The 243793-nt window shown below is 37.7% G+C and overlaps 19 protein-coding genes and 2 non-coding genes across 42 annotated transcripts in view; 10 read left to right on the forward strand and 11 right to left on the reverse strand.

Moving 5' to 3' along the window:
* The window catches only part of dre4 (SPT16 homolog, facilitates chromatin remodeling subunit dre4), a 12906-nt gene extending 7842 nt beyond the window's left edge, over positions 1-5064 (reverse strand). Inside the window, exons 1-7 of one of the 2 annotated variants that reach the window (XM_066735374.1) lie at positions 4804-5064; positions 4617-4721; positions 4367-4531; positions 3005-3157; positions 2795-2941; positions 2455-2721; positions 927-1262 (exon numbers count right to left, since the gene is read on the reverse strand). In XM_066735374.1, the coding sequence (XP_066591471.1) occupies positions 927-1262; positions 2455-2721; positions 2795-2941; positions 3005-3157; positions 4367-4531; positions 4617-4721; positions 4804-4872 (1242 nt within the window). In that variant the 5' untranslated portion in view covers positions 4873-5064. The remainder of the gene's footprint in view (positions 1-926; positions 1263-2454; positions 2722-2794; positions 2942-3004; positions 3158-4366; positions 4532-4616; positions 4722-4803) is intronic. The other variant, XM_066735363.1, reaches the window with a different exon arrangement.
* A 6550-nt stretch (positions 5065-11614) lies between these two features.
* LOC136777141 (E3 SUMO-protein ligase ZBED1-like) lies at positions 11615-14471 on the forward strand. 2 transcript variants are annotated; one of them, XM_066733218.1, is made up of 6 exons: positions 11615-11870; positions 11962-12051; positions 12203-12405; positions 12486-12639; positions 12748-14232; positions 14369-14471. In XM_066733218.1, coding segments are annotated over exons 2-6 (1881 nt in total). In that variant the 5' UTR covers positions 11615-11870; positions 11962-12050; the 3' UTR covers positions 14407-14471. The 2 variants fall into 2 exon arrangements, with proteins under 2 accessions (XP_066589315.1, XP_066589321.1); XM_066733224.1 differs by lacking the exon at positions 11962-12051 and having other exon boundaries at positions 11616-11870.
* Positions 14472-23612: 9141 nt separating this feature from the next.
* On the forward strand, positions 23613-34069 carry mute (muscle wasted). Of its 3 annotated transcripts, none has more exons than XM_066736319.1 (15): positions 23613-24290; positions 24360-24650; positions 25047-25318; positions 25895-26076; positions 26188-26387; positions 26461-26778; positions 28614-28806; positions 28863-28985; positions 29685-30275; positions 30347-30503; positions 30762-31302; positions 31493-31721; positions 32221-32755; positions 32829-33055; positions 33926-34069. In XM_066736319.1, exons 1-15 carry the CDS (start codon positions 23836-23838, stop codon positions 33974-33976), a joined length of 4365 nt encoding a protein of 1454 aa, XP_066592416.1. In that variant the 5' UTR covers positions 23613-23835; the 3' UTR covers positions 33977-34069. The 3 variants fall into 3 exon arrangements, with proteins under 3 accessions (XP_066592416.1, XP_066592408.1, XP_066592425.1); XM_066736328.1 differs by having other exon boundaries at positions 23920-24044; positions 24113-24290; positions 32829-34069; XM_066736311.1 differs by having other exon boundaries at positions 32829-34069.
* A 131-nt stretch (positions 34070-34200) lies between these two features.
* On the reverse strand, positions 34201-40638 carry p130CAS (Serine_rich_CAS and FAT-like_CAS_C domain-containing protein p130CAS). Of its 3 annotated transcripts, none has more exons than XM_066736358.1 (12): positions 40605-40638; positions 40295-40396; positions 39549-39764; positions 39169-39442; positions 37367-37516; positions 37115-37264; positions 36842-36965; positions 36337-36628; positions 35832-36181; positions 35435-35724; positions 34795-35151; positions 34201-34711 (listed from the first exon to the last, which is right to left on the reverse strand). In XM_066736358.1, exons 4-12 carry the CDS (start codon positions 39208-39210, stop codon positions 34424-34426), a joined length of 2043 nt encoding a protein of 680 aa, XP_066592455.1. In that variant the 5' UTR covers positions 39211-39442; positions 39549-39764; positions 40295-40396; positions 40605-40638; the 3' UTR covers positions 34201-34423. The 3 variants fall into 3 exon arrangements, with proteins under 3 accessions (XP_066592455.1, XP_066592446.1, XP_066592437.1); XM_066736349.1 differs by having other exon boundaries at positions 39519-39764; XM_066736340.1 differs by having other exon boundaries at positions 39169-39764.
* On the forward strand, positions 40097-62924 carry Mical (Molecule interacting with CasL). The gene is made up of 25 exons (XM_066736270.1): positions 40097-40407; positions 48290-48622; positions 48728-49052; positions 49260-49618; positions 49789-50046; positions 50135-50471; positions 50546-50793; positions 50884-51006; positions 51090-51311; positions 52010-52249; positions 52718-52859; positions 53045-53166; positions 53238-53441; positions 53522-53681; positions 53768-53919; positions 54002-54186; positions 54256-54437; positions 54509-54633; positions 57095-60598; positions 60679-60708; positions 61228-61372; positions 61437-61578; positions 61655-61764; positions 61934-62107; positions 62179-62924. Exons 2-25 carry the CDS (start codon positions 48341-48343, stop codon positions 62493-62495), a joined length of 8088 nt encoding a protein of 2695 aa, XP_066592367.1. The 5' UTR covers positions 40097-40407; positions 48290-48340; the 3' UTR covers positions 62496-62924.
* A 2659-nt stretch (positions 62925-65583) lies between these two features.
* Positions 65584-66657, forward strand: LOC136780357 (STING ER exit protein). The gene is made up of 4 exons (XM_066738665.1): positions 65584-65691; positions 65761-65939; positions 66024-66252; positions 66388-66657. Exons 1-4 carry the CDS (start codon positions 65584-65586, stop codon positions 66532-66534), a joined length of 663 nt encoding a protein of 220 aa, XP_066594762.1. The 3' UTR covers positions 66535-66657.
* Positions 66658-67475: 818 nt separating this feature from the next.
* LOC136779010 (uncharacterized) lies at positions 67476-75831 on the reverse strand. 3 transcript variants are annotated; one of them, XM_066736280.1, is made up of 10 exons: positions 75670-75831; positions 75332-75516; positions 75006-75230; positions 74429-74626; positions 70051-74193; positions 69794-69971; positions 69541-69732; positions 68903-69442; positions 68600-68833; positions 67476-68537 (listed from the first exon to the last, which is right to left on the reverse strand). In XM_066736280.1, the coding sequence occupies exons 3-10, from the start codon at positions 75197-75199 to the stop codon at positions 67476-67478; spliced, it is 6741 nt and encodes a 2246-aa protein (XP_066592377.1). In that variant the 5' UTR covers positions 75200-75230; positions 75332-75516; positions 75670-75831. The 3 variants fall into 3 exon arrangements, with proteins under 3 accessions (XP_066592377.1, XP_066592387.1, XP_066592396.1); XM_066736290.1 differs by lacking the exon at positions 75332-75516; XM_066736299.1 differs by lacking the exons at positions 74429-74626; positions 75670-75831 and having other exon boundaries at positions 75332-75595.
* A 4775-nt stretch (positions 75832-80606) lies between these two features.
* Positions 80607-86624, forward strand: Sec24CD (Secretory 24CD). 2 transcript variants are annotated; one of them, XM_066729458.1, is made up of 13 exons: positions 80607-80832; positions 81152-81350; positions 81413-81522; positions 81592-83022; positions 83090-83212; positions 83287-83662; positions 83741-83856; positions 83944-84642; positions 84713-84892; positions 84976-85177; positions 85249-85635; positions 85744-85937; positions 86007-86624. In XM_066729458.1, exons 2-13 carry the CDS (start codon positions 81158-81160, stop codon positions 86148-86150), a joined length of 4155 nt encoding a protein of 1384 aa, XP_066585555.1. In that variant the 5' UTR covers positions 80607-80832; positions 81152-81157; the 3' UTR covers positions 86151-86624. The 2 variants fall into 2 exon arrangements, with proteins under 2 accessions (XP_066585555.1, XP_066585549.1); XM_066729452.1 differs by having other exon boundaries at positions 81155-81350.
* A 155-nt stretch (positions 86625-86779) lies between these two features.
* On the forward strand, positions 86780-91567 carry LOC136774990 (heparan-alpha-glucosaminide N-acetyltransferase-like). The gene is made up of 10 exons (XM_066729469.1): positions 86780-87066; positions 87828-87955; positions 88029-88162; positions 88235-88347; positions 88435-88597; positions 88756-88960; positions 89040-89329; positions 89413-89582; positions 89878-90165; positions 90479-91567. Exons 2-10 carry the CDS (start codon positions 87836-87838, stop codon positions 90658-90660), a joined length of 1665 nt encoding a protein of 554 aa, XP_066585566.1. The 5' UTR covers positions 86780-87066; positions 87828-87835; the 3' UTR covers positions 90661-91567.
* Positions 91568-92271: 704 nt separating this feature from the next.
* LOC136780366 (uncharacterized) lies at positions 92272-105732 on the reverse strand. Its single transcript, XM_066738677.1, has 10 exons — positions 105521-105732; positions 99402-99424; positions 99189-99268; positions 98597-98993; positions 98037-98512; positions 97659-97948; positions 97288-97583; positions 97090-97146; positions 96887-97012; positions 92272-95234 (listed from the first exon to the last, which is right to left on the reverse strand). Exons 1-10 carry the CDS (start codon positions 105541-105543, stop codon positions 92389-92391), a joined length of 4614 nt encoding a protein of 1537 aa, XP_066594774.1. The 5' UTR covers positions 105544-105732; the 3' UTR covers positions 92272-92388.
* Positions 105733-107798: 2066 nt separating this feature from the next.
* LOC136780374 (axoneme-associated protein mst101(2)-like) lies at positions 107799-111278 on the reverse strand. Its single transcript, XM_066738689.1, has 6 exons — positions 111231-111278; positions 110834-111002; positions 110598-110665; positions 110146-110504; positions 109348-110056; positions 107799-109262 (listed from the first exon to the last, which is right to left on the reverse strand). The coding sequence occupies exons 1-6, from the start codon at positions 111276-111278 to the stop codon at positions 107799-107801; spliced, it is 2817 nt and encodes a 938-aa protein (XP_066594786.1).
* Positions 111279-112057: 779 nt separating this feature from the next.
* Ir8a (Ionotropic receptor 8a) lies at positions 112058-117287 on the reverse strand. 3 transcript variants are annotated; one of them, XM_066735285.1, is made up of 13 exons: positions 117136-117287; positions 115702-115854; positions 115427-115630; positions 115177-115343; positions 114887-115078; positions 114635-114802; positions 114141-114563; positions 113673-113950; positions 113402-113585; positions 113044-113313; positions 112802-112971; positions 112593-112714; positions 112058-112516 (listed from the first exon to the last, which is right to left on the reverse strand). In XM_066735285.1, the coding sequence occupies exons 3-13, from the start codon at positions 115599-115601 to the stop codon at positions 112233-112235; spliced, it is 2433 nt and encodes an 810-aa protein (XP_066591382.1). In that variant the 5' UTR covers positions 115602-115630; positions 115702-115854; positions 117136-117287; the 3' UTR covers positions 112058-112232. The 3 variants fall into 3 exon arrangements, with proteins under 3 accessions (XP_066591382.1, XP_066591387.1, XP_066591374.1); XM_066735290.1 differs by lacking the exon at positions 117136-117287 and adding an exon at positions 117063-117100; XM_066735277.1 differs by lacking the exon at positions 117136-117287 and adding an exon at positions 116229-116431.
* A 5880-nt stretch (positions 117288-123167) lies between these two features.
* On the forward strand, positions 123168-162707 carry LOC136778485 (uncharacterized). Its single transcript, XM_066735349.1, has 7 exons — positions 123168-123452; positions 153689-154291; positions 157867-158038; positions 161416-161477; positions 161639-161771; positions 161857-161968; positions 162314-162707. Exons 1-7 carry the CDS (start codon positions 123359-123361, stop codon positions 162419-162421), a joined length of 1284 nt encoding a protein of 427 aa, XP_066591446.1. The 5' UTR covers positions 123168-123358; the 3' UTR covers positions 162422-162707.
* On the reverse strand, positions 162706-176367 carry LOC136778426 (putative leucine-rich repeat-containing protein DDB_G0290503). 3 transcript variants are annotated; one of them, XM_066735262.1, is made up of 12 exons: positions 176227-176367; positions 172415-172592; positions 171820-171890; positions 171618-171756; positions 171347-171524; positions 167810-171284; positions 167533-167737; positions 167286-167466; positions 167041-167208; positions 166804-166956; positions 166652-166744; positions 162706-166585 (listed from the first exon to the last, which is right to left on the reverse strand). In XM_066735262.1, exons 2-12 carry the CDS (start codon positions 172460-172462, stop codon positions 166380-166382), a joined length of 4917 nt encoding a protein of 1638 aa, XP_066591359.1. In that variant the 5' UTR covers positions 172463-172592; positions 176227-176367; the 3' UTR covers positions 162706-166379. The 3 variants fall into 3 exon arrangements, 2 of the variants coding, with proteins under 2 accessions (XP_066591359.1, XP_066591350.1); XM_066735253.1 differs by having other exon boundaries at positions 166804-166971; XR_010823420.1 differs by lacking the exon at positions 162706-166585 and having other exon boundaries at positions 166804-166964.
* Positions 176293-194928, forward strand: LOC136778460 (guanine nucleotide-binding protein G(q) subunit alpha). 5 transcript variants are annotated; one of them, XM_066735303.1, is made up of 9 exons: positions 176293-178749; positions 188028-188212; positions 188336-188490; positions 188883-189011; positions 189607-189735; positions 190504-190633; positions 190716-190869; positions 191757-191864; positions 192108-192346. In XM_066735303.1, exons 1-9 carry the CDS (start codon positions 178632-178634, stop codon positions 192188-192190), a joined length of 1191 nt encoding a protein of 396 aa, XP_066591400.1. In that variant the 5' UTR covers positions 176293-178631; the 3' UTR covers positions 192191-192346. The 5 variants fall into 5 exon arrangements, with proteins under 5 accessions (XP_066591400.1, XP_066591435.1, XP_066591425.1 ...); XM_066735338.1 differs by lacking the exons at positions 189607-189735; positions 192108-192346 and adding an exon at positions 192686-194928; XM_066735328.1 differs by lacking the exons at positions 189607-189735; positions 191757-191864 and adding an exon at positions 191126-191233 and having other exon boundaries at positions 178202-178749.
* Positions 194929-195846: 918 nt separating this feature from the next.
* Positions 195847-209690, forward strand: LOC136783552 (uridine phosphorylase 1-like). 3 transcript variants are annotated; one of them, XM_066743811.1, is made up of 6 exons: positions 195847-196131; positions 201117-201240; positions 202926-203087; positions 203835-204020; positions 204101-204433; positions 204626-209690. In XM_066743811.1, the coding sequence occupies exons 1-6, from the start codon at positions 196097-196099 to the stop codon at positions 204806-204808; spliced, it is 1023 nt and encodes a 340-aa protein (XP_066599908.1). In that variant the 5' UTR covers positions 195847-196096; the 3' UTR covers positions 204809-209690. The 3 variants fall into 3 exon arrangements, with proteins under 3 accessions (XP_066599908.1, XP_066599901.1, XP_066599911.1); XM_066743804.1 differs by lacking the exon at positions 195847-196131 and adding an exon at positions 199228-199642; XM_066743814.1 differs by lacking the exon at positions 195847-196131 and adding an exon at positions 199504-199626.
* Positions 209691-209713: 23 nt separating this feature from the next.
* On the forward strand, positions 209714-213052 carry LOC136783562 (uridine phosphorylase 1-like). Its single transcript, XM_066743821.1, has 7 exons — positions 209714-210096; positions 210191-210349; positions 210946-211069; positions 211552-211713; positions 211830-212015; positions 212157-212489; positions 212653-213052. Exons 2-7 carry the CDS (start codon positions 210246-210248, stop codon positions 212758-212760), a joined length of 1017 nt encoding a protein of 338 aa, XP_066599918.1. The 5' UTR covers positions 209714-210096; positions 210191-210245; the 3' UTR covers positions 212761-213052.
* A 144-nt stretch (positions 213053-213196) lies between these two features.
* LOC136783537 (uncharacterized) lies at positions 213197-242184 on the reverse strand. 3 transcript variants are annotated; one of them, XM_066743783.1, is made up of 6 exons: positions 241922-242184; positions 227245-227447; positions 224214-224462; positions 219441-219711; positions 217616-217747; positions 213197-217392 (listed from the first exon to the last, which is right to left on the reverse strand). In XM_066743783.1, exons 1-6 carry the CDS (start codon positions 242050-242052, stop codon positions 217041-217043), a joined length of 1338 nt encoding a protein of 445 aa, XP_066599880.1. In that variant the 5' UTR covers positions 242053-242184; the 3' UTR covers positions 213197-217040. The 3 variants fall into 3 exon arrangements, with proteins under 3 accessions (XP_066599880.1, XP_066599871.1, XP_066599888.1); XM_066743774.1 differs by having other exon boundaries at positions 217616-217750; XM_066743791.1 differs by lacking the exon at positions 241922-242184 and adding an exon at positions 236647-238161 and having other exon boundaries at positions 217616-217750.
* Positions 229535-229606, reverse strand: TRNAP-UGG (transfer RNA proline (anticodon UGG)). The gene has a single exon. It is a non-coding gene; the product is annotated as a tRNA-Pro (tRNA).
* Positions 229702-229773, reverse strand: TRNAP-UGG (transfer RNA proline (anticodon UGG)). Its single transcript has one exon. It is a non-coding gene; the product is annotated as a tRNA-Pro (tRNA).
* On the reverse strand, positions 239056-239981 carry LOC136778716 (uncharacterized). Its single transcript, XM_066735816.1, has 2 exons — positions 239487-239981; positions 239056-239373 (listed from the first exon to the last, which is right to left on the reverse strand). Exon 1 carries the CDS (start codon positions 239890-239892, stop codon positions 239530-239532), a length of 363 nt encoding a protein of 120 aa, XP_066591913.1. The 5' UTR covers positions 239893-239981; the 3' UTR covers positions 239056-239373; positions 239487-239529.
* Positions 242185-243793: the final 1609 nt, after the last annotated feature.

Below are 243793 nucleotides of genomic sequence, written 5' to 3' on the forward strand. Positions count from 1 at the left end.
CTGCAATCGACAGATTCTATTTGAAAATAAACAATACGATAAATAACATTCGCCCATGTATTCGTCCAAGGAAACGTTTCCGTGTCCCCAATAATTGTTCATGCTTGGAAAAGACATTTTCTCAAGCTTCTCAAGTGCATCGAAAAACCACTATTTACAATGAAAGAAATTGTCCATCATTCACAACTCCTGGATAGTTCTTACAACTTTCTCACTGGATTTTCAATATGGCAGTCCAAATACGGGCCAAAATTTTGGAAAGTTCCTTACTTTTATCCTTACGAGAATCGTCACCTATTCATTCAACTAAGAAACAGGTTTACAGAATTATTTTCGGATTACTGGTGATAACGTAATATAAACAGAGAATTAGGTGGGTTTTGTAAAAGGGCAGATATAAAAATAAAATAAAATAAAATGAAATAAAAAGGATTCCATAAATGAAAACATATGATAAGAGTATAGAAAATATAAATCTTCATGCTTAAATCTCATTGCTTTCTCTAATTTACCATTTACGGCAGCCTTTATTTACATCTGCCGTTCTGCAAAAGTCATAACAAATTATTGTTTGCATACGTTATCATCGCTAATTCCAAAATAATACTATACACATGCATATTTCTTATAGTCCACTAACTGTTGATTTGTAGCGATAAAAGTAATCAACTTTTAAAAATTTTTTTCCGTCATTCGAAAAACCACATATAAATTTCGACTAAACATTAAAAATAGAAATAAAAAGGAAGAAGAAATGTGACCACGGATTCTGAAAGATCCAAATTATTTTCATGGGAAATTGTAGTTTCCTTTTGTTCAGATGCTTAGAAAATGTATACATATTTCCTAAACAAACAATGCGCAAACGATGCAGGAGTGTTTGTTTGGGCAGGTGTCGGTTAAATTTTAAATTTCTTTATGCGTACCTCGTTTACAATGACTGTATCCCCTATAAACAGTGCGTAAGTTTTTCCTTCTTTATCGGTAGCTTCTGAATTGGAAAGATTAGCTAATCCAACATTTACATTAAACACCATTCCTTTCTTAACAATTGCGTGAGTTTTTGGACCCAGTAGCAAAGAACTCTCTCTGAATTCTATGCCCATCGCAAATCCAAAATTTTTAGTTAAATGATCCATCATATCTGGTTTTTCATTTTTCACAAACTTTATACCTGCCTCGTACACTGCGCTTATTTTACTGCCTGCTACTAAATTTTTTATGATCTCTTCTTCAAGCGCCAGGAGAAAATTATAATTATCCTATTATACGGAACAACAAAATTTGTGTGAATTGAAATAGATAAAGCAATTGTACACTAATTAACAAGAAATTAAATAATACACAACAATATTCTTTAAACCTGTTACACTTATTACTCAAATTTCATTAGTACTTTTGAAAAATAGTTATTCGGCTCATGTTAGAAAGTGTCACCATTACCCCCCTACCCTTCCCCCCTTCGCCGCACTGATTAGCCAGTTTATTGTTTCTAAGGGTCTCTGTTATTTTAGTAATGTTAGAATATCTTTGCTTTCACCATCTCCTAACATTATTTTATCTTTGTACAAAATGACACCAACAAAAATCTTAATTTTGTCAGACAAATTTAACCTGCTAAACCAAGCAGTCGTTTCTTAAATAGTAAAATACTTTGATTTTAAGATCTTTAAAAATATTAATTACAGCTTCAAGCTTTTGCATAGTAAAATTAATAGAAACAGTAGCTCTATTGAAAAAGTCACTTCCCTAAAAAGATATATGTATATATATATATATATATATATTATGCTCCATTTTGGTAAAATCAGTATATGCTTTTATACTTCCATTAGAAATATATATAAAGACATTTGTTACAAATAAAACAATAAATATTGATCTTACCAAAATTTTACAAGATATCTTTTACTTAAAGAATTTACTTCCATTTTGAAATTACTAGTTTAAAAAATGTTAACACATAAATTTGAGGCTGTAATCAATACATCTAAAGATCTTTAAAACCAAAGCATTTTTCTATTTAAAATTCAACTGCTTGGCAGAAATGGTTAGAGTTGTCCAACAAATTACGGCTTTAAGATTATCATTTCTTGTAGAAACATAACAGATTTTGAAGGTGAGAATGCAAACAAATTCCATATAAGCCAAAATATCAGTCACCTTAGACCTTGCGATTTGTCGAGTCATGTCCAGTATTCATGGATGCATGTGTGTAAACAGAAATTGCGGTAGCTTATCAAATAGCTCACTCAAAGGTCACCCTTCTGGATGCATGCATTAAAAATTACAGACCTGGTATACTTTAGAGAAATATTAAACTCAATAGCTCAGCTGTATTAAGCTATTAATTGCTAATATCAATAATTTATGATTTATGTAAAATATGTTATAAAAAGATAAAATACCAGTAATAAATGGTAGAATGAAGCCCTAGCTTTAAAGTTTACATACCTCAATTGCTTTGGTTGGATTAACCAATAATGTTCTCACAATATTGGAGCAATATGATTTATACCTTGCTCCAAGGGAGCAAATGATCACTCCAAAATGCAAATTATTCTTGTCACTAACAATGCTAAATTTTAATGAATAGTTTCCTCCACTCTGAATGATCGCAGGATAGCACATATCAACTTGTGCAATATCAGCTCCAGTAACATATTTTTTATTAGTTATGGCTGCGTCTACACCCTCTGCTAATTTACAATGTTTTACTTTCTGTAAAAAAGTAAATACTACTACCATATTTCCTGCCCAAATATAAATTATGTAACATTAATAGACCACTTACTTTGTCAGAGTCAATAATTTCCATTATCTGGTCTTTCAAATATTTGTTGAAAACTTCAACAGAAACTCCACAAGCTTTCTTAATAGTGATGATCTCAGAATCTTCCTTAGGGCACATGACATATGCTGTCGCGGCACTTACATCGATCTATTTATTTATCAATGAAATAATAAGGTTGTTGAACATGAAACATGTTTAAATATACCTTACCGTGTCAAAAGATTCAGCTTTCAAGGTGGCTCTCCATGCATCCATAAAAGCTCCAGGATAATTTTCTTTTGAAAAAACTCCTAGAGTTTTACCATTTTTACTATTTTTGATTATTTTAATGAGCTTGGAAAAATTTGCTTTATCTTCATCGCTCTAAAATTGATACAAGCATATTCTTTTAAGATATTTATGAAATTGTTCTAATAATTACATCTCCAACATTAAACAAACATAATATATATATATATATGGAGATTTTGATTCTTTGAGCTTCACTTTCTGCAATTGCCACAATATCAAACTATATAAGAAACAAAGATAAATGTGCAGCAAATTGCAAAAATGGTATAAAGTGCACCTAAATGTAAACATTGCTATTGTCTGCTCAATATATTTTCAAAAAAAAAAAAAAAGAAAATGCTACTAATAATTTACATTTGACATTTTCTTATAAAATATATCTATCACTATTTCATTTATATAAATATCTTTTGCACGCAAAGAATTACATATTCAAGAAACAATTTCAATTATTTGTTAAATAACAAAGTATTTTACGATATTGACAACTAAAATTCTTCCCTCTTAAAAAATATTAACAATGAAATTAGAATACATTAAAGTTAGAGATCATAATTTTTTCGATATGAAATATTATAAGTCTCCTGTAATTTCGCACATATCCGTGTAAATCTAGGTACAAGAGTATTTGTTCAATTCTATGACATTTTATCATCTATTTAGAACTAAAAATTCTGTTTCTCATTTATCGATTTACCTCCAATATATACGTGGACATTTTATAGAGATACCCAAGTACTTTGATTGACTTTATAAATATTAATTCATACTGCGAGTTAGCAAAGTATTTAATAGAAAAGGTAGTTGTAAAGAATGAAAACAAAAAGGTCAAAGATACAAGCCATTAATATTGCATAAATGAAAGAATCATAAATATAAATGGTTTCTTTGTGTTGATCATACTTCCCAACATTTTTTATGTGTGTTCACAAATCCATTGATAACAATGGTTTTCTTTTTAACAATACAGCACTAAGTTTATTATTCAATGTAGAAACTAATAGGATTCCCAGAAAATTCAATGCTTCGCGAAGAATATATCAAATAATTGAAAAAGCCCTGATTGAGAAACAAATTATAATGCATATCTTTAGATAGATTTCCTATCATTTATGAAAAGCATAAGCAAATTAAATAGATTACATCTCTGTTAACTAGATTATGCATACCTTATAATAGATATTTAATTATAATTATTATGTTTAGAGCCATATAATCTCACTAAACATCAGCCTATTTTGTATGTGAAAGGAAAAGGAAAAAGAAAAAAGAAAAACTTACTCGATCTCTCATAAATAGCTTCACTGGTGGTACTCCAGTTTCTTCTTCTTTTTGAGCTTCAACTTTTTTTAAAAATTCAATCTTTTTTTTGCTTGCTAGGAAACTAATCGAATCTTCAGCCAAAATCATAATTGTATCGCTGAGCTCATAGGTAAGAAGCCATGTCTAGAAAATGCGATATTCAGTATTAACAATATTTATTATTTTCGACCCACGATATATCATAGAATATTCATACAACACTACTTACTTGTAATGCTGTAGATTTACTATAAACAATATCTTCATCAGTGCCGACAGCAGAAATAAGGCAATCTATTTTACTAAAACTGTCATCATTACCAGCTTCCCCCTCCTGTGCAGATAATACAATAATGTTATAATTTACATATTTTAGTACAAGAATAACAACTATTGAATGTTATCGTCTACATAACCTTCCATGCAGCATAAAGACGCTTCATACGTCGGAAAAAAGTTTCTTTGTCAAGCGATACGTTCGGCATGATTTTATGCTCAAGCTTTCTGGTACTAAAATGTCTAAACAATAAAAATCTTGAATAAGATGGTATTCTACTTTAACTGAATATTACAGTCTAAACGGTCTAAACGAATATTAAACAGCACCATAGGAGCGTTCATCGAGACTATCAAACCATCAATCCTATTGCGCACACATTTCATACATTTTTCTATGCGCAATAGCGCCAACAAGCGCCAAATACTGCCTACTGCTAGTAACGTCTCCTTGAACGCACCGCGTTATATAGGCTGCGTTGCGCGGGTTAGGGTTAGACCCAGTTTCAGAGCTGCAACTTTCGAAAAAACCCTAGATGGATCCGAGTCTAGTGAGGAGGCTTCCGCGAGTGGATCTGATCGGATCCGGGTTAAAAATGGGATTAAGGTAGGACCAAGTAGGACGTATGTATACTCAGACGTGATCGAAATTCAAAACAGCATTGGTAAAATTTCAATAAGCAAATAAAGGTAAACTTAGTTATAAACTTTTATTATTAACATTTTATCACGTAGTTTTTTAATTTCTTCAGGTAAAAATAAAAAATTAAGAAGAATTAAATTATATTTAAAATGATAACCTTAATTTTATTTTTATTGTATTTAAATGGCAATAAATTTTCTGTATATTTGCAATTAATTACTAAATTTTTTCAGAAATAAAGATGGATCAATACTACGCTCACAATAGATATGTAGGTATGCAAAGTTTAAATATAGTACAGAATACTAAAATAGTAAAGTATTCAGTTTTATTAATTAAACTTTTATTTCCTGCACAACCCAAAACATTGGAGTGAAAAAAGTGTATTTGTCATAATTATTAAATTTTAATTTCATTAGACTTTATTAAAAGGAAATATTTTAATGAATACTTTCTTTTTTTTGACAGATCTGAATAAAAATTCCTGGACAATTGGAAGCACAAAATTGTTGTTGGAACATATAAGGAAAAATAAAAATATAATACAAAATAAAAATATTGGTCAAAAAAAATTATGGGAGGTAATTGCTGCAGAATTAGGTAAAAAAGGATATTTAGTTAATGGCAAGCAGTGTTCAAATAAATGGAAATCCTTTAGCTTGTTGGTAAAACCTATTGCGATTGGTCACTTGTCCGTTTTTGACACTTCAATCACGTCGGAATACGTCCTACCTTAACCCCTATAACCCAGACTCGATCAGATCCACACGCAGAAGCCTCCTCACCAAATCCGGGTTAATCTAGGGTTTTTTTTTTTAAAGTTGTATTACTGCGACTGTAGTAAACCCTAACCCGGATCAGATCACTGAACGTAAACATCCTATGAATACTAAAATTCTACAATGTATGTCACGTAAAATATAGATTTTCAGCACAGACAGTACAAAAACGAACGCAGCCATCGAATGCAAAGTCATGAATCATGGGTTTGTTCTTTTTCACTGCACTATCGAACTGGTGCAATTAGTTGAAATAAAACAAACATATGTTTTCTCGCTCTAACTTATTGGACTAGTGCAGTAATACAGCGAAAAAGAACAGACCTCATGTATGTATGTATGTACAGTAATCGCCAGGTATGGCTTTCCCATAATTTTTCGATGCTTTTAGGAATCGCATTAAAAAGACCAGCGCTTTTACTTCGCGCACCTAACTCACTCGCTTGCTTCGTTCGTATGTATATACTACACTACAAATTGAATCGTGTGTGCTTTCAGCTATAGTGTATAGTAATCATTTTCCATGTTAAATTACAGAGTGAAGCTAGCTGAACCACACACGATTCAATTTTCCACTGATTTCCCACTGTGCACTATATACACCATAGGAAATTGATTCGGCGACCTTTCAGTTAACTTCACTTCGTACTATCTCTACGAATTTCAAAGACGGCGATCAATTTTCCACAGTGTCTATACACTATTAAAAAAACTTATAAAAAACTTCGTCTGAGCTCGGTAAATTTCGTTATACACGTCAGATGTAAGCGGTAACTATAAATAGTATAAATGCAGACATTTGTTTAACAGAATATCATTTATTATAACATGCAGATGTTTTAAAATATTTATTAACTACATTTTTTATTGTAAATTAATTGCAAAACAGCATATATAATGACGATATTCACTTACAAAAGAATTATTTTTAAACGGCACTACGCGACACGAATTTTTTAAATGTCACTACACGGCGTGGAATTTTTAAACGCGCATTCATTTTAGAATAAGATCGTCTAATGTATAACAAATATTATTTTATTAAACTGTAATGAGTTCATTTTATAGTTCATTTAACTTCAAAATAAAATGATGAGAATTATGGGTTAAGAGAGTCCTTGAGTCTTCTACTTTTAATCGTGCAAGCACTAAACACGCACACGCGTGTGCTGCACACTGACAATTTTTACGAGTTTTCTAATTATTACACTTCTTTTACAAATGAAAGCTTTTATTTTCATACATTCAGTATTCCATTAAATTATTGTATTATATAAAATCAATAATAATGAATGAAAATTTACTTAAAATTAATTAAACTGTAACAAAAATATTTATTTTAATTAAATTTACATAGATTTATTAAAGAACGGTAAAATTTTATTAACATAATAATAAAATAGCACGTATTTGATGAAAATAAAACACTACATTATTTTTAATCGCGACTAATGCGAAATAAATGTCAGTGATTATAAAAAGAAACAGCGCGATTTACTGACAACTCATACGCGGAAATTTGATATATAAACTGAAACTCGCGCTTCAAAAAAATACCATCCGGGACAGGTACTACTCGTTAAGATTGTTTTTCACTGGCTTTTAAAACGCTAAATTTGCCATATGATATAAAATTGTTAACATTGCAATGTATTAGCATAAGTATTTTCGAAAAAATGGTCATCCGTACTTGGCAAAATAATCATTTTAAAAGTTGGTGAAAGAGATCCTACTCATACCGATAGCAGTCGCAACTGATTTGCGGAATATCTCAAATTGCAACCAATCAGGTGCGATTGCTAATTAACCCGCCCACAATAAGCGATACCTGTTCCGCATAGCCCTCTCGCGTAGCGGGTACATCAACTCAGTTATCAATTATCCGCGTACCGGTCGTCAGTGGATCCCGCGTTGTGGTTTTTCGTAACCACTGAGTACTGACATTTAGTTTAAATTAGTCGCGATTAAAAATAATTTAATGTTTTATTTTCATCACATATGAGCTATTTATTTTATAATATTAATAAAATTGTGCCGCGTTTTATAAAATTTAAATAAATTTAATTAGCTTTTATTATTTTTATACAAACAATTTAAATTTATTTAAGATTTTATTAATTATTGTTAATTTCTAAATAAATTTAAAATTCTGGTTAAAATTGTTTAATAGTGTTGTGCAATTATAAGTATTCGGCATTGGTGACAATAAATTGTTTAAAAATTAAACTTAACTTTTCTATATAATTTCCGCATATTTAATTATGTCAAGAGGGAAATTTAAGTAATGCAGTTGGGATATTTTAATAGAATATATAGTAATGAATGCAGTGTGTGATGAAAATAAAAGCTTTTATCTGTGTGTAATTCGCGTAATAAATAGAAAATTTGTGACTACAGTCAGTGCGGAGCGTGTCTATTGTGTATGTGTGTGTGAGTGCTGCAGCGAATAAAGACAGAAGCCTCAAAGACTGTTAAAGCCTGCCAGTTTTACTTTAATTATATTAAAGTTAAATAAATTAAAATTAACTCTATAAAATTACATGCAATAATTTATTTCTGTTACGGTTAGCGACTTCACAAAAGAGTGAGAGAGCGCGTTTAAAAATTTCACGTCGAGGAGTGTCGTTTGAAAAATCCGAGTCTCGTAGTGTCAGTCGATAAGTGCTCGTCGTGGAGTGCGGTTTTCCAGAGTAGTATACCTTAAAATAAAACTCGCGTCACGAAATGCCGTTTGAAAAATCCGAGTTTCGAAGTGTCAGTCGATAAGTGTTCGCCGCGAAGTGCGGATGTCCCGCGTAGTATACGTTGAAATAAAATTCGCGTCGCGCGCATACCGTTTGTAAAATCCTAGTTACATAGTGTCAGTCGATAAGTGTTCGTCGCGGAATGCGGTTGTCCCGCGTAGTATACGTTGAAATAAAAATCGCGCCGAGCAGTGCCGTTTGAAAAATCCGATTTTCGTAGTGTCAGTAGATAAGTGTTCGTCGCGTAGTGCGGTTCTCCCGCGTAGTGTACGTTTAAAAGAAATCGCGTAGCGCACTGCTACTTTAAAAATCCGAGTCTGTATTGTCAGTCGTGAACTGCTCGTCGCGTATTGCGGTTGTCCCGGTAGTGTACGTTAAAAAGAAATCGCGTCGCGTAGTGCCTTTTGAATAATCCGAGTCTCGTAGTGTCAGTCGTGAAGTGCTCGTCGCGTAGTGCGGTTGTCCCGCCTAGTGCACGTTAAAGACAAATCGCGTCGCGCAGTGCAGTTTGAAAAATCCGAATCTTTTAGTGTCAGACGTGAAGTGCTCGTCGCGTAGTGCGGTTCTCCCACGTAGTGTACGTTTAAAAGAAATCGCGTAGCGCACTGCTACTTTAAAAATCAGAATCTGTAGTGACAGTCGTGAACTGCTCGTCGCGTAGTGCGGTTCTTCTGCATAGTATACGTTGAAATAAAAATCGCGCCGAGCAGTGCCGTTTGAAAAATCCGATTTTCGTAGTGTCAGTCGATAAGTGTTCGTCGCGTAGTGCGGTTCTCCCGCGTAGTGTACGTTTAAAAGAAATCGCGTAGCGCACTGCTACTTTAAAAATCCGAGTCTGTAGTGTCAGTCGTGAACTGCTCGTCGCGTATTGCGGTTGTCCCGGTAGTGTACGTTAAAAAGAAATCGCGTCGCGTAGTGCCTTTTGAATAATCCGAGTCTCGTAGTGTCAGTCGTGAAGTGCTCGTCGCGTAGTGCGGTTGTCCCGCCTAGTGCACGTTAAAGACAAATCGCGTCGCGCAGTGCAGTTTGAAAAATCCGAATCTTTTAGTGTCAGACGTGAAGTGCTCGTCGCGTAGTGCGGTTCTCCCACGTAGTGTACGTTTAAAAGAAATCGCGTAGCGCACTGCTACTTTAAAAATCAGAATCTGTAGTGACAGTCGTGAACTGCTCGTCGCGTAGTGCGGTTCTTCTGCATAGTATACGTTGAAATAAAAATCGCGCCGAGCAGTGCCGTTTGAAAAATCCGATTTTCGTAGTGTCAGTCGATAAGTGTTCGTCGCGTAGTGCGGTTCTCCCACGTAGTGTACGTTTAAAAGAAATCGCGTAGCGCACTGCTACTTTAAAAATCCGAGTCTGTATTGTCAGTCGTGAACTGCTCGTCGCGTATTGCGGTTGTCCCGGTAGTGTACGTTAAAAAGAAATCGCGTCGCGTAGTGCCTTTTGAATAATCCGAGTCTCGTAGTGTCAGTCGTGAAGTGCTCGTCGCGTAGTGCGGTTGTCCCGCCTAGTGCACGTTAAAGACAAATCGCGTCGCGCAGTGCAGTTTGAAAAATCCGAATCTTTTAGTGTCAGACGTGAAGTGCTCGTCGCGTAGTGCGGTTCTCCCACGTAGTGTACGTTTAAAAGAAATCGCGTAGCGCACTGCTACTTTAAAAATCAGAATCTGTAGTGACAGTCGTGAACTGCTCGTCGCGTAGTGCGGTTCTTCTGCATAGTATACGTTGAAATAAAAATCGCGCCGAGCAGTGCCGTTTGAAAAATCCGATTTTCGTAGTGTCAGTCGATAAGTGTTCGTCGCGTAGTGCGGTTCTCCCGCGTAGTGTACGTTTAAAAGAAATCGCGTAGCGCACTGCTACTTTAAAAATCCGAGTCTGTAGTGTCAGTCGTGAACTGCTCGTCGCGTATTGCGGTTGTCCCGGTAGTGTACGTTAAAAAGAAATCGCGTCGCGTAGTGCCTTTTGAATAATCCGAGTCTCGTAGTGTCAGTCGTGAAGTGCTCGTCGCGTAGTGCGGTTGTCCCGCCTAGTGCACGTTAAAGACAAATCGCGTCGCGCAGTGCAGTTTGAAAAATCCGAATCTTTTAGTGTCAGACGTGAAGTGCTCGTCGCGTAGTGCGGTTCTCCCACGTAGTGTACGTTTAAAAGAAATCGCGTAGCGCACTGCTACTTTAAAAATCAGAATCTGTAGTGACAGTCGTGAACTGCTCGTCGCGTAGTGCGGTTCTTCTGCATAGTATACGTTGAAATAAAAATCGCGCCGAGCAGTGCCGTTTGAAAAATCCGATTTTCGTAGTGTCAGTCGATAAGTGTTCGTCGCGTAGTGCGGTTCTCCCACGTAGTGTACGTTTAAAAGAAATCGCGTAGCGCACTGCTACTTTAAAAATCAGAATCTGTAGTGACAGTCGTGAACTACTCGTCGCGTAGTGCGGTTCTCCTGCATAGTGTACGTTAAAAAGATATCGCGTAGCGCACTGCTGATTTAAAAATCAGAATTTGTAGTGACAGTCGTGAACTGCTCGTCGCGTAGTGCGGTTGTCCCGGTAGTGTACGTTTAAAAGAAATCGTGTAGCGCATTGCTACTTTAAAAATCCAAGTCTCGAAGTGTCAGTTGTGAAGTGCTCGTCGCGTAGTGCGGTTCTCTCGCGTAGTGTTCGTTAAAAAGAAATCGCATAGCGCACAGCTGCTTTAAAAATCCGAGTCTGTAGTAGTGATGCTGATACAATATCGATATTTATAAAATCGATATTTTTATGTTAATATATCGATATTTTGTATCGATTCTTTACTTGGTTGTATCAGTGAATATCAATATTATAATTTGAATATATCAAATTTTTAACGCTTAATCTTATAATTAGGAATCTTAGGTTATTTGTTCTCACACCAACTTTGGATGAATTCTTACTCTGTCGAACACTGAGTAAATTGGAAAATATAAAAAAATCTTAATTTATTAGCCTTATTGCCACTCGTGAATATATTACTACTAGATAAAGAATTAAGCAATTACATTCTAATAAAGGTCAAAGGTATACTGAAATGGTAAATATGGATAGAGGATTAATTATCTGTAATTACATTAATTAACTTAATATTTTTCATCTTGTAACATAAATTATTTTACATTTTTCAGCAGGATTAATAATATATTCCTAACACCAGCTTAATATTCCTTTCTTTAATCCTTAGCTGTCCTTAGCACAGCTGTTTAACTTATTAAGTAGTATGATTTAATCCATTTTATCTATTATACCCATTTTATATTTTATTATTATTTATACTGCTTATAATTACCTATAATTAGAAAAGTAAATTGGCAATGCTGTAATAAAATTATAATAAGTAACTCTTTGAATTTGAATATATTATTTTAGTGCCGCCAAGAAGTTCAATTTGGAAATTTTTCATTAAAAGTAGTACAGGGGGCAAGTGCAAAATATGTCAACAAAATGTAAAAGGGAACAACACTACTAATCTGAAAATTCATATTCAACGATATCATCAAAATATTAATATGGAGGAAATACAAACCTCATCTGCAAATAATAACCATACAAGTTTTAAGAGGAACATAATGGTAACATTCATGTTTCTTTTCCACTTATGGGACAAATATTAATATAGAAGTATCTAATTTCTATTTTTAACATATAATAGATGCTTGAGGATAATACATTGGAACTAGATGATCCAGATTGGGATAAAGCAAACATTACTAATACTACTAATATACAATCTTCATCGGGCTCAAATTTAGAAAGGAAACAGCCAAGGATCGATAATCAAATAATAAAGCAGAAATCATTTGAAGGTAATATAAAGTTTATAAAAAATGTCCCCCCCCCCCCCCCCATTAGAATTAAAATGTGCTTTATTCAAATATTTATATAGTAATGGTATTACTGTTATTTGATTGTAGAAGGTGGTAAAAAAGCAATAGAAATAAATAATAACATTTTATTTATGATAACTAAAGACAACATGCCACTACAAACGGTGGAAAAAGAAGGATTTAAAGTTTTTGTAAATTCATTGGTTCCGTTATATAAAATTCCAAGTCGATGTACAATGACAAGGCTCATGGAAGAAAAATACAACATTTTATCAAATTTAATAAAAGTGCAACTCTCTAATGTTGATAACATATCTTTAACTACGGATATATGGACTGAACCTTTGAATACAAAATCTTTTCTTGGACTGACTGCTCATTTTATAAAAAAAGATAGACACAAATCAATAACAATTGGAGTAACAGAGTTAACCGAAAGACATAGCTCTGAATATATAGAAATGTGGTTGCTAAACGTTGTAAAAGAGTGGAAAATTAATATTACTAATATAGTAGTTATAGTATGTGATAATGGTGCAAATATAAAGAAAGCAGTTAAAGATGCTTTTGGCGTAGAAACGCAGTTATCTTGTTTCGCGCATACCTTAAATTTGATTCCTTCTAAAGTTATAGAAAGCGATAATATTAACTACATTTGTAGAAAAGTTAAAATTATCGTAGCATATTTTAAGAAGTCGGTGATTGCAATGGATAACCTGCGAGCTGTTTCAGACTTAAAATTGATACAATCTATAGATACTAGATGGAATTCAACACATGACATGTTAGTCAGATTTATTGAATTATCTGAGAAAATTGGTTCTGTGATTTTACGATTACCTGCAGCTCCATCAATGATAACAGCTACAGAGCTACAAACTTCAAAGGAGTTCGTAGAACTCCTGAAGCCGTTTAAGGATGCAACAATGATTATATGTGGAGAGTACTATATGACTGCCAGTAAAGCAATACCTATAGTGAACACATTAAAAGCAGCTATAAGCCAATCTGAGCCTAAAACAGTGGAAGGTAATAATATGAAGCAACTCTTGCTACAACAAATTGAATTAAGATTTCAAAACATAGAAGAAGACACTATTTTGGCTACTGCAACGATTTTAGATCCACGTTTTAAATCCATTCACTTCCATGACAAAACAGCTTGCTCTAAAGTGACAATGAATATAGCAGCGCTAATTAACAATAGTCCAATTTCAGATATAAAAGATGAAAATTATTCTGTCAGTGTGAATATAAATAATAATGTTAACAATTTTTGGTTACATCACCTAAATTTGGTACATAAATCAAAAGAGAAAGTTAGTGCACATTTGAATAAAATTCCTGATGACTTACAATTTTATTTAAGTCAACCTCCTATTGAGATGGATGCATGCCCTATAAAATTTTGGCAATCTAATAATTCTCCATTGAATAAATTGGGACAAAGGTACTTAGCAGCAATTGCATCATCAGTACCATGTGAAAGACTGTTTTCGAGAGCTGGAAGGATTATTACAGAAAGCAGGAATCGTTTAAGTAGCGAACACCTGCAACAATTATTATTTTTAGGTTCGTTACCAGTAGAAGATTGGATTTCATAAAAACATGTTAACTTCATTTATATATATATATAATATTTTATGTATTCTCTTTAAATTAACTGCTGCCTCTGTTGTATGAAAAGTAAAATATTCTATGATTGCAGATGGCTATCAGTGTCTCTTCTTCGGTATGCTTCTTTAAATGTAGATCAGAATCTCTAGGGTTTTAGAAAATGACATCTGTAATAAAATATAAACAACAAAGAATCTTGTTCTCTTTTATTTGATTTATATATAATAAATAAATAATACTTATCTATAAATGGTAGAAGTTTTATTCCAATAACCTCAATATGTTTACAGCTTTCACAGAAAAACGATTGTCGCGCTCTGCCGTGGACAAAATATTAATTATTGATGCACTAATATATCGAAGATCAATACATTGACTTCGATACATAACATATATCGATAGGTCTGTTCGTAATACGTAATGATATGAAATATCGATATAATTGGATGACTTGAGCATCACTAGTCTGTAGTGTCAGTCGTGAACTGCTCGTCGCGTAGTGCGGTTGTCCCGGTAGTGTTCGTTAAAAAGAAATCGCGTAGGGCACTGCTGATTTAAGAATCCGAGTCTGTAGTGTCAGTCGTGAACTGCTCGTCGCGTAGGGCGGTTGTCCTGCGTAGTGTACGTTAAAAAGAAATCGCGTAGCGCACTGCTGATTTAAAAATCAGAATATGTAGTGACAGTCGTGAACTGCTCGTCGCGTAGTGCGGTTCTCCCGCGTAGTTTACGTTTAAAAGAAATCGCGTATAGCGCACTGCTACTTTAAAAATCCGAGTCTGTAGTGTCAGTCGTGAACTGCTCGTCGCGTAGTGCGGTTGTTCTGGTAGTATGCGTTAAAAAGAAATCGCGTCGCGTAGTGCCTTTTGAATAATCCGAGTCTCGTAGTGTCAGTCGTGAAGTGCTCGTCGCGTAGTGCGGTCTTCCCGCGTAGTGTACGTTTAAAAAAAATCGCGTAGCGCCCTGCTACTTTTACAATCCGAGTCTGTAGTGTCAGTCGTGAACTGCTCGTCGCGTAGGGCGGTTCTCCTGCGTAGTGTACGTTAAAAAGAAATTACGTAGCGCACTACTGATTTAAAAATCAGAATCTTTTAGTGTCAGACGTGAAGTGCTCGTCGCGTAGTGCGGTTCTCCCACGTAGTGTACGTTTAAAAGAAATCGCGTAGCGCACTGCTACCTTAAAAATCAGAATCTGTAGTGACAGTCGTGAACTGCTCGTCGCGTAGTGCGGTTCTCCCGCGTAGTGTACGTTTAAAAGAAATCGCGTTGCGCCCTGCTACTTTTACAATCCGAGTCTGTAGTGTCAGTCGTAAACTGCTCGTCGCGTAGTGCGGTTCTCCCGCGTAGTGTACGTTTAAAAGAAATCGCGTAGCGCACTGCTACCTTAAAAATCAGAATCTGTAGTGACAGTCGTGAACTGCTCGTCGCGTAGTGCGGTTCTCCCGCGTAGTGTACGTTTAAAAGAAATCGCGTTGCGCCCTGCTACTTTTACAATCCGAGTCTGTAGTGTCAGACGTGAAGTGCTCGTCGCGTAGTGCGGTTCTCCCACGTAGTGTACGTTTAAAAGAAATCGCGTAGCGCACTGCTACCTTAAAAATCAGAATCTGTAGTGACAGTCGTGAACTGCTCGTCGCGTAGTGCGGTTCTGCCGCGTAGTGTACGTTTAAAAGAAATCGCGTTGCGCCCTGCTACTTTTACAATCCGAGTCTGTAGTGTCAGTCGTGAAGTGCTCGTCGCGTAGTGCGGTTCTCCCGCGTAGTGTACGTTAAAAAGAAATCGCGTCGCGTAGTGCCTTTTGAATAATCTGAGTCTCGTAGTGTCAGTCGTGAAGTGCTCGTCGCGTAGTGCGGTTGTCCCGGTAGTATACGTTAATAAGAAATCGCGTCGCGTAGTGCCTTTTGAATAATCCGAGTCTCGTAGTGTCAGTCGTGAAGTGCTCGTCGCGTAGTGCGGTTGTCGCGAGAAGTGTACCTTAAAAAGAATTCGCGCAGTGCCGTTTAAAAATCATTTTTTCGCGGGTGCGTAACGTCAGCGTCCTCATCTCCATCGTCATCATAAACGCCATTATCATCGCCATCAACATCACCATTCCCATCTTCGGTATTATCGCAGAATATGTATGAATTATGGCTGGGAATTCGCTGAATGAGTGAGTCCCACGGGTAAAACCGTGGAAATTTTTTTTATTAACTAAAGAATGACCAAAAACCTATCAGTAGGTTACAGTTGCCCATTCTTCGGTTAAAATCATTTCTTGTTTTGTTTTTAATGTTTTTCAGATCCTCCGTATCGTCTATTTCTATTTTGCGCGTATTTTCTGTTTTTCATTAGGTTTAGATTGGTGTTATATGTAGGCTCTTTAGCTTTGTGAATTAGATAGTCATTATAGTTTTCGGTATTAGGTAGGGTATCATTTTCAGGTTTCTTAATTCCTTTTAAAATAAAGGGAATCATCTCAACTTCATTTTCCACGGAGATTCTATCTTTCCACATGTCCAGTTCAACTAATATAGGCACATCTTAATTGAATTAACGTTCACTCTCTCGAGAGAAAGATGCATCTCAATTAATAACTAGAATCAAATACCATTTTCCCTTTTTTTTACAATCGTATGTTTTTGGTAGAATCTTCGTATTAAATACCATTTTTGCCAGTTCTTGAAATTCCAAATTATAAAATGAAATATGGAAATATTTTGTTTGAAAAACCTTCCATATTTCAGGTTAAATACTCGTTTTTTCAAATTTTATTAACATTTCTTATTTTCAGGTGGAGTGGAAGAGGACTATTCCTAGTGGCAAAACTGTCCAATATCGATATATATTCGATATGGAATTCATACCAACCCTGTACCCTTTTCTCCATCAGTTGGAGAAGGCAAACCATTATTTGGAGTCAAACCGTCATCAGAGGAGGACGTACTGACAAATATCCTAATTATTTTTCTACTTTTCATACTTGCTTAATTTTTTTAAGTTTTAAGAGGGACAAGTATAGGGCAAGGCTGTCAACGAGTAAGGCTTAATTACCTGTCCGTTTACTTAAGTCCACATTTATTTAAATAATTTCAAGGATAGATAAATTTAATCTTATTATTTTCATTAATTGTTAATTCAAGTACAGGTGTTTATTGAGAAGTGGACTCTCGAGTGTCAACTGGCTCGGGCTGATCCTCCTTCAGCGACTATCAACCCTTACTTACTTTGTCCTTGTGGGCTCTCGACGTTGGCTCATTAAGTTCACCTAATAGGGGTCCATCTTTATTGATGTGTAAATCGTTTCCTCGACGTAGTAGTTCTTCGTGTGACAACCCGGATCCACACCAAGGGACAAAGAATGTAAGGGTAATTAGTCACTGAAGAGAGTATCAGTCATGATCTGGTTGACCTTTGTGTGAATTAACATTCACGCTCGAGAGGAGGAAGCTTTTCAATTAACCGCTGGAAAGAAGTAACAATTTCGTTAGCTTCTGTTTTCATTCACTTTTTGTAGCATGCTTTATTAATTTATATCTTTGTCTGTCCTTGAAATTTCTAATTAGAATCTGAAATGTGGGAATATTTTCCTTGAAAATCCTTCCACATTTCGGGTTGAATTCTCGTTTTTTTCCAAATTTATTCTAATTTTTTTCCAAATTTATTCTAATTTTTTTGTTTGTTTCAGGTCGAGCGCTAGAGGACCATGGATAGTGACCCCGTATCCAATAACGATATAAACCCTATAACGAATCGACACCAATCATGCGCCATTGCCACCCTGGGTTGGGGTGAGTCAAACCATCATTCGGAATCGAGCCGTCGTTGGAGGAAGACGCACAGGCAAATACATTCTTTTCTTATTTCTCATACTTGTTTAATTTATTTTATGTTTTAGGAAGGACGCTTATAGGACAAGGCTACCAAGGAGTAGGAAGTAAACACTCTCCGTTTACTTAAGTCCACATTTATTTAAATAATTTCAAGGATAGGCAAATTTATTTTTATTACTTTCATTCATTGTTAATTCAAGTACAGGTGTTTATTGAGAAGTGGACTCTCGAGTGTCAACTGGCTCGGGCTGATCCTCCTTCAGCGACTATCAACCCTTACTTACTTTGTCCTTGTGGACTCTCGACGTTGGCTCATTAAGTTCACCTAATAGGGGTCCATCTTTATTGATGTGTAAATCGTTTCCTCGACGTAGTAGTTCTTCGTGTGACAACTCGGATCCACACCAAGGGACAAAGAATGTAAGGGTAATTAGTCACTGAGGAGAGTATCAGTCATGATCTGGTTGACCTTTGTGTGAATTAACATTCACGCTCGAGAGGAGGAAGCTTTTCAATTAACCGCTGGAAAGAAGTAACAATTTAGTTAGTTTCTCTATTCATTCACTTTTTGTAGTATGCTTTATTAATTTGTATCTTTGTCTGTCTTTGAAATTCCTAATTAGAATCTGAAATGTGGAAATATTTTCTTTGAAAATCCTTCCTCATTTCGAGTTGAATACTCGTTTTTTCAAGTATATTTTTGTTTTCTTTCTGTTTCAGTTGGATCGGGAGAGGACCATGGGTAGTGGCCACATTGTCGATTGTCAACATAAATCCAACACGAACCGACACGAATCATGCGCCATTGCCACCCTGGGTTGGAGTGAGTCAAACCATCATTCGGAATCGAGCCGTCGTTGGAGGAAGACGTACAGGCAAATACATTCTTTTCTTATTTCTCATACTTGTTTAATTTATTTTATGTTTTAGGAAGGACTCTTATAGGACAAGGCTACCAAGGAGTAGGAAGTAAACACTCTCCATTTACTTAAGTCCACATTTATTTAAATAATTTCAAGGATAGGCAAATTTACTTTTATTACTTTCATTCATTGTTAATTCAAGTACAGGTGTTTATTGAGAAGTGGACTCTCGAGTGTCAACTGGCTCGGGCTGATCCTCCTTCAGCGACTATCAACCCTTACTTACTTTGTCCTTGTGGACTCTCGACGTTGGCTCATTAAGTTCACCTAATAGGGGTCCATCTTTATTGATGTGTAAATCGTTTCCTCGACGTAGTAGTTCTTCGTGTGACAACTCGGATCCACACCAAGGGACAAAGAATGTAAGGGTAATTAGTCACTGAGGAGAGTATCAGTCATGATCTGGTTGACCTTTGTGTGAATTAACATTCACGCTCGAGAGGAGGAAGCTTTTCAATTAACCGCTGGAAAGAAGTAACAATTTAGTTAGTTTCTATATTCATTCACTTTTTGTAGTATGCTTTATTAATTTGTATCTTTGTCTGTATTTGAAATTCCTAATTAGAATCTGAAATGTGGAAATATTTTCTTTGAAAATCCTTCCTCATTTCGAGTTGAATACTCGTTTTTTCAAGTATATTTTTGTTTTCTTTCTGTTTCAGTTGGATCGGGAGAGGACCATGGGTAGTGACCACATTGTCGATTGTCAACATAAATCCAACACGAACCGACACGAATCATGCGCCATTGCCACCCTGGGTTGGAGTGAGTCAAACCATCATTCGGAATCGAGCCGTCGTTGGAGGAAGACGTACAGGCAAATACATTCTTTTCTTATTTCTCATACTTGTTTAATTTATTTTATGTTTTAGGAAGGACTCTTATAGGACAAGGCTACCAAGGAGTAGGAAGTAAACACTCTCCATTTACTTAAGTCCACATTTATTTAAATAATTTCAAGGATAGGCAAATTTACTTTTATTACTTTCATTCATTGTTAATTCAAGTACAGGTGTTTATTGAGAAGTGGACTCTCGAGTGTCAACTGGCTCGGGCTGATCCTCCTTCAGCGACTATCAACCCTTACTTACTTTGTCCTTGTGGACTCTCGACGTTGGCTCATTAAGTTCACCTAATAGGGGTCCATCTTTATAGATGTGTAAATCGTTTCCTCGACGTAGTAGTTCTTCGTGTGACAACTCGGATCCACACCAAGGGACAAAGAATGTAAGGGTAATTAGTCACTGAGGAGAGTATCAGTCATGATCTGGTTGACCTTTGTGTGAATTAACATTCACGCTCGAGAGGAGGAAGCTTTTCAATTAACCGCTGGAAAGAAGTAACAATTTCGTTAGCTTCTGTTTTCATTCACTTTTTGTAGCATGCTTTATTAATTTATATCTTTATCTGTCCTTGAAATTTCTAATTAGAATCTGAAATGTGGGAATATTTTCCTTGAAAATCCTTCCACATTTCGGGTTGAATTCTCGTTTTTTTCCAAATTTATTCTAATTTTTTTGTTTGTTTCAGGTCAAGCGCTAGAGGACCATGGATAGTGACCCCGTATCAGATAACGATATAAACCCTATAACGAATCGACACCAATCATGCGCCATTGCCACCCTGGGTTGGAGTGAGTCAAACCAAAATTCGGAATCGAGCCGTCGTTGGAGGAAGACGCACAGGCAAATACATTCTTTTCTTATTTCTCATACTTGTTTAATTTATTTTATGTTTTAGGAAGGACTCTTATAGGACAAGGCTACCAAGGAGTAGGAAGTAAACACTCTCCGTTTACTTAAGTCCACATTTATTTAAATAATTTCAAGGATAGGCAAATTTACTTTTATTACTTTCATTCATTGTTAATTCAAGTACAGGTGTTTATTGAGAAGTGGACTCTCGAGTGTCAACTGGATCGGGCTGATCCTCCTTCAGCGACTATCAACCCTTACTTACTTTGTCCTTGTGGACTCTCGACGTTGGCTCATTAAGTTCACCTAATAGGGGTCCATCTTTATTGATGTGTAAATCGTTTCCTCGACGTAGTAGTTCTTCGTGTGACAACTCGGATCCACACCAAGGGACAAAGAATGTAAGGGTAATTAGTCACTGAGGAGAGTATCAGTCATGATCTGGTTGACCTTTGTGTGAATTAACATTCACGCTCGAGAGGAGGAAGCTTTTCAATTAACCGCTGGAAAGAAGTAACAATTTAGTTAGTTTCTCTATTCATTCACTTTTTGTAGCATGCTTTATTAATTTATATCTTTGTCTGTCTTTGAAATTCCTAATTAGAATCTGAAATGTGGAAATATTTTCTTTGAAAATCCTTCCACATTTCGAATTGAATACTCGTTTTTTCAAGTATATTTTTGTTTTCTTTCTGTTTCAGTTGGATCGGGAGAGGACCATGGGTAGTGACCACATTGTCGATTGTCAACATAAATCCAACAGGAACCGACACCAATCATGCGCCATTGCCACCCGTGGTTGGAGTGAGTCAAACCATCATTCGGAATCGAGCCGTCGTTGGAGGAAGACGCACAGGCAAATACATTCTTTTCTTATTTCTCATACTTGTTTAATTTATTTTATGCTCTAGGAAGGACTCTTATAGGACAAGGCTACCAAGGAGTAGGAAGTAAACACTCTCCGTTTACTTAAGTCCACATTTATTTAAATAATTTCAAGGATAGGCAAATTTACTTTTATTACTTTCATTCATTGTTAATTCAAGTACAGGTGTTTATTGAGAAGTGGACTCTCGAGTGTCAACTGGCTCGGGCTGATCCTCCTTCAGCGACTATCAACCCTTACTTACTTTGTCCTTGTGGACTCTCGACGTTGGCTCATTAAGTTCACCTAATAGGGGTCCATCTTTATTGATGTGTAAATCGTTTCCTCGACGTAGTAGTTCTTCGTGTGACAACTCGGATCCACACCAAGGGACAAAGAATGTAAGGGTAATTAGTCACTGAGGAGAGTATCAGTCATGATCTGGTTGACCTTTGTGTGAATTAACATTCACGCTCGAGAGGAGGAAGCTTTTCAATTAACAGCTAGAAAGAAGTAACAATTTAGTTAGTTTCTCTATTCATTCACTTTTTGTAGCATGCTTTATTAATTTATATCTTTGTCTGTCTTTGAAATTCCTAATTAGGATCTGAAATGTGGAAATATTTTCTTTGAAAATCCTTCCACATTTCGGATTGAATACTCGTTTTTTCAAGTATATTTTTGTTTTCTTTTTGTTTCAGGTGAGGCGGCGCCGCCTCCCTCCCCGACGGTGTGCCACCTTGTCGTGGTGGGGGGGCTCACTTCTACAAGATCCCTTCCGATTAGTAAATGATTCGAATTAATTTTCTGATCTTTGGGAATCTTGTAGAAGTGCCAAGAGCACACCACACCTTAACGGGAATCCGTATACCGACATTACAGGGCGAAAACTATTTCGCATGCAGCGTCGTCATTTGTTGACGGATTGTAAAGTTATTACAGGTTTTTGGAAATGCCAGAAGCTTATCTACTAAGTTACGTTAGGAAAATTAACAAAAAATGAAAAAAAATTTTTCTTTAAATAAATATATTAACATTATTGAGAAACAACAATTAAATCTCAAAATCCCCCAACGTACTTTACTAGATAATGTTCATACGTTTCCAAAAAGTCCACAAAAATGCAAATCTGTCAAGAAATGACGATGCTGCATGCAAAATAAATAATGGCAGAATTTCGTGTTCGGGAAGTCGCCAACACGAAATTCTTCCATTATTTATTTTGCATGCAGCATCGTCATTTCTTGACAGATTTGCATTTTTGTGGACTTTTTGTAAACGTATGAACATTATCTAGTAAAGTACGTTGGGGGATTTTGAGATTTAATTGTTGTTTCTCAATAATGTTAATATATTTATTTAAACAAAAATTTTTTTTCATTTTTTGTTAATTTTCCTAACGTAACTTAGTAGATAAGCTTCTGGCATTTCCAAAAACCTGTAATAACTTTACAATCCGTCAACAAATGACGACGTTGCATGCGAAATAGTTTTCGCTATGTAATGTCGGTATACGGATTCCCGTTAATTATACTATAGTTTTCTTTCCCGGGTTGAATTATATTATTTAATTCATTACTACACTATCTGATGCCTGAGCTACATATGATTTAATTTCCCATTGTGTATATACGAGATAAGCGAGGATGAGTTATACATAGGCGCGCGTATTAGCACTACATAGTAAGAGCGCTGGTGTCTTTTTAAAGCAGTTCCTAAATGCATCGAAACATTAGAAAAAGCCATACCTGGCATTGGTTGCATTGGTAGCATTCAGCAGAGACAAATGTTGAGGGAGCGGTGTATGTTATTGGCTATTACTCTTAGATCCTATAATTTTATCCAATAGAAGTAGAAGTTTAAAAAGAAATCTGGTAACGTTACTGAGCTGCTACCTCTGCTGAATGCTACCATATGCTACCATTGGTAGCAGTCAGCAAAGGTAGTAGCTCAGTAACGTTACCAGATTTCTTTTTAAACTTCTACTTCTATTGGATAAAATTATAGGATCTAAGAGTAATAGCCAATAACATACACCGCTCCCTCAACATTTGTCTCTGCTGAATGCTACCAATGCAACCATTCCTGGCAACTGTAGCAAAAATGCTTCTCGCAAAATTGATTTTTTGCTTCATTTAGGAACATCTTTGAAAAGACACCAGCCACTTACTTCGCGGCTCGCGCGCCTTTATGTATGTACAACGTCTATGACCATAAATTTGTAAATATTGTTTAAGGTTATAAAGTAATCAATGATTGGATTTTAAATCATGAAGAATGGAGCAAATGAGGCAAATCCAGATCAGGTAGATAGTACAGATAATAAAATGGAAAAAAATCTGAATAGCTCTACTAAAAAGTCTCCACAAAATTCTAATTTATCATTTTCATTAAATTTTGACTTTGATGATGTAAATAGCGGAAATTCTACTGATTCTGAAACAGCACATCTTCAAATAGATGTGTCTGAAGTAGATAAGTATGAATTATTTTCTAAAAAGAGAGAATCAATGGAAGAAGTTTCTGTTATTGATGAAATGGTTGTAGAACTTGAAAGGCAATTAGATGCTAAAGCTGCTAAAACTAATTTAACTGCTACTAATGTAAAAAATATATTAAAACATGTCATTACAAATGAACATGTAATGGTAATGGTTCAAGGACAGCTAAAAGAAACGCAAAATGATGTATTATTTGAACCCAAATTAACAAGAGCAAAGGCCAAGTAAATAATTTTTTTTGATTAAGTTATTACAATATTCTTAACTATAAGTTATTAGACTTTTTATTTTAGACAATTAGCTGTTTCACAATTAAATGTTCCTTGGTCTCTGACACCTTTAAAGACAGGATCGTCAGAAGTTCAAGCATTAATTGAGGAAGAGCTGCCCGAAGATTCTTCTGATGAAGAATATAATCCTTATCATGATAAATATAGTGATGATGATAGAGATGGTGAACATTCTATAATTAGTGACATTGATTCTCAGCCATCAACACCTAGAAATTTGGATGAAAATGCAATCGAGCCAAGCAAATATTCAAATAATCAATATGATTCTGATGGCTTATTTAAAATTCCTAGGTTAGTCCAACTTGTCTGTATTATAGTTTATTGTTATTATATGAATCAATTAAATAATATGTTTCTACAAAAAATTTTATTAATATCTCAAATAAATTGTACAGGAAATTCTAAGATTTTCATTTTTTTAAGTTAGTCATATATAACTCTTTTAGTTATAAGCTCTTTTTAAAATATACACACCTGTATTACTGAGAACATGTGAAAGTTTATATAAAAAGATATACTCTTTTTTACAAGTTTATGAATAATTATAGATATTATACTCATTATAGGATAATACTATATTATAAATTTTATTCATATCTCTAATATCAAATTTTACATGTTCAAGTGGTTGCTTTATTCTCATATAGGATAATATAGTTTATAATAAATATTTGTGTATTAAAATAGCTTACCTCACTTGATGTCAGATGAAGAAAGTATTGGCCAACGTACAAGATCAAAACTTAGTTTAAGTGAAACACCTCTTGAACACATAGAACAGGCATTTGTTCCACCTGATATAACAACTGATATGTATGATTGGGATTTTGATGCAGATGAAGATTGGAATAATTTTTTAAAAGAATTTACACAACCATTGGTTCAAGATCATATATTAGAGGATGATCCTGATGCTGATCCAGAATATAATATATTAGATGATGAAGAAACTGATACACGTATGTAATATCTATTTAATTTTCTTTTTTATATTTGATAAAAAGTAAATTCTAATAATGGTAGCAAATAAAAATTTGAAACAATAATACTTTTTTACTAAAACACCTATTAAAATAAAATATTTGCCTTAGACATTTAAAATGCAGATTTTATAAATATATAATTTAATTTGTTAAAATACTCTCTTACACTGCAAATACTTAGGCCTGAATTTATAAACGAAACTTAAGCTTAGCATGGTCTTAGGTAAGATCAATTGTCTCACTTTAACCTTCAATAGAGTGCTAAGCTCGATTTTTGTCTTAAGAAATTGCTAAGCTGAAATTTGTGCTTAGTTTGGTTTATAAATTCGAGCCTTATATTGTTAGTTTTCAGGCTCAAGCATTGAATTAAATGATTTAGTATTAATTTTTAAAGTTTCTCAGATGCAGTAAACAATTGCATTTAAAAATTATAGTTTTTGTAACCAATAAAGCATAAAAAATATAATTGCTATTTACTATTGATAGTTACTATAGTTACAAAATTATAGGAAAAAATTTAATTTTATATATACCTAATGTTATTTATTGCAGTTGACAAAGAAGAGTTACGTGCAGATAAAGCTGTAAAAGTTACTAGAAAAGAGTTAAATAATCTAATAGCAGAATTATTTGAATTTACTGATACATTCTCTAGGCAAAATGGAAATATTCTAACAACCCCTAAAAAAAAAAGATCAGATAATTTCAATTCATCAGTGGAAAATAATTCATTGGTAAATAGTTACTAAAAGAAAGTTGTGATAGAGTCTCATTATTTTTTCGTGCCTAGCTAATTACTATACTTTATTGTTTGTTTTTGTGTTCTCTGACATTCTACCCTTCAGAGTTGTTCAATGATCGATTTACTACCAGCTTTAGCAGAGCCTGACCTTCCAAAACTTGTTAGTTTTGAGCAGCGTCAATTATTAGCTATTCAATTTCAACAACATGTACAACTTATAGCACAACATTTTGCTATGACTTATATGCATCCTGAATTACATCCACAAGCAAAAACATGCAAGGATAATTTAATTAGTTTAAGGTATTGTTTTTAATTTTTAAACTAGAATTACCAAAAGCTATTTTATATTATAATCGACTTTGTTTTTTAACAGATATTTAAGTAATGGTCCTAATTCTGCTTTTAATGTAAGTAATCTTCAGGATGCGTTAAATCTAGTATCTGCATGGGAACACAAATTTGTAGACACAAAATTTTTTGAGAAATTTAAAGAAATTGTAACAGAGGAAATGACTGTTAAGAAAATCTATCAGAGAAACAAATATAAGTATATACCAAGATTTCCTCCAGAATTAGAAGAATTATTTGTGGAAAGTAAAGCACTGATGTATCCACAATTATTACCTGAAATGCCTTTTAATGCGGAACATACCAAATATGTCAAAACGCCCTATTTCAAGTCTGAAGAAAAGTGAGTACAATATAATTTAAGGGGCTCGTATCTTCTGGCAGCGCTATTTTTTCATCTTTTCTTTATTTTTCTTTTATTTATTAAAAATTATGCATAGTCTTTAAATTTTTTTATCATGAGTATTTACAGTACAACAGACATTCTGGATTTTTTGGAAGCTAAAATATGTAAGAAAACTTTTTTTTTATAAGATATGAAAGTCACATATTTGGTTAAATATGACTGATATAATAATAAAAACTATCACAATCATTACACTCATATCTATAGTATTCAGCATACTTGGTGTTACCACCTCAACTAGAATAATTGTGTTATCTATCATAATTCTTTTGGCAATCTGAAAAAATTGAAAAGAAATTACAGAATTCGAATTTAATTTTTAAAGCCTTGTAAAATATTCATTTTTTATATTAATTTTATTCTAGATCTTATAATTTCCGTGGGTCTTAAAAATAAAATGTTGCATCATTTCTTAGTTTCAGATGTAACATAATATCTAGTATATTTTTAGCTATATTTTATAAATAAGTCTTTAGTATCCTGTAAGGAATAAGATATATTTCTTTACATAATTTAGCTTAAAAAATTCAAAATGATGATTGTAATATCAATAAACGTTATATTGTAAATTCAAGATTTTATACAAATTCTAATAACTAAAAGAAGAATAACGAAAACGACTAAAAATAATAACACCGCAAGCTTTGACCTTTTTAATGTGATTTATACCGGGTGTGAGAAAAATTCCTATTAATTGAAAGCGAGATAGATAAGCAGAGAAACTTTTACTTTTTAACATATTTGAATATTAAAATTAAAATGGGAGATTCTGTGTATATTTTGCAAAATATACAGGATCTGTCATAACACCCTAGAGCATAGATGTCATAAGAAATGTTTCTGAATAACTATAAAAGATCAAGATTTGACATATAACTTTTTCTAAATCTTTTATCCTATTAGAATTGAGAAAAACACAATGTAAAACTGATATTTCTAATCATAGCTGATAGAAACAAGTGTTTTGGTACATCTGTGCTTTGGAGCGTTTTAAATGAGGCAAAATCTATTTATTCAAAGATATCTATAAAGCCCCCTCCTCTCCCTCTTATTGTTTCAGAAGAATGCACACCTTTCAAAAAAATTACAAAATCGCCTATTTTTTGTGTTTCAAACTTTATTATGGTTGTATTCATTTGACCCTGTAATGCCGCGCATATTTAATATAAAGATATAACTGATTTTTTTTAACGGAACTTTTAAGTTTTATTACGTATTTTTGTATCATATCTCAAGAGATTTCCAAAACACTACATGAATTTTTCAATTCATCCACTCATTCACTCGGAATATTTTAATACGAAATTATAAATTTATATGATGTTTTGTGGGAAAGCCTTGGGATAACATACAAGAATAAGCAATAAAAAATAAGAAATTCCACTTTAAACAATTAGTTTAACCATTATATGGTTTGCGTGATTCTTCTAGGTCAATTAGATACCTTCGTAATAAAATTTAGGAAGAGTAACAAAAATCTACATTTTTTTTTTATTTTTATGAAAACTATATATTTTTCGAAATAATAGGAGGTGAGACTACGAATATTTTGTATATGTGGCATCATTGGAAATGTGATTCTATGCGACTTTTTGAAACAATGAGCTATTAAGAAGAACCTTGCGTGATCACGAAGAGATATCTCGTTTCTCTCCATCACCATATAAGATTTTCATTATAATTTTTCTGAACACTAGACTTAACATAATTGATTTACCTCTTATTTCACAGGAGCTACAGACACTAAATAAATTAGGCTTTTATATTTTCAGTTTAATAGCATTAGGCTTAGAGCAGTTTTTTTCATTTGCCATGGCAAAGCAGAAAAAATATAAAAGTAAAAATATACATCTTATGGATACAGCTCAATTAATAGCGCAATATTTATTACCATGTAGAGAGCCTAGAGCATTATTTAATTATATTAATAAATGTCGTCGTTGTAAAGTTCCAAATCCAATTAAGGCAAGTGTTTATATAAGTTTTGTAAATATTATTTTTTAACTTATTATTTTTTACAGCATTATTTTGAAAAAGGCCAAGCTCCCAGAACAATACACGTTGTAACATTAGACTTCGAAATTAAGGCACCAAAAGATCAACCTAAAAATCTTTCATTGCGGTGGCAAAATTATTTAGGTGGTGTAAGTAATTTTATTATAAATTATAATTGTTATAAAAATAAGGTTTATGTTATACTCTTATTTAATAACAATGTATTAATTAGCTAATTCACAAATAGTTATCACGCATAATATATGTGCATGTCACTTAATTTTAAAGGGAGAACGTCATACCGAGTAAGTGGTAAATCAATATAGTATTTTTTAAAAAGTTCTTGAAATAAATGATTCCATTGAAAAAACGCAAGATGATCTTTGTGTTTTCGTATTTTTCAAGCTATTCAAATGCACCAAGCTTTTATGCTTATTTTTTTTTTTTGTAAAATTTTGTCCAACTAACCAAAACCGTCATTAAAAAATTTTGAAATATCATGGAATATGGTATACTACACTTAAAAAATAAACCACTTTAGATATTGATAGATAAAAATCTTAAATTTTTTAGTTTTGTGCCAATTAACTTTTTCAATCTAGGTGCTGAGAACATTTTTTTCGCAAAATTTCAAAAACATAGCCGAAAGCCATTTTCCATGATTTTTCTGCGGGTTCCTTTATGAAACTGCTATTTTATGATTGTCTATATAATACTCCCCCTTATTCTGCCTTCTATAGTTTTTTAAAAAATTACAATTAATGTTATTTTCCTTTAATGTTTTACATAATTTTATGGAAAAAAATTTACGTTTGGTATATGATAATAATAAATGTTTTTTTTTCTAGGCTTCGAAAAGTATAGATACTTTGAAACGTAAATACATACTGAAGTCTTTTGAAAATGAACAATTACATAGTATAAACAATCGGTATAATAAATTACACAATGAAGCTTTTATATCTCATCCTTTAAGAAATCCTATTGTTAATATGTTACCTAAAATAGTAACTGCAGCAGAAGATTCTAAAATAGCAAACAATGACAAAACCATGGATAATAAAAAAGAAATAAATTCTCAAGTATCTACTGAATCTGAAAACAAAACAAATAAAGATACGGAATTACCAAATGAGAAAAATCTAAATGCTTTACTACCTGTACAAAGTAAAAAGAGAGAGGAGGAAATGGATCATTTAGATCAGGAATCAGGAATAATATCAGCGGACGATGTACAACCAAAAAAGAGTAATTCTCTTTCTCCAATGTCACAACAAAGAAAAACAACCCCTAGATTAGCAAAATTACGAAGTGTTCAAAATTTAAAATTAATGACTCAAATGGGATATTCAAAAAATATTTCTCAAACTAATGCTACTAAGAGCAAAGATAAAAGTAGCTTACAAGAAAAGTCAGAAAATGAAATTGCAGGAAGAGTAGTAAGTATTTGAGTAATGTTAAAATAATTTTCGGTTTATGTAAATTAAGTACTTTATATGTCTAATTATAGGATAATGAAGAAGATATTGCTGAACTAATGTTAGCAAGTACTACAATAAAAAAGGATTCTGTTAGTAGAAAAAAAGCTAAAGAAGCCAGAGAGCTAGAAAATATAAAAAGACTACTAAAAGCAGAAAATGTACTACAGAAAATGGAAAAAGATTCAAGTATATAATTTTTTTACATATTTTGTAATATTTATAATTTAATTTCTTCACTTACAGTATCATAGGAGACAATAGTAAAACAATTGAGTTAGGTTGTGGTAGAATACTTTTCCATAAAAGATGAACCCTGATTTTGTATACTTTTATTTATTCTTATTCTGATTTAACATGATTTGGCATAGAACTATTTCGGTCTATAAAGAATATTTCGAAATTTTTAAAAATATCTTGACTTTAATTAAAACCTTTTTTTTTCAGAATTTGCTGTATCATATTTACAGAAGCTTCATTTAATACTAGAATTAAATAATCCCGAAATATTAAAATCTGTCATACGACTTTACTTAGAATTCAATGAAAAAGTTGATCAAATGGAGAATGAAATATCACTCAATAATAAATCTGTACATACAAAAGGGCAAATTGAGACTATATTGTTAATAAAAGATAAATTGATAGTAAATTTATATCATTCCATTTGCAAACAGCTACAAGATTATCCTGAATTATGCACAGAATTTCTATTATTCCTTAAACCTCATCAAGCAGCAATGATAAATAAGTCAATAGAATACACAATGCTTCAAAAGATGAGTGAATTTGTTGATGTCGTCCAAATTTATTTTGCAAAACAACCAGCAAAACTGGCAAAGATGATGCAAGCAATCACTCAATTGGCAGCTGATGCTTATGTATCCCTAGATACAGTTAATAAGAGCATTGGTCCTATTCTAAAAGGACATCCTCTTGTGATGGACTTATTTTTACAAATATTACCTACAGGAAAACCACCAGAGCGGTAAATATTTACCGAATACCATTTATTTTACTTTAACGAATGCATTGTTATTTACTGTAATATTTTTCTTAATTTTGACTACTTTAGTATTTTAAACTCTATTTAAAAAAAGTATAAGATATTAGAGTTGCACTTTCCAATAATATTGATTACAGAGTATGGAATTTAAATATTATTATTGTTATTTTAGATTACTTGCTCCTTGTTTGTTTGAAAATTTAGCATATCCTTTGGGACCACATGATAAGAATAAAATATGCATTGAAGGAGCTTCTGAATTATTTGAAAATTTAGAGCTTTCAGCAATGAATCCATTAGACGATCGATATGGCGGTGATAATTGTAAATGTAGTTGTCACAAACTTGAAGAAGAAACGCTAAAAGGAATAAGCGAGCATTGTTTATCATGTGGACTAAGAGTAAGAAATTAAATTCACATTATTGGTCTATTAAGAGTTTCTCAGTAACCTCGTTACCAGATAATATAATTTTATCGTTGATATCACATAACAAAATTTATATATGCATAAGTTTAACTTATATTTACAAGATATTTGATTTTGAAGAAAAAATATGTTAAGTATATGTATACATATATATAAGTCAATATATACCAATATGTATTTGCGCTACATTTTTAGCCGAACGAAGAGTACATTACAACAGCTCTTTAAAATATTCTTGAAAGCAAGTAAACTATTATTCAATAAAAATTCATTTTAGTAATAACGTATAACCACACCACTACCTTAAGCTTTCTGTTATGTTCGAATTTATTTTTTTCAATAATGACTAGCTTATGCATAGAAACATTTTTTTGTCGAAAAATACCGTCAGTGTTACAATTAGTTTTCCATAATTTTAAAGGTTCCCAAACTTCTGAAACAACGTATATATTAAAGAAATTTTATGTTTTAGTTTTTAAATGGAAGAATATACTTGCAAACATTAGAAGGTCTTAGGCCAGCAAAAATCACTTTTCCTGGACCGAAAGAAGATGAGCTATCAAACATCACTCGCATTTCGCTAAAATCTACGGATAAATATTTTCCTGTTATTACAACCAAAGGAAAACAAAAATCATCAAAAAATTATTTAAATCAAGATGAAATTTTACATAAAAAATGTAACCAAAAAAGCTGTTCAAACTGGAAAGAAATTAACGAAATAATATCCAATGTCAGCAAGAAATTAGGCCATGAAGAAAATCCTCTTAAACGACCAAGATGTCCAGATGATGCAATTGTGTACGCTAAAAAGATATGTTCCTCCCCTGTAAAAAGTAAAAGAGAAAAGAAAATAGAAATAAGTGAAATGCATGACGAGAAAAATACTGGCGCTACAGTTAGTAAATATGAATTGTGTTTGTCATCGGACACACTTAAACTCTCGGAGAAAAATAATATAACATACACAGAAAAAAAAGTAAATCTTTCGAACGTGAATAATCCGTGTAAGTAAATAATTTGTTTAAATTCTGATTTAAAAATATACATATGATTAACAGTTCGAAAAACATTTCAAAGGTGTAAGTATCAGTGAAAGTAAAATGGTAAAAGACAGAAAGGATTTAGGTTCAAAGCGGAAAAGTGCATCCAGTGATATTAAATGTAAACATAAAACAAAAACTACAGATGTAAAACCTTGGACTCGAGAAGAAGATATGATTTTGTTGTTAAATATTAAAAAGGAATATTCTGAAGATTCTTTTGTAAATATTAGTAAATTACTTGAAAATCGCACAGTCAAACAGGTGAGCTATATAACCCATAATGATAAACATGGTGTAAATAATCGTATAGTTTTAAAAAACGTTTCCTAATATCATTTGACATTAAACCAATTAGCTACAAGATATAAGACCAAATGTGACTCATATTTTCTTCTTTTTGCATTGTTTCATCGCACTCTCAATCCTCTAGAAAAGTTAAAATCATTCGACTTTTAACAAAATTGCTTTTATTACGAGAAATGTTTTTCTGCTTTACTCGCGCACCTAAGGATTTGTTAATTTACACGATATCAACGATATATATGTATACCGTCCTTCTTACAAAAAATTTCAGTTATGCAATTCAATTATTTACACACAGTTGAAAGTACATAAACTGTACTTCACCTAGTATCTTATTTGAAATATTCGATAAGTGGAAAGCTACTACCAAAATTTGATTGATTTTAACTTTTCTAAAGGACTTCTGCCATTGAAGTAAAAAAAATAAAAGTCAGAACGTTTTCTATTACTTATGACGTCACAACAGCTAATCTTTCACAGTTTAATAAATTTATTTAATTCTCTTTATTTCATCGCGGATAGTATGCCTTTAAAATATAAATTCTAGTAAATCATTTATGACTTACAATATTTGCATGACAGCAAAACACAAATTTTTATAAACTTATAGCTTATTACTTTACACTTGGATTATCCCAGGTCTTTTTTTTAATCTGTTTAGAAATTTTATGATCAAAAAATTGTTTACTTTCAATCTTAAATTATATGACAATTAAATTATTTTCCATTTATAAAAAACGACAAATGCTTATGTAGTAAGAAGCTTTATTTATTATTTCTACATAATATGTTGATATTAGTATAAACTTATCTTTGATCTTATTCTAGGTAAAAGAACGCTGCCAAACTTTACTTGGTCTACTAGCCAATAAAGCATAAGTAGAATTAAAATGTTGACTTAGAAAAATGTTCAACGAAATAGAAGAATTTGTAAATAAGTTGTTAAATAAAAAAATATTTTCTATTCCACTATATCTATATTGTAAAATTTATTTCGATGATAAAATTAATGGAATTAATATATTATAGTATTTTTAGACTAAGTCAATAAAGAATAAAAAATTAAATAAAACAATAAATAGCCAAAATCCTTTTTATATTTGCTTATCATTTTAAAAAGACTTGCCTCATTATTTTACACGATATATCGAAATCTAATTATAGTAGCAGCTATATTTATAGGAAGTTTTGGACCTTACAAAATTACAATAAGCTATTTTTAAAAATATAAAAAGAACTTATTCAAATAGCCGTATTTTACATTTCGTATAGTTCTGCAAATCAATGAATACTGTTTCGTAGCAAAACTATATTTTTAATAAATGTTTAAGGCTGTTGAGCTAGATATACCATTGCGACCTTAAGATCCTTGGCTAGGTGGGAAATATCTACAACACTGTCTACCATATCTTGTACAGCATTAACACTGGGAAAAAATTGTGCTGCTAATTTTGTTTTTGAAACAGTTTGTGCTAAGGCTTCACTTAATGCATTTGCACATTGCAATATCCGCACTCTAACGTCGTTTCTGGTAATATTCCTGTGCACGGTATCTCCAATGTGCACTAGTCTATGCGCGCTTAATACCAAAAATTTACCGTGGGCCAGAAAAACCTACAAAATGTATTATATTAAACTTCATTGCTCATAATTGAAATAAGTAAGTAGATAAATAATTTTCAACAGATGTTTTGAACCTTAGGAGGTTGATTGTGTTCAACTGTTTGTAAAAAAGCATCAATGGCGTGAGTTAAATGTGCACTATGTGTAATCACTTGAGCGGCATAAAAGACTAGTAGCTGCTTGTCATTACGATCCATGGGTGATAACATTGTTTGTGGAAGTTGAATCATCGCATTGTCTGCCTCAGAAATGAGGAGATCATAATTTTCACGAAGCTCAGTTGGTAAAATAGCCCGTAATTCTTCACGTTGCTCTAATACTACATCTCTTGAATCTAAGTTAACATAATCGTAATCTATTCCAGTACCACTGTTTGCATTAGACTCCAAAGAATTATTAGATGATCTCTTGAATAATAATGTGGAATTGCCCTAAAACAGATAATTCAATGTTTTTCTGCCACAAAAGAAGCTCTAACATTATAATTTTGCATAGTGTCTTGTATGCTACATGTCAATTCAGAAATTACTTGTATTAAATAAAAGAGCATGAAAAAATTTCAGAGAGAGAGAGAGTAAAAGAAGAAAGTTAAGTAATTCAGTTTAGAATATTTCATATACAAGATACTCTTTAATATTATGTATTTAACAACATTATAATGAACCTGAAAGAATAAAAAATATAGGTTATAAATAAACTAAAATAAACGTGTACTTGTATAAAACTAGCGACTTGACGGACGTCTTCCGTAAGTGATCGAGCACAAGCAATAAGTTGATCAAGTGGATCCGGTTGCCCGGCTGTCGAAATAGGTGATTCTGGTCCATTACTTAGTGTGCCTCCACACCCGTTACGACATAGTTTATTCACATCCCAATCAATTGAATCCAGTTTCATAGTAGCTTCCTGCACAAGCTTATCAGAATCACGGAGAGTTTTGACCAATGGTCGTAGCTTTATAATTAAGTTTTTGTCAAGGGCTTTACCAGCATTACCTAGTGTACCTAAAATACACAAAACAGTTTATAGGGAGTAAAAACAGAACATTCTATGCCTAGCATTTTTACTCGAAAGACGTGTCGACTCTTTTTAGCAAATGATAATAGAATACCTTCAGCGAATTCGGTTAAATCATGCATAGACGTTCTAAGTCTGAGTATGGCTAATCGTAGGTCCATTAACGTAGTATTAAGTCTTTGTAATGTTCTCCAACCAGGGCTGACAAAGCTTAACACTCTAACTATTGCAGCTGAAGTTTCCGTTTGAAGCCGGTGTAGACCTTCTAAAGCGGAATTAAGCTCCAAAGGAAGCTCTTTGTTAATTGGTACATCGTAAAGTTGTTGCGCTTGTGATGGTGGCGGTGTCGGCGTTTTAGCTACTGGTGTATTATTTCTAGTTGAGAGAGAACTTGTTACAATGCGTGGTCGAGGAACATCGTAATCTGGTACTGCTAGACTTGATCTATTTGCAACATTAAATTTAAATAACTATATTAAACAATTAGCTTATACTATACGTATATAAACTACAACTAGCAACCAGTAATACTGGTGTAAGTAAATAATTCTTAATTTGTAATTGCAAGGTTTCAGCTAGTAATGTAATTAGTGACTTACCTATTAGACCCGCTAAGAGAGCCGTCATTTGTGAGGCTAGAAGCTGAGCTGCTCGGTGAAAGTGGTAACAAAAGTCTTGGAATATCGTAACAATCAAGCGATATAGCATTTGAGCCTACTGAATAATTTGTCGTACAAGATGTTGGAGCCTTAGGAACATCGTAACACGATGTGATAGGACTCGGACTATTTTCAGGAGAAGAAATCAAAGACGCTGCACGAGGTGGAACATCGTAACAATCGCCAGCGTTATTACTATTTTCCATTGAATTTCTTCCATTTCCTGTAGCTCCTATATATGATAAAATTCAAGTAAAATAAAACTTTAAATTATGTAATTAATATTTATACTTTGTTGCAAAATATATGTTAATAATTTTAAAAAAATTAAATTACGTATTATAATAACGTTAAGCAAAAGTACAGAAATTTAATATCTTGAAATCACGTATTGACTTTTCAACCATTAAAATATTTTTCTTATTATAAGCTATAAATTTTATACCACTGAGCAACTGTTCGTTGTTGCAATTAGGAAGCGAATCATGTTTCGATATTGATACGGAACTTCCCAGACTGGATGGTGAATCATAGAAATACACGTCTCCACATTTTTGTGGTGTAACAACCTGTAAACATACAATATAATTTAAAATAATAGTAAAGTATAGTTTATATTTATACGACACGCTCAAAACAACAATAAATCGCTAGGTATCGATCTATCTAGCCAAAGAATACAGCAAAAGCAGGTGCTTTAAAAATTTTGTTTACTTACTCTATTTGGTTGTACGTGCCAACTACGTCGATTTCCATTTTTATATTGGTCATTGTCAGTAATATTTAAATCTGCTATGCTGTCAACCAAGCAACTTCCTGTGTCATACTGTCCAACTAAAATCCTTAATCGATTACCTGGGCATATTCCCTATAAATATACAATTCTATTTACCAAGTAAATACTTTATAAATTGCGTTTGTATATTAGATTCAGTTATATTAGATTAAATATATTAACCAATACACATACCTGTCTTCCTCTTAATGCGCATAGCCACCAGCCCTCAAGGCCAGCAGTATTTTGCTCCAGAACGGTAAGAACGTCACCTTTACGAAACGCTAATTCATCTGGAGCCTCAGCAATATTGTCATACATTGCTCGCGCTTTAACACATCTTTGCTGTAACATATTCGATAAAAATATGACATTTTAATAAATACTTTGAGAAAACTATAAATGATGCTATTTGGCGCAAATTTAAATTAGCCGCTCATTGCTTCTACCAATTCTGCTACGGAATGAAATTATGTGCATTAAAAATAGAAGTAATGAGGGAAAACGGGAAAAACCACTCATTCAAGTTCGAATTTGATCAGTTTGAAATTCATTCGGTTGCATCCATTTCTCGCGCCAGTTTCAATCTTTCCATTTTTAAAATAATATTATATTGTGATTAGTAATCAAACGTGTACACTTAATTATAGAATGGGTAATTTACATATAGTCTGACGATTGAAAGTGACTGTTCAATTAGTCAATTTAAAAAAAATTCCTGTATTCTTTACTCTTGTTAGGCCGTTTTCAATACGCGGCAATAAAATATAGATAAACTATAGTCGGAGCATATATTATCTATATTAATGAAATATTTTACCCACATTGACATCATATCATGTTCTAACACGGATCTTCTGCTCAATTCAGTGCATACTTATCAATAAATTTGCTCCCCTGGTTAAAGTTATAGTGATAAGAAATTTGCATTTCTAGATATATTTTATTTATAAGCAGTTTAACCATTGAAGTAATTTCTCCAAATTTAATGAATTAGATTTTTAAATTTACCTACATACAAAAAATTAAAATCTGATTGTTATTATAAAGACTAATTTAAAGAGATTTCTGTGGATATATTATTCTACAAACATAAAGATATTTTATTCTAGGATTATCTTTAATTTTTTTACATGATTTTAGAAATTTATCAAAATATATTTACTATATTTGGCAATTCTGGAAAGTCATGTATATCCACTAATTAGAGCATCAGTGGGATAACCTGATAATTATAAATGTTTGAAAAAAAGGAGACTTGAGATTAAAGAAATTTTAATACTTAATTTTTAAATAAGGATCCACCTAAGCCTGCTACAGGAATTTCATTATTAAACTCACTTCTTTTGTAAAATTTACAAATTGGCAATAATTAAGCATTTACAATGCTTAAGTATAAAACAAGAAATGTTGACTTAAACTTAGTTTATTTAATAATATTCACAGATTATTTGTTTTTAATAGGAACATACATAATTATAGATATTCTTAACATAACAAATGATGGAACTTTAATTCCTTCATTAATTATTGGTAGATTAATTATTATAAATAATATCAAATGAACATTTTAAATTGCAAAAAAATATAATAATTTTGTAAGTTATTCGATTCTTTCTTGTAACTTAAACTATTCCAACCAAATAATAATTAACAATATAAAAAATTCTTATTTACAGAAACATTAAAATTTAAAAATATAACCAATTCATAATTGCAAAGTATTAAGAGCTGGTAAAGTATTAAAGCTGCTCACAAACTTTTCTCTTTATTAACTAATATGAAAATTTTTACAGAATATACTTCTACAAACCAGTCTACTAAATCCTTTATCAGTTGCAACCTTTGAACTAAAAAACAATTGTAAAGAAACTATTAAAAAACAAATTACTAAAGTAATTTTGATAAAGTGAAAGTGATTAAATGAAAAGTAGCAATGTATATTAGCCCAAATGAAAGAAATTGCATAGAAAGTTATGCTACGAACAGATACATACCTGGCTGAGTGCAGTGGATATGTCAGAATTTTGTGGTAACATTTTCAAGCTAATATATTTATGAAACGAATTTCTCCAGTCAATAATATATATCACTATAACCTATTTAATTCCCATAATTATTCAATATCAAATAGCAAAAAAGCACCTCTGAAATGATTTAATAATGGATTTCAACAGTAGGAATGATCAAGTATCAGCCTTGTCTTTATTTGTTTTATTTTAATATAGAATTTATCCATATATTTATCACATTTCTTAATAAGTATTCATTCTGAAAAAACAAAAGTTATTGATGGGTATTGTTTATACACAATTGAATATTGTAGGCCCTAAAGAACGAATGAAACCTCTCCACATTTAGTAAGAATTTTACACACGTATATTTATTATGTTACTTCTGTTTCCAGTTAGGCTAAACTGTTAAACCAGAGATTAGAAAGAGATTGTCATTTGTCACTTCATCCTAGTACTTGCAAGTGGGCCTAGGTGGAGCAACAGTCGCGTCACTCATTCCATTCTGTCTTCTTCAACCAGGAATGGCCGAAACCCAGGAACAGCCGGGAATGAAAGTCTGTTCTTTGGTTCGTGTTGAACTAATAAGGATATACATATACTTGATCGTTCATTTAAGTAAATGCAGGGAGTAAGTGTATAATTACAACAATACATCCTACTAATTAATAAAGTAATGCAATAATTTCTTAAAAAAAAAATGGTATGGAAAAAGAACTCGTAATTCGTGCCTGTTTCTGATTTGTGGAGAATAAGTTTAATGCGATACGATTGGTGAGAAAACGAAAGGAGGGGGGAGAGTAAAACAGAGTCGACAAGCAGCGCTCGACTCGGCGAATTCGGCAATTTTAATTTATGTAGGGGAATTGGGGAATGGAATATGGAAAATGGAAGTGGAAGGTAGTGAACGCAGTCGAACTGAGTCAGTCAAAGTGAGAAATGCCAATTGTGGGTGGATAAGTGAGGTCGCATGGCAATCGCTCAAACCAGCCAAAAATTAAAGCGAATCCTACACTATCTATATCTATCATTCTCTTCGTTTTACGATTTTTCCTTTATTGTATGACAAGTCGGTGTGTGTCAAGTAAAACTTGTAGAAAAAATCGCGCACCTGTGTTGTTTTGTAATGTGAGTGAAACGAGCAAGATAAGCACGCCCGCGCCAGTTCTTCAGAGAGTACAGTGCCCCTTTTAATTGAACAGAGTAGCCCTTCCTGCAAAGAAAGTACGTATTACGATTGTTTCTCATCCAATTACTACAATAACCAGATCTTTCAAGCTTGACTCTTGTTAAGTTGGTTCAGCTTAAAAGAGACTTTCGAGAGTTGGATGAATACGCATATATTTTGAATCAGTAATTTTCATAAATCTTTAATTATATCTATACGAGGAGCCTTTGCAAGATATAACAGTGTTTAATACCTAATTGCCATCGTAATAAAGCGACTCAATGTCTCAGCACATTCGACGTATATCAAACCTTAGAATTTAAATCACTTAACAATAATTTTCAATACTTTGATTGTCGTTTGAATATTATCCTTTTCCTTTGTTTCTTTTATTGTCTTATTAAACAATAACGACCGCGCCTCTCGGGTTCAATGGATGCATCGAACTATATTTCAGCCAAACTTTTGCTAAATCTACCTGTATATATGCACATATATATTGGTTTTCGATCACTCGATGAAATTGTATCTTGGATACGCGGTATCTCCGTTCAATTCCTGAGCCAAATACGGTAACGATAGGCTTGCTCCGATATTTTTTACTCGTATACTACGCCTACCTATAGTACCGCAGAGACAATTTGACGTAGGGAAAATTAGCATTGCGGATTTGAAATCAAGCATATTCGAAGGCATATAAGTGATTTGTTTACATCGACACTCAATTTTTGTGATTTTTCGTGTGAATGAACTTTTTAAGTATAAGCTTTATGGAGCATCACAGGCACTCTAAAGCTATTTAAAGCTTCTTCTTAACCGAAGAATGGTACGATATATTCAAAAATACTCCAGTTGATTCTAACCTATATCAGTTCCTAGCTAGACCAATCACTTCCCCCCCCCCCCCCCCCATCAGCTGACTGTGCTTCTGGGCTATCCCCATATAGCGATTAAAAAAAAGAAATACTCTTTCAGAAATCGATCGACCCAAACAGAACGATGCCAACGCACTTCAAGTCTATTTACAAAAAGTCATTGACTTGACTCTCCTTTTACACAGCTGCTCTAAAATTTTCTATTGGCATCCAATACTTATTTATAGTTTACATACGTAGTACAATTACTTCAAAAAGTTCAATTGTCTCTTTAATCGATCAAAATTCAAAAGCGTTATTATTTTTATTAGAAATAAATTGATTATTATTATATATATTTCAAGATTTCTATACATAGCCGTTTATCAGATTATAACATTAGTATGTTTTTCAGCTCGTGGTGCAACTTGGGGTACGTATTGATAAATGCTGAAGGACGGAATCGCAAGAGTGAAAGAACTTCTGTTTCTGTATATGAAAGAAGCACCGTTTATTCCCATTACCTCATTCGTAAACGGCCGTTTTCCATTCCATGAAAAGTCGTGTCTCGCATTAACGAGATTCAGGACAACTGGCGAGTGTAAAACCAGACGAGCACGTATAATTTTGCTACAAAATTTGCTCCAATTTGGATCGACTGAAAACACTGTCTCCTGCTTGTCTTTCTCCTGGCGAACGATAATCTGCCGGGGGAGAGTGCGATTGTTCGTTTCTACGTGCAAAATGAATTTATTGCTGGCTCTGATGGACAAAGAAAAGGGGACAAAGAACGAGAATAAAGATCGAGCTGAGGCTTATTACTGAATCTCTACTGCATAACTGTATTCGTCATTGGACCAATACCAAGTGACCCTGATCGCATTGGTAATTCATAGTCACGTTGAAAAATTGCACTAGGCGAGATAAGAGTTGGCTAGAGGCATAAAACCTGTCCGTAATTGCAGCCTAACAAGAAAATCAATCTAAACTGCTGCTTGGATCCATCCCCTCCTTTAAACACTCCAAGCAACTTCGCATCATCTTCCTCACCTTGAGAAGCAACGTCGTATTATTCGCGTCGAGTTTTGATTCGCACGATGACACTATTTTCTTCCCTGCCAGATTTACGATGAATTATTCTTGGATAGAGAATTTTTTTTATGTAGGATCAAAATCAGTAATGCCTTAGAGATCTTCAAGGGTTGTGGTCTTGAAATTCGAACAGTCGATGAAACTCTGTAAAGAAGACATGTTTAAGATATGAAGGAAACGTGTATATTTTTACGCACGACTACACCAATTTTCTTCCCAATTAGATTTGCAATGAATTGTTCTCTTATGAAGAATTTTCTTTATGCAAGACCAAAATCAATAACGTCAGAGATGTTTAGGAGCAATTTGGGTATGCCCTTGAAATTCGAATAGTCGATGAAATTCTGGGTTTGTTCTTTTTCACTGCAGTACCAAATTGCTGCGATTGTTTGAAATAAAACAAACGTATGTTTTCTTTCACTTTAATTTATTGCACTTGTGCAAAAATACAGAGGAAGAAACACCTTCTGTGTGTAAAAAATCAAATGTTTAAGCTGGATGAAAATATGTATAAAATATATTCGCACTACAAAACCAATTTTCTTCCCATTCAAATTTGCAATGAATTATTTTCTACTGAAGAATTTTCTTTGTGCGAGAAGAAAATCAATAACGCCAGAGATCTTCAGGGGTAATATGGGTACGCCCTTGAAATTCGAGTAGTCAATGAAACTCTGTGTATACAAAATCAAATGTTTAAGCTGGATGGAAGGAAATGTTTGTATAATTTATTCGCGCCACGACATCAATTTGCTTCCTATCCAAATTTGCAATAAATTATTCTCTCCTGGAGAATTTTCTTTATGCAAGATCACACACACAAAATCAATAACGACAGAGAGATTTTGAGAGATAGCATTGGTATGCCCTTGAAATTCGACACTTGATGAAACTCTGTGTAACAAGAAACAAACGTTTAAGCTGGATAAAAATGTATACATAATTTGCGAGTGTGGAGCATGGTGGGAAAGGTTGCAGTGCAGCGTAACCTTGACGAGAACATTGTCGATTTGGGGGCTGCTTTGTGAAGAAGTGGCTCGATGGAGGGTGAGCTTGGGGAGCGTCTCGCCGGCGAAATGATTCACGGAGGCCACTGGAATGAAGGAAGATAGGATGAAGCGAGAGGAGACTAGTGCGTCGTTGCTCTTCCCCCCCCCCCCCCCCCATGACGCAGATCACAACCCCATGTGTGTGCGTGTGTTTGTTTAGCAACGCGGGAGTCCTGCCCAAGTGGCCAGAAAGAATACGAGAAAAGGATAAGAATAGAAAAAATATTGCGCTTAATCAATATTACAGACTAAAGAGCTTCCTATATGACCCTTTAATTATTTTCATTATTAACTCTTTTTATAGATCCTGCTCAAGAGGCCAAAGAAAACACGAGAAAACATATTATATTACTAATCAATAAATATGATAAACTGCCGAGTTTCATCCAGGACTCTTTAATAATTTGAATTATGAACTATTTTTACGAGTCCTGACCAAGTGGCCAAGGAGAAAACGAGAAAGGAATACGAATAAGAAAAAATATATCGCTAATCAATATTGCAGACTGAAGGGCTTCCTGTCGGGCTCTTTAATTGTTGGAATTATTAGCGATTGTTATTCCCGACGAGTCGTGTCCGCCGAGTATTACTCATCAGGACAAAATTTCTTCAAGCCTTATACGTGGGATCTGATTCAGAGCTGATGTTGTGCTGCTGTACTATGCTCACTTGTGCCATTCCAGCATCCGCGTTATTCGCCAATTAATAGTAAGCAGGACTCTAGGTTTATTCTCGAATAGAAGCGGTTGAGCAATCGTTTCGCATTTCTCACACGTATCCACGAGTTATTCTCGAGGGCTCCTAATTTATTCCCACCCACGCCATTGGAAAAATGGAACTGCCGCTGTGAGCAGAACACGCGTGTGTATTTTGCTACTATCGCTAATACTTTGGTCATTCTAGTCCCGCTGCGAGATGGTGCAACGCGACGAACTTAGAAATGATGATTTATCTCGTTCGTTCCTTGGCTTCCTCCAATTTTTTCTCCTTGTAATTCCGCTGCAGTATATTGATATTATTCCATGTATAGCGTTGCTGGAGAGAATAGTCGATACACCCTCCGTTCATCCCCTAGTTACAATGGCTTCTTCTTTATAATAGTATATACTTGCTTCAGCATTGTCTTTGTAAGATCTGCTGGGACCACGGTATTAAAAATCAATGGACGCGTTTAAACTTGAAAAATAAATGTAAAATTTCATATAAAAGATAGCTTGTTTTGAGGATACAGCATATTAAAATTAGCTAAACGAATTTAATTAATATCCATAAGAATATTTCCTCCTTTTTATACCGTGGTCCCAACATTGGTCAAGTAATCATTGTTAAATGTATAATAGTAGCAAAATGGTCATTAGAACTAGTTGACTCGTTAAGCTTTTGTGTAAAGCAACTTGTCGCCTCTGCTTGCTGTTTGGATATAGCGAGTACTTCACGTTCACACTCTATAGCACTCCAGCAGTCTCCGTCCGGAGTAGCTTTAGTCACTTGTCTCGTTTCCATTCAACTACGCGCCTTATTAACGCACGCGTTAAATTATCCCGTGCAATTTAAAAGTAAGTCAACAGCGACCTAATAACAAAAAGAGCGATTAGAATTATACAGGCGTGAGTAATTGGCTCCAGTGAATTGGGCACAGTTTGCTGAAAGAGAAAAGCGTGCTTGATGATGAGCTTTGAGTTGGTGCGGGAGGAGACTAAAAATTGCAGAATGCTGAGACGAGCAGTCGTTCTAGTTCTGTAAACCATACCCTGATAAAATGTCTTTGTTCTTAATGAACTTTAATTCGATTGATTAAAATTGCTTTCATTCGAATAATATTTATTTAAAGCATCAGTTATTTATAAAAACTAAGTAAATATTTATTTGAATCAAAGGATTTTTTTCTCAGTGTAGGGTCAACATAGGCTTTTTGGTCACTTGCTTCGCTGTTATTTAATTACTCGTTAAATGATCCGATGTAATTTGAAAATGAGGTAGCAAGGATTTAATCACGAAAAGAGCGATTAGAGTTATACACGTGCGAGTAATTGGCTCCAGTGAATTGAGCACAGTTTGCTGAAAGAGAAAAGCGTGCTTGATGATGAACTTTGGGTTGGTGCGAGAGGAGACTAAAAATTGCAGAATGCTGAGGCGAGTAGTCGTTCTAGTTCTGTAAGCCGTAGGGCAGGCAGAGGCTTGAACGGTTTGAGTCTCTTGCCTGCCTCTTATTCGGCCACCTCACACAGCTGTATTTATAGAGATCCCAACGCTCCTCGGATACTGCAAAGCTTATATAGACTCCCCAGCGCTATTTCTCCTCTCCCAGAACCTACCGTCTGCAGTCGATGCACTCAACTGATTTGATACTTTAGTTAAGACTACTAATACACACGTTTACACGTTTCCTCTTCGACTATTGCATATCTGCTGACCAAATTACAGATCGTCAAATTTGTAGCTTAAACGATCAAACATCTACTACATTTATATATAGCTTGTGAAACAAGTTTTCTATAGTAATACTTACTATTAATATTTTTCAATATGTCGTACATATTAAACACTGCCTCTTAAACTATTTCATATCAGCTGACCAAATTATCAAATTTGTAGTCTATACAATTAAAATCATGCAAAATTTTATTCAATTCGTAAGTCAAGTTCCATATAGTAATACTCATTAATATTTTTCTATACACATGAGAGACGTTTTCTTTAATAATATTCAGTATTATTTTATACCTTCCCAAGAGAGTTTAACCACCTTCCTTTTTTTGAAAATATATATAATTTTATCTTTCGTCCTTGCCTGGAAACTGGCATTTCACATTCATTATCCCATTAGAGTCATCCATCATGGAGCAACACTCGAGTAAACAGTAAAAGTCTTCTTTCATTCTGCAAAATTTATTATCCAATGTCACAAACATTAACCAACAGTTGGATCAATATCTATTATTTATCACAAAAGCGTCGAATTTCAATTAACTCCAAACTCTATTAGAATGACAGGCCAATTTTAAGTTAGACATTGAGGCTTAAATGGTAACTAAAAACTATAAGAGTGCTTGTTGTGCAAGATTAATCTAATGTTCAAATAATAGTAATATATGTGTCTACACTGGAAAGAAGTAGCTATAAACTGGCATGTGCAAATAGTGGAATATAATACCAGCTATAAAAGGAATTAGAGTTGTTGGTATAGAAAGTAAGTAATCTGTTTGCACCAGCTGGTGGTCGTAGAGTAATTTTTCGCTGAAAGGTAAACAAATTTATAACGTAAGAATTTTGTTCATAAAATTCGTGTTAATAAGAGTTGGGCAAAGGGTAGACACTCTGCTCGTGGGAAAACTGGACGGATAAGTTTTTCCGACGTGGGTGATCTGATCTAATGCTCGAACGTGAGCATTAAAACTCGGTTGAACAAGTTGGGCTATGTACCGTAATATTCGTTTCGTGCGCGGAATCCGTGCCGCGGGCCTGAAACAGGTGAGCCGAATGTTAAATGTCGTCAAGCCAGCAGCAATGTTATTCGTGTACGAGTTAAACGTCGCCTCGATTTTTCCTCACAACCAGTTGGTACAGGCCTTGATCTTTCATCGTTGATATTGGTGTAATATATTTATTTATATTATTTATAGAATGAAAGAAAATGTACGAATTTTAGTTGAAAAACAAAGTGTGTAATTTTCTAAGAATTCAATTGTAAACTCGTAGCAAAAAATTTATTTCCTGGTTTCTACGTTTTTTGAGAAGTTGGAGCAATGAAAACATTGTCTTAATTTTCTTTGCAATCAGTTGATGTACGAGTTAGTTTTTCTTTACAAGTATTAGTGTATTTTATTCATCTATTTTTATATAAGAGAAGAAAATAGACGAATCTTAGTTGATGAAACAAAGTGTGTAATTTGCTAAGAATTGAACTGCAAATTTACAGTAAAAGCTCTTCATTTCTTGGTTTCCACATTTCTCGAAAAGCTGAAGTAATGAAAACGCTGCTCCAATTATTTCTCACTACTATTTGATTAGTTGATGAAGTTGGACTTTCTTCATTGGTATTGCTATAATATATACATTTATATTTATATAAAGGAAGAAAATGGATGAATTTTTCTTAATGAAATAAATTGTGCAATTTGCTTAGAATTGAACTGCAAATTTACAGTAAAAGCCCCATATTTCTTTAAAAGTTGGAGCAATGAGAAGGTTGCTCCAATTTTTTCTGAAAACTGGTTAATGACGTTAGACTTTCTTCATAGATATTGCTGTAATGTATACATTTATATTTATGTAAAGGAAGAACTGGATGAATTTTTCTTAATGAAACAAAGAGTGTAATTTGCTAAAGATTAAATCGTAAACTCGAAGCAAAAGTTTCTCATTTCCGGATTTCCGCATTTCTCAAAATGCCGGGAACAACGGAAACGGTGGTCGAATTTTTTCTTACAATGAGTAGTTGACGAGGTTATTCTTTCTTCATTGGTATTATTGTAGTATAATCATTATATTTATATAAGGGAGGAAAATGGCTCAATCTTAGCTGACGAAACAAAGTGTATAACGTGCTAAGTATTGACTCGTAAACTCGCAGTAAAAGCTCTTCATTTCCTGGTTTCCGCGTTTCTCGGAAAGCCGGAGCAGCGAGAGTGTGGGCGAGCAAAGACTGTGATCTGTTGAGCCGCGAGCTACAAAGTTATCAGGCCGTAAGTTCGGAGAATCATTAACAGTGGAAAATGTAGATCAGCCAAGCGATTGCGGGATTTTACTGGTTTAAAAATCTACCGAAGGATCTAAGTGAAAACTAGAATGATTAAATTCAATTTAACGCTGTAATATATCGCCAGGAAAGAATTAATATTCGGTTCATGTATGGAAAGAATTACTGGAAAATAATGGAACGCGTTAATTGTAATGGATGAACATTTTCCTATTATGCACTAATGGTTTTGTTTGTTCTTCAGGTAATGACTGTCTGACAAAATCGAGAGTACGCAGGGCGGTGAGACGGGAAAATGGATCAGCACAGCAGAAAGCAGCTGACCAGCTCACCGGAAGTGGCAATGGCGAACGAAGTCTTCGACCAATTCTGCAACGCGACGACCCTAAAGTCCATCCTCGGCCACTTCCGACACCTCAGCGAGCTCCTCAACGTTAGATCCAATACCATCACACAATTTTATCCAAAGCTCAAGGCCAAGCTACGCTCGTGGAAAGCGCAAGCTCTTTGGAAGAAATTTGATCAAAGGGCCAATCACAAATGCTACAATCGAGGAAAGGCTTGTCCAAATACCAGGGTAAGAATAATCATGCATTTAATAAATTAATGAGACACTAAAGCTAATCTTATCGATTATCCAAGTATTCAGTCCTTGATAGTAATTTGATTTATTAATCAACAGGTCCTTATAATAGGCGGTGGACCTTGTGGTCTACGTTCTGCCATAGAAGCTCAATTACTCGGAGCCAAAGTTGTAGTTGTCGAGAAGAGAGATAGAATGTCTAGGAATAACGTGCTTCATCTTTGGCCATTTGTCATTCAAGATCTCAGAGGGCTTGGCGCGAAAAAGTTTTTTGGCAAATTCTGCGCTGGCTCTATCGATCACATTAGTATACGACAATTGCAATGTATTTTACTTAAAGTTGCTTTGATACTGGGAGTGGAGTTCCACGAAAACGTCAGCTTCGATTCGTTAATACCACCGCCAGACGAACAGGGTGAAGGAAGTAAGCTTTTTCGAGTTTTATTTTTAACAATCTATTTTTACCTGCAATCCTGCTATAAAATACATTTGAAATTCTTCACGTGTATTCTAACTTAACGTAGCTTCATTTTTGAGCTCTGTTGTTTCTTATTAGTCATTCCTGCAAATGCCAGAGAATTTGTCTGGAAATGCGTTTACTTCAATTTTTGTATTTGTTCATCTGTTCTAGAAATAGGCTGGAGAGCGAAAACTACTCCCGCTGATCACCCGGTATCTCAATACGAATTCGACGTTCTAATCGGGGCCGATGGAAAAAGAAATACTTTGGATGGCTTTAAAAGAAAAGAGTTCAGAGGGAAACTTGCCATTGCCATTACTGCAAATTTTATAAACAAACGTACCGAGGCGGAAGCACGTGTAGAAGAGATCAGCGGTGTAGCGTTCATTTTTAATCAAAAGTTTTTTAAGGAATTGTATTCAGAAACGGGTATAGATTTGGAAAACATAGTTTATTACAAAGACGATACTCATTATTTTGTTATGACTGCGAAGAAACATAGTTTAATCGATAAGGGTGTAATCCTTCAGGTAAGAGATCCAGATGTTTTTCTAATTTATTTCTTTATATCCATTCGACTTAAAATTCAGAGAGAAATCTATATTACAATACAGACTTATTGTTTAATGGCTTCGTCAGTGTGATTATTTCGGTAATATTAAATTTTCATTCTCAGTTACAATTGTTATAATTTTTCTAGGATCATCCGGATACAGCGAAACTTTTGGCTAAAGAAAACGTTGATAGAGAAGCTTTGATGCTTTATGCTAGGGAAGCAGCCGAGTTCTCCACGGAATACCAAATGATGGATATGGAATTCGCTGTTAATCACTATGGTCAACCAGACGTGGCTATGTTTGATTTCACGTCGATGTACGCGGCTGAAAACGCCAGTCGCATACTGGAAAGACATGGACACAGGCTCTTCATGATTCTAGTCGGTGACAGCCTGCTCGAAGTAAACAAAACGTCCTTAAAAATTCGCAATATTTCTCCTGTCAGGAAACGCGAAAAGAATCCTAAATTAAGATGAAACATTATTTCAGCCGTTTTGGCCAACGGGTTCTGGCTGCGCAAGAGGATTTTTGAGCTCCCTCGATGCTTGTTGGGCTATTAAAGGCTGGGGTGGATCACTCATGACTCCCTTGGAGGTAATTGCAGAGCGAGAGTCGATTTACAGACTTTTAGGTCAAACAACTCCGGAAAATTTAAACAGGGATTATGCGGCCTATACTCTGGATCCTCACACCAGGTATCCAAATTTAAACGTACGCTCCGTTACGCCGATACAAGTACGGAGTCTTCTAGATACCGATGATCCGGAAAGCATTAAACAACCGATAAGAACCGACGTTGATATTCCAAAGAAACGAAGAAGACGAGGTAAATCTTACAAGAAAATTTTCTTGATTTTTATATTTTGCGACGTATTATAGTTTATAATTGTTCTACTTTAGATTTCAGGCCAGAATCACAAGTACATCCAGATACTTTACTGAGATGGTTGCAAAGACAAGTTGCCTTATACGATACTGTACACATAGAGGATATGGGTGCGTCGTTTAGAGATGGTATGGCTATTTGTGCTATCATTCATCGATATAGGCCAGATTTGCTAGACTTTCATCGACTACAAGCTAACGAAGTTGCGAAAAATAATCAATTGGCGTTTGACATATTAGAAAAAGAACTCGGTATATCTCCCGTGAGTACTCGTAAATTGTATTAATTAATATTTCTAAAAGGTTGACTGGTGTTTGTTAAACTCTTCAAATTCTTTTGGTTTATCTCTTAGGCAATGACGGGCGAGGAGATGGCTCAAAACGATATTCCGGATAAACTCACCATGTTCTCTTATTTAACGCAAATATACGAAGCATTTCGTGGAGAAATTCCGCATATTAAGCATCCAAAATTAGTGAGTAGCAATACGCCAATTGGATTGATGTGATGAATTAGAGAAAAGAACACGCGTGACCTAGTGATTGTTTTATATTACAGGAACCCGACAACGAGGAAAAGCCTAATTACTCAAAGCAAATAAGTCAATTAACGCCCGAACAAAAAGCTCAACTGATAGGAAGAATTGCGAAAGAGAGTGTCACGCGGATGAGACGCTCGAGGCATAGTAATGACAATCTTCAAAATGCTGATAAAAAAAATGACACGCTTAATAGACGATCGAGAAAAAGACGTAGCACGGAGAAAATGGGTGCCACCGTGGTAAGTGATGCATAGATTGCAAGTTTTATTTTCCATTAGTGCCTTTTTCTTCTGGTTCTATCTAAGGTAACAGCAGTCAGTGAAGTAAAAGTAAACTGAAGCTACTATATGACAGAAACGTTTTACAAAGTTAATGTCCTTTAGTCAGGAAAGAAGATCGAAGCTGTTATGTGTCGAGGAATATTTATGTCATTGTTGTTTGTAATCACTGGACTCATTATAACTGCAATACAAACGGATCTTGTTAAATTCTGATAATCTCAACGTATCAAGTATTTGAAAAAATAACCATTGTCAATCGTTGCTACACATATCAGTAATATGCGTTGAGATTGTATAATATTCATACATATATTTGCTTGATATAATAGTGCCCACGCTAATTTTAAATAAATGTTTAGCTGTTTACTTTTAAAGAATACGTTGATACTGTTTATTTATGAGGTATATTAAAGTAAACTTATCCAGCCCTTTGGAATTCATTATCGGCTGCAGTAAGAAATCGATATGCTTAGAAAGCATAGCGTTTTGAATTACCCCCCTACCCCCATTTCTCTTGCTTTTCTCATACTCTCGCTTTCCCGTAAGATTTCCATTCCTAAAAAGGCAGCTTTACCTGAAAAGGATGAATTGTAACAGCAATGCTAACTCTGTTATATGAATCAATGCTAATTAAACATTTTGAAATTAACGTAAAGGAGGAAAGACAGAGGAGACTCGAAGAGATAGAAAAGAATCGAGTCGAGCGTATGAGGAAGCGCCAGTATTTACGAAAAATGGCAACTCAGCAATTCTACAAAAGCATGCAGATGCTACAAGCTAATGCGAAACGTGAGAAAGACGAGCCTTTCGAAGATTACTCGTTATTCGTTTATCGACAAACCGCTCCAGATTTCAAGGATAGGGTGAAATATCTAGAGCAGAAAATATTGTATCCAGTAAGACAAATTTTAGCTGGTGTGACGATCTATGATGCTTGAAAGTATCCTTAAGTGTGCAATTCTCATTAATAAAAAAGCAAACAATAAAATAGAGCTTTAAAAACTTTACAGTACATTAAACCTTTGACCGTTACAATGGAATGACGTATTACTAACCGTAAGCAAAATATGAGGCCATTCTAAATCGAGTTTTTCTTTTTGTAAATAACAAACTTTGCCAAATATTTAACATTGCTGAACGATACCGATGATTAATCGGTTTTGTCTTTTAATTAGCTTCTATGTCAATGATAAAGCAATTTTTCTTTACTCTTTTTAAATACGTTTAAGGATCGATGTTTTTACTAATAAGCTTCCTTTAACAACGACAATGTTCTTTATTTTTTATTTTCTTCACGACTTCGTTATTTTACTTGTGAGATAAAATTTTCTATAGTTTTATTACATACCCATTCAATTTCTCAGGATCGAGAACCTAAGATGCACGCCGGACATCTTAGAAGTAATATAGATGAAGAATTTTCCGGCAGAATAAAAAGCATCGAAGATAAATTAAGAGGATCAGCGACCACCGAAAAGAAACCGAAAGATCTTTTACGTGCAATTGGTTCGTAATTAGCTCGTTCTTTCTTGAATGTTTGTATATAAAGATTATTGATCTCACCCGCTAAGCAGTAACGATAGATTCGCATAATTTTAATAAATATTAATTTCGTTAGTATTGCTTTTAACTAGATAATTCTAAATTAGTTTTGAATAGAGACAAAATGTTCTAATTTTCACATATTTTAGGTAAAATAGAAAAAACGGATTGGAACGTCAAAGAAATAGAGAAGAAAATTGAGGAGAATAAAATGGGTCGTGGAGTGCGACACGATAAGATCGAACGAGTTCCAAAGTGGAGCCGTGAGCAAGTAAGTAACAGAAGAATTTGTTCGTAATAAAAATACTTATTGCTTGCAGTTCCGTTATAAGGTTTTTATAGTTTCTAGCTCGGCAGATCAAAATGGAAAAGAAGGGTCGAGATGGGAAAGAAATAGACGGCAAGTACGCGGATATTGATCACACATTGAAAGCCGTGGACAGGAAGATAAGAGAAGGAAATATTCTTGGGCATAACAAGGTCTCTGCAATGGCAGAGCAATTTTCAAATAAAAATCAAGATCATGAGCCAAAAATACAGCGATCGGTAAATAAATGCTCCTCTTTTTGTGAGATTAGCTTAATCATTTTTAGACATTTCGTAATCAATTTTAATTCATTTTACAGAATAGCAGAGCTGCCTTAGTATTACCAGCGCAAGGTGGATCAGAAATGTGTCATTTTTGTAACAAAAGGGTTTATTTGATGGAAAGACTTAGCGCTGAAGGAAAATTCTTCCATCGTGGATGTTTCCGCTGCGAATACTGTTCCACTTCTTTAAGAATAGGTCCCTACATTTTTCATATTGCTATTGATAATACATATAAATACGAAAGAAAGTATTATCGTTTATACTTATCTCACTATTTGCAGGGAATCACACGTTTGACAGGGAGAAGGAAGGGGGTCGGTTTTATTGCACACAACACTTTGGTCTGACAGGCACAATGAAAGGTAGAGCGGAGAAGAAAAGAATTCCTGTTTTACCTAAAGATACTTTACATAATCTAAAACCATCCGAAAAGGTATTTTTACGACACGACTTAATTCACAATCAACAAATCGGTCCTTGAATATTTGGCTATGAAATTTTTCTTTTGCATGTAGGACAAGGTTTCATTAGACTTATTAGATCGTGGTCAAACGCCAGAACGAATAGAATTTGAAAATCTAGCACGTATGTCGGATGCCGAAGATGCTCATAGTCAAATGGATGAGGATGAGTGGACAGATAGAAACTTTGGTGCTTCCGCTGCTGAAATGGGTTCAAGTGATGATATATCTGACCTGAGGTTTGCATTATTCTTTATTGAAAAAAATTATAATCTAGACAAAATGTTCATTTTGTCATTTCATTGTAGTGACTCAGATGAAGATAATGAAGTATACGAAGAAACCATGGATCAGCCTTTAACCACAGAAGGAACTTTAGAGCTTGCGAAGAATTGGACTTTAAGATACTCGCACGCCAATGTTGCAGCTGGACAATCAGATACAGGAAGTAACGAATATGAAGACTCTAGTGATGAATACACTAGTGAAGGTAGAATATAAATCATATCATTTGAAAGTCAATTTAGCTATGTAAGTTAAATATTCGTATTGCCTACGTAGATGACGAAAGTGGCACTGCAACCGAAGATGAAGAGGACGTGCGAGCACGAGAATTGAGGAAGTTGGAAGTTTGGTTGAAAGTTCCACCACGCAGCTCTGACACTGATACGGGTTCAGAAACTGAGGTGAAAGCTCACCAAGTCTCTAATGATATAGCAATTTCAGAAACAGTCGCTCAATCAGAAATAAGTTCCGTTGATATGACTAGTAGTGAAAACGTTAAAGAATGCGAAAATAGATTAGAAGAAAGCAGTGAAAACACGTCTGTAACAAAAGATATGTCTGTTAACAAAAATGCAAATGAAAGTATAATTCAACAAATTGATTCATCTGAATATGTAAATTCAGTTGACCATGGCATTGATGATAATGCGGATACAGTTAATTTGTCTAAAGATTCATTTATGAGAATTATACTTCCAGATGCTATTCCTCATAACTCGGATAGTGAGTTCAACGATTTACGTTCGGATAGTTGTGTAGTTAATATAAAATCCGAGGAAAATTTGCCTGATTTAATAGCATCTTCATCGAAAGACAGTAAACGTTCATCGCTTAGCTCATCATCCGATACTTTCCAATCAATTAGTGAGTCACCGGTAAAATATAATTCGATTGCGTTGGAAAATATTAAATTTCCAGTAATTACTGTCACGCCATCATCGCCAACGAGTGAAAAACTGCTAGATACATTAACACTTGAACCAACTAAATTAACCGTTCCCAAAGAAACCTCAGTAAGGACAGTTAGTGAGAAACCTGCAAATAGTTCTTTTGATAAATTAATTAAAGATTTAAAACAAAGAAAGGCGAAGAATAAAATGATAATATCTGAATTAAAACCTCTTTCGAGTCCTGAGCAAGCTCAATTGAATATTAATAAGTACTTTCAAGTAAATAAAAAATCAGAAGCGCCGAGTACTAGGTTCCATTTAATTCAAAAAAATAATGCTGAAAAAGCTACATTAAAGAATTTATATAACAATGATCAGGAATCGGCTAGTCTTAGTGAAAAAGTTATCGAGTTAAATATTGAGCCTAAAGTGTCTACCAAAGTTAAACCTACAGATATGTTGAAATATTTTCAAACTAGTAGTGTAGAAGTAGAAGATAGTTCGAACTTAAGCAATGATTTTACCGAAGTTGATGAACGTGCAATAGAAAATACTGAAATTAATGATATTTATAAGTTAGTGAAGAATCAAGTTTTGGAAAATAATGTTTTAAATAACGAACATTTATTTCAAGAAACAAACGATACAATTAATTCACAAGAACAACATACATTTACTAATGATGTTGCAGACATAAAATTAAGTTTTGATAAGACTTCTTCTTCTGAAAAATTAAATTGTAAATTGGTTTTGAGTGATGAACAAAATGAGTCAATTATCGATGGCGTGGCAGATGAAGTAAAGCCATTAGAATCAAAAATGTTAGGAGACAATGATAACTTCTCAAATTTAAAGAATGTTGACAATTCATTATCTAACTTAATTGATATAGCAAAAGTGGTGGTGATTGAGAAAGAAATTGATCCAGTTTCTACTGTGCAAAATACAAATGTAGATTTAAATGTAGGAGTCCCTCAGCAACCACCACAAAAGCCAGTTAGAAAACATATTCCAACCGAAAAGTCTTTAACACCCAAAGCTCCACTGAGAAGAAGAGTTGAAATAAACTCATCGTTCAAATCTCTATCAAATATTTCTGACGATATTAATAATGTTGACTCTTTAAAATGTAACGATAAGGCGGGGAGCAGTTCGGTATCTTCTCCAAATTCACCTGCATTAAAAAAGAAACATAATCTAACTAATAAGTTCTTACCCAACAAATCTAAACTATATGATTCTGCGAAATCGCTTACTTCTTCCAAAGTTGATAAAGCCAAGGAAAAATGTATGATTTCGTAGAATAATTATGAAAATTCGTAATGCTTAATAACGCTATGGGTATCAGACTAATGGATGTAAGTTTCATCTGATCGTAAAGTTGCAAACGTTTCTATTTTGGACGTATGCTTTTAAATTAAATGCATTATGTGAAAATATAAAATAAATGGCAGATATATGAGACAAGTGAAATTTGGCTGACGGTAATAATATATATATATATATCCATATTTCGTAAACAACCCATGATATTTGAATCCAAGAACACTAAGAAGAAGGTAAATTATTTGCTTAATACGAATGGAGTGTTTGAACTAATGCCAAATTAACAAGAATTCAGACCAATTAATCAATCGTGTTTTGTTTTATATTCACATGTAACTAACAATTCAATTTAATATCTGTTTTATTCATTAATAATATTATCAGCAGCCAAACTCTTGTGTTTTTAAAAAGTTTTAAATAAAAGAAATGTATGTTGGTGCAACTATTACGAAGATGGATCTTTCAACAGGCATGCCCTCTGAGTGAATGCATTTAGGAATGAGGAATTCCTTTGACTCTAATAATATTCTGTGAATATTCTTTCGCATGTATAAATTTTTACTTATCAAGCACTAAAATACTAAAATAATAATAAGTCTTAAAAAACTCTTTCTAGATAACAATTTAATGAAATTTGTCTCAACAGGTGGCGTCCGATGATGAATCGTCTAAAGAGAGTGAGGAGAATTCAGCAACAGAAATATCCACCGATTCGGAGTTCGACCACGATGGCGTTACACCAACGCAACACGAGATACCAGAAATAACGATAAACGACTCCTTCGTTCGGAAAACGAGGGGTAACTACGTCGAGCCTAAGAAAGTACAAGTACACAGCAAAATGATAACCCCAGTCAATAGTAGTTTAAATCAAAATGAGAAAGAACAGAGTCAATTTCCGCGAAGGAATATTTCCAAACAAGGAACGGAAATGAATTCGAACGTGCTTGAAGCAGAAGCCAGTATAAGTCCACTAAGACCTTTGGTGAATCCACGCAGAGGGGACTACTTATTGAATCGTACTCACTCGACTGAAGGTATCGCATCGAAATTATCTTTGGAATTAAAAAAAAGATATTTATTAGGTGGATCCGCCGTGGCTGGATCCGTGATGAAATCAGGATCTACCTCTAATGTTGATACCAAATTGAGTAATTTCTCCGACGCTATTTCGCAGCACCAAAAGCTTTTAAATCCTGCGCCAGAGCCTAGTCCTACGATGCAAGCATTTTTGCACGGTACCAGTAAATTGAGAGTGAATAACGTTCAACTGTCGCCTATATCACCCACGAACCTTTTGTCGAATACTCCTATTCGCTCTTGCTCCACCGATAGAAATGTAAAGGTTTCAGGGAACGAGTCCTCGCTGTTAAAAACTAGCACAGCTCTAACCGAAAAGAAACAGTTGCTTCCAGACCTGATCCAAGAGACGAGTATCTTAAAGTCTAAGACTGCTCCGAGCATCAATGTCACAGAGACGCCTAAAGATGACAAGGAGAATGTAAATATAAAGAATATCACTGAGGGCTTTAGCAAACTCGGCAAAAAAATCGGGTCTCAGGATGGCTCACAGAACGATGAAGGTATCGTGGCGAGTTACAAGCTTTGCGCGGATGAAAGTAGCGCGTGTCGTCCCAGAAGTCCGTTGCATGAGGCATCGATCATCGTTCCAAAGATGGATTGGAAGAAAACCGAGGAGAATGTCGAGGCTAGTACGGAGGACTCTGAGATTGACAGTGATTCGCTGTCCTCGGATAGCGAGGAAGCCGAAGAGGCCAAGAACGAGCAGTTGATTGCCAATTTATCCCCGCCAAGGGTTCAGATACACAGCACAGAAGGGGATCTTCTGCTGGATGAAAAAATAGAAAAGTGCAGGGATCTTGACGAAGGCGCCATGTTCGAGCCCGATTCTATCGAGTGTTCGGCCTTGTGCAGCGAATCCCTGACTTGCCAAGTTACCCAAATTCCAGCTAATCATTTTGTAGACGAGAAGGCTGCTGTGGAGATTGAAGCGGTGAACAATAATTTGGAAAAACTCAAATTGCAGGATGATAATAAAAAGGCTGTGAGCGAGTGTGGCAGTCCAACATCCGTCGCTTCCCCTATATCCAATAAACAGGATGATTCCGACGATAACGATGTGACCACGACGGCTCTTACAGAAACCGAGTTCTCCGAATGGGCTCGTGATGGCGAAGGCCTCGTTTCGGAAGACCTGAGAGACGCAGAGTTCGATATAAATCCTGAGAACGTTACTACAAGAAATAACAGAAAAACTGCGTCTCACAGTACAAAGCACTCTCTTTCTTCAACGACCATAGCCAAAGTGGAGGATCTGACTGATTTAGAGTATGATCCCAGCCAAATGGAAAATAGAATCGACATTCAGAACAATAGTACGTCGAATTTGCTCACCAATGGAGAAAATATAGATTACATGGATACGGATAATGAGTCCTTATTGGACGACAGTCTTCAGGAAGAGTCAAATCCTCCAGTTATTAAGAATAGGGGCTACATTGAGTTTGTGAATATCAAAGCAGTGCCACCCCCCAGGCTTTCAGAGAATAGACTGGAAAGTGCTCCGATAGCGGTATTGGAAGGGGATAACAGTCCTTGCTCGGAAGAGGAGAAACTCAATATTGAGAATGTTATACAGATGAATCCTGTTACTATGGACGACGTTATGAATAGATTAAATGGTAAGAAAAATGCAGTCAGCAGCAATTTCTCAGACTCTGCTAATACCCAGGAGAACTCTCTGGACGAAAAAATGCAGTCAATGGACGAAGACAGCTTATTAATTCAGGAGCCCACTGAAGATACAACCACGAGTGAAGTTATCACTATTCTTGCTAGTCCTATAAATCCACAAGTGTCTATTGCTCCGATAGAGACGGATAAAACTCAAGTAGAGTTACCGAAAGTAGTAGTAGCCGATAGTAGTAATCCAGATTATTTAGAATACGTGAAACGCCTGCAGTGCCGAATAGCTCAATTCAGTAATGCCAAAGATTCTATAGATGTAAGAAAGTCTAAGAAGAAGAACTTTAAATCTTCCATACAGACTCGCACCTCTGGAATGATAACGGAGGAAGGCAAGAGTCAAGAATTACCGATGAATGATAGATTGACCCCTGCGACATCTAGAAAATTAGAAGAGATAAAGAAAGAAAGATTCAAGGAAAAGAATGTTATACAAGATATCCTGATGGACAAGCTGGAAGCACATAGACAAAAATCAGCAGAAAAGAAAGCTAAGAGAGCAGCCAGAAATAGTTCGTTCTCTTGCGGTAATGTTCTCTCAGCTGTTAAACCTCCACCGAGTCCCAGTTGCTTTGGCCAAGAATTTGTACCAGCTTCGATCATCTCTCCTCCGAACACTCCTATCCGTACTACCTTTGCAGAAGCGAAAATGATCCTAGCAGAGGAGCCGAAATATGTCGCCGACTTTTCACATAAATTATTAAATTCTGAGCGGAATGAAATTAGAAAACCGACTGAGCTAAATTTATCCAAATGCGTGACGGATCTGAAGCTTACTAGTGCTGTTGATGACGATAGTTTTAAGACTCCTGTAGCACCGCCTCGCGTGAAACACGAGGAAGCAAAGAGAACGGCCGAGAAAGCAAGACTGGAGGCCCGCGAACGGGCGCGATTGAAGAGTGATGAAGATTTAGGCCTAAGCCCTGAGGATAAGCTGAAGGAATTGAGAAAGATTGTTACGAGGAGACAGCACTCTGTAGAGGAGAAAAAGAAGAGTACCGAGCCTGCCAATTCTGAGCCACGCGTCAGGCCCAGCAGTTTCATCTTGACCAGGCCTAGTTTAAGACTACACACCAGCAAGAGTACGGACAACATGAAGAATATTGCCAAAAAATTAAATTACGAAGTTTTGACATCACCTAATACTAAATCTATGGACGAATTGTCTCGTGCAACTAATTCTAGCACCCTTGATACGGATACCACTACTACCTCGAGTTCAGTGAAACGAGAGAAGAAGAAAACGAAAGATCCTGAAAGAAGAAAAAGTATCATACAAGCGGTATCTGATTTCTTCTTTAAAAAGGACAACACTGCTTCTCCTCAAACCAGTCCAAAGGAAAAGCTTTCAATGTTCAGAATTTCCTCAAAAACAAAAGGAAAGGTAAGTCTTCGGCTTTTATCGAAAATTTATTAATTTCCTTTGAATGAAAAATTTAACTTTTTTATCTTGGCGTGTTTCAGTTACTTAGATCATTTTCGGATGGCTATAATGTAAGCAATCTAAAAACTTCGTGTTAGTTTTTTGCAAGGCTGATTTATTTTGTAGCCATTCTTTTTTCGATTGTAAATAATTTTATGTTATCATACGTATAGACAGCATTTTTAAAATGCTTCTTTTAGCTCCTACCTATTTCTTAATCGCATTAATTTTTTAGCTAGAAAAATTTTTCTTTATCTTAACATTCGTTTGATTTATTTCTTACTTTCTGCTATATTTTTATAACATTGTTGTTTAATAATCCATTGTATTCATACTCACTTCTCTAATATTTTTATTTTTCAATTTAAAGGTTTCTTTAATAACCTACCAAATGCTGACATCACAAAAGTTTCTAAAGTAGCTCTTTAAAAATTACGCATTGAATACATAGAGGATAGCTTCCCTATGCAGATTAGTGATGTTGGTAATTGGCATCATTATAAGCAGAGAGCCCTCTGAATTTTGTTTTACTTCAGCCGTTAAGTATAATTTTCGCTAATCAGAAATTATATTACATATTTCTTATTTAGATTGACAAGATTAGCCCGTCCAAATGCGATGTAAGGCCGAAAAGCGTTAGCGAGGATTTGATGTTGAGAGAATATCTAAACGAGTATCCTCCACCTGTTCCTCCTCCCCCTATAAATTATAGTACCTCATCTATTCAAGTTTCAGGTAAGAATAGTGTAATAGAGGCATTTAAAAGATAACTAGTGTTTACTAAAGCTTTTTATAAAAGATGATAGTTTAACCGAGGAGGAAACGTGTGGAGTTTTATCTGCATCTGGAATGCAGAGATCAAATTTAAATGAAGAATCTAGCAATGGTACTGCTAGGAAGTCAAGGACTAAAAAATTAGCAAGACAAGCTCAATTAAAAAGGTAAATAATCATATAATAAATTTTGAAAAATTTATGTCATTTCAGTCAGGTGTAAAATTTTTTTTCTGGTTTCTAGATTACGAATGGCACAAGAAATACAAAGAAAATTGGAAGAAACGGAAGTGAAGCAAAGAGATTTAGAAAGCAGAGGAGTCAGTGTTGAAAAGGCATTACGCGGTGAAGGAGGTAGAGCTTTTTTGTTTGTTAACATTTTATTTTGCCTTTTAGGGCGATGACACAAAGCATCGGAGCTGCGTGCCGAGTCGGCAACTGACCTGGCACGCTACTCCGTGTGTCATATCATAGTCCTTTCCTGTTTTACAGATAATAATCTAGAATTAATTAATTATTTTAGAATGTGCTGGCCGAGAAGAGGCAGATTTATTGAGAGAATGGTTTGATCTGATGAAAGAGCGCACAGAATTGCGCAGATATGAAAAAGAACTATTGGTTCGTGCCCAAGAAGTACAACTTGAAGATAGGCATGAGAGGCTACAGCAAGAATTACGAGAACGTCTAGCTGATGATGGTTAGTTGCTCTTCTACTTTAAAAAAAAAAAAAAAGTTAAATACATAATTTTATTTGTTATATTATCTTAGATGGTAAAAAAACTTCCGAGGACGTAAAAAAGGAAGGGGAGATTTTAACAGAGATGTTAGAGATTGTTGCAAAACGTGATTCCCTTATCGCACTGCTAGAAGAAGAACGACAAAGGTGCCGTACAACATCGTCCTCAATAACAGTTAATGCGAATGTAACAACGTATTTAATCAAATCACAAAATACTTCTATGCACGAAACAATGCCACTCTTTTCTTATTTAATTGCTGTACTAGGCATACTAGTAGTATATCTATTTTCCTTTTACTTAACAGAATTTGCTCTGGACCTTTTAAATAATATTTCACAGCAATAACTTCCGCTGGCTTTTTAATCGTGCTTTTGCATTTTATTAAGCTTTTTTTGCGTAAAAAAATGTTTTATTTTAATTTTGTTCCAATTTCTACTTTTACTCGTGAAAAATTATTGTTCACAAGTATGATCTAATCATGTGCAAACTTATATAAATTTCTTTGTTTTTATACTTTAAGCTACATATATTGATGTACACGCTTCTTTTTTTTCAAGTTTTTACAAGCTTGCATTTAAAAAAATGCAATAATTAATTTAGTAAATTTACATATAATTATACAAATATTAGTTATAGTGCATGTACTATACTAAAATGGCCTAATTATTTTAAACTGGTTATTTTTATTTACAATATAAGCATTCTGCCTATGCATGAAAAACTAATTATTGTTATGAATTTCCATTTAGTATGAATAAATATGGATATTTTCCTATTTTCTTTTAGGTATCGGGATGAAGACCGTGATCTCGAAGCGCAAATGTTAGCTAAAGGCCTTCGCTTAACACCAATTAAAAACTGTGGCCCTATGTATTCGACTTAGCATTGACTTCATAATTTTTTTACATTTTCTCCATTTTGCATTTCCATTGATTCCTTTGGAGTTAATGACTTATAAGACTGTGAATGATTAGAATCGTTAAATGAGATTGATTATACACAAAGAAAATAATATATAGCTTCGTTTGATACAAATGCCATACAAATCTACATTATATTTTGATCAAATATTTGTTTCTAATCACATTGTTTTTAAAAGAGGATAATTTTATATGGATAACATAGTCCTGGGGATAGAGCTTTTGAGGTGATACGACCGTATTATTCAAACTGTTACACTGATGTAATTAATTAATGCTGAAATACCTAAAAATAATTCACTAGCTTTCTCGCAAAAACAAAATTCAATTTCTTTTACTTAATCAAGCATTGTATTAATAAGAAACAGAATTACAATAATATTCCAAAATTGATTCTGAATCGCGATTAACTCAAGTGGCAATATTGGCCACTACTCTTAAATGAATTTGAAACCAGATATTAAATTATAGAAATAAAGTTAATTTTAAAAACTGGTTTAAATAGAAAACTAAAGAATTATAGGTAATGAAATTGGTCTGATGCGAATGTAGTACAATCGTGAAATGTATATTTTTTTATTGTTTGTATCTGTTTTAGATTACTTCATTATTAATAATGTTATATTTTATTATATAAAAAATCTTTCTGTTTTAAATTTAATACATGTCTGACTATATCGGTACAAAAATAGTTGAGAATTTCTACTTTTATTTTGTAGAAAGAACGAAATAGTTATAACTTTCGAAAATACTGTTATACCTTTAAGTGCACATTTTCGTTTTGTAACGTCATGAATACACTAGTGTGAATTAAAATTGAGAAATTTTAATTGTTGGTAACTTATTGAAAAATTAACTGCTTGAAATAAAATATCATTAATTGCTTATACATTTTCAAATCAATCTAAAGGTGACAATTAAATTTATAATAAAATTTTGTTTATTGAAATCTTAATAAAAATGAGCGTGTTCAACGGGAAGTAACGGTAGCTTGGTCTTAGAGCTACTGCGAATTTGCACTAGTGTTCACTTTAATGGTTAATGCTGTATAAATAGTATACACCATTTTGTTTAAAAGTTTATCTAAATTTAAAACAAAGCGTTTTACCAGAAGTTTTACCATTAATATGTATGATCATAAAAATGCTAAAAAGCATAAGTTGATCATTCCTTACAAGTTTTACAAGTACATTTTCCATTATTTAAATTTACATAGAAGCAAAAAAAATTATCAAAAACAAAGTAGTTTAAGAACTAATTTCTGTTACAAGCAAGTGCAATTCTTTGTGTATTAGCAGTGATTTATATGTACTTAGACATAGAAGTTGCTTGAATTGAAAGGAAAAATATAGAGAAACATGATACAAAGGCCATGTAATTGTTTAAATAATACTACAATTCGATTTTTGTTAACTCTGACAGTTGGCATTTATTAGAATTTTTATTTTTACACTTTATGATATAAAACTTTGAAAAAGAATAATATTAAAACTGCTGGAGTTGTTTGCTGATAATTAAGTAAAGATGAATTCAATTTCGAAATGTAAAAGTTTATATATTTTGATCTTATTGTGCTAATACATATTGATTTGCAATGATAATAAAAATGTGATATAATTAAATGTAAGCCTTAAAGAAAGCTGAGGATACTTTTTGTAATGCCTACAATTTATGGTCATGCATTATAAATTTTATTTAAATGAATTTAAAATACTTAACTATATTCTGTCTAAATGATGAATATGTTTCAATACTTGTGCTAATGTATATATAGTTGTATGATAAATGTACAACTCCTTACTACTTTTAATTCCTAAATTGTATAATTTTGTACATACGTGTATGTGTATATGTATATATTGATAAAAATAATGATAATTAACAATTGCAATGCTCTTAAATAAATTTACACATGCATACTTTCTTAACAATGATATAAAAATGAAGTATCAGGCAAGATTATGTCATATGTTGATTGCTTCTTTAATAAATGCTTTGATATAATGTGATCTGTAGCGTATGGTCTCTCTAATAATGCTCTATATTTCTTTAAATTTAAAAATGGAGCTGTAACCAATTACAACCATTATTACTATACTATTAAATCCATTAAAAAAACTATATGGTTTTGACGTCATAAGCAGGACAAACATGTTGAGTGTTGACATTTAATGGCGCTGCTGTTTGATTGAATGCAGAACTAAAAATAAATATTCATAATATTTTTGATATTTCATAACCTTCCATTTTTAGTATATCTTGGTATATCTATAACTTATATATGTTCCAGTCAATTTGATCATCTAATCTAACATAAAAAACTAATTACAACTATTTTAGTTTTTAATGGGTCTTTTCCTAACAGCGGAGCATAGGAGATTCGTGTTAGTTGTGTATGTATGTTTACAATTCACAACACGTAGTATAATAATTAATGGATGACAAGTAAAGTGCTAAGTATGGTAATATAATATAAGTTTGGCTATTTTCACCTAAATTTACTGTTTTGTAAAATGCCGAAAGTTGTGTCAAGAAGTATAATCTGCTCGGACACGAAGGATCAAGAAGAATACAATGAAAAAACACCTCTGCATACATATTATTGCCTTTGTGGACATATGGCTTTAATTTTAGGTTAGCTTTTTATACCATATTTTAATACGACTTTGGGCTTTTTATGAGTATAAAAGTATAATTTATTTTATGTTTTAGATTGTGTATTAGAAAAATTGCCATTGCGAAAGAGCGACGGAGCCAGGGTTATTCATAAGAGTAAACATGCTCATAGTTTAACTTATGAGCAAGATGAGGTTGTTTACATAAAAAAACCAGAGGGTATTGAGAAACAGCACAGGCAAAAATGTAAAAAGTAAGAAATTTTGTTTTAAAAAGGTATTTTCGAATGTGATATATCTATAAAATGTGTATAATTTAATGATATTATCATTTTCAGATGTGGCTTACTACTGTTTTATAAACATGAGCCTGGAAGTAATATTACATTTGTGGTAAAAGGTGCTGTAATAAAGAACTCTGGTGAAGGTCCAATGACTGATATATACAATCAAATAGAAGTTGTTGAACCAAAGAAGGTAATGGTAACAAAACACACCAAAAATATGGGGAAATTTAGTTCTGTAACAGTCTCGACGATAGATGAAGAGGAAGATGAAATTGAAGCTGTAAGTACTGAAATTATTTGTATTAGTTTAGTTAATATAAATAGAATGTTTGCATCTGATACTTATTTGACTCTCAGATATCTTTTATATAACTTTGTGTTGATATATACAAAGCTTATTCATTACTATTTGTAGAGAGAGGTGGCTGATTCATATGCAAATAATGCACGTATCATTAAAAAACAACTGGAAAGGAAGGGCATGAACAAACGTAAGTCATTGGATACTCCTGAAAATGAACCAAAGAGGTCAAGACCTAGAGGAACATTACTGGATATGTAGTTTTATCTATTATGTAATATTATAATTTAAGAGTATGCAAACAACTTATATAAATTCAATATAAAATATTGCTTAGATTTTTGTTATTAAATAAAGAAATTGTATATACAAACTTAACATTGTATGGAAATATTTATTAACATTACATAAAAGTAAATATGTAAAATATATAAATGACTAGATATAAATATTGCAGAAAAATTTACATTGCAAAATATATAGATATAAATTTAATAAATAAATATATTACTACTTAATCACGTCGCAAGTGGAAAACCAGCTACGTTACTCCAGCATAAATGAAGAAAAAATGGCAATTAGTTATTAATCATTGAAACCACTAAGATTCTATAAATTGATGAGTGATATGCCTCTTGATTATGGAAAGATAAAGACATCTAACACATAACTGACCATGTTAATCATGCAAGCTATAAAGTACTACCACATATTCAAAACCTCCTATGTGAGGAGTACAGTTATTTAATTACTTGCTGCATGATATCTGTCTAAAATGCATCTGCGATTAATTATAGAAATTCTATGATTTTCCTGTGCAATTTACCTCCTACACAAATCAAAAGATTGCACAATTCAGATTTGTTTCTTTATGTATATAAGTGAAAAGTATTAATTAAAATATCATCGTATCACTAGTGCTTATTACTTTATATGCGGTATTATATATATACAACAAAGTCATAGCACATTTTTCTTATGCAATTCAGGAAAAGTAGTTCCGAGTTTTCCATCGCGCATACCTTTGCACAAATAAAACTTTATTTTTAATATTAAATTTATCTTACTTAGAGCATGATTCCTCAAAAGGAATTATCACGTTAAAATTAGTACGATAAGATTTGTTTCAATTTCTCTTAAATGCTGGAGCGTCGATGAAATTTACAATAACGTACACAAGTGTTGGATTCTTGAAAGAAAGCTTAAGTGTTCATCTGAGCCGGTTTCATATCTGTTCTTTTAAGTATCGTGGGTTCATCTTTTAGAAAAGTTCCTGATCTGGATCCTACCGTAAGATGCTTTGGTGTTTCCCCATTATGGCACTTAGCTTTGACTTTCCCATCATTTGCTTTGTTTACTGTTTTTTTGTGCACAATCGAAGATCTAATCGGCCTATTAGTACCACTGGATTTTGGTGAAGATCGTTTGCTGGGGCTCTCCGAATTATCTTGACTTATCGACGCTTCTTTTTTCTTAACGTTGGGTATCGCGATCGAAGATTGTGTAACGTATCGCGCGCTAGGAATTCGACTGGTTGTATTATTTAATACTCTACTGGGTATGTCTGGTGTTTTGGCTGCATCTAACAGATTTTTTCGCAAACCGGGGGAGCCGTGATACGCGGTTACTGCGGCTGCTCTGCTCCTACTAGCAGCCGTTGAATTTTCTAGCGTTCGAGGAGTTCTACGAATGCCAGTTGTCATGTTTTTCTGCTGCATTGGCGGAGAACTTTTCTTCATTCTGTCGTAAACTTGGGTCTTTGTGGCTGTTCTATTTCTAGTTGGAGAAAATTTACTCAATATGCTGGACTTTGGCGTTGTAGTTTCTGCCATAAGGCTATCGGCAGACATTGATGTATCCATTTTATTCACTTTCTTCTTCGGTACAATCGGTTGTTTTTTGTTTTCTGCTAAAGAGTCCACGGAAAGTCCGATATCTGCTTGTTTCTGCTTTAAAGTCGGCGATTCTGGCCGCGTGATACCGCAGCTCTTACTTGCCAAATCTTTTTTAAGAGCCGCTTTACTAGTATTAGCCTCTGTCAAACTATCAGATGAAAGGGCTTTTACATCTTTTTTAACTGGTAATTTCATGGCGGCCATTGTTTTCTTTTCCGAAGCGCGTTTCATTGCAGGACTCGACGTACGAGAAGAATCCGAAGATGAGATCATTATTTTACGACGCTGTTGTATAATTTTGTCCGTTTGCAGTGGTTGAATGTCTTTTAAAATTGGCTTATTACGCGGTTCCAAATACCTTGATTTTACCTGTGCATAGATATAGTATTAAAAACGTAAATTTTTGTTAATTTTTGTTAATCAAAACATACCTCCATTTTATTAGGCCATGATTTTGGTCTAATGGGATCATTCACAGTTGACTTATCGTGTATTTTACGATTGAGTGGATCAGTTTTTGGTTTGCTAAGTGGCTTTTTTTGTATTTGCGTAGTACCGATAGGCTGTTTAAGTGTTTTATCACTGTGCTCCGACACGGCCATTTTTACGCGTTTTAAATCTAGACTTCTGCTTATTGTAGAGTGTATTGCCGCTGCTTTAGATTCCTACATTAATAATTATACTATTAAACAATTGAAAAAATTGAGATATTATATAAATCGACATTCATTTACCTTGACGAAATTGGAATGCCTGGATTGTCGTTTAGTACTTTCGTGAGGTAAGATGACGAGACAAGCTAATTCTTGTATTCTTCTGCGAAGCTCTAGATCCATTTTTAGCCAAGTTGTGCATCTTGCCGCACGCGCCGCGTCTCTCACTAAACATTTTTCAACGCGGCTTTGAATCTTTTTAAGAAAATCTATAAAAAGCGGACCCCATTTTGGTTTAATCGGCTGATCATCGCTTTGCTGGACAGAAAGCAGCATTTTGTGTAATTTTGTATAGCTTCTACACGCCTGATCTGGAGGAAGTCGTTCAGCAGATGCTAAAACATTGTCCTCCAACCGACTGATGTTCCAAGTTAATTCACGACCGAGTGATTGGAAACTGTCGTTACTCAAAACACTGGAAAAATTATCTGACAAAAATTTGACTGATGTATCCAAAAGATTTGACACCAATCGGAAGACTGGTTCTGCCCAACGTACATTTGGCAATGTTGCCAAAAGCTTATCGCAATCCATTATAGTTTGTAAAATGTTTTCCGCTGACTGAAAGAAATAATAGGCACATGGGTTAAAAATTTTTAAATGTACTGAATGTAAATCAATAATAATTTTCAATGCGAATTATAAAGATTTGTTAATACCATGTGGACAACGTGTTGATGATAACATTTTTCCATAAGCTCTCGTGGAAGAGTGGCAAAAGCTTTGCAAGGCCAAATTCGTACAAAATGCCTTGTAATCCATCTCAAAGATTTTCTGTATACTTCGTCAAGGCCATAAGCCGCTGCCAAAGGCATACATTCCAGTACACCAACGGCACACACTTGACACGGCTAAAATTTAATTAAATTCAGTTACTCGTCCACTCGGAAATAATTAGTTCATCATACTTACTTTGTGAAAGAGATGACAATATTTAACTTTGAGCGTATATCCAATGACCTCTTTTAAACCTTCCAAACAAAGCATATCTGCCAAAGTTGCTAGCTCAACTATACTTATAGAATCTGGAATATTACTTTCTCCACTATAGATATGGCATAGCGCAAAGTGAACCGCGTTGTAAGAATACCTGAAGAAATTATATGATTAAATATTAGAAGGAAAAAATTACATCCAAATTTTTATATTCGAACGTTCGAACAACCTACCCTTGCAAAGAAATAATATTTCCAGCGTTCTCAATCCAACTACCGCTCAGTATAGCTGCAAAGTATTGGCAACGAGAACTCAGTATGCATTTATGAGCTCTGATGTGACGACCCGAAACATCGATCGTCACGTCAGGATTAATTTCTTCCAGGAACATTCTTAATAGATCTTCTCCCAGCCTGTTATGCGGTTTACCACAAGCGAAACTTGATGTTTCCGTTTCTTCCGTACTCCCCTCTGCTCCAGATCTACCTATGCTACTCTGCATGCTACTGAGATCCGATTCTGAAATGATACCCTCTCCTTCTTCGCCCGTTAAATCGTCGAGAGGCGATTTTTGCTTAGCTGGAAGGGACGTACTCATGACGGAGGTGAATTTACGAGGGAGAGTCCTCGTTGGTACGTTCGTTCTGGGCATAATTAATTTACTTTCGATCCATGAGGTTTCCGGAATACTGTTGCTCATTCGATACGACGCTTTTTCTTCTGTAATAACTGAAATCTCTGGTATCGTTTTGACGGTTTTGTCCAAGTCCGACAGACGTACGAAGGAGCAGGAGGCTTTGCTTGATTTACTCTGGAGTTCTTTGTGCTCCCCGTTAACCGTCACGGCTACTTTAGACACAGAATTACTCTCGTAAGCAAACTCATCAGCAGCATAGTCCGTACTCTTCAGCTCGCACTCTATTTTCTTTATAGTTTCGTTTAAGGATTTGTGAGTTTTTAAAATTTTGCTACCCACGGAAGGCACAACCTGAGGTCTATCGGGTACTTTGGACATTTCGCCATTCAGCACCTCGTAATCATTATTATCGCTACCAGGAGACGGCCCGCTGCCGCTGCTAATATCAAAGGTTTCGCTCTTTCGTGAACGCGTTTGAGTCTCCGTGCTCTCCGTGCAAGTTTTGTCCCAAGCAGAAATATCCGAGCATTCTTCTTCGTAACTTTTCGCCTCTGACGCTGTCAAGTTGTGGTTCTCCGAGCCGGTCGGTAGCTCCTTGTACTCGTGCCTCTTCACGCTAACCCGCAACTCTTCGTTGATTACTTCAACGTGAGAATTTGGTGGGGTGTCCTTGACGTCGAATTCAAAGACGTCCTCGGCTGATGTGTCCATATTGTTGTTCCGCGTATCCTGCTCCTGTACACCTTTCACGCTCGGCTTCCTATCGCTGAAGGTTTCTGCACGTGCAGCATCGCTCAACGACTGACTGGACGAGCCCTGAGCTCCAGCTTGAAGTTTCTTCAAGTCTATTCGGTCCACCGATAGACTGTGAGCTCGTTTGTGTTCCTTTCTTAACATTATTTCCTTCGCCATTTGACCATTGCTGTTGCTTGGTTGCTGCTGTTGTTGCTTCTCCATGTTCCAAGAGTGACGCTTGAAAGCGGGTCTCGAGGATGACAAGGTACGACGTCTTACCACCGGGGAGTCCGACTCAATAAACATAAAAACGCTCGGTTTCGATTTCTCCAGTGTGACTTGTTGCTCCTGGCATTTATCGTCCAGTGTCGTCGTGCTGCTCGTTGACGAACTTATATCTTGATTTTCTGCTTCCACGCGTTTCCTCATGGATACTTTACTCCTCGACGAATTGCCACTCGACTCATTAATTTTGTTCGGCTGATTCAAGTCAATGAACATAGAAAATATGTTCTTCTTCTTGCCTTCGTCCGTCGATGTATCAACTTTCTTAGGCTCATCCCTTGTCTCTGCTTTCTTTTTTCTTGGCCCATTGTTTCTATCCGATATGTCTATATAGAATTCGCAATATGGCTTGCTGCTAGAATGACTCTTCTTCTCTAAAGATTTAACGTTAGGATTTTCCTTCTCCGGCTCAATATCTATATCTTTGAGATTAACGAAAAATCCCAAGCTGTTATGCTTCTCCTGTTCGTTCAATTTTTTCGTTATCTTTTTTGCACACTCTGAGTTCGAGTAGCTTTGAGACATTCCTTTTTCACTCAAAGATTTCAGGTCGTTTTTACAGTCACTCATATCTACGACCCAGGCTGTCATCGAAGACGACATCTTCGTTGGTTTTGGTTTAACTTCTGGCTCGATGCTGGGCATCATGACCATTCCACCAGAAACGATCGGTGTAGACTCTGTTTTTCGACGCAATGTGGGACTATCTGTGACTTTTGCATAATCCAAAGAAGAAACTCCACCTGATATTATCGGCGTTGCTTCATCGCGTTTTGTTCTTTTTATAGAATCGAATCGAGTGTCCTTTCCAATAATTGAGCTTAACGTTACAGGTAAACTACTGCTGCATTTGTCAGAATCATCAGATTCCTGATAGTCGGCGATCATTTTGTCACTGGAACTTTTGGTTACGGGATAACAAACAGTATTGGTATTGTCGATGGTTGTCCTCAAGAGATATTTATTTTCATTTGTTGCGTTTACAACTAGCTTTGGAGATCTTTCCTCATACGAGTCTGCTGAATAATTCGAAGGGGTATAGACTTGGCTCTTTGCCGATAATTGAGCCTCAGTAGTGACCGGTGTTGTGAAATTGTTTAGCATATCAGTAATTGGTGGGGTTATTGTGTTATTAGGGGGAGTATAAAATAAATCCCCTTCGACTCGATGGCCTGAATATTGTGGAATCGCATTTTGAAAGACGAGAGTGCCCTGTCGACGCTCATATTCTTGTCGCAAAGTGGACAATTTTTCCTCGTTAGAATCTAACTCGAATGTATTTTCCCTGATAAGTCCTGATCTTACTATTTCTTCGTTAGAATTCTTGTCCTCGTCACATTTTTCTACAATTACCGACGTGTTATTTTTTCTGATCAAATTTTTCACAACATTTGGATCAGTTATTAACAAATTTCGAGTTTTATCTTGATTATTATTTAATTTTGTGTTATTGTCTGGCAATGGGGAAGGCTGTGTACTTTCCCCACTATCAGTTTCCTTAATTTCTACAGTAAGAGATTCTTTATTCAAACTTTTGTCCTCGTCTACCTTGTCATCTGATTGAGAGTTTACCCTCTTTATCTTGCGAGGTTCAATTGCAGGTTCCAAATGCTCGCTCAGCTTCAACTCTCGTTGAAATTCGGCTACTCTTTCATGTACAGTTTCCACATTCGTGGATTTCAATGGAGTAAACTTATGAAATTGGTCATCTGTACAAATACCAGATCTGCTAGGTGTATACTCGAGAGAAGAAGGAAGATACGCTTGCGAAGTACCACAACAATACTGATCATTTGTTGTATTTGTTGCTAAAACGTCTATATCGTCATTAAGTGTAGACGCATCAATGAAATAATAATTTCTTGTATTGGAGGAACTTTTGCCACTTTGCAAATCATTTGAAAATGACCATTCTTTAGTGTTCTTTTCTTCACACTTCAATTCCTTTGTGTTGGAATTGTCATCGGCTGAGAACTTTGCATGTATTTTCTCTTCCGGCTTGCATGAAGCAGTCCCTTTTTCTGCTGAAGTAGTTATGGAAAAGAAACTATTAGAATTTATAATTTCGAGAGATTCATTTTCTTCGCTCTCGCAGTCTGATTCGCAGAAGGGATCACTTAGTACATGATTCTCATATTCACAAATATCGTCTGCCAGTGAAGTGGCTTTCTCAGCAGCTTCACTGGATGTGCAAGAAGAATTTATATTTTGATTCTCGGTATCTACCGAGGAACAGGTAGCACTGTGGTCGTCCAGGATACATTCTTTCATTGGTCCCACGACATCCTTCACATTGTATAAGTTACCAAAGCTGACTGACGTATCATGGGTTTTAACATCAGATAGCGATTTATTTTCCACGTCGCGTTTTAGTTTGCTGGATGTCTTGTGGTGATTCTCATTTCCAAAAGCATACTCTCCTATTTGCGACTCGTCGAAATCAGTGCTTGAATATTCAGAAGTTGTGTTTCCATGTGGACTGACTGAACCAGTTTCTAGACCAGAATCTGCCATATCCGATGACGTTGGACTTACATCCACAGCATCATATTCATTAATAGTCTCCGAGCTCTTGTCTAAATCAATTAACAACAAACAATCTTGTTGCTTGGTTTTTATGTTTTCATAGTTTACATAGTGAGATTCATTAGTGAGATGTGTTATGAGTTTGACTAATGCCCGTTCTTGATGTGAAAGATCCAAGTTACTATAAAGGAGCCTGCAAAAATAATTTAAGTCACAAACAATACTTTAAATAAGCTGATCTAATACCAAGTGAAATAAAAAAGCCCTTAAGCCAGTGCATGACACATATCTTATTAAAATGTTTGATGAATGAGATATGATTTTACTAAAATGTTTATTTATCTAAATGCAACAAAATTTATATGGTTCAGCTGTATGCAAAAGAAAAATTAACAAATTAATTGGGCTTAATATAGGTAAGGCAATACCTTACAAAGCCTCCGACTTGTTGAAAAAGTCTGAATGACTGAAGAATACAGTTTATGATATTGTTAGTGCAAACAAAGTATGGCTTCAAGATCTCATATAATTTAGGTGATCTTGTCTTAAATATACACTGATTTGTTTGGATAACATTACACCCATATGTTATATTAAAATCACAATGTAAAGATTCTGTATATATTCTATAAAAAATGTAATATTTAACTCATTATAATCACATTGATATAACATAAGGAACTATATTTATTTTGATGCCAGTTACTCTTGTAAAAGTTTACAATTAGAAATAGTTATATTAATTTAAAAGAAAGAATTGATAATTCTGCATTAATTTCCATACAGGTAATTAACATTTTTCTAGTAACATAAAATTTTTATTAATTTCTTATCTCATGCTCTATATTTATTTATCTAAAATCTATACTGTATATTAAATATCTCTTAATATTCATGAAGAAAGCATGCTAATAACAAATATATAAAAATTTCTATTTAATAAAAATATTTTCAAATTAGTAATTATATGCTCTATTTAGTTAGACATAAAATTAATCAACTTGCCTAATTATATTTTTTTCCAGCTCTGTAATGCTCCTGGTTATAGCACATCTCTCTTCTATGTTGCAACGTTCTATAAACTTTAACCCTGCAGGTATTTTACTTATGGCAGAATTATGCAGCTGACGATAATACAACCACTGATGAGTTCTGTCTAAATTTTGACTCTGCCCCTTATTGCTCTTGCCTCCAGCCATGAGGCATATTAACTAATTCTTACTGTCATACCTATAATGAAAAGAAATATAAATCTCAGATCTGCAAGTAAATCACCATTGTACATATTATTCCAAACATAAGTGTTACCACCACAAATTAAACATAATTACATCAAATTTGGAGTCCCATTAGAAAGGTAAACAATCAAATGTGTATTTTGTTGTCTTGACAGATGAACTGTCACGTTAGAGCAAGTGACACACATTCGAGCGCCTCTTGACTCTTAATATATAGAACTTCTCACCGACATTCTTTATTCTAATCGGAATTTACAGACGGTTTAAATTTGCAATACCTATTGTGAAACGTCAAGAACGTGATGATCATAACGCATAATGAATAAAAATTAGAGTGTTGGTTTTAATACAAATTTCACAAGAGATAATTACAATTTTCATTGCGATAAGACTTATTCCCAATAATTTATTGATCGCCAGCAGATACCTACCTCGCATTATTATTATTTGCGGAAAGGAATCTGAATAATATAACTATTGATCTTGTAACTCTGTAGTTACTTATCTATTTGAATACTGTTGATAAAAACCTTCACTAATAGGGAAAACATACTTTTAATAATAATATAAATTATCCCTGTATTTTCTGGAGTAAAAACGCCCGTAGGACAACAACGTTTTGCACTAAGATTCGATAGACGAGAGAAATTGTTACACGTGCCGCTCATGAGATGGTGCCGCAATCGGAATCGATTTCTACTTTGAGGTTATGCTCAAATTACATGTATGACATTGTATAGTAGATGTAGTATGCTGTTGTCATTCACCCTTCGTTTCATCACTAACAATGTTTTACAAAAATTGATATCATTCAACTTTTAACAATATTGCTCAATTATTCGGGTTATTATTAATTGTTAACGTTACTTCAGTTCACACAAAATAGTAAGCATGAAATTATCGATCGCTATGAGGAAGGTCCATATATTAAACGTTTAGGTAGTGGGCAAAGGTTGAAGTTAAATGCTGTTAAATGCGGGCATGTGATAAATATGCTACGGTTTGCACGAATTAATTTTAATTGTTTTTAATAGAAAATTTTAGAATTTTTAATCAATATAAGTTAATTGTAAAGAAAATATCTATACATACACTGTCATATAAAAAAAGGGTGTCTAAAAGGTCTGGGAAGCGCGCGCGCGGGTTAAACATCGCAAAACTTAAGGTTTTCTCAATAGGCTAAAAGATAGTGCAATCAAAAATATATCAATATATAAGGTCTGTTCTCGTTGCCTACACTTTTTACACTTTGTGCACTTTTTAGGGTGTCAACTTATACAATGGACAAAGAATGAAATACGGAAAGTGTAGAAAGTGTTAAAAGTGTAGGCCAACGAAAACAGACCTATAGCTTTCAATCCAATCAATTGAAAATTAAACTAAATGATCGGAATAGGATCTTAAAAGTTATTACGATAGGCTAAAAATTTATGCGAGAAGAATATAGGTATAAATTGAGAAAATAATTTATCTTCATCAAAACAATCAGAGCTTAAAACATGTATGTAGTAAAAAAGAAATAATGATTCTTTTTTATCTCGAATTAAATAAAAAGAAATTGCTGTTATATCAAAGGAATCATTTTTCACTAGTTCGTCTGCAGTCATCCCAAGGACCTACATAGAACAGAATTTGTTCAGTCACCTAGCTAAATATAAATACATATAATAGAAGTATTATATAAAATGTCAATATAATTTAAATACGTTCATTAAAAGATCAAGGCGATACTATAACATAAAAGTTTTAAAAATTATCACACATCAAATGAGTTCAATATTAAATATCCTAGAACAAATTAATTTCGCACACTTAAAGTTATTTTAAACATTTTTACAAAAAAACTAATTAAATCAAATTTTGCGCCACCAATGTGGCGCTGGAAACAAATAGTCAAAATGGAACAAGGAGTTGATAAACGATTATCGTCATCGAAATTTACCTTTTATCATTTTAATAAGACTTATATAATGCAATTAAAGATTACAAAATTATAACCACTTGCATAAAATAAATTTAGCATATTAACGGGATCCCTCAAGCCCTCTGTAGCCAACATTACGGAACGAAAAACGAGGGAGAATTTTCCAGCGCTATTTTTCAACAAATTTCAATGTTTTTGGGCTTGTTGGAATCGTTAGGACTCGCCTTTTGTTTAAAATAAAGCCGTATTTTCCGAGAAACGTAAAAAAATAAAATTATTTAAAAATTCGCATTAATAATATTTAAACGCAAAACAAATCGAAAAATCGGGCTTCTTTATGACGAGGTGCCAGACCTAACGATTCCAACAAGCCCAAAAACATTGAAATCGGTTGAGAAATAGAGCCGTACCATTGTCCCGCGTTTCTGAGGTGGACGAAAACCAAAAATTTGTAGGAAGGCAGCTAGGCTTCCGCCCCTCTCGTGGCTCACGCTAACGTGTTCCCCCACTCCAGCATCCAAACTTACTGCGAAGCTTTCCTCATATTTACGCTATTCCCCTATCTGTAGCTATACACATATAAATACCGCTAAAATAATGTTGAGAACATTTCGTTTCGCCGATATAATGAAATTGCTAAAAATGCAATTATCATTTTGAAATAAAATTGTAGAAAAGGAGATTTCGTAATGCTTGAAATATAGGGCATACGGCGAAACGCGGGACAATGGTACAGTCGTATTTTTCAAAAGAATTTGATGAGACTAATAATAATTAAAGCCATTCTTCATGTAGATTGTCCTAAAGAGCTCGCATTTTCGATAAAGCTTATAGTTTTTCAGCTATGAACGATTGAAGTTGCACGGCGCACAAATACATATTTCTTCTCTCGCGTAGATCAGCTGTTGTGCACGTCCATCTTCAATCGTTCATAATTAGAAAACTATAAGCTTTATCGAAAATGCGAGCTCTTTAGGACAATCTACATGAAGAATGGTTTTAGTTATGACTAGTCTCATCAAATTCTATTGAGAAATACGCCTGTACCATTGTCCCGCGTTTTAACGTAATTTCTGGTCTTCAAGCGTCCTGACTCGTTCATTCTGCAATTTATTTCGGAACAAATAAAAGTACGATTGCACATTGAAAAATTACATTAAAAGTTCTCGATAATGTACATGCTGCTATGAGTATTTCTTAATCTTATAAAGCTTGTCGTAGAAGGTGCAATGCAATAAATTTAGAAGGGCAATTTCGCGATTGAAAATAAGACGCACATACATACATGGTAAACGCTATGTGTGTTTGTTTACAGTACACTCACGAGTCACTAACACAGTCGCACCCGTATGTAAGTAGGCCTACTATGCTGGTGTACATACGCTGGACGAGGCAACAAGCTGCAGAGGGAAGAGGGGAAGCTAATTTTATTTACTTCGAGTATGCATCTTTTTACAGTTCGCGTTGTAATGACCAAAAGAAGCGTTGCAAAATTATGAAAATATAAAAGCGTCTCCCCTTTTCACGCTCTATTCAATGATGCCACCCAACTTGTTGATGCATTTTTACTTTGCTCGAAATAAATTGCAGCATGAACGAGTCAGGACGCTTGAAGACCAGAAATTACGTTAAAACGCGGGACAATGGTACAGGCGTATTTCTCAATAGAATTTGATGAGACTAGTCATAACTAAAACCATTCTTCATGTAGATTGTCCTAAAGAGCTCGCATTTTCGATAAAGCTTATAGTTTTCTAATTATGAACGATTGAAGATGGACGTGCACAACAGCTGATCTACGCGAGAGAAGAAATATGTATTTGTGCGCCGTGCAACTTCAATCGTTCATAGCTGAAAAACTATAAGCTTTATCGAAAATGCGAGCTCTTTAGGACAATCTACATGAAGAATGGCTTTAATTATTATTAGTCTCATCAAATTCTTTTGAAAAATACGACTGTACCATTGTCCCGCGTTTCGCCGTATGCCCTATATTTCAAGCATTACGAAATCTCCTTTTCTACAATTTTATTTCAAAATGATAATTGCATTTTTAGCAATTTCATTATATCGGCGAAACGAAATGTTCTCAACATTATTTTAGCGGTATTTATATGTGTATAGCTACAGATAGGGGAATAGCGTAAATATGAGGAAAGCTTCGCAGTAAGTTTGGATGCTGGAGTGGGGGAACACGTTAGCGTGAGCCACGAGAGGGGCGGAAGCCTAGCTGCCTTCCTACAAATTTTTGGTTTTCGTCCACCTCAGAAACGCGGGACAATGGTACGGCTCTATTTCTCAACCGATTTCAATGTTTTTGGGCTTGTTGGAATCGTTAGGTCTGGCACCTCGTCATAAAGAAGCCCGATTTTTCGATTTGTTTTGCGTTTAAATATTATTAATGCGAATTTTTAAATAATTTTATTTTTTTACGTTTCTCGGAAAATACGGCTTTATTTTAAACAAAAGGCGAGTCCTAACGATTCCAACAAGCCCAAAAACATTGAAATTTGTTGAAAAATAGCGCTGGAAAATTCTCCCTCGTTTTTCGTTCCGTAATGTTGGCTACAGAGGGCTTGAGGGATCCCGTTAATCGTACACTTCAAAGGACTACAAATTGTATGCAACGACCCAACCATGGAAGCATCATCGGGCATGAAACTATAGAGTTTTGACGTCAAATCCGACCATAGAAAGAAAGTATATAGGCTGTTTTATTGCTTGTAATTCTGTAATTATCTTGAAAAAAAATATGTATACATTACTGTCAATTGTCAACCTGTCAACCTATATTTTGGAGAATCCTTAAATTTTCAAAAAAATTGAAATAAAAATACCTTTTCAATATTATTATAACAATTTAAATTTAATCTATTAAATAATGTTAAATTATTTACGCCTAGGAAATATTATCATTCGCGAATCTTAACCCCTTTGAATTAGATTCTGCATTAGTTGAAAAAATAGCATAATACGAAGCCGTAAGAATATGGTTAAATTAAAAGCTTTTTAAAATACAGTATTAATAATAATATGGATAATTAACGGGATCCCTCACGCCTACTTTATCGACAGTTCAAGTCAATAAACAATTCGTTTAATAAAAGTCAAATGCGAAGCAAATTGAACAATCGGGCGTTTGTTGGACAATGTGCCAGTCCTAACGAGTCAAACGAACTTAAAAACATTCAAATTAGTTGAAATATAACGCTATACCATTGTGCCGCGTTCTTGAAGAGAGGTTACTTTTGGTTATTTCCACTTCAAGAACGCGGGACAGTGGTACAGCGTTATTCTTCATTCGATTTGAGTTTTTTTAAGCTCGATTGACTCGTTAGAATTGGCACATTGTCATAAAGAAGCCCGTTTTTGCAATTTGCTTCGCTTTAGAATTTATTAAACGAATTGTTTATTGACTTGTACTGTCGGCAAAGTACGCGTGAGGGATCCCGTTAAAGGATTATGATTAAATTGTTATTTTTTTATGTCCCAGTTCCAATTTTTATCATGACGTGTCTTGTGTCAGCGTGCGATAAGCGCATGCGCAATGCCACCTTACGTGGCATCGGTAGCAGTCACTGCTTCAACCAGATACATTTTCTTCTTTTTCCTGTAAACATTTGTAGAAATATTAATTTTGTTATGGTTCAAATACGTTTAATAATATAACGTAAGTTGTCAGTGCATATTGTGTAATTCACAGATAAAAATTATATATATATAAATATAAATATATAACAATTATTTTACTTAGTGGCAATATGGCTTATTCTAATTGTCATTGAGTGTCTGTAATTTTAATAATAGTGCAACATATTAAAATATGTGCTTAGTAAGCCTGCAAACCTGTACTATTAGTTTGCTGTATGTTGTATCAATTCTGAATAACTAAGTGTCCATAGTTTATATCTTATTATATTACTGTCCTAGGTGTAAAATATTTAGAAATATTATAGCATACGTTCTAAATTATAATTTTTGGTTTGAAGCAGAATATGAATCCTCAGTACATACACCAACAACAGCAGCCACCTTACAGTGGAACACAAAATATGCCACCATACGGAGAACTAAATTCAAATGTTCCTCCTAACAGTCAAGCATATTCATCACAACCTCTGTTACCTGGGCCGCCGCAAAATAATATGCCACCAATACAATCACAGTATGCTGTAAATCATTCAGAAGGTAAATATTTTAGTTTTTCTGCTAGTTTATAGTTTGAGATAAAAACTTTCATTATTTATTAGGAAATATTTCACATACAACCCCACCTACCGGTATACCTCCAACGAATCAAAACACAATCTTAAATAAGATGGCCAATATGTCATTAGGAAATCAACAAAGACCATTGATGGTAAAAAAATTAAAATTGTAAAATTAATAAATTTTACATTAATACATATGATTTTATATTTTATACTAGCAACCTTTTGGAGCACCACCTTTAGGAAAAAACTACCCAGCTGTATCTACACCATCAAATGTTAATGGATTTAATAGTCCGACAGATAATTTACCTCAAGAAGGAAATTTAGGACACCCTTCATCAGGTCTTTCAACTGTAGGGCCTTTACAATCTGGTCTACACAGTTCAAGGCCTCCATTGTCTGGTTCACCACTTTCCAGTCCTCCAACTTCTGGGCCTTCAACATCTGAATCTTTACTTTCTGGACCGTCACTCTCTGGCCTACCAACTTTGGGACCTCCACTTCCTGGGCCTCCATCTTTTGTACCTCAGCAATCAAGATCAACTTTGTCAGGAGCCCCACCTTCAGGACCACCTACCACAGGACACGATACTCAGCATATTACAACCCCTTCAACAATAAATCAACAAAATTTCTCTACAACCCAGTCTAGCAGTCTTCCATATCCAGGACAGCCCACTGGAGCTGTGACACAGACAAAATTACCACAGCACTATCCTGGTTATATTTCTGCACATAAGTCTAATGAATTTCCTCAGTCAAATCAACAGCATTCAAACCAAGCATTTGGTTTATATGATGCTTCTCCAAAACCACCGCTTATGTCCCAGCCATCACATTTAGGACAAAGAACAACTAATTTTACTCCTGCTCATACACAACCAAATAGTTTATCTGGCCCACCATTATCAAGTCAACAAAACTTATCTGGCCCACCATTACCAAGCCAACAAAACTTATCTGGCCCATCATTACCAAGCCAACAAAATTTATCTGGTCCACCATTACCAGGTCAGCAAAATTTATCTGGTCCACCATTACCAGGTCAACAAAATTTATCTGGACCACCATTACCAGGTCAACAAAATTTATCTGGACCACCATTACCAGGTCAACAAAATTTATCTGGACCATTATTATCCAGCCAACAAAGCTTGTCTGGTCCATTAAGTAGTCAAGCAAATTTATCAGCTCAAACATCACAGGCGCAACAAAATTTCAATAATACTTTGCTACAGCAGCAAACTTTTAAAGGTCCTCCTTCGACTGGACAATCAAATTTTTCTGGACCGCAAACTTTAAATCAGCCTAATCTTAGTGGTCCACCATTACAAGGGCAACAATATCCTCCCACCTCAAGTCAACAGAAACTTCCTGGTCATCATTATTCTGTATCAGCAGGAGCTACTTCACCAGGGCAACAAAATTTCCCTGGCCCTCCTTTGCCTAGAGAACAAAACTTTTCTGCTCCTCCATTACCAGGTCAAGCTTTACCTGGACAAAAGCAATACATGCCTAGTGCTTCCATGCCAGGTCCAGGCCAAACTGCGAGCCCTTTAGGATACAATCATCAAGCACCTCCTGGTATTTCAAGCTACCCACCACAACCATCAGCATATCAACAGCAAGGTTATCAAAATCAGGGCGTAAGTAAATTAAACATATAACAAAAATATCAATAACACACAAGAAACATAAAACTTTATTCCTCAGGATATGTATGGAGGTCAACGTCCATATCAAAGTGGTATGCCTGCTTCATCCGGTGGATACCAACAACCTGGACTCCAGCCTCAACAGGCTAGACGTCTAGATCCAGACCAGATGCCTAGTCCGGTAAGAAATAGAATAGACGAAGTTGATAATTGTGGTCTTAAAATAAAAACACCCTATATAATATAAATTTATAGATCCAGGTAATGGAAGATGATCAGCGCAACAGGGGTGGTGTATTTATAACAAATCAAAAGGGTCTACTTCCTCCTTTGGTGACAACAAAAATAGTGGTCCAGGATCAAGGGAATGCGTCACCTAGATACATTAGAGCTACCTTCTACACAGTTCCAACAACAGCTGATATTATTAAACAAACAAGTGTGCCATTCGGCCTTATTATAAGTCCCATGGCCAGAACTGTCGAGGGAGAATTCGAGCCGCCAATTGTAGATATGGGAGAAATCGGACCCGTTCGTTGTGTACGTTGTAAAGCATATATGAGTCCATTTATGCAATTTATTGATGCAGGTCGAAGATTCCAATGTATGTTTTGTAAAGCGACAACCGAAGGTATGTACAATTTATTTTATTGCTGATATTTTTTTCAAAGTTACATCCTTTCTTTATTTCAATTTTTATCTCCTTTAGTTCCTGCTGAATATTTTCAGCATTTGGATCATACAGGACAGCGTATGGATAGATACGAAAGACCAGAGCTCATGCTGGGAACGTACGAATTCATTGCGACAACCGATTATTGCAGGGTATTATTATCTATCTAAAATTTTTAATTTGTGCGCTCCTACTATAATGACAGCGTGACAGCATTTTATTTCCTCTTTTGTTTTCAGAATAACACGTTACCGAACCCACCAGCTATTGTGTTCGTAATCGATGTGTCATATAACAACGTGAAATCCGGTTTGGTGAACTTGATATGCATGAGAATGAAGTCGATTATTCGCAATTTACCGATAGACGCCGGCCAAACGAAAACTAAAATGAGAGTCGGATTCATTACGTATAATAATACGGTACATTTTTACAATATCAATCCTTTATTGGCCCAGCCACAAATGATGGTCGTAGGTGATGTACAGGAGGTATTTATGCCTCTACTTGATGGCTTCTTATGCGACGCCGAAGAAAGCGAAACTGTCATCGATAGCCTCATGAGTCAAATTCCAACAATGTTCGCGGATACTCGTGAAACTGAAGTCATTCTTGCCCCAGCTATACAGGCTGGACTAGAAGCTCTGAAAGCTTCTGGATGTCCGGGAAAATTACTTGTATTTCATTCCTCATTGCCAATAGCCGAGGCCCCTGGAAAATTAAAAAATCGAGACGATCGCAAAGTTCTTGGAACGGAAAAAGAGAAGGCAGTCTTAGCGCCACAAAATAATATATATAATACTTTAGCTCAAGAATGCGTGGGTGCTGGATGCAGTGTAGATTTATTTGTATTTAATAACTCTTACGTGGATCTTGCAACGATTGGTCAAGTTTCACGGCTTACAGGGGGAGAAGTATACAAATACACGTATTTCCAGGTAATTTTTATCTTATTAATAAGAGCATTATTGATGATGCTAATGATTCAAATAATCATATTGTTTTTAGGCTGATATCGACGGTGAAAGATTAATTACGGACGTTATTAATAATATCAGCAGACCTATCGGTTTTGACGCGGTCATGCGAGTACGTACGTCTACTGGTGTTAGAGCTACGGACTTTTTCGGACATTTCTTCATGTCGAATACTACAGACATGGAAATAGCTGGTATAGATTGCAATAAGGTAATATATACGATGATTATTCAAATATAACCAGCAACTAGGAAGATTTTAAAGCTTATTTTGCCTTGTTTAATTTTTTACAGGCAGTAGCCATTGAAATTAAACACGACGATAAATTAACCGAGGATGAGGGTGTATATATACAAGCTGCATTACTTTATACCTCATGTGGTGGAATTAGAAGATTGCGTATAATAAATCTTAGTTTAAAGACGTCATCCCAAATGGCTGAACTGTACCGCGCATGTGATCTCGATGCCATTATTAATTTCTTCGCCAAGCAAAGTAATCTATTGTACTACGAAAAAATTAATCATTTTATAATTTGTTTATTAATTCATTTATCTATTTTTTAGGTGTATTTAAATTAATCGAATCCACGCCAAAGGCTATAAAAGATAGTTTAATTGCAAGATGTGCAAATATCTTGGCTGCATACAGGAAACACTGTGCTTCAGCTTCGAGTGTTAGTCAGTTGATATTGCCAGAGTGCATGAAACTAATGCCACTTTATATTAATTGTTTATTGAAAAGCGACGCTATTTCTGGTGGTGCCGATATGACCATAGATGACAGAACTTATGCCATGATGGCAGTAGCTACAATGCCACTTTCAATATCCGTTGTATATATTTATCCCAGGCTACTTCCATTGCATTACGTTGAATCGAAAGACACAGAATTACCACAAATGTTACGTTGTTCCATGGATAAACTGTCGGATGATGGTGCATATTTACTGGGTAAATATTTGAATTTCGCTTTACTTATAATTTTTGCAAATTTTATCAATATATGATAATGCTTTAACATATAGATTATCATCATTCTCACTAAAACTTTATCCACAGAAAATAGTATCCATATGTTCTTATGGCTTGGCTTATCGCTTTCTCCTCAATGGGTACAAGAAGTTTTTGGTGTTCCATCGGTGCACCAGATTAATACGGACCAACCTTCGTTACCTGTGTTAGATACTCCATTGAATAAGAAAATGCATGAAATAATTAATCGCGTGCGTTCCGAGAGGCATCGATGCATGAGGGTAAGTATCGATCTCTTCTTAATAATTTATGGGTCTTATTGTTTAAATTCAATATACTTTTCATTACAGTTAACACTAGTTCGACAAAAGGACAAGATAGAAATGGTTTTGAGACACTTCTTAATCGAAGACAGAGGAAATGATAATAACCTGAGTTACGTTGATTTCCTTTGCCACATGCACAAAGAAATTAGAATAATTCTTAGTCCTTGAACGACTATTAAGCTTCCTTCAAGTTTCAATTATTTTATTTTAACCCGCATCCAGGATTCTAAGCGCTTTCTCGAAAAATGATAATCTTCGAGGATACGTCAAAAGATTTCAGATGGAAAACGAAAAATAAACAAAAAATGGAACTCGTTTGGCGAGCAACGATGCTCTTTCGACAAAACCGGATTGTGCTACGCGACCGAATACATACGTATATAAATATAGTCCTTAAAAAACTGGGAACGGACTCAACGAAAAAATAACAAATAGTTCCGCGAGTAATGCATACACAGATTAGAAAACACGACTTACTCACGCAGTGACTTATACACAGATAAATGTAAGCAGGAAATGTATTATTATTATTATTGTCTATTATTTGATCTAGGTAATGATTAATGTTATATTATACCAAATTAAACGATACGATGTAATAAATCATAAATTTATACATAAAAAGCAAGCTATTAAAGAGTTCATTCTGCGATTGGGTCTACCTCAAATGTCAATTTAAATGCCAATAGCTATTCGGTCTCAGCGAAGCATCACGTGACTGCCGTGGCTTCTCCCGCACGATGAGAGAGTTTAATTCAAAGTAATGCCGAAGAGATACAGTCCAGTCTGTTTGAAACAATCGCCGTGATTGAACCTGTACGCTCGTTCTTTAGCTACGATTTTAACAATGGTGAATGCTGATAATACGGTTAATAATATCGGCTGAAATAAACACATATACATATATAGTATATATATATATATATATATATATATAAATAAATATAAATATATACATAACACTATTCTTAAAACTAACTTTTACTCGATAACGTTGGTAAATGTGTGCCAACCGGTTTCTGATTAAAAGTGACCCATAAAACGAGAGAAGCATCTTGCAGCAAAAGATACACACCGCAACCGAGTAAGTTGCAGCTATAATATAAAATAGCTATAATTATACATTTTGTTATTAATTATAAAAGGATATAATAAATTTGTTTAATTATTTTGACATCCGTAGTTTCATTGTCTTGTTATTTTCTTCATATTCTCTCTATTATTGATAACGATAAAGTGATAGTCGCTTTTGAAATTTCACTTTAGGCATGAAAATTTTTAAGTAGATGTAAGTGGATTAGATTCGTGAAATCTCTCATTTAAAATCACGCAAGTATGACCATGACTTTCACGATCTTTGCAAACGGCATTTCTGCATCGGTTAAACTTTCTATTTGTATTGTGTGATACAAGTCTATATAAAAAATCAAAGATATTTATTTTGACTTTCTGCCATATTCTGCTCTTAACGAATTTTATTATTTGTTTGCATCGATAAAATGCGAAGCATTCTTTAATTGTTATCGCATCCATTGAATTCAATTGTGATAAAATATAATACGCGATTTTTACATTTGAATCTGATAAAAAGGATTGATCTATTTTCTTCTTTCCTGAGATATAATTTATGATTAAAGATATTCTAACTTTTGCATTGTTAACTAAAAATAAACCACTGCAAACATTTCTCTGTCGAAACATTTATTAATTTACAATTAATATCAATGCTTGTGAAATGAATATATATATATATATATAGATCCTTCTCTTTACAACTTATATTAAACTATCATTAACCTTCGTCATCATCATAATTCTGAAACTGTTTTGTTTGTAAACGAAAAGTAGGAACAATGTCAGGAACAGCTTACGATTGCGGTCAACTCACGTACGACGAGGCCTGTATACTATTAAGAAACGATGTCAACAAAGCAGATACATGGCTTTATTCTCTTTCAGTTGATTGTCTATCGGTAAAAATCTCCATAAATTTCCAACCCGCTGAAATAAATATCATTATGACATTTTTAATATTAAATATTTCAGTGTCCATACACCAGAATCGCAGAAATATCTCCCAAAATAAATTCCAGCCTTATATTCAACGCAGCCAGATCTTCAAAGTGGAGGGTAATCGAGACTGATGGTCGAGATGAATTTATATCTGCTCAAAACACAAGGTGCAATTTGCAATGAAAACATCATTCGATATCTATAGTTTAGTTTATCTTTCATTTCCCTTTAAATTGCAGCAATATAATCTGCGAGCTGCTCCCAAAAGTAGGTCCATTTGGCGTGTACCAGTTACTCGTGAATGACAGCTGTCATTTATCAATGTTAAAAAATCCAATTAATACTTACATACGTAAGTAGTAATTTACGAATCATTCTTGTACCAAAAGAACGATGTTATTCAAAAACTGATAAAACTCGATGATCGAAAACTTTACAGCACTGTTAATTATAATGGGAATTGTAATCACTTTTCTAATTACACTATCCTTGCTAAGATCAGCACGAAATTTTGTTCGTGCAAAATGTATGAAACAAACCCAAGAAGTTGCTGGGCTAAATTCAACGAAAAAGAGAATAAAATCGATCGACACTTTCAGAGGGTAAATTCACATTTCTATATAATATATTAATTATCATGCAATTATGTTTCGATTATTCATGCACGTCCAATTAAAAATGTAACATTTTTGTATGAATAATACATGAGAGACGATTATTAATTTTACCAGCGATTAATTAATCATAATTATTCTCACAGGATAAGCATATTGTTGATGATTTTTGTTAACGATGGTGCTGGAGGATATTATGCTCTGGGACACGCAACGTGGAACGGATTGCTGCTTGGAGATTTGGTATTTCCATGTTTTATATGGATTATGGGAGTTTGCATTCCCATAGCACTCTCTTCGCAACTCAACCGTGGCATACCCAAACGTAAAATAGCACTGGCTGTCGTGAAGGTACACGAGATATAAGTATAATCATACTATAATAATAATCTATAAGCAAAAGCTCCAAATCTAATATTTTTGCTTTCAGAGGAGCATCCTTCTATTCCTCATAGGCGTTTCGTTAAACACGGTCGTTAACGGACCTCAGTTGGAAAACGTACGAGTTTTTGGAGTGCTGCAAAGATTCGGAGTCACCTACTTGTTCGTCTCTATGGTATATTTGCTTATGACGAGAAGGAAACATCAAGATGTATCGACAATAAAAATTGGAAAATTGGAGGATGTGGTTTCTTTGGCACCACAATGGATAATCGTCTTGATCATTGTCGCTGTGCACTCTGCCTTAACTTTTAAGCTTTCCGTCCCTGGTTGTCCCGAGTATGTATACGAAAGTATATTCTGTGATTATCAACTGGAGGAAGAAAATGGAGAATTTATTACGTTTTTAATTCATCTCACAGAGGATATCTGGGACCAGGTGGAAGACACGAAAATGGACTGTATTATAATTGTACCGGAGGGGTGACTGGATATATCGATAGATTGGCACTGGGTATCGATCATTTGTACAAATACCCAACCATCAAATTTGTTTATGGATCTGGAACTTTTGATCCTGAAGGAATGTTTGGTACGTTCTAAGCTGGATTCACATGAACGTATCGAATGTCGTTGTTTTATTCTTATACATCGGTGTGATATACATACGAATGTGTGTATTGCACCGATTATAATAATAAAACAACGATTTTTGATGCGACGTACGAAACGTGTTCTTTTATTAGAGATATACGTGAAATACAGTACTGTATGAATATATATAGCAATATTAGAATAAATGGACAGAGACTCTTGAAGCGTTGCATCGTTATATGCGAATCCACCCTGTCGAATAATACCATAAATAATTGCTTCTTTTTCTTCAGGATGCCTTACTTCGATCTTCCAAGTTTTCTTGGGACTGCAAACCGGTCAGATTCTCAAGTTTTACAAAGACTGGCGGGAACGGGTGACCAGATGGCTATTCTGGGCAGTAGCACTGGGTTGTTTAGGCTGTGCTCTACACTTTACGAACGTCATACCTGTTAATAAAAATTTATGGTCCCTCTCGTTCGTGCTCGTAACGACTTCATTCGCCATGGCCCTTTTCTCCGGCTGCTATTTGCTGGTGGACGTGGCTGGTGTGTGGCGCGGTGGTCCATTTCGAATTCCAGGTTCTTCCTTCATTACAATTCCTTTATTCTTAACAAATTGTCCAGTAACATACATTTATTGCAAAATTAATCATTTTTAAATCAAGCATAAACGATTTCAATTAATAACAATTTATTTGGCTCTCGATTAGTCCTTGAAACAATATACGAATCGATTGATTCTTCGTTCGCAATATAAATTAAGTTGATTTTTAACATTAACATACAATATATATATTAAGCCATTTGACGTATAGCTTTCTCGTAATAATAAATTAATACGACTTAGAGATATGTAATAACGTATATGAATTATTATTATTATTATTATTAGGTATGAACTCGTTGGTGATGTACGTCGGCCATATTCTCTGTTACAAACTGTTCCCCTTCCACTGGAGATATGGCAAAATGAACACGCATACATGGGCACTGGTCGAGAGTCTGTGGGGAGTCGCCCTGTGGATCATCATCGCCTACATTCTTCATCGTAAGCGAATGTATATCGCGCTTTGAGAATCAGCAAATCTTTTGAAATCCAAGCACTTGCAGAAAGCTGGCGTTTTTCTGGTATTTTATAAATAATTTATTTTACACGACTTATATAAATAAAACAGTGACTGTTCGAGGTAACAAGGATACCTATAAATATAAATATATTATGCTTAGGTATGTGTGTATACTTATATATAGTATATAAACGTACTCGAAATCGCTTCTTTTTAAAGAGGATGGCACACAGTGTTGAAAGCGAGGCATCTATTTTGTACCATCACACCATTTTTTCTTTTTTGTTTTTTATTTTTTTTCATACGAAATTAATGAAATTAATGCAAATTTAATGGCTAGCGCTGTTTCAAGCGAGCGCTAATAGCATTCGATCCCATCATCCGTTATTCTTTCCTTGAAATTATCCGTGTGCGGGGGAATAACGGCTGATGGGATTCCAGTAACTCCTTGCGGAAAAGCCACGAAATCGGTAGCCACGTTTGCAGACAATTATCGCGTGCAATTTGTCGTAAAGAAAATAAAAAAGAAAATAAAGCACACTAGCAACTTCGCGTTTCCTAAGGGTACATCCGTCCTTGCTCAGTAGTCAGTTGCATCGGGACCTGAAAAATGAGAATTGCATAATTAAAATTCGTTAATCGTATCGAAGCTATCGCCGGCTGATGCGCGAGAACGTATAACAAAGGAAATTGTACACTGTTGGTCAAAAGTGTATATGGTTTGCTCTGCTTTAGACTTAAGATTTCACAATAGCCTCGCTACATATTATACTTTATTCTTGCAAATATAATGTCTCTTGTTTATTATTGAATATTTGTATATTATATAATATTTTGTGGCGTAAGATTGGCACACTTTGCGTAAGAGGATCAATAAAGCATTCGTTTTTTGTTTCACCAACGTGAAATATTTACGTATTATCATTGTCCTTTCCTTGCAATTGATGCTCTTTATTACAGAAATTTTCTAAGAAGCCAGTCTCGCGAAATGAATGTTAAGGCACTCCCATGCAGTGTTTATATTCAAGCACACAATCGCTGCTCCTTAAAATTATAAAGAACGTTAAAAGGATAGAGCCAAAAAAAGTAGCATGCAGCAAAAATACTGGAAGACTACGAACAAAGTCTTATACGTCAATCCTCTAATCGAAAACAGGTGCAGTGGGATGAAATATTCGATAATCTACTAAAAACTTCATCCTCAAACAGCAAGTGACAATAAAAAAACAAACATAAAAAAAATAAACAGTAAACTAGAAATTGTAAAAAGATAAAAAGCACTGCTGGACCTGTTTTAACCCTATATAAGCGTACTGAAAATAGATTATACAGGGTGAGGATGGGAAAGGAGGAAAGGAGCAGAGAGAGAAAGAGAGTGAAAGAGAAACAGACGCCTGGACGACAATATGGATCGGCGCATCAACGTCGTGGGTGTGCAGAGTCCAGGTGATGAGTTACCTAAGGGGCTGGTCGCAGTAGAATAGATGAAAAGAAAAAAGAAAAACCAAAGTGACAGTGAAGAAGAAGGAGAATAAGAAAAAAAAACAATAAAAGAAAAAAATGTATGAAAAATCTAAGTATTATAATGGAAGCGATATGTACCGATAGAAAAAAAAATCACGTGGTCTGTAGCCCCGGGCATCGTGGCCCAGTCTTGCGAATCTAAACGAGGCTCGTCCGTGGACCGGAAGTCGCGGTCGGAGGCCACTAGGAGGGCTCGAACTGCTCCGGGCCATCAGCAGCGGTAATTTTTGGCACGGGACGTTACGGAGATGGATAGGACCTGCGAGGGAGCATTCGACCCGACCATATCCTGACTCCTCAGTGCCTGGGGTACGCTCTTGGTACTCTTGATACGAGGACAGAGCACGTTCACCTTGTAAGCCCAGTAAGGCATCTTGCTCTCGAGGATTCTGTGGGCCATCGACGGCACCACTTCCGGTTCCTGCTGATCCTGCTGAACGTTAGGACTCTTCCACGTCTGAAAATAAGCGTCTTCCTCTGGTACCGAACGCTCCAACTCCCCGTCCAAAACGTTTGCCACTCGACCTGGGACGCTTGTACTCTTCAAGGTCAAAGTGCTCGAAGGAGTAATCTCGGTCTCTGGCATTTTCCGCCAGGACTGCTCGCACACCGGAGAGTATTCCGGAGAGGTCAAACCACTGGAGTAATTCGAACAGTAATTTTCGTCGTAATTTGAACTCGATTGCAACGGCAGACTGAGCAATTCCCTTCTGCACTTTGCATCAGCGTCGTTCGAGTCACCGGGTAAGGCGGTGTCGTCGCACAATAACCGGAAGAGCCTCGAGTGGGTCTGGGTACGTTTGTATCTACTCATCTTGCGAGTCGACGTGCACTCGGAATCCGTGTCAACTTCTGATATAATTCTGCTCATATCTGATGTGACTCCGCTGTCCTCGTCATCGGTTTCTTCTCGAGAATTCTGCACGCTCAGCAAATGTTTCTTGCTTCTCGTTGGATCCAAACTCTCCTGGCTTTGGTTACTCATTTCCGGTTCCTCGTTACTCTCACTCGATGCGTTATTTTCAATTTTGTTCTCGTATCGTTCTATGCTTTGTTCGTCAATTGTTTTTTTGTGTTGATCGTATAGTTCGTCCTTGAGAGTCTCATTCGATTGGTCCAAATCGCCCCAACCACACTCGGACACCACTACTTCCGGTGCTACAAAATTTTCCTGTGGTTTCGAATCTAAAGTGTTGCTCGTGTCCTCTATGCTAAATCTGTCGAGAGCATTTCTTGAGTCCTCGGTGTTATCATTGGACTCAAGGTCATTAATATCAACTCGATCCTCATCTTCGTTCTTTGCTCTTTGCTTTTTAGCGTAATTCGTTATTCTCATTCTAATGGTGAATTCCGTTTCTACGTTCTCTTCTACGTTAATACTTCTCACCCTGCTGGGGTCCTTTCTCAAGGTGAAACTAACTCGTGGCGTGTCATCGTCGTTCTCCTCGTTTCCGGTCTCCACGAGAACCCTCTTATTATTTTGTCTTTTGACGATAAAATCCACCACGGTATCCTCGTCTTTGGACGTGGAACTTTCATCTTCGTGGAATGCAAGACTAACGCTCTCGCTGGATTCGTTAACGGGACTGTCGTGCTTGACCTCGTCCTCGGGGACCAGCAACGAACTTCTGTCAAGGGTACAATCGATGCCAGTATCGGTACAATTGCTTCCCTCTTCGTGTATCCTAGTGCCTGACGAGTAATTGGCATCGGTTTTCTCAGGCTTAACAGTGCTATCACCAACAATCACTGTGGTGATATCCTCGTTGTTTTCTGAAACGGAAAATTTGAACCTTAATGGCAAGCTAACACTAACCGTTGCTGAATTCTCGGCATCGTCCTTGGCAGACTGATGAGGACTCTCGTTATCAGTTCTCTCGGAATCCTCGTAAATAACGCTGAGCCGATGAGAAACGCAGTTACCGTCGCTTCCAGGTACTTCCAGATACAACTCTTCGCTAAATGGACCACCAGCGATTTCAGCAACACCCTCCACGCGCTCGGTATCCACAATAATCTCTGGAACGTAATTAGATATTGCACCGTCGTCTTTATCCTCGTTATTCTCTATTCTCTGAGGATTCAGTCCTGTCGAATACGCGAGATAGGAATCCGAGTCGTCGCTGTCGCTGGAATTGCTGGAGAAACGATTGCTGAAATTGTTATTGCTGCTAGTACAGTTACCAATGCTATCCGTAGGATTGGTCGATCTAGTGTACTCGTTGTCGGTATCGTTGGAATCATTGGAATCGCTGGTATCGATGTAAGTATAATTAGGAACTGACGCCATTGCTATGGGATTTTTAAGACAATGAGAACCCGGTCGATTGCTGATTTTATTAAGTTTGCTCGTAGTATTTGGAAACTCGCTCTCCTCGTCTGTGATATTAAAAGCAATCGTGCTGGACTCGAGGTCGTTGCTGGTTGTTGCTGAAACGTTGCTGGTCCTCTCCCAAAGCGTTACTGGTTGGAAAACATTGAACGATAAGTCAGCAACGTCCTTTCGGCTATTGCTAGAAATTTCGTTGCTAGGTTGTTGCTGGTGAAAATCTGTCGATTCGGAATGATTATGGAAGCTTAAGTTATCCTGGCACAAAGAGCTTTGCTCGTTGTAATAAGAATTTGGATTTTCAATATCAAATGAGTATTGCTGACTCTGTTGCTGGTTATAAAGCTGACCGTGCTGATCGGGATTATCATTGCAATAGACTTGACTAGTCTTGTACGAAGACTCTCCGCTAATTGGTGCACGGCTATTCGGGCTTTCTTTGTCAATGGGGTAGTTTTGCTCGTAATGAGCGTAGCCCGGAGTATTGTAGAAGGGGTAATAAGTAGAGTTGAGGTTATCGTAACGGAAATAAGCGTAGGGATCGTAAGTTAAACTCGCGGGACAATTATCTGACTGTGCAGCGTATTGAACCGGATAGCAGCTCCACCAGGAGCCATCGGGTGCTCGAAAGGGGGTGGGGCAGGGAGGGAAAAATACACCTTGCTGATTGCCCGGTAAGCTACTCTCGGTTTGACAGGTGAAATCTGCTTGACGATTTTCTTGCGTGGCTATAACAAACAGCACATTGCATTCAGACAAGGCTCGACTGCTACTATAGTCAGTGTAAAGTTGTCATTTGCGTTTTCTGTTCTCCACTCTTCTGTTCTGTTTCCCGCGCTCTATCGCCAGAAGGACCACGTTAAACATTCCAGTGCCGCACTCCTCACCCTCCGAATCAATCTCCAAAATTTTCCTCAAAGACCTAACCAGGATTTATTTTCATCGATGTCACACTGCATCGATCGATAACCGTAAAATGCATCACTTTGTCTCGAATATAAAATTATCTATAGCAACAAGAGTATCAAAAGTTATCACACACAGGCACGGAAGAAATGATAATCGTAAAAATAACATTTTTCTTTGCTGCATAACCTCTTTCACTGTTCATTCTGGCAAAAATGTTTAACGTTCGGCAGCTTCTGCGAGTCGTGTGAGATAAAGTCGATATTACGGGGGAATGGACTACCGCGGGATAAGCAAAATAATCGAATTGATTAGGAGTAAGAAAAAAATGTTTAATCCTGTGTTCAAAGGAAATCAGCGAAAATTTCGCTCGAGGCAACAAAGACATTGAGAGAGTCTTCGGCTAGAAGAATCTCAAGTATGGCAATAATCACGGGATTAAGGAAAATTCAACGAGAAAGAGTAAAATATAAACGTTAGCTAGACGAAAAGCCTCATTTGTGATGGTTGGAATTCTTTAATATGGATTTCAAATAAACTATAATAAAATACAACTAGAAAGGCTTCGTTACAGTACTACCCCTTTCTATATACATATATATATATATATATATAGCATAATAATACATGCAACTGCCCACTTGTAATTATTGTAAATCCCAGCGATAGTAAACACGTGATATTATTAATATAACATGCAACATTCTCTCGTTAAGTGTTCAATTCATTCTTATAGCTTGCAGTATGTACTCTCGTATTAATTCCTAGGCTTAAGGTAGTATCAGGCTATTTCATTTGGACATGAATTATGCATTATGAGTATATAATACGTGAAATATACAAATACGCGGGAAAAGATTGGACATGAAAATAGCCAAGTGAGTCAACTACAGTCCGCTCGCGTAGCAGTCACGTTTCAATTTTCAAGAATCGAGATTCGTATTTGTGACTCACACTGTGCTCGAGATTATTTCTCTTTTCTCATCTTTTTTTTTAAGCTGAATAATAACATTCATTTCCTTCAGGCTTCATCTTCTTTCACCTCCTCCTCTCGCTATCTTTATCCCTCTCACACTGTCTTTCTCTCTCTTATTCACGCCCACACACTCTTACACACTCGATCTCTATTTATCCTCTGTGCAATCCCATTCACTCGCCAGTCTCAATTTTCTCTCTCGGATGTAATTTTGCTTTTACCAATCGATCATTATCATCAAATTTATTGACTCATGAAAGGAATTTTCGTTATTCCTGTGAACACAGGATTGTAGCATTTATCAGCGACGCTATGGTATTACAACTCGAATAAATTATTCATTAGAACATTGTGAGACGCTCGTCACTGAACATTAATGTACAGAGGTGAAGAAGCTTTTGTGATTAATTCATGAACGATTTGCGTGTTTCTTAAACGTGTGTTTTTAATTGAGACATAATGTAAGGTTTTCAAGGTCGATAGATTTGCGAGACTTACCGATGGATTCCGGTGCTGTCATTGCTTGCAATATTCTGAATGATCTCGATGGAATCGAACCACCCACGTATTTCCTTGGCTCGGGTGCCTGTTGCTCGCTCGGTGGCAAATTTGCCTGTGTCTCCTCTATACAGAGTTTCCCAATAATACAAATTAATTACGAATCCTCTATGCATCCTACCAATTATACAATTCAAACTTACCAAATGATTTCGAGTTCCTGTTTTGCCTCTTATTAACGGCGTTTGGTGCTCGTGGTCCTACAAATATTAATCTCGTTTAATGCAAAGTTAATAATTTGTAATGATCGAAAGAATTTGATAAATAATAGTAAACAAAAATTATTTACATGTTCCTTTTATAGTTAAATAGAAATTGAAATGAAGAGACTAGATTTTTACCTGCGTTTGCCGTTATTTCTCCGGAATCAGTCATGTTCTGCAAATAACGAAAAGCCCTGGAAGGTATCGCTGCACCCCGGTATCTAGGATCCTCCTCTTGGTGAAGATACGTGTCACCGTCGACTTGTTCCTTAAACTTGTTCATGAGACTTCTGTCTTCCTCGGTGAGCTGTAATTTTCGTAGCTGCTCGCCGTCCACGTCGTTCTGTGGATCAGTATCAGTTATTTTCTGGAGAACCCGGAAGGAGCGCGACTGTAACGGTCCTGGTTCCTGTTGCGTCACTGGTTGCGTAATTCTAAAAAGCATATATAGTACATCGAATGATGTAATTCAGTGAAAAATTTATATTCGACGAGTGGCGTTCACTAACACTCTGGGTGAGCGATCAGCAATGTTGTTCCTGATGTTTGAATTAGCAACTTGAACCGTTGCTGGTCCTGATCTTTTTTCTTGACCTTCGACCTGGACAGGAATAATGTAACCACCACCAGATTGCTGTATGTGAGGAGACGATGGATTTACGAGTTGAGGCTGAGCCTGTACTGGACCTTGACCGGATTGCTGACCCCATCGTTGCTGATGGTGGGTACTAGGGGAGTTTTTGAATTGATGATGACCAGCTTCGTTCTTAACGCTAAATACCGATGGTCTATCTTCGATCTGTACGTGGAAGATATATTAACGTATTAAAATAGGAACTCGTAAAAAATCTTTCAGCAATTTTGACTAAAAGAAAAATTTCACCAACTCGAATAGGTATAACTCGTTCCTGCTGTTGCTGACGTTTTTGATTAAGTTGTTGCTGGGGTGGCTGATAAGATGGCTGAGGCTGATAAGGTTGAGGAGATTGCTGGTAAATCGGTTGAGACTGATAAGGCTGTGGCGATTGCTGGTAGGTTTGCGGTGATTGCTGAAATTGAGGTTGCTGTTGCTGCCACGGTGGAGATTTCTGAACAGGTTGAACTTGGATACTCGCCGTTGCTGAACCATTGTTATCCGGTGAACTGGGTGATTTATTTCCAGGTGCCCTCTTCGCCCACTCCGGAAGCTCACCCTGAGGCTTCTTATTCTGCAGCCACGGCGTAGGAGCTTTCGCCAAGGTCACTTGTGGCGGCGTGCCAGGACTCTCGGGTGTTGCTGGTCTAGCCGCGTTCACCATTAATGGCGTCAATTTCGTTTCAACCTTCGTCACGTTCTTCACTGGCTCCTGAGGCCTCTCTGCGAATAAAATGATTCGAGAATTTTCAATTGCTGGAAGGATGACTAAAATAATTGCTGAATATATAATAAATAATTAATAATTGCCTGCTGTTGCTGGTGCTCTGTTTACGATTGGAGGGGGTGGTATACGACTGACCGGGGCTGGAGGCTGTGCTCTGGTGGGGGGAGCTGGCGGTGGCACGTTTGTAGGGAAAACAGGAACAGCAACTTGAGGCTGCACAAACAAACTCGGCGGTGTAGTTTGATTGGGCGATTTGGCCTCCATTGCTGATTTCGGAGGGCCCTCGATCCCTTCGTCGTTGGCATTCTTAGCCACCCTCCGTGCCATTCTTGGGCTTCTAATCTGCGAAAGGTCCAGTTTTCCACCCATTCCTGGTGTATACGTGAATGGTTTTTTGTCCTTCGTCAACATCGCGTTCTGTATTGCTGCTGGAGGCTCGTAACCATCGCCGCTACCTGCCTGCTGCCTCTGCACTGATGGAGTCTGCGACATATTTTTTTCTCAACTTTCCATTCACCAAATATACTCTACGCTTTTAACCTTCCCCTAAGAATATCTTTTCAATCTCTCGAATAAGGATTCAGCTAATTTTTATTAACATTCAAGAATAATAAACCATTTAGCCATCAATAGTGCTTTCTCACTGAAATCTCAATTTCAACTGAGACAATTTCTTACCTGTGCAGTGTTGATCCTCATACCTGGCATTTGACCAGGTGCAGGAGGTGGCGGTGGTGGGGGTGGCGCTGGACAGAATCCTAAAATCATTTATAAAATTGTAGAATTTCTACGTAACGCTTGCACAGTTTTTATAACGCGAAATGTTGGATGAAATATTTTACTATTATCGTTTTTACTGATAAAAGCTGTAATAGATATAGACATGCATACCTGTCGCAGGGGTATCGCCATTCCTGGAAAAGAAAACGGTTAATTAATTTTGGCATTTTTAGGATTTATCGATGCAAACTATTTTTTATTATAGTTGAAGAGGAATATCGATTCTATTGAATTGAGAATTGGGCGATTGGGTCGTTCGTATGCAAAGGATTCTGGGAATCACGGAAATAAGCATGGCTCGACCCACCCACCTCGCGATCTCGTCGAAGCATTCCTGTCTTATCTGCGGAACGCGACTCTTCCAAGTGTGAGTCATCCCGAGCTTCCATACACTTACTTGGAAATACACACGGACGCAGACAGGAGAAACTTACTCGCACCTTACCACCCAAACTGGCTCACCTAACGATTTACCTGCACGAATTTTCGATACTTAAGACGAAAGAAAAATAGTTCAACGATTCACAGCGGTTTTATCAATGAAATTTATTCGTCGCATCGTGCTTTTCAAAGATTTTACGAGACTCTCCTCCTTGGCAAATCTGATTTATCAAACGAGCATTCGCGGTTTATTGTTCATTGAGCAGATCTAAATATATCGCTGGTGTAAGCAACGAGAAATCATGATTGTAAGGCGCATTTTCAAAATTACAAAATCTCCAATGACGGCTCTTTCCACGATTATAAAACGTGAAATATACAGTCTGTGAAAATACGCACGTGCCTAAAACACTGCCAACTTCGTCACGTTTAACCGTGGAGCATCGAAATAATCATTTGTCCATTATTAACGTAAAAGCAAAGAAATAGAGTAGATTATTTTTATACAAAATTATCACATCGAGCGAGACAAATAAAAATCTGAATTTTTCTTAAGTATTAAAATGATTATGGAAAATTGTTATTACTGTAGGAGTTTTTATCTCAGTGATTCGTCGGTGGGACGAATTTGTAATTTTACTGAGATGACCTTGACATGCTGGATTAAGCACAACTTCCTTAAATGGAGTGCCATATGATTGTTTGCAAAAAATATGAAATTAAGTGAATTGAATGAAAATCTGGATATTTTTCTCAAGCATTGAAATCGCTGTGGAAAATTTTGATGCATGCAGGATTTTCATCTCGATGGTTCGCCAGTAAGATGAATTTGGAATCGCGTATAGTGGTACGACCTTGCAGTGCTGGATTAAGCAAAACTTCCTTAAATGGACTATTATGCGAGCCTTGAAACTCGACTCATCGCCAGATAACTCTGTGATCTCGCAAATGTAGGTTAACTCTTGATACTTGCTCGATGATGCCTTTTTAAAAAAATCATGTAAAATCGAAAAAAATGTCCCAGCTTTTCTTCAAAAGATTTTAATACAAGTCAGGTTCAATAATTAAAAATACTATACCAGTTAGACATTTTTATTTACAGAAAATATCGTTGGAATAAAATTTCTTATGCAAACTGGAATTTTCCAAGAAATTGGAGAACGTGGCGAATACAATATTTCTGCCAGCGAATAATTTTTGCATTAATCATCGATAATGCAAATTTTGCATTATCCCCAGGAAGGGACATTCTTATCCATCGGATATTCCTTTCAAGGTAAGTGGGCCAAGATTACCATCAACGATATAGATGGCTGACGAAACGTTAATTGGCAAACGGTGAAGGAATTGTCGTCTGCATAAGTAATCGAATCGTTACTATTCGAATTCATAGGTGATAAGGATATCGAGTTGGAGCAGCCACGACGTTACTTTTAGAACGCGAAAAGTTGCAAATAAATATGAGGCAATCGGTGAAAATTTCACAGTCCTGGACTCTGATATACATATATGAAAAAACGAATCGTTTTTAAAACGACTAATAGAAATAAAGCAGCTGGACCACAGAAGGATGGATAAATGACGTTTGACCCTGATTTATATCGACGATTCTCTATTTTTACCCCGGTCACAACTGTACACCGTCGTGTGGCAATAAGAGTACGGATCTTCCCTAGCAGGGTTACTGACCCCTTTAAAAAAGGTACCGTGCCATCTAGAAATCTCCCAGCAACCTATAAATATTCGGATATCAAGTACGACACGCGTTTATTAAAAGAGACATCCATCCACCGGCAGCCTAGTTTGCTCGAACCATTAAAACGCTACTCTTGGACTCTGTGCCAAATAGAAAATTATCCACATTTGACGTATCTGTCTTAATAGCGATTTAGCATAGACAGCTGGGAAATTATCGTGTTTAACGATTGGAAGACATTGGATCGGCTCACCTATATAATAACATGAAAATATTCAAATTTAATATATTTGTTTTAATAACAATTTAACGCTGAAATCTTGAAAACGATCGTATTTATAACGAAATAGAAAATAAAGGATCTGCTGAACAATACTATTACCATTTTTGTAAATAGAGATAATTAAATTTTTGGAGAAAACAGGGTATATACCAGCGATCGTGAGTTGATCGAAAGCTGAGCTTTCGTGGAAAAGTTCGGTCATGGCGAATCGAATACACGATGCCGCGGGACTCGGAACCCAGCCAACAGGCTATAGCATAGAAATGTATTTAGGTAGATACGCGAAGCAGAGTTAATTTTAGCATGGGCTGACCTGCGCGTTAGGCCGCCGGATAAAATGCTTCCGATTATTTTATTTTTAGGATTTTGCCCTCGTGATTTTTCCTACGGCTTCCACGCGAATTCTCAGCCAAACTGAACTGTCTCCTCGCGCGAGGGGTGAAGTCTGCGAAAAATCCTCGTGAAATTTGGCCCCAAAGAGCAAGAGACTCTTAGCAATCACCAAATATAACCCGAGTTCCTCTTGGAATTTTCTCGAATCTCTCTATTCGCTATTTTTGCTTTTTTTCCTCCGTTGGAAAATTTCTGGTAATTATCTAGCACGAACAATGCTTGAATTATAATAATTTAACGAGAGTAAAAAATGAACAAATGATTCAATAGTGTTTGCTAGAAATTTGGGAAATTACATTTTTGATGAATTTTCAAGACACATGCTAGAAAGGTATTGCAAGCTTAATGCGCATGCAGAGATTGGTGATTTTTTTGTCAAGCCTCCGAGAGACAAGGACCTTTAACCGTTTGGGATCAAGCAGAGAAGTCAACTCTCTCTTTCTCTGTTTCACTCTCTGGATGTATACGACAAAAATACACTCGCCTCGCGACGAACCGATGACGGCACGTGGCAATGAATAATTTTCCTACACCTTTGATCGAACGGTCATTCACATCACGAAATTCGTCTGTCATTAAACTTTTCTCACACTTTTTTTGCACCATCGCGCATAGATATCTCAATCGATACATCAAAATTAATCAAATCTCACGACTATTAGAAAATCTTTCTTTAATTAGACAATAAATTTTTATGCAAAGATTTTAGAAATAATGAGAATACAAAATTATAAAATAATATGGCATCAAGTTGGATTCTAGACAAAAGGAGAAACAACGTATAATCTCTATGCAATGAAACTATAGAAATTTCCATACAACATTTGGGAGAAATAACAAGGATAAAAAATGATAAAATGATAAGATTTCAAGTTACATCGGATAGAGATGAAAATCTGACTGTGTGTGGGCTAAGCTTTTGTTGGCTGGAAGTAATAGCGTTGAAGCGAAAAATTGAGAGAAATAACGAGAGTAGAGGGTCATAAAACAGAGCGGTTAGGTTAGATTCGAGAGAGAAGGAGAGCTGACGGTGGGCCAAGCTTATGTCAGCTGGAAGTAATATTAGCTTCTCTCGGATCCCTTAATGGATGACCTTTTTTCGCGTAAAGCAAAGCGAAAATTGCATCACGCGCTCTTTGCACAATTTATTTGCGGACGACTTGTGTTTTGATGGACGCCAGGAATTTGTGGGCCCGAGAATCAGAGTCCACATACACAGGGGGGGGGGGGGGTTATCGAGAACAAGATGAAACGCCTAAGCACGGTCGAGGAGAGCCATACATATACGAGAAATAAAAAAAAAAATAAAAACCTCGACGCCCACACGGCTCTTGGAGAACCAGCAAAATCGTTGTAGTCCTCGACCGTTCTCCAAAGAAACACTAAAATTCCATTATGGCATTTAGACTCTACGAAGGAGTAATAATTTGAATACAAATATTTCTCTACTTTTTTCTTCAGACCAAACAATAATAATATTTGCAATTCGTTAAAACACTATTAATTTCCACGTGTGTCCCTTGAAAAATAAACTCCACCTGATTTTCAATGAAAAAAAATTCTTGGAATAAATTAAACCATTTTCTCAATTAAAATTGAATTGATTGAAAAAGAGATTCTATACAAAGAAATCAAATGTAATTGTAATAACAATATAAAATATTAATAAAGTTAAATATTCATTTTAATCAGCAAAAACAATGGTTCATGTCTGTTTATATAAGCAAAGAAAATAAGAAATTGATTGGTAAACATTTAACGAAGGGCCAGAAAGCTCATCGATGATGGAGCGTCCGCGTGGTGGAGTTTTAGTAGGTCCGAAGAAAGGCGATGGCGCGACGTGCGAGGTACACGAGAATAGAATTGTTAGGAAAGTTCGGGGGGTACGAGGAGTGCAAGACCGCGAGGAGGAAAACCTCCGTGGGCGTGTATCACCCGGTTTGCCATTTAGCATATACCCATTGAACTCTACGGCGTGAAATGGATCCGATCCAGCACAATAATTTCGAATATCGAAGTTGAGAGAAAATTGTTTTCCCTTTTTCTCATCAAAGAAGAGCATTTTGCGGAAAATCGGAGACAAATTTTCCGGCGTTTCGATACTGAGGGAGATTGCGCGAATGAACGACGCACTGTTCTTGATTTTGACGCGGTGGCGGAATATAGGTCGTGACGCGTGTTCTTGGAACCGTGGCAAGGCCCATGTAGCGTTCGAATCGCGGCTATGAAGGAGCATCTCCGCGTCACGACTCAGGCATGGATCTGGAAAAAAGCCCGACTGAAATTTAGTCGAGATTTTTCTTCTTTTATTTTCACCCTTTTGCATCTTTTATTCTTTTTCTCTATTTTTATTTGTCAAAATTGTAAATAAAGTTAATTTTATTTGGCTCTGCAGCAAGTATACAGGGTCACATTAGATGAAGTAGCCTATGTTATGGACGTTAAATGCTGTTTAACTGTGAAACTAGAGGAGATGGAAAATTTTGCTATAGGACCTTTCCGACTGCAAATGGAGAGACGCTTCGAAAAGGTCTCTTATTGAAAAAATTGATATCTCTTATAGTTAGAGAGTTAAAGAGAGTTTCGTGTTTATAGTATGGATGATTTTAGTGATTTTATCTGTTGGACCCTGTACAAGCATCTCCTCGCCCTTTCTCTATTTCGCTTTCTCTCCTCCCCTCCCTTTTTTCTATCTCTCACCTTTCCAATCACTCCGAAAGACACTTTAGAACCCCGTGCAGCGAAAGACCCATTAAATTTCGAGGCCATTAGTCACGCATACCAAAATAATATTGCTCGAACGTAAAACAGCGCGAGAAAAGCCAAATTGTCCGAAAGACTTAATAAGATCCGAGACGGCTATTCCTGGCCACGGGACAATCTCGTATAGGAAATCTTACACCCAGGTGGGAGGATTTTCGATAGAGAAGATAATTTTTGCTGCTCGTTAACCCCGTCCTCGAGAAATTTCCAAACACTTCGTAAAACTTCGTCGGTCCAAGTGCCAACAATTTCCGACGTAAATCCATGAAATTGCACTCTAGCAATTCTCTATGGAAAGTTACGAGTGAATTGTTGAAAATTTCAAACAAGGTCGATTGCTCGCTGACAGAAATCGCTCATTATAAAACCCATCATCGTCATCCAGGAGAACTCTAACTCCACAAAAAATCGCGTTAGTTAAAATCGAAGAATATTCAGATTAAACTTGCCAAAGTAACTTTTTGTTACCAATCAATGAACAACGATTGATACAAAATTTAGCAACTGCATGGTAAATGGTTAAAAATATCTACAAACATTTATCAAACTTCTTACGTCGGAAGAAGACAGAAAATTAACGCCAAGGTATAGTATAGGAAGGTTAAAAAAACGTGGTAAAGTTGATCAGCGTAGAAAGGGTGGGGTGGGGGTCTGGGAGAGGGGATAGAAAAATGTTTTAAGGGTTGGAAATGGGTAGTAAAGGGGACGGCTTACCCAACGAAAGCGGAGGAGTTCATGACGGCGCTTGGGAAGCGTTCGCTGGTAGCCCGATGTGGGCTTGTGTGGCCCGTGCGTGATTTTGTTGTTCGAGAGATTGGAACCGGGCACGAGCAGCACCGAATCACCGATGCCGACACTAGCGCGCGCCCGCCGCTACTGCGGCTCGTGTCGAGCGGGTCGAGCCGTGTCTCGCGATCTTCGCGATCCTCGACGAAAGAGAAGTCGGCCGCCACCAAACGGCCCTCTTTCTCTCCCTCTCGCTCTGGCTCTCTCATTTCTCTATCGTTCCTTCCTTTTCCCGTTACCTCCTCTTATTCTCTCTTTTTATGGATTTACCTATTTAAATATTTATTATCCCCCCCCCCCCCCCTCTTAGACTAGTAGAGAATATTACCTTCGACTCTTGTCCTCTTTCAATTTTCCTTTCCTCATCCTCTCCCTCTACATCTCGCTCTCCACCACTTTCATACACACACACACACACACACACACACCTTCACTCCACTTCCTCCATCAGTCCACCATCCTCCTCCCTCTCGTTTCTCAAACACTCCACTCAACCGTCCTACCACGTTCCGCATATACATCGAAAATATCGCCACTGCCACGCCATCGATGCTCGACGCGCTAAACGTGTTTCCGATTTGACTCTCACTTTCCGATTTATGGTAAGGATCACATCGAATACTCACCTGCCCATTCATCCGTACAATCCCTTCCATTTTATCTAATTATTGTAACTCAAAGCAAAAATTGTTATCTGTTTATTAGAAATTTACACAGTGCACTATATATAGTGTCTATATATATATAAAGAAAATTTTTGTTTTAAAATGCGAGGATAATTATTCTTGCAGCTTTAATTATTTAAAGATTATTTTTTTAACAATAGCATTTAATTTGGTTCTTTATTATTCTTTACGGTAACAAGTCTGACCTAAATGGTATATGATGCAAATTTTACAACATTTCAGATATTTGCAGAGAGTCTACACAGCTGGGTGTATTTCAAACGACTTTACGGAGGGACCGTACACAATGAACGAGCAATTGGAATATCGAGATAAGATAAGGTGAGGCGAATGCAAGGAAAGAAAGAAGAAAAAGTGAAATTAGCTTCGCTCTCCTTTTCCACAGTGGCACTTGCCCAACAATCGTAGCTTTGTTTTCGATTGGCCAGGCACGCTGGAAGATTAATGATGCCTAACGTAAAGGGGATGATGAGACATTAAAAGCGAAGCATCCATCATATTTTCTAACCTACGAGAACCAATTAGTCTTTCCCCATGGATTCCTCTAACGACAGACTCAGGGCTTCTTCAGCATTCGACGAAATTTTTATTTTTTCAACTTTCTTTTGCTCCTCATAAATTTATCAATTGCGAAGGTTGACTGATTAGTTGTGTTTGATCTCAAACACGAACGATAAATATTGCAAGTCTACTCTCTCGTTCGATGGATAAAAACCAAGCTTCGATCATATCTTTCAACTTGCAGGAACTAATTAACCTTTTTCGCCATGAATTCTTTCACCGACAGACTCATATTTTCTACAACATCAGCCTAATTTTCTTGTAACCCTTCGAGTTCATTTCTATATGTCTCTCTACAATCTTATCAATCGCAAAGATTTACTCAACAATCCTCTTCACTCACAAACACGTACAATGAGGATTTCAAGTCTTCTTTTGTCACTCGACGGATAATTGCAAGCGGGTGCAAAAAACGCAATTGCGAAAAACATTCGATTCGTGGATCGAGCTGATTTTCTTTTCCTCGTCAAGTATACGAACGAAAAATGGATCGCCAATTTGTGGAATACGCAATTAACGATTCGCACGACTGACTCCCCCTTTCGAAGGAATGCCATAGGAACGTGCTTATTGGGACTATAATATATATATATATATATAAGGGGGAAAAAAGTATAAAGGTGATCGGAGAAATCACGCTTCAACAAAAATCGATTTAATTATTAAAAATTCAACAGTCGTGTACAGATTAAACACTAAATAACAACTCGATTTCGGTTTTCACTGTACTTAGCACCCCTCGCTTGGCGTTCGCCACGCAATAAATTAGGAAAAACGAATAAAGAAAAAAAAAATGGTAGAGCAAGGAAATTGCATCAAGAAGAGAGAGAATAATCGAGATTTACAGGGAGACCTGACTGGATGAAACTGGAAGATTGGTTTTTATTACGGTTCGTTTCTGAACGGAGTAAAAATGTTTGGTATACTCTTGCTACATGGGAATAGGGTGTAATTAAATTCTACTGGTCTCTAGCCGAGGCTACAGTCTCGTCAAAAGCTGCCTCGTGTTCGGAAATGGTCAGCATGTATTCGGGAAGCGTCATCCCGAAAACCTTATCGTATCTGGGTCTCGTCTCAGCAGCATAATCGTAAGCCTCTGCCTCCCTATCTCGGTCGATCTGGTTCTTATCCCCCTCAACCTCTTCCTCTTCACTCTCGGCAGGTTCACTCACTCTCTGAACCGTCTCACTGGCAGCTGCGGTTGGCTCCAGAACTTCGCTCTCAACCTTCTGCCTTGGTTTTCGTTTCCTGATCCTCGTGGCTTCCCTCGACTCGGACTCATTCGGATAATTCCGGTGAACCGCATGGTCCACTTCCGGTTCCTGCCCAGTCTGCACGAAAACGCATTCCTCCTTCTGCACACCAGTCTCGTCCACGCACTGGTAACAGGTCATCTTATTCCTTGAGACCTTCTTGCAATTGACATGATCCTCGTTCTGGAACTCTTTCAGGAACTTGTCTATTTCCGCCTTCTTATTGGAGGTGTCGTAAAACCCAGCATCCACCGCGTCTCCAGTCTTGCTCTTCCGGCTCTCCTGCGCTCCACTTTCGGTACCAGTTTTCCTCGACTCGAAATTCGCTGTTTTTGTCTCCACTGGATCCCTGATGGTCGGGTAGGGTTTGCTCTCGGAATATTTGTAAGGATGATGCGAGTAAGTTTCCTTCTTATCGCTCGACTCTTTGGATGCTTCGTCCTCCGACTCTCTCGGGGTTCCGAAAGATTTAGATTTGCTGTAAGAGAAGAGTTTGTCGTCCGGTTGGTAGGAATAGAAGCATTGTTCGGATTTCCCGCCAGTTTTTGGGTCCTTGCAGACAGTACAGGTCATCGAATCCTTCTGGACCTTCTGACAGTTGCTGACATCGATGCTCTCGGCAATTTTCTCCGACTCGGATTTTACGTAATCAGTCGTTGGTCCAGAATCGTAGAATTTTCTCCTGTTGGATAGGAGGTAGTCCCCGTAAGGACTGGAGGACTCCTCCGAAGAATATTTCGACGAGGTATCTTCCGGTGATTTGGCCTCCTTAGCCAAGTATCTTGGTACTTCTTCTCGCTGGTTCTTCGAGGCGGAAGTCTCGTAATTAACCTGACTATCTTCCTCGGAATGCTCAGGTTCTCTTACCGAATATTTCAAGCCTCCTTTGCTACTCGTAGATGGTATTTTTTTCTCCAAGGAATAACTAGGATAAGATTGTACCGGCTTGGAATTTTTCCAGGGACTTTCCTCTTCCCGTGACTCGGAATATTTCGAGGGCTCATCCTCGTCCTTTTCAGTCTCCTGCTTCTCCGAAGGTTCCGCGTCAAATTTGTAATATTTCGAACTCGAAGGAATCGAGTAATCTGCTATGAACTCTGCAGACTCTTCAGCTTCCTCTTCGGAGGACTTCTTCACGGTTTTTTCAGGATTCTTGGTATCATCCGTAGTCTGCAAAAAACTCGTTTTCAATCTTATTGAAATAAAAATAATATATAAAAAAGCATATTGAATATAGAAAAAGCAAAATTCATACTTCCGGATATCCAAAACTCTTAGACCGAGTGTATTTATAGATTTTGTCGTTTGGTTGGAAGTTGTAGGAGCATTTCTCGTAATTCTCTCCAGTTTTTGGATCCTTGCAGATCGTGCAGATTTCCTTTTCCCTCTCGACTTGTTTGCAATCCGCAGATTCCTCCGCTTCCTTGCTTCGTTCGAAGCCCTCGTTGTATTTTTTACTTTTCGCCTTGTCTTTCGTGGCATAGGCCTCGTGAGACTCTACGGAACTTTCTGGTACCTTGTAATCCTGGCGTTCCTGGGCTTCCTCGGGATTTTCCTCTTCACCCTTCGACGAAGACTTTTCCGGTTTCCCATAGGAACTCGATTTAGAATACGCGTACTGCTTTTCCTTCGGCTGCGAAACGTACGAGCACTGCTCGTACTTGCCATTGGTCTTCGGATCCTTGCAGACCATGCAGACCATCGAATCCTTCACGACTTTATCGCAATGCTCGGCATGTTTTTTATACTCAGCTGGGATCTCATCACTGGCAGAAGAGAAGAATTCTTCACCAAAACGATAAGAATCCTTCGGAAGGTCTTCCTTGGTCGAAGCTGATCCTTCGATATCCCCATTCTGAAGCTGCGACCTTCGGTACCTTGGCGAACTCGACGAAGAACCAGGTTGTGGTTGTGATTTGAAGGAGCAGTGCTCGAAAACCAAACCTTTCTTTGGATCCTTGCAGCTACATATAAATAAAAAATTCATTATCCAATCAAATTGAATTTGATCAACAACATAGAAATATAAATTCAAAAACATTCTCTTGCTTACGTGTAGCACGTGGACATTTTCTTGTCAGACTTTTCTCCTCCAGCGGATGAACGCTTCTTCTTTATTTCCTGGCAGTGAGGAGCACCGGATTTTAGAATTTTATCCTTGAATTTTGGATCCTCCTTGCCCGTCAATGTGTAATAAGGCATTAGGCCCTTTTTCATGTTCTTGATCTCGGTAGGTATTTTTTTGTAGTTGTGACTGGCCACCGCTTCGGAGGCAGAGTAATATCCATCGTGGGGACCGTGGTACCAGGAATCGCTGAGGTGTTGGTCCCCGTGAAAATCACTATCCCTGGACCGTTCGTATTCATAGTCAGCAGCAACCAGTACTATCCAGGCGAACAACACCAAATATTTCTGAAATAACAATTTTTACGATTGACAATTATTTTATGACATGGATGTAACCGTGATGAAATTCTTTCTCTCTAATTGCGATATGTCACTAACCTTATAGCAGTTCATAATTGCATTTGGAGATTCATTTACAGAAACACCGTGATGTATTTTTCTCTGTTCTAGTTACGGTTCGACGGTTCACATCACTTTCCCACGAAATGAGCGCTCCTCGTTGTGAATTGGCTTTATATTGACTTTGCGGACCAAGAACGACCCCCCCCCCCCCTCCTACCCTCCATTACAATAGAAGCTCGACAGCTTCCAGCTCTCCAATGTACAGGAGACACCTGTGTTATCAGCCGTGAAAAATCCACCTCTCTCGACGCACCTAAAAACGCCTAACTTCTGCCTTTTACGTAATTGAACTCTCTTTTCCAGAAAACGCAGCTGTAGATAAGTACGAAGCTCTACGATCGCATAATGAACTCGTAAAAAGATTTCGTCACTCACGAGTGCCTGGAAGAATGATCAATTTCTATTGTAAAATATCCTGAAGTCATTGACGGTAGTTCATGAATTTTCTCAAATTTTATGCTTAAATTTCATATAGAATTCCATAGGGTGAATTTTGTGCAAAATTTTATCAATTCAATTGGGCTGAATTTGAATTAATTCGGTTTTTGCACAATTTCCGCGAGAAAATGGAAACAATGGAGAAGTGAAAGCGTCACCGAGATCATTGACCGCATACGTCATCGGGTATTTTTCACGCTGGTCAGGAATCTGGAACATGTCTAATCAAAAAAAAAAAAAAAAAAGAAAAAAGGAAAAGAAAAACAATAAACAAAAAAAGAGTGAGGGGAGGAGAAAGAGAATTCGATATATCGAGTGATCGATCGACAAAGTATTCGCAGTGCATAAAGGTTTAGGGATTCAAATTATAAGTACGAAGGTGGAGAAAGGGGGGGGGGGGAGGGGAATGCAGTTTTATTTGTTTTTAAGGTAAAAGAATGAGAGAGGTGAAGACGAATGCGACGTATCGAGTTATCGATGGACAAAGTATTCGCATTGGCAAAACTCGAGGACGTAAAATAAATACGAAGATATACAGGGGCAGAGTGCAGTTTTATTTGTTTTTAAGGGAACAGAGTGGGAGAAAGAGATAGCTTAGGAGGGATAGATAGGGAAAAATAATATTCTTTGTCGAGCGTAGCGTTTAAATTTCACGGCTGGTCTGCTGGCCGATGGCGTTTCGCTGTTTTGCACACGCCACTGGTTTTCGCAATTCGCGAAAGCCGTTCACGTATCAGCGGCGTATTCGCCCCGGTCAAAGGATGGTCATTTGCATACAAATGCCACACATCAACCCCAAGTATCAAACCAAATTACCAATGAATTTGATAAAAATTATTCGGAGACTTCGATAACACGAACTCAACGACAGCTCTTATTATCCTTGACCATTTCTCCTGATAAGATCATGATACTGGGATAACTAAGTGGTAGAAATAATTTATACCTAATTAAAATACAATTAAATGACTCGTTTCTTTTTAGATATTGAATTTATCGTTTATTGCCAAAGTATATCACACACCCAGCAAAGGCACTTGATAAACATTTTTCTCTCCTATTTTTACTCGAATACATCGATGATCGAGCAATAGTAATAGGTAAAAATACTTGGAAAATCAATAGAAAATTTTTCCAATTAAACTTATAGCTTGCATGAAATATTACTTTTATTTATTCTTTAAAGGGAAAATCTCGTGGGTAAACCGAAATGTGAGAGATTCGAGGGGGTTGTCCCAAATTTCTAGCGAATGCTCTATCCGTTGGTGCTGGTTTCATTTGCAATTTTGATGCCAATTTTTGCATGAGGGCCTTTTCGTTTTCATTCTCCCTCACCAGATTTTTCACCTTCTGCGAGCCAATCGATGAAGACTTCCGCTTTCTGTAATACAAAACCTCACCAGCTAATGTGATCATGGCCAGAGCGAGTCCAAACAATGTTGCAATGAAAACACCACCTAAGATATAAAATTAATTTATACAATTTTATTCTGTCTGCAGAGTTGTCCATTCATTTATTTTTCTTAGACTCACCCAAGCTATCCAGTGTGATACCCTCGTTATCATCAGAATTCGGACACATGGCTTTCATGGATTGGTTCCAATACTTTGATGCTAAATTCTCAAAGTATCTATCTTTTTGCAAATCCAATACTCTGTACGAAAAAGATGAATAAACGAGTTCTTAGTAATAACTACATTTGACAGAAAAATAAAATCTCAGCATTTTCCTGATGATTCACCTTCTGCTAACTTCTTCCTGCAAATGACTTCCTTGCTGCACAGCAATCGCATAGGGTTGTTCAGCGAAAACTTCACCGATCTCAGTCAAATTACAATTTCTCGTTACTTCGTATCTGATCTCCGACGAATCGTGAATAAAGGCAAACTCCGCGTTCTCGCTTTCTATCACCTATGACGAAAACTTTGAGAAATCAAGGAAAACTTAATTAAACGTGACATTATTGGAGTAATCCTCGCCCACCTTTCTAAAGCCTTCCTCGGCTGTTTTGACTGGTCCCACTTGAGTAATGGCCTGCAAAATGTGACCATACTGCTCTTTTATTGGATAATCCCAGACGCGATATTCTATTTGATCACTGCTACTGTTCAAAGTTATTTCTTTCCACATGGTGTACAATTTATCTTCAGCATTCTTCATATTGATGAAATACTGATGAGTCGCAGAGCCTTCGAGAACGGTATAGTTTATCCTTGATTGTCTGGCCAATTGTTCGAGGGACTGGACTGGAGACTAAAAGAGTTCAAAGGAAATCAATATTAGTTTCAGGATTGACTTTAATGAAGAAACAATTTTTCAAATAATCATAACTCTCGATTACCTGCATTCTTTCGACAGTGAGGAAAGCAGCCAAATTAGCAGTAAAAGTTGCAAGCATGAGAACAACGAACAACCAATAAGCAGCAACTAAGGTACGACTGGATAAAGCTTTTGGTGCTTCCCCTCCACCCTGAGGAGTGAACGAAGTCAAAGCAAACCAAAAACTCTCTTTCAGCGTAAACTCCCTGTAATCGATAAAAATCTCATACTTCTGTGGAATCTATCGTTACACGTAAAATAATAAAAAACTTATCTCCACATTTTATCCTTACCTACAAGGATATGGATACAATCGTTTATTATTCCTAGCACTGTATGGCGAATATTTATCCAACAACCAGATCATAATTCCAGTTAGAGTCAAAGCACCAACGATACTCAGCCAAACTTCTAATCTCAGCACTGTCATAAACTTGAAGAGCGAGGTTCTTCTAACTGGTTTTCTAATAACTATTAAAATACCAGACTGCTCAAAGTAAGGAGCAACAAAATCGACCACTTCCTCCCTTTCCGAGGTCATCGTTAAAGCAGCCACAACGAAATCAGTCTCCTGCAGAGGAAAATAAAATATTAACCAACCGAATATTAGCTCCATTAAACAATACTCTTTTAAATCTCGTAAAATTAAATCCAATTGAAAAGCAGTAGTTTATTAAACTAATAGTAAAGTCATTGTAGAATATAATTGTGGTTGACTGTTTTATTGTCAAAAGAAAAAGAATAGAGATAAAAAATCTTACTCCTCTGGCCAGATCACCGACCAAGCCAGTCCAGTCTCCATTGGGCAATTTCTTTCCAAACGAATGATCTTTGGGAACTATAATGTCGTAATCGAAATCCATGACTTCCGCGAGCTTCTCAATTACGTCTATGCAGTAACCGTGGTACATCTCGTTGCCCTCCTCGTCCTTAATGGGATTCCCAGTTACAGGATCCCTCTTCATCATTGTCCATGGAATTGCTTCAGCAGTTCCTATGTGAAAATATCGTCTCGCTGGCTCGATCTTCATCCCTGGCGCCGCTTTCATTTTCGTCTTTCTGGTCCAAGTAGCCAAACGCTCGATATTCTTATCACGCTGCACTATATCAACGTCGATCTCTGCTCTGTAACTCAGCAAAGACTTTTCTTGCCAGAACTCGAAAGTGTCGTTACTGGTCAATCTCTGAAAAAATAAAATTCAATCTCCTTTCTTAAAACTGATAGGGTGGCCGAAGGGGATGAGTGTATTCTTACGCTATTTAAATTTTTAACAAAAGATTCCCTGGTAGCATTCGATACAGTTGAATTATTTGCTACATTGCACTGTCCTCGTTTTCCCTCCACGCTTACACCAGACTTTTGTACGTCGTTCAGCACGTTTACTATCAATGATATCAGTCCTCTGAAGTAGTATGGAAATATCTGAAGAACAAAGATACAAACGTGAGTGCATGTATATAATTAGTAATTAATTCAGTTAAATTTCCAGAGATTTTTCTTCCATACCTGAAAGTCTTGTGGACAGATGCACTGTGGTTCGCCAAGCAAACGACAGCAGACTTCTGGTTTCATGCTGAAGACAGAATAAGAGACGTTCAATTGAGTTTCGGCTGAGAAATATGAAAAGTCCTTGTAGTTGTTATCGGTGAATACCAAAGTCCAAACGCCATCTCTCTTAACCAATCCACCGTCTACTACCTGCGGAGAACATATGATTTTATCGACTATATAGCTTCAGTGTTTTATCGGTTTCTCATTATTAATCGATGAGGTGCATATCCTAATATTTCATATACCGCTTTGAATTTCTCCTCCATTCCAGCTGTGCTTGAATAAATCACGAAGTAAGAAGGTGCTGGTCTCATAACCTTAATACTGGCTACTGATTGCATCGTCAATTCGTCGATAATTACCAATCTTATGATGGAGTTACCAATTAGATAATAGAGAGTTTGATTGAGTTCTGCAAGGAGTTAATTCAATGGAGATTATTTTAAATTAATGTTTTATAGATATATAGGTATATGAGTGTGACAATATTTATACCCTTTTCAGTTTCAAATATTAAAGCACTATCGGTTGCATTCTTGGCAACAAGTAAATCATCGACTGCTTGCACGTAAGGACTAATACTACATTCACCGCGCTTGTAAATTATTCCCCATTCATTGGCTATGGCTCGAAGTTTATCCCAGCCTGTCCACGTCATGTCCAATATCATACTGATACCGTTGTACAAAGCTGCGCAGACTGAAATTACAGGTTTTTATTAAACGAGTGATTCCGAGTTTAAATAAATATTTAATTAATGAAAAAATTACCATGTTGATAGCTCCCCTCTACGTCGTTCCTGTCAACCCTTACAGTGGCCACAAGAACTTTAATGGTATCACCTCCCAGCTCCTTTTCAGCACTGGATACCGCATCGTTCAGTAAATTTAAAACGTTTGCATCAGCATCCTCCACCACGACGACTGAAAACATACAGATATTTATTATTTTCATACTATATCGATTAATCCCAATGAACAAGAGTTCTAATTTTAAGAATGTTGCAGTATATAATTAAAAAATTGAAGTAACAAGTGCAAAACGTGCTAGTTAAGGTTAGGAAGAACTTGTTCACACTGATTCGATGGAACGGAAGTTGAAGTTGAAGAATTAAAATGATGATACTCGGAATAAAATTAAACAATCTAGTTAAAAACCAAAGAGTGTCAAGGTTAGAGAAGCTTATAGCACTGATTCGATAGAGCTAAAGTTGAAAATACAGCATCGGCAGAGAAAAGTCGGTTCTCCAAAATGGCGTGCGAGTGTGTTGTCACAGCGTCGAAGACCGAATACTTACGGATGGTGGTGGATGTTTGCGAGTGGACTAGTTCGAGAAAGAAGGGGAGGATGAGGAGATTTAGCAGCATTTCTAAGTTTCTACAAAGTTAAGGATAGGTTAAGTGAAAGAAAACTAAGAGAAAGAGAGAGGGAGAGAGAGATAGACACTCGGAGTGGTGTGATCGACAGCGAGCTCGGAGCAGGACTCTCGAGGTCGGGGGTTAGTCTTTTCGTACAGGTGGAAGCTAGTCGAGCACGCCTGCGCTTCGCAGACAATGCTCGATTATAAATATTGTACCAACACCCATGAAATCATGACCCTTTAGCTTGAAGCGTTGGTCCCCACCTGGACGGACAAACAGCCCATCTTCCACCCCCAACACAACGTCCAGCCGTGTCCGGCACATCGATTTGCCCTCACTACAAAATTTGTATAATAATTACAAAGATAATCATGGGCAATTTTGTATAATGCACGTCTCTGTAAATTTACTCAGAGTTGTAAAAGAATAATTGACTACTTATCACTGCTACATTTTTTTCCTATGAAACATAATTTTATAAATACAGATTTTTAGGTTACCAAAAATTGCTCATAACAGTGTTGCAATTTTTCTACAAATTTGTTACGTTACACCCGAACGGACAAATAACCCATCTTCCACCTCAAAAACACTACACGTCCTACCTGTCCAACACATCGATTTATCTTCCCCGACTACCCTTTCCACTCTGTTATCAAGTTTGACGCTTCAATTGGATCCCCCGCGTCAATTGGCCCACGACACATTCACCGGACAATGCCCGCATTTATAATTATTGTACCAATATTCGGTAAATCATGATTCCTTACCGTGCAACGTTGTGGTCCCCACCTGAAACGGTAAAACAGCTCATCATCCTCCACGCCCAACGAGACCTCCTACCTGTGTGTCTGGTACATCGATTTATCCTCCCCGACTGCTTTTTTCCAGTCTGGATTATAAAGTCTGACGCTCCAATTGGATTCCGAAGGCGGCGATTGGTCCGTGACACGCTCCTTGCGCAATTTCATATCGGCCAATCATCTCGGTACCGTTGGAGGTTTCCGAATCGTTAAGCAAGTCGATGCATTTCTTGATAATTGCGGACTGCATCACCTGCAGGACTCCGCGGGGATCGTTGCAAGGCCGATTTTAGTTTTGCCCCCTTCGGCGTTGCTGCTGACGTCACTGCGCTCACTGGTCTTTTTTCTCGGTGCAACTTTTTTCAGTGTCTGCAGAAAAACTGGTTGACATTGCAAGGCTTACCGCTACGGAATAAACTGGCACCTGTTCTTGTGCAGTCCTTTGGTCGACCGGCCGATTCCGGATGTAGATAAAGCTCGCTTTGAATCGTTCTTAGGCCATTGAAATCGATCGATATTCACTCTCCTGGCATAAAAGTTTCTACTATGCGGATTGAGCCCCCTCCCCCCTCCCTTCTCTTTCAACTCTTTTCATATCCTGCGTCAGTGAAAGGACTCGTCGTGGGAAAATTATATCGAGTCCACGTTGTGTCGCGCTCGCTGTCATTATATATATATATATATATATATACATATAAGTTTTCCCGCATTTTCCCACTACCTGCCACTAATCATTCATTCACTCTGATAAGTGTAAACCAAAATTGTAATATCTGCTTCGGTATTTTTTATTTCTAATCATCGTTACTGTGCTCATTACTCATATACTTTAGTTTATAGTAATTAGTTATTTTTTTTTTATAGGGGAATCGATCAAAACAATACTGGCTACTTCGACATTTACTTCTTATTGACATAATTAGCCCCCAAACTCCATTAAGACCCAACGAGAATTCATGGAGAACAGAATTTGCATCAGTACGACTATTTTCCCCTCGATTTAAAATTTATACTAATTAGTACATTGCATTAATATTTATTAACCCTTGATTTTTCGCCGTTCGTATTTCTGCAATTAGTTTCCAAACTCCATTAAGACCCAACGAGAATTCATGGAGAACAAAATTTGCATCAACATGACTCTTTTCTCCTCGATTTAAATTTTACACCAATTATTACGTTCCATTAAGTTTATAAACCCTGATTCTTCGCTCTCCCCTTAGTTTTACGCGAAGCGTTCGGATTTTACTTTCAGATGGCGCGTTGACAAAAAATTACACACTCTTTGTTTGTTTTTTTGTGGAAACACGAGACAACCGCAGGATAATTGATGGTGCTTTGGCTGGATGAAAAATTATTCCTGTTTTTTTTAATAGGAGGATATAGAAGTGGATGTTTTATCGATTCTTTATATCGGTAATGTATGTTTCCACGGTTGTGCAAGGGCCGCCAGCACAGCATAAATACGGCCAAGTCACTGCGACGGAATATCTTAACGGAATACTTCAATTTTCCAATCGATAATCCATTTCGATACGCTGACATTTATTGAATCAAAACAAAGCATGAAGTCACGTGCGCTTTCCTTGGTAAATTTTTCATTCGACGCTTTGGATATTATATTTTTAATTGACGTTGCAAGCTGCAATTGAAAGGACTTGTCCTCTTTTAATCTTGATAAATGAAATAAATGAAATTAAAGATACGTTCGTTGGGTAATTTTCTTAATGGATCTGTTTCATCAGTTTGATATGTTATAGGAATAAAAGAAAATAGCTATTAAATTATATCGATTATGTTACATCGCGATGGCTGGTTTTTCACTACTGTAATTTGATAATGGAGACAAAGCCTTTTTGGAGAATAAAGGCGAGAAGAATGAAAATAAAGTCTGGAGAGTAACAAGGGATGGTTCCGGTTGGTGTTTGAAAGTAAGTGTTCGTGGAGTGATCGAAGGACGTCGCACTTTAGTGGCGTAGAGGATTCGTGATCGCGGTCTGAGGTTGATTAATTTCCATGCTTGAGGAGACAGAAGAATCGGTGATGCGCGGTCACGGAAAATAATGATGCACGAATTGAAATTGCGCCGCAGATGTTTCACTCCTAAAGCAGGTGAAGCGAAATGCTTCGATAATTCTATAGTATTCTCGAATATCTACTTCTCTCTGGTACTCAGACCGTTCGATGATAAACAATACAGAAGCAAGGGACTATTCTAGGTAGAATAACATTTTTTCCCTCTAAGGTAAATATTTACCACGTTGCTTTATAAAAAGGTTAACGCAGGACATTCTGTTTATGTGTGTAACGCTACTGTAATTTAACAGGTTATCTCACTAGTCCATTTGGTCAGTCACGGTTTCTCCAAACGACACAGCGACGGGTCTGCGTGTTATTATTTACGAATGGCAAAATAGAAGCGTGACGCAAAGATTTCAGCTACGATACCTGCATAAACAGCGCGAGATACAAGTAGTATTTAAGAGAATCAATAAAGCATATAACGCAGGTGATTAAAAACACGATGAATAGAAATAAGAGGCTAGATAGAAAATGTGGCTGAACTTAACGTGAGAAACGTGCGTGTTATTTCGTTATCCGTGATATAATAACACGTTTGAAACAAATCGCAGCTGCAGGAGCTTCTGCTTCTGCTTGTTCGCCGTCAGATGTCGCTACTTGTTCACGCGATGACTTACCTTGCTTTTATTCAAAATTTGATAAATGAGTTATCAACGAATAATAATAGGATGAGGAATTATAACATCAGGCTAAACTTTTTATCATTTATGAAATAATGAAAATTTATTGTATAAATTTTCCTTCGTAATCCAAGAAAAGTGAAAAACGCATACAGTGTATAAGTGACAAGCGCTCAGTCGGTAAAACAGAGAAGGGAAAATCCAAGTTTATATAATAAAGCTGAAAATATTAAAATAAGGGTATTAGCATGAACAATAAGAAATTAAACGTAGCCTTGTTGAAAAAGAAATTCAAGGCTGCCCGAGCGTGCGTTTAGCAAATTTACAAACAAAAATATACACAGTGTTATTATTCGTGCATAAATTAGTTTGCCAGACGCAGCAGTCTCTTTAATCGGTACTGATTTTCAGCTTAAAATACTGTTCCACTTTCTCGCAGCATGAAGCATGCTGCACGCAATGCGGACCGATGCCTGCCAACCAATTTATTATTGTTTCCACCGGGCTTATTTCCAATATCTTACCAAGAAAATGCTGCTCAGAATTTTCCCCACCGAGAAAAAAAAAACGCGAATGCGAGAGTTCATAGTAAAACACCCGCTGCTCCACCGTGTATCGACTGAGCGAGCGAGAGAAACGCCGCAAAGTGCGCAGTTGCGCTCATGCTTAGCGAACAGCGGATTATGCGAGCTTTGTTAAACGGCAATGGGATTACCGTTAGAAGAGGAGTTCCGAAATTGCCGTCAATTGCGGAAACCAGAAGAGCTGAAGGAAGAGAAAAAGAAAGAGGGTTAAGGCGAGGAGGGGGGATGGAGGAAGCGAGAGAAAGGAAAAGAGAAAAAGGAAGAAAAGCTCGCGGTGCACTTGTAACAAAGTGAAGCGCCGCACTGCAAACACGTACAATTTCACACATGAAAAGCGTTAAAAGCGGGGGGGGGGGACAGGGCCAGTGAGCAACCCCGTGTAGAGGGGTACACGAAAAATTCATTGAGCCTTTCCTAGGATGCGGCAGGTTGGCGAATTTTCACCAAAGGTAGAGAGAAAGGGAAAGAGCGAGATGTTAAAGGGAGGAATAGAGGGGGGGGATACGGGTAGTAAAAGAGAGACGGAGAAGATTTTTACGGGATTACAGCGACTAGGTGGGTGAGCAGAGGGAGATACGGGGAAAGAAAGAATGGAATTTTATTCAAGAAGCGGCTTAATGCGGGAAGTCGTAGCTCGTGAGTTTCCGGAGACGATCGGGACTTTACGGAGCGGACGCCCTCTCGAACGAAACCATTCATTCGAAAGAGAGAAGGAGACTAAATGAGTGAGAGAGGCGAGGAGGGGGCAGAAGAGAGCGGGAAGCGAGGGGGATAGGAAAGTAGTACGAGCGAGCGAGAGTCGAGGGAAGTGAGAGAAGGATGGGGAGAGGAGCGAAGCGAGTGAATGACAGGGGGGGGGGGGTGGAGAAGGAGGTTGTTGGTGTGTGAAAGAGAGATGGCTGGCTGGCATAGGCTCGGCTCGGCCGATCCGAGAAGGCAGGCAACGAGCAGACCGAACGAACAGACTGGCAAGAAAGCAAGAAAGCGAGCGAGCGAGTGAGGCAGAGTGAGAGAGAGAGAGAGAGAGAGAGAGAGAGAGAGGCGAACGGCGAAGGAGCGAGTAAGAGACCAAGCCAGGCACCACCACCAGCCCAGAGCCAGACTGTCCGATCGCTCTCCGCAGTTAACAGAGAACAGAGCTGCTCGGGAGCAAATCGGCAGCAGATGTGGCCAGTTGGCTCGTTGCTTCGTACTCGGTCGCATCTTCTCGCGCGATTCAAAACTCGCTCGTCGATCTCAGTCAGATCCAACGGAGGATATCTGAAAACTTGGAAGAGCGGAGAATTCAGAATGTGAATGGGACACTGTAGAAGGATTTCGACTGAGACTAGAGGAGCGTTGTTTATGGAGCAATGCTGTGGATTAATGTTTAATAAGAAGGCGGAATAAGTGGAGGGGGAAAGGAAGGAAAGGAGAGAGAGAAAGAAGAAATCGAATGGAAGAGTGTAGAGCGACGAGGAATCGACGAGAACGCAGGGACTGTGGTGGTGGTGGTGGTGGTGGTGGTGGTCGTCGTGGTCGTGGTGGCTGCTGTCGACCGGTGGTGGCCGAGGGAGAGGAGGTTGATCGCGGATCGAGAGTGGCCGCCGTGTTCGTCGTGGTCGGGGCTGTCCAAGTCCAAGTGGAAGTGGCAGAAGTAGCAAAAGTAGCGGCAGAAGCAGCGCTGAACAAGAGTAGTAGTAGTATCACTAGTAATAGTAGTAGTAGTAGTAGTAGTATCAGTAGTAGTGGAGAGAGAGATGGAGATGTGGCAACGCCGCTTGTGCCTCGCGAGCGGAGGAGTCCGAGAGTCGACAGTCGCTGTTCGGCCATGCACGCCTCGCACTCGTCTCGTAGTCCGTGTCTGACAGTGCAGTAACGCGCTCGTGTAACCCTGAGGGCCCGTCAGGGCCCACGAGCAACCGGACTACGCGGCCATTCCGCGATTTAAACCAGCACGCACCATGACATGTGCAACGACAACGTGCCTAACCGCTAATACCGTCCGACCACGAGATAAAACTATCCCCTACCATACCACTACCATCAAAACTCGATTCTCATCTTCCAATAAATAGGGAATTCTTTTTTGCTCCCTTGGTGCCTGCGTTTGTGTGTGTGCGCGCATGTGTGTGTGTCTGTGCCTCTACCATACATGTGCAGGTTCTGTGTGAAAATCGTCGCTACCTCCGCCGTGTGTCAGTCGTAGTGATTTTTCCGGAGTTTCCACGAGTTTCCTGGCTGGAATTTCGCTAGGTACACCCGCACGCGCTCGTTTCCGGCCTTCCCTTTACTGGAACGTGTTTTCTCCTTCCGGTATACACGGAGAGTGTGTACTACCTGTACACCGCGCTTTCAACCGTGTGCGTACGTGCGTGCGTCTGCTGTGCGTCTGTGTGTGCGTGTGTGTGTGTGTGTCGGCGCAGGGGAAACAGTGCCAGGAACTCACCAATACGTTTCGGTACACGCATACCCGTATACGTATAAATATCACACATATATAGTACACGTATTAGATAAAGAGTGCCAGAGCGAGGGACTTTAATAAAACCGGTGAGAATATCGAGACACGCGTGTTGACTGAGAGAGAAAGAGAGAGAGAGAGAAAGAGAGAGGGAGAAGTGGAAGTGCAAGATCCTCTGGCGTTTCCTCGGGGAAGCTGTAGTACTTGTGTGTATTCCTTTTGCCAAGGAAGAAGAAGAGAGGTTAGGTTGGGTGCGTTCTGTCCCTCGCTCTCTTCTCTCTCCCTCTCCTTCTCCCCTTAACACTGTGCACACGCACTCCTTGATTCCCCTCCTCCGCTCAGACCCCCCCTCCCCACCTCCACGCCACTCTCATTCTTGGTGCAAGGAACAAGAGTGCGAGAGAGAGAAGGAGAGCGAGCGAAAAAGGATCAGAGGCGGAGGAGGAGGAAGAAGAAGAAGAGAAACAAGAGGAAAGAGAAGAGGTGGTAGCCAACGACGGTGTGCAAGATCGGGGAAAGGGGAGGAAAACACGAATGCCGATCGCCGGTGGAATTCTGGTCGCTGGAACCGCGGCTCATTGCCTATCTTCCGCTGCTGGTATGCTTCGATTCCTCGCTAGACTCTCAGGTTAGCACGATTATTATATTCTCAACAGCCTTTCAATGTTTGTCCTGTGACAGGAGGAAAAGGATATTTATCTCCGATCCCCCCTCCTATCCATACTCAATCTCCCACTCCTCTTCCCTCTTCGCTGCTCGGCGAGGAGCGAAAGAACCGATTATTTCGAGAGGCGCCACTGCCTTCTCTCTCTCTCTCCCTCTCTAGCTCTGCCCCCCCCCCCTCTCCTTTCTTCTCCTCAATCCCTCTCTCTCTCTCTCTCTCTCTCTTCCCATCTCCTCCAACCAGAAGAATATACCGTGTGTTTTAGCAGAGTGGCTAGAGTGTAAGTTGTACGTGTGCTAGATAGAGTTGGCATTGGCGTTGCCTCGTCGGGCTAATAACCTTTCCTTTTCCTCCTGGCTCGATACGTGCGAGTTGACGTTTGGCGGATCTCGCCACGGCTCTTCGATACATCACTAACTTTCAGGTTAGTGCACCATGTTTACTGCTCGCTCGCTCGTTGGCCAACGTACACCGAGCTATACTCTATAGACGCAAAAAAACCAGCAGCTTTCTTCGCCAAAGGAGAGCAAGAGTTGGCGCTAGTTGCGTGTTGAAGTTTGACGTATCGACTAACTTTTCCATCGCGTCTCTCTCTACCTCTCTAGCGTTCGCGCGCACACTAATGTACAAATTTTGTGTCTGTCTTTCCCCCCCCCCCCTTTTTTCACAACATAGACTTCTTTCTTACCTCTTCGTGTTTACTCTACACACATTTTACAACAATGTCACGTGACTCGACGCTTGCCCGACTCCTTTCGCGGTTTTGTTCGTTGATTCAAAAGGCAAGAAGAATCGCACACACACGCGTGTACTGTACAGTGTGTATAGGCCGTACATGGGGAGAAAGTAACCGTAAAACTATAGAGACTCGTGGAAGTTCATTTGGATTTTGCGCTCGCGCTATAGTATACATAGTTTATGGATGGCAGGGATAGACAGATTTTATTGATAAAACGTAAACGCGGCTGGCGTTGAACGAGCCCCGCTAATTAGACGGGTCGTTGGAACACAAATGTGCAACATTCTATTGACTGTTTAGAGTCATTAACGAGCAACAAATTACACTCGGCTAAATAGTATCTCAATTTCCAGCGGTTTAACGCACTCGCAGCGCTTACGATTGTAAGGTGAAAATAATTATTGAAGCAAACAACATCACTAATCGCGATAAATCTCTCGTAAAGGCAGAGCACGACGCTAAAGAGACAGAGAGGGCGCGCGCGTTGCTAAATAGGTTATACTCACCGAGACTAAGGTACTGAGAGATGCTTTATTTCGGGACAATTGAAAATCATTTCGATAGCCATGCACGCCGTGATTTTTCTAGCTTAAACTCTCGCAGACGTTTTATCTTTAGAAGCTACACAGACAGTGTGTAGCGCGACTCGTTTTTTTATTCTTAACGGAAATAGCTATCGTTCTCTATGCGTAGCCCGGGGACGAACCGACGGCAATACAAAATTTATTTTCGCGTTGCTTTCACGCCGCTAGCTGGAATCCCGCGGATATCGCGACGTTCCACGAATAAACAAAGAAACACACGGAACGCGGATTGCATTGGTCAATAGCGTTGGAATATTTGGAAAAGGGCGGGAATCAGAGCGTCGTTCTTTTCTTAATGATAGATCCAGCGAATAGGAATAAATATCAACAAACGCGTGAAACGATACACACGCAGAGGCACAAACACAAGCACGCCTGGTAAGATTGTGACGACGCGTGTACACAGGATCTCGTAGAATGAAGCCGGAGGCCGGGTCAGGTTGGTTTGTGTGATGAATTCCAATCTGTCCGTGGCGGGGCAGCACATTGAGAAGCAGGCGAAGCAGCCAAGGGCAAAGATTGACTCGGCTGGTTTCCCAACGCTTCTGGTGGTGGCAGTCACCGAGTCGGACCGAGCACTTACAACAATGCCGACGTAACGCCTATTTCTAAATAAGCATCGGGCGTGGGACTGTCGCACGACAATGTGTACCGTTATTATTAGGCTCTCTGGACAAACAGAAACGCGGCAGTCGCCGCTCTTGGCTGCTGGCTGCTGCTCGCTTACCGACCCCCGGCTGCCATAACCTCAATCACCGGCGGATCGCAATCCCCTCGACGCTCTAATAATATAATTATTATCTCGTCAAAAATCAAGTTTTGAACTATTTTAACAAACTCAACGGCAGCTTTCCGATGAAAAAGAGCAGCTGGAGTAATTTCACTCGCAGTTTTTCACTACGTGCTTCGAATAGTTTGCGTAACGAGCAGCTGGTTCTAGTACGGTATACGCATACAGGGGGGAGCTAGCGTATTTTCTAGTGGACGTTTGTGTGTGCTCGCAGGAGAGAGATAAGGCGAGATAGGGGCAGTGCAGAGACGGTGTGTGCTCGCTTGCTTCGGCGAACAACAGGTGAGAGAGACTTGGGAGATGAATGGCGGCGCGTAAGTGGCTTTCGAAGGTTATTAAGAGTGGCCGCCGTATGACGGGCCAATCCAAAAATAAACTCGATCCAAAGTGGGTGGAGGTAGGCTCGTTAGCGCGATCGTTCTCCAATCGACGAGGTGAAAGGGCGAGTTTGCTAATGAGAGATAGGCTAGGCAGTTTGCCATACACGAGCCTCTAATCGTGTCCGATCTCGGATCTGGTGAAAACCGACGGCGCTAACGTTCAGCCATGACGCTCTACCTGCTTACCAAAGTGGCCAAGCGCTGTAAAACCCATCCTGTTTACGGAATTTCCGTGAAATTCGCTCCGCCTGCCCACTCTGCTGCGTCTACATCATTCTTCGATCGCTATTCTTCCTTTTATTTATGGCTTTTGCTTTTTTTCATTCAAAGATACGCGTACTCTCGTTTTATTTAGTAACAGCTTTAATATTTTACGTCATATCACTAATTACTCAGGCCGTTTGCCCATTCTCCTTCAAAATCCAACGTTCTTTCATCACATTTTTTTATTTCTGTTTATGTTTTTTTTTTGTTCATTCGAATACGCGTATTTTTCTTTTTTTAAATACCTTGTATCTTTGACTGAATATAAATATTTTTAGTATTAGTTACTTATTGTATTGTTGAAGAAAATTCTATGAGTGAATGTCGATGAAGATATTACTATAAAAACTGTGCCATTTTAAGAATTCCCTTAAAATTTGCTCGACCTGCGTTTCCAGTAATAAACAAATCACAATTTCTCCAGGGTCACACGAATTTTTCTCAATTAACAGAGCGTTAAGCTTAATTTCGTATCTCACAGCTTACGTGTCGGTCCTCTCGACTCTTCTATCTCTACTGTAACATCTTATCCTTGATCCTGACTAATTACACCTATTTCTAGTGTCACGTCGCCTATAATCTCGATAAAGAAAATTCCACACGAACGTCCATAAAGAATTTTACTATTTTTTTTTCAATTAAAACAATCTTTTCCGTTTTTGAAATTAATATAACTATATTTTCTCTGTTTACTCAAAACAAACGAGACTTGCAAGAAACATAGATTTTACCCTATAAAATAAATAACGTGTACCTGTATATGTAAACAGAACAGACCCTAAAAAGTGGAAAAATTGATCGACACAGATATACAACGAATCTAAAAATTTTATTTTAACACAAATACTTGTAGTCCCTGTACACCTTACAAGATTTATTATTTCCATGATAAATTTGTGCAATTACAACACATTACAAAATTGTCTCCATACCCTGTTACAAAATCCCCAGAATATATGCGCAGCACCAAAAATTCTCTCACCTGGCTATAATTCTATTTACCGCAACCTATATCGAAGCATTATTTGCAAGTAGTATTTTTCTTAAGAGTAACACATTAGAATTTCAGGAAGAGCAGAGTAATAAGTCAGCGTCGAAATTGCAGCTTATCCTCGGTCCGTTTTATCGCCTGGACTGTGGGTCTTTCAGCGGTTATCGCTTTATCAGCGATAAGTTAATGGTATTTTAAGTGAGCCGCCGCACGAGGCAGGTTGGTGTCTCGCAAAGGTTCCCCGGAGTTTCGGAGGAGGTCCCAGGGACATTCCGGTTGATAACGATGAGCGATTTCACTCGATTTCACCGATTCGATTTCGTCGCACGGTCTCGTCGTCTGACGAACGCGGAAAGCGGCGAAACTGTTTCTTTTTTCTTTTTTTCTATATTTATCTCCCCCCTCCCCACCCTCTTTGAGTTACTATAGCGGTCTCTCGTGTGGCACGCATGAAACGCCAGCCGATCAATTATTCCCCATGGCACAAATGCTATTCGGTGCATCACGATATTCGCGGACCTTGCGAAATCGCGGAAGTGACCGGCGCGAAAGGGACCGGAAGTCGTGCCACACTCGAAGCAAGTTTCGTGCAGTGCCGCCGCCCGGCCATTTTGCGAGGGACACTGCGGGGGTTGATGCGATATATCGTCTCGGCCTGATTTCGAGTCGACACGAAAACGACAGAACCGTACGAATCACTGCGTTTTCGAGTCGCATGAAAATATTTTAATGACCCGCGGTAAGTAAAGTCATTTTAATTCCACACACACACACAACTCCTCCATCCTTTTCTTTCCTTCTTTTGTTTTATATTTTTTGCAATTCTCTTCGAGTTTTCTCCAAGTTCTTCGAGTTATGCTGATTGGTAAAACAATGCTTTCGTTCTATTCGAATCTTTATCCCTCCCCTAGTTTTTTTCAATCCTTTGCTATTTCCACGTAGCAGTGAAATTCTTTTATCTCAGAAATAGCGCAAATTCAAAAGCTTTTTTCTTTCATACCAGTGCACAGTGACTCTTAATGACTGTATACACCAGAGTTATTTCAAATTCTATATAGCGTCGATTTAATTTAATTTTGCTTCGTTTAACATAAATTTATCGATAATTGTTTAATAGTCGTTTTAAGCCTGTTTATTTTTATAATATTTACTATATGTATATATATATATATATATAGAATTTGTGGGATTTTGTCGAGATCCGTGAGCACCGAGGCGATTGAACGCGAAATCCGAAAAGGATCACGGAGGGGAACGCTACTTCCTATGCTAATTAAGATAGCTGGAATTTAATTAAGAGATAGGTAACGAGGTGCCGCCTCCTGGGGCCCCGAAACTTATACCGCAAGGTGTTCGCGTTTTTGACCCGCGTGGGACTCTCTCTCTCTCCGCAAATATTTTCGCCAGCTAATTAAGCAGTTTCGGCAGTATCGTTACACGCCTCATAAAATTTCTCCATCCTCGACTCGCGATCAATTAATCAAAGCGCTTGCAATTAAAGAAAGAAAAAAAAGTCGACAAGACGCAACGGCTTATCAATTTAATCGCGCGCAATTAAAACTTTACGCTATTGGGATCCTACGTTTCTCACGTTTAGCGCTACTTCGTCAATTTACCAACCAGTCACACTGATGAATGCGCCTTCTATATATATATATGTATATATGTATATTATTCAAAAACCAGGCCTTGCATGCACGTACGTTATAAAAATGGCAACTATATATATATAGAATTGCCAGCAAAAATAAAGTATTATTAAATCAAGGCCTTACGTGCATGTAAAAAATGGCAAGTACACAGAAATGTCAGTAGAACTGTAGAGAGAGAGAGAGAGAGAGAGAGAGAGAGAGAGAGAGAGAGAGAGAGAGAGAGAGAGAGTATTGTGAAATTAATTTCTTTACAAATTTTCCAAGTGACACTGCAAGTGCGGTTATACTATATATATATATATGAGTGAGCGAGAAAATAACGCGCGCAGCTGCTTATGGTAGATGGCATTTGGATGAGGTAATCGTTGCTTATTGGTCTCTCGAAGCAAAGAATACACGCGAATCGCCTCGGAGATTATCGTGCTTTTGCTTTTAAAATCAACTGCACTGCGGAGAAACACAAGCAGCGTTAAAAGAACAATAACGTCGAGACTTTCGAAATCTTTGACAATTCCTCTGTTTTTGCTCGTGTGCGCGCGACTAACACAAATATATTTATATCCTCTTCAAAGTTTTCAAACTTCCATACGTTCTAGACGATAAATCAAATTGACAGATTATTCGATTTGTGCTAAACACTTAGTTACGCTGAAAAAACACATGGTTATTGTTAGAAGAACAATAATATTGACTCTCGAGACTCTCAACAATGCTTATACGAAAATAACAAAAAAATTTATCATTTTTTTTAGATTTGTCGTGCTTTTGTATAAATTGTAAAAAAATGTTTGATAAAACACGACAATATTGGTGGATGAATTTTTAAGCCAGATTTTTGATTGTGTTAGAAACTTTGACGAAACTCAGTGACTGTTAAACGAACAATAACATTGACCATCGAGATACACAACAATCGCTACGACTAATAACGCACAAATTTATCCTCCTCGCGTTCCTCGTGCTTTTATATTATTCCATGTACGAGAGAGTGAATGAGAGAGAAGGAAAAAATAGTTATTTGAGGTAAAAAGTGGTGTAGGGTTTTCTGTTAATTGCCCATAAATTGTCCATGGACATCGGCTATGCACAGAAACGAGAATTCCTTCGCACTTGGAAATTCCAGGGAGAATGAATCGGAAATCCGAGATTTTTATCGGTCCTGGTCAATTAAGTAGTGGTGTCTCTCCGACTGCTTTGGGCTTTTCTTTTTTTCGCCGCTTAACCATTTTCTCGCTCTCGGTCCTTTTCTTCTTGCTCGCGTCTGCGATCGCGTCCCAGTCTGAGACACGAGACGCTGCGGAATCACCGTCTCGCGATTGTCCAAATACGAGTGTCAGTGCCCTTATTTCGAGCTTTTAAGTAGGATTCTATTAATAGCCGCGCGAGTCTCAGAGAGAGAGAGAGAGAGAGAGAGTCTTCAGTCTCGACACACGGGGTGTCGCGGGAAATCGCCGTTCTGCCGGCGACTCAGCCACGGCAAATATTTCGACCCTCGAAAACGCATGAAAAACTCTCGCGTATTTTACGCTCGATTCTTTTACCGTTGCTCTTCTCCTCCGGCTGCCGCACTCGCGAAACTAAACTTTTTTCGCCGCTTGCAGAAGATTCGGTGATTCTGCTACACCCCGTATACGAGACGAGGCGAGAATCTCTTACGACCGTCTCGTCCACGAGTATATCCCGTCTCGCAGGCGCGTTTCCAGGAAGTGACGTCAGCCGGCGAACCGTCTTATGAATTAATTTGCGGAAATCAAACCGTCTCTCCACCTAGCAAGCTCCGCGCGGAATTCCAAAAAGCCTTTTATCCATTTTTATAGCAAACTGCTCCCGTAATTTTGCTCGGAAAAAATTAGGCAAAATTGGTTTTTCAAGCAAAGCGTTCGATTTCCAGAAGGAAGCTTATCGGGGGATCGGAGTAAGTGTAAGTTTTTCTTTAAGAAAAACAAAGTTTTAAAATGAGATTTTTCAAGGAAAAAAATATGGTTTGATGAAGGTGCGACAAGGATCGGAAGAGACGGAAGGTTTTCTTCGAAAGCGGACAGGATTTGACACGACGAAATGCTTCATGGAAAAAAATGGTTTTTTGAAGAAAATGCGACAAGGATCGGAGATTTGCTCGATCTGGATAAATCGCCACGGTTTAGGTTTTTCTTCCTCAAGCACGTGATGAAACTGAGAGATTTGCGTTCTTTTAAGTACCGTTATTGTTTTCTCGACTATATAGCTTCGAGGGTAACAGTCGGGGAATAAGTGGCTTTTACCGGGAATCTGGTTAGGGGAAACGTGATCGAAATGGTGGATCGTTCTCGAGACTGAGCATCGGCTACGGGAAATATATATATGGGATGTCGTTTGTTGATTTCGGGGAAAGATTTTGCATCGCAAATGTAATTTCCTGTATCGGTGATGGGAAGTGTGAGGGGGGGGGGGATGCGTTCGCTCGATCTGTCTTTAGGAGGAGGAGGGGGGAGGCAAATCTCCCTCGCGCGCGCGCGCCAATCCTCAGCCTCGATTTTTCGCGGTTTTATCGGCCGTAAAACTCTCGCGATGCTTACGTGTACCAGCCTCGAGGAGAGCCGTAAAGCCATAAGTAAGCTCATAACTGCCAAACACGACACGCTATTTTCCAATTCTCGATAATGGAAACGCGAGGAACTTTTAACGATATTCCATTCCGTTTGGTATTTGCATAAGAAAAACTGTCCTTTGTCTATATTTATATATATAGTGTACATGTAACCTGATATCACGTTCGATTTCTTGTTTACCTTTCATATTCGATCGCTTTGTAATTAATGAATTCACGCGTACCACACACGCACAATGCAAATCCCATTAATAGATTGCGCGTGTGCAGGACTGTCGAAGAAAATTGTCATTCCCGTCGCGTCGATTCTTCACCGTCCTTATACGTTTTGTTCTTTCACGCGTATAATACACTTCCATTTGGAAGCTGAAATTGTGCAAATCAATTCCCATTAACCTTGGACGGATTAACCTTGAATTGGCCGAGCTTTGAAGTTTCCACCCCAATTACCGGTATTTTTCAGAGAGAGAGAGAGAGAGAGGAGTGAACCACGTGAAATGAGCTTATATATATATATATATATATACTGGCAAGTTTCGGACATCTCTCCCTTTGTGCGTCTCCATTTATAGGAATTCTAGCTCGGCATTGCGGTAGGCAAGCGAGGAAATCTGGCAATTTTGCGGTGGCATTTTCAATGAATCGGGGACTCCCCGTGGGGCCCGGTCCCCCTATTTGCCATCGTGAGGAGGAGCCCCGTTAACCTGGCGTTTCTAGTCTCTCTCTCTCTCTCTCTCTCTCTCTCTCTCTCTCTCTCTCTCTCTCTCTCTCTCTCTCTCTCTCTCTATTTCCACCCCTCGCTTTGATGCGCGTTTTTCAACATACGCTATATACCTATATATATATATATATATATATCTGTGTGTGTACGCGCGAGTGTGGTAATCCACGCAAAGATATTTGCTGGAGGCCGTAACAAGCTGCTTGACGTCTAAAGAGGCGAGAGTAGTTTGGTTCGAGAGGGGTTACCGTGTGTTTGTGTGCGTGAGAGAGCAAAGGAGGGTGAGGAGGGGGGGGGGGGGGGTAGCGGTGCAGTTTAGAGGATAATATGACGAAGATCGAAGGGCCGAGGTAGGCGGGAGGGCACGAAACGAGCAGAGAAGAAGAAGAGGGCCAGGTGTTTCATGGGCCAACGTAGAACGGAACCACCCCCTGCTTGTCTGTGCCTGCCTGCTCGCTTGCTTCTTGCCTGCCCGCTTACTCCCTCCGCACGTTCCCTTTTCTCATGGAGGGGATCCGAACTCTCTCTCTCTCTCTCTCTCTCTCTCTCTCTCTCTCTCTCTTTAAACGACGAGAAATCTCCTCCATCTCCATCGTTCCTCCAAACATCCTTATCCAATTTCCCCCCACCCCACCCTCTCGATCTCCGCAAGAGAGAATATCTCCCCCCTCCTTCCCTCTCGCGAAGGGTCTACTAGCTCGTTTTTTCGTCCTTGTTCAACTCGAACGAAATTACTCCTCTCTCTTTCTTACCCTCCCCCCTCTCTTCTCAAAGCAATCTCTACCCAGTTTCCCCCGTTCTTTCCCTCGACTATACTGGGTGTCGCGTGGCGAATCGCCATTTTCGCCAGAGATTATTTACTCGTCGTGCACAAAGAGCACCGAGAGAGCGAGAGAGAGAGAGAGGGGGGGGGGACAACTTATTCCGCGAGCAAGCGAGATCGGTCAACCGTAACAGCCAAATTGCCCGATAGAAGCGGTCGAGAAAGAAGCAAAGCCGCTTTTTGCCTCTCCCCCTCCCCCTTCCCCTTTGCCCCATCGGGATCGTCGTCGCCGCCGCTAAATTGTCCTGGCCTCCTTCATCATCTCGTCGATCCCCGACTGGCGCGATCACGAGCGCTAGGCCGAGCGAACCGGCCTCGCTGGAATTGAGTCGTTACGAGCTAAGGGCGTAGTGGAGGGGGGAGCTGAAAATTGGCGTTCGCCGCAAACTTGAAATTCCGCCGCTGTTGTCGCAGAAATCGTTAATCAGGCTTTACAAGCTGCGTGCCCCTGCTGACGGCACTGCGCGACGACGAGGACGGATGGGCCCGAGCTGTGCGGCAGATTCAGGTAGTCGGGATGAGAAAGGGGGAGGGGGGGGGGGGACCACCTACGACGAGAGCCGAATTTACGTTTGCCGGGGCGAATTTTGCGGGGGGCTGCGGTGGCCGTGGAAAAAAAGCAGTTAGCCCTAATGGGTTAATAGGCGGGCGAACTGGACTCCTCGCGTTGGCCGTTAGCCCGGGGCACGCAGAGGGCTTTGATCCTCCGCTGCTGTCCTCTGCGATCAGCCAGATCGGACCTCATCTTCTCAACGAGGTACCTCGCAATCACCCGGTATGCATTCGCGGCAACGGACACCCAGGAGTAGAATCCTAGTGCCTTCCAGCCCTGTAATATTACACCGCCGAACGTGCTCCTTTTCTTATTCTCTTTTGCTCCTTCCCTCTCCTTCTGTACTTGCCTTCTTCCCCCTCCCCCCCATCCCCCTCCCCCAGTCCTTCCTTGCATCGCTCTATGGCTTGTTGTGCGTTGGCCCCTGCCTTCCCAACTGCTTATGTATTCTTATATAGTAGCTATATATCTCTCTATGCTTGTGTGTCAGTTTGTGTACAACGACTCTTTTCTCTCTCTCTCTCTCTCTCTCTCTCTCTCTCTCTCTCTCTCTCTCTCGCACTCTCATCCCATCGTTGTTTACCAACGTTTGCGCGTGAGCTGCGCCGTGCTGCTCATTGCCGTCGACCTCGAATTCGTAATCGCTCCTCCAGCGAGATGTAAACACGTTTCGTACGACTCAACTTTGCACCGTTTTTCAGGCATTCCTCGAAAATCTCCAAAACACAATCTTTTCTATATTCTTTGTACACTTGAAAGATGTTTGATTTCAAACATTTCTTGGATTTGGTATAAAAGTGGCTTTATTATAACTCGATTAGCTCGATTCTCGACAAATACTAAAAATCCAAAAGTCAACAAAGGGTGGAATTGTGGAAGAAACTTGAGTTTTTAAGTCTTCGGGTTGCTGTATTAAAATTCGATTAATTCATTTCTCGCCGAGTGCCTAAGATTGGAAAGTCAGTCGAATGGCTGGATAGAGTATCGAGTAGGCGTCCGGGGGGAGTCGAGTCATCGACGCAAGTCCTCGTGGCCGACCGCTAGAAAATTCCAACATTCTTCGGGCTTCCGTATCCATTTCGAGTTCAGTGCAAATCGATATTTGCCGTGGCACTACCGACGACGGTGGTCCGCATGGGGTGCCATGCGGTCGCACGCTTTGACACAACCGCGCAAATTCTGCCCTCTTCGACGTTGCGCTCCAGGGACCTGCTAACATTTTTTCCTCATATACAATCCCCTTAAATTACACTCTTTTTTCTTAAATTCTCGTTAATTCACAATTCTAAGCGACAAATAAAAATAGCGCTTAATTGATCAGTTTCACCGGAATAATTCCAACGTTTCCTGAAGACATTTGCAATTTGTTTATCGTCCAATCTTCGCAATTCCTCTCGAAGGATTTAAACGATATATTTGTGAATGAGCGAGCGAGCGAAGGAGAAAGAGAGGCAGCGTAGCATTAGCGGGCAGGACGGATTTTAGGCGAGGATAAGGGAGATTTACGGACAAGCGACGTCGCACGCACGGTACTATTGATCGGTAACGGAAGCGGCCATACGCAACTAGAACTATTCGTCAGGTTACACTACCTTTTTGCCCTGTCCGTGTCTACTGATAGCAAACGACCGATATTTCACTTAGCCCTTCCACCAAAACTCTTTCTTTATCACTACGTGTCTCCTAAAATACTTCCCACTGCTGAAATATTCACGAGTATAAGAACCTTACGGCTCTATAATCCCACTTTTATTTTTCAAAGCGTATATACTACACATTCTGTGGAAATAATAAAAATAAACAAAAGAATTAGTATAAATATAAAACATTTTGTAAATCTCTGCAATTCCAATCTTAACAGTATTGTTCCTCGAAAATGAACAAGTTATTGAAATAAAGATAGAAGGGAAGGGGAGGGGGGGGGGGGGGACTGTAAATCTTTGCTTAAAATTTTCTAACGAGATACATACACTCGACGAGTTAAAAAAAGTTATTTATCAGAGAATTTCGGGTGGGTAATAGGATTTTAATTGCAGCGCTGACTGTCCATTTTTTACGAGAGAATTACGGGCGTGGATAAAAAGGCTATCGGCGGTGGCAGCGCGGAGGAGGAGGAGGAAGAAGAAGAGGAAGAGGGCTACCTGAGGTTTAAAACGATGGGTTCGGGCCGGCCATAAATCAAATCGCGTCGGTGGAGGCCGATGAGAGACAGTATAGTTGACCCAGTTGCGGTAAATAGGTGGCGGAACACGCGGCGCACAGAGTTACCTGCAGTGTAGCGGCAGTGATTTGCATATCGGGACTCTCATGCAGGCTCGACGAAGAGAGGGAGAGAGAGAGAGAGAGAGAGAGAGAGAGAGAGAGAGTTATTTTAGCTCGGTAGCTGACGGGACGCTATTCGCGAAACTTCAGGACCAATTTAAGCCTCGCCTACGAGACGAATCTCCTCGTCAACGAGCCGCGATTTGGTCCTCTTCGTCTTTTCGAGAAAGAAGAGAAATCCGACCACCCCCCCCCCCCTCCTCCTCCCCCTCTCCGAACGGGCTATAAATGTCCTTCATTCCGACTCAACGCAGCCGCACCTTCCGATCCGGATGTTCACGAGCTTCGCTATTAACACCCCATTTCTCATTTACCCCCCCCCCCCCCCTTAACTTCATGCTTCTAAACAAAAAAACAATCATCTCCAACTTTAACTCGTCGCACGAGAAGCTCTGTACTATTCGATCGATTTTTTTTTATCAAAGTGCATCAATTGTTAATGGTGAATAATCGAAATTACACGTGTACAATGTGTATTAATTGCTGTTTATAATTATTCACAGAATTTGGTACAGCGTCACATCGAATTTTGTTCTTATTATCCCTGTAATTGAGTCGGTAGCTTTGCTACTATTACGGGTAAACGCGCTCTGAAGAATTTTATATAAATACATATATATATATATATATATAGCACATATATATATGTACATCGATATGGATTCATCGACTCGAGGGTGGAGGATTAATATTCATGAGCACTCCTAGCGCTATCGAACTTAATCCTCCCGGATCGATGATAGACTTCTCGATTCTATACAAAAGAAAGCTTGTTCCCCCCCCCCCCCCCTTAGGAATCGTGAATAGGGCCATTTCGTATCCCATGACTAACAATGAGTCACGAAAAACGGATTTGGTAAGACTCTCCGACGTGTGTGGCAAGTATTTGTTTGTCGAAAATCCACCCGTGTATTGTGTCGACGTTTTCTTTTTTCTTTAGGCCCCGATTTATTTTTCTCACAAATATCCCGCGGTACATCGTGATACGCGGCCCTTATTACGTTTCAGGAACGTTCAAAGCAGCCTCATTAGCATCTCAATCGCGCCAACTTTAATTGCAAGTATTAACTATTTGTACGAAGACCCACCCACGTTTCTATGGTAAGGTTAGGTTAGGCCACGCTAACACCACCACCACGAACCCTTCTCATTGAATTTTTCTTCCACTGTGCGCGCTCCGAGGATTCAAAGAAATCTTTTCCGCTATTCTCCAGTTTTCTGCGAGATATTCCCAACCCCCCCCCCCCCCTCTCTCTCCTAAAACTCTTTGCTCAAAATAGAAATTCAATAGAGTTTACGCGAAGAATAATATTTTTCTCGCCAGTCAATAGACTCGGGACGTCGCCGTTTGTACGAAGAAACACGAGAAGCGCTCGCTCGCGGCCGCCGCAGAATCAAAGGGATTATTGCCGCTCGGTGCCGCCGAGACTAGCCCCGAAAAACCTCAACTTCGATCGAAATATGCCTTATAAAGAGACCTCGCTCTTTAAACGAGACCTTTTCTTATTCGGCCATTCTATTAATTTAATACATTACGAGTTGATTCCTGAGTATATAGGCGAAGATGGCCTTTGGAAATAAATTTTATAATTTAACTCGGAGAGCTTAACAGAGGTTGAAATTTTGTTGAAATTTTATTAAAATGAAGAAATGACACATGCGGAGAAGATTTGAACTATGAGTTTTGAAAGACGAATCAATGTCAGGATTATACCTGTTTGATCTTGAAGAGCAGTGGAAAATTAAGTATATATAAACAAGGCGTTTTGCTTGGTCCCATTAATTCAGTGTTAGGAATTAATTGATGAGTAAGGAGGGGAAAGACGGAAAGAGGGAAAGAGAGAGATGGCCTCTCTTTGGAAATAAACTTGATAATATAGATCGGATTGTTGATTTAGGCCGAAGAGGCTAATTGGAGTTGAAATTTGGTCGGAATCGAATTAGAATGGACGGATACATGGCGCGCGGGAAGTGTTCAGAGGTTGGGCTTTAAGTACCTAATCTTTTAAAGACAAGGCAGATCATTCCGGCTCGTTCCGCCGGCCGAAGAGTCAAGCGACCCGGTGGCTCCCTTTAATTTTCCCGCCGTCCAATTATCCCAGCATGGTTGCCCCGTGGTAATATCCACCGCCAACTTAGCCACGTTCGACCGATCCAACTTTTCAACGACTCTTTAGCCCTCTCCTCTCCTCTCCTCTCCTCTCTCTCTCTCTCTCTCTCATCTCCAATCTACTCCTTATTTCTACACTCTCCAATAACCAACGCCCCAATTTCACAGAATTTTAACTTTTCACTCGAGAAATTTCCTCCTCTCCTCTTCGTCAACTCTTGCACCATTTTGCTCGTTGATCATTCTGTCGAAATAATTTTTTTCTTCCTACGTCTCTTTTCTTCTCTATACAATATTTTAACTTTGTTCGCATCAGAGAATAGAGAATTTTGATAGAATTTTAAGTAAACTCTGGAAATTTCCTCTCCTCGTGGATTTCACCGATCATCCTGTCCAAATGATTTCTCTCTCGCCCTATCGAGATTCTTACGATATTCCAACTCTGCTATATCGAACAATGCAGAACGATCTCCCAACGATATTCTTCGCGCCGAAGCTCGGCCAATTAATTCCATGCATCGTTAATCTTCTGGAAGGCAGAAAAACCTTGCGAGAGACCGGTGAACGGTATGGCGGGACCACGCCAAATCGCTGCTGAATAGAATTTCGCTGGAAGAAAATAAAAGAAACAACAAAGAATCGTGGGGTTGAAATGGCGGAGCATTCTTTTGGAAATTGCGGCAGAGAGAGAGAGAGAGAGAGAGAAATAATCACTCTATTAAGAAAAAGTAAGATTGATACGTATATTGTAGTCTGTCGTTAGGAGGACGTAAAAAAATGAAGTTTTTTTAAATATTCAAGAAAACCAATGAAATATAGAACATTGTAAAAAAAACCATAACATTAAAAAAAAAAACAATAAAATTGCTACGTATTTTCTTCCGAATATAAAAGAATAAAGTATTTTTTGAATACTTTGAGATAAAATTGACGAGATACAGGATATATCCTGTAAGTTTCGTTGAAGTAGCTTAAGGCTCTCCTCGGTTGGTCGAGAAGAATTACGAGCATGATGCTGGATAGGTATACATACAATAATTATGGTATAGGTGGAAGGCGTATGGTCTCTTAAGTGATTAAAATGGTCGGGATTTCTATTCTCCTGGAGAGAAAGAGGGGGCTTTATTATCGGGGTCGGGTCAGTTTATTGGTCCAGGTTAGGTTGGGGTAGCGTGTTCTTCGATAGTAATTGTTATCGGAGCAATTCAATTAATGGAGTATCGAGGGTGGGGGCTTCGTGGTCTTTCTGGTACAAACCGCACGGAAATTCGTTTATGGAGGGGGGGGGGGGGGAGGTTAACGATTTCGTGTTCCTGGTGGTTCCCCTTTGAACGCGCTGGTATATCGGGGTCACGTAGCAAACCAGTCGGTGCAGGGTGCAGCGATCAGCCGCTCTCGCTGCCAGTGCACCACCGGTCCCACGATTAGCAAGAGAAAAGCACGAAAAATAGATTAGGCCATTCATTGCTCGACCAAGGACACAATGGCCAATAATAAAGCGGTGGTACTGACTGGTCACCGGCCTGCAATCGCCAAATGAAACGGAATAAGAGGATTGGCTCACCACTAGTCATCGCGAGCCTCCCGAACCAAAGAAAGAGACCACGAGACTCCGTACCCAAATCAAACCAGAAATCAGCCTTTTTTCTGTCCTTCTCTCTCCAATATTCCCTCCTTACTCTTCCACTTTTTTTTTTACTTTTTCTTCTCTTTCCTCGAGTTTCTTGATTCTCAATTGTGGAAATAAGAGCAACAAAAGTTATGATGAAAATTTTAAGAGTTTTTTATCTTTCTGAAATTCTTGAATTTTCACCAATTTTCCTCCCTCGTCTCCTAATTAATCTCTTTTGAGTTCTCGAGAGAAGAAGCGCGATTACGAAATTTCTAAAATTTGATTATCATGAAATTTCCATGTTTGAAGAAGTTTTCTTCTTTTTGTCAACTCTTCCGACCACTCCTCGTCGCGCGGAGATTTTTCTCTCACGCTCCCCCCTCCCCCTGCCTTCTTTTACCAATAACGCGGAATGGTGCTTTTTCGTTTCGTTGCTGTGCGAACGGCAGGATCGCAGCGGGAGGAGGACACTGGTCGACATAATGGAATTCTCTGCTCGCTCAGCCAAGGAAAAAGATATGATTAGCTCGGCTATTGAGAAAACCTGAAGCATGAATTTAACCATTTTATCCGTGCCATGGGATCTACACATTTTCGGCATTTCATTCAATCTTCTCTCCGCTGGCTCGCTCCGAGCCGAGGAAAAAACCTTCAATTTTTTCTTCCTCGTCGGATAATTACGAGTTTCCCCAGCAGCCAGTGTTTCCCAATTTCCTCGCTCTTTTTTCTCCCTCGATCGTGATTTTCACGTTTTTAACAGGTTCTACGTGGATTTTTCTCGAAACTTGGTGCCATTGGGATAATAATGGCTCTTCGCGGTGGCTTCCATTTGCAGGCAGCAGCCAGCTCGGGAGAGTGTATATAGTGTATATAACTCGGCGTCGTTTCTCGCAGTGCTCTCCACCCCTCCCCCCCCCCCCCTCTTTCTCTTTCTCTCTCTGTCTCTCTCCCTATTACAACTTCCGACACGAACAGTGCCGCGAAGCGAGGCTTAGAATCCATGAGTTATGCCGGCGGTTCGCTACAAGTTTCACGGATTTATGGCGCGCTGAGCTATCGGCTAAATTGTATTTTACCGCCTTCGAGATTTACGGTCACGCCCGGCTAAATATACATTTACATATGAAATTAGAACCGAATCGGGGAGGAGTCGAGAGTTGAAATAGAGCTGGGAAAATTGGAATAATAAAGAGAGGTTTCTCTCTGTTGCCAGGAGAGCCAAAGAGAGAGAGAGAGAGAGAGAGAGAGAGAGAGAGTCAATCAAGTTTTTCTCTCGCAATCGCGTCGACTCGACCGAGCCGAATCGAACGAGCAATTTCCGTGGGAAATGTTTCGAGTAAGAAAACAAGAGAGAGAGAGAGAGAGGGAGAGAGTTGGCAGAAAGTTTTTGGGACGGCTTGAATTGGCCATGAGAGGTGGAATGAGAGGGAGGGGGAGGGGAATTTTTGTAGGCGGTTGAAAAGATGGCAGGCGAGTAGGGGATTTTTTGTCATAACGGCCGGTCAGTGCACCGTGAAACGATTCGTATCGATCGCCAATTTGCCGGCGAAAAGTGATAATGGAAAGGTGTACAATGTGCCTTACCGCCTGGTCGCGACGTGGTCGACAAAAAACTATAATCGTGCACGGAGGAACCATCTGCGGCTTCCGAGACCATCATGGGAACCATGTGCTGTCTGCGCAACTCTGCAATAGTCCTTCTCGTTCTCGCTGCAGTCTGCGAAGGCCACGCACTCCCGACAGTCCTGACGACTATATATCCTTGCTGCACTTGGACACACCGATCGACGCACACGCACACTCATCTCCCAATTCTTCTTCCAACAGAGTCAATTATCCTTCTTTTTCTCCTATATATATATATATATATATGCTACCTCATTATCCTCATCAGCCTTTGATGTATTTCTATGGACGATAAACATGGCTAAATCCTTTCATCGTAATTATTCATTATTTCTTATTTATTTCTCGTTATGTAAAATCATCGAGTGTACTCGTTCTTCTTGTACAGTTTTAAGAGTCGAGCATCCTCCTCAGCTCTTGATACGTCTCTATATGATAAACACATAGCTAAATCCTTTGATCATAATGGTATTATAGATTGAAGAATATTCATTATTTTTGTATTTCTCGTCATATAAAAGCATCAAGTATTTTCATTCTTCTTGTACAATTTACGAGATTCAATTATCCTGCTTAACTATCCTCTCTTCAGCATTCTCTGTAATTATACAAAAAATATAAATTCTTTGATAATCCAATACACTGATACATTCGTCTCTCATATTCTTTGGAATATTTGTAATAAAGTTTTAAATAATATATATATATATATATATAGTATTATTGGTTTTTCGTTTTGCTTCGTATGTGTATTTTTTTAATGTATACGGATGAGGATGGATTATGCATTGGTAGGAGGGTCGTGGTTACCGTGGGTGTGTAGTACGTAAAGTGGGAAAGCTGAGTGTATATATATATATGTACGTTTTGGACGAGGGCTCGTTCGAAGCTGCTTCCTCCCTCCATTTTCGACCCTTCGGTTCGATCAGGCACGTCCAACGTAAGGTCTCCTCACCTACGATTCACCACCAGCCATTCCCGACCTTTCCACCACGCGTTATTTTAGTCCCTCTTAATAATTCAGTTATGTCGTTCGTTCGGTTCGGCCAGCCTATTCCTTCCTCCAAGCTAAAACTATAGTCCCCCTGTGTCAACTTTGCCTTACAAACATTCTCAAGGCAAACCAATAACTTTATATAACCATATACACATTATCAACTCTCCAATCAAAAGATTTTCATAAAATTTCCCAAATCTCCCACATTTCTCTTTATTCATCTCGATACAATCTCAGAAAATCACACATACGCGTGCTTTGCAAGTGGACAAAATTAATAAAATTCTCCATATGTCAAATACACGATATATATACATCGGAGAAGCACATACACATGGAAAAAGGAATTGGAACGAAGAAACAATTAAAAACCATCAATTATTCTCGATTTCACGTCCATTGCGTTTCTTTTGTTACACCGCGAAGCTTTTGCTTTCAGCGTTGTTTGAGAATCGGTGGAAAGACACAGTTTAGAGAATATTTCGACGTTATACCCCCGTGACGTGAATGTTAGAGAGAGAGAAAAAGAGAGAGAATGGTCGATGAAGGGAAGAGAGTTGACACTCGCTCGACCATGCAAAGGTTGTACTTTTAATCGGAGGCTATCACAGGGCCGTTGGTGAAAATTTCATCGAGTCCACGCGAGCTCGGTTGGTCGATGGAGGTTAGGTCTACGTGTGTGTGTGTCATTACATAACCTGGCAGAATCACACTCGCACTCGCGCTTCGTGCTCCAATTGATCCCACTTGGATCGAATCAGCGGGCATTTCTGCTCGATAAAAGAGCCTCGACCATAATTGAATCGGACACTCGGTGCGAGTCATCATGGCAGAAAAGTGAAATTTGATACATTTGATCTCCGTAATCTGCCGCTGTGGTCAGACACTGCTCCGCTATCCTTGGGCCACGATAAGCCGATAAGCTTATCATTAAGATTTCAGAGTGGATATAACGGTGACAAAGCTGATAACTGATAAGCCAATAAGGCGGAGACTCGGAAATCCTGAAGTTTCAATTTAACAGGGGAATGGACGTTGCTTTCCAAGGTATATTAATATTATTCAAATATCTTATTTTTATGCATTATTCATGTTCTCCGGAGGGGACCATCCGCGGAGCTGGAAAACTTGGCAAACTCTCTCATAGAAATTCTGTGCACTTGGTTGAATCGGAAAATTTATCAATTCGGTCCGCCGTTCGCCAGTCGCTCGATAAATCATCCGGGCTTCCACAAATCTCGCGTATAATATTACAGTTAACTTTAATTGAAGGACCTTGCTCGAGGTCTCCGCTTTATCTAATCGTGCCTGTTTTCATTAAAATCGACCGTCATCTGGATAAAGATACTAGTGAATAATAATGCAAACAATGTAGATTAACCCCCCCCCCCCTCTATCAATATTTGAATAGATGGATTTTTCAAAAATTTCTCCATTGTAATGCCAAAAAGGTGTGATGTTTGCAATTTAAGTTTGTACCGTGTATTATATACAAGAATGTACACTCGTATAATAACTAATTAGTAATTAAAAAAAAAAAAATTTTTTGGTAATCAAGAAACCACCAACGTCACGCACAAAGTTTAACTCCTATCGCTACAACCAAGAAGTCATTAAAGTAAGGGTGAATTCTTGTAATTAAGAAGCCTCCACCGTCGAGTGGGATATCTTGGTGGATGTCGTCGACGGAAGCCCTCTGGCTGGTTCCTCATTGGAGATCGGCTCGTGTTCGGTTGGCTCGGCTCGTGCCGTAGCAAACCTTGCGAAAAACAGGTAATGGAGTTGAAGTGCATTCGGCAGCTGCGCCGCATGAATGCCGCCCCGCACGAGCAGCAGGAACATGTGCGATATCCTGTCTTCCTTGGACCGTGTTGCTCCACACACACGCACGACCACCACGGCACGAGCCCACCGAGTGGAAAAGATACGCGAGAAGCGCACAATTCCCCGCACACAACTATACACACCAGTGGGTACTCTCTGCATGCCAGCTTCTATCAGCCTCGCTCATCAACGATTGGTGCTCATGAGAAGGGGGGGGGGGGATCTCGAAGGATCAATTTTCAGGATACACGCGTCTCCCATATAATATAGCCTGGGCTCTCTCCGATCCCTCTCTCGCTAATTTAATTTCCATTAAAACCGAACCATTATCGCTCAATCTTCCTAGAAAGAGCCATATATATGCCTATTAAACTTTATTGATTTTTCCTCCTTCGCTCACTCGGTTCGCTCTTCTTCTTTTACGTGTATACATAGTTTATATTCACCATGCTACTCTCAAGACACACACCGGATCTAATTATACCCACTCGTTCCATTCGACCGATCAACCAACATCGCTTTCTATATACGAAGAATGGAAATTCTAAATGCTTCGAGTACCAATTTCCTCCGAGCTGCGAATTTTTCTATAGTGTTTTTAATTACACAGGTTAGACGATTATGCAGCTGTGTTATTGGTAAGAAAATTGCTGATCAAGTTTTCGAGTCACTATTGGATGTAAACAGCTTTATTGTTTTCTTCGAATCTGTGTCTATAGCGAGGAAAGTCTCAACGTTTGGCGTTTATACAGAATTTTTGTTTTGTTTTCGAGTTGGCTTCTTTCAGTCAGTCCTGCCTCAATGTTTTGATATTCTACATTAAAGAGGTCTTGTTATTTTCCTGGAAAGACTATAGCGAGAAGCGTATATAAACGTTGGAATATAAAGAGTTTTTGTTTTCGTTTTATTCTCAGTGTTTGGCTCAGCGTTTCAGCAGAATGGTTGGATATTTGTTATTAACGAGGCTTTCAGGGAGAAACTAGTTTATTTTAATCGGAGAAATCTAGGCAAGGATCCTCGAGAGGGAAACTGATGGTTTCGGGTTGAACGCGTGCTTCGTATCGAGGATAAAAGCTAGAGCTCCCCCATCGAGACTGGAATATCGAAAAAGATACGTCGCTATCGATAGACCGGCGTACTCTATCTGTGACATAGATCGCCACTCATCCAAGATCCTCTCGAAAAACTCACTCGGGCCTTTTTTTATTCGACGCTGCTGCATCCCCGCGGGCGGCGGCGGGCCACCTTGGCGGACCTCCGACCTGGATCCCATCCCCCACGTGTGTGTGCGCAACCCTTTCCAATCTCGATGGATTACGCACGTGCACGCGCCACGCGATACCCCCTATCTGAAAACCACCCCGGAAACTCCACTATAAACCGATTACATCACACCATTGATCAACCGAAAAATCGCACCTACTTCGCACAGTTTCGATCATTACTCGATCTCACTGAAAATATCACGTTTTAAAATTCTGTAATTTTTTAGGTGAAATTAGTATCATTTTTTACATATGATAAGATCTTACAATCTGTTCTTTTCCGTTTGTATAAATAAAAGCATTTTCCTGCATGAGATCTTCAAAAGGATCTGCAGAGATCCTTTTTTAAAGTCTTCTTGTTTTTATAACGACATTTCGTTAATAATTATGACAAAAAATCTTCTAATTTCTGCCTAATAATTTTTCGTTTAATATAGTTTCACTTTTGTATACTTTATGCGAGGTTTTGTATCGATGGACTTTGGGGACATTTTCTTGTAGTGCTTGCATAAATAAATGGATTTTCCTACGGGATCTTCGGAGAGGTCTGCGCAGTCCATTTCCTGGAATCTTCGTACGTACTCGGTGCACCTGGCGGAACCGGCATACGTCCTTCTGTTTGCTTTACGAAAATCTGTCTAAAATCTGGGGGTGCGTATATTTGCCCCTACCCTTGACAACAGGCGGCGTGTGTCGCGCGCGTTAGTCCTTCATCCCTGAGGAAACATAATTCAGTAGTTTTGAAAGGTCGTTTCCAAAAATTTATTTCTCATGAATATCACTCCCACTCTTTCTCTCATTTCCATTCATAAATAATTTAAAAAAATATATGTATGTTAACGAACACGTGTGAATTAATTTGACCATACTCTTGCATTAAAATTTAATATCAAAAAAATGTACAGTTTCATTGTTCAAAAGACTTTGTCAAGAATTCTTGAATAAACATGTGTGATCTAATTTAATCACAAAGCCATTAATACATCTTACGAAAGAACCAAAATTCAATAATTTAACATTTTTACTTAAAAAATCCACCACAGCTTTTATCTCCCGTGAAATTCTTGAGTAAAACACGCGTGAGTTAATTTAATGGAGCAGCGAGAGCTGGCGAACTGGACGATTTCACGCATTTCGAGCAGGCCTGGAGACTTAGGGTGGGGGAGGGGGGGGGGGGGGGAAGAGGACGCGTGCTGTGAGTATTTCCATAATCCTCGGGGTGCTGGCGGTCGGGAAAAGTGGGAAGATGGGGGATATAGATGGAAAACGAGATAAAGAGAGTTAGAGAGGGTGTGTGTGCACATGTGTGTGTGTGTGAGAGAGAGAGAGAGAGAGATTTAAGAAGCGTCGATGGTGCATAAGCGCGCACACGCCGAGGGAATACATATGCCCAGGGGCAAAAGCCCGTAGAAAAGCTGGCGAGGATCGCACATGTTCTTACGGGATCCCATTCAGACACCCGCAGCTGCCGAACACGCTGGTAGACACACGCCTTTCGGCTCCATTACCTGTTTTCGCGGCTTTATGCCCACCGCCGCCGCTCGTACGGCAAAAAGCAGCAGTGGTCTACGAGAAACGCTGCTAGGAAGGTGGGGGTGTCCTCTCAATTGGATCCCTCCCACTCCTACTCCCTCATCTATGTCACATGACCTCCCCCTAAGAATCTCATCTCTGACGCACCGCTCTCCAATCCGTATCTAACTCTCGCTTAATCTCGATGAGATCCTTCGTGGCGAGAAAACCCTACAAGATATTACATTCTCCATTGATGAAATTTTCACTTACAAATTTTATGGACAATTTTTGGGATACCAGTGGAAGGACCTAAAACGCAAGCTCGATCTTCGAATCGCTTAATTTCTCAATGAAATTATTAATATTCGAGAAAATCCTAAGGATAAATTTTTTACAAACGATCTTGAATCAAAACGCACTTTTCGATCTCGAAATCGCTGTAACTCGCTCAGTTGTGAGAAGAACATTAAATGATAACATTGATGTAATTACAAGAATCCTCTATACATATAATCATAAATATTCTCTGTCTATTATTAGTAACAATAAAAAGAAAAGAAGAATCGCGTGGATGAAAGTTGAAAATTGATCGTTTCGACGAAGAAGAAGAAGAAGAAGAAGAAGAAGCCGGTTGTTCGGCACAGGGAACGGAGTGTGAGAGGGATTCGGAAGAGCAGAGCTTCCCCTTTGCACGAAGGGTGGATTTTCCGGGGGTCTTGGACTGGTCCAGGACCAGCTGCGCGTCGTCTAAACACGGAAATTCATAAGCTCGAATATGTTATGGCGCGTTTAAAAAAACCTGGCCGGGCCTGCGCGCCTGCCGCCGCCGCCGCCGCTGATCGAGGGCCCTCCGAAGGCCGAAGAAGAAGAAGAAGGGTGCGCCGCGCGGAGGGTACGCGCTAGTACACCGCAAGCGAGCTTCGAGAGTGGGGGAAGTCGAAGAGATCGTGTCTGGGCCAGTTTCGGATCCCTCACGAGTCTCCACCCCCACACACACACACACACACACACTCGACCGCTGCTATCCCATTCTCAGCCACCACCAGCTGAAACTGGAAGAGTCTAGACGCTCCGGATGCTTCCGAGGGGTGGGGACAGGAACAGGAAACCCACCAACCAAAATGAACTCCTCGATAGACCGGGAGTCGCGTGTAAAATCTTCCACTCGCCATACCTGTCTCCTCGTCAGCGACAAAAAACTCTCCATCGACTTCTCAAAACGTAGGAAAACCTTCGGAAGTGTGTGTTCGGGGGCTAAAGTGATGAGGATGGACTGAAGGAAAAGGATTTTTTTCATTTAATTTTATCGTGCTTGTTGAAGAGAGATAGTTGGACATTTTTTGTGAAAGCTAGTGCTAAACGAGAATATCAGAGTGTAATATTATAGGTACGTATATATAGTAATTCAGCTGAAGATTTTGCGTTCGTTCATCTGGTTCCATAACCGCGTCTTCGGAGGATGTAACGTGGATCGTTTTTTATCGTCGATTAGCGAGATTCTTGTGGAAAAGTCGGCCAAGGAGCTTCGCTATTTATCGTACTGTTCTGTTTTTTTGTTCTTCTTCTTATACTCACAATGACATCCCCGTGCATCGACAATTACAAATACCTTGGAATAGACGAATTTTATTCATCGGAATATTTCGTGGCCCGTCGAAAATATGGTAATACACCTCGAAGAAAACTTTCCGGCTGCACGAAGCCTCACCTGAGAGCCTAACATTAATTCAGCAAGAGGAAAAGCTTCTGGTGCACTCGACGCCTTCCATGACCAAACGCGATCAATCAGTTTGAAAGTTTGGCCCGCCACTCTTTCCGAGCCCGTTTCATCATTCGCGCATTAATGAAGCTTATCACGAGCGTCTATCGTTAATCTGTTTGCACTGCAAATCGCACCAGTCAGCCACACCAGTCGATATTCTTTATTAGAGTGATCCTTCTATATGAATTACGTAATTATTTGTGTAAACTCTATTGATACAATTTTATAGCGAATCTTTGCGAGAAAGTATATTGGAAAATGTTAAAATATACTTGTTAAAAAGTATGCAGTAACTAATGGGAATATATTTTTAAATAAATATTTCTTCGTGACGTTTGTCCTTAATTCCAATCGACCCTTTTAGTGATACAAATCACAATAGCCTGACCCAGGAGTCGATATCCTTTGCTAGAACGACCACTACACGTTACGTAATCCACACAAAAAATGTCCATTAAAAAGCACCAAAAGTTTCATAAAAAGTATGACCAGCGTTTATCCTTAATTCGAATCGATCCTGTTTAGTGATACAAATCACAATAGTCTGAGCCAGGAGTCGATATCCTTTACTAGAGCGAGCCCTATACACATTACGTAATTCACACATATACATTTACAATAACAAAAGAACGCCCATGAAAGAGCGGCAGATAAACTTTCTTCCGCTGCTTGCATAAGCGAATTTTCCTTAAGGTGATTCATAGAGTGGAAGGAAGGCAAAGAAAAGAAAATCTATAGGAAATACCGTTATCTTCTTTCAACATTACGAAGAAAACATTCCAAGCGCCATTCTGCAAATGCTACGAGCAAATTCCACGCCTAATCCTAGAATCATTCGCGTTTTCCTACCATCGGCCCTTCTTGCCTTCGCAACTAGATCGATATGAAGAAACTTGGCCCGTTCCTTCCATCGACCCAGACCAGTAGCTTGGCTTTTTATCGCTCCTCGTGCATTTTATAGGCCAGCCGTGAATAATCCTATCTCAAATGTCGTTAATGTCACTTTTTTTTCTTATTCCAAATAACCAACTGCATTTTTCTCCACCAATCACTATATATATACATATATATATATATGTACGTTTATAAACCACTGTGCTGTAATAAACTTGGGGAGTCTTGCACGACTTTTAACGGGAGATCGGAGCACCGTTCAGAGGCCAGTGTCTCATAGGTTAATCCTATCCCAAACGTATAATTATTCTGTCTTTTTATTTTTTTTATTCCAAATAACGAAATAAAAATTTCTTGTCAGTTTATATATATATATAGATTTATAAACTACTGTGTTACATAACAAATATAAAGTGTGACTCGACTTTTAACAGAAGATCGGAAGACAGAAGCGTCTGACAGGTTAGCCAAGATTAACCTTATCTCACAAACGTACTTATTCCCAGTTGTTTCCCACTCCACAAATAACAAACTAGCAATTTTCTCTTCGATTAATCGCTATATATATACCTTTGTAAGCTACCGTACTGCAATAAACATAGTCTCACAGAAGTTTTAACGGGAGATCAGAAGCACCGCTCGGAGACAAAGTGTCTCGGGCCACGAAGTGTGAATTGAGCTTAATGTACGGAAACCTAGAAAGAAAAAGAGAGAGAGAGAGAAAGGAGAGAAAGACGTAAACGGAAGTTACGCTAAAGAGCGCGCAATTAGAAAATAACCTAAATTCGAGACAAACTCGCAATTCGAGTTAAGAGGATCGCGAAGGCGAGGAATATACAGCGCGCAAGAAGAGGAACGAGCGTTTAACTCTTCTTGGCGAGGGAAATGGACAATTATTGAGAAGGGACACGTGGGTTGTGCTTTATACCGGCTGCCAACTCGCTGTCTTCTGCTCTCCGACACTCTCGATCTCCTCTCTCTCTCTCGCTCTCTCACCTACTTGCGCATTCCTTCTTCACTCTGTACTCCCACTTATTCCCACCCTATATAAACACACTCCGCTCAATTCGTCCGCTCATTTTATTCCTTTATTCGCTGCGCCGTTGCGTCGTTTCTCAAATCTGACGTAACTAGACTACGCGTGTATATGTATATATATATATATATATATATAAACAAGCAGCTAATAACTGTAATAACACAAAACAAAGAACACTCGGCAGAAATTTTGTTTATATCGCTCGCTCGATTGAAACATGTGTCAGTGTCGTATTTTTTAGTGTTTAATTTAGCTCACCGGCTGCCAAGTTCTTGCTTGTCTGCCTTCTGCTGCTATGTCACCTACTTACGCACTCTTTTCTCTCTCTCTCTCTCTCTCTCTCTCTCTCTCTCTCTCTCTCTCTCGCTCCTTTACCCCCCCCCCCCCCCGGCCCCTCGATTCTCATGCGGCACTTTCGTCCTTCGTCTCGGCAACGCTTCGCGAGCTAAAAGGCTTCGAGAGCACCTAACGAGTACGCATGCACTCAGAAACAGACTTTTGTGTCCCCGAGCCTCACTCTCTCTCTCTCTCTCTCTCTCTCTGTGAATAGATTTCCCACACTCTTGCACTCGCCTTGAAAAAGCGCGTCAATCAACAAAATACTTTATTGGATCTGCTTTATATTCAAAAGAACAGCAACGAGTTGAAGGGAACTCTAATTTTTATATCTGTAGCTTTTGTTCGCTGTTTAGTGGGAATCGTTCACCGATGATTCAGAAGTGACGGTAATTAATTCGTATGTGCTTAAATTTACCCCCCCCCCCCCCTTTTTTATATCGACCTATTTCTCATAATCACCCTGAAAAAGACAATAATCAGAATACTCGATTTCCAATCTCTTTTATAAAAAAATTCTGGTTAAACGAAATCAAAATTCTGATGCGTCTACATTTTATTCGTTCATCGTTCGATGCAATTCATCATCCGGTTCACTGATAATTCCAAAGTAATTCTGTACAGTCGAGTCATCAGCGAGCAAAAATCGATAAGCAATAATGATCGGGTGATTCGTCGGTCGAGCGTTAATAAACTCGCGAAGAAATTGTCGAGAAACTTATCGTAGGGTTTTGTCGAGTTTTGAGCGATCGCGCTACGTCACGCCTGCTCTTAGCAATGCTGATGAATATATGGAAGATATACCTCCGTTTCGTAACGATGAAGAATTTACTTTTCTTCGGTAAAGATCCCAACGGGCGATGGTTGACGCAAGATAGCAATCGAGTAGTTGGTCCCAGAATTGAAACACTTGCAACTTATTGCGTCACGCGGAGAGGCGCTATGTGTCACTCGCCGGATATTCAGATAACGTATCTAGAGAGTGATGGATTATTAGGAAGGAGATGGATAGAATATCGTCGTGCGAGAAAGCTCGCAAATTGCTCTGCTTTATCATTCTTCTCTCGCGGCCAGAAATTATCATTTCATTCGATTCAGGTTTGTTTTCAATCGCAAGTGTGTTATTAGTGTTAATTAGGTTTTTTTGCGAGTGTAATTAAATGGGTTAATTATTGTGAATCGATACTAATTATATTTGCTTATCAGAAGCAAAGTTCGCGTTTAATTGATACTTTTCGAGCGAGGATTTATTTTTGAATGAAGAAGATTTTGTTCTTTAGTGAAGTCGTGATGAGTAATTATTGCGTTAATTACTGTTTAATGAATCTTGCAAGACTGTGTACATCGTTTGATGAAAAGTGAATTGTTAACAGGAAATGGTATAATATTTAGTTGTTTTTCATTAAAAATATAACTAAATAGGTTAATGTTTGAATTAATACAAATTATATTGATTTCGTTGAATTTGTTGTTTATTAAAATTAAACGAACGTTTAATTGTTGAAATTCCAGTAAAAATTGATTACCGGATCAAAAATGATTTATTCCTCATCGCAGTCGTGAATGATTTCCAAAAATCTTTAAAATCAGTGTACAAATCGTTGGATAAAAGTGAATTATTAATAGGGACAAACTTTTCTGGAAAGAATATGCCTAGTTGGTTAGAGGTATTTGGCGGTATTTCAATTGGAATGTTTGTCCAAGGGCCACTTTCAAGTGCAGGGCAAACCGATTGGTCTTGAAGACGAATAATCGTGGTGGTCGTGGCATCTGGTTCAGGGAAGAAAAATAATTTCTTTTGAGCTCAAATATTTTCAACGCAAACATGCTGTACAATGGTGCTGAGGCTAACGAGCGGAACCCCCGATATTCCTGAAAACACTCGTGTAGCCTTGTTGAAAAATTTCGAGTTCCCCTGGCGCGGCCCTCGATGATTCGGGGATCGACTCTCGCGTTTACCAAGTAGTAGTACATGTTGAAGAGTCACGATTTGAGAGGCCACTTGAGATAGAACGCGTCGGAAACGCCTGGCAGCAGGACCGGCTGTGCCAGGTAGAGGCGCCGAAATCCTCCACTACCCACACTTTCTTAGTCTCTAATGCTAAATAGCAACCCCGAGAAAAATTGTGCAAACAACGTATCTATATCATATACTAAATAAAACAAGACTAAGATTTACATAAAAGAATACAGCACTTTATTTTTACTATATATACAAGATATTTCATTTAATTCTCTTCAGATGATGGATATAAAAATTCTTTTTTTTGTCTCGTGTATATAATATATCAATTTTTGTGTAGGAAAGTCTGGACGTAATTATAAATTAATATCAGCAAGTCTGGTGACAAAAATAGATATTTCTTATATTTGCGGAAACAAACGACCTTTTATATCCACTCTATGAGTCATCTTAACTGTTCTCCTTTAAGAATATATCTTTAAGTATTGCAGAAGCATAAAAAATGTATAAATAACGTAATAGTTTAGAGGGATACATATATTATGGATATAGGAGAGTAAGGGGGATGTCTTTGCGTTTTGTATGCACTAGAAGAGGTCGTATCCGTTTTTGGAGTAGTCTTCTGTGAAAGTGGGGGGAGGGGGAGGGGGGGGGGGGGAAGCATTAGAAATTCGGTGGTGATTCAGCTGGCAAGCTGCACGAGCGAGAGTGAGAGCGTGTAGCATCAGGGGGTAGCGGCCGGTAGAGATCTGCCGGACAGCAGCAGAGATAAAGCACACGCACACATACATACACACACACACACAAATGGATGGATGGTTTTAAAAACGTGGGCGGATATTTGGTTACAGGGAGGCGACGGCACGTGCGCCGGAGTTGCTCAGGACCAGGTGAAGCTGTGGAGGAGTCGAGGCCAGTCTGCGGGGGTGACACGGTGGTCAGGGAGCTAAAACTGGAGGCGGAGGATCGTGTGGAGGTTAAAGAAGGCCAGCAGGGGCCCCAGGAAGCCCGAACGAATAGCTGCTGCGCCGATCTGGCCCATTCCAACTGCCACCTCCGCCACCCCCATCATTCGCACCATCACCCCTGTACTCCCTCCCCCTTGTCCTCCTCGTCGTCATCATCCTCCTCCTCCTCCTCCTCCTGCTGTTGCTGCTGCTGCCCCTACCCCTGCCATCCGAGGCACCAGCCACCACCACCACTACCGCGCCAGGAGGACAACCACCTCCATCATCATCTCCATCATCAGCATCTGCATCATCACCACCTCCACGAACACCTGCACCAACGCCTCCACGAAGGACTCCAGGATGACCGGCCCATCGAGAGACCCAGGATCCACCCCATACTCAGGAGACCCGAAAACGTCACTGCCACCTCCTCCAAAGGATGCCGGATACCACCGTACCTCGCCACCCTTCTCATTTTGTCCTACACCCTCTTCGGTATCGCAGGTTAGTCGTTTTCTATCCTACAAAAATATTTCAATGTCTCCCTTTATCCCACCCCCCCCCCCCCTATTATTCCACTGTTATCGCACACCTCTTAATTATTTATGCACGCGCGCGCGCGCCCCATTTGCATCGTCCACGCGACTAAAACCTGTACAGACGGATGGATTGTTTTTTTTTTTGTTGATCTTTCTCTTTGGCGAACGCCGTGTCACATGGACAGCGACCGTTGCTCGTAACGATCGCGCATCGAAAACGTGATAATCGACGTGAGAAATTGCAGACTCGGGCAAGAAGAAGGATTATCGTGACCTAACTGGAGCAGAAGAAAAGGAACCGAGGCAAATAACAGGAATCTCCTCGAAAATTGGCTACATTGTGCAAGAAATTCGCTGTTCTGGCGAGCGCACGCGACAACCTTGGTGCAATCAGAGATGAAAAGTGCTAGTTTGCCGAGAAACGGTCGTCCGCAGCTACGAATTCGACAAATTTCGAGCCGATGGGCGTCTTTCGAATCGTCGCTTTTTTTCCTTCAGATTTTCGACAGCGCCAGCAGTTACGCCAATGAAAACAGGATGCGTGGTGTCCAATGCTGTTCGTTATTATTTTCTGCTTTTTTCTTGCCAAATGTGCAGGGTAATTGGACGAGATAAATAGGTTCCTTGCTGTGCGTACCAACAATTTTTTCGCAGTCTCTAATAGTAGCAACAGTTGCGGGCAAAAAACAGGATGCGGGGTGTCCAGTGCTTCTTATTATTTTGCAAAATTTCTTGCCAAAAGCACGCGGTAATTGGACGCGATCGCTTGCAAATAAATAGGTGTGCTCGCGTTCTAACCGTGCCAACGATTTAACGTTCCGAATCGACGGTTTTAGTTTTCTGTCTTTTTCTTTTGTTTACTTTCCAAACGTAGCAGCCGTTGCGCGAGAGAAAAACGGGACGACGCATGGCGTCCGACGCTTGTTATTATTTTCCATTGGCTTCTTTTGCCAACGCCCATGGTAATCGAAAGTAATCGGCAGGGAATAAGCTACGTGTGTATAATCCATGTGGATCATCGCAATGTGGTTCTTCGTGTTATGGTTTAGTTGTCGGCGCGCGCGAGTCTTCGGGCCACGAAAGTCTCACAACAATCGAGTTGTAAACACTATAATCCCAACGCGGACTTGCCAAACCGTGCAATCGCTTAACCAAGCGGCTACAATTCGTACGCTCCACTAGCTATTCCCATATGTCTAGTTCGACCAAATTTCCTTCTTCTTTCAGTCGGAAAGCCAATACACTGGGGGAAAAATTAAGTTCCACTGCAGGATCGTTAAATTCCCTGCAACTTTTTCGTAATAATCTAAGGAATTTAACGATCAATTTTCCAAAAACCAAAATTTCTTTTCTAAAGTATTTTATCACTACCAACCATTCTTAAATATCTAATCCGACGAAATTTGCTTCTTCGAGTCACACGAACTAGTCCCACTAAAATCTAAAATCCTCCGCAGTATTTACAACTTTTACCAAGAAAATCAAGTATCGATTCGAATCGTTCCAAGAACAAACATTTCCGTCCAACTTCGACTTTTTCAACTCTTTTTTTGTTAGTAAACAAACCCGAAGAGATTTGCTTCCGAGGAAGCAGTACAATACCTTCGCAGTCTCCGTTAATTGAATCGGACGATTTGCGTGGAAGAGAAGCAGCAGCAGCGCGTAGTGTTGTTCTTTGTCAGATCGAACGAGCCATTTCCGGTACGGCGTGTTTCATTCAGTAGCCGTTCCATTGATGGGACTCGGACGGCGACGGTTTGTTTCCGAAAACTCGGAGTGCTTTAAAGCTGGTCCTGATCGGACGTTATTTGCTTGGTTCGAGTAAATAAAAGGGGAAATAGGATGAAGAGTGGAGGGGGGGGGGGGGGCTACGGCACGCGCCAGTCGGGACACGAGAACCGGTGCTGCCACGATTTTACTCGACAAACGCATCGCGCGATATCCGTAGCGGGTTTTTTGCTTGTTTTTTTTTACACGAAAAAGATGAAGAGGGGGGGGGGGGGGGATAAGCACGCGTGCAACGCGCACAGAACGAGCGTTTGTTCCGAAAATTTCGTAGTCGAGGAGGCGAGTACACATTGTGAGGGGGTGATTTTCACGAGTAACGCGGGCTTTTTTTTTTCGGGCCACGCACGGCAGATTGTAAAATTTCAACAGGTGACAGATAGCAGCCTCAGAGCAGATGCAGCCTGCAGCGGTTCAGCTCTGTAAGGAATCGACCCGCCCTCTCATCCCCTACGTCCCCCTCCCCCCTCCGCCCCCGAGAATATAGCACGAGTGGCCCGACAACGCGTGCACTCACGCACGCACCAACACTGTTAAGCGGGGGACAAGCTGGCACGTGTGCGAGTGCAAACACGCCGAGCGAGAGAGAGGGGAAGAGGATACGAGGCCCTGATGAGAGGGAAGCAGCCTGTGGAGGGACCAGGATCCGTTTGTGGGGAACCGACAACGTTCAGACAGGAAACGATACGGAGGAAAAGATACTGAGAGAGAGAGAGAGAGAGAGAGAGAGGAATTTCAAAGATTGATTCTACTCGGCTTGTTTATTAAAAAGAGAGGCTGGGCTGAGAGGAGGGGAAGGGGATGGTAAAGGGGAAAACTGAATTTCTTGCAGAGGGATGAAAATTTTTAAGCTACGATATATGTTTTATGAACAAGGTAGAGGGGCGCAATTTACAGAGATGATACCAAAGAATGCGTCAAGCAGGGATGAAAATTACAACGAGATAATAAAAAGACTTATAACTGTTTATTATAGAGGGCGAGTACCTTTGGAATGAAAGGTTCCGTTATAAGAAATCTAAAGAAGAGCGAAGAAACTAACTGTGAATGTCAAGGGAAGATCATAACGATGCATAGATATAGACATGTAAAATTTTATATTGCACAATCAACGTAGAAACGAATGTGTATGTTTAACCAGTGAACATTACCAATGATCAAAAATTAGAAATGGTAGCAAAAATATGAGAAGCAAATATAATTACGTGTGACGTGAATATATAGAATTCGGCAGGGTGATATTAAACGGGAAAGGAAGAGGGCGAAATGCGAAGGTAGGGTTAACAATGAGGTGAGAGGGAGGAGGAGGAGGAAGAGGTCGAAGGCGAAGAAGGAGAAAGGTGGGCACGAGCACTCCTGTGGAGTTTAGAATAGCAAGGACCATTGTGCCTGGCAAAGCTAGGAGCCGTCGAAATTTCAAAAGCACCCATTCGACAATTCACCTCCCCACCGTCTCGTGCCAATAATGGGATAAACGACCCTCTCGTCCATTAGTCGTTACACAACTCAATCGGAACCGACCTCGCCGTTAAATTTCCTACCCTCTCGCACAAACTACTTGCCACGCATCTTCGTATGATTCCTCTAATCTCCTCTCTATGAAAACACGTGCATCCCCCCCCCTTATTCATAAATAATTCCATATTCATCACGTCTTGTTACTTCATAATTTATATATATATATATTTAATAAATTTAATTCTCTGTTTTTTTTCTCTCTTAAATAAAAAACTATAATACGCTATATATTTTCAGATGCCTGCTCGTCGCGATCGACGCCAAAGCCACGACCGCCGACGCCGACACCTCGACCCAATATCACATTCCACATGTACACGTGTCCTCCGGATTATGCGGAGTGGTACTGCCTGAACGGCGCCACGTGTTTTACTGTGAAAATCGTCGATTCCCTCCTCTACAACTGTTTGTAAGTACGAATTAAGCAAAAGTCATGCAAGAATTCCAACGTTCGAATTGACGTGAAAGCATTCTCAGTACAATCGACGATTAACCTACGAATCTAGCGAGTTATTCATTGAAGAAATGTTTTTTTTGCAATAGTGTATTTTAATGAGCTTTATTTAGGAATAGGGGGAGGGGGGATTAAATGATAAATTTGCTTAATTGCACTTGATTGCTTAGGATAAAAATGCGATTGGTGTAAAAAGGAAATGGAGTGGAGTGAATTACAGAGAGAGAGAGAGAGAGAGAGAGAGAGAGAGAGAGAGAGAGAGAGAGAGAGGAAAAAAGGTAGAAAGGTGGGAGAGGGCGCGGTAGTCTCTGTCGAAGCGAGACGAAAAATGCTGGCGCGTCCTCCGGGCTAAGCCGAGAGATCGCGGTCGACAAAGCAAACACCGTGGGAAATGGGAAGCCTGAACGAACACGACCTCTCTCTCTCTCTCTCTCTCTCTCTCTCTTATTTCTATTGCTCTCTCCTCTCCCTGTTAAAACTCGATATTCAAGTGCACGCTCCTGCACTCTCGATGCCAACTCCCAACAACTACCTCGAGGAAAAACCCTCGCTTGACAATCCAACACTTTTCACTTTTTCGCATTTTCCCATGAACTTTACGTGACGATCACAAAAAGCCCGCACGAAACTCTCGAGAGTTCCACACCACCCAGTGCTCCGTGTCTCTTCCATTCTCGACTTCTTCATTTACCCAATGTCAAGCAAGGACACTTTGCGTTTTGCATTTTTTTCCCTTGCTTTTGCTCAAAAACACTTTGCCTTCTTATTCACACTATTTATCCCTTTCTCTCTCTCTCTCTCTCTCTCTACCTCTCGGTGACACTGCAACGCCGAGGAACGAAAAACAGGAAGAATAATAAAAATAGCGGAGCGTGAAGCTTCGGTGAAGTTGCGAGAAGCGAGCGAGCGACAATTCTCTCGATACAGTTTGGCCTGGAGTGTACGTGACGATGACAATACACGCGGAGTCTCTCCGGTGCTTTTCGTCTTGGGCGGTGCCGATTACCATTTCCTAGCGTGAAAACGACCGTAACAATATCGATCTACACTTGTTCCTCGCCAGGCCTCGCAATATTCTTCCCAAAGCATCGGAAATTAGTCAAGCTTCCCACTAATCCAAATCTGCTTACCTGCCAACGCGTCTATCTTTTTCTCTCCGTCCGTCGTTGGTCTGCCGGAACGCGTCGCGTGCGAAATCCGTAAACTTGGGACTAAACTGGACTCTCGTTACGATGCCATTGCGAGCTCTTCAGCTTCGATCGCGTGCAATGATTGACAACAATTTGGTGGGTCAGCCCGGAGAAAAAAAATGCGTTCTCTGTACGCGCGCACGCATACACACATATATACACGTACGTAATAAAACGCGTTAACAGCCGGAGGTCCTTGGTGGATGCTCGAAACGTCGGCAGACGTCCAAGGTCAAAGGTGACGCGAGCAAATGTTTTACAGCGAAATAAGCTTCACACGCGAGTCTAGTTTGGACTGGTTTAGTTTTTTGAAAGTGACCGATGGCCCTTCGGACAAAGAAGGGGGGAGGGGAAGGTGCTTCTGAATCGGTTCTGTCGCGCATCACGGAAGCGTTGAAACATCGCGGTCTGCTTTAATTTTTCGATATATATATATATATATATATATTTATTAATAGTGGAAATTGATAAAACTGTCTTGTCAAATATATAGAGCAACTCTATATGTATATTTGAAAATTCCGTAGAAAATTTTTCCACAAGTGGAACACTTGGAACCTTTGGAATTTTCACTCTTCGTGTTTATATATGTAACAAACGACGCCTCATACGGATAGAAGGAGGGGGGGGGATGTGAATCGGTGCTACCGCGGATCACGAAAGCGCCGAACAATTGCGATCGTCCTCGGCAAAAAGGTCAAAAGGAAACCCGCGGGGCCATTCGTTTCCCGCCGCGGCTAATCCTCCACAAAGTTCACCCGACACGTACGCTCAAATTCCTGCGGGAGTCCCGTCGAGATCCTTCCAGGATCAATCCCGGCGATCCTTTCTACCCGGATCCTCACAAATGTCCCGCGATCTAACTTCAAACGAATCAGTCCATACTTTGCCCTTTCACGACCTTTTTTTAATCCCGTAAAACTTGTCGTGGAAACACATCAATTACCCACCCCCCCCCCCCCCCCCCGTCCTTTTGTCAGCTTTCCAAATACTCGAATCACCTTGAAGACACAAAAGCTTCGCTACTGTTTCACTCTCTAAGTAGCCGAAAATTGTTGACGCTAAACAATGATATAAAAGCGTTTAAAGGAGTCGTTCTTCTTTTGACTCTAAAAGTTTTTCTATTTTTCCTGTAGTACAATCGTCTCTTCTTTTGTAAACTTTATTTTTTATACATATTTAAATAATTGTTAGAGGCATTCGTCAAGTTGATTTCCATGAATTATATAAATTTCGTTGGCGAGACCATTCCTGGCAAATTTACCGCTTTGAAGTAACGAGAGCGCAGAAAAGAGAAATGTAGCAAACACCTTACACGCTCCACGAGTGCCTTCACTCATCACCCAAAGACTTTTTCTTCTCCTCTCGCGCGGCCGGAAGTCCCGCTTCCCCCACGATCAGTCCAGATTTCATTTCGATCCTTATCAGAGTCTACCAGACATTTTCGAAAATCCTAAAAGAATTTCTCTTCTTTGCGTTTATTTGGTTCTTTATCCACTGCTCCCAACGCTTTTTCAATCGAACATCCGTTTTTTTATGTTTACTATCGAATACCAGCTCTTGGAGCGGTCTAATTAATGTTAAAATAATGTAGCAATTTTCCGTGTACGGATGAAAGAATTTTTGACTGTAACACGTTTAACATTACCTGTGTAATCATTCAAGCAGGCATATTCGCAAGCTCGTGCTTATTTTCCATACTCTCCTCTCTCGCTCTGGCGCAACACAGCTCTTCTACGAGAAACTGTTACGTCAGTGATAGTGGCAAACTGCTGCAACTCTTCTAACGGTAACATTTTCTGCGTCTGAACGGGGCATGGCTCGGCCAGCTTCAATCGCAACCAACCAAATGATGATATATGATTAGAAGAGAACTGCTTCCTTTCCCACGTGTACAGATTAGAATAATAAATGTCGCGCAAATTATCATTTTGCAAACTTGTACCAGGAATCTGCCATTTCAACGCTTCGCATACACACGTATAACGCTATGCAAGGCACGTGTGAATGAATTCCTTGAAACTATTGAGATCCGAGAATGCGCCATTTCACGCGTTCTTCACTCCTATTTATGTGTATAAATACTCTTGGACACGCTTCAGTTGAATCAATATACCATTAAACACTCGTTTCTTATTACAGATGCGCCAATGGCTACATAGGGCAGAGATGCGAATTTAAGGATTTGGATGGTTCCTATTTACGTGAGTATTTCATTCACAAATTTGCATTTGGTACACTGCATATCCAAAAGTCTTGTTTCAAACCTAATACTCGTAATATAAATTTTGTTAATGCAGTGTATATAAAGAGTTTTGTCTCTTTCGCAGTGGATTTTATTAACAAGAATTTTCGTCTTCTTCAGCTTCCAGGCAACGCGTTATGCTGGAGACAGCGAGTATAGCCGGAGGTGCGACGATAGCAGTATTCCTCGTGGTTATTATTTGCATAGCGGCTTACATTCATTGTAAACGAAAGCAGAAAGAACTACGCACGAGGTAATTAAATAGAGAAGGCTTGCTCGATTCTATCGTATGATCCGTCTGAGGAGAGCCTCTATCTCACTCTGTATTTCCTTTATAGCAGTAACTGCGTCGACACGGTGGATGGACCTGGCCGAGATCCGGAGCTGAGGCCGTTTAGCAACCACAGCCGCTCCCTTATGATCTTCATGGCCAAGAATCCAAACAGTTCGGTAAGAGCTCGGTAGGAAAGTGCAACGATTCATCTTAATCTTGCCAGAGCCATCTCGAAGCTGCCCTTGAAATACTCCTGCTTTATCGATAATTTCAAATTGTTTCGCTCGTTTAACATTCATAGACTGGCAAATTAATTGGATTAGCATTTTATCAGGTTGCAAATGAACAGGAAGTAGAGCACAAATGCTTCTGGAAACTATACCAAGAGGGATCCCTGTTTCCCGGTGGTTTATCCATGCAAAGGGGTTTTTTTTCCGAGATTGGCAAGGATTGGTTGAATCGTTTGCAAGAATTAGAAGGGTGTGCTTCGTTTGGATAATAATGTATTTTCTTTATTGCAGACGGGAAACTCAACGATAGAGCAAACGAGAATGCCTGGTTGGAATTATCCAGAAGCAGAGTCCACGAGGATGGTATCGATCAGCGAGGGCAAGCGTTCGAGTCAATAGCCAAGCGTGAATTGGAGCTTGGGAGAAAAGGCAAAGCTGGTGGAAGTGAATTGCCACTGTGCCAGTGAGAAGAGCTGTCCCAACGTCTGCATCCGCCCTCGTCTTCGCTCTAACGTCCAATACGAACGATTGGACCTCCTCGACCATTTCCAATAGCAAACTCTTGTCCACCTCTTCTGCTGCTGCTGCTGCCCACTATTTACTCCTGCGCATCTATCGCAAGCCCTTCTTGGGTTTACGTGCCCGAGAAAGAGAAAGATGGATAGAGGGGGGGGGGGGGGGGGGTAAACTGATTCGAAAGTGCGTAGGCTATAAAAGTATATGGTTTCTAATCCACGGTTAGCATCAATCAATCTCTGTAGCGAGCCGTGGAACCTCGTCCACGATTACGATATCGCTGCTGCGATGAATTTCATCATACACATACGTACACACGCGGTGGACAAGAGGAGATCAATGTATGACTAAGATTCAGCTGATTCAGTACCGTCGAAACATTCCCGTAGTTTTCCAAACTTGCCCGTTCCGAAGGCACGACGCTTCTTACTTAAATATATTTATATATATATTTCGATTAATTTTGTCCAAGAGACTCTTTTTGCCTGCTTGTTGTTGAGCCGGGCCTGCCAACCCGAGCTTTCAACTACGAGCTTCGCACTGTCCGGATTACTGAACAAAAATTAAATAACAAACAAAAAATAAACGCTTTCCTGTTCAGTCGCTGCGCGATTGAATAATCGTCAATTGAGAGTCGATGCACGCGTGTTGGAAGCGCTGGACGCTTACGCACCAGCTACGAGATCTCTTAGATGTATAGAGGATTTGCTAAGTCAACCGTTTTTTTTTCTTCTACTACTTGAAAGCGTGTAGGTATCTGTGTCAGTAACGTACAAGCCCTTGATAGCCTTCGGATCATCGTGGAAGTCCTTTATAAATAGTCGTGTCTTGGCTGCGGACCGACTAAAGAAAATATTTAAAAATTCTCGACAATTTATCAAAGTCTTTGGCCCTCGGAACGCGAAAGTCCCTGGAGTAAGACCCTCGGAGTTGGACCGTGAAAGGGAAGAGATTGTACAAAAATAATATTCTCAATGCTAAAATGGATTTTCATGAAATTTAAGCTCCTGCAAGAATTTGATTAATCACAGGCTTATTCACAAAGGTAGGGCACAATTGTTACGTAGATAAATCCAACAATGACTTAACGTGCACTTGTATATGCATATATTATATATATTTTTTTTTATCATTAACTGAGAAATTAGTGATAAACTCTCCGAGAGATCTTAAAACTGCTCCCAATGTACACTGGTAGCTTGTAATAATGACTAATTGCTGAAGCTTTGCAAAGGGTAATTAGTGCAATTGTCACACTTGATGCACTGTATCGGAAACTTCGCTTATTATAAAATTACTTTCAACTGACGAGCTTAAATCCTACGTTTCTAGCGAACCATTTTTGGATTGTCACAGTAACAATTTTCATTGGCAGTAAAAGACGCGCGCATTATAGCGTGTAGCTGTACAATAAATTTGGTCTAATATCCATTTTGTTTGACTCACGTGTAATGATCGAAGCCCCCATATTTATTTGCTGTATGATTTTGTAAGATTAATGTTCAGTAATGTGTCGATTATTTATTTATCATTCGTCCAATGGATAAGCGATAGCGATCGATTCTCATAAAATTTTGATAAAGCTATTATTTCCATTCGATCAAATCTCTGCTTTTTTTTTGTCAAACATTTTGTCAAACCTACTCCTTCTCAACTCCAATCTCAATAATTTATCAAAATTACACGAGTCTCTCGTATCGAGTGAATCAGCAAAAAATATAAAGATTACTCGCGATCGCTTATACAAATATGAAAAGGTCTTATTTCACGTCCGTTTCATCATTCTCATTGTATTTGTTGTCAGAATAAACAATTGTTTCATATAATTTGTACATTAATAGATAGACTGGGCTAATGAGAAGCTTGAATCGGCTCGAGCTTCGCGCTTTTACGTTATCACGCAAAAATCCCTCGACAGCTTGCTCGTTAATGGAGCAAACTCTAGTTCTCTCTTGTAGAAGTTTGGGCTTTGACAATAAGTGGAAAAAATGTAAAGAAGAATAAGTTAACAAAAAAAAAATACAGTAGCGATAAGAAGTAGAATTAACGAGACGGAGGAATACAAGAACAAGAAGGGAGCGTGGCCTAAGCGTTTACACAAGGGCGAGCACAAGTCGCACCTAATAATTTATAAATAGCTCTAATGGAAAAAATTAGCGTATTTTAATTTAATTTTGCATTAAACTTCATTATTGTACTTGGTTCCTAATTTATTATTATTAATTATTACGATTATTATCATTATTATTATTAATTATGGTTATTACTATTATTATTATTAATAATATTATTGAACACAATTATTGCTTATCTTAATATTATTCGTATCCGTAATAATCTTTCTATAAGGACATATTTGTAATTTAGTAGGAGGCACGCAGTATCCGAGCGAATGTGTCTGGTATGGTGCGCGAGAGAAATTAAGAGAAATTTAATAGATGAGAATCTGTGTAAGTGTGCGTAACACGTCCATCACAGAGTGCGCGTGACAATGCAGATCCAATTATTGGTCATCCCGGTTTTGCAAATCCATTGTGCTTCTTTCCTCTTACTTACATCCTATCGGAGAGGGAAAGACTTACGCGAAGATATTCTAAGTGAGTTTTGTTTTTCAAAAACACTGATTCTCGTCATGGATGATGGAAAACTATGATAAAACAGGGAGAAGAGATTGAAAGAGCATATGAGAGACAGATGGAGGGAAAGAGATAGTGTGTGTGAGAAAGAGAGGGAGAGAGAGTGTGTGTGTGTAAATGTGTGATTGAGCGTGTGAGTGGGAGAGAATGCAAGAGGTAGAAAGAAATGTTGATGATAAGCCCCTAACTGAAGAATAAAACTAGTGACCGACTATCATAAAAAATAATGTGGTGGCATTTTATTACATCAGACAGCGCCGCAAATTTGCGCGAAGAAGAGCTATAAAATTGAGGATAAATTTGTAACAAGAGGGACTTAGTAATCCTTTGATGTTTCTCAACACAGCTATCCAAATAGTTAGCTGATGGGTCCTTAAATTTGACATCGATTCAGTGATGAAGGATCGATCGAAATGATGCATGAAAGCACACCGATGGGAAGAAGATTGGATTTGGTATTGATGGGATCATTTCGATCGATTTGACATAGTTGAACGTCGCGCGCGATTTTAGCCTCCTGCGTACCGTCTATACTTTTTCCTTTTTGGCTGATTCCTTTATTCGACAAAGACACAACAGGCGACTTCTTCGCGCTGGACGAGAATATGTTCTGCTCAGAATTGCGTGCGCTTTATGACGGCGGATGGTAGGTACCCCGTCCGACATACCAAATCCGTACTTTCGCGGTGAGCTGTCCGTTGTAAATGTACCAAAGACAACGTCGATTAACTGATAAATAATAAATAGTTTTTAAAAATCGATCCAAAGGAAACGGCTAAATATCATTTAGCCAGAATAAGAAATCACCGATCGGCAATGTTGCAACAAAACATTGTTATTATTTTTGTAAAAAAAACTATGTACATGTATTAACTTAGCCTGCTCTGCGTATGGAAGCTTACGATATGTTGAATATTAATATTATTATTATATTACTATTATGAAAAGAAACAAAAACTGTAATCTTGTTTCCTAAAATGTTTAATAGCATAAATATTGAAATCTCAGACGTTATCAGTCTCAAATTTCTTTGAACCTATGGAAAATCCTTGAGGAATCCGTTCGTTTCTTACCGTCGCATTTTCAATCGGGTAAGTTATACTTTCTTGATTAAAAGACCATACCTGAACGTTTTATTTTCTTTTCATACCGATTTATGAGAAATTTATAAAAATTGATTTTACGGTTTTATCACAATTATTCGCTTATTTCTTATGTAGAATATAGCTACTATATTTCTTAAAGTACTCTCCCGTCCATGATTTGAAAAACTCTTCAAATTGATGTATCGTTCGGTCGCGCAACTTCTGCTTTGGAGACCACTTCATTATCGAGTTACAAATTTTCTTTAGATTGTGCCTCGATATCAATAATAATGCTGCGATAATACCTTCTTGCTGATCAACTGTGCCTGTTAAATTAATTATTCGATTAAGGGAAATTCAGGCAAGACTAAATGAAATCGATAAAATTGTACCTTCGCCGGAATCAATCAAGTCGCAAAGTTGATCGACGATAGGGCCTACTTCCTTTTCCTTATCCTGAACTGGAAATGGCCTGAGGAGTACTCCTGTTAACAAACACAGTTTTTATGAGCTTTTAATAGACAATGATTTATTGTTAACTCACCCAACAAAAAGAACGCTCGGTAAATACATGGATGCTTTTGATTGACTATTATCTGTAACAATCCCCCTCGTATTACATTATTGTAAGTCCAATCTACACCTTCTTTCTTTGATAAAAGAATAATAGCTGTGTCCAAATGTCCATCACTCTTCTCTGTAAAACTGTAAACTATTAGTTTTTCAGATAAATATATCATTTAAATCATGCCTCTCTAAAATTTTATATACATATATGTACCTTGTAAATTAGTTAATAATTCCTTTATAAGAACCAGCGAATCATAGCCAGATTTCGGATATCCATAAAAGCCACCCATGATCATAAGTTTTAAAGGAACTAACTTAGGATAATTTCCCTTGATTGTGGTTGACAGTATTAAATGAACTACGCACCTTGATAACATATCTAAAAATTTAACAAAGAGAATTTAATAAAATAGAACATAAGTATTATTAACTTTCTTTTTATTCGCTCATACAAACCCGAAGATTCATATTTAGGCAGTACTTCAGGCCAGGTTTGAAGAACAGTAAACAATAATGCAGCGGACTTTGTTTTCAACGAATACAAGCTATCAGAGCAAAATACTCGCAGTTTTTTTCTATTTTTTTCGATTTTTGTTAAGATTGCATACAAACGAGCAAATGGTTCAATAATTTGCGGCTAAACAGAAATTGTTGTTATTTGAAATTATTTGGTTATTATTGAAGCATGGAAAAAAATACACACCTTTGGTGGACCGTCTAATCTGAAAAGTGAATATTCGATGCCACTCTGGATATTCGCAAATAAATCTGGATAGATTGGCTTTAAGTCAGTAAGTAATATGACTAGTTTCTGCAGACATTTACTCATTAATGGAGCTGGTGGTGTAAAAGATTTATCTAGTACGTTGAAGTCTTTAGTATTTTCAGTAAGGAATTGAAGCAATGTCCTATAATTAGAACAAATAATTAATTGAGATAAAAACTTAATGATTTAATTGAAATGAGCGTGAAGCACTGACTTTGCTATTATACGAGAAGTGCTTTTATTTGATAATTCCTGCACTATCTGTTGATGCACAGTTTCAGACCATTCGTCATCCGAACGAAGCCTTTTCAGTTGATCTAATGTAAACTTATTCACAGCGCTGCGTATCTTTATAGTTAAACCAATTCTACGTTTCTTAATTTTATTAGCTTTTGTATTTTTTATATATTCCTGCAACAAAGTAATTGGTGTTACCGGTTCGCTCGATGAATCACTATCTTCATTTTTAGTAACAACAAAATTTTTATCTTCAAATTCCCCAACTCCATTGTCATGCCTTAGCATCTGACTGCTTTCATTCCATAGTTTTTCTTCCTTTAATCTAGTTATAGCTGGAGACTTTTCAACAGGATGCCTAGCTTCTGACTCTTCCTTCCAACAAGAATTTAATTTAGATAAGGATACAAAACTGTTGCTATCTTTCACATTCGATGTTTCCTCAATTCTTTCATGAGGCGTATCAACTATTTCATCTATATTATGATTGGAATCATCATAATTATTCGATTCCGCAGAATTGTTTCTAGTGGCTTGTATAATACTGTTATTAGTTAATGAATAAGCGCTGATATCTTCCAATGAAATATCTCCCAAATTTGAAGTTTCGACAGGTTGTCGTATGTCCAAGGAAAGCATTGATTCAGATGTATTCGTGGTTAAATTTTCCTTATTATCACAGGATTCGATTATATGCAGGATATCAGAGGAGCTTGAACCAAAATCATTTTCAGATTGATTTGGTGATGAAAATACTTCTATGGGAATTACCCGACAGATTTCTAATTCACTTAAGTTCTTTTTCGGATCCGAGAATGGTACCATTTTGTCTGGAGAAGTTAACGATTCATTTAAGCTCTTTTCCGGATCCGAAAACGGTACCATTTTATCTGGAGAAGTTACGGATTCAGTTAAGCTCTTTTCCGGATCTAAAAACGGTATCATTTTTTCTGAAGAAGTTAACAATTCACCAGAGCTCTTTTCCGGATCCGAGAGCGGTACTTTCTTTTTTGGAGAAGTTGGAGATATTGTCTTATTATCGTTAAGACCACATATGATTTTCGTCTTAGTTTTATTCGTGACTAGGCTTTCATCTGAAATATTATCTAAATCTAAATTTATTTCATCGTTTGATTCACTGTTCACTATCGTTGCTGATAATTCGTATTTAACTAAAGGTAATACCAACTTCTTCATTTCTTCAATACGTAAATCATCTGTTTCAGAATTTTCTATTTTAATATTACTTTGAGTTCCTACTGTAGATTGTATCAACGAATTTCGTGGTTTTTTTCGTTTCTTATCAAACAATGTGGAATTTATTGAAAGATGCGATGTCTCTTCATCATTATCTTCACTACCTTCTGTCTCAATTTCACCGTTTGTCGTCATAGAACGAGTTACCCTTCGTTTCCTTTTCCCAGAAAGATTAACGCTATTCTGTGTAGAAGGAGAATTATATGCACTATTTGTAAATGAACTGCTATCATTATTAGGATCTTTTCTTTTGTGCGCTATCCTTCTTCTTGTTGTGTGATCCGAAACTTCCGTATAAATTTCAGAAGACTTCGTTATTTGTTTATTTGCAAGTTCGATACCCAAATCAATTAAATCTATTTTACAGGTCTCTTTAATGACGGGAGTTACCGGCTTCGTATCTTTCTTCAGTTTCTTCAATTTCAATAATAAAGATGATTGTATATTTTTTGGCTTTCTTCCACGAGTTTTTTTAACAGTTTTAGTAGGATCCAGAATTTCTTGTCTCAATTTTTCTTTTACACTTTGGTAAGGTTTTGATTGGTCAGAAAACAATGAAACCACAGACTGTACGTTTTCTCCACTAGAAGAGTAGCTACAATTCTGTTCATTTTCTTCATAATTAAATATAATACTCTCGTCAAAATTAGTAACAGACGAAGTTGATTCTTTAGATGTTATGATTTTATTACCATCATTAATTGGTTCTGGAGTAATATTTACAGTCTTATTATTGTCATTAATTTGGATTTTCGGGTCAGTAGAAATTAATTTCTCATTGCTTGTAATACTATTCTGCCAGGTTTGTAAAGCGAGCTTAGTAGAATGAAGATGGCTATTAAAAATATTTACGTTCGATCTTAAAAACAATTCATCAGCCGAGACTTCATTATTGATCATTACGCTATTAGAATTATCTAAAGATTCAGAGAATACATTATCCCGTTTAACTGGACAGCGTTCTTGCATATTTTCATTCTCCATCTTACACCTACGTTTGGATTTAATTAATACTGATTCGTTAGAACTACTAGACAATCTTTCCAGATCTGATTCATCTTTAATTATCGAAGACTCATTATTGTCATTAATAAAAATATTTTGTTCAGTTTCAACCATTGATGGCTCAGTTTGGTGAAAACCAAGCTTTTCTGCACAATTTTTCCTTCTTTTATTAGGTTGTAAACTTTTCAACGCCCTTTTTCCTTTCAAAGCAACGGACGGTATTTCAGAAGGTATTGCTTCAATCTCCCAACCTTCATCCGATACTGAGGATAAAGATTCGTTTATTTTACGCTTTGATTTTTTCGAAACCAGAGTAAGTAACTTTTTCTCCATTATCTTGAATCTTCTGGTAGTTTCATGTTTTTGCTGAATTTTGTTTTGCTCCAAAATTTTACTTAGTACATCCGTAATTAAATTTGCCTGTAACATAGGGTTAAGAGCACTAGCTGAATATGGATCAGGATACTGTTTGTGTGTACAGCAATTAATATTTTTTTCAGCAGTTTTCTTTGATTGCTTCTGCAATTTTCTCTCTAGCTTTATTACTTTTTTTTGTAGATTTTCCAAAACAGATACAGAAGAATCAAAAGATCCTACTACATTAGCTGAATAATTGTCATTGATACTTGGTGTTGGACTTATTTTTGGAAGATATGAGTGATCAAACTCATTACCCATTATATTAGGGGCATCTAATGGAGCAACAGACGGAGGTAATTTCTCTATGAGTTCTGGAACATCAGTCATAACTTTGCATATTTGATCTAGTGGTGGAGGACTCAATAAAATCAAACAATTAGAACAAAATACAGGAAAAAAATCATCTTTAACGCCGTAAGATTCATCTGTCAATGTAAACTTGTCTGTTGAATGCTTTGACAACATCTTTGGAATACCTTTATCAATAGCTATATTACATGTATTAACTCCCACATCTAATGTTAACTTTTTCTCTGTTAAATCAGTATTAACTCCTATATCTAATGTTAATCTTTTCTCTGTTAAATCAGTATTAACTCCAACATTACAAGATACTTTCTTTGCTACAATATTTGGTGCAATTGCTGCATCCAAAGTTAGTTCCTTTTCTGTGTCATTAGGGATAATAGATGTATTACAAAGTTTCTTATCCATTTTCTTTTGCTTTCTGGTATTGTGTTTTATTTCTTGATTTAGCTGTTTAATTTTGTCTAAAACAATAAAATCAAGTTATTATTATTATTAAATTGTATTTAAAAATGACGATTACTACCTTGAAGCACTGATTTTTCTATATTGATCTCCATAAGTTTATTCAAATGTTTCTCTTCCAATGTTTTTGTTTTAGAAACTAATTGCTCAATGTGTCTCTTATCACTTGCTGTTTTTATTTCATGCTCAGATATAGTTTTTCGACAATCTTCAATTTCCTTTTTGTGATCACGGATTTGCTAAAATATAAAAACAGGTACATTAACTAATAGATAAATAAATAATATATATAAATAATATTAATAAATATGACAACAGTTATGCATACTTACCATTTCTAATTTGATTATTTTTCCTAAATTTACATGGTAATTATAATTTAATTTTTTATTATCTTTACCAAGTGAATCTAAATCTTTCTTTAGCCTATCATTTTCTTTTACTTTATCATTATATTGCTGTATTAAATCACTGAAAAATAATAAGATTAATGTTAAGAAATTTTTAATTTTTATTTTACTTATGAATACTTACTGTGATCTACACATTTTTTGTTTAAGAATGAGAAAGGACTCTTTTAAATTTTCCAGCTTTATGCTTTTATCCTGAAATATCGATATTTTTTGTTATTATGACATTAACGGGATCCCTTACGCGTGCTTTACCGACAGTACAAGTCAATAAACATTTCGTTTAATAAAAGTCAAATGCGAACCAAATTGCAAAAACGGGCTTCTTTATGACAAGGTGCCAATTCTAACGAGTCAATCCAGCTTAAAAAAACTCAAATCGGATGAAGAATAACGCTGTACCACTGTCCCGGGTTCTTTAAGTGGAAATAACCAAAAGTAACCTCTCTTCAAGAACGCGGCACAATGGTACAGCGTTATTTTTCAACTAATTTGAGTGTTTTTAAGTTCGTTTGACTCGTTAGGACTGGCACATTATCCTACAAATGCCCGATTGTTCAATTTGCTTCGCATTTGAATTATATTAACTTAATTGTTTATTGACTTGTACTGTCGGTAAAGCACGCGTGAGGGATCCCGTTAAGCCCATTATATATAGAACCTTAAAACTTTATTGATTCGTACAATTTAAAGATATAATATGTTAATTTAAAACTTACCGAAACTATATCTTTAGCCTCGATCGACTCAAAACTGTCATCACCCATTTTAAAAAAATTGACATTTACAGATTCTAAATTATTTCTAAATTCTCTAAACACGTGTTTACGGTGTTTACGGTTACGTTCGGTGATCTACTGATTCAGATCACGATTTAACCTAGCCTCAGTGATGCAACTGCAAACAAAAATTTCCAGATGGATACTAGCAATTAGCATACGCAGTAGCGCCAGTAGGAAGTTGAATCGTACTATGTGGTTTGGCTAGCTTCACTCTGTACTTTAAATGGAAATTCATAGCAAGAATTTGGACGGAACATTCCCACTCTACTATGGATTAGGCGTCGTGTGCGAAAACAACGATAGAGAAGTGAGAATGTGTTGCTTAATATGTATACGGAATGCACAGTAAAACCTGCACAAATTTAGCGACAGACAGCGCTATTAGCAAGTTTTTCACTGTGCTTTTCATACACATACCCAACGATATATTATCACTTCACTATCGTTGTATTTTGCACACGGTGCCTGCCTGTGCCTAATGCCTATATTGTGTTGCGCAGCTTTGTAAGCTTTGTCGTAACAGCGGGAAATTGAATCGTGTTTTTCAGCTATAGCGTAGTATATCTTATTTTCCATGTTGAAGTACAGAGTGAAGTTAGCCACATTGTAAAGAAATCAATTTTCCGCTGTGTATGTTTTTCTGGCATGTAACTTACCGTAAAATTTCACATAATGTAAGAAATTAGGGCCTCCGCACACAGTTTCCGTAGCTACATTACGTTACGTTAAGGCAACTACAATAATAGTTGCAAAAATTTTTTATAAATATAAAAATATCACCTCAGACCTGTTTATTACAAGCATCCTGCCTCAAAAAACTTAACTTTAGCAATCTTTTGTGTGCGCTAAGCTAAGATTAAGTTTAATCCTGCCTTAACGTAACGTAATGTAGCTACGGAAACTGTGTGCGGAGGCCCTTAGTCATTTTATGTGCGTTAAAACTTAAACTTAAACTTCAGCTTAAGGGTAAGTCCGATCAAAACCTGTAAGGTAAAATTTTACCATATACTAGGATTGCCAATTTGCTGTGAATTAGCCAATCAGCATACGTATTTTCGAAAAATTGGCAATCCTACATGGTAAAATACAGGTTTTGGTCGGACTCACTCTGACCCGTAAAATCTACAATTTATGTAGCATCTATCTTATAGGTTTCATAGACTATAGATTTTACCGGTTTTAAGTTGAAGCTTAAGCAAGTTTCGACTATACATACAGGGTTTTTCTCTAACAGCGGAACATAGGAGATTTCGTGTTATTTGACTATAGTAAACTTTACTATAGTCAAATTACTGTTTTCCATTTAATTTAAATATTAAACGTAGTAACCAAGATTAATTGAGTAAAATGACATTTATAATGAATAATAAAAGCAATTAAACTAAAATAACCATTAAATTGTAACTATCTACGCTTTTATTAATTATAATAATGTATAGTAAGTGCTTCATTGCTATAGTTAAATAATAAATCCTATGTTCCGCTTTTAGAGAAAAACCTGTACTGCATCCCGAATAATTCCGACCTGTGACCTCTAAAAATGTTAAATTCACATTAGTCTAAAGCCGGTATTACAGATTATCGATTAAATCGTTTGAATGTCTAAATATTTGAGGAGGTGGCAACGCTGGACCTTCAAACGTGGTATGTGACGTACATGTGTTTACATGTGAAAAGAATGTGTTTCAAAATATAACTACTAACTGAGATTCTACACAGTAAATTGAATTCCATTCTTGCCAGAGAAGTATATTAACCAAATAAACTATAAAGAATAAATTACTTTGTGGGTGTGTATTTTTACTTTCTACAGATGAGTCAACATCAAAGGAAGCTTTAAATATTATTATGTCATAAAAGATTAGGATGTATTAAAAGAATTCATTCTGCAATATAATTTGGATTATTTAAGAATTGAACTTTAAGAAAATTATGTTATTGACTGATCAAACCTTTGAATAAATCAGAGAGCAGAAAATATACTGTTGGGATGTTTGAATCATTTACTACATGTCAGGATAAAATATTGTGATTCAAGCAGTTTTTGCTTTAGCAGTCATCATGGAGAACAAAGTCAATAGAGAAGACAATTTTTCAAGAGGTTTAGTATACAGTGAAGATTGTATTACTAATGTAATATCTGTTATGAATATATGTTTAATATTTTTTAATCTGTTAACAAATTTATACATGAATAATACAGATTAGTTCTGGTTATTTGGGCAAAAGAATTTTCGATAGGGAGCCCTGTCAAACATATATCTTTCATATGGATGTGACATTATTTGTTGTTTGAAGATTCTTTCAGAAGAAAAAAAGTAGGAAAACCTTTCGAACTATCTTTAGAGATTATGAAAAATACCTGTCAAATACGATAGCATTCTCATTGACACAAAAGTACAAGATCCTTTTGTGAAATTTAGGAAATAGTATTCCTACTACTTTTTCTAGCAATGAATCATCAAAACACAATTAATATTACATTTATACAAGGGACATATGTTTGATAGGGCTTCCTAACCAAAATTCTTGTTTCTAAATAACCAGAGTTAATTTGTATTATTTCTGTATAAATTTAATCACAGATTAAGATGTATTAAATATATATTCAATACAGGTATTATATTAGTAATACCATCTCCGCTATATACTAAACCTCTTGAAAACTAGGCCTTCTGTGCTAACTTTGTTCTCCACGATGACTGCAAAAGCACAAATTACTTGAAATACAATATGCAATCCTGATATGTAGTAAATGATTTAAACATTATTCCAGCAACAAATCCTCAGCTCTATGATTTAACCAAAGGCTGTTTTGATAAAAAAGAAATATTCCTTTTTTGGTTGTATACTTAAATATTTCAAGTTATATTGCTGAATAAATGCTTTTAATAGATCCTGATCTTCTACAATATGATAATATTTAAAAGTTCCTTCCAATTTTGACTCATCTGTAGAAAGTAAAGATACATATGCATAAAGTAATTTATTATTTATAACTTATTTAATTAAAATACTTATCTGACAAATCCGGAATTGAATTGACTGTGCATAATCTCAGACAATAGTTATATATATTTGGAAAATTTTTCTTACATGCAAATATATACATTTGTCACATACTACGTTTGACAGTTTATCGTTGCCAGCTCTTCAAATTTGTACATTAGACAATTTAATCGATAGTCTGTAATACCGGCTTTTGACTAATGTGAATTTAGCGTTTTTAGGTCATAATCTTATTAGGGTCGGAATGCATAGTCGAAACTTAAGCCCCAGCTTAAGACCGGTAAAATCTACAGTCTATGTAACGTATCTTATAGGTTTCAAGGTGAACTTAAGATTAAGTTTCGACTATACATCCCGGCCTAGGTCTTATTATCATTAGGTAATCTTTCATATGACCGGTACCATCATAAATTAGAGCAAAAGAAAATGTACAGAGAATGATTAATGTGCAGAAAATGGTAGATGGAAGACATGAAAAACAATGGGAAAGAGAGGAAAAGTTTGGATACATTTGATGGGAAGTCAGAAAAAGGCTGAGGAAGAGGAAAAGAAAAGAAACTTAAAGAGTGATTGGGGATAGGGAAGAAAAAGGAAGCAACGAGGAAAAAAGGTGATATAGGCGTAGCTGCAATCTTTAGAAGCAAAGAGGGTCAGAGACACTAAAGGGGAACTAATAAATATCTGTCGGTCATACAGGGAGCTAGAATATAACGTGGAGGTTGCTGAAATATATAACCTACATTCGAAGGCGGTGCGCACGGCGCCGTTACTTTCTCCGTGCCTCCTCCCCGGCGGGTGGCGGCCGCACCTCCTCCTGGCCGATTTTAATCTCGTTAGCGGACACGTGCGCGCCCCCGCGTCTACGGGACACGACGTCGTGCCGGGGCTTCGCCAATCTGGTTTGGTCTAACAGGATTCTCGAACAACCGAGGGTTGATAAAAGGCTGCCTACCGAGCGGGCGCGGCGCGAATCACAGGAAGAGTTGCCCCGCTCACACTCGCTGTGGGCGCCCGTGCTGCAGCGCTAAACATCACAGCAGACGACCTCGTCGTCATTGCCTTCCTTCTGTACTTGTTGCCGTTGTCGTCGTCAACCTCACCGTAGAACCTCAGTCGCCGCTCCTGCCGTCCTTCAACTCCTCATACTTTTTCTTCTACTTTTACTTCGTTTTCCTCCATCTCTCGTTTCCTTTCTCATTCTCCCTCATCATCGTCCTCTTCTACTACGACTACTACTGCCACCAGTGCCACCACAACACTACTATCACTGCTACTACTACTACTATTACTACTCGTACCACCACTACTACTTTTCTTCTACTACCGCTTCTTCAACATCATCATCGTCGTTGCTTTTTTCGAGATCGCTCTCTCTTTGGCAAACTTCACTCGTATCAGTGCCAGAGTGTGCGTGTAACGTATGTGTCATAGATTCAGTGCGGATCTGCATCCGTGTGTGTTCTCTGTCTAAAAAGAATACGAGGCGAGAAAGAGTGGAGAGATAAGCCGAGGGAGAAAGACAGAGAGAAAGAGGGAGGGAGAGAGAGAGAGCACGCGCTATAGATAGAGGAAGGTAGAGAGAGTGAGTAAGAGCGAGTGAGCGAGCGAGAAAGAGAGAGAGAGCACCGGTGGGTTACCACACCCAACCGCGCCGGGGACCGAGTGATCGAGGCGTACGAGCTCTCACGAGTAGTACGCGGGCAGATCGAGGAACATTCTAAGCGAGAGAGAAGAGGAAAAACGGGGCTCGTGGCCATATCAGTGGATTTGTTGCGTTCGATTGGAGAAATCGCGAGCGAGGCGTCCAAGTGTTTTCGCCGCATAATCGGCGCCTGGCGTATACACAGGTAGAAAGAGAGAAACGTGCGCGAGTGTCCGTCCATTGGTGCCGCTTCGCTCGAGCGCGAGTGTGCCCGACAATCCGTCGTCCGTAACGCCGAAAGAAACGTGCGTGCGTGTGATACATCGTTAGCGAGATAAGGGACCAGAGAGACAGAGATAAAAAGAGTGTGCTTGGTACAGATGAGAGTGAGATATAGAGAAAAGGCCGTGATTCGTCTGAGGAAGAGTGCTTTTGAAGCGACAAGATAGATAGGAAGAGAGAGACAGAGAGTGGGAGAGAAAGAGAAAGAGTGGGGAAAAGAAACGAGAAAGGAGCATTGGTACTATAGCGTAGAAGAGAGTAGTCTTTAGGAAAGTATTATAGAAAATTTAGAAGTGTGGTTTGCGGTTAATAAAGGAGTTTAAACAGGGGGAGAGAGAGAGAGAGAGAGAGAGAGAGAGAGAGAGAGAGAGAGAGGGGCAGACAGAGAAAAGAGCATATAAAGGTAGTAGTGAAGTAGCGAAGCAGGCAAGGCAGCAAAGTAAGCAAGCAGGCAGGCCGGGAGACTCGTGCGTGTGCGTACATGTGTTGATGTGTCGCTGGCGTCGTCGAGCCCTGCCAGGAGTGTTTCGTCGTCGTTACTGTTGCCGCGTGTGCCGTTACCGTTGAGAGATACGGAGATCCCGGCGACACTTTGCGTTCTTCGCAGAATTCGTCAACCACCGAATATTTGTCTCTGTCCAGCGACAGCAATAGCAGAAGCGATCTTAGCGAGAAATCATCAGGAGGAGGAGGAGGAGGAGTATCCGCTCCGTTGTGGGCGCCGTGAACAAGAAGCCGTGGCAGTGAACCGCGGTGGCAAACATAAACGAGGAAGAGGAGGTGGTCGGGGTGGAGGTGGAGGAGGAGGAGGCGGCTCTCTGCACGAGAAAAAGAAGATCACTTACCGGCGTCGCCAGGACGAGAAGGAAGCGTGAAGAGAAGGAGGCCACGAGGACGACGACGAAACGTCGTCGCTCTCTCGCGGTGGCAAGATAATATTGGCCGAATAATATCGCACCGTCGTACCGTGATCCTCGGCCCTCTCACTGTCAGTGACAACGGTCGGCGGTCGGCAGGCACACTTGCCACCACCGCAAATCTCCTTTCTTCTTTATATTTCTTACTCTTCTACTTAGTTTCCCCCCTTCCCCTCGGCGATCTTTTATTTCTTCTCTCCTCTTTCCCCAAAAATTTCTTCATCATCCGCTCCCGTAACCAGCAGCTTTCCCCCCTCTATCCTACGCCTCCTTCTAACGAAGGAGGACCCCGCTGCCCTAAGCCATGGCGTGCTGCCTGTCGGAAGAGGCGAAGGAACAGAAACGCATTAACCAAGAAATCGAACGGCAATTGCGTAGAGACAAGCGAGATGCCAGACGGGAGCTCAAGCTTCTGCTTTTGGGTGAGTCGATTTTATCAGGAGCCGCATTAAACGGTTCTCGTGCACATAAACACGCTACCTCCTCCTCCTTCTCCCCCTTCTCTCCTCAACACCCGTACTCTCCGCCTACACACTCGCCACACATTTATTACTACAAGATACACCCATACTCTACGCTTCCCTCCTCCCTAGCTATTTTTTAACCTTTATCATTGACCATTTCTCCGGATGCACCGGCTTTAACCTTGTCGATCAAGCTCTCGCGCTGCAGCGATACGGATTCCTAACCTCAAAGCCGGTAATACTGTTATGGAACTCGTTACACATATTGTGGAATTTCCTATTACGTCATCCGTTATACCAGGCTACCTTCGTCGGTAATCCCGCTGATTTTTGCACACTGATCGTAAGACGATCTCGCATAAATTATTGTTTTTGCCTTCGATTACCACTGCCCCTCCGAGGAAGACTAGTTTTCTCTGCGTGACGACACTTCTCAACCCTCCTCTTTCCCCCTCCCTCTCTCTATCTCTCTCTCTCTTTCACTTTCCTCCTCGTTATTCTATATACACGAGACTGATCAACTTGTTCGTCGTACATTCGAGCCGGCGCAACCGGCGTGCGTTTGACAGCTCTCGTGACCGCTTTCTACACACATACACACACACATACATTCTATATTGAACTTTTTGTATTAATTCACACCATCCCTGCAAACACCTCACACCTTCAATCCTCGTTGGGCTTTGTTTTTATTTCTCAGAGCTAATTCATATATAAAATTACAATTAAAAAACAATTCGATAGGATTGATACGTCCAATTCATTAGTGAAAGGTTTAGCTGGAATCATTCACCATTCTTCGCACATAGTCTTCGCCATCATCGTGACAGTGTAAACTTAAATTGATATAAATAAGTGGCCCTCTTTTCTCGTCGGGTCGACGCCTGGTTTGTTTCTCTTTTTTTCTACTATTTCAGGCTCTTTCAAAGAACAAATAAGGGATAACTTTAACGTAAACTGACAAAGTCGATTTTTTTTCTCACTTTTGCTAATTAAACAAACGCAATAAAATAATACCCCAGATGCAATTGTATCACAATTGCAATCTATTCTATTCTTCTTTATTATATTTTTACCCGCATGCTCTTTCCCTTTGTTTGACCATAACTGTATCCAAAAGATAAAGGATGGATTGAATTACGCTGTTCTTTTTAAATTACATCGGCATTTTACACTTATTTTATTTGTCATTTAAGAATCCCTGAGCGCGCAACATTCACATACACGGATTGTTTCTCCAATACGTTCATTCACCACCATCGTGTTTCATGACTCATCCGCGTGCTCATATTTTCTTTCTTATAACTATTCAGTGAAATACAACACCAAACTATAATTTTTATGGCATTTTTTCCTTCCTTGCTCCAAGTTGATCATTATAGGGGAAAGAGTCTCTCGTCAGTTTTCTTGGGAAATCTGATTTTGTTTTGTGACAAATATTCTCCTCCGCGGGCAATGTGTGTGCGTTGGCTGTTATTTCTAGCTTAAATTCTTCTTTGTGTTTACCATATTTATCGCGTTCCCTAGAATCTCTCAAATGAGCGACGGATTGTTTCGGTGACGATGCTTCGGAATTAGTCATCTCCTTCATCGTTATCTCATCGGGGCTTGCATTTTCTTAGAAATAATAGTTTCCAATATCATAATATCGCAGTTACTATACAAACAATAGCAGTGGCTTTTAGAAAATTCACATTAATTATTTGTCGAATAAAATGGTCGTCCTCGCGCATGAATATTTATACGTATGAATCAGTTTGCAAAAGAGCCGTGTCATCGAAGTTGCGGAAAAGTTGTTGGAATGGACGAAATGTAAATTGTAGAACGCGACCAATCTCTTTTGGGTATGACTTGTAGGTTCGGCTTAAGAACGGAATCGCTGGAAAAAGCCCGGCAAGATTTCCTCCCATGACTAATTCGTAACCGCCGTTAAACCTTTGAGAGCTGAAATTTTCCAATGATGATATAATTTGCTAAATTACTTTCATTTATTTTCGGCTCTTACGTTTGTATTATCAGTCCCACGCCATGAAGCAAGTGCAGAAATAAGTTGCAAGCATTGACTCGGACTCTGTTCTTCCGGTCGAAAGAACGCGCGTGGTCTAGTAGCGAACGTGGAATAATTTTCTTCTTCATATTTTCTCGAAGCTTTATTTATCACTAGCCAATCGATCGAGCTCTTAACGGTCGATGGAGTATCGGTATCGGGATGATTAGAGAATATTGCAACAAGTTTCTTTGACCCCGTTACGATTCACCGTGATAATAAATTAAAGATCAGTTGCTCAAAAGTCCGATATAAATTTTCACGCCAGGAACGATGCATGATCCGAGTGAGATAAAACGACGAGATTCCCGGAATTCCGGGATCCTAATGGTCCGTCCCGCATATTGCTATTAATAGTCGTGTGAAAAGCGTGATTTTCGCCGTACTTTCACATTAAACGTGGATTATATCTATACAAGGTCTCGCGCTCCACTCCCCCTCTCTACTGCCAATTTTTCTCGCCGCGAAGTTCAAAAGAAAAATCTCCCAAATCTGCCAATTGGCTCTGTGCTCTCCGGCTGGAGTGGGGAATCAAGCTGATCGTGTATCGCACAGTGCGTAACAATCAGGGATTATATTTGTCTTATCTGTGCGTCTATAAGGCTATTAATAGCTCCACTGTAAAAACGCAAAGTTTTGCGCAAGTGAATGACATCGGTGGCTGAATATTTCTGGCTATTTTGGTATAAAGGCGATTTTTGCCAATCGTTCCCGTACAATTCCACTTTTTCTTTCGACGATTCGTAATTTTAGATCAGCCATACGGCGCCGGTAATGGAGACACCGGAAATGTATGGAGGAATAGCATTCTTTTCGCTCGACCTTCTCGCCAACTCGAATTTATGAATTTACCAATCTGCCGTGTATACACATATTTTTCCTCGATAGAAACATTTCTTCAGCCTCTCCTATGATCATCGGAATTGGTTTTACAGTTATCCAAGAGGAGGCTCGTGCGTTAAATTTTGCGTGAAAAACCGATGCTATTCTTCGAGTCTTTTATTTTAGTTCCGCGTGGACAAATTGTAGCGTTCGTTCCCCTCGAAAACGGAATATAGAGCTGGAGACCGTTGCCGAGGGGAGACGAATCTCTTACGTGCGTTTATAATTATTGCGATTGTATTAATTCCACGAAAGATCCAGCTGCCTTAAATCCACCTTTTTTCCCTCTCCCTCTTTTCCCGTCTCTGACTCTTCTCTCCTCTCTTTTACCAACTCCAGACAATTCGGAGCATATACTATATTTATAAAACATATTTTTATCGGGTATAAAAAGACTGCGCTGTCTATAAAAAATACAGGAACCGTTAGAAACTTACGCACAAAGCCTAAGAAATTGTGAAACGGTGCCAAGTGTATATGTTGTATTTAAATATAATACGGCAATTATTAAGGAAAAATTCCCGGATAATACGACAGGATGTTCTAGGTCGTGGCACGTTTCGCGAATTACGTGGCCGATGCACCACAAAAACATGCAACATTGATAGGAGTGCATTATATCGTTTTGTTATCGTTGAAAAATTTCGAAGGAATTTTTCCTTCTCGCTGAACTCCGCGTGGATATGTGCTTCGAGTTAACGAACATTTGCCGCCTTTTGCTGAGACTTTATACAGGTGTCCTGAATACCGATGAAGCCTGATTGTAAGCTGCTATACACATTTAGGTCATTCGTCAGTATCGAACCAGGTGACGAGCAATCGATTTTTTCGTCCAAGCTAATCATCGGACACAGTGTTGCATGCAGCTAAACCTATACAAATTCGCCTGGAGCATTCTTGCGCACAATATACAAATTGTTGTCTCATTGGCCGGGTTCAGTTTGACAGTTCGGTGAGTTGGATTAATCTGATTAATCAATGACGAATTAATCGGCTACGCCGTATCTAAACAAAATAATCGAATAGTGATTTTTCTTTTATGAAATTTAGGCGGAAATGACTGATCATTCGATTGGCAACGTGCATCCTAGCCACTAAGAAGAAAGGATTTTGAGAAATTTCAACCACTGATAACTTTTTAAACGAGGACTGAAGGAAAACATTTTACAAAGATTTTCTACTCAGAATCTACTTAGCTATTCAGGGTTTTTGGGCTGCCACTGACTTATGAAATATTCTATATAGTAAAAATGGTCTGTGGTTATTATCGGACACTATTACATGCAGCTAAACCTGCAAATTCGTCCGGTAGTGTTGTTACACAGACTTTGTCGCAATCGTGTTTAAAGTTCTGTCCCAAAATTTGACCAGGTGGATTTTATTTCGCGTAGAACTTGCGTTACATGAGCTTTCTTGCAAAAACGACGAAATTCGGTAGTTTTTCGTTTTACCAAGTACTTCTTTCACACGCGACTCTTTCGATGCATCGATTTAGTACAAAGGGGTGGCATGTGCGCAAAGATAATCCACTCGCTTGCCGGTTTAACATTTTCCCGCCTAATTTACTGCACTCGCCAAGCTTCGATTGTTTTTCGATGGCGACGAAACGAACGAGGACGAAAAAATCAACGAGAAATTAGCGCGAGTCGATAAGGCTGAAGAGGGCAGAGCGAAGAGGTTGCCGCAGGGGATTAGTGCGATTGTATAGGTGGAAAAGAATGGAAGAAGACGGGATTAAAAGTTATGTAAAAAGACTCATGGATGCACAAGTGGACACTTGTATAGAGAAGAAAGAGGTTGTTAAGAAAAAGTCTAATTGGATGATGGAGGTGAAAATTAGCGGGCGGAAAGATAGTCGCAGTAGGGAGGTAACTATGCAAGCCGAGTGAGAGAAGGGAAGAGGGGGGAGGGGGGGGGGGGAGTGCGCGGCTGTAAAGCGTTAGCGAAAAAAGTATTAAACTAATAAAAAAAGGCTCAGTGGGCGATGATTAAGAGAATAGTGTATTGGAAGAGGAGAAGTGGGAGGGAATTAGTTAAATGATAGTAGGAAGGGAAAGAGGGAGGGGGTGGGGTGCGAGTGGGGAGGCAGGAGTGCCTGGCTTTTCTACCCGAAGCCCCGGTACCATGTCCCCTGCCTATATGCCCAAACCCATGCCCATACCTATGCCTGTTCCTGGCTCTCCTGCTCCACGTCGGCATCTATCGACCCACCTCCGCCGGCCGGCCGGTGCGCGCCGTGCCGCACCGCCGGTTTCCCCAGCTTACACCACCCCAACTCCCTTCTCGCCCCAACCACCCCCTTACTTCCTTGCTCTTTCCTTCCTACTTACTTACTTGGCCCTGTGTGCCCGCTTCCTCCTCCTCCTCCTCCCTACACTTTACACTATTAATTCAACCACCCCTCGCCTCCTCGGTATATCCTTGTCCATTTATCAATTATTGCTACGATCCTTTCACTCATTACGTTTCTCTGTAACTCCAAATTTCTCTCATCCACTACTATCTCTTACCTCCGCATTTCTCTCCTCAATCACACTTTCTTACCAGCTTTTCTTCCCCCCATTTGTCTCTTCCCACTTATTCCCATCCACTTTGCTTCCCTTTCATTAATCCTGCAAGCACTTGCACTTTTATCGACTTACGCTTCGGTATATCTGTTTTTTCTCTCGCTTAATTTATTATTATTAAGCACACTCATGCTATATTTTTCTATCATAGATCGTACCTACGTTTTTCTATCCATGGATATTGTTTTGTTACTTGTTAACTTTTTGCAGTTTTCATCACTGCTATTCTCTTTCCTGTCTCATTTCTCGTTGTACACCGGCAGGTGATTATTTCTCGCTCTTGACTTCTGCATTCGTTTCGTTGCTTTTATTATTTTCTTACGTGCGAGTAAACGCTTTGTAAAACTTTTCTATGAAAAACCTCCCCTGTCCGTTACTTGTCTCTACGTTTAGCCTGCTGACCCTAAGATACTGTTGCAAGTCTTTGTTTCTTTTTTATTCCTTCAACAACATATTTTTCCATGCTTAAAAAGTGTCAATTCTCGCAGACATTTTAATTCATCCTGTTATCAGCGTCACTCTGCCAGTTTCATCGTCTCATTGTGTTGTTAAAAATAAACAACCCTTGTCTTCTTAAATTCCTTTTTTTTTACTTTATTTGATCCGCCTCTCTTTCATTGCGATTCGCCATCTTTTATTTTCCATTTCGACCAATAAAACATTCGAGTCTTTTGCTTGTTTGCCACTTATGCGAAAGAGCAACTTGCTCTCCTCGTATTTCCTTCACTCGCGTCGCGCCAACACGATTCTTTTCATCCTTTTCACCCGTGTCTCATCCTATTTTCACCGCCTCTCTTTCTCCCGGGGCGCATCCTACAAATATCCGAAATTCTCTCAAATCCAAGTCTAGTTCTTCACCCCCCCCCCTTCCCCCTCTCTTTCCATCAACATTCATTCGAACTGACGGACCGTTCGTACACGTTCTTTCATTCATCGATCCACTCCTCCATAAATTCTATCACTCTACTACTATTTCACGACGCGAAAATGGATTAGCGAATTTTCGGAAAAGCAGCTTCATATTTTTCGCTATCCTAGACAAAAATCGAGAGATCGACTGAATCGAGACTCGATATCTGTTTTATCCGTGTCGAGTCGGTCGAATCTTTGATCCTGGCGCTTTTTATTCTAAAGAGGGGAGGATTCCTGCAGCCATAGTGCCAGAAACGTTTCTGAAACATTCGTGGAATCAATTTGACACGTTGCCACGTTTCGGAAACGTTTTCGACACCACATGTTCTATTTGGGAACAACCGATTGAAATTTAATCGAATAGTAATAGCTTGTAAGACTCTTGTGCTAACCAGCTCGATAAAATTTGACGATTCTCGTGGAAGATCAAGGGGCTGACTGAGAAGAATCCGGTTTTCCGTTTAAACCATGTCGCGCCAATCGAATCGCGCGGATCCTGACTTTTCTCGTTCGAAAGAGGGAAGGAGTAACAAGCGAACGTCGCGTTTCCTTTCGCGCGTCTCTTTGGACGACGTGAGTCATCCGGTGCAGTCCCGCTATGATGCGTCCCCTTTATTTTTAAACTCGGATCAAGGTGCCGCAATCCTATCCAGAAAACTATTATGTTTCCTGACAGGAAACGTTCCCCGAATAGCCCCTCTCTCTCTCTCTCTGTCTCTCACTCGCAATTGCTTTAGTAGAATATGGCAACGGAAAGACGTACAAGCGGGTTTAAAAGGGTAAAATTCCAGTAGTATTACAAAACGTGAAAAGAGAGTTTAACAAACAAAATAATTAAAATAAATAAAATCAGAGAAATTTTGAACTCAATTCAGACTCGACGTATTCGACGGAAGACCGTCGCTCTATTCTTTTCATCGTGCAAAAATTAAGAACGTCGGTGGGCGTCGGAAGGGGGTGTGGGTTGAAAGGAGTTGACATTCGAAGGCACGAAGGAAGCAGTGGGTCGTTTGGCACGCGAGAGATGGAGGAGGAAAATTGGTAAACAGAAAGATAAAGGAGAAAAGAGAGACGAGTGAGGTTGATGGGGTGATGATCATGAGAGAGTGAAAGAGGAGGGGGGAGGGAGAGTGGTACAGTTCGCATGTACTCGAAAGAGTTTGCGGAGAATCACGCGTGGTCGCTGCAAGACAGCACGCAGCAGCAGCAGCGCTGGCTGTTCGCCCGTTTTCATTCATGATTTCACGAGAACGACGGTGGCGACGCGTTGTGTGCCACCTGCGCGTTACCGTTTCTTGCCGCGACCTCTTCTCGTTCGCTGAAACATCCCTTCTCTCTTCTCTTGGCCACCAACTTTTCCCCCTCCAATCCCACCACCTTTGCCACTCGTTGCACCCCCCTCCCCTCCTCACCACCACTTCTTCCTTTTCTTCAATCTTCTTGTTTACTCGATGCTCTCTTTCTACGGCCTCCCCCCCCCCTTCCTACTCAGTCCTTCGGAGCTTCCCTTTTTTACCACCAGTGCTACGTCTACTTCCCTATACCCCCCCCCCCTCTCCCACACTACTCTTGACTCTCTCACTCTCTCATCGTAGCCCGTGTTTGTACTACAATGCCCTACCCTACGTCACTTTGGTGCCACATTCAGGCCCTATGACTTCACTGATAGGTTGCCATTACTCGTCTTTGCTCTCTCACACACTCAGAATGTATCATCAGACGCCTCGGTCAAAAATTTTCGTTATTGAATTCTTGCCTGCGGCATTACTGGAAAACTTGCTTAAATTTCTGTTAAGAAAATGTTGTTGTCTCTTGTAAGTTTTTTCACCCGATGTTTTTATCCTAAGCAATCAAAGCTACTTTACATTGGTACCACTCTGATTTTATGACTTCATTGGTACGCTATCATTGCTCGTTGTCTTCGTAAAGATTGAACAAGTTGGGCTCTCGAACCCTTGTGACTCGTCTCGTCACTTTCATTGAGCTTTAGAAGGATGGTTTTGTTTATCACTGTGCCTTTATTTCGTCATTTCCATCTTGGTCTTTTGTCAATGTAATCGAGTAGAAACGCAATACAAGTTTGTTAGTAGAAAGTGGAATTTGAAGAATTTCAAAAGCCAATACTGCAAATTGATAAACGAATATTGCATCGACAATTAGGTTGTTTTTTAATCGTCGATTCGTAGATATTTCACGGCAGAATGTCGCATTTTGTGTTTTACGGTGGCTACGCGACGGATCCTCGAAATTCCATTACATTAGCTCGTTATCGGTTTACGCATTGGGTTCACAGAATTGTTGCTAGCCAATAAAGGAGTTGGCCATGTTTAATAGATCGGCGAGACTCGATTAAAATGCTTACAATTAGCGACCGCGAGCGAGGAAGAGTTATTAGTTGACGATATTATAATAATTGGGTAAAATATTCAATCCAATTAAGAGCAACGTGCTACACTGCTCCAATGGTCATGAACTTAATACTGGTTAGGTTTCATATCTTTTTAGTGATTTATCGCTACTTGGAATCTTCTTAACGCACAAATCTAATTTTACGTTGGAATAATGAGATTTACAGTATAGACCTTGGAAAGTTTGCCACTGAGCACTTTTATGTATTTGTCTACTCTACCGTGTTTTTCGAGCCTCTGAAACTTCCTTCCATTCTCCGATATTACTTCTCCCAATTTGGTGTGACGAAACCTCAATATTTATGCATTGGCAGGCATTGTCCTTTTCCAATTAATATTTCATGTTTGCTTCTGAATCGCCACTACGTGGACTCGCATGTTTTGCTCGGTAAAAGCTTTAATGATTATGATCGTTTGCAGGTACTGGTGAGTCGGGAAAATCGACATTCATCAAACAGATGAGAATTATCCATGGTTCCGGCTACTCGGACGAGGATAAAAGGGGATTCATTAAGTTGGTGTACCAAAACATTTTCATGGCAATGCAATCCATGATCCGTGCGATGGACCTTCTTAAGATCCAGTACGCGCAATCTACGAATATAGTACGTACTTGCAATAGGCCTTTTTATAAATAGAATTATGTATGGATAAGCATCCGGTGTTGTATATATCGATATGGCGCCATGAAACTGCACGATCACGATCTAAATCAAATTATATTTTAGGAAAATGCAGAACTCGTGCGAAGCGTGGACTTCGAAACAGTCACAACATTCGAAGTTCCATATGTACAAGCAATCAAGGACTTATGGGCAGATGCCGGTATTCAGGAATGCTACGACCGCAGACGAGAATATCAACTCACGGATTCGGCTAAGTAGTGAGTATGACTCCTTCTTGTCCCGTTCTCTTTATCTCAAAATCTATTATTAATACACCAGACTTGAGAAGCTCAAAGTATTTGTCCAAATCATCGATTTGTCAATGATCGATCGGAAGCCCTTAATCTCGCGTGGAATAGAGAGTATATACTACTGCTGACTCCTGTTACCTAGTATTTTTAATGTGCAAGAAATTCCCTTGAAGAAGATTAAGGACCGACTAGAGAGTATTGATTAATTCTTAAGATTTTTCGACATGCATATTGCACACGTTGCTTCCACGATAAGTTGGACTGTTAACGAGTAATGATACCACTGGATGCAATTACATGTGTCATTTGGACGATCGCTTTCTTTCCTTATACCAGGTATTGAGAACACAATGTTTCAGTTATCTAATGGAGATAGATCGAGTCGCAGCACCAAACTACCTTCCCACAGAACAGGATATTCTTCGCGTGAGAGTTCCCACTACGGGTATAATCGAATACCCCTTTGATTTGGAAGAAATCCGATTTAGGTATGTCGCCACACGTTCAATGCAAGGAAGAAGTTATCTGCCTGTACCAGTGATCTTGGATCGGACTGCTCCTGCCTGAATCGTGCTTTTATTTAATGTGGTTTTTCTCTACTTTTTCAATCAACCTTAAGTGGGACTGATTACCTACCAAACTCTGCAATTAATTTTTTCATTTCCGATTCAATGTTTCATCGATTATTTCTTTCGCACTCTTGCCAACTTCTCGTTTTTTTCTCTGCTTTCAGAAACTCACGTGTACTAGTTTTTTAACGAAACATTTTTCTTCGTTATATACCCGTTGAAATGTAATGCCAACGGCACTTGGTATATGTTTTTTTAACGTGCCATTTATTTACCATCTCATATTATCAATGTATTATGAATGGTATAGCGATTAATGGATTAAATTCAATTACATGGCTTGCCAGGAGCACTCGAAGTATATCGATGGACGTTGAATCCTCTGAAAATTTTTATATTCATAGGCAAACGCAATGAAGCATGTGCAATTTGTGTCGGAATATTTCTCTGTACATAATCGCTCTTAATATTTGCATGGCATGCACTATCAGACTTGGCTTCGTTTGTTTTGCAGTTATCTTAGTGACCTAGAACGTATTGAAAAGCCTGACTTCCTCCCTACCGAGCAAGACATTCTTCGGGCTCGAGCTCCCACTACTGGCATTATAGAATATCCATTTGATCTGGACTCCATCATTTTTAGGTACTAACATTACATCATTTTTTTTTTTTTTTAATATCGATAATTTATTAACCAGACTCTTATACATAGAATACGTTTTACAAAATTCCATTTAAAAGGAATACGCTGCGTGTTAAGTATAGCATAATTGTGAAGAAATATTCAGTTATAAATAGTATACCTTTAGGAAATAAGTCTCTGTGATGGCAAGTGTAAGCATGGAATTGTGGAGTAATTTGTGCATGATTAACCCTTCAACTGCCATTTTTTTCTTTTTTACGAATTAATGAATAAACGCAACACCTATATTTTTCTCTCTCTTTTTTTCTTGCCTGATTTATTCTTATTTAAAAGTGTAAAAAGAATAAAACGATGATCTGGCAGTTGAAAGATTAACTGTTTATACTAAGTATCAGTAAAATAGGTTTCGTTCAAGTGAATGAAAATGTGTAGCTAATCTGTTCTGCTATTCGATAGCATGATTTTACTCTATATACTCTATAATTGTTTGCCTCTTATTTCTCTCTAATTTTTTTTTATTAATACGCGCTTTGAGATACGAACTCGTTACTTCTTTCCTATTTTATTGCAATAAATGTTTTGTGGTTAAGGATAGTAATATATGTATAGAAATATCAGTATACATTTTTAATTCTTATATGGGTAATGGGAAGCGTTTCAAGTTGAGGTATTTGAACAATGTAAAATATTTAAATGTTTAATTAAGAGTTAATTACTTGCTTACTTTCTCCAAGAGAAATATGGATTAACGAGAAATCATTTTTGCAGGATGGTAGACGTTGGTGGACAGAGATCAGAAAGAAGAAAATGGATTCATTGTTTCGAAAATGTCACTTCCATTATATTTTTAGTAGCTTTAAGTGAATATGATCAAATTCTATTTGAGTCCGAAAATGAGGTATTGTTACGATTATAATTTTGCTACTTAAATATAATTATATATTCTATTTTTACGTTAATAACTGTCATTTGTGTTACAGAATCGAATGGAAGAAAGTAAGGCACTTTTTAAAACAATTATAACATATCCCTGGTTTCAACACTCCTCCGTCATTTTGTTCCTAAATAAAAAAGATCTTCTCGAGGAGAAAATCATGTACTCTCATCTCGTCGACTACTTTCCAGAATACGATGGTAAGTTTAATAGCTTTTGTTTCGTCTAAAAGCAAAGTGTGACGAAACATTGACGAAATAGATACCATAGGGTAGACGCGAGGAAATCGCACGAAAGAATGTGCATATTCTCTTTAATTATACAAATAATTTTCAAACGAATGATTGGTATCTTTTCTTAACAAAGAACAATGAGGAAAATTTGAGGATCAAAGAATTTAACGATTGTTGTTCAGCTAAGTGTTCGTTTGGTAAATAGTAAGATTTTATGGTGTAGGTCCTAAGCTGGATCCCATACCAGCCAGAGAATATATCTTAAAAGTGTATCTCAGTGCGAATCCTGATCCTGACCGCATGTGCTACTCTCACTTCACGGTGGCGACAGGTCTGTTTAAGTACAAATTTTGGGGGAAAGACATTGGTAGACCTCTTTAGTACATTCCTGGTTGAAGCAACTGTTGTAAGATTTATTATCTTCGGTAGATTAACCTTTTCCAAAGTTAAAATCTCTCATGTATTTGAGGATAAACTCCTTTCCATTACAACCTATATAAATACTTATTTATATATACACATAGATATTGTTTACATATAATAACCAGTAATTAACAGCTAGATGCACTGAATTAAGCAGTAAAATTCGTTGAAGCTTTAATAATTATCAAAACTGGCGAATAAACACGACGCTAGGTTTTACGAATATCAAAGAAATTGTCGTATAAAGTTTGTATAAAAATGCGTAGGAAAATTGAGTTTATCGTAGAATGTAATTTGAGTTATCAAATGTAATTTAGAGAAATACGCTAGATTGATCTGAAACACTATATTTTTAAAAGCAATGCAAAGTAAAGCTTGCACTGTGCGCGTAGATAAAATGCTGTTTCTTATGCTTGCTTTATATTCCATAGGCCCACAAAGAGACGCCACAACTGCTAGAGAATTTATTTTAAGGATGTTCGTCGAACTCAATCCAGACAGTGAGAAAATAATTTACTCTCACTTTACATGTGCGACAGGTAGGCACTTGATTTCTAAGAAACAGCATGCTCCTCGAATGCTTTATATATTGTAAACCTCTTTATATTGTAAACGTTTGTTCTAATTTGTATCTGCTTATGTAGAACATTTGAAACATTGGAGCTATAAGGTACTATATATATATCTCTTTGAAAAACTTTTATTTTCTCACGTGTATAACAGTAATTGTCATTTATACAAAAATTATTGTTGCATGCTGCATTTATGGGATTGTGCATTAGATACGGAAAATATCAAGCTTGTGTTCTGTGCTGTGAAGGATACGATTATGCAAAGTGCTCTAAAAGAATTTAATCTTGCTTAATGTAACTAAAGACTATTTTTGTAACTTTATGTAACAATCAAGTTATACTAAATGATGCACTTGTAATCGTGATACAATTCAATTGTATGCCCATTTTTTTTACAATATATAGATTCAGTTTCAGTTAAATAAAAGTTAATTCATTCACTTTGGTCATGATTTAATTTTATTTGATTTTGTTTCTGTACGTTCGTCTAACTCTATTTTTATTAATGCATTTCTTTCTTACTAATGAATGTTCGTAAAACGATTTGCATCAATTTTTTCTGTTTAACCTACCACTACTACTACTACTACCACTTCTACTACTACATTCATATTTCTGTTTTCTTTATTGGGTAAGTGGTCAATGTTATAATTTATATTGCCTACTTTTGTCGATGCGTAACATTGGTTTGCAATAGTCTTAACAAGCGAATGAATGAACATGAAGCACTAATTATAATCGAAAAGAGCGTGATTCGCCAATACTAACGACCGTTTTTCTGTTTGCAGACACGGAAAATATTAGATTTGTATTCGCAGCTGTTAAGGACACGATTCTCCAGTCTAACTTAAAGGAATATAATTTGGTTTAGATTAAAAGATATCAAATTCAGAGTGAGCTCTGTTGCTTCCTGACCAATTTATCAGTGTGGACTTTATTAAGCGCGACGAATGGGAGAATACTTAGAAGAGGAGAGAGACAAAAGGAAAATAAACAATAACTTGTGGTGCCATCAACAATTGCGTCGTTTCTCCATCACGAATGTACCAACTTTAGCTAGTAAAATACTACGATGGAGTTATCAACGACATACAAACACGGACCTAAATCTGAGCGTTATACGTTCTTTCCTAACCTTTTCACTGTCAATACCAACAAACTGATTTAGTTCCGTACTCAATTTGTTGAGAATTTGTTACCTTTTTATAGATTAGTTTAGTCAATCATGCCTGGCTGTTCTACGTCATTGCCTGATTTTTATAAAATATATATATTATATATATAAATACATATATACATATATATTATATATGTATGTATGTAGACAATATATGCATACATATATCGAAGAACCGGAGGGAAAAATTCGCATAAAATGAGTAAAACCGCGATCGAGCGGAGAATTATGTCTGTCTAAGTGTTTGTTTCGAGTAAAGAGATCTCGGAGAAAAAACTGCAGTGGCGAAGGCGAAAGTTGTTTAATCGCAGGTTGTCGATGAGACACAAGTGAGAGCAATTCTAGTGCCATTTACTAGTGTGGTGTTTTGATTGCAGTCCTTTGTTAGATGCAAAAGCCAAAGTGTTTTTTTATCAGTGCCAGAAACGACTAAGAGTTTCTTCTGCATGTGACTCAAATTTACACTTCATCATATAAATATTGTTAAATATAATATATACAAAATGAAACATATAGAGTAGCGTCGAACAGCAACAGAAAGAAACCAGCAACAGCAGCAACAAAAAAGCAACAAGAAAAAGAGGAAAGCTTTACCTCCTTTTATATTAAGAAACTATTAGCAAAACGGCATCTGTTTGATGTGACTTAGATAATTAGGAAGAGGAAGGTCACAGGTTTTTCTGTTATCTTCTCTCTTCAACACAAAAGCCGCTGTATGTACATAGCGCGAGGGCTGCACAACCTGCCATTATTAAACATTAAATAAGTTTACATCACTGGAGAGCAGTGGGAAATGAATAAATAATAATTACATACGTAAAACGCGAAGAAACTAGAGGGGTGGGTATGGGAGAGTGACGAAGCTAAATCTATTGAGCAATTACAGAGTTTGTTCTGAGGTGCAGGATGGGTGAAAATCGAAAAGCAGTAAAGCAACCCTCGTCTATTGATACAGTGGCCATGGTCGTGTAGCGAGGGACATTTTAAACGAAAAGAAGGAAGAAGCTCGTGTCCTAAGCCTCGCGCTTTGTATCCACATTAGAATTTACGTATGTATGAAAATGCTCACTGCCTGCGCTCGCTCATGCTGGCTAGCGCGCTGCCCACTGCTTGTATTCTCTAATCTTTCGACGCTCAACTCACTGGATCACTTCTCCGTTAGCTTTTGAATTTATCTCGCGATACGCCCGTTGCGCGCTCATAATCGCTCTTGGGGCCCCATCCTGCGTGCGTGTTTGCGTGCCAATGCGTGTGCTGTGCTTCAACATATGCCGGGATATGTCATCGAGCGGAGCTTCGCGTTTCGGAAGAGTCTAGAGAATACTGGCACGATTAATCCTAAAGAGTGTTGGTCAGAACGGCGCCATATTAGAGAGAGGGATAGTGAGATCGAGATCGAGATCGAGATCGAGAGACGCTCAAACCCTGGTCCTCCGGTAGACCTCGAAAAAGAACGATCGGGGTTTAATCGTCGAACCTCTCGTCGATTAGAGCTGTCAACACAGCACGCACACCGGGCAGCATACGTCATACCTACTTCGGTTCAGACACTGAGTTTATATGGAAAAAATATATAAATACATTGGATAAATATAATATTAAGAGATAACAACAAATAATATTGAATAATAATAATTAATAATATTAATGCTTGGTTTTCAGTGAGAGCACGTGACTGCGTCGTACGAGCGAATGAGAGAGCGAAATTGAAAGAATTGATCAGATTTGCGATGACTATAATGTGATGAGTCTGATGATCATGGCGATGATTATATTGATTTTCGGCGAGCATGGGAGTAACAAGAGCGAGTGTGCGCGAGTATGTATGTACGGATGGATGTGAGTTTTTTGTGCATAAGGGGTGGGGAGGGTTTTGGGGGTGGGGGGTCTAAGGGATCACAAAGGAATGCAAATGTATACTCAAATGAAGAGCAACGATAGTGAGAAATTTGCTAAGATTATTGCAGCAGTAAAAATAATGTGTGTGAGAGATTATAAACGGGCGAAAACTGTACGAAATCCTTATGACTGCTGTATGCGTGAAACGTCATTTTATCACAAGAGACGAATTGCATTTAGAACGAGTAGGGAGAAAAATCTAAATGGAGAACCCAGGGCTTTGTACCATCCGACTTGGGAAAAGAGCGAGTGACGCGCAATTGTACGGCTACGGTTCATTTGTAAATCATTTTTTGTCAAAAGTATACATTTTTCTGAAAGCATAATATGTTGGGTATTCTTTCTGTGTGTATAAAATGTAAACACCTACCACGCCCAAAATGAAATCAGTGTTTCTAACTTATTTATAATAAATAATATGCATTAATGATAAAAATAAACGCAGTTTGTGACAGTACCAATGACTTATCATGCACCACTAGCCTATCCCACGTTAGATCCTACCAACTTCCTCGATCAGCAATCTCGTTATTTCACGAATGCTAACTGATCAAATACAGCCAATAAATTCTACCCTCATCAATATATAATCCAGCGATATGACTATCGCAGGTACTCAAAATTTATATCTAAAATCCTGTTAATAATTTAACGAAGAATCTGTTTGTATCGTCTAGCATGAAAAAACTCCTGTTTTTCTTTTCTCACCCAATTCGTAGAGTAGATGCAAAAGGGGCGGGGGGGGGGGGGGTAAAATTGTAGCTCTGTAGAAAGAGGAAGGGAATCGATTGGGGCTTGGGGGAGCCTCCAATGGAAGACGGAGCCGCTGGTTCGGTGGCGCGTTTTCAGATATACGGCGGCAGCTGGCAACAACGGAAGTTGAAGGTTGAAAGGTGGTGGGGACTGGGTATGGAACGGTAGGGTGGATAAAGGGAGGGTGCGTGAGCGCGCGACCTGCAGCAGAACGCTCGCTCGTGGTAGCTGCCATTTCTGAGAGAGAAACTGTTCTACGGAGGATCGCAAGGATCATCGCTCTCTTCTCTATCAATCCCACTCGACACACGACCAATTTCGTCTCATCTATCTCTACTACACTCCCACCTGAGAAACCTCGAGAGTCAACATGAGTCTCTTACTGGAAGACGAGGAAATCGACGAGTGAGTTTTCATTACATTTTCTATCAATCCCAAACTCCGCCCTTTTTTTTCGACCATCTTTTTACATCCACTGCTTTCTCCAGCATTAACATAACAATGAGAGTGTCATTGGTCATTCCAACTGAAAACTAGCTGCATTATTCAAGATCAATGTGCCATCGAATATCATTTCTGCGAGTCTTGCTCTCCTCCAGTGTCAATACCAATAGCAGTCAATGTTGATAAACATTTGCAGCCACCGTTGACGATTATTTTAACTGCTAGAGTTTTTTTTTCTATTATTTTTTATTTATCCAAGTGACCTTGAAATCAACGACTGGCTCAATGAATCATTGTACCAATTCGAACGTCGTTCGAGAGTCTCGTTGATGTTTAATTTTGGCGACAGCTGATCGGACCTTGCACGAGTCGCTTGATCCTTGCTATAGAAGAGTGTGAATTTACCTGGAACTGCTATATGTAGACGTAAAAGTGTGTATATGTGTGTGTATGCGAGTGTAACGATGATGTTGCGCGAAGCCAAGGTGTATCGAGCGTCGAAATGGGATTGCGGTAAAAGTCTGACGTATTTTTCTAACTTGATGGATGTGAAACCGTTGACTTCCGGGTTCCATCCTCGGCTGTCTTGCGTCAATCGAAAATCGTCTCCAGAGTCAAATGAGAACAAATGGAACAACGTGCAAGCACCACGGTTTCTCGTCAGCAACCAAGAGTGGTCTCTATCGATTCGACTCTATTAATAAGGACAATATAACTCTGGCTAGCCTATCTTCTATAACACTCTTTTCATTTATTTCAATGCTCACAATTTTAAGCAATAAACAAATATCCCTTTGACTTATTTATCCAGATTTTCAATTAACCCGACCCTTTATTCAATCAGACAGACTTATGGGGTTTCTCTGTGTAATCCTTGTATTTTTGTGTGGCAAACATCACCTCGTAGAATTCTCATTTTAATTTCAGTCAGTTTTTAATTTATATTTGTACTTTATATGTTAAATGATAAAGGATCCTGTGTCGTGTCCAGCTTTTTAATTATAAACCTTGCAATTTTACTCTCTTCACTAAAATTTCAACTCTCCAACTTGGTCATACACAATCATTTTTTTATATACTCTCGGTTACTGAAATACAGTTTTTAGTGCTCTGTGCAAAATTAAAGGTCTTTTGACGAAAGTTTTATTTTTATCAATTTTTAACCTTCCTGGTTTTATTTTCATTTATGTAACGTTAGAAATTTTTCATCAGCTTCCTACATCGTTGGATAATTTTTAATAATGTTTTAATGAGGGCTTGCCTTGGTATGGTGGTATTAATATAATTGTATATTATACCGTTACGTGTAGCTCTCATTTTTTTTTTTTTTTTTCGTGACATATCTTTCTTCCAAAATCATGATGAATATTTTTCTCGTTCTCGGTACCTCTTTGTACAGTTCCAGCTGAGATTTTAAATTAGGTCACGTGTGACTCGTGCTCGAACAATATTTGAAAGACCCACCGGTAAATAATGGTTTCTCTCTCCCGCTAGGTTTTCTAGCTTGTGTGAAATAAAACTTTCCTACGGTAAGCGTTATTTTTCTACATCCTAACCAACAGGTTTTTTTCCATTTGAAGCAGTGACTGTTTTAATTGGTTTAAAGCGATCACAGTACGATCAATATTTAGCCTACGCTTGACTAAAGAAAAAAAGAAATAAAGGGTCAATGGAGATTTCTCTTTCGGTGCAACAGAAATGCTAAAACTATTTCTTTTATCGAAAAAAACTCTGCAACTGAATAAATGTCTGGCCTGAAAGGTTGAAATAATATAGGAAGTATTGTACGATATTTTTTTTATTTTCCGGAATTTCTCTACGCACACTGGGATTACGTTTTATGGACTGATGAATAAATACCACAATAACGTGGATAAAAAACCTCAATACTTGGAAAAATATTAATAAAATAAACGGTTTTATCATGCACTTTTAAGCTTCATTTTGATAGAAAAATTTCAAATATTGAAAATTCGACACACGAGAGTACTATGTATTTATCTTGTTTTATCAGCTCGTAGGAGTAGAACTTTCGATAAGAGCTTTTTGCGAAGTGAATGGATATGGGACACCATTAAACTAGATTGATCACGCTGTTAGCATTAGTCGAAATCACTTTTGCTCTTCCGTAGAATGGGGAATCCATCAAGCGAATAGCTCTAATCACAATTAGCCAAGTTACTTCCAATCGATTTTCCCTATCTGCCACTAACTGGCTCAAGGTACGACGAACGTTAGAAACGATCAAGGACATCCACTGACTTTTCCATCAAACGATTTAAACCTTTTTTTTAACTGTCGATAAAAATCATATCAATGATTAATAAAATAATTTTTTCTTAACTATATAAAATATTAATTTTATAAAAATTAATAGAATTTAAATATAAGTAAATATAAATAAAATGATAAGTACTTGAATTTCTAAAGACTCGACTGATTTTCAGTAAGAGGTATTTCATTGATATAGAATTAGAATAACTGCAATGGTTGAAAAGAAAGACTAAACAAGAAAAGATGCTTATATGTTCATTGATAACAAGTAAACAGGTAAATCAATAATATTCGGTTTCGGTTTGGCACGATTCAAACACGTTTATAACAATTAATAATAATCACACAGCAATGAGATAATTTTTTCTTAACTAAACTTATTCATTTGATAAAAATCGATTAAATTTAAATGATAATAAGCTTTTGTACCATAAAAATACATATAAAAAGGAAGATAAATATCTGGATTTCTAAAGACCCAACTGATTTGCAGCAAGAGCCATTTCATTGTTGTAGTATTAGGGTAACTAAAGGTTGAAAAGAAAAAGTAAACAAGAAAAGACGCATGTTCGTTGAAGAAAAAGTAGAAGGATAGGACGAGCATTGTGTCAGTTGGTTTCGGCTTGGCAGGCCGGTCCGGTTTTTTGTCTTCTATTCTCCGTTCGCCCATCGTTCTATAAGCGACTGAACCGAATGATCGAGCGAGTGCGAGCGAACCGCGAGAGTGCGAGACTCGCCTGAAACGCTTAATGCTTTACCGGCAGTCACCGTTGTACTTTCGCACTGGTAGTTTCACTCTCAGCCAAGCTGACCAAAGTCGCCCTAAAACTCTCGACCCTTTTTGTACAAAGTTTTGCTATTTTCCATTTGGAAAAATTCCACCTCGTAAACAAAGTTTGTTGACAACCACTGGTTTCACCAAATATCGATTATCCATTCATCGTACGATCACTCCGTGTATTTTTTGTCAGTTTATCGCTTTCTTGGTTCAGCGATAATCACTTAATTCGATCGACGCTTCCGATTAATAAACCCTCGAGCTTGCTACTGGTTCGATAATGTCGGTTTGCGCTCGACAGAAAGCTGGCAGCGTGAATAACGAGGTGAGCCCTCATCCAAAAATATCGGAAAATGACGTTGCCAAGCAGGAAGGAAACCCGAGTGACAATGAGTGGCCTTACGGTAATCCTGACGTTAGGTATTCACAATCCTTTTTTTACCAAAATTTTTACAATTCGTAACTCTCAACCATTTGTCACGTTTTTCCAACCAATAAACTCTGCCAAAACAAGGGTATACAGAATTTTTTAAAGTTTCGTTTACTCGATTATTTATTGGCTAATAAATGTAAAATAAAAGGAAAAAATTGCTGTGTGTATAGTGGAAATATGTTACGATGTATACTTGAAATTTAAGTGTGTATAATATTTTTCGCGTTGTGATAAAAGTGCTACGAAACTAACGCAAATTTTATCTGGTGTTTAAATATTTATAATGGTCGTCTCTTTTTTTTCATTCAAGTTTTTATGCACTATAAAACTGAATATACGATGGAAAATATATTAAAAGGAATTCTTAGTTTCCTCATATAAAGAGACCCTTATTTCTTAAGGTAGACTTTTTTTTATTTAAAGAAGAAAATTGAGGTAGTTAAATTGGTGAGTTAAGTAGCGTAATTGTAGGAAAGATTTTTTTAATAACGGTTTTATATTCCCTGCAAATCACCAGAGTATCAGACGTGATTATAATAAAAAATATTTTATTTTACATCGCTGTTCTCAGTTTTCGTAACATTTATCAGATTTGAATAAGTAAATCCAATAATCGTTCAAAGTGCATTTTAATTTTTTATTCGATCGAAAATTGTCGCTTATCGATTATTACAACGCTACTGTTTATTTACATTTGCTCGAGGTTTTGGTCAGATTGAGTTTTTCGCGAGTATATGTTACAAGGGAGCATCACCGAGAACACAAAATTATGTGCACGACTGCAAATCATGAACCCCACAAGGTCGAGCAGAGTGAAATCACGCGAATTATTGATAAATAATTTTGCAAGTTCTCAAATGCATAATGCCTTACTGCATCGATAGCATTTCGTTGAAAATAACTAGGGGTTTCAATCGTTATTTCGCTATTTCACAAAAGCGATAACGCCTATCGCATTTAATATTTATCTGTCGTTAAAAAATTGACGGACACAGCAGAAAAATAGGAAGGAAAACAGAAAAAATTAATAACCGGAAGTAAATGCGGATAGAATGAACAAAATATAAATCAATACCGAAGCAACTGTATTTGTAATCATTTAAATATCTTCAATTATCCTTCACGTTGATGCATTAGGATGGAGTTTCAGTAATATAAAAAGAATAAATAAAAAATTTAATAATATTTTATAAGCTGTTTCTTCATTCATGTACAGGTTGTTGTATTTAATCTTCTCATTGATGAACTAATGAAAAATCTACAAAAATAGATAAAAAGACTGATTTCTCAGGAGGAAATAATTAATAGGATATACTAGCAATTAATTTTGTAGCTTCTGATCGAATCTCAAAGGGAATTCTTGGAATTTCCAAGGGGATTCGGGGAATTTTCTTTTGATAGATCATGAAACAAGTGGCGAGGATCAATAATTGAAGAAGCAAATTTCTTTTGCATTTATAGGTACACAGATGGCTCGGTGCGCCTGAGGAATCCCCACATCGAGCTTATGGATCAAGATATACTGTACCATTTGGCTCTTGGCAGCGAATCCCACGATCTCGTCGAAATGTTTGGAGACGTTAAGGTATAATCTACTACAATTAACATTTCCAAATGATTAAAGAAAAAATGCATGTCATCCAATTCGCATTTATAATACTTTTATCTCTACTCTACCTCCTAATGTTCTGTGTATTTTTTGTTTGATTTAACTTTTACTCGTTTGCGGATTAATTTTTTAAAACAATTGCAAGAATTTTTTTTTTTAATACTTGCAAGTCCTGTTTGTGTCACATAAATTTGACTCAATCCATTAAAATTATTATAAAACGTTTGCATGTCAAGGTAATATCAAAGTACTATTAATTATATATTGGTAATGGATGAAAATTTATCAGAATAATAAGTGATGACAGTTTGTTATCTTCTTTTTACCGTGGACGTAACAGCCATATGTATTGTTGATTTTGGTTAATTGTTTAATAATTTTAAGCGATAAACGTTACGCAATGCAATTATGCACAATGCCAATGTTGCGTATAGCAGGAACCACGTGGATATAGAATATTATTGGCAGTCGAAGCAACGTGAGGTTATCGCTTCTAATATATCGTATAATGCCAGTTTAAGAAGAAAAGAAATACGAGATATACCAAAGAAACAATGCATGTTACGATGAATTTGATCGATTATCTATCGCTTTGTGAATAATTGAGATATTTGTATTTAATCGATTCGTATTACAGTTTGAAATAAAGACACTTTCCAGTTATATATATATATATAGACAAAATTGAATAAAAACGAATATGTATTTACCAATGATTCATAAATGATGGTTCTTGAGAAAAAATTAATTTATTTTTCAATCGAATGCAAATTTTTCTCTTTGGTAGTTTAAGCACCTTTGAAAAAAAAATGCAAACATGAAATATCAATGGCACGATGCTTGCTATATATGTAAATCTATCGATCACTCATTGGTTCTAGAATGTTGAAACTTTGCCAGTTATTCGAGTATCGTTATTTCTAAAACCGAAACTCTTTAATATTAGATGTTAACCTGTATAATGCACAAATTTACATTCAAGTCTTTTATAACGTAGAGATTTTTATTAAAAAAAATTTAATTAGAAAATTTCATAAGGCTCGCAATAAATTTCTAAGAATTGAAACTTCAGTAATTTTATTCAAGGATCATCCACTTTTCTGGATACTATTTAATGAAGGGAGCACTCGAGCCATCATTGAATTATCTAATATCTTTCTGTTGCTTATCTTGGTGCAATCACGAGATAAACACGACGATACGATATATGCGTTGATTTTCATGTAAAAGCTTTCATGAGATAAAAATAGATGCAATTAGTTGATTGGTTAAATAAGCTCTTAGTCTTTCAGATGCTTTATCAATTTTCTATCTTTATCGTATAAGAAAAATATATATAGATTTTCGTCGATAATCAATCGTTTCTAGTGGTTTACAAAGTAAAAATAGAATGTATAATTAATAAATAATTACCAGGTTCTACATTAGAACAACTTTTTTATAACGCAAATTATTCTTAACACAATTTTTTCCTATCATCGTTAATGCAATTTTATAGAACAATTTTATTTACCGAATTGCCCCTGAAAACACAATTTAAAAATAATAGAATTATTACTTAAAGTAGCTCAAATATTAATTTTATTGACGCAAATCTTTAGCATTGAACTCGTTTGAAGATTATCAAATTGCTCTGGTTCAGCAATAATTTTCTTGTGCAGTTTGTGTGTATGGGCGGAACACCAAAGCGCATGGAGCAGTTCGCCTATTACATCATGAAAGAAATAGGACACAAGCTCCCAGCCGGTACAACGCTGCTCGATATCAGCCAGTATTCTTATCGATACAGCATGTACAAAATTGGCCCAGTACTATCAATCAGCGTAAGTATAACAAACAATAATTTACCTATTATTCCATAAACGATTCGCTAATAAATTAAACATGCTTGTTCGTCACGAGATTGTACAAACAATTTCCGACATTCCTCGATGAAAAAATGTAGGCTATTCTGGCAGTAATTCGAATTAAATCTTGTGGGACATATTAGACCATAGATAAGAGATAAGATTCCTGTTTTAATCTTCCAGCATTCTTTTGTTTAAATAAAATTAAATATATTGATTTAATATTAAGAAATATAGATATATATTTAAATCTGCACGAATCGAAAGCAAAGAATAGGCCACTAAGATAGTAGTTCCAGTTGAATCATGGGGGTCGTAAAACCAACGAAGAGAAAAGGCTGCATTCCGTAGTAATTGCTGCGTTCCGTTCCTCGGTCGATCCTTCTTAGGATCTCGCGTGGCTCGCTGCTCTTTTCTAACCACGCTATCATGATTTGTTTCGACGGATCGCTAGTTTTATTTCCTGAAGAGGAACAAACGTTCCTTGGGTATACCATAAGGACGTGTTTTGCGAGGATCATGAAGCGAGAAATTACTGGGTCTCGATCAAGTCGCAGGCGGTATAATAATAATCGAGTGGAAAATTCTAAAATCAATCTTCGTGGTAGCACAGTGGCCTTGCTGAAGAGAAGCAACCCTGACGAATCGTGAATGGTCGTGCGCAGCGGAAATAATCAGGAACCTTAAGGAAATAACAATAATGACAAGGTTTATTATTTCCAGCATGGAATGGGGATTCCATCCGTTGGCATCCTCTTGCACGAGGTCATCAAGCTCATGTACCATGCCAAGGTGAAGGATCCAATATTCTTCAGGATTGGCACCTGCGGCGGAATTGGATTGGACGGTGGTACGGTTGTCATTTCTGAAGAAGTTGTCGATGGAATGCAAAACTCTTACCTAGAAACGGTAATTCTAGTCTGAAATTGTAATCGCAAGAAAATTTCTTTAAAAATTCGAAAAATTACATTTGTGATGTATTTTTACAGCCGGTTCTTGGAAAATTGGTGAAGAGACCAGCGAAGCTCAATCGACAATTGGTTCGCGAATTGAAAGTGTTGGCCCACCGTGAAGACCCTTACGACACGGTGGTGGGAAAAACCATGTGTACCTCTGATTTTTACGAGGGCCAAGGTCGATTGGACGGTGCCTTTTGCGATTTTACGGAACAAGATAAAATGGAATATTTAAGCAAGCTGAAGAGTGCAAATATCGTTAATATAGAAATGGAGTGCCTGGCATTTGCTGCACTCACGCATCACGCTGGTATCCAGTCAGCTGTGGTTTGCGTGACCATGCTAGATAGACTGAAAGGGGATCAGGTAATTAATCAAGGAAACTTTTGAAAACAATTTTCTTAAAAAATTATGAAAATCTCAAAATTATGTTTGTAAAAGTCTCTATAAAAATATATATGCATAATTGTAATATATTATACATATTCGACTTAAGATATTGTATTTGCAATTGTTAACAAAAATCCTATAAGAAATATGTATATATAATGTTACCAGGTGATGGCACCTAAGGAAGTATTGGACGAGTGGCAGATGCGACCTCAGCAATTGGTTTCACGGTACATAAAACGATATCTCCAACGGAAAGGACGATTGTCATTGGAAGGGCACGGCTCAATGTGCGTGAAGAGTCCACGTCGCTTCAAGCTCGTCCAGCAGGAATCCGAGAACTACGATTAAATTGATAATTTCGCAGCCTTTGAAAACAGAAATCACACACTTGAAGAGATTCCTTCGAAGGCATAATAATTATCCATTTACGCAATGATCAGATTGAGTTACTCGTTTCTCGGCACCCTGCAGGTGGCCGATTGGACCAATTTCAGTTGCTGGTGCAAGAAAAGAAGCCACGAAATATACGCGTTGATCCTTGCGTGATCGATCAACCCTTCGTTTCTTTTAAAAAACTTATTCATCCTCGAAATACTTTTGTACTGTCCCTTTTTTTATTATACTGTATTACCTTACATCCTAGGTTCTTTAATGACTTGAGAAACTCGTAGAATATGAGGTTCGTTGTGAAAAAATTAATGATAGTTTTTGCATTGTTTCGTATAGTTAAATTCTCAGTTTGGCATTGGCGTTAAAAATTCTTTACTTCGTCAAATTAATGAAATATTCAATGTGCTTTCTTTATGCCACTATTTTACACCTTGGAGTCGAGTAAGGAAAACATACGTATATATATATATATATATTTAATTAAAGAAAGAAATATAAATACATATATTACTAATAAAGGAAGAGAGTGAATATTTTAGCAGGAATTTGCGAAAAAGTAATGCGTTTGCTAGTTGCATCTAGCAGGAATCAAGAGAAAGAGGAAAAGAGAAAATTATATAGATTTGCATAATTTCGTTCAAACGATTTATTGCGTTGCGTTTACACTTGGATGGAGTGGTGGGAAAAATCTACGTGAATTTTATCTCTGATAATCATCCCTGTATATTTTCACAAATTCCACCGAGTGTCAACGCAGTGCAAAAAAATTCGACTGCTCTTATCACGCTGTAACCCAAGTACAAAATAAAAAGATATAGTCAGGGTCTGTGCACAATCGGAGGAATAAGAGAAATTAAATTTTAATTCATGATTTCTTGTTGGTTTTAAAATAAAATTTCATCAATGAGAAGCAATTAATTGTTATAGTAATTAATATAACAAGAAGGAATATAATATTATTTACTAAGTTCTTTCATCGATGTCTAAGTAAATTTCTACCAGCTAGAAGCCATGAATTCATTGCACATTCTTCTATATAAAACGTGCATAGACCCTGACTCTGCGGTCAGTATGGGAAAATGTTGCACGATTTTTCCGACCAGTTTCGGCAACATATCCACGATGTATATCTATTTTCTGGAGATTTATCTGTAGATTAAAAAATTATAGCATGCGTGTAATCGCAATCGCCGATTTCTGTCCGCGAGCTGTCGTTTCTTCAGGCATTCTGCAAGCAAATTCAACAGCTATCATTCAAAACGCTTTACAGTAAAGAGAAAATTTCCAAAAATGCTCAAAATACAAATGATGCAGGATTAATAATTAAAAACTGCAATATTTTTGCTGTAAGCTCGAATAAAATATTCAAGTTCTTTTAATTCCCTATTTTCGCCGATCAATTCTAATTGATACTTAATTAATCGTCGAATTTATTCATGAACGTTTTGGCGACGAAGCTTTGAATTTTGCTGGTAATTACACAAACTATCAGAGAATTTAGGAGGAAGATTGAAGCGTAAAGTGCTAACTTTCGTAACGGCTCTATTAATTATTAATGTTTCGTGTCGATTGAGAGTGCTCGTGATACATATATAAGCTATCGTTATTATCCCCTTATAAATAACGTTTTAATCGGAATATTAAATCCAAGTACTCTTCGCTGGTGTACGAACGAAATGTTCCAAAAGAGGGATTAAACTTTCTTCTCCGTAGCTATATACTTAATTGTTATACTCATAGGTGAGATAGATTTACATTCCAATGCGTATTCTATTTCGGGCATTGCCTGCTTCGTCAAGTGTTATTTAGCAAATAGCGAGAATCACCGAATCGAATTATAATCCACTTTCATCATTCTCTTTGGTCAAACTTTAAACCTTTCCTGGAGATCGATCCATAAAATCTTTAAACGACGAGATACACTATATAAATGAATAATTTCGTAGAGTTTGTGAAAATAAATTTGTGAAAGTTGAAACCAAACACAAGTTAAAGTGCGATCAAAGGAATGTTTTTTGAAATGGGAGCTTAAGGCAATTTTACTTATGATTAACGAACCAAGTGGTATTATCGAAAGCAGGTGGTGGTTTCCTTTACTGCAAACATTCCGAAGCGCAGGTTAGTGCCAAATTGGGAGAAGGTGCGCGTTGACTAAACTGTTCCTAAACTTATTGAAATTCAGTGCGTTTTAATATCGAGGTACAGACAAGAGGAGTAAAAGAAAGTTATACGATTCTCTTATCGCTCTATCGCGTCTGTCAGTTTACGCGAATTGTTTAGCAGTGACGTAATAACCTTTTAAGGTTTATCAGAATAATTACGAGTATTGAGGCACTGGCGCTCTTGACAGTATTGCCACATTACGTTCACTCAGAGAAGCAATATATTACAATCATTATTATGTTATCAACGTTACATTTAGCTATGTGAATAAAACAGGAAATGAAGGGGATAAAAAATACTGAAACGGTTCGTTCGCTGAAAAAAAAATGATCGAAACGTTTATTGTTCTCGTGAATTTTATTATCGAGTAATCATGAATGTTTTATTCGTATGGCTATATATAATAATCACAGGGAGAAACGAGTTGTTAGGTAGGATTTTGAAAGCAGCAGTTCCAGTTGCATCGTGTTTGTTATAAATTGTAAGTGCCATTGTACGTTAGAAAGCATTCTGAATCAAATTGTTGGAAACTGTTGCAGTACTGCCTTTGTCGTTTTTAACACTTAAAGTACAGTAATGAATACGAGAATGCAATATTCTTTGTGCATAAGTACTGCATGCAAAGAGGAGCACGAGCAGCATCGCTGTTCGTTCCATCGAATGAATATTATGGATACACGTACGTGGTTCTGTTTCGTTCGTTGATCCTGGCAGCTTGAAAAGTTTCATGCTCAAGGACGATTCAACGGAGTAAAGTTTAAACGCTTGCAAGTGATCCATTGAGGCTTTATAATTATTGTAGCTTGTTACGATATAAAAACTAATTTATTCTTCTTGTCCTGCTGATCGTTCATATGTATGAGTAAACGTTCGTTAAATTGTTCTATCGTGACGAGATCATATTTCTTTTCTGTAAAACAACGACATATCTGTGATGCATATTAATCAATTGCGATTATTATAATAATAACAAATCAACCAATACGTAATATTGGATTTTAAAAATTCTCTTTCTCTGCATAATCCCTATTTCCCCGTGTCTCTATAATCTTCGCACTATAAAACAATTACTTCGTAAATATTGCACGAAAAATTCAAAATTATCAAAGTGGCTGATGGAAGAAACTCGCAAGTTTTTACTCGAAGCGTACGTAGCAAGATCGATTAAGTGTTAATTAATATTGTCTAGTTACCAATTGATTATTGCTATGGGGTTAATCTAATTTATACACCTTATTCATTGTGTATGTCCTTTTAAAATCTGACGGATACTAATGGCAGATGGATTATACGAAACATTGTTAATAATTGTGCACAATGTTATTAAAAGGACAATAAAAGGAATTAATATTACCAAAATAAATAATGTCAAATCTTTTGGATGTAACCTTTTATTTCAGTATATAGTTTCGTCTAATTTTTAGTAACATTATTTTTTCCATTGACACTTGTTTTTCCAAATCAGTTGATTTCTGATAAATTAATTCCTTACTATTGTTTTATTAATAATATTTATATTGTTAATAGAAAAAAATATAGTTTATTTCCTACTTATTAAATTATTGTTTTTTATATAATATTAGTAGGATCAGAGAGTTAGAAAGGATTTTTTCATCTGCCATGTAGGGAATTCAATTGTTAATAAAATAAAAGATTGTTATACAAGCTACACCCGTTTCAGAGAAGCCGACAGTTGCAATTAAAAATGGAAAGATACAGTTTAAAACAGTTATTTTGTTAAAACTCTTAGTCATTTATAATAGAAGCGATCGAGATATGCACCATGTTAAATGTTGGTAAAAATAGGACCAATTGTAAGGAAACGTTAAGAGTTGCTATGGATGTGCGCTTTCATTGTTAAATGCGAAAGAACAAAAGCCTTCGAGAACAATAGAGGGAGACTTCTGGGCTTTTGTACCGGAGAATTTTTATCGATTAACTAAATCGTTCGATAATTAAAATCCTCGTCTGATTGAGCATACGTAATAGGATTACTTTTAACAATTAAAATGTAAAATAAGCGTTATTTTAATGGATCGTCTTTTGTAGACTCATTAACTACACTTTCAGCACTTTCCTCACAGCTTCACACACTTATACAGCAGAATAATCAGTATTGTGAAAAGTGCAGAAATTGCCAAGAGTGTAGAAAACACGAGCAGCATTCGATAAAATTGTACGTAGTGATGCAAGATTAATTTTTACCGGATTTGAATTATTGCAAATTTCATGTGTTTTACTGTAAGGCTTTATAAAACTTTTTTTGGTGTTAATTTTGGTTTCAAGTTTCGAAGAGTTGATTTCGCATATATATGTATTCTAAACTATTGTTAAAATTATTTTCTCAACGTCGAGCACGCACATCGAAATAAGAATTAAGTGTTTCTGAAACGACTCTTCTTGTTTATAAATATTATTATGAATACCCATTCCTCACCAACGTAACTTCGATCAGGTATAAGCTACTGTGTAGAGTCACGTATATCTTGTTTTCCCAATAAGAAGTTTGCATTGCCATTTATCGACCAGTAAAATACGTCACTGGATTAATAGGAATTATTAGTATCTTTGATCGAAGTCTATAGATTCATCTATAATTAATTGGTTTCTTGAGATATTCATTTTTTAGATTTAAAGTTTGATAAAATGAATTATATTTTATTGGAAGCAAAACTGATATTGGTAGGTGTAAAACGTCACTTTTAATGATTATTATAAAAACAGGAAGACAGCAGATAAGTTTATTAGGAATTCGATATAGAAACGAGTTTTACTATTGTTATAATGAAAATAGTGCTTTTTATGATAAAAGATGAAGGACTGGTTCAATAACATGTGAATAAGTCGTTATGATTTCATCCTAGGTAAAAATAGTGATTGCATCAATTTATTTATTTATTATTGTATCGAATTGTTAACTGAACATTGGAAGTTGGTGATATAGACGAAACTTTGTTATATTTAGTTTAAGTGATAAGACCTTGCTGATTAGTTTTTCACATGTGTAACGTGATATATTGATAAAGATGCAGTTTTATTACTATAAGAATTTGTCTTGCATTCAGTTGTCACCGAGCGCTCGAGTAAGTCAATCCGTTCGTCGATGATCTTAATCTAGCTGTGTAGCTTTCGTTACGATAGTTAAAATAAAACAATATTTTAATTGTTAAACATTAGTTGCTCGTAGGTTGAGCTTTTAATTTCAACGTTTATTCGTTAATAAGCTGACGTCATGAATAAAAATTCTGGAATTAATGGAAAGTTTTTGGAAAATGCTGATGGAAAAGCAGGGAATTCCAATGAAAGTGACTCGCATTATAGGAACTCTGAAGTCAGGTAAATGTTTATTAAAATTAATCTTTTATTTTTCATACTTAACTATGGCTCTCTTATTTCTTGATTACAATCATTAGCTTAATATATATTTTTTAAAAAGTAATTGAAAAATTGCTTAATTTAAACCAGAATAATATTTTCAAAGTCGGTATTCTTTAGGATCAATGGAGAAAGAATGAAAAAACAAAAAGATTTCTTAGAATTAGAATACAAATAAAAATATTGCTGATATGATGTAAGAACGATAAGATTTATGCCGACTAAGAGAACCTTAGTACAACTATATTTTTCAGTGTTAACACAGCGGAAAAAAGTTAGATTAATGTGGATTAATAAGTAGATACAATATTATCAAGATCAAATTGTCGTGACTCACGTGAATCACACTTAAGCATTTTGTGCAGTTTAGCTAATTCAAGATGACTAATAAGCACATTAATAGTTATTCCTCGTTACTTGAAATGAAATATTACTGTTGATTCGATATGAAAAATATCTGTATAATATTTATTATTGCGATCATTGTAATAATATCAAATGAAGAAATAAGATTTAAACACTTAAAAATTTGTGAGTTAAGTGACTTTTTTTTCCAGATATCCTGATGGTAGAGTTCGTTTGAGGAATCCTCATATCGAATTAATGAATCAAGATGTATTATACCACATGGCTCTTTCCAGTGGAACTCATAATCTTGTTGAAATGTTTGGAGATATTAAGGTAAATAAGATTGCATTCAAAATGCGGATCCAAAAAACTTTATTACTCATGACCTCGAATTGTCTGGTCCTATCACAATTTACATCCATTTTTTTATCACTTATGCAACGTTTATATATGATAAAAGGGGTCGGTACCAGATTTTGTAAATATTTGAACCCTGTGCACTGACGGAAGTTTGTCTACCATGCCGAATGCCATAATGCTATATTGATTATAGATTATTGATAGAGCACACATGATAACTTGATAGATCTGTCAGAATTTATATTTTTAAAGCCATCATTGATGCTTATCAAATATCATATATAAATATTATTTGTTTATTATTCACTTATGCAGTCTGCATGCTGCATGGATAAAATAGAATAAAGACTGAAAATAGAATTTTGTAAAATTATTGAATTGAAGTTTAATGTTTTATAATCTCTAACAGCTTATCTACTTTATATCAGATATAATAATAATAATTTATTATGCAGTTTGTTTGCATGGGAGGGTCATCAAAACGCATGGAAATATTTGCCCATTACATTATGGACGAATTGGACTACAAACTTCCAACTGGTACAACTCTACTCGACATCAGTCAGCCAGCTTACCGATATGCTATGTATAAAGTTGGTCCTGTTCTATCCGTCAGCGTGAGTGAAGCTTTCATATGAAAAAGTTATATTCGAGTTGTGAATAGAGTAATTTAAAGAAACATTTTGAAAGATTATACTGTTCACTGTAACATTTGCATTACGTTTGATTCTAGCATGGAATGGGCCCAGCATCCTTGAGCATTTTATTGCACGAAGTCACCAAACTCATGTACCATGCAAAGGTCAAAGATCCAGTATTTATCAGAATAGGAACCAGTGGAGGAATCGGATTGAAACCTGGTACCGTGGTGGTATCAGAAGCAGCTGTGGACGAAATGCTGCGAACTTACGTAGAAACGGTAATGGGAATTATGTAATTATTACATTGAAAATGAAACGACTAAGTTTAATAATTATTAAAGAATTATTAAATTTGTTGAATAATAGGTCTGATTTTAATTTAGTAAAGTACAAAAATGGTGGCTTTTCATTTAATTTAGCCTATTCTTGGAAAACTGGTGCAAAGGCCAGCGACACTTGACCAACATTTGGCTCGTCAATTGAAAGCTTGTGCACTGCATGATGATCCATTCGAGACAATAATGGGGAAAACCATGTGCACCAATGATTTTTACGAGAGCCAGGGTAGACTGGATGGTGCCATTTGTCATTTTAATGAGCAAGATAAAATGAAATACTTGAACGAGCTTAACAAAGCTGGAGTAGTTAATATTGAAATGGAGTGCACGCTTTTTGCTGCTTTTACTCGTCATGCTGGAATTCGATCAGCTATCGTTTGCGTCACGTTTCTAGATCGTCTTAAAGGAGATCAAGTAATTCTTTGTTATTTCAATTATTAGAGTGTATCAATGAATGTTAATATCTTGTTTTATGTGTCATACCAATTTTATCATCAAATTCTTCTTTACATTGTCAGTGCATGATATTTATATATGTATAGTTCACTTTAAATATTAACATATCACTAATTTCTAGGTCGAGACACCAAAAGATGTTCTGACCCAATGGCAAACGCGTCCTCAAACAATTGTTTCACGATATATCAAGCAATGTTTGCAACAGCATAACGGACACCAGCTTTAAAAAGTCATAAATAATAATTTTCTGTGATGATTGACAAGTATCTGTTGTTAAAGTGCATTCTGCTTGACTAAAAATCTAATTATTTATCCAATCAGAATTTGATTCAAATGGGATTAAGCTATCAATCAAATCGTCGATTATTTTTTATATACCTACAGTTACGATAGCTATTATATCGTTCAATATTTCCTTAATTATACATAAAACTTAAGTGAAAATTTTTATATTTGATTACTACATAAAAAAGTGTTTGGGTCGATGATGAAATAAAAGACTCTTTTTTAATGATGCACGATTGGTATATTTATTGATTCGCGGGTACAATGTACAAATAAATAACAGTCTGGACAAAAGGTTAAAAATCTATGATAGAATTTTCAGTATGAATGTAATTTTTAGTGTCGTTCACCTAATTACATAATGAAAATTGATTTAAAAGATATGTGATTTGCGGGGTGAGTACTATATATTTGATACCATCCATCTACGTATTATACGAATGTTTCCGGGCTGGTATTAAGTGAGCTTGCAAGGTTTGCTGAATCGTAAGGATGTTTATAAGATCGAAGAGAATTAGTTCGGAGAGTAATAAGCACAGGCCTGCGAATCCCTTATTACTTTGAGGTTTTAACGTTTACTTATATGACGAGTAACGAATAGGTCATTGCGATGAGAATCATAATCATCATCAACATAGACATCGAGCACAGTGTATGTATACTATTTCATCCTTCATGCACATAGTTAATGAGAGTAATGCATATGAATGCCTGCAGTCGTAATAATAATTAATATTAAATGTAGTGTCAGTTATTGATTATTAGCCTATTGTTTTCCTGCTTAGTAATTAGAAAATATTAAGGAAATTCGATAAGTCTAGGTTTTATCGTTAAATATTTTTTATGTACGTCAACAGGGAAGGCTTTCGGGTCTGTGTTATTGGAATTATTTTCTCGCTCAACTTAAACATCCAGTAAATATAAAACCTTATCTATAGCTATGCATATACGTGACTTGATTACTTTTTCAATTAAGCGCGTCACATTTATAATTGTCATTTTACGAAAAATTAAACAAGACCCTCTCTTTAATAGAAATGACAACGCAATAGGCATTTCGATCGAATGCATACAAAAACAACTACGACTTCTTTCACTTTATACTATAGTATAGGTAAAGTATAATAATGTAACTTATTCTTATACTTATGTATTACCGTGTTATATCAAATTTATCGAGTACATTGGAACGTCGTAAACTTAATCAGCCTCTTTGATAAACTACTATAAACTTCGTTCTTATTTAGCGATCGTATCTCCCATATGTATACCTCTCCATTTCGATGCATCCCAAATCCAATCCAGCTTCTTCAAAGCAACAACCTCTCTTTCTACCACTGTTTTCCAATTTCACCATTTTCTCTCAACAATCTCCTCTACATAGCGTCGATTACATTAATAATTACAGATTGCGACACTATCCAGTTACAGTACTATGAAGTTTATGGTTCCTCAACTTATATACTACATTTTTCTCGAAGCTTCTAAGCCCCACGATTAACCAAACGGCAAGCAGCAATTTTTCTCAGGTTTCTTACTCTGCTGTAAAGAAAGTTTGGCCAAACGTCTATTGAAGTAGTAGCATTTTGTTTGGACATAGTAAAAAAGCAACAAAGATTTCTTCAGACACACTTTTATAATTAATAACGAGCTCGGTGCGAACTCGCGATCTTTTTTTGCTGTGATCAAACAGATTTGTGGATGTTACACGCAGAAATTGGAGCAAGATGGTCGTTATTTGGTCGATGTCGAAATGATGCTCTATAGTGTATTTAACGCTAAGAGTTAACCAACAAAATTAGTTACACTATATGTTTAGAGTAGCTCTGTGTCGACATCTATTGAAATATCTTAAATAGACGTCCGTTCTCATTTTGGCACACGCCTATGCGCAAACGTGGCATTCGCCGCACGCAATAACATCACAAATTTCACTTGGCCACCGCAGCTATTTGTAATTTAGGCGGTATTCTTGATTATTTGAGCAACCGAGTGCCTCGTAACGCTTTAAAGCCCCTTATCACCGGCTTCGTCATTTCCCTTTATCAATAATCGTATAACAGCAGAAACGAGAGATTCTATATAGAAATCCGATCAAAAGTAAAACTTAACTAAGGCAATATCGAATGTATTCAGAATTAAATGCACCACTTATCATTTTGCTTGGACTGAAAGCATTTTTCTCTCGCGGTTAATCACCTTGCGAGAGAACCGATTGGTTAACTGTCTTCAGCTAACCATGTACGAACTATATAGGTATGTATGTACACTAGACCGTTACAATTTAACGTATTGTCGGATTTAGCAGAAATAACAATTCCCTCTTCCCTATTTAAGTAACGCGTCTCTTGGCAATCGTTCGAGATTTCTACGGAGCATTATCCTGGAAACGACATTAATTTGGCCATTTTTTCCCTAATCTTTAACATCTCTGTCAGAACTCTTCACCCTTCAGCGCTGATTCTATCTACGTATTTACAGGACTAGAGTTTTTCTGAAAATCCCACTTGCCCGCTCGAGACAGCTTTTAGATAACTTAAAGATGTCATTACGATTCTTGTCTCTCCCTCTCTCTTTACTTCCTGATTGTTGTTATTGCGGATCGAAAATATGTCCATGTGAATTATTTGGAAATCCAGATCAGTGTCAACGTAGTCATCGAGCAGGCAATGAATCATGAGCATATTTTACATTTTAAAATCTAAGATCTAACCAGCCATTATATCTCTTAAAGAATATTATAAATTAAGCCAATTTCGTAATGAAAACAAAGTTCATCGCTCGTTCTTGGATGAATATGGGTCATTGAGCTACGGTTTCATGACTTGACTCATTTTTATAATATTTTAATTAATAAGATTATTCTGTTTTACACGCTTCCATGTACGACCCTTCGTGGCTACCTTTAATTGATTGTCGCGCTAGAAAGGAAAATATAGAATGTTAAATACGCTCGAGACTACGCTTTATTCTATCAGCTTCTCCTAAACATGAGTCCTCGTTATTCGCTAAGTTATCATTTCCTGATTATCACATACATGGAATTGAATATTCTCGCATTGACGAAGGATTGTCATCAGATATCAATCGACTCTTTCCTGTTCAATTTGTATGTCCTTCTTACTCAAACGACCCTTTTATACTTGATTTGCACGTGCTTCCGATTCGTAGATTTCGTTCCACTGAAATTCAATAACCGAAGCCAAGCTGATAGATATAAAGAAATTCAACTAATTTAGGGAAAGAATCGTACGATCGCATACAAATTTAGCAGGAGTGAAGAATGTCTGATATAAATGATTATTTACAAGAAATTAGTTCTACTACAGGTCGAAAGAACATTATCCATCGATTATACAAAATATTATCACTTGATCTGACGTAGCATTCAATTCCGGTCTCTTTTACGTTTTATCGAACAGACATTTCTTATTCTGACCCTGAAGGGTCTATAGGGAGAAAAACTTGGGATAATGATAATTAATAATTCCATCGAAGTAAGCTTACGAAGAGGGAACGATTAATTTCCAAGGAAGTCAGTTCGATGATGAGGATGAAAGTAGGATGGAATCCCGCAGTTTCATCGAACGAAACGATTGAGGTAATATCATGATTTATTGTAAGAATGACAATCCTCGTTCTTTCCACTTTTAGGATGTCACGAGTCTTCGAAGAATATCTTCGATCCTATCATATTCTCATTCAACGAGTGCATCCACTCAGACAAATCCCAAGAGGAGGGATCTTCCTCAGGAAATCATCTCCATGATAAGAGTGACCACACAGTGGGCCTTGAAGTTTCATCAACCAAATCATTTGATATAAATGAAACCGCTGATTCAAGCACATTAGTCAGAGTGAGCACACGAATCTATTCTTTTCATTGCAAGAATCAATGTACACACCTCTTAGGGTCCAATGATTATACTTGATCAAAAAATCATTGGATCCTCCAAGTCGTGGAACCTCGTTTTCAAGAAATTTTCAGTTTATCGAGAACGAACAGTCACGTGATTCTTGTGATCCTACGGTTAGGTGATCAGAACGTCGTTGAATCTTCCAGGTCGTGGAAATTTGTTCTCAAGAAATTTGTAACGATAACGAAAATTCCATTGGAACTCTGCAGTTGCATCAAACGTAAACAATGAAAGTAAAATACGTCAATGAGACGAAACGAGTGAGAAATTCAACGACGATGGCTCGTAGCTTGTATTTATCACTTCAGGAATAAGCTTCGTGTGTATTCTCAATTTTAGAGTCTTGTAGATGTAGAGCTTGATTATCCTGATCGTCCTTATCAACGTCCAGCTCGCTTGGATGTCGTTGGGGCTGTTCGCGCTTGCATCGGTGCACGAAACCTTGCTGGGCTTGTTGGGACCATCCGTTAGTTTGTTCCGGAAGTACAATACTGACGGATTTGCGATTTGTAGGCGTGGGAGTAACGTTTCCTCCGGTTGAAGCAGAAGAGGCTCGATGGGAGGGAGCGACAACTCGAACTTCCGGTCTAGATGATGCTTCTCTCAGCGGACTCCCAACGTTCATCAGATCCTCCGAATTGCCTGCTGCGTTAGGCCTGCGAAATAAAAACATTTATGAATAATCTATTTTAAAGTGAGGGCTTCTCCAGAGAGAATATTAATCTAAATTTTAGAAAGGTTATTTCAATTTAATTTTAGCAACAAAGAAAAAGGATATTTCGAAATATCTGGGGAAATTTTTCAAAGGGCTGGTCTTGCAAAATGATTTTGGACTGGAAGTTTGGTCCAAAGGTCAAGGGGATTATGAAAAGCACTCACCTATGCTGTGGGGGTGGCGTGGGTGTACGCGATAGTGGAAAGCTGGCGACTTCTCTCGTTACTGACAGCGACCGAATCGATCCGAATGTTTGGTCCGGTGATAAATTAGCCCCTACGCTTTGCACCATTCCACTGCTGAAACATGAACGTTCGATAATTCGTATTAGTGCTTGTAATTGATAGCTCAATAAAGTTGAGAGATGAATTTCTTTTCCACTTATTGATTTACCCTCGCAAATTCTCTGTACACGATACACGTGCAGCAAATTTTATCTTGTAATCTTATTTTTATCTAAAAGTAGTCTATTCAAATTCGCGAGGAAGAACGTTTATAAATTTTAATGATTTATCTCTGTGGAATATCAAATATCATCAAAGTCCTTTTGTACTTTAAATAAATTTTAAAAAATTTCCCACCGGATGATGCAAGGCATCTCTTTTTTCATTCATCCCCGTTAAAGGCCGTTTGTGCTGAACTCTATATAAACACGTAGGCTTTATCGATAAACAGTAAACGATGACGTAATGAAAAACTATTACGTAATCAGTATTATGTAAAGTTTTAATCCTACAATAATCGATTAGCCTATAAATCAATTCAATCGAAGTAAATTTAACTTTGGTGGAAAGATTATAATCGTCTCTCACATAAGTCATTAAAACGTTTATCGCTTAGCAATCTTAAGCGTTATCGAAGGCATTAAATTGGAATCACAGTTTGATAAACATGCAAATTTCATATAACAAACGTTAACGCGACGAAAAATTAGATTGCACGAGCACAATTAAGAGTTTATTAATTAGTGCAAAATCGATTGACTCATAAATTAGCGTCATTAGTGTAAGTAATTTCGGTTGAAAGCTTGGATTATCGTATTTTGCGATTGGCGATAATGCCTTTGGCGATAAAGTACTGTTATTTTGTCATTCACCCCTGTCCAGGGTTCAAAGGGGGTTAAAAGATTTAATTACAGTTCCATGAACGTGTAAAATTTATCGACGTATATTAAACGATGACGTAGTAAATTGTGCTTTACGTAAACGTCTTTCTACGTCATGTCCCAGAAAGCAAAGCGGTTCAGGGCACGTGTAGTGTAGAAGGTTGCAGGGTACGGACGTATATAGAATATACATATACATTTATACGAACGTATATAAAATGCTTAGCAGTGTGCGTTGTCCCAACGCTGGATATAGCTTCTCGTCAAATATGAATAAGAAAAGGGATGTATTTTTAGCAAACTACAATCTTTGCTATAGTGCAACTGTCAGCCTTCGAGGGTGAAATGTCAAGCTTCTCGAAAAATTACTACCCTGATCAAGAAATATTTTATATCAAGATATTATTTCATAGACCTATATCGTCCACATAAGCTTAATTACAGTCTTCTTTTTCTGTCTAACATCGATCCTATATCCTATCTACTCGTGCTTATCGTATTCAAAACACGCGCCGCTTTATCATATACGTTTCAACCGTTACTGAATCTTACGATAGATCAACGCACGCTTTACATAATTATTTTTAATGCTGGTTGAATTTTAAGCATGTTTTTTTCACTCAGAGTTCACTGACCAACTAAAATAAAGAATATAGTATAGTAGATTTTAATGCATTTAAAAAATAGTTATTTGAATTTGAATTGATTGTATTGATAGCATTGCAGGGTTTTGTAATATTTTATAATATTCAAGATTTATTAATTTACAACGTTATATCAGGGGTTGTTCTATTTGCAGTTCTAATTCGATTGGATGAGAAGAAAATTGCGATTTATCGTTGTGAAAGTAAATTTAATGGGGATGTATAAATATGGAGGCTTACCTAACGGAACCGGAAGTAACCAAGAAGGGCATTGGCGTGGGGCATGGACTCAGGGGAGAGCTGCTTAACGAGCTTCGAGTACTACTTAGTACAGAATGTGGACATTGGGGTGGCCCCATGTGCATTCCACCTATTCCAATTCCTGCCAAGCCATTCCCACCACTGATACCCATGTTCCCCTTCTCGTTCCCAAATGCATTCCCTTTGCTGGATGACCTGCTCTTCAGACACGGAATCTTCGACCAACTCCTACTATTCTTACCATGCATATCTGTAAAAAAATAATTTGATAAATCAGTGGCCTCGTTTATGCCAGTTTTCATTGTCTTACTTCTCCTTTAAAGTGCTAGTGAACCAAACTTTTAATTAGTTTCAAAAATAGCAAAATTGCAGCATGTGAGGAGTACAACTGCCTCGTGTATATAGCAACCTTAATATTAATTTTATAATACTGCACACAGTGCTTCGTGGAACTGGTTCAGTGTCAAATGTGGTAGTGCATTGTACTTGTTATGATATTTTAGAAAGATTAATGGAATTTTAACTGCTAATGGTATTGATCAAATTGCAGAGGGCTAGAATCCAAAGCTATTAATAATTAGGTCGAGAGGGTACTTTTAGCATTTTTAACATTAATTTAAGAAGGCTTTCATAATTTTGCAATAAATCAATCTGATATTTCTTTACATTATTGGAACTATAATACACTCTGTGTGGTTTTATGAAATTAGTTCAGTGTTAGATGTGTAGGTTAATGGAATTTGAGCTGCTAATGGTATTGTTTAGAGTGCAGAGGGTTGCAAATCAAAGTTATTAATAAAATGGTTATAAGAGTATACTTCAATTTTAGCTTTAATTTAAGCAGGCACTTCTGTGTATCGTTAAATCTTTGATGGAATTTCAGGTGTTAAGTTCATTGATAAAGTGCAGAGGGGTGAAATCTCAGGCTATTCATAGAAGGGGTTGAGGAGCTCAGCGATTTTATCGAGATTGTGTTGATATTTAATCTATAATAAGCTACATTGTTTTACTAAAGTGGTGTGTTGTCAGGAATATGAAGGCAGTAGTAAGGCCAATATTACAATGAAATATGATACGAGTGAGGATTTAGGAAAGTGGGAATTGGGTTTTAATATCATAGTGATTAAAATGGAGAAGGGTAAAATTTCGAAAGATCTAAAGAGGATGGGTGAGTGATTGGTACAGGATCGGGGTCAGTGGATGTCATGAAGCTAGAGCGCACGCCCTAGTTTCCTCTTCAGAAGGACTATTGCTGTCATTTGCACCTCTATTTCGTATCTATTATCAGCCTAATGGTCTCCCGTTCTGCGTAATATTTCACACAGTACATCGTATAGTTACATGTGTTTGAAATTTAACTCTGTTAGCTTTCAAACAATTCACAGCCTGTAGCCAAGGACTCTCTTGGTTTACAAATAGTACAATAGCCACAATAAAAAAAAATACATTTCTCAAAACTATTTAATTTGTAGCGCGACAAAGCCAGTTTTGCTTTTTTTTCTCTAGTTATCAACTTGGGTAACAAAAACATTATTCTTTCCTAGTACAATTTATGAGCATTTTTTGTTTGTTTGTTATTTAGAGTAAAATCTTTCTCTCTTTTTTTAATTATCTTGTCATTCATGAGTCTACAATGCACACCCTACTTCCCTCTTTACAAAGACTATTACTGTCATTTGCACCTCTATTTCATAAGTCTTATCAGGTTTCTCACCTATAACTCTATAGATATAACATTTCGTATATACACTATATCATGTATAGATGTACGTGCAGTCAATCATACATTGAACCCTTGCCACTTGAAAGTTTTCAACTTTCAAACAAATTGCAACCCTTATTGAACCAGTCCATCAAAGTATAATAACCCTTATAAAATTATTCGATTCTTTATGCCACAGACGTTTATATTATTTCCTAACATATCTTTGTAATTATTCCATTTTTCAATTAGCAAAATTTTTCTCATTAGTACAAACAACGAGAAATCACAAATCCTACACAAGAATTTCTTTAGTAACGATTAAATTTTTAATATAAAATTTAATATCGCTTTCGTTAAACGAGGGTGACGAGAGTTGAATTAGGAATGAACTTCAACTGTCTGTCCTGGTAATTAGCGAATCTCGCTAATCTAGGTCTGGAAAACGAGAGCTTGCACGAGTCGTGAGCGCTTTGCACTTGGGAAAAATTATTTTCCCTGCGATGTTAGCTCGATCATACGTGAGATACTGATCTTGGCAGTTCATAAAAAGCTTTCGCGTGTACTGGCTGACCCAGCAAAACAAGGCTATCTACCATTCCTGAAAGAAAAGTTTTATTCACGAAGGAGTATTTTTTTCACAACAAGAATATACATAACATGCAAGTTTATAATGATTTCGAATACTCCAGCTTGAATCGTAGAAATTAAATTCTGGTACCACTCGTCGTTACGTGAATGCATAAGAGAATTCGTTTTAACGATAATTACATTCGGGGCTCGGAGGCATTTTCTTTGGACGATGGAAGCAAAGTAAAGCTGCTCGCGAGTATTAATTGATTTAATGTGACGTTGGTATTTGCAGGAGGTAACACCTGGAGAGCATTAACCCTTTAACATGGCAGTGCTGCCATTTCCTTTCACACGAATCCCTCGCATATTACAGTTGAAAGCTTTCGCGTGTCGCATAGAGGCAAAGGCCGACACAAACTGAATTGAAAATAAGACTAGAAGCTACATTTCATATTCTATACGTATATACTTCCAGGTATAACTTCATGTTCGCCAGGAGCAAAGCTGCAAGGGACGCGAATCTCTCGATGTAAATTCTCCCCATTTTTCTGTTGGAAAGTGATTACGTTCAAAGCTTCTCCTTATTTGCTGGAATTGAAGTTAAATCCAACTAAAGTTGCTAATCCAGTTTTAAGCTGACTGCTCCGCTAATTGGATTTCTTCAATCGAAAACCTTGCAAAACACTATTTTTCCTCGCAAACCAAATTACAATTTTTACGTTTCGCGATTTCCACGTGGAATACCTCCTTGTGATCTTCTCTCATTATTCTATTTATCAAAAAAATGGTTAATGAAATATGCGATATTATACTGCTTAAACATTTTGCCTATATCGATCTTTATGTAATGAAAAGCAGAACTCTATAATTCTTTGTAATTTTCCATAAAACTTAATTAAATTTTCCTGATCGATATTCGAGTATCCAGATTCAAAAATGTTTATAGTGCTAATGAATTCCTTTTAAATAAACAGCAATGGTACGATCGCTAAATCTGTTTTATATTGATAACAAATTGTAATCATTATTAATAGATTATTACAATTTCTCGTATAGCAACTGATTTTTCTCCTCAACAGATCGTTTATTAGTCAGACAAGGGTAGGTTTGATAAAGTAGTGGGGCTGAGAGAATTTGGGGTCAGAGGTTAAAGTTCCGTTGGTGTAAAATCGCGCCTGATAAGAGAAATGGTCGTGAAAGATTGTTTCTAAGCTGACTGCGACTGTACCGAACGAACTTGAATACTTTCTGTCAGATTCTCGTTCCAGTTTCAGTTGGCGCCGATTGGCCTGTATTCGGGACGAGGCTGGATCAGCTGGATACATAACTGAATTGTCGGAATTCAGGCTAATGCGACGCTATCAAATTATTAGCCCCCCTGGAGGCTCAAGCCCGATTCTTAATTCAGCGTGACCTAACTTGGCCTATCTTTACTCGTCCAAAGCTCTACAATCTAGAAAACTTATTTCCACTTGCAAGAAGTATTGAGCTTCGGCTGTAACAAAAGCTCCATTCGTCTCATTAAAATAAATGATTCATATTATACTTAAACTCAAAGAAATAACTCTAAACAATTTTTAATCCGAATTTGAAGTCCCATCGATTTTTATCGTGGCAGAAAATTTAAATCTTAACAGTTTGTTAAATATTTCTAAATTACCAAGACAGGCACATGATCGTTTTTGTTTGAAAGTTTGCGACTATGGAAAAGTTTCTAATGATAAATTTAATTTCTTGAAAGACGTTACGTTGATGAATGGGTCGATGAACGATGATTTAACCACTAAAAGCTTGGCTAAATTGCTTAATGCGAGACTTCAAAACCTTTTGTGGTAATAAAAACTACAGTTTTCCTTGAGGAGACGTTACGTGGGCCAATGAACGATGATTAAATAAACTCCTCGTTAAAAAGTGCTATGTAATTTCAATTGTTATATACACGTAAAATTTTAGGGGCCAAGAGAATGCTATTTTTAACGACTATTCACCCTCCATATATATTAAATATTACCGTCAAAATTACTAAAGCTTCAAAAAATTGATTTATACAACAAGTATAAACAGAAGTTTTCCACTGTCTTATCGCTTGGTTGAGCGAGAGATTTGCAAACTCGAATAATAAATACATTAAGGTTCGAGTAAGTAAAAAGCAGATTCGTCTGGAACGATTCCATTTGAATTTGCTCCATCGCGGTATCATTCCTTGCCGTATCACGTACGAAAATAGACATTTGCATAAAGCCCCGAGGCAGACAATCCATAACGTTTTAAAACGGAGCACGAAATTCGTAAAACCTTAGTGAGTGGTGCAGCTTGGATTCTTCAACTACCCATTGACAGTTTTACAAGTTTTCCATTTACCAGTCCACTTTCTTAGAGATCTCGCTCGGAGAAAATCAATCGTGTCCAGATTTTCTCTACACGAGATTTCTCGAAGGAAGAAAGTAAGCAGACTGAAAATTGTCTGATTTCCTTACCAAACATTTTAACACCTTGCACAGGACTGAGAGGGTAAAAGTCTCCATGTACAGGACAATGGAAGCCAACTCTTCGCTGTCTCTTCCTTGCTCTTCTGGTCAGCATGCAGAGGAGGACTCCAAGGGCCAACATGAGGGCACCAACCACGATACAAATGGGTCCAAGAATTCGTGAGTTGCCAGTAAAAGCAATTCTTGCTGCATACGAGTTCTTGTCCTCATCTTCGCCAGGCCCACGATAAGAGGCAGCTGTAAACGAACGAATGATAAATTAACAATTGGGCTGATAATTTGGTTTTGGCTAAATAAGGCAAGATTTTATAATAATAATAATAAAAGAATACATAGATGCTTGAATATAAACGTTTGTAATTATAAATAATGCTTTGCTCTCAAAGCAACTAGAGCCATCCTAAATCTCTCTGTATACTCGTCCCCCTCGTCCTGAATAATTCATTAATTTACTTACGACGTATTCCAGTGTTCTATAATAAACACTGGTACAGCAATTATTCACACGTGAACTATTTAATTGCAATGTAAACGCAAAATTGTTCAATTTTATTGCCACTACATTTTCTTTTAATAGAATGAAAATATTCCATTCGATGAAGACACTCCCTTTATTTCTTTGCATCGTTTTAATTTTAATTCTAACGGAGTGTGAGAGCTAATTTTCAGTAGAGTGGAATATAACTGAATAGTTTGTTAATATGTTGGAGCTAAAGTTTCGTTGACGCAAAGTTATAAAATAAATTAACGAGCAGTTGGAAATTTGGGTCGTTGTGAGAGGGGGGGGGGGGGGGGGAAGGCATATACAGATAGATGAAAAGAGAGAGAGAGAGAGAGTCTAGTAACGGCTTCTTATTGGATAATAGTAATCCTCTTGTAGCAGCTAGAGGCTTCCTATCGCACGCGTAATAGTATTGTAAAAGTGGAACTTGAAAAAACCTTACTACGGTGTCTCAGCGAAGTCCGCCTGGCCAACCTAATTTGCGAATCTTAAATATAGGAGGTCTTGCGTTGCCACGTGGAGATTAATCTATGGCTGACGAGGCTCACACGCGAGGTCATGAAATTGCCATACACACATACATACACACGTGCGTGACTATTAATAGCTGTTATCAAACGCCCCATATAGTAAATTTCACATTTTTCACTCTAACGATGCCTACGAAACTGACAGTTTGATTAATTCAAGTCGAACTGATCGTTCGAGTCCAATTGGGATTTGCTCCCAGAAGACAATCGATTACCGCAACCTCAGAAGCTCTGAATTATCAATCCTATTGTCACAGGAAATAGAAACCATTCCCAATATCCGCTTGACTGGTGCATCTCTATAATACAGACGCGATAGGTGGTTGTATTTTGATAAAATATTTTTATATCATGCGGAAATTGAGACTCTATAGAAAACAGCAACAGTCAGTATTGAAAAAGATATGAAGGCAGAAAGGGATGTTATCAAATACTTACTTTCACATTTTTTACTCTATAATGATGTCTACGAAGTCGACAGATTCATTAATTCAAGTCGAACTGTTCGTTCGAGTCCAGTTGGGATTTACTCCCAGAAGACAATCAATTACTGCAACCTCGGAAATTCTGAATTATCAATCCTATTGTTACTGATGGTAATAGAAACCATTTCCAATGTCCGGTTGACTGTAATGTTATCTATACAAGGTAGATGCCATAAGTGGTAGTGTTTTGATATAATGTTTTTATACGATGCGGAAGTTTAGACTGGACAACAGTACCAATCAGCTTTAAAAGAAATATGAAAGCAGGAAGGACTGTTATCAAACACTTGGCTTCAAGTTTATCACTTTAATGATGCTCGTGGAATGGACAGCTATTTAATTCATGCGAGTGCAAACGGCCCGATCGTTTCAAGATCCAGAGACAATCATCCAACTCGACCATCGAAGCTCTGAATAGTCGATTCTATTATCATCAGAAATAGGAACCACTTGTGCATATCCGGTTGACTATATAGTTTGTTTTCCTAAAGATGGCATCATTGTATATACGATCGTGCATTAATTTATTTTTTATGTCGTGGAGGTTGAAGCCGTTAAGAAAACAGTGGACAGTATTATAAAAAGAAAGCGTAGGAATAAACATCTATTTAATTCATGCGAATCCGATCGACTGGATCGTCCCAAGATCGAGAGACGTTTAACCACCCCAACCCTTGAAACTGAATTATCGATCCTTGTAATACCGGAAATAGAAACCATTACCCAATATCCGGTGGATTATAGATTTTTCTCTGAAAATGACACGACTATGATTGTGCTTTGATGTATAATTTTTTTGCGTTGTGGAAGATGAGGCTGTTAAAAAAAATAATCAGTATGAAAAGAAAACTTGGGAATGGACAACTGTTTAATTCAAATGAATCCGATCGATTCGATTGTTCCAAGATCGAGAGACGTTTAACTACCTCAACCCTTGAAAGTCTAAATTATCGATCCTACTGTCACCGGAAATAGAAACCGCCATCGATATCCCGTAGACTATAGTTTCCCAGTAAAGATGACATGGCTATGGTCGCGCGTGCTATGATATATTTTTTTTTGCGTCGTGGAAGTCGAAGCTGTTATAAAAAGCATTGGACAGTATGGAAAGAAAGGTTCCGAGTAAACAGATATTTAATTCAAACGAATCCTAAAGGGACCGCGCCTACCAACGCAATAATAATGAAGCGAGAGAGTGTAGTGCAAACTACGAACGCTGTTGCTGTTAATTTTCACAAGTGTATTTTTCGTATATTTATTCCCACTTCAGCATCGTTGTGTTGTCTTGCACGGTGTCAATATCAGTCCGATCGTTCGAAGATCGAGAGACACTCGAATACTCCAACACTCGAGACTGAATTATCGATCCTATTATGTCCGGAAATAGAAACCATTCGCAATATCCGGTTGACTATAGCTTGTCTCTTTTAGGATGGCTAACTAGTTGTGTTTTGATATAATTTTTCGATACGTCGCGGAAGTTGAGGCTGTTGAATACTAACCAGTGAGAACAGCACCGGCCAACATGAAAAGGAAGCCGAAAGCAGGAAGTGCAATCTGGCAGTTTGCAGCTATTACCACTCCGGCCACCATCAGACCACCCTCGATCTTTTCCACCCTCAAACGAGATATCGGCGTTGGACATTTTAATTTTGCTCCAAAGCCACCGTTCATCATCCCTTCCTCCGCTGTCATTGCGTTTGCCCTGTAACAGTCAACCATTATTATCGTTATAACTTTGTGCATTTTTTTTATTCTTTAATTAGTATTACGGTACGTGTATAATTATAAAATAATAGTAAAGTAAGATAGTAAATAAGAATTAAGTGTAACAAAGTAAAGTAGGAAAAAAGAATTTGTTATTTTTCTTAATATTAATAAAATAAAAATATAATCCTGGGTTAGTCAAGAATTAAATTTAGGTAATTTTTGGTATTATATCAATATACAATCATTATTCTCTTTGATCCTTATTGTGTACAATAATTAGTCACTGGTTTTAAATATAACCGTATAATAAAAGAATATACACATGATTATTATGGTAGAAATAATGTTTTTAAATTATTTATATACAAAGTTAAAATTATAATAATGTAATATTTTTATTTTATTTGAATTTATATTGTTAATAAATTAATTAAAATGCAAGATATTAACAATAAATATTTAAAAAAAAATGAATCGGATCATCCAAGACTCGAATCTGGGTTCTCTCGTTATTAATTTATACGATCGTCATACCCCTTGACCACTGATCCTTATTGTGCGAAGTAACTAGTCACTGGCATTAGACACAACAGCATAACAAGAATATGATTATTGTGTAGTACGAAACCCATTTTAAAACTATTAGCGCGTAAAGTTAAAAGTATAATATTAATATTTTAATTCAAAATAAAATTATGATTTTAATAAAAAAATTAAATTGTAAGATATTAACAATTAATATTAAAAAATAAAAGAATCGGATCAGCCAGGATTCGAACCTGGGTCCTCTCGTTAGCAATGTATACGAGCGTCATTCCCCTTGACCACTGATCCTTATTGTGTAAAGCAATTAGTTACTGGCATTAGATATAATAGTGTAATAAGAATATGATTATTATGGAGCAAAACATTTTCAAATTATTTACGCACAAAGTTAAAATTATAATACTAATATTTTAATTCAAAATGAAGTTATGGTTTTAATAAATACATTAAAATGTGAAGCAATAACAATCAATAATAAAAAAAAGAGCCGGATCAGCCAGGACTCGAACCTGGGTTCTCTCGTTTAGAAAATACGAGCGTCATACCCCTTGACCACTGATCCTACTTGCATGACTTAGTTACACATACGTTATTTATAGAGTAATATTTGCCTCATTTAACTGTAGATCATCGCTTGTGTATTTATTGCCAAAGTCAACTAAAACTAGTATATTAATTTATAATTTCAATCCATTGTATTTTCTCTAAATATCTTCGATTCTCCTCGCTTATATTTTTCGGTTCAATTATTTAAAAACTTCAAAGCTAGTTTTTTTTAAAATATTTATATTTATTGCTCATACGTGAAAGAAACTCTAAAATACTTTCTAGTAACTTTTAACGATACCCCTCAATATTACTCGAATTTAAAAACAATAAATGCTTAAAAACAGCTTAAAATTTAAGCACCACAGTCAAAGTTTGCAACCTTCAACTTTTGACCTTTAAGAAATAACAGACTTGAATTATAATTTTCAGAAGCAATAATACATCATCATTTAATTTTGTTACTATTTTAATTTGGTGCACGTGTTTTCCCCAATTTTAACTAAATTATGCTTTGACTCTTTAAAAACTCCAATTCAGCCCTGCCATTATTAATAAACATACTTACAGGTGATCATTTTATATTATTATAGATAGGGCATAGCGCTTATCTAGAAATTGATAATGAAACACGATATGTTTAATGACACACTGTTTTCTGTAAACAAAGATTAATCGGATAATAAGAGAACTAAACTAAACAAAATACATTCAGTGTCAATCAGAACTAAATATTAGTTTAAATTGCAAGTGTCGCTGATTTATTAAAGAATTTTCAAGTAAAATTCTCGTATGAGCAAATTATTTAAAATTAAAATATTGTTAAACACATGAAAGCTCCATTTATTTATAATAATAATAAAGAAGCAACACTCGACAAAAAATGAACGCAGCGAGCATTTAAAACCCGAGTTCATCGTATTCATGTTTGGTTTAATTAAAAAAATATACAGCGACTATTTATTTAAAATCCAGTAGAACAAAAAAGTCGGGCTCAGCCGGGATTTGAACCCGGGACCTCTCGCACCCAAAGCGAGAATCATACCCCTAGACCACTGAGCCGAACGTGACTGCATGTCGAAAGCTGTACGATTGGTTTGGCCAGCAAGCCGAAGGCTCGTGCCACACTCGTTAAAAAATTTTGGAAAAAAAAAGTCGGGCTCAGCCGGGATTTGAACCCGGGACCTCTCGCACCCAAAGCGAGAATCATACCCCTAGACCACTGAGCCGTACGTTCTTCTAAGCTAAAAAACAGACATATACAGTTGACTCAGCAGAAGCCTTTCACTTGGACTTTGCTCGTCTTCTTCCTGACACCAGCTTTATCACGCGCTAACTTCTGTCACGCTCGTCTTTCCGATTAACGTTTTTGTGCTCATTCCAGCACGAATTACTTAATCGACTCAAATTACACCATTATAAAATTATTGAACAAACGAGAATATTAATCGAATGAAAGAATTTCGCTAAATGCGAAATTTCAGTGTAAACAGTCTTTGTTGAACAATTGTAAGTGTCATTCTAGATCAAATGGCATCGTTTATCGATTCCTAGGGATATTCCTGAGAAAGCTCGTAAATTATTAATTAAATTTCCTATGGACTCTTCTGTTGACGAAGTAAACTGAAACTTTGATCGTTAAGTCGAAGGATTCAGTCTATTTTTGGTTCGTTGATTCTTCAGCAAGAGTTTAAACGCCAAGGATCCAATAAGAGAGCGAGTGAATCAAAATCCTCCCGACTATATTATTTCATACCTCAGCTATTATTTAAATTTAGATTTACGTAGTTTAAAATCAGACAAATAAACTTTTCATTTGTTCAGAATGATGCTTACGACGCAAGTTATTTGAAAATGCGCAGTTCTGTGATGCAAATTCTTCAGAAATTAAAATTTCTGGAATAAAAGGCTATGGTTGGTAGAAAAATCTTTAGAAAAAATGTAACATGCCATGTACACGATTTAGCGCTACACACAAAGACTTATAAAGTAATCAGTGTCTGGAAGTGAAAGGCTTACGTTTTAAAGATAAATCTGTTGAAAAAGAACTGCGGTAAGAAATGGGCTTATTCAATGTTAACAATTATCCGAGCTATTTTTAATTACGCAACGAATAACAGGGAAGTTTTTGACGAGTGGGAAGGAACATTGAAAATAATGAAAATGATACGTTATTCCCACAAAAACAAAACACTGATTTTTGCAGGGATTGAAACGAATTAGTCAGTCCTCGTGTGATTATTTACGTTTTTTTTACAAGTCGCTAGGCCATGATTGGCAAGAGATCAAGTTAAGCGTTTCTGGTAATTTAGCGTCAAGCTAGCGGAAACTGTATGTAGGAAAAAAGCGTAGATTGAATGAAAGATAAACGTGGTAACATTGCGACACGTAGGTACGTATTGTGCTCCTCTAGCGTTATTAAAAATAATGGAGAGTATACGTTCATAAAACATTCCACCATTATTTATAATTTAACATTTGAAAAATCTTTCTACGTATTAGTGTACCATACAAACTTGCTGTATGAGAGTGTAATGACTCCGCGCGCATAGGAATTACAGTATGTTTTTTCATTTATATTTTGTACTGTATTAAAAATACACAATAAAAAATTCCTAACTAATAGAATAGCACAAATAATAACGAAAAAGCCTGACATATGTAAAATTTCTCGAAATGAATAAGTTTGTTAATTAAAAATAGAAGAGCCAGGAAATACAGTTTATTTCTACAAGAGTTTCTTTTCATATTTATAAAATTCACGTATGTTTCACGCTGTCGTTGAGTCGGAGCAACGGAAGTGTGGCTGCAGTATGTAAAAACTGCGCGAGACATGTTTATTTGAAATAGGAGAAGTCTTGTGATTGTGCGTGGCTTTTGGGTGTGATCCCACGTTTATCTTTTTAAGACTGGTTTGTAGGATATCGTTAAGAGAATATAGAATAAGGATCGCTCGAGGTTTCGATGCAGGGCGTCGGAAGTGGATGGCAGATTAAAATGATAAAAAGTATAGTGAAACGCATGGTCGATCCGAGTAAGGTGACCTTGCTGAAGCTGATGCGTGTGTGTGTATGCGTGAGAAAGAGAGAGAAAGAGAACTAGTTAGGTCAACGACCGGTTGAATTCAGCTGTTAGGCGCAACAGACGAAAGCAACCAGGAGCTCTTTCTGCTCTTTCTACAACCTTGACTGCAACCTCCACATCTCTCTCTCTCTCTCTCTCTCTCTCTCTCTCTCTCTCTCGCTCTCTCGGGATTTCTCTCTAATCGTAGCCATCGTCTGCAAGTTATTGCCAACCTTCTTGTCACGTGACAATAAACTTCTCCAATAATCCTTTCACGGTTCCCTAAAATATTTTCTCGTCCCAACTTAGTATCCTCGATACATCGAAAAAGAGCTCCCTTGAAAAAATAGATAAAACTACTTGGCTATTGAATCACGTTTGAGAATCGTCCTTCTTCGACTAATTCGAATGCTGCTGTTTCAATCCGAATTTTTCCCTCGTAAACCTAACTTCCTGATACTCGATACTTAATTTTGCAATTGTAAACTTCCTCACAGACAAATTTTTATTCAAGGAAAGCTGCAATTTTTTAGTCATTATTATTCAAGATAAAAGAAAAAAAAAGCAGAACAAGAGAAATTTTGCATAGAGAAGGATTTTATTATCGTGAATAGTTTTTGGAACAATTGAATTACCGAATAAATGGCTGTGGGTATTATATAGACAGCTCGTTTTAAATTGGAGATTGCCAATTAAACGTGGGAGAATAATTTAAACAATTTCCTCCTTAATGATACCCTCTCCTATACTCCAATTCTCTTCCTTGGATGATTGGAGGGATTGAAATTGGATTCACCTAGTAGGAATTTTCTAGAACAATAAAATTTTTCACTAACATCTCCATGAATCTCAAGAGTCTTCAGGCTCCTTTCCTCGTTCAGGCTTTCGAATTAATCATGGGAGAAAATTTTATAGTTCTTTCTCAAATATCTCATCTAGCTTCCATACCACCATTCTTTCGCTTCTACACGTGTGTGAGACACGAATTACCATTGCACACGTGCATACACGAGGCACGCAGGAATTTTCCACTTTGCAGTGCGACAGTGGGGACAATGAAGGTGGCAGTTGAATTTTTATAGAGGATAAATGTTAGGTGTAGCAGGTTCCAATGTAGAGGTGTGTAGGTGTGTGTGTGTGTGCCAACAAGTGATCTCATCCTTTCAACCATGCTGCCTTTGGCAGTTGGCTGCTCGTTATAATTAAGCTAAAACGCTAAGTACTTCGAAACAAAGTGCTTACCCACGCGCAAGTGAGCTACGAGCTACGTGAACGGATGTTCATCGGAATTGGTGCAACTACCGTAACTATAACGGGGACAGGTTCAATACGGTAACAAATGTGTGCTATCAACCTTACCACTCACAAAGGACGACCAAATATCAACGAGAACCTAAAAGAAACAATGCTGACCTATTACGAATATCACAAGCAGACCTTGGACTGTAGCAAAAGTTACTTCAAAGATATCAGCTTCGTGTAGGACAAAGACTGCTTCTCCGAAAACAGTCTACGTGGTACAACGTCTGTTAATTAAATATCGATCAAGGTAGAAGGTCAAATCAACAATTTCCTGCAAAATATTTTTCAAATGCAAAAAATTCAAGATCAATATTTTCTTTCAATTAATTTTTCAAATATTCTTATATACACTTTGTTGCTTGGTGTACGAATTTAAAACTCGACTGAAATGAAACAATCTCGTGTTATTTGGACAGATAAATTAAAAATAAACTTTTTAGAGAAACTCCTACGATTTTTTCTGCTACGCAAGTTTTAAGCGATTTTATAAAAAAAATCTAGTTTGAATTTTGTAAATTATGCGGGAAAATTTATGAGTTTTAAAGTAAACTATAATTGGACCGAAATACTTGGAATCATAAATAACACTGCGTTATTTGTAAAATCCTTTCATGTCACTCGGGAAAAATGTTCTTAGATATATTTTAAGCGTAAGCATCTTTCACGAGAATATGTGTCCAATTCCTTGTACTCTGCTCCAGTTGAAACGAAATTTTGAGTATTGAAATAAAAATAAAATAGTTGTAAAGTATGAATCGCAAGTCCTTTTGTATCACTCGGTGAAAAAATCACTTAAGATAAATGTTAACAGTCAGTTTTACAAGAACACGTATAGGTTTTCTGGTGATAATAATCTTTTTACAAGAATTTTTGGAACAATATATTAGAAGCAAATGTATCCGGATGAGAAGAAGACAGAAAATTTCGCGAGCAATGCTCATCAGTAGAAATTCTCTACAGAACAGTAGTGTCCTTGTTAAAATCTATTCATAGACTTAGATTTGAGCATAAGAGTCTGAACTTTGTAAACTATTTATACATGCGATGGATTAAGTAAAACGCATTGTATTCAGTTTATATATCGATTATCCGGTACTTGGCATGGAGCACGAATGCAAATCACAGTCCATTTATAAATAATGATATGCAGTCTCTCACAACTCTGTCTTATCTTTCAAACGAGTCTCGTATCGTTAATAATGCAAGATAATTTATAATTTACAATTGCATAAGTCTCCAAATAAACGGCAAGAGAAGCCTCTAACAACAAAATAACATACGATACTTTGATCTCTGTTTGAAAATTTATAATCGTGCTATCGTTCGCGAAATTTTCTTATCTCAATATTATCATGCCACTGTAAAAAAAAACTGTTAAAAATAGCAGCAATGTAAATATTAATGCTCGCAAATCGATTAATGAACTATCGTTCGACATGATTGTAAATTTTATAAAATAATACAAACGAAGAACGTTCGTTTGATATAGACCAAAGTGTGAGTCGAGGTGAAATAATTATTTAACGTTTCAGCAAGGATTAATTATCTATTGTCTTGTACAGTTCCTTATCTTAATTGGTTGGTTATATTAGTCGATGCTGTTGATAAACAAAATAAAACTAGAGGTTCAATTTTTTTTTAATTAGTGGAATGGTACTGGTAGCATTTAAACGTCACTAGTGTGATTATTCGTTGGAAAGTTGCACACAAGTTTGCTAATTATCCAACGCTTCCTTTTTAACGCTAGGAGCGCATCAGGATCATCGAGATTAGTCTGCCTGGAAACAGGAATCGAGCCTGAGCCGTTGCAATATTCGCATCTGCTGCAGTGTAAAAAAATCCTCGTCACCGTTAAGTTACGATTAACGATCCTGCCTCGCAGATTATTGGAATTCCCATAATGGCTCGATAATTCACTCCGCTATCCAAGAACTTCTCCGTCTGGAAACAATGACCCGACGCACAATGACCATTGTCGTGTGTGAATCAACGCTATATCCAATCCATACGTACAGCCAGACATCGTTTACTTTTTTATTATAAACATCTCAATTCTTTCACGATCACTGATCGATCGATGGAAAAATGTATAGCAAATCTCTTCGGGTACAGTTTTATCTTTAAAGAGCTGCTCTTAATTAAAAAATAAAATAATTGCAATATTATTATTGTGTTACATAATTTACTCCTTTGAGGAGGATGAAAATTAGAAGCCTTTGCTACTCTATTAAAATAATTAAATATAATAACGAGTTTTATTTTTAATTAAAAATGTGAAGCACAGTGGAATTGAAGAAGAAGAAAGAAAATAACTGTGTGAGACAGCATTTCTCCGGAAATCGATATATATATGACATTGGAGGTTTTATATCTTGTAACGCTTGTAATGTAATCTGGTCTGTGCTTTGTTTCATGAATATAAACACAGTGTTGTGGTCGTTTGATAAGACGTTAGATAGGACGTATTGTAGAAAGTGTAATTAATATCTTGGGTATAGGAATACAAATATGATCGAAATGCAGGATTAGTCATAAAAATATTGCATTCCGAGATTCCCACTGGCATTTTTCTCAGTAATTAAAATGAATATAATCTAGTGCCCGGACACATTTGAGATTCCTTGTTTTTTATGGAAATCGTCGAAGAAAAGCAATGGAAAATTCGAATGGAAGAAAAAATTCCAATTGAAAAGAAAGAACGGATTCAAATTTCATGAGAAAGTGAAAATGAAATAGGATTGTGTAATCAAGCCATAAGTATAATTCCTTTTAAGATTATAATTGGTGTGTAATTAAACGATATACCATTTGCTCGAATCATATTTCATAGATGTAAATGGTTTTCCATGAGAGAAACGAACGCGATGATTTAAATAGAGAGAAAAATGAAACTTTCAAGAAAGGAAAAAGGAAGGAAAAATATTGGCAAGTAAGAATATTTAATGTTTTTTTGCAACTGAAGCAGGTGTGTAGCACGTTTGTAATTAAATGAAATCATCGATGGAAAATGTTTAGTTTCTCTTCGCCAATAGGTGGAATCCTTGGAGAGAAAACGGAGCAATGAGTAATCCGGAGAAGAAAGGGTATCCTTGGTGAGAAGAAAAGCGAATAAAGAATTGCAACGTGCAACTATTGTCGACACTTCCAAGATTCGTATCTGTGAGGCAAGTGTAACGTTGCTGGAAGTTGTTAGCGTGTTTTTCACGTCACGCAAGTGAACGAAGCTAAAAAGAAGAAAAAGGAAACTTTCCTGGAGGAATGATTACTGGATAAAGAAGGAGAGGGATAGATGAAACAGAAGAAAACATATATAGATCATTGCCTATGATAATTTTCCGGTTGGGACGATAAATGAGAAGAAAAATAGAAGCGATAAAAGTATTTAAAAATGATTTACATCATCGGTGAAAAGGGCTGGTGAGTCTTTCGATTTGTAAGGAGTGTAAATAGAGAGGGAAGAAGACTATCTTATGGAAGATAAGGGAAACTTACCTGAAGGAACGATTAGCATGGCAAAGGAAAAAGTAGAAATAAATATATTTAAGGATGATCTGGATATCGGTTAAGGGGAGGGATGAGTATTTCTATTTGAACGAAGAGTAAATAGAAAAGGAAGATAAAAAGAAGAAATACGTGTACCTAAGAGTGCTCTGAATTATCAGTTGGAGCTAAAATCGTGCGATTGGAACGCAGAGTAAATAGAAAAAGGGCATAATAATAATAATAAGAAAACGTACCTAGGAATGGTTGGATTATCAGGGGGAAAAGGTGGCTTTTCCGATTGGAACGCAGTACCAAACGTCATAACTGAGCACCGCTGACGGTTTTGCTTCCCTCGTTGGCTGGAATCTTTTTCGGACTCTTGTCTTTCGTAGATACTATTGCCCTTTCCACCGAGGAACTCGCTTAGTCAGCTGATCGTTCTGTACTTCATCACTTCCCTCACTTTTCGTGCGAACGACGAAATTCTCGACACCCTCGCTTCCTCCACTTCCTCCTCCTCTTCCCTCAGCTTCTTAACCGGTGATCCAATGAATTTCTCGATCATACGACACCCACAAATGTTCTACTACTTTTCCAAAAAACTTTGCTCGCTGTTAATTTTTCTTATTTGTATACGTCTCTCTCTCTCTCTCTCTCTTTCCGTCTCGAGGAAGAAAGGGGAGAAAAGACGTACGTATCTCTGTGTTCGCTCGAAAACTTTCAAGGGACTTTGATCCCAGTCCCGAATTTTCCGGAAAACTACCCTCGATCTTTGTGATTACGGGCCAACTTTAGTCGTTTGTCCCCTTTCACGACGATCTTTGAACACACTCGGAACTACCACGAACAAACTTGTCAAATTTTCTTCACGGTTCCTCACTTTGGTCCCTCGATAAGCTTCCCAATGTCCATCAAAAGATTATCGTCAACTGCGCGTGGAAAAATTATCGATTTTCCACGCCGGAAATAGAAAATTTCTGCAGGTGCGTTGGGGATGTAAAGTCAGTGGGGTGGAAACTCGGGAAATTTCTGGATCCTCGAGCTCGGAGATTCGAATGTGGACTGGATGTAGCTCGGATTCGCTTAAAATCAGAGCGACCGAATCACACAATCTTAAATAACTCGAATCGTCTCATCGCTGTGTGACAAGCGACGACTAAGCACCGCTTTTTCCACGAACTCTTTTCTACACGCGATGCTCCAGGCTGGATCGAGCACGTTTAAATTTAAAATTGCCCGAAACGCGTGCCGGTGACACTCGCAAACCACGCCACGTAACGACGCCGGGAATAAAATTGAGGGAGTCTGCAGCTTCTTTTAGAAGGAAGGGGGAGGAGGGATTTCCAGGAAAAGCGTTGTCCACTTGAAAAATCGGTGAATGTATTTTTATATTTTCCCAATTTTCCAGGAATAACTGGCGGAAATGTTCTAGTTCCTAAGGAGGAAAATTAGGTGGGGGAATTTTCCGGTAAAAGTGAAAATTTTGGCGAAGGAAAATTCAGTGGGGGAATTTTCCGGGGTGAACCGTTCGAGGGGCACTGATTTTATCGACTGGATCCTCGTGGTAGGTATGTGGTAGTCAGGTAGTCAGGTGGATGGGTAGGGGGTAACGATCGGGAGATGGGTAAATGGCGAAGAGAGTCGACTATAGTCGAGGCGAACCGAATTGGCGAACGAGAATTTCCCTGACGGTTTGTGGCGCGCTTGGTGTCGCGTGGTCGTCGCGTCTGGTATCCGACTACGACTGACGGAGACTCGCCGGGAGGACTGACTGGAGCCTTGGGCTTCGCTCCGAGTCCGATCCGAGCTGCTTCGAGTCCGTGACGTCACACGCGCACCATCAACCCTACCAACCACCCCCGAGAGCAACCCACCCTCAATCCCTTCCCTCAACCCTTTATCCTCTAGCTCCCAACCATTTCTCACCATTTCTCACAATTTCCCTCAATTCCGAACCCTTATTTCTCTTATTACTCTTATCTTTCTCATCAACGCACCTCCTCCCCTCCTAACAATTTACCCTCAACTTTATTAACCTTTTGTTTCTCATTTTTCTGCTTCCCTTTACACTATTTATTATCCCCCCTTCCCCAAATTCATGCACAACTTAGTCTTGACCCATTTTCATAAATTATAAAAATTTCACCCACAATTCTCCTTTCTTTTCCAGAAAATTTTCTCTCTCCCACCAAACTTTTAGTATATTTTCATCCTTTTCACCCCCTGGGAAGAAATTTTTCTCGCTGCTCTCTTTTCTGTCGCTTTAATCTCATTGGCACCCATCTTTCAGGACCCCCTACTGTAAAAACTCGAAGCTTCATGGTTTATCTCTCTTCCTTGTACACTACAACGCTGGTATTTCTCTACTTCACGAGCATTTGAAGACCTCTTCCACCCTTCCCTCCTCTTAATTTCTCTTTCATCCTGGGACGTCTGCAGAATGCCAACTATGGCTAAGCTGCTCGAGTGATTATCTACGAATTCAAATGTGCAAAGGCTAAGAAAAGTAGCTGCCTTGGATCACTATCATGGAAATTGGCAAAATTGAACAATGGATTCGTCTGCTCCTCTTAACATACAAAACACGTTATTTTGCAGCAAAAATTCGACTCGTTCTCCTAGGTATATATCTGGAAAAATTCTGCGTAAAATCAAGAACCTCGTATCATTCAACGTCATATATTTCAGACAAGAAATGAATTTTTACTCATATCGTACATCTGCTTTTTTCGATCAATTGGAACTTCCTGCAGTATCCTTGAACCCTCGCAGCAATACAAGCATCAGGCCATTGCAATTTGACGAAAACTTGAAAGTAGTCGAGTCACGCGAGGTGCCGATGTCTCCGCATAAGCTTATCAATATCAATTGTCACCAGGAAGGAATATATCCTTTGCAGGATGAAAACTGGGACCGATCCTTAAAAAATCCCTTTTGAAAAGCGACCAACGACTCGCAGTGTCCAAACAAGATCCCAATTCCTCGAGAAAAAAAATAAAACGATACGCATTAGATTCTCCAGTGACGATTTCCAGCCGAATCGAAGTTCTCCAGCGTTTAAAAGCTAAATTCCTATCGTATGTTAAAAACTTACTATTTATAATAATAAGAATAATAACAGCAGAGAAAAATCTCCTTCAGATCCTGACGTCAAAGGTCGTGCCCAATCGATTCATCGCGAATGGTCCACCGCCGAAGAAGAACCACGTCTCGAAATTCAGCCACTTTATGATGACATAGAAGAATAATAGTCGATTGATCGTGCAGATGTCGTCGTAGATGCTGTGTTCGTTTTCGAAGCTTTGCAGAAGATCCCGCAGAATGGGTTGGTCGTTCAAGAAGCTTTCTTGCCGCGTTTTCTCACTGGATTCGACAGTCTCGTGTTCTGCCTTCGATTCCGCTTGGATTCTCGCAAGCTCCGCCTCTTCCCTCTCGCAAGACGCGTCCAAATCCTGCAACCATTCCTCGATCGCCTCGAGGATCGTCAAAACTAGGCCCATTTTAACACACAGCTTTTTTTTCTCTTTTTTAGGGCCAAGTCTCTCAGAGATTTCCCGAGTTCGCGAATCGATCGTGTTCCATGTATGACTGAGTGGAGCTAAGAGGATTTCGGGTCTTCGATGCAGAGTCCCTGCCAGATCCGTTACCCAACCGCGATCGTCATCGGTTAAAAGTACTTGCACAGTTGCGAAACGCGAGTTCTTCGAACGAGGCGCTTGCTTCGTTCCAAATTTTGATCGACGTTTCGGCGATCGGAAAAATGCACCGATAAACGCTTCGTTCGACGAAACTATACATATAGATCCTCTAGTCGATCTGGTAGCGCAGGGGTCAAAGGTCGCGCGATTTAAGGAATTAACGAGTAGTACTCTAGGAATTTTTTGTTGGTTTCTTTTGAAATAGCAACGGTAGAAACAAGGTTCAGGAAATATTGTCCTCCGTGGAAGAACGTTCCGTTGGAGGGCCATGAATCATGGAAAAGCAGCGCGGAGGAAGGATATGGCGCGTTTTCGCGTAACGAGAGTACGAGGCGAAAAAAGATTTCACCGTTCCGCAAGAACGATCAAGCGGAACGATTGCGAGGACGAAAACTGGTTCTTTATTCGTGAGTCGTGGGTGTTAAGGATTTGTCCAAATTGCTGGTTTTTGTCTCTATAGAATTGATCGCCTTCTCTCACTCTCTCTCTCTCTCTCTCTCTCTCTCTCTCTCTCTCTCTCTTTGGTTTCAAGCTGTTAAAACTCTCGGCACTCCATTGAAAATTATTTTACGTTCGAGAGTTGGAAAATTCATTTCTGAAATGTGGAGCGTCGTCTGGATAATGGGAGGGGGGATGGGAGGACACGGAATGGCCGCTGCGGATCGATAGAATGGAAGCTGCGTCGTGATGGTTCGGTTTTAAGCGGCGAGAACCAATAGACGTTGAGTCGCCGCCAATGAGATACGTGCTAAATAACCACACGAGCAAAATATCAGCTTTTCATCCTTATCAATTCTATCCCGGAAATGTTCCAGTCCGAACGCGTACCTTGAAAGCGTAAAACGCATTCTACGAGAGTAAACGAGGCTGTTTATTTATATTTATCGAGCCATCTATGTAGGAATGGTGCTTGGATAAGCCGAGAAGCGATGTAGCGCTTGAAAAGATGGGCTACAATTGGCCCACATTGGGTTATGGAGAGGTTAAAGGCCACCGGGCTCGTTCTATAGATTCTTTTCAACACGCCAATATTCAAAACACTCGCCATATGCGCTCTTACAGCTGATGACGTCATTTATGGTGTTCGAGTTCATCGCCCAGTGACAATTAATAAACACCTGACGATTTTTTAAGATATAAACTGGTTTTATTAAAAACTGTTTTATAATATGTTATTTGAAATGAATCTATATACCACGTTGGATTTTTTCATTAAAAATATCCCTAAATTTACATGACAATGAAATTTTCTTAACATCATAGCCCCCAGTTTATTTTTAACTTCCATACTTCATGATAATATTGTCACGGAAGTATTACAAGAGTCCGTTGAAAGCATAAATTATAGACTAGTCTATGGGAGAAATTTTATTTATTTATCGAACGGTACTAATCAACAAGAGCTGTAACGCTCCTGTGTTTTATGAATGCGCTCTTGTCAAGTATCCAATAAAGTATATGCTGCTTTTTTTAATACTGACCTTTTTCCATGGCAACTTATGTATAGAGATGTGCAAAAAAGATCGTGGATCGCGAGGTAGAGAAATAATAACATGGATCGCTGTATTACGAAAATTCTGGGACAAAGATGGATGATTAAAAAAAATATCAACAAAAAAGTGGAGGCACCGTTTGTTGGAAATGTTGAAAATTGCGTGGAAATTGTGACACGCAAAGGACGCATTAGGACCAAAGAATTTGTAACGCAAGTGGAAAACACCACGAGATGCGTGATGGTAATTGTGGGGTCATTGACCTTGGGCGTTAAGACGCGTGTGAACGTGAAGAGAAAAAGAAGCGCGTTGTACACGCGCGTGGGTGGTTCACTTACTTATCGTGGACAGTCGATATGTGGCAAGACGATGAAGATTCATCACTGTCATTGTCCTCGATGTCTAACGGGGGTTGCACACTGCCATGGCTTTGGCCACCGGTTTCCAAGTCTGCCACGAACTTATACATCAGCCAATTAACGCACGCCAGTTAAACTTCCTTTTTGCCATCCTCGTTTTGTCATTCGAACGTGGAAAAACAACTTTTCGTACATTCCAAAACACAACCCGACACGGGCCTGAGTTCGTTGTTATCCCTTGCTGCTTTCCTTCCTTGGCCAACAGCGCCCTCACGCTATGATTTTAGCTTATCCTTGAAAAGTACACAGATCTCCTCTTCAAATGCATCGAATTGCATCTGGCATCCTGCTGCCACCGTTCGAACGAGTTCTCAAACCTTATTGTTTCAATTTTCTTTACTTAGGTTGGCTGGTTAAGTGATTTCCGACGTTACCTACCGAGCAGGACCGTTTGGTAGCAGCACTGTAGCACTTGGCTAGAAACTTGTCTTAATTGTCCTGCAATTTGTGTGTCTAGTTTCTCTTAATTGCTCGTTATAGTTGTAAAATTTTCTCTAAAATAAAATTATTATTGAAGTAATATGATACTTAAATACGTTAAATAGCATTATAATTATTAACAGCATCCAATTAATATGGTTATGGTTTCTCCAGTAACTAAACCTTCCAATAGAGGGCTCGCATATTAGAGCGTTGAATCAATTTGAATTTCACCTATTTGAGTTTATTTTATATAAAATTAAATCACTTTATATTTTTGGGATAGTTTGACCGCGCGTTTGTTCATTGGAAATACGAATCAAACTTACTTGTACGTTTAATTGAATCATATTTATTTTTGCTCTTCTTTATATGGTCTTGGATTAGTGCCACCGTGTCGTAATCATTCACTTATACATTTGATGTAAGAACTTGAGTTTTTAATACCTGCAAAAGAGCCTAATAATTATTGATTTGGAAATTACCGTAACAATAAATGACGTGTCGTTTTATATTTTGATATAGATGATATCCTTGATACGGTCTAACATCTATTATTAGGTGTGAAAATCCACAACGCGAACTCTATAGTATTCGAGGCCAGATACATCGGAAGGAATTTGTCGAGCGTCTTCTCAACTTCGACGCCGATCAGTCGCCTCTTTTTGAAACGATTCAATGTCGAGGATGCGAGACAAAATAGATCATGCGATCAACCTCGATCTTTATAGACGGAAATAAATTAACTATTGCTGCACGGACCGTGCCTTATTATCCAATTGTAGTCTTTAACTTATCAGATTTGTAAATATTTTTTTGAGAGAAAAAGAGGAAAATCGAAGACGCGTGGATGTTGAAGAGTTCGTTTATTACTCGTCCTTATTAGGGGCCGTTGTGAATTTTCAGAATCCCCACTATTTTAATGACATATATATATATATATATATATATAGGGAGGTACTCAGCATTACCTATACGCAACGTCAGAGGTTTAAGGATTCACTTGGTGTACAGGAGAGAAGGAAAAGGTACCGGTGCTGAATGATCCTATCGCGTCTAGTGGCATCTGGACAGCATCGAGTGCCTTGACATTGACACACTTCTTTCCTCGAGCACGAAAATCAGATTTGCCTTTCCATCTGGTTGCTCCCTTACTGCAACGAAATAGTCCTCTTATAACAATATAGATGCACACGATGTCCCTATTAAATTAATTCAATGTTCCTGTGAATGTGGCTCCTCACTGAACATTGATAACAAAACAACTCGTTAAGATCAAGACCTACTTTTCATTAATTTTGTAAATGATAACAGCTTTAACGTTTATTATTTTGCCTCAGAAATTGATTTCTATAAAATACTAGCTTTACA

Source organism: Prorops nasuta, unplaced genomic scaffold (assembly GCF_024137725.1).
Source record: "Prorops nasuta isolate Cenicafe-Biocafe unplaced genomic scaffold, Cenicafe_Pnas_1.2 PNAS00002, whole genome shotgun sequence".
NCBI classification, from domain to species: Eukaryota; Metazoa; Arthropoda; class Insecta; order Hymenoptera; family Bethylidae; genus Prorops; species Prorops nasuta.

Coding starts and splice junctions, on each gene's coding strand:
- LOC136783552 (XM_066743804.1), top strand. CDS start 199,503: ATGTCGGTTTGCGCTCGACAGAAAGCTGGCAGCGTGAATAACGAGGTG. Junction 203,088..203,834: donor GCCCAGTACTATCAATCAGC/GTAAGTATAACA, acceptor TATTATTTCCAG/CATGGAATGGGGATTCCATC. Junction 204,434..204,625: donor ATAGACTGAAAGGGGATCAG/GTAATTAATCAA, acceptor TAATGTTACCAG/GTGATGGCACCTAAGGAAGT.
- LOC136780366 (XM_066738677.1), bottom strand. CDS start 105,543: ATGAACTCCTCCGCTTTCGTTGG. Junction 99,425..105,520: donor AACTCCTCCGCTTTCGTTGG/GTAAGCCGTCCC, acceptor TTTCTTTTCCAG/GAATGGCGATACCCCTGCGA. Junction 97,584..97,658: donor GCTGATCGCTCACCCAGAGT/GTTAGTGAACGC, acceptor TATGCTTTTTAG/AATTACGCAACCAGTGACGC.
- LOC136783537 (XM_066743774.1), bottom strand. CDS start 242,052: ATGTATAAGTTCGTGGCAGACTTGGAAACCGGTGGCCAAAGCCATGGC. Junction 227,448..241,921: donor ATATCGACTGTCCACGATAA/GTAAGTGAACCA, acceptor TGACTGTTACAG/GGCAAACGCAATGACAGCGG. Junction 217,393..217,615: donor ACGCCACCCCCACAGCATAG/GTGAGTGCTTTT, acceptor TTTATTTCGCAG/GCCTAACGCAGCAGGCAATT.
- Sec24CD (XM_066729458.1), top strand. CDS start 81,158: ATGAATCCTCAGTACATACACCAACAACAGCAGCCACCTTACAGTGGA. Junction 83,023..83,089: donor AAGGTTATCAAAATCAGGGC/GTAAGTAAATTA, acceptor TTTATTCCTCAG/GATATGTATGGAGGTCAACG. Junction 83,663..83,740: donor TTGTAAAGCGACAACCGAAG/GTATGTACAATT, acceptor TATCTCCTTTAG/TTCCTGCTGAATATTTTCAG.
- LOC136779010 (XM_066736290.1), bottom strand. CDS start 75,199: ATGGCTGGAGGCAAGAGCAATAAGGGGCAGAGTCAAAATTTAGACAGA. Junction 69,443..69,540: donor ATCAACACGTTGTCCACATG/GTATTAACAAAT, acceptor TATTTCTTTCAG/TCAGCGGAAAACATTTTACA. Junction 68,538..68,599: donor CATGGCCTAATAAAATGGAG/GTATGTTTTGAT, acceptor ATCTATGCACAG/GTAAAATCAAGGTATTTGGA.
- LOC136778460 (XM_066735303.1), top strand. CDS start 178,632: ATGGCGTGCTGCCTGTCGGAAGAGGCGAAGGAACAGAAACGCATTAAC. Junction 178,750..188,027: donor GCTCAAGCTTCTGCTTTTGG/GTGAGTCGATTT, acceptor GATCGTTTGCAG/GTACTGGTGAGTCGGGAAAA. Junction 189,736..190,503: donor CTGGACTCCATCATTTTTAG/GTACTAACATTA, acceptor TCATTTTTGCAG/GATGGTAGACGTTGGTGGAC.
- LOC136778485 (XM_066735349.1), top strand. CDS start 123,359: ATGCCGATCGCCGGTGGAATTCTGGTCGCTGGAACCGCGGCTCATTGC. Junction 123,453..153,688: donor ATTCCTCGCTAGACTCTCAG/GTTAGCACGATT, acceptor ATTTGGTTACAG/GGAGGCGACGGCACGTGCGC. Junction 154,292..157,866: donor CACCCTCTTCGGTATCGCAG/GTTAGTCGTTTT, acceptor ATATATTTTCAG/ATGCCTGCTCGTCGCGATCG.
- LOC136783562 (XM_066743821.1), top strand. CDS start 210,246: ATGAATAAAAATTCTGGAATTAATGGAAAGTTTTTGGAAAATGCTGAT. Junction 210,350..210,945: donor TATAGGAACTCTGAAGTCAG/GTAAATGTTTAT, acceptor TTTTTTTTCCAG/ATATCCTGATGGTAGAGTTC. Junction 212,016..212,156: donor TGCGAACTTACGTAGAAACG/GTAATGGGAATT, acceptor CATTTAATTTAG/CCTATTCTTGGAAAACTGGT.
- Mical (XM_066736270.1), top strand. CDS start 48,341: ATGGATCAGCACAGCAGAAAGCAGCTGACCAGCTCACCGGAAGTGGCA. Junction 49,053..49,259: donor AGACGAACAGGGTGAAGGAA/GTAAGCTTTTTC, acceptor CATCTGTTCTAG/AAATAGGCTGGAGAGCGAAA. Junction 53,442..53,521: donor AGCCAAAAATACAGCGATCG/GTAAATAAATGC, acceptor TTCATTTTACAG/AATAGCAGAGCTGCCTTAGT.
- LOC136780374 (XM_066738689.1), bottom strand. CDS start 111,278: ATGTTCCAGATTCCTGACCAGCGTGAAAAATACCCGATGACGTATGCG. Junction 110,057..110,145: donor AAAATGTCCACGTGCTACAC/GTAAGCAAGAGA, acceptor ATTTATATGTAG/CTGCAAGGATCCAAAGAAAG. Junction 109,263..109,347: donor AGAGTTTTGGATATCCGGAA/GTATGAATTTTG, acceptor AGTTTTTTGCAG/ACTACGGATGATACCAAGAA.
- LOC136778716 (XM_066735816.1), bottom strand. CDS start 239,892: ATGGGCCTAGTTTTGACGATCCTCGAGGCGATCGAGGAATGGTTGCAG.
- p130CAS (XM_066736358.1), bottom strand. CDS start 39,210: ATGTTACCACAAAATTCTGACATATCCACTGCACTCAGCCAG. Junction 36,966..37,114: donor GGCACGTACAACCAAATAGA/GTAAGTAAACAA, acceptor GTATGTTTACAG/GTTGTTACACCACAAAAATG. Junction 35,725..35,831: donor TTTAACCGAATTCGCTGAAG/GTATTCTATTAT, acceptor TGTGTATTTTAG/GTACACTAGGTAATGCTGGT.
- LOC136777141 (XM_066733218.1), top strand. Junction 12,640..12,747: donor AAAGCAGAAATCATTTGAAG/GTAATATAAAGT, acceptor ATTTGATTGTAG/AAGGTGGTAAAAAAGCAATA. Junction 14,233..14,368: donor GCAACAATTATTATTTTTAG/GTTCGTTACCAG, acceptor CTATGATTGCAG/ATGGCTATCAGTGTCTCTTC.
- mute (XM_066736311.1), top strand. CDS start 23,836: ATGAAGAATGGAGCAAATGAGGCAAATCCAGATCAGGTAGATAGTACA. Junction 28,986..29,684: donor GGCAAAATTATTTAGGTGGT/GTAAGTAATTTT, acceptor TTTTTTTTCTAG/GCTTCGAAAAGTATAGATAC. Junction 30,504..30,761: donor GAAAATGGAAAAAGATTCAA/GTATATAATTTT, acceptor TTTTTTTTTCAG/AATTTGCTGTATCATATTTA.
- LOC136774990 (XM_066729469.1), top strand. CDS start 87,836: ATGTCAGGAACAGCTTACGATTGCGGTCAACTCACGTACGACGAGGCC. Junction 88,163..88,234: donor ATATCTGCTCAAAACACAAG/GTGCAATTTGCA, acceptor TTTAAATTGCAG/CAATATAATCTGCGAGCTGC. Junction 88,961..89,039: donor TAGCACTGGCTGTCGTGAAG/GTACACGAGATA, acceptor TTTTGCTTTCAG/AGGAGCATCCTTCTATTCCT.
- LOC136778426 (XM_066735253.1), bottom strand. CDS start 172,462: ATGGGTGATGACAGTTTTGAGTCGATCGAGGCTAAAGATATAGTTTCG. Junction 171,525..171,617: donor AAATAATCAAATTAGAAATG/GTAAGTATGCAT, acceptor TTTATATTTTAG/CAAATCCGTGATCACAAAAA. Junction 171,285..171,346: donor AGAAAAATCAGTGCTTCAAG/GTAGTAATCGTC, acceptor TTATTGTTTTAG/ACAAAATTAAACAGCTAAAT.
- Ir8a (XM_066735277.1), bottom strand. CDS start 116,298: ATGCTGCTAAATCTCCTCATCCTCCCCTTCTTTCTCGAACTAGTCCAC. Junction 115,079..115,176: donor TGGAGGAGAAATTCAAAGCG/GTATATGAAATA, acceptor TGTTCTCCGCAG/GTAGTAGACGGTGGATTGGT. Junction 113,314..113,401: donor TCACTGTCGAAAGAATGCAG/GTAATCGAGAGT, acceptor GAACTCTTTTAG/TCTCCAGTCCAGTCCCTCGA.
- LOC136780357 (XM_066738665.1), top strand. CDS start 65,584: ATGCCGAAAGTTGTGTCAAGAAGTATAATCTGCTCGGACACGAAGGAT. Junction 65,692..65,760: donor ATTGCCTTTGTGGACATATG/GCTTTAATTTTA, acceptor TGAGTATAAAAG/TATAATTTATTTTATGTTTT. Junction 65,940..66,023: donor CACAGGCAAAAATGTAAAAA/GTAAGAAATTTT, acceptor TATCATTTTCAG/ATGTGGCTTACTACTGTTTT.